We start from the raw sequence: 244,603 nt of genomic DNA on the forward strand, positions 1-244,603 counted from the left end.
AATAGCTCTGTATAATTCATACATATCAATTAGCTGAAAATTATAGTAAATACACAACAACAATATGAATAAAAGCAGAAAATATTAGAAACATACCCAGCAGCACCACACTCTATTTTGCATAACACAGCCCACGATCGGTTATTGGGAACTAGAATGATGTAACGTATTCCTACACAGGTCCCACATATCTCTTTAAATTGGACAAAGGATAGCCAAGCAGGAGCATATCTGTTGCCCCGGGATCTGCGATGGTTGGGGAAATTTGAAATTAAACCAAAACAAACCATTACAATTTGCTTAAGATGAAAATTCGGGATTTGCAACCAGCAGAACCTGCGGGAAGTAAAAAAAAACATCTCTCCAAATAGCTCACATTCGATATAAATCTGGAAAAGTGTCTTAAAGTCTTAAGTAATTTAACATCACACATGTCATTGCTAATTTTAAACAATCTTGATCAAATTTTAATATGAAATTAAATGGCACCCAAACGGGATCTTTCTGGAGCTAAAAAAAAAAAAAACGAAAAGAAGAGCCGAGAAAGAAAGGCAAGCTCAAAGTAAAGATGTGTTCTGCTATGCATAATAAATTATTTAGTTGTATATTACAAGACATTGCAATACTTACAAAGTTTTTGGTTTAAATCTGAGTAAATATCTTTACATATGTGTTACAGTTAATAAAATGTATAGCTTACACTTTTACAGTATTAAAATGTTGTTGTTTTTTTAATCTTACCCAGGGCACCTCAACCCTACAAACCGGCACTGCTGGAAACTAAGGCAAACACTGGAGGAACTAAACTGGACAATAGAAAATTGGAAAAGGTTACTTGGTCTAATAAGTTTTGATTTCAGCTGAAACATTTGGATATGGGTTGGAAGTTGGTACACTGTTTCAGTGTACAGTTTGCCAGTAACTTGGATGTGTTTGGACAGGTGATTTGTGCCACAAAGGAGGAAAGTTTACAACAATGCTAGAACCATTAAATCAGTTCTGAAGGTAAAAGGGGTTCAACCTTGTACTTTAAAGGTGCACCTAAAATACAGTAGCCAGTGGAGGTTTAATAGAGTAAACGTTAACATTAAACATGTTTTATTTAACCAGAGGGTGGGTCTTGTTCATAAAGTTGCTCCTTGTTGTGAAATGACGTGTGTGTGTCACCTGGTCGTTTAGTTTTCACTTTTTTTCTAGGTTGCTAAACAACACTGCCACATTTAATCTTGTGACTAATAGATCTGGCTATTAGATTTGGCACAATAAAAGCAATGGCAAGATCGGCACTTAAATTACAAAAACAACCTCAAAACAGATATAATTAAAAGCCATTTACAGCCTGTTTTGCAGGAAGTGAAAGAGATACAACCTATTAATTTACAGTAATCAGTCACTTAATAAAGGTGGGGTGTCACTTAAACAAAAGCTTTCTTCACCACATCCCAGATTACTCCAAATACACCTGTGAGAGTTCCACACCCTTATGTCCTCTGAAACATACAAACTCTGCCTCAATACTATGACATAAGTCTTTGTCTATGCATGTTAACACACCTCTAATGCGTTAGTTAGGGATGCCTAGGAGATTTTTTTTGTCTCCCCTGTTCTAGTCATTTTATTTAGTCAGTAACTAAGTCTACGTAATTCCAGCATACACTTTGTATAAATCATGATTTTGCATCAACAGATGATGTGATACTGGACTAACTAGTGATCTAATCTCATTTAATGTTCCGACCATCTCAATAATGTTTCAGCAATTCTGCAAAAGCAAAAATCCATCTTCAAAATAATTTTGTATAATCGCATCCCAGAACTGCTAAACACAATCATTTTCAAAAACATCTGCCTCCAAATGCCAAATACTGTACAGTGCTCTTCAGCATATATAAGTACACCCCCCACAAATCTCTCATTTAAATTAATTATTTCTATATAGATGCTTTACAATATTATTTGTGTGCATATACCTTAGATTAGTCAGTACTGAAGCCATATCTGGAGCTAATCCAATGAGCTAATTTAACAAAATTACTTACAATAATGGTTCAAAATTAGTAGCCTAAATTTATATGTAAGGAAAAAATATTAAATAACATTTTCAAAAATACATAAGTATATACAATTTTGTTGAAATGTTGTAGGTTAGGTTGTATTTCTTATTTCTTACAATATTTTTTTCGATTTCTTATTTTTTTTTTACTCTATTGATTTGCAGGTCAATATTTCCTATATTTTTAAGTTTTTAAAATAATTTATTTTGTGCATAAACTAAGCACTTGTTTCTATAAAAAATTGAGGTTTAAACCCGCGAGTCACATGGATTAGTTTAATGGTGTCTTTTGCATCCAATTCTGGAGCTTGAATGTGTAATCTGCTTCGCTGGAGGGAGAGAAAGCGTGCATATTTCATAAAAAAATTCAAATCTTAATTTGTGCTCTGAGATGAACAAAGATCTTACCCTCAAACCATATGTTTTAGTTTATGCAAAAAATGTGATTATTTCTATGGGATGCAAATATAAAATATTACTGAACTTCGTAAGAAATGTCAAAAAAATGTTGGTGCTTAAAAATAAACACAGATTATTACTCCAGATAAATTAAGTAGATACACAATCCCAAATTAAATGACTAATACAATCATTCACACCTTTAACTGCCAACAAATTAATGCAACTTTACATAATTTGCCAGAAATTATTTTAAAAGTCCTTTATATGCAGAATTTAAATCTACACATTATTGTTACATCTCCAACAGTTGAATGATATTTTGAATGTTCTAGTATACATATTAAACATGGATTATTTTCACACCCTCATTTTTTCTTCACTTTTTGTGTTTCATTTAATAGTTTTAAACTGGATGTAAAACAAATGATTTCCAATATTAAACCTTGCATGATACTGTATACTGTATATATATATATATATATATATATATATATATATATATATATATATATATATATATATATATATATATATATATATATATATATATATATATATATATATATATATATATATAAACACTTTCTTATAAAGTTAAATTGTTTGTTTCAATAAATCCAAAACGCTTATAGGATAAACATTTGGAAGAAATTCCCAACTGTCAAATAACTTGATAAATACAGCTTATTTGTCAAAGTAATCTTTGCAAACAACACAATTTCATTTCATTCAGCCTCTTTGTAACATACTGACAAGAATGAGTCACAGTCCATTTAACTGTTAACACAACACAGGGGAAAACAAATTGATCCAAAATTCATCCATCTTCTCACACCAGTTGCCCAACTGGTTTTTAACGGCAGTGGAGGCGTATAAAAGTGCTCTTTTGATTGTCTGGACCAGTGAGGACGTTTTCTGTGCTTGTGCAGGACTGAAACTGCTCAAGATGCTGCTGTCGCTGTTGCTGCTACTGCAATGGTCCTTAACAAGTGGAGCCACCGATCCGTAAGATTCTTTAAGATTATTATCTTCACAAATAACAGATAACAGACCGTTGAGTAATGAGGAAATATGCAGGTCGAGGACTAGACGAGTGTGTACTGTTGACACTGAGGAAAGGTTTCAGACAAGTGTACACTACTTTTTTCCACTCAAACGTTATACACTTAATACATTGAATATATATATATATATATATATATATATATATATATATATATATATATATATATTGGCGCAAGAATTACAGGGAATAATAATTTTACATCTTAAATAGTTTATTTGTTAACTATTTCACTTTTCAGCTATTACATCTAAGCCAATACGCATAAAATAGTACCCGTAATGAAAATGCTAACTAAAATAAAACAAGAAATTACAGCAATACGAATGTTTGTCAAAGTTCGGACAATGCATAACAATAACTATGCTACTTGTCAAACATTTGTAATAATTAAGATTATACAATGTTTATGATTCCTTTAGAAATCATTCTTATAGTCCTAAGGCTGATTATGCTGATAGATATGCTAATATGCTGATGCTGAAGAAATATAAATAACATATTTAAACTTTTTGCTGCAAAAGACAAAGGTTTCTATTTGAAATAATGCTGTCTTTTTCAACTAATTCAATTGTATTTTTCACTATAATGCAGTATAAACCATAGTTAAAATTTATCACATCTACAACATACTCATATTTATGTTGGAATAAACAAGAGACATTCATTCTTTAATTTTCTTTTTAGCTTAGTCCCTTTATTGATCAGGGGTCGCCACAGCGGAATAAACCACCAACTTATCCAGCATATGTTTTACGCAGCGGATGCCCTTACAGCCGCAACCCAGCACTGGGAAAACCTTATACACTCTTGCATTCACACACATACACTACAGCCAATTTAATTATTTGATTCACCTATAGTGCATCTCTTTAGACCATGGGGGAAACTGGAGCACCTGGAGGAAACCCACGTGTACACAGAGAGAACATGCAAACTCCACACAGAAACCACAACTTACATAGCTGAGGCTCGAACCAGCAAACTTCTTGCTGCGAGTAAACAGTGCTTACCACTGAGCCATCATGTCGCCAGTATATAACCTTAATATACGAAATAAAAACATCATTTTAAATGTAAATAATAATAGATAGTAAAATTTTTGGTTAAATCTAATAAAGGTCACTTACATTTACACAGTTTTGTACACTATTTTAAACACACTTTTTGTTGTTGTTTTACTGTCAGCGCAGTGGTCTCTGAAGACGCCATGTAAGCATTCCAGGCACAATTAAAATAAAAGTCACTTCCTCGACTGTGAATTCATTCAAAACATCCCGAGGCTCGTGCAACTCTAAAGTTATGCTAAAAAAGCATTTTTTTCTGTGATTTATGCAATATACCTGCGAGTCTATATTTCTCTCTGTTATGTCTTCTTTCAGTATATATCTGGTGGCAGTCACTTCCCAGGCCGTGTCTGGCAGCACGGAGACATTGTGTGCACAGATCCATGAGCCCACTGAACCAGTTTCTCTAGTGGTGACTTTGAGGTCTGATGTTCAGAACATGACCATTCTCCAACAACGCTCCATAACCAGGGATTTCTACACATGTGTCACTTTTAAGGTCAGTATACTTAGTATAGCTTGACACAGAGAAAAAAAAGGCTGTTACAGATATCACTGCTCTTTATTGACATTAACTTTAAAGAGCCTATTCATTTTGATATAAAATATGGTGCATTGCAGGCAAAAAGATAAATAGGTTAAACAGCTAAATGTTTTCAGCATTTATTATACCTTCAGTGGTCTTTGCAGTCTTGATCTTTTACTAAATGTGGGGTTACCTGTATAGGAAACACTCTTTCCTCTCACCAGACTATTTCTTATAAACTTAATGTTGGACACAACAAGGTAACACAAATGTTTGCTAGTCATATTGTACCTCAAGTCATATTGCATTACCTTAATACATATGACCTTTTTGAAATAGCACAAAATAACGTTTAACTGTAGATCAGGGGTCACCAAACTTGTTCCTGAAGAGCCTGTGTCCAGAGAGATTTTAGCTCCAACCCTAATCAAACACACCTGAACAAGCTAATCAAAGTCTTACTAGGTATACTTGAAACACCCAGGCAGGTGTGTTGAGGCAAGTTGGAGCTAAACCCTGCAGGGACACTGGCCCTCCAGGACCAAGACTGGTGATCCCTGCTGTAGATTAACCATGTATATAATGTAATGATATCTGTACTGTCCACCCTACTGATATTTAAACTTTTTCTGATTTTGGAAGAATACGAATGAACTTGATTTAAATTGAATTGAAGTGACACGGTAGCTCAGTGGTTAGCACTGTGGCCTAACAGCAAGAAAGTCAATTGTTCAAGACCCGGCTGGGCCAGGAAGCATTTCTGTGTGGAGTCTGCATGTTCTCCCGGTGTTCGTGTGGGTTTCCTCTGGGTGCTCGATTTCCCCCACAGTATGAAGGCATGCACTATAGGTGAACTAAATGAACTAAGTGGCAAAAGTGTGTGTAAATGCGAGTGTGTGGGTGTTTCCCAGTAATTGGTTGTGACTGGAAGGTCATCCGCTGCATAAAACATATGCCAGAATAATTGGTGGTTCATTCTGCTGTGGCAACCCCTGATTGATAAGGGACTAAGTTGAAGGAAAATGAATGAATGAATGCATGGGTGTTTCCCAATAATGGGTTGCAGCTGGAAGGGCATGCGCTGCATAAAACATATGCAGAATAGTTGGCGGTTCATTCCTCTGTGGTGACCCCTGTTAAGTAAGAGAGTAAGCTGAAGAAAATGAATAAATCAATAAATTGAATGTATAGGTGTTTTCTAGTAATGGATTGTGAGTGGAAGGGCATCCGCTGCATAAAACATAAGCTGGATAAGTTGGCGGTTCATTCCGCTGTGGTGACCCCTGATTAATAAAGGGACTAAGCTAAAAAGGAAATGAATGAATAAATGAATGAATTAGCGGATCATTCCGCTGTGGCAACCCTTAATAAATAAGGAAAAAAGCTGAAGGAAAATTAATAAATGAATAACTTTAATGTATGGGTGTTTCCTAGTAATGGGTTGTGGCTGGAAGGACATCCACTGCCTAAAATTTATGCGGAATAGTTGGCAGTTTATTCCACTGTGGTGACCCCTGATAAATAAGGGACTAAGCTAAAGGAAAATGAATGAATGAATGAATGAATGAATGAATGAATGAATGAATGAATGAATGAATGAATGAATGAATGAATGAATGAATGAATGAATGAAAGAATGAGTTTCATTTTCATGGTGTTTTTTTGCCTGTTTTGTTTAATAATTTCCAGGTCCCACTAGTCACTGTGGAGTCTGTGGCATCCATCAATGTTACAATCCGAGGACAGTCAACATTCATGAATAAAACCACTCAGATCCTCATTAGTCCACCCCAAAAACTTCTTTTTATTCAGTCTGACAGACCTATCTACAAGCCCGGACAAACAGGTTTTTACTTTTTCTTTTCAAATGATAAGTTTTAACTGGAATGTACTATTATATATTCACTAATTCTGAGCTTGTGAATGTTTCTGGATTTCTGACATGTTAATCTTCTGTCCCACATTTTCTCTTCTCCAGTTAAATTTCGTATTGTGTCTCTGGATACCAAGTTCTTGCCTTACAATCAAGTGGTTAGTTAAATTTAATTTACTTTATCTTAAAATATATTTAAATGCTGGAACAATATTTTAGTGTTGTTTTTAAGTCTAATTGAAATCATTTTCTTGCTTTTCTCTTGCAGTTTAAAACTGTGGAACTTCAGGTATAAAATCTTTCAAGTCACCATATTTTTTCATTGCTTTACTCACTTAAATCGAATACCCTGCTTTTGATCACCCTTAAACCATTCTCTATGTATATGACTCTCTTCCTTCAGACAAACAAAGCTGGTGCAGTTTTAAATTTTATCTTGGCTCTTCCGTGCTGTATAATAGATAGTTTCCCTTTTTAAGCTCCAAAAAGTGCATAAATCCATCATACGACTAACCCATATGCTGCCAGAGCATTACATATGTCTTTGGACATGGACTGATGTGTTTTTGTTACAGAAATATTTCTATATATTAATTATATTTTATAATAATTAAAAAATAAACTCAAATCGCTGACTGACATGACACAAGACAATTGCAGCGGACGCTTCATCAGCAGAAACAAACGCTGATAACTAAACAGAAGTGAATGACTGCAAGTGAAAAATGAAAAGTAAAATGTAATAGGATTCCACTGTAAGAGAAGAAGAGCTTGCATTTTTGCCCAGTTGTATTTGTTTGAACTAGACTACATCACCACAGTGCTTCCCACAGGTTTGAAATATACTTGTGGTGGTATACGGATTGAAACACACCTTTTACCCACAGCACATAAATAGATAACTATATGCGACAAACTAAACATAATTTGATTTTTAACACTATTTTTTTATTATCATCTGTTTTAAACTTCTTTTTTAAAATAGTTTAGGGGTTAGGGTTAAAAAAATAAATACATAAAAAACTCACTATTTTTCTTTTATGCTATTCAGAAGCCATGTGCACCTACTGACAGTTAAAATCTCTCATTTAAGTTCAGGTTGGTTTATTGACATGCCATTCTGTACAGTATTGCCAAAGCATGTATAAAATATGTAATATATTGACATCATCAAATTAATAAAATATGTGACAGAAAAAAAAAATGACAGAAAAAAGCAATTAAGACAGACAATATCTCTAAAAGTTACAAGAATAAAACGTGTAGATTATTTAAATAAGACAAATGAGTTGATTTCTTATGGTGTACAAATATTCTGCAGCCAATTCAGATGTACAGTAGTTACGTCCTATTCGAGTATTAATCAAAGGTTTTCTGAGTCGTTTAGATTAAAGAGTTAATTTTTTAATGTCCCTCTCGCTCTTAACGACAGCTTAGAAAACAAAAGCAAAACCAAATCCTGGACATTTGAGTAGATTTAGAAACCCCGGCCAGACGCAAAAAGGTGTGGGTCTCTGCAGAGCGCATGAGATTACCTGTGGAAGTGTTGACAGTTCTCACTCACACAGAACGAGCAGTATGAAACAGGAGAGAAGATTTTCCACTACTTAATCACTCTGTCGCGGATGTTTGTCTATATTGGCCAGATACAAAAAAAAAGGATGATTATAATGGTAAAAAAAAAAATGTGTCACTAAATATACTAGGGCAGCCGTTACCTGGGCAGCCCGCCTAAATAAAGTCTATTTTTTATAGCATTGCCTTCACAAAACCCGTCCAGTCAGTTGCAATGCTCATTTTGATTTGCTTTTTAGTCAACTTTTACTTTGTGGCCCTGATTTGACAAGTGGGCAGAGTCAAGGAAACTTGGGCATTTACAGCAGGCCCAGACCTGCCTCTATTTAAGCAACGTCATCACCTGGAGACACAGTATCACCGAGGTGGTCTTACAGGCCTGGGCCTGCCGTAAATGGCCAAGTTCCCTTGTAACGTTTGGATTTGTGAAGGCAATGCTATAAAAAAAATGTTTTGCAAATATATATATATATATATATATATATATATATATATATATATATATATATATATATATATATATATATATATATATATATATATATATATTGTAGTTTTATTTCTTTAGTTGCAGATATTTTAGTTTTTTTTTTTTTTTGCACTGCTTGATTTTTATTTGCGTTTTTTTTTTTGTTTTTGCACATTTTATTTTTATTTCTCAAATATAAATTTTTGCTTTATAATTTTTGGAAATTAGCTTTTATTTATTTATTTATTTTTGTTTAATACTTTTTTGTTTGCAAAACTTTCTTTTATTTTGCAAGTATATATGGCCCTAGAATGACTCAGTAAAGTTATATACACTAAGGACAGCTTGAAATGATTATGCCTGTAAGTACAGTTAGGTGCAGTTGTCACTGTAGGTTTTCTTATTATGTGTTTAGGATCCATCCTCAAATCGCATTGGTCAATGGTTAAATCAGTCTACAAGGAGTGGCATTTTGGATTTGTTCCACTCCATCTCTCCAGAAGCCACTCAGGGTTACTATATGGTCACTGCCTGGGATGAGAAGAACCAACAAATATCACACCAATTTGAAATTAAAGAATATGGTCAGTTCCAGCTTTTATTTTTAAGTAATATTGATCAGCTTATACAGTAAAGGTGTTGATACTTGTTTTGGTTTTTCAGTTCTGCCAAAATATGAGGTAAACATTGATTTTCCATCTGTTATAACTGCTCAGGACAACAATGCCCCTCTTAAAGTTTGTGCAAAGTAAGAGTTCTTTTAAATATCTTTGCTAATAAATGAAGTACACATGTGTTTTTCAGTGATTTGTAAAAACTGATTTATTTTTTAATAGATACACCTATGGGAAAGCCTTGCTGGGAACTGTGAATGTTGAAGTGTGTGGGCAAAGCTGGTATTACTTTTATGAACGCAGATTCCCTGAAAATGCTGGAGTATGCAATACATATTCAAAGATGGTACGTTTGAATTAACCTTCATCCTTGGAAATATATCTACTCTATTTATCATATGGTCCCAAATAATGATAAGGCTGATATTTATATACAATTGGTTTGTATGTATATACAATTTCCCAGTCAACAGCATTTGTAACATAACTTTCTGACAAAATCTACCTTTTTGCTTCATAAGCAATACCTTTGAAAAAAGAAGTGCTTGTAATCGTATTGAACATGCACTTGTTGTGTACTTAAAAAGTATGTTTACTTAAAATAAACCTGCACTTGGAAATATCATAAAACAATATAACAGATACATTTTTTAAACTCATTTTGTAATTTAGGATCAAACAAAATGTTTACATTTAAAGTACTTAAAAAAATGTTTACGACTCTTTAATGTTTTGGCATATTAAAGCACATATAAAGAATTGTATTACATTTAATCTTAATGTTAATGTTGCTAGATCAGTTCAGTAATTATGAAATTCTGAAAAACACAAGTACTTGGGTGTGTAAAAAACATTGATTATAAGTTTATTGTCTGAAAACATGACGTTCTGTTTATAATTAAAGGTTAGTTCACTCAAAAATTTAATTCTGTCTTTCACTTGTTCATAATCTATCTGAGGTTTTTCTTCTGCTGAAAGCATATGAAGATGCTGGTTACTGGGGCCCATTTGTCCCTTTCACACATACAGACCTTTCCGGGATTTTACAGAAAGTGAACAGGCCCTTTTTGAAAATTAGTTCTGGCAATTTTCTGTAAGGATAAGTTGCAACATTACCTGTATATTCCCAGAATGCTGCTCTGTGTGAACCTAGAAGGAAAATTGCCAGAAAGTTTAGAACACGATGACGTGAGACGTTTACTTGCTTATGATAAACCGCTGATAGTTTACCTTCAAGCTCTGCTTCAGCTGTGTGACGCTTGTGCACGTAAAGGAGTGCTCCGGTAAGCGCTAGCAAACACACATACAGTAATGCACATCTCAACATGTGACAGTGTTCCTGCATATGTTTTTATCGAAGTTGTTCACAACACTTATCAATCCACAGAATTTGTAACATAGTCAAATGTGTAAACATTTAGCTGCAGTTCACGCTTCTGTTATCGGATGTCTCTGGGACAGAAGCTGCTTCATGATGCTAAAGCTTTATATAAAAGTGAAACCATCAACAAAAGCCTGACCCTATGTTTACAAATACAAGCACAGCTATATAGAGGTCGTTTCTGGTTAATGATGTCTGAATTCATTGGTGTTTTGGAATGAATGTGTGAATCAGTCTTTTTTGAAATTACCAGTAAAGTAGTTCTGGAAATTTTCCAGACATTTATCCGGTATCACTGTGTAAAAGGGGCTATTGACTCCTATACTATTTCTTTTTTTCTCTACTATTGAAATCAATGGGTGCCAGCAACAAGCATTCTTCAAAATATCTTCCTTTGTATTTCATCAGAATAAAGAAACTCATAAAAGCTTAAAACCACAATTTCGGGTGAATTATATCCCAAATATAAATATAAGTTAACTGTTTCAATGTTATTTTTTACTATTGTGTTTCATGTTTTAAAAATCTAATTCATGATTTCATTTCTATTTATTTAGACTGACAGGACTGGTTGTGCATCTTGGATGATAAATGCCACAGACTTTGGCTTAATCAATGGAGGAAATATCAATGTGCAAAGTAACGTAGAAGAGTCTGGAACAGGTAAGAATCTGGAACAAACTCTCGTTGTCCAATTTTATAGTCTATATAGAGTAATGATGCATGGCTTTTTGTTCCTATAGGAGTAACTATATCAGGTACCACCACAGCTATGTTTACCAGGGAATATATCAATGTCTACTTTGAAGACACACCAGATACATACAAGCCTGGTATGGTCTTTAAGGGAAAGGTAACATGAGCTAGATCATTAGCTTTGCATCTTATTATTAATCAATCCCCTGTAATGTAAATGTTTTACTTCATGATTGCATTAGAGCTGTTTTATTTTTTGGATTTCTGTAAATGTTTCTTCATAACAGTGAGGCTTTAGTAGTTAACAAAGCTATACTGGTTACTAGGAAATATGGGTAATAAGGATATTGTCTTCCAGCATCTGAATTTGTCTGCTGTTTCTTTTTTCTTCTTTTTTCCTAACAGGTTGTGGTCACTAATCCACAATCCCAACCAATGAAAAATAAGCCAGTGGTTCTGTCTGCGTATTATGGAAATCAAAATATCAGCCTGACTTTGATTACAGATGTAAATGGCACTGTCCAGTTTTCCTTTAACACTTCAGACTGGTCAGAATCGTCAGTGTCTTTACAAGTTAGTGGTGTTTTTGGTGTCTATCGATTCCTAACAATTCACATGTGCAGTACAGTGATTTGCAATCTCTTTTTTTATTAGGCTCTTTTTAGGGGGGTTGACCCAACTGATTATATGGCTTTAGGATATTATCCATCAAGCTATCTTTACCTAAGACCCTTTCACTCCAAAAGCAAGAGTTTCCTGACGTTGATGAATCCTCCAAAGAAGCTCAGCTGTAACCGTGATGCAACAGTGGTGGCCAGTTACATCATTCAGGGCAGCACATTGAAAACAGGCCAGAAAACCTTGGATTTCTTCTACATTGTATGTTTAATTTTGACAATGTTTTTATTCTGTCCATCAATTGCTTGCTAGTTCAACAAGCTATTTGACCTTGTTTTGAGAAAGCATAATATATCAATAGCAATTTGGTTATAAGCCAGGTTTATGATAAATGAGCTTATAATAGGAGCGTTATATTGTTCAGGGTGGATGTTAAGTTACTAAGCAATATTTAATGGCAACTTGTAGTATCACTACAGTCACGATGAAAATAGTGTTTAAAAAGATGTGGAGAAGTTATTATTTCCCAAATTTATAGTACATGCATTGGCCACGATGCTATATATGTATTTTTAATCTTGAAATTGGTCCTGATATTGGTAAAAAAAAAAAAAAAAACACTCAAAAATTATTTTTGCTTCTCATTCAAACTACTTATTTAAAACAACACAATCACAAGTCAACTTAAAATTTAAAGAAAATAATTAGGTCAACTTAAAGGGCCATGACACCCCCCACTTCCGGTTAAAGTCTACTTCAGAATTTTTTCAAAAGATGCATGATTAATGGGCGTGGAGCTCCGCGAGCATAGGGCAGGAGTGGGCGTGGCCAGCAGGGGAGAAGGGGAGCGAACAACTGTTGTTGTCAGTCAGTCAAAATGAGACACAAACCGTGATTAGACGCATGAGTTTATAGTTCACAAAGTTAAACTGCAAAGAAATAAACATTAATGCCCTGCTGCATTTGTTATTCGTAATTTCATATACACATAACCATAATTTATATCATTATAAATATAAGTGTGTTCATGTAAACACTATAAATGAGGATTCTCCCTAGATCCCCGGGTCTTAATTATAGATCTGAATGCAGACTCAGTGCAGCAGGTCTCCTGACCTGTCTATTTTAACCATTAGCCCTGCTGGTAACATAGAGGATTTAGGCAAACACAGCAGCACGGCGATGTTGGGAACGAACTCCTGATAAAAGTCAATGTCCGCCATTCTTCAATTCTCGTACTGCACTCCCGACAAAAATGCTTGCAGCACACACACAGCTTTGCTGTAAGATCGGCCCTGACAAGATCGCGGGGAAAAAACATGCAACAAACCCCGTGGATCATGGAAACAAACACATACGAGCCTTCATGAACGGCTACTGCGTGCCGTGGGTCAGTGTCTCACAGCTTGCTTGAAACTGGCAGGTCTGCCTTGCCTTCGGAAAGCACGTGCTCGAATAACGAATAATTAAGCAGCCGGCTCTTCTCATAGGATAAGAAAACTCCGCTATGAAAAAAATCATTTTAAACCCGGAAGCTGAAATTAGCTGACAAAAGCTCAAAATTATCCAGTTTTCCCCACAATTAAAGCTGACAGGTGCTAACATTGGCTTAACTGATGCTCAACACACACACATCTGTTAATATATAAAAAAAAGTTCTCCAGAGTGTCCTGAACCTTTAATCTCTATTTTCTTTAATCTTCTATTTTATTTAGGCAAATTCATTTAGACCAGGGGTGCCCAAACTTTATCTTTTGAAAGGCCAAAAACCAAACTTGATTTAGGTTAGTGGCCATAGATAAATATACCAAACTATATTACAGTATGCTAAAGTTGCCATGGTAAATACCTAATTTATTATTATTTTTTTTAAAAAATATATATTCATCTTAATATATTTATATATATAAATATATATATTTTTCTACATTTTTCAATGAACTTCTTACAATAAAAACATAATGATCTGACCTTTTCAAATTCATACAAATTAGCCAATAAAATGACATAATGTAAAATAGATGCGTTTTCTCATGAGATCAGGCTGGCCATAATATACAGTTGAAGTCAGATTTATTAGGCCTCCTGAATTGTTAGCCTCGCTGTTCATCCCCCCCGTTTCCATTTCACAGTAAGATTTTTTCAACACCTTTTAAAAATAATAGTTTTAATAACTTATTTCTAATAACAGATTTTATTTTTTATTTTATTTTTTTCCATGATGACGGAAACTAGTATTTTACTTTTTTTCAAGACACTTCTAAACTGCTTAAAGTGTAATTTAAAGTCTTAACTAGGTTAATTAGGTTATCTAGGCAGGGTAATTAGGCAAGTTATTGTATAACGATGGTTTGTTCTGTAGACTATCAAAAACTATAGCTTAAATGGGCTAATAATTTTGACCTTAAAATGTTTTTAAAAAAATTAAAAACTGCTTTTATTCTAGCCGAAATAAAACAAATAAGACTTTTTCCAGAAGATAAAATATCATCAGACATACTGTGAAAATTTCCTTGCTCTGTTAAACATTATTTGGGAAATATATAAAAAGGAAAAAATCAAAGAGTGGCTAATAATTCTGATTTCAACTGTATATGTAATCATTATTATTGGCAACAAGTATTACATTTCCTTTAATGATTAATATTGACACTTTTATGTGTCTGTTTTAAATGCTTGGTTATTTGTCTTATTGCTTATTTTGGATTTTACCATTTCTTTAAGGAAAGCATGACCCTAACTATACAATGGCCATGTATTGGTTATTATCCAATATTAGTAATCCATATGTTTTTATTGGAACAGCATATTCTATCTGAATGTTGAATCGAATAATTTAATAGTTAATTATTGTTTTTCCAATCGCTACATTTAGATTAATGTTCATATTACTGCATAATGTAATCAAATCACAAAATCAATATTTTTATTTTTTAAACATATTTTTAAACATTGTTTTTAATGATGTGATACCTTAATTCACTTGATTTAGCACATATTACAATTTTTAAATATAAATTTTTGTACTGTACTTTTTGTATTGTACTGTACTGTAATTTTTACTACTGTAATTTTTCATGTCTTTATACACTGTACTTTTATATAGACAAACTAGTTCAGACTTATAATATTGGCCATTTCCTGCTGCTATATGAAAGTAATTGCCAGAATTGTAATACCTGTAAAACTTTTTTAAACTTTTTGTTTGAGAAAAGATGATGAAAAAAATAGCAATATCAGTGCAGCTGTAGAGCTGTGTAGCATTACATGAATTGTCATGCAGTAATTTTCTACCTGCACTCCAGGTCTTGTCCAAAGGCAGCGTGGCGCAAACTGGTCGTTTGTCTGTGAATGTGAATAGTAAAAAAGGTACACTTTTAAATTACCAAATCACTCCTATTATTTTCTGCTCTTTGTTCTACATGCCTTGGCATGTGTTTTTTTTTTTTTTTTTTTTTAATAAATGCTCTCTTTCTTCCATAATAGAAAACAGGGGAGAAGTGACCTTCTCACTGAGGACGGCAGCTCTGGCTCCATACGCTCAGGTGGTGGTTTACACAATTCTTCCCAGTGGAGAAGCAGTAGCAGACAGTGTGAACTTCCCCATTGAAGAATGTTTGCCAAACAAGGTCAGAAAATCCCTCTTGGAATCCTGTTTCAGAGCTTAATGTGCTTTTATGTTTTTTTTTTTTTTTTTGTCATTAATGTGTGATGAGAGTGTCTGTGCTTGTACAGGTGTCCTTAAAGTTCTCATCTCCCACCGCACTGCCTGGAGAGAGGGCATCTTTTAACCTGAAAGCCAGTCCTGGCTCCTTGTGCTCAGTGAGGGCCATAGATCAGAGTGTGCTGCTGCTGAGACCAGAGGCTGAGTTGAACGCAGACTCTGTATGTTTCACTAAGCAAACTATTCCATAATGTTTTGGGGTTGTTGTTAGGAAATTACAGAGTCAATGCTAGATTAATATCTGTCCTTATCCTACAGGTGTTTGGAATGTTACCAGTCCAATTTTTGTCAGGTTACCCTTATAACGTTGAGGAGTTTGAGCTTTACAACTGCCCACCTTCCTGGGGAGGCGTAAGGGGCAAGCGCTCACGCTTCTATTACCCTTACTACGGCAACCGAAATGATGTCTATGAGATCTTTAGAGTGAGATGCACAGCCTTTCTTATTCCTGTGTCATGTAAGCCTCACTGTGTACTGTCCATAATTTACATCATTTCCATAACACTTGCTTTCTTTTAGGCAATTGGAATCAAAATCGCTACTAACTCTGATGTGAAAGCACCAGTTGATTGCAGTTATGGGATACCATTTGGTAAGTACCATAATTATTTTAAGATTTGGAATTTCTTTAATATTTGGTTGTATTTATAAGTTATCAATTCAGTTGCAGCAAAGGAGAATGAAGTAAATGATGTGGCCATGCCAGGGGCGGCTTTTCGTCCAGGTGTAATGAATCCAAATGAAAGGGTCCGCAAATTCTTTCCAGAAACATGGATTTGGGATCTAATCCCTGTGGGGTATGTATCTTGAACCATTATATTTCTTTGTATGAACAGAAAGTTAGCCCCGGCTGGGTCAGTTGGGATTTGGCATGAATGAAACAGAAAGTTTCCCAGTACTGGGTTGCAGGTGGAAGGGCATCCGCTGTGTAAAACATATGCTGAATAAGGTGGCAGTTTATTCTGCTGTGGCCACCCCTGATAAATAAAGTGACTAAGCCGAAGGAAAATGAATGAATAAACAGAAAGATCAATTTTAAATATGCAGAAGCACTATATATATATATATATATATATATATTTGTTTTTCATTCATCAGAAATTCCGGCTCCGTGGATGTTGCAAAGACCGTCCCAGACACCATCACTACATGGGCAGCAGGGGCTTTCTGCACATCGCCTGTCGGATTCGGGCTGGCCCCCAGCACCAATCTCACTGCTTTTAAGCCGTTCTTTGTGAGCCTCACCCTCCCTTATTCTGTTATCCGTGAAGAAACGTTCACGCTCAAAGCCTCTGTGTTCAACTACCTCTCCAAATGCATCATGGTAAGCTTCCTTAATATGTTTACTCGCTTGTCCTAGAGAGATTTTGCAAGCGTTTGTAGTTAAATATATCTTTATGTAGTCTGCCATGGTACAAAATCTCTGTATCTTTGAATAAAGGTGAAGGTCACGCTGGCAGATTCGACTCAGTTCACAGCTCAGCCGTGTAAGGGTTGCACATACACTCAGTGTGTTTGTGCTGAAGAGAGCAAAACCTTCCAGTGGACTATTACACCTTCTGTTGTGGGTAAGCCAGATACTTTGACTTGTGTGAGCTGTATATTTTTCATTCATTCATTCATTCATTCATTCATTCATTCATTCATTCATTCATTCATTCATTTTCTTTTCAACTTAGTCACTTTATTAATCTGAAATGAACCGCCAACTTATCCAGCATTTATTTTACGCTGTGGATGCCCTTCCAGCTGCAACCTATCTCTGGGAAACATCCTTACTCACTCATTCACACTCATACACTATGAACAATTTAGTCCACCCAATTTACCTGTACCACATGTCTTTGGACTGTGGGGGAAACCGGACCACCCGAAGAAAACCTACGCGAACACGGGGGAATATGCAAACTCCACAATTTTTTGTAGTGCACAATAGATCCAAATGTAATTTGAAATTGCAATGATTGATTTAGCAACAGCTGCGATTGTCATGCACATCTTGTCAGGAAAGCCCAGTTCTGTAATCTGCAGTTAATTTCCTCAGGCCAGAGGGTGCTCTCATATGAAAACTGCAAATACACCTCAAAGAAGAGACTCAGGGAATCAAACAATGGATTTGAATACTTTTGTTGATTCAACATAACTAATAATCACATGACTTCAGAATCATCTCACAGAATCATTCATTTCAGATACTCGGCTGAAGTTATGACGTGAGTTTGGAGTAAACTCATGTTGTTAAAGGTACATGCTTATTTTCATGTACTTGATGCAGCAGCAACACAGAGCCTTAGATTTCTTAGGAGCAGTGCAAACAGCAGTCAAAACAAAGAAGGAGTTCTTCAATTTCAGAAGCACACTGTCTTAATCATCTGACATTTTTGCAAAGCTTGTCAGTGAACTCTGGCTCTGTGTAGCAAATGCTTACAACTTTAAAGCTAATTTACAGCTCATTACTGATAAAATGTCCAATATTACCTTCCATTAATTGTGTAGCCCTAGTATATGAACAAAAAACAAACACATATATACATCTAAACAACACACTCAAGAGTCGTTTGAGGGTTTTCATCTGTTTGCTCATAATTAAAGAACGAAAAAAGCTCACTTTGAGTATATACTGGCATTTTAATCACACATTGGTTCATATGTGTGCTTGAGTGTGAGCATAAGCAATACTGCAAGTTGCTGGTTGCAGTTCACTTAATGGCCACTAGTGCTATTAACATATCAAAGCACTTATAGGCAATTGAGTTTCTCATATGTGAATTTTATTTTTGCAAGCATAGTTTCTCAGGGGTGTCCTCATTGTTTATTGATCTGTGTGATTTACAGGAAAGGTGAACTTTACAGTGCGTGCCGAGGCAGTGAAGACCCGAGAACTGTGTGGCAATGAAGTGGTGACTTTGCCAAACAAAGGCAAAGTTGATACTGTGATGCAGAGCGTTCTGGTGGAGGTATGTGCATTTACTGTATTGCATGCATTTACTGTATTTAAGCAGAAAACAGGGAAAAAATAAACTTCTTTTTAATAAATAATTTTGACTTCAACTGTATATTCATTATATTTCATTTGATTCCGATTCAGTTCATTACAAATCAATGTCAATATTGAAGAATCCTGTTGACACTGTTATCCATTTATCTCAGGTGGAGGGAACTAAACAGTCAGTCACTCAGAATGAGCTCATCTGCTTAACTGGTAAGTGCCATCACAGCACAAATAGTCTATTTTAATCAATGAAAGAATATGAATTAGACCTACTTTAATAAAAGGTGAACTCTGTAATATGCCGTCAGTTGCCACAGTTAATCATTTTGACCTTCCTTTGGAAAACATAAGCTCAAGTTTAGTTACTGTATGTTAGTTTACTCCAAAATAAAAATGTATTTATTCAGCTTCATGTAAAACTAAACCAATAAGATTTCTTTTTTGCTTTGGAACACCAATGAAATCTCTGTCCCTCTGCCCAAAGTTAATTCAGCCACAACTTCTAAAAGATATTAAAAGGATTGTAAAATATATTCCTATGGATCTAGTGGTTTAATCCAAGTTTACTGAAGTGACAAAAATGCTTTATTAGATAAAAATTTTGTTTGCTTTCCACATATATTTTTTTCCTTCATGTAGATTTATATAAATCGATTATTTATATTTATAAATTTTTACATTTAATTTGACTGAATCAACTTTCACTAGAGGGACAAACATCTTCCAGTTTTAAATAAATATTTCACTGTTTATGTTTTGAAGCTAAAAAAGTTGACATAAGAGTGAAAAAATAACTGAGATTTCAAATGCTTTTTTATAATGAAAAAGATAAAATAATTACAAATGACAGTATTGTATGACTGTTTTGAACTTTATGCTTTATCTCTGTTTCATTAGACCGTCCATACAACACATCCATCACCCTTGCTCTTCCTAAAGTTTTTGTGAAGGATTCTGCCAAATGCTTCATCACTGTTCTGGGTGAGCCTAAAGAATGCTATCAAATGTACAGTTTGTTATGTCCACTTTCACTGCTGTGTTATATACTGTAAATGTATATATAGGACCTGTTTAGGCTACAATAATACTGTATTAAGTTAAAGTTATAATTCTAAGCAGGGTTTACTAGATAATATAAGTTAATACACTTTGCTTTAGAACATATTTTCCTCTTGAATTATGCTTAACTACTGCTCTTTCACACATGTAAATATTGAAAATCACGGAGTTGTTCTCAATGTGTGATCTTCACTATATACTATACAGTTGAAAGCAAAATTATGAACCCACCGGGTGTGAAATCAAATATTTTCAAATATTTCCCGAGTGCTTTTTAATGGAGAAAAGATTTTTTTCAACACATTTTTAAAAGAATAGTTTTTATATTTAATTTCTAATAACTAATTTCTTTGTCTTCGCCATGATGACAGTACATAATATTTTACAAGTTATTTTGCATAAAATTAGTCTTCAGCTTGAAGTGCAATTTAAAGGCCTAACCAAGTTCATTAGTTTAACTAGGCAAGTTAGATTAATTAGGCAATCGACAACAATTGTTCTAAAGCCAAACGAAAATAAATATGTACAATTTGTTAAATGGGCTAATAGTTTTTACATTTAAAACTTAACAGTTTTTACATTTGTTTAAATATGTATTTTTATTCCAGCCAAACTGAAAGAAATATATATTTCTCCAACTGACAAATAAGATAGGTAATACTAAAAATGGGTGAAATTTCGTTGCTCTGAAATGGACATCACTTGAATTTTTCACAGAAAGGCTAATAATTTTGTCTTCAGATATGTTTTTATACTTATATGCTTCGGGTTCTGTGTTCTGCAGGAGATCTGATGGGTCGTGCTTTGAGAAACATTGGTGATCTTCTGGCTATGCCATACGGCTGTGGAGAGCAGAACATGCTGCAGTTTGCCCCAAATATTTACATCCTTCAATACCTGGAGAGCAGCGGACAGCTCACTCCTGAGATCAGAGCCCGAGCCGTAACCTTCCTACAGAGCGGTGAGGAAAAATATGATTAAACAGAACATCATTCAAGCATTTCATAATATGGTACAGTGAATATTATGTATAAGTACATATATGTTTTGATTCTAAAAAAATGCTACAAATAGGTATAAATACTACAAAATAAATATTAGAGATACATTCACATTTACAACAATAAAGTACTTCAATATACAGAAAAATAGTAGTTTAATAATAATGAGTTATTATATAAAATAATTAGCTACTTTCTCTCTCATCGCATCTTTTGTTAGCTAGATTTGAAGAATGAAGTACTTTTTGAGAGACTATTGAACTCCAGAAATTAAAATTCAATCATTTTTTTTTTTCGGCTTAGTCCCTTTATCAATTTGGGGTCACCACAGCGGAATGAACCACTAACTTATCCAGCATATGTTTTACACAACGGATGCCCTTCCAGCTGCAATCCATCACTGGGAAACATCCATACACACTTATTCACACTCATACACTACGAACAATTTAGCCTACCCAATTCACCTATAGCACGTCTTTGACCTGTGGGGGAGCACCTGGAGTAAATCCACACGAACACAGGGAGAACATGCAAACTCCACACAGAAATGCCAACTGACCCAGCCAAGGCTCGAACCAGTGATTGTGCTACCTACTGCGCCACCGTGTTGCCCTGAAATTAACATCTTGATTTCGAAAAACAAAAAATCAAGGGCTTATTTCGAGCTTTTTTCTGCAAATAAACCAGAATATCAGACTTTTGATGTTGTTGTTGTGTTGCAGGCTATCAGAGAGAGCTGACATATAAGCATGGTGATGGATCTTACAGTGCTTTTGGCTCAAACGATCCTTCTGGTAACACATGGTGAGTCTGATTCAGAGATGGTGAAAACATTCAGCTGCTTTCTGAACCTTTCTGGCTTCCCATGAATGATATAAATTCCTCTTCTATTAGGTTGAGAAAACCAATATTTTTCATCAACATATACTGTATTTAAAACAATAGCATCATATTGAATTATGTGTATTTTACAGAAATTTCTACTGTTTTCTCAGGCTAACTGCATTTGTGATGAAGTCTTTTGGTGGGGCAAAGAGGTATATATTTATAGATCAGACCAGCATTGATGAGGCAAAGAATTGGCTGAGTCAGCAGCAGAAGACAAATGGCTGCTTCACCTCTGTGGGGCAACTGATCCACATTGAAATGATGGTAAGAAAAGAAGAGTTTTGCTCACATCCTCTATGATTGTTATGCTCCTTAATCATTCTTTACATCTTTTATGATCATTCATGCTGCTGACAAAACTGCGTAAACTAGCCTATACAGGCCTACTCAGGTCTACACTACAGATCCAAATGATAAATTAATAGTAGTTAAGAAGTATCTTATGTTTGTCAAGGCAATTTATTTGATTGATCTGTTATTTTAATTACTGTAATATCATTATTTCATTATTGTTACTGTTTATTTTCAAAAGCATAAGATACAGTACTTTTTTATTTCAATTATTTTTTTGAGCTCGCTAGCAATGCTAGCTAAAATAAACACAATCGAGGTTTTATTTGATAGGTGAACACTGAACACTGACTTCTTTTGTGATGTTTTGTGCAACAAAGATTGGAAGCAGATTTTTCTTAAGTTTTGAGGACTGCCGTGAGCTCATGCTTCAATGGGTTTTCATGTTTGCAAAAAATTGTTGAGAATAAGGATTCATTAGGTAATTTTAATGTATTTACTTACATGAACTAATAATGAACTACTATAGTTAAACTATGAATTACTTGCACATCATTCATTGTTTAACATTTATTAATGTATTATTAAAATTCAGATTAGTTTATGTTAACATTAGTTGCACCGTGAGTTAACATGGACAACTTTATTTCCACAATAAAGAAAATTATGCTTTGAACCAACTTAAAAATGACAGTAATTTGTTTTGTTACTAAGATTAAATAATTTAACTTTGGTTCAAAATTTAAAATAAAATGTAATCTAAATCAATATGTTTTGTGGTTAGGAAAAATAAACACAGTAACACAAAGAAATATAAAAAATATTGTTTACTAAAGAGACAGTAATTATTATTATTTTTTTTTTACTTTTGTACAAACGTGGAAAAACGTTCGAGGTTACAGAAGTAACCCTTCGTTCCCCGAGGAGGGGAACGGAAGTGCCATAGAGTGGATTGATTGAAATCCACGAAATGGGAGGATTCGGTTCAGAAGCCGCTTGTCTGAAAGAGTATTGAACGGGCCAATGAATGCCATGAATTGGCAGCGTAAGCTTGCACAGGTGTACTTCATTGCCAATTATCCCAGCATATAAGCACACCTGGAGCGAGCAGACGCCATCCTTTTAAGCTGAAGAGACTTTCAAACAGCTAAGGGACAGTCATTATGGCGACGGAGTATGGCACTTCCGTTCCCCTCCTCGGGGAACGAAGGGTTACTTCTGTAACCTCGAACGTTCCCCTTCAATTGGTGAACTTCAGTGCCATAGAGTGGATTGATTGAAATCCACGAAATGGGAGAAGTATGGAAAGCGCCATAATGACTGCACCTTACCAACGCCCCCGATGAGGGGATTGTCAAGCAAGCGTGACGCACCCACATCATGGGAGGCTCGGTCCTCCAACGTGTCCCTGGCCCTAATTTATCCTACTTCAACAGAAGTTTTACGGATTTAGATATATTTTTGGGAAGTCGTGAGCATCTAGATAATTCTAGGAAAATACGACAGTACGTTGGGAAGCGTGCAGTCCCGATAGGGAGGACGCTGCGGAGGCCATCCGTTACCCAAGGGGGGATAGATGGCAGAATTTACATATGGACTAGCCCTAAAAGGGGGAGTACGCATAGCAAAAGAGTGGTTAGCGGGGAGGGAAGACACGGGTCCGCCCAGGGGGGGGGGACTTAACCGTGGCGGAATAAGCATATGTGATCGCCTAGTGGGGATCACGCATAGCAGGCACCTTTACCCAAAACGCGGGCTGACCAGCGGGCAGACCTACAACGTAGTGGGCCAGCAAGTGACTCCTCCGCTGAGTCAGTGCTGGGGGCCACGGAGGAATCTGCAGGGCTCACCTGACGGGGAACTTTACTGACAGATAAAAAAGGCGCACGTACCTCCGTGCTAGGGAGAATGGCGCAGCAAGCGTGTTTCAACACCCTACCGAGTTGTCTCCTCAATTACCAAAGGGTTACCTAATACCCTTGAGGAAACCGGCTCCACTCGCAGATTGTAAAACCTTGCAAATGTGTTAAGTGTTGCCCAGCCCGCAGCTCTACAGATGTCTGTTAGAGAGGCGCCGCGTGCACGCGCCCAAGAGGATGCAACGCTCCGAGTGGAGTGTGCACGTACTCCCGGGGGACACGGCTGACCTCGACTCGAAAAAGCGAGTGAAAAGGCATCCACAATCCAGTGGGATAATCTTTGTTTCGATACGGCACTTCCCTGCTGCCGACCGCCATAACAGACAAAGAGCTGCTCAGATGATCTAAAATTCTGAGTACGGTCCACATAATGCGCAGAGCGCGAACTGGACAAAGTAAAGAAAGGGCTGGGTCTGCCTCCTCCGGGGGCAGCGCTTGCAGGTTCACTACCTGATCTCTAAAGGGGGTGGTAGGAACCTTGGGCACATAACCGGGGTGGGGTCTCAGGATGACGTGAGAGTAATCCGGCCCGAATTCCAGGCACAAGTCACTGACCGAAAATGCCTCCAGGTCCCCGACCCTCTTGATGGAGGCCAACGCAACCAGCAGAGCTGTCTTCAAGGACAGAAATCTTAGAGATACTGATTCGAGTGGCTCAAGGGGATCGGATCGCAACTCGTGAGAACGAGGGCGAGATCCCAAGAGGGCATGAGAGGGGGGCGAGATGGATTAATTCGCCTAGCACCCCTAAGGAACCGGATGATGAGGTTATGCTTTCCCACGGTGCCGCCAGCTACCGCGCTATGATAAGCGGAGATGGCGGCCACGTAACCTTGAGAGTGGAGGGCGACAGCCTGCTGTCCAACTTCTCTTGAAGGAAAGAGAGCACAACACTAATCTGGCAGTTTCGGGGGTCTTCTCTGCGAGAGACACACCATTCAGTGAATAGACTCCACTTCAGGGCGTAGGCGCGCCTCGTGGAGGGGGCTCTAGCCTGAGTGATGGTATTAACCACCGCAGTCGGTAGGTTACCTAAGTCTTCCTCGCGTCTAAGGACCACACGTGGAGGTTCCAAAGATCGGGGCGAGGGTGCCAGATGGTGCCCTGTCCCTGAGAGAGTAGGTCCTCTCTCAAAGGGATCCGCCAGGGGAGGGCCGTCGCGAGGAGTGAGAGCTCTGATATCCAGGTCCGGTTGGGCCAAGGGGCGCAACTAGCAGAACCTGTTCCTCGTCCTCCCTGACCTTGCACAGTAACTGCGCAAGCAGGCTCACTGGGGAAAACGCATACTTGCGCATGCCCCGAGGCCAGCTGTGGGCCAGTGCATCCGAGCCGAGAGAGCCCTCGGTCAGGGAAAAAACAACTGGCAATGAGCGTTCTCGGGGAAAGTAACAGATTGATCTGGGCTTCCCCGAATCGCGCCCATATCAGCTGAACAGACTCGGGGTGGAGTCTCCATTCTCCAGGACGTAAGGCTGCCGTGAGAGCGCATCGGCTGCACGATTGAGCTTGCCCGAATATGAATGGCATGCAGCGATTTCAGCTGCGGATGACTCCAGAGGAGCAGACGGCGGGCGAGCTGAGACATGCGGCGAGAGCGCATACCCCCCATACGGCTGATATACGCCACCGCCGCCGTACTGTCCGTCCTGACCAGCACGAGTTGCCGCTCCAGCACTGGAAAAAAACGGTGGAGAGCGAGGAACACTGCCAACAGCTCCAGGCGATATGCCAATGCAACTGGGTACCTTTCCACAGGCTCGCAGCCGCATGCCCGCAACACACAGCCCCCCAGCCCGTGTTGGAAGCGTCTGCTGAAACGACAACCAGACTGGACGCCTGTTCTAGAGACACCCAGGCCTGTAGAAACGAGGGGTCACTCCCGGGGCTGAGGGCGCGGCGACACAGCGCAGTAACAGACTCGGTGTGCGCGCGCGTGCCATGCGCGTCTGGGGACTCGATCGTGAAGCCAGTGCTGAAGTGGTCTCATATAGAGTAATCCGAGCGGCATGAAGCGGCTGCGGATGCCATATGCCCCAGGAGCCTCTGAAATAATTTCAGTGGGACCACTATTTTACTGTCGAGCTCTCTCAGACAGTACAGCATCAGCTGAGCGCGCTCTCCGGAGAGGAGCGCTGCCATGGTGACCGAGTCCAGCTCCAGCCCGAGAGAAGAGATCCTCTGCACGGGGGCGAGTTTGCTCTTTTCTCGGTTGACCTGAAACCCCAACAGGTGGAAGTGCCAGAACACTTTGTCTCTGTGCATAATCAATTGCTCCGAGAGAGGGCAAAAATCAGCCAGTTGTCAAGAAACTGAGTATGCAGATGCCCGCGAGCCGAAGGGGCGTTAAGGCACCCTCCGCGGGCTTGGTGAGGACCCGCGGAAACAGAGAGAGCCCGAAGGGGAGGGCTTTGTATTGCCAAGCTCGACCTTCAACGCAAACCGCAGAACTGACGGTGGCGAGGAAGAGTGGAGACATGAAAATACGCGTCCATCAGGTCTAATGCTGCAGACCAACCCAGAGGACGAACGCACCGGAGGATGCGCTTCTGCGTGAGCATTCTGAACGGCAGCTTGTGCAGACAGCGGTTCAAAACGCGCAGATCTAGGATTGGCCGTGACCCACCACTCTTCTTGGGCACGATGAAGTGTGGGCTGTAAAACCCGCACTCCATCTCGGCTGGAGGGAGCGGCTCGATTGCATCCTTCGCCAGGAGGACAGCAATCTCTCGCAAGACAGGGGCGGACAGGGGGCTGACCCTGGTGAATACACACCCGAGACTTGGGGGGCCGTTTCACGAACTGAATCGCATAGCCGAGTCTGATTGTGCGTATGAGCCACCGCGAAGAGCTGGCCCACGCTAACCAGGCAGGCAGAGCTCTCGCTAATGGACTCATCGCTACAATCGCTGACGTACCAGCAGTGGGGCAGCGCGGAGTGGGTGTGCTGATCCGGGAAGCGCGCGGGTCCCACGGAAAAGCTGGAGGTGAGATATTTGCTCTCACTCTGTACCCGAGCTCCGGAGGGGAGGCTCGAGGGGTGGGAGAAAGGAGACCGTCCTCCCAGCGCTCGTGAGCCACTGGCGAAACGCACCGAATCTGCAAGCTAGAAAGCATAGCGTCCCAGACTGGCAGATTTCGGGCTGTCACATCCGGGGAAGTGGAAAAGTGCTCTCTCATGATATTTTCATGGCAGTAAAAAGTGCCGTTGGAAATGGGGCCCCGCCCTCCAGCGGGGAAAGAGCAAGTTCCCTCTTCTCCAGATGGCCTGTCCCAGGGGCGCTTCGCGGTCCGTTGCCGGACTTAGCGGCGTTCTGGGCAGGGGGGCTGCCTGCTTCCGAGGTGCCCGACGCGCTCGCTTCGCCGGAGGCGTGTGCGGGGGCGGAGCAGCTCTCGTAGGCGGGCGCCTTCGGCGAGGAGCAGGTATGAATGGCACGGCGGGCGGAGTGGGCTACGGACCGCCGATAAGACATCACCCACCAACTGCTCTCTCACCGCTTTGAATTCCTGGGTGAATTCACAGACAGTGTCGCCGAACCTGGCTGGGGATATGGGGAAGTCAAGAAAGCGGACTTTGTCGACTTTGCGCATATCAGCCAGGGGTGGCGCTCCTGGACCACTAATGTGGACATCGTCCTCCCCAACGCACACGCAGCGGACTCAGTAGTCCGAAGAGCTAAGTCGGCGGCGGTGCGAAGCTCGTAAGCCTGGGTTGGACCCACCCTCGTGCAGCTCGGCCAGCGCCTGCGCTTGGTAGCGCTGGTAGGTGGCTATCGCATGCAAGGCGGAAGCAGCCTGGCCCGCAGCTATGTAAGCTCTAGCTCCGAGGGAGGTAGATAACTTACAGGCTTTGGATGGGAGACGAGGCGGATCCCGCCAAGAAGAGGCGCCGCGCGGATTTACCGCCATCGCGCACTCAACCTGAGGAATCGCCACATAGCCCCTGGCTGTTCCACCGTCAAGAGTGGTTAGGGTGGAGGGACACGCAGCACGAGCAGAAAAAAGTGCTTTACAAGACCGCGTGAGCCTACTGTGCACCTCCGGGAAGAAGGGAACGCCCCTCTAGTCGGTCCGGCCGCGGAGCTGGGGGATAAACCATCTCCAACCCACGGCCGAAGCAGCCCGGGAAAGCACGGCTAACATGTCCGTTTCAGGATCCGTAGTGACAGCGCTCACCAGCCCGAAGGGGGCGAGCAGGTCTGGATCATCATCGGACAATGAAAGCCCACCCTCCGATGCCGCGGTGGACGTCTGGTCTCCGGTGTCATCGGGCGTAAGGGCTACCATCTGTTAGACGGATTGCTTCCCCCGCCCGAAGCTTGGATGGAGCGCTTAGAGGAGCGGGAGGTCCGCGGGCCCGTGGGCGACGGATTATCTCTCGCTGAAACCCTCTGATCTGCCCGAGTGCCCGCTGCAGAGCAGGGGACAACTGGGGTAGTTCGCCCTTTTGCAAAGGCTAGCCGCGATCTTTACTGCGCAACAGTCATGGCATCGCAATGACGGCATGAACTGCCCGCGAGCAGCGCATTAACATGCTGGACCCCCCAGACATGCTACGCAGTGCTCGTGCCCATCATCCGAGGACAGGAAACCACCGCATCCAGAAACGCACAGTCGGAGCGCCGTCCTGAAAAGGACGTGCTGCACGACTGTGTTGCTCTTTCTGTGAAGTTTGCAACATTATACGCACCGCTCTGGAGGACCGGACCCAAAGAACGCCAGGCAAGGGAGAAACCCAGCTCGACCGTCTGCCGCTGCGTGTACACACTCTGGACCGGGAGAATGCTCTCGTTCGCTCAGAATCGCTGGTCACAGCAGGAGGAACCCTCATCGACTCGATCAGAAAGTCTCTGAAGCGAAAAGGATGGCGTCTGCTCGCTCCAGGTGTGCTTATATGCTGGGATAATTGGCAATGAAGTACACCTGTGCAAGCTTACGCTGCCAATTCATGGCATTCATTGGCCCGTTCAATACTCTTTCAGACAAGCGGCTTCTGAACTGAATCCTCCCATTTCGTGGATTTCAATCAATCCACTCTATGGCACTGAAGTTCCCCAACCAAAGGGGAACATTTTTTACCCTTTGACCAAAGTATAATCTTGTTTTGGACCAACTTAAAACAATTACTGTAATTTATTACAGCTCAATTGATAATTTTTTTTGACTGAAAACTGAAACTGAAAAACACAATTTAATATTCATCAAAATATTTATTCTGCGCAAGGAAAAAAAATGTGCAAAAACAAAATATTGATTTTATACCATGAATTAATTGAATTGCTTTGGTTTGGTCAATTTAAAATCAAAAGGAAAGTATAAGTGTATTTAAACTAAGCTACAATAAATACATATAATGTTAGGCTATGCTATTGCTAGTTGTTTTTTAAACTATCTACTGTATATATGTGTATATATATATATATATATATATATATATATATATATATATATATATATATATATATATATATATATATATATATATATATATATATATATATATATATATATATATATAATTCCTTTTTTCTTTTCCTAATCCAATATAAAAATGTATGAATGAAAGACACAGTAGTTTCTCTTTTTCAGTGAATTAAATAGCATTAAAAAGCATGAATAAATTCTGTAATGTATTAACTAACATTAACTATTAAAATGTTGCCGTGATAATTAATTCAATAATTCATAATTTATGCTTTGTGTCCCTCTTTTGATTAGTGATTTATTGAATCATTTATTCAAATGAAATTAGACAGCTGATTCATTAGGTCAGTCTCTTTATGAATGGGTTATCGAATCATTAACTTACTGAATTCATTTAAAAAAAGCAGAATCATTCAGGACTGAAACACAGCAGTGGTGCTCTGAGACGCACAGATATTCTGCTCCAGCTGTCACAGGGTTAGGTGGGATTGATGGTCATATATGGGGAGGAAAGGGGCTCATTAATCTGCTGCTTCTGGATTTTACACTTTGGAAATGCTTGTTAGTCTGCAGTAAATTGAGAAGATTGAAGTGCTGCGGGTGCGAAGGATCTTTAATGCGTTTGCTCTCACAGGGTGGTGTCAATGATGAAGTCACTCTCTCTGCTTACATCACCGCAGCGCTGCTGGAGTTAGGCGTGCAGATTTCTGTGAGTAAAACTCTCTTCATGGCCTACTACTATTCCCTTTTAATAGACATGTTATAGAACTAAATAACTCAATACAGATAATGGGACCAATGTGACTGACTTGTTTTGTGCGCTTTGTAAGGATCCCATGGTGGCTAGAAGCCTTGTATGTCTGAAGGAAGCTTCACGTAACATTACCAACACCTATGTGAATGCCTTGTTGTCCTATACATTCACACTTGCTGGAGATGGAGAAATGAGACTGAACCTCCTGTCCAAGCTGGACAATCAGGCCAGGAGAGAAGGTACCTTTAAAAAATATATTAAATTCAACTGGTACTAAATTATGGAAGCAAAACATACTCAAAACGAACATAATAGAACTAATACTGTAGTATCTCACAAATATGTGCAAAATGTCTATTTTGTAAAATAGATTTTTTAAAATATACTAATATTAGGTTAAATTATTCACATCTATTTGTTTTACCTAATTCTTACCCTTTCATTAATCATGAAACAATGCTGCCCTGTCAAGGACGAGTTTTTCCATGTTTTAAGTGTATTAGAGTAAGGAAAGCCATTGTACATGTCCTGAATGAGTTGTTGGACATACAGTATAGTCACATGGGAGCTGATCAGAGGAAGTATAGATCAGATCACATGTATATAAAAAAAAGCTAAATTAAATTTTAGTCAAGTAATTCAAATAATATTTAAAAAGGGAAGCTCGAAATTTGATTACATTTATTCATTCATTCATTTTCTTTTCGTCTTAGTCCCTTTATTTATATGTGCCACAGCGGAATGAACCGCCAACTTATCCGGCAGTTTTTTTATGCAGCGGATGCCCTTCCAGCCCCAACCCATCACTGGGAAACATCCACACACACGCATTCACAAACATACAGTACACTACGAAAAATTTAGCCTACCCAATTCACCTATACCACACATGTCTTTGGACTGTTGGGGAAACCGGAGCACTTGGAGGAAACCCACACAAACACGGAAAAGAACATGTAAACTCCACACGGAAATGCCAACTGACCCAGCTGAGACTCAAACCAGCAACCTTGTTGCTGTGAGGCAAACGTGCTACCCACTACGCCACCGCATCGCCCCAATTTGGTTACATCTCAATTTAAAAATGTATATATACTACAGAGCCATGCATATGACTGGCTGAACAAATCAGACTATATAACATAAAGAAATCAATGAATTAAAGTATTCTCACTTCTTAGTTTATGGTCAATTTTATTACTCCAAAAATGTACAAACCACCATGCCCACTAATGTACATGAGCAAAATAAATTGATTTAGCCTTTGTGAAACACTTTTTCTTTTCGAAAATTCTCATTCAATGTGATTAAGTGTCAATGGCATGGATTTTGAAAGGACAATTACCTTCCACTGCCTACAGAAGTGGAATCTGACTGTGAGGCAGGAGTTAACTCTAAAGGGGGAACTGATTCCTAATTTGTGGCCACAGTATTCTACTTTTATCCCCTACATGACATGCATGTTACTCGGTCGGTAGTATATCACACAGGTGTCCAAGCTTGGTCCACTGGAGGACCACTCTCCTGAAGAGTTAAGCTCCAACCAACTCCAATAAAACACAGTTGAGCCAACTAATTATTTTTACTTTATTATTACTATTGACAGTTATCATGTAACAAAATAAAAAACACAAATAAATATAAGAAATATTCAATACAGGCTTAATGGTAATATGTGTCCAGGGCTACATATTGGAGAATCTGGAAATATGTATCCTGGGCTATGTATGCCAGTATTTTGTGAGTAAAACAAACAGTACATGGCATTATGCAACATAGGCTTATTCTGAAAACGTAACACTATTTACGTTTCTAGAGACCTTAAATGATGTAGCCAGAGGTACGTATGGGGTGGTATAATGGGGGTGTATGGGTTGTGGGGATGGGAGGTTGGATGATACGTCCCCCTCACCTTAAGAGACAGACCATTTAGAAACAGGTGATTAAAAATGTAAATTTTTGGATTTCATAAAGCTGTCCCTTGCACTTTTAAAATGTCCACTACGCCCCTAGGTCGGCGGGTCAGTTGATAGCAAGATAACAAGCCTACTGTGATCCCCCAATGACAGTTGGGTTTAGGGGTTGGGTTAGGTGACACTCCTCTTTTTTAAAATCATACATTTTCATACAACTCAACTGAATATTATTTTTAAATTAACAATTGATTTGTATACAAACAGTTTTGAGCATGTTTATAATAAGTTTTTTTTTTTTTTTACGTCACATGTTTATACTCCAATTCAAAAAATAAACATTTAAATCTGGCTGTCGTAAGACTTATTCACATCACTTTGAGAGATGAAGACAGCTACAGACACTTTGGTGGATCAGTTGGTAGCAAGATAACACGCCTACTGACTTTTCTATCGCAGACACATGCAAGAAGTATATTGAGATTGGCAGAAATAGACATGGTGGCCTCTAGTGGATTTGTGAAAGCAAAAACTGCAAGAATACGTAGCCATGGGGCACATATTTCCTGGTTTTCAAATATGTAGCCATGAGAATGTATCTCAAATGAGCCTGGGTTGGAAATATTTAAATAGACACCAAAATCAAACTAGGCAAACACTCTGGACCCTAGTTTGAAACCTCTGATGTTGATTTTTGTGCTGAAGCCTCTATTTTCCAGTCATCTTCGTTTTTGTTGATTTAATTATAGGTGCTGGACGATACTGGTCTCTGGTCAACAATGCTCAACAAACAAGCTCTGTGGAGGTTGAAATGACTGCCTACGTTTTGCTGGCTCTTCTCTCGGGACCCTCACTGCCTAGATTTGGTCTCAACTATTCAGCTGGAATAGTGCAGTGGCTGGGCAGACAGCAGAACGCCTTCGGGGGCTTCTCCTCCACACAGGTAATGCTGGTTATCTTATCCAGCTTTCCTTTCAGCCTTTATAACGCGTTTGATCTTCCCTGACTGTGTGCTGTCGCTGTGAACAGGATACTGTAGTAGCGCTCCAGGCCCTGGCTAAGTACAGCGCTGCCGTCTTCAATCCAGAAGGATCCATCGCCGTGACCGTGACCTCCCCATCAGGACAGAGAAACCAGTTCACTGTGAACCGCAATAACCGGCTGCTTTACCAGGAGAAACAGCTGACGGAAACTACTGGAACATACAAGCTCAGGGCAGAAGGCAAAGGATGTGTGTTTGTGCAGGTGTGTGCTCATGTGCAATGGACAGCTCACACACAAATCAAAGTTCATCTTTTACTCCCCCTCATGTTGCTTTAAACCTGTGTGACCTACGACTTTTTTACATTTGCTGTAAAAGTGTTTGGATGGATGAGGATTAGGATTTGCGGAGTGAATTTAGATTTTTGAAATAGATAAAGTGATGGAAATCAGCTAATATTTGATTTTATTCTGTTTGGTTTCTCAGTTTGCCTTGAACTACAACATCCCCCCTCCTCCTGATGCGTTGGCCTTCAACATTAAAACAAATACAGGAGTCTGCAGCAAAAACCAAGCTTTTACATTAAACGTCACTGTCCGGTGAGCCACATTCTGTTAAAAACTACCATTTTCATTAATGGAAACAACCCTCATGTGCATAGCAACGTTAACATTGCCATATCATTCATTAAACCATTATTTGTCCATATAATTGAATTACTTTCCATACTATGCTATACCACCCAAGCTCATTCTGGAAATGTATCGCTATATACATTTCTGTAGAGCGCCAAATACTTCTCAGGAGATACATTTTTTTTGCAGTTTTTGTTTTCATGAATCCACCAGAGGCCGCTCTGTATACTTGTTCTTGCCTAAATCCACCAGAAATTGCTGTCAATTGACTAACTGACTGACTGACCCCCCCTCCTCCGTCCCCAAACCCAACCAGTATTGTTTTCAAAATGAATGGATCGGTGACAGGGGTTTCACATTGCATGACTTTAAAATAGGAAGAATCTGCCACAACTTTGTCCAAACTACATCTCACAAACCATACACACGCGAGAAGTGACATAGAAAAAATGCGAGGGCACGCAGTTTAACTTTTGTTATTAACTACATAAGGAGAAAAAAGCCTTTAGTGGGGTAGAAAATGTACTTATTTTAGACACCTGGTTTTGATGGGAATTAGCTATTTCTCAGCTTTTTTTTTTTCTTTTTTGAGCCAGTTGTGATATTGCTCAGATGAAATGTCAAACAGACACAGTGCTCCTGCCAAATTTACACTAGTTTTTCCTCCATTTGGGTCCAAATAAACTGAAAATGAACACTTTTAACCTTTTTTAATCTCCTGCTGGCCACACTAATGAATGCTGCTCTCTCATTGGCTGTTGTTGATCGCCAGTGTTATGTTCAATCAGCACAGATTTCACACGACATGATTTTGATCATGAATCATGACATGATTTTTAGCAACAGGTCCAGATATTTAGCATGCCAAATTTCTCACGGATGTCAGTGACTCATCTGTGATTCTCTCAGATCGCATCTATGATAGTTCAACTGCGTGATTTCTCAAAACCCATTGGTGAGTCAAAATTGGGGCTAAAATCATGCAGTATCAACTCGGCATTACCCGCTTTTTGGAACCAGACCTGAACACTGTCGTTATGGTCAACTCCTCTGTGCATCTCAAGTCAGCCGACATACATGGCAAACTAACTGGACGAACTGGTGACAGCAGGAAAGCCGTCCATATGAAGATTAGCGGTCAGCTGTTAGTGCGAAAAGGAATGTCATCATACCGCCGTGTAGCATTTGATTTAAAAACTAAATGCAGCCCTACAGTACGTACTTCTGGATACATAATTTTGGATCTCCAGAAATGTGTATGGGGCTACGTTTTCAGAATGAGCCTATGTTGATGCTATACTATACTTACAATAAACTAAACTAAACTATAATATGATACTATACTATACTATACACTACTATACTACACTGTAATATAGTACACTACACTACACTATACTATACTATACTATACTACACTACTATACTATACTATAATATAATATACTATACTTTATTATACATACTATTAAGTGAGAGTTCACCAACATTTATTTGCCATCTTGTCAATAAAGAAGATATTTTGTCTTTTTATGACATACAAAATAATGATAAATTGTGATCATGCACAGGCTACGTACAGTAAAAACATTTAAGATAAAAAAATAGTAAAAATGTGTAAAACTAATGTGTTTTAATTGTGATTTTGTCATGTTTTTATGCTGAGGAAAAATCTGACTATCATACTTTTTTGCTAAGGTTTACATAAGTGAGCTAAATCTAAAGAAAGAGAGAGAGCAAGCAAAAAAAAAAAAAAACTGCTGAATGTGCAGCGTAAGGAATTTGACTTTGAATGAATGAATACTGAACCTACTTTGTGACCTAATAGACTCTTTGCTGTCTGTCAGTCTACATACAGGACATTGTGTGCTTGTAAAGCCAGTTTGTGATTGTTGGAGCGTTTGTGTGACAGGTATGATGGCAAACGAGAGGAGACCAACATGGTGATCATTAACGTCAGGCTGCTGTCTGGGTTTAAGCTGGATGAGGCGTCTCTGCAGGCCGTGAGTGACACTTGAAGGGCTCTGCTCCTCTTTTATCTCAGGTTGTGCAGCCAGTGTTTGATTCCCTCATTCGTCCTCTTCTTCACAGCTGAAGGAAGACCCCACCGTCAAACGTGTGGATCTGGATGAGGATCGTGTCATTGTCTATTTGGAGAGTGTAAGTGTTTCCTTCACATACATTGAGGGGATTTTAAATCTTAAGGGTTAGCGTTGATTGCTGATATTTTGATATATTTTAGTTCAAGGTATAAAATGAGGAGGAAATCAAAATGAACGCTTTTTATGTAACACATTTGTACTAGCAGTGAGAATTGACACAAAATTCATTTTGATTGACAAGCTGATTTACACAAGCTGAAGTAAATTCTTATCTTGATTTAGCAATATTTGGTATTGATTGATTTTTTTAATGCGTCACTAAACAGAACATACATTTTTCTCAAGAAAATAGTTTTTTGTTTCTAGCTTACTAAAGCTGTATGCTATGATCACAACGCTATCTCACGGCAATTCAAAACGTTTTGATTTAGTGGCTAATTCATATGAATTCATAGGATCTCATTCATATAATTTAGTATGATTTGCTCCTCTCCAGTGATTGTTGGCTTTAAGGGTGGGGTTTGTTGCCACGCCTCCTTTTTAAAATCGTACATTTTCATCCGACTGAAGTCAAATAAATCAGTACGAATTAGCCACTAAACTGACAAAACGTAAAATAGTTACGTTTTCTCGTGAGATCTGGCTGTATAATCCTGTCAGCTGATTTTTATTTTTAAATTAACGGTTAATTTGTATGCAAACAGTTTTGGACACGTTTATGATGTTTTTTATGTCATATGTTTACACTCTAATTTTTTGTTGAAATATAAACATTAAAATCTGTCTGTCATAAGACTAAAGCCTGGTTTATACTTCTGCGTTGAGTGATCAGCATGACCCACAGCACCTGCATTGCATGTTGCTTTGTATTTATACTTCTGCATGCCTTTAGCTGGCAGTGAGGTTCTAATGTTTCTCTGTGTCGAGTTTCTTCGCTGGTGCTTTGTTTTTTTCTGAACGCTACCTTAATGTACAAGTAGCTCAAACTTGCTTATTCCGAGGTGGAAACTGTCGGACTTGCAATATTTTTAAGGTAAACACAAAACAGTTTCCATCTGGAGCTCCTTCACAGGACTTGACACTAGTAAACACTCGCTCCAATAGGTAAGCGCGGTGCTCACCCCCACCCACATTCATCACGATACCAGGCGGACCAATAACAGAGCTTGCGCTGTGCGTCGTTGAGACGGCAAGGGGGCGAGGGCTATGCAATGCGTGCGCTTGACACAGAAGTATAAATCAGCCTAATTCACACCACATTGAGAGATGAAGACAGCAACCGACACTTTGAATCACCTTTACCTCCACTGCCAGTGTGCGTTAGCATCTGTCAAAGACATTGCAGCCTGCCATTATCAATATGAAATGTAGTCAAACATACGTATATGGAGAACGTGACTACAATGGTCCCTCGCTCTAACCCGGTTCACTTTTCGCTGCATTGCAGTTTCATCGATTTTTTCCGTGCAATTTGACATGCTTTTTTTCTACAGCACATTGTGTTCTGTGTCCTGACTGGCTTTAGACCATTATTAATCAATATTTTCCGTGGTGTTTCTCCTGTACAGTAGGCTACAGAATGCGTTCAGCTTGCCACATTTACATAAATCTTTGATCTGATTTGCTGTACTGTATATTGCGAGTTTTCTCCCCACAATGTCGACAAAATATTCTGCACCGTCAAAGGCACCTGCGGTAGCACCCAAAAGGCAGAGGAAGATGCTAACCATCGCTCAAAAACTTATTAACATGCTAAAGGAAGGTAGAAGTCACGCGAATGTAGGGCGCCATAATGGAATAAATAAACGAAGATCAAATGGTTTTGATCTTTAGTTTCATTTTATAACACTGGACTTATTTTTCTATAAAGGTTTGAACTTTGAGAGTGTTTAAACAAGAAATAAAAGTGTGAGCATGTTAATGAAAAGTGTATAAAGTGTGTAGTGAGGGGTTTTACAGTCTGAAAACATCTATAATAATTGTAAAAAATAAAGCTGACTACTTCATGGATTTTGCCTATCACAGGCTATTTTTAGAATGTAACTCCCATGACAAATGAGAGACCACTGCAATATTTTCATATCTTTAAATGTACAGACAATACATATTACATTTAAAAGATAAACAAGATGTCAGCCCTAGTTCTTATTAATCTTTCTACCACAGAAAAGAAATCTCAGTATAGTCTTGCACCAAAGTGTAATAATGTTCTCTTCTCATCCAGCTGAAAAAGAAGCAGGTGAAGTCCATCAATCTGAGGCTTCAGCAGGACGTCCTGGTGCAGAAGCTTAAACCAGCTGTGGTGGAGGTCTATGACTACTACAAGACCAGTATGTGTCCATTTATCTCTCTGAATCTGCTCAAAGGATAATGGTTTTTATTATAAACCCTGTAAAATAATAATAATAATAATAATAATAATAATAATAATAATATATTAATAATTATAAAAATTAAATGCTATTACCATTGAAATGTTACAATTTTATATAGAAACCTTAGTGACACAAGTGTAGCATAATTGTGTTTGTAAGCCTGTGTTTAATATATGACATTTTCACTTTATTGAGACAAGCGAAAATTTTGTTTATCTTCCTTTAGGTGAAATGTCTGTGACTGACTACACTTCATCTTGTAAATCAATTGCTCAGTAAGTGAAAACTCTAAGTACTTTCTAAGAACACAAATACTGTAATGTAAATAAATAATGTTACGAAAATGTTTGTACCTTTAATTTTTTTTTTTTAACTTTCTGTTTAATAAATAATGTATGTTTCCAGAAACATACTAAGCAGCTGTCCAATTGTATTGCTAAAAATAAGAAATTGCTCTTGTACACCAAATCAGCATTTTTGCTTTTAAAAAATGTATCTATTGTTTTTCAGGTGATGATCTGAAGGGACGATGAACCAGAATATATAGAGAATTAATTCTGATACAATAACTGTTCTTCTATTACATTCTTGTAAAATCTTACCAAAGTTGGCTTACTGCATTGCTTGTGCACTTTAGTTATTAATCAAATTGTATATTAAAATTTTAGCTAATTACATCATGAAATAATTTTGCATTTAAAAAATTAAACAACTCGTTCTTTTCTGCATATAAAAAGTGTGTCCTGTGTCTCTCTTGGTCCTTTTATGATCTCTCTCTATCTACACTACCTGACAAAAGTCTTGTCGCCTATCCAAGTTTTGGGAACAACAAATAATAACTCGACTTCAAGTTCATTTGGTATCAGAAGTGGCGTATATGAAAGGCAAAGGCCTCTAGATTACTCTTATTTTACCAAACAAAAAAAATTATAATGTCCTGATGTTTAATTATTTAATTAGTACAGTATAGTCTGACTTTGCTTAGACAAAGGTCTTGTCACTGGCATAAATAATGTACAGTATAGAATATAAAGTCATGGTGCATCTGAGATCGACGACAAGACTTTTGTCAGGCATGTATGCATATAGTCTCTAATGTAAACGAACGTTCATTTTCTCATTCAAAATTTTCTCTAAAAAACTATGCATTATTTAAATAAGCATCTGCCAGTTGCAGACTTTTACAATAAATGCTTATTGTACTGTCTGAAATCCAAATGATCAAGCGTCAAAGCATTTAAAAGGTTGGTAAAGGTTAGAGTGGCTTGATTAAGCTCTTTTAATAGTTTAGTTACTGAATGTTTTATCAACATGTTAAAGCTGCTCTTACACTTTTTTGTTTGCTGTGTAACACTCAATACGATCTGTGTTTTGTTTTCCTCTGGAGTCTTTAAAAGTAACACAGTCAAAAACAGTTTTCAAGCTGCTCAGATGTTTTAATAGTCTCTTCTTAGCTAAAGGAGCTCATCCTTTAAAATGCCTCTTTACTTCCGTAATATTATGTTAGAAAGCTAATTGAGAAAATTCTCCTACTGCTGCCCACTACAGCGGTGTCAGTTTCACTGCGTCCCAGGAATTACCAAATAATTTCAGTAAATGATCCCAACAAATTGCATCAGCAAACAACTCACTTCAGAGAGAGTGAAGTGTACAGTAATACCCCAAACAGTTCAGTATGTATCGCCTACTTATTGCTCAAAGTCTGATATCATACAAAGTTTTTACTTCTCAAAGTTGGAATAATGAAGACATTGAAATAGCAGAAAATGCCTCCATATAGTGGTTTGAAAAGCAGGCTTTGCATATCTAGTATTAAAATGATGTCTATAAATCTACAAAACGCTTTAACCATAGCTTATACTGTATATAAGCCATTAAGCTTTGAAAGACACTACATTAACTTCAGTATTGCTGTTCACTTCTGTATCAAGTGTATAAACAAGCAAAATTTACACTGCCAGAAGCATATTGCAAATTTAAAATATGCCGTTTTATTTCACGGCCGCTTTTCAGAAACTGCTTATGCAGGGTTTTGTCCAAGCAAATTCAACTTATAGCCAGCAAACTTTCTTTGGGTGTAAGTCATCGCATTGTATTTTAGCAGTAGCATTTTTGTATGCTGCTCTCTTGTCTGGTGTCATGAAAACAGCACAACAGCGATGATGCAAGACTTGTGCTTGCCTTGCAGCGTTAATTACAGCATTGAGGGTTACTTGCCCTTTTACATCTGAAGTCCGAGTTTAGTTGTGACCTCTAGGCTGCATCTAAATGTATTAGCTCATAATTAGACCTATAAGGAAGCTAGTGACATTTCATCCACTATTTGTGCTAAAGTCTCAGTTTCATGACCGGCAGTGGTAAATATTTTCTCCAAAGTAGAACCGCCAAAACATTGAGCATGACCTGAGGGAGTAGAATAACTGCAAAAAAAGGGATAAGTGTATAAGTTGGGGCACTTCTGTGCCAGAGAGCCCTTTTTCTTTGAGAAAAATATTTTGCAGTGAGAGTAGAATGTCTGAATGTGAAGAGGTTTGCCTTTCTCGAGACACTCTAGATTATTTGAACCATCAGATCAAGGTTCAGAAGGCTAGGAAAAAAATAAAATTTCCAGGCTGTTGATATTCCAGCAACCCTCCAGATTTGACTAGGTGCCACATGTCGTCATGCCCCAGAGCACCCGAACTGGAGCTGAAGGCATCCATTATGGCATTTATTATGACCAGTCTCAATTTCACCCCTTTCGCTTCCAACACCTTAAACAGAACAGGGCCACAGTTGGACTTTCAATGCGTCCCAAATGGCACACCATTCACTATGCACTTAAGCACTTACACACTCAACAGCATGATATATGAATTTAGCATCGTCCCAATTGTAACAAATTCAAACTGTTTCCCCAGCCGATTCGCATGTTATCACTCCATTGAATGAGTGTTATCAGTGGTTATCAGCTGATAGATATAGGCCAGTAGGGGCCTTCTGCACCTACTGATAGGCTCAGAAGGTTGTTATCATCGATTCACATGGTTAATCAGCTATAAATCACATAGATCACATAAGTAGAAGTTAACAAGAATTATATATGATTTTTTAAAATTTCCCACTAATTGTATTTTATTAATGTCCAACCCTACCAAAACCCTAAACCCAACCGTCACAGTTATGTAAAAACAGATCTAGATCTGGAGCTTCTCTATTAGTATTAGCTTATTACCCATGTCTATAACATTTGAAGCGAGTGGTTTTTCAGATGATGTTTGGAGTTTGCCAAAGTAGTGATTTAATTGACCAATTTACAGAATAATACCTGCCACAAGTATAAACGCATTCACCATCAGGAGGCGGCATGATCACTTGTGTAGGAGAATATTGCTTTCCCAATCCAAAATAAATAATGTAATCCAATGTCAGTGTGGACACTTAGAGTATTCCACATCTTCCATGATTTGAGCAAAGCTGCGTGCCTGAAGCATCCAACATTTGACTTATTTCTAACGGTTGAATAAGTACATTATCTGTGTATTTACAGTGGACTTACTTTTTTAGAAGAAAAATAATATTTCAGTGTGAAAACACACTATTTATACTACAAAATGGCATAGAATAGTGCATTTGTTTGTGATTTGCACCTTTTCTCTTCACTCCTGATGCATCAGAGCTGCTGTAGACTTCCAGGATCCAGTCATACATTAGGGTGGGAATCCTGGTGATTGGGAAAAAAACTGTGTGCCAAGTTGTTGCTGTTGGAGGTTCTGGTTTGGGAGTGAGACTAAGGAGATAAGATGTAGTTTTGGGAGTCCGCTGATCTGATGGAGCATTCTGAGAGCTGAGGTGGAGCATTTTTGGCAGGTAGTGGTGTATGGCTTGTAATGTCTTGGAGAAGTGTTGAGGTTAAGCGTTCAGCAAAATCATCCACCTCTGATCCAAACAGGTGGAGGAGGAGGGGAGAGTCAAGGCCCCGATGCGATTCAAAGGTGAATAAGCAGATTATCTCATTAGCAGACATCTGGAGAACTCCATAAGATAGACTCAGGTTTTAGATAGGGGCTCTTTTAATATGTGCAAATACTATGGCAAGCCAGCAGCACATCTTCTCAGAATCATGGTTTCGTTGACAGAAGCATTGGATTCAGATGGCGGTAGGACCAAGTCCAACATAGGCTCATTCTGAAAATGTAGCCCTATATACATTTCTGTAGATCTTGAATTATGTAGCCAGAAGTATGTATGGCTGCATTTTGTCTTTAAAACAAATTCTACGAGGCGATATGACGCCGTTCCTTTTCGCGCTTACCAGTTGACCACTTCCATATGAACTGCATTCTGCTGTTCTCAGTGTACCCAGTAGCTCACCATGTATGTTGGTGGACTTGAGACACAGAGAGTTGACCACAAAAACAGGGATCAAGTCCAGTGTAGAACAGTTCCAGAAAGCGGGCAAGATAAAAGCAGAACTCGCAATAAAATAAACGAGTAAATAACAGGGCTAGAGTGTGGTCAAATCTAAAAATGTGGTAAATATCAGGCGAGGGCTTAGCTTTTTCAGGTTTGCTTTTAAAAACTGTTGGTTGGGTTTAGGAAAGTGGGTGGGTGGGTCAACTGGTGCTTTTAAAAACACTGTGGGTTGGGATTAAGGAAGGAGGAGAGTGGGTCAGTCGATCAGTCAGTCAGTCAGTCAACAGCAGCTTCTAGTAGATTTACACATGAGGAGCAGGTGCGAGGTGCAGTTGCGAATCGCGAGAGAAATTTGAGATCTAGAAAAACATAAACAACAGCCTCTGGTGAATTTGCAAAATCAGAAACTGCAAAAAAAAAAAATGTAGCTCCTATAGGACGTATTTTACTCTCTCCAGAAATGTATATAGAGGTACATAATCAGAATGAGCATCCACAAGGCAAGGTATAAAAAAGAAGCCCTCATTTTAAAAGCAGAAGAATGGGAAATCTGGATGGACCTAAAAAAGGAAGTGCTTTTTTTTTCTTCAAGAGAGATAGCAACAACTTATATGAGTAAAACAGCAGTTGTCCTCTATGTGCATTCAAATGCAATGACAGTAAATGCTCAAAAGGAAACCATAGTTTAACCATAGTATTTGGAGTAAATCTGTGCTTATACAAAGGGGAAAATTGACTGTAATATAAATATAATTAATCACATTTTACTTTGGATAAAAAAATGACTTTCCTTTCCAAATTTAAGTTAACTCACAGTGACACATTTATACTTCAACCACAACAAACACATACACACACAGAAGTGAGAGAGAGAGAGAGAGAGAGAGAGAGAGAGAGAGAGAGAGAGAGAGAGAGAGAGAGAGAGAAATGTGTGGGCATAAGAATTACTGGTATTGGAATTATATATTTATATCTGTCAACTTTGAAAATAAACCAAATACACACAAGGCTGGCATGGTCTTCAAAGAAAGGTATCATAAGCCTGTTTGTGAGCTCATTATTTTGTCATTCTCTACATGTTTTTAAAGGGTTGTATTCCCTGTATTTGATTTTGATATCTTACTACATACAACACTACTTTACAGCAACATTAATAAACAACCTGTTTTACAGTGAGCATACCCATATTGTGTTTATTTTATTTTATTTATTTTTTTATTTGAGAGCTAAACATGAGTCCTTTTGTTGTTGTGGTGGCTAATTTAGTCCAGAGGTGTGTTTTCCAAATCCATCGTTGGCCAACTAAAGTCGCAAGTTCATCATTACAAACATAGTTGATTGATTAGCCGTTTCCCAACTCCATCACTCCAACGAACATTCGCAAACTGCGTCGCAAACTTGAGCACTTGAAATTACACCTATGCCCTATTCATTTAGAACATTCTAACATTCAAAGTTGTAATTGTTAAAAATAAAATAGCATTAAAGTCATCTCTTTTAGGTGTAATTTGCTTTCAAACAGTTTTTACAGTTCAGTTTTAGCGATCTTCATGTTTATTGTGCTCCCTTCCAGTGCACTTTAAAAACATTGATATCATTTTGAACACAGCCTCATGGTGAAAGCTATATAGGTGAAGTATTATTCAAAAGCGGAATTCATGTTATGTCTCCAAAGCTTGTGAAAAAAAAAAAAACAGCATACGTTAATTCTTTTAATTTGGGTATTTATTAATAGGCTGTACATGACACAGGCCTGTTGGTTAGAACATTCTGCTGTGGTTTGCATGTGTCAAATTGAAAAAGTAGACATTTAAAAAAAACAATATCCTACTTAATAATAATAATAATATTAATATAATTAATAATAATAATAATAATAATAATTAATATGATTTAATTATTACAATAGGATTTTCTTTATTTCCTAATAAATAATTAATATTAAATTTAATTTCTTAAAAAATAGCCTCATTATTTATTTATTAATATGATCTATATATGATATTGTTGGAATATCAAGCCAATTCCATGCGTGTTCAAGAAAAAAAGGTCAGGAGAGGTTTTTCTTTAATGTCAAAAATCGTAACAATTTATTGGATACAAATGAATAATTCGATGACAGAGCTCTGGGTTACATTACCCCAATGCAATACAAGAATTACATTCAAGAGGTTCGCAACTAACATACATTTCCTAACTTCAGCATATATACACCACCGATCTTAACAGGTGGAGTTTTGGTGTAACGTCACTTGTCAGTCATTGTTCAGTCCTCCATTGGCCACACCTCTATGAATTCTCTGCCCAACAACAAAGTATACATCTTTCTGTGTTCTGTGTTCAGTTTTAACACCTCTCTTCAGACAGGAAGTTTCTGCAGAGCTGAATTTAATTTTGGACCCGCATCTATCTACTTCTGCAAAAATACTAATTAGTATGCACAGCACTCACCCACAACATTAAAAGTTCAGTTAATATATGACCCTTACATGACCAATACAAATAATTGATTGATTAAAAGAAAAGAGACAAAAAATAATAATAAATGGTTCCTATTATTCAATAATATTAGAATAGTGTGAGCCTTTGTAAGTGGTTTTATGTTTTAGAATAGAATATGGAATGTTCAACTTCTCAATAAAATTTGTAAAGAAAACATAGACCCTATATGTGCCATTTACATATATTTCAATTAATATAGAAAATGGGTGCATGTTTTTACCAAAACTAATATTGGATTTTATTTTAAATGCGTGTGCATGTAAAACAATATAATTTGCACAAAGAAATGCTGGTGTTCTTCTCTAAAGAAGTTGCACCCCGTTTAGAGCATCGTTATGGGCGTTTTACATTATAACTAATGTGGTTCATTATAACTAATGTGGTTCGATGTGAAACATTCATCACTACATAGTTCTTTTCTCAAACGATGCATCGTACTATGATAGTTCAGCCGTGAGTTACATTGTTGTTTGGGAAACGCACCCCAGTCCGATGAAAATTTTACCAAAAAGTGCACAAAATGATAATTTAAATGTCATTGTATAATATCATTATACTTTCGGATTGGCCAGAATCACCAGTCTTTATAAGTTAGTGGTGTTTTTGTTTCATAACCTATTGATTTTTACATACAACATTTTACATCTGCCATTGAATAATTTGCAATTATCTTTCTATCAGGCTGCTTATAAGACAGATAAACCATAGCTGTCTCTACACATGAACGTTTCACTCTAAAAGCAAGAGTTTCCTGACGTTGATGAATCCTCCAGAGAAGCTCAGCTGTAACCGTGATGAAACAGTGGTGGCCAGTTACATCATTCAGAGCAGCGCACTGAAAACAGGCCAGAAAACCTTGGATTTCTTCTACATTGTGTGTTTAATATTGACACACTTTTTATCTGTCCATCAATGGAGCATTTTATTACTCAACAAGCTCCTTGATCATTTGATTAATATTCTCCTTGATCCTTTTAAAGCATAATCAGTATTAGTCAATATTATCTTTTACTTGATCCATATAGGTTTCTGTTGGAAATCTTATTTATAACCTTCATATTACATAATATAATTATTTATGCTCTTTTACTCAAGTTCTTACTGTACAATTATTAAAAAAAAAATCTAATCTCAAAATAAATATCCATTTTATATACTGTTTATTATTACACAAAATCCCCAAACTGAAAAATACAAAGAGACAAATCCGTGCAGACATTTAAATTTTGCCTATTTATTAACCATATAAAGTAAATTGGTAGAAGTGTGTGTGCATACATGTGTTTGTGTGTGTGTGAATGGGAGAGTGTGTGGGTGTTTTGGGTTGCACAAATTAGTACACTCTCAGGGCTGGGTTGCAGCAGGAAGAGCATCTGCCGGTGTGCCAGATTAATTGGCAGTTCATTCTGCTGTGGAGAACCCTGATAAAGAAGGGAGCAACCAGAAGGAGACACAAAATGTAATACTACACATATTACTATATTACTAGCCATATAGTGCTAAAATTTTAATTCATCTTCATATTTCTGAATCACAGCTTACAAATATCAGCATAAGTAAGCTGTATGGTGAGCTGAATCTCTTTTACATTAACATATATTGACTTTTATTCTTCCAAAAGCAGCAGCAAAGCCGTTTGAAATCGCAGGTGTGCTTCACTTGTTTCTAAATCTAAATAGTTTCATGTGAATGAGTAGACAATCCATATATATCCATATTTTTCTGAAACAAAACATAGCACAGTTTGTGGTAAATGCAGTGTCAACAGACTTTAGCCATTAATAATCATTAATAAGCCCTCATGTTTAGAAACTGAAAAAATAAAACATTTCAGGAGATAAACATATACATAAATATAAATGTGGTATAGAATAATTTGTATAATATATATTGTAATCATTTGTAATATTTGTAAAATATAATAAATTGTATAATATATTGTATGGAATATACACATGGATGTTGTGTTGTTGTGTGTAAAATTATAACATTTTTGTTTTTATTTTACATTTACTAAGACAAAGTAGTTCATATCTTTAATATTGACAATTCATTTCTGTCATGATATGAAAATAATTCTTATCAGTGTTTTTTTTTTACTGTGTTGTTTACGTGAAGTTTATTTCTAAACAAATTTCGAGAGAATCACATGCTCATGATTGACCACAGCTGGTCCTGGATTAGCTAATGCATAATTCACCAATCAGATGATTCCTAACTCACTATAAATAGGCAGAGTTTCTTATCTCAATATCTTTGTCTTGAAGAATCCCCCCTTCCATTCCTACTCACCTCCCTTTTCCTTGATAGGGCGGCACGGCGGCCCAGTGATTAGCACTGTTGCCTCACAGCAAGAATGTCACTGGCTGAAATCCTTTCCAGGCCAGTTGACATTTCTGTGTCGAGTTTACAAGTTCTCCCCATGCTCACATGGGTTTCCTGCGGGTCCCCCAGGTTTCCTCCCACCATCCAAAAACATGCGACTTAAGTTAATTGACTAATCCAAATTGGCACCACAGACATGCTTCTAGTCAACAGTTATCTCTTAATAGCAATTCCTATTTAGTCATCAGTTATAAACCGTAGGGGGTTCTCGAGACCTACAGTACCTACAGTACAAGGCTCTCTCCTGGGACAGCATGCCAAACACTTTTTATAATCAATCATCAGCTAAGTGTGAACACTTGAATATAGATTTTTTAAGTGTCTACCATTTGTTTTGTCATTTGTTTTTATTGTTCAACAAGCTTTTACATTGTTTATTTTGTATATTTATTTAATTATTAAAGTAGAAGCTTGATATTTAGGCACCATATTTGCCAATATTATAAATATCCAAAAGTTTATGAGTAGGAATCGACCCTTTTCACAAGAAAAAAAAAAGCGTTTCAATTGTCATAAGCATCTAACAATCGCTAAAGTGTTTTAAAAAAATTATGTAGGCAGAGTTACATATGGCTGAATTTAATTTTTAAATCAAACACTTTGCGGCGGTATGATGTTCCTTTTCTTACCAACTGACCGCTTACCTCCATATGGATGGCTTTTTCACTGATACCAGTTTGTCCAGTTAGGTCGTCATGTACGTTGGCGGACTTGAGACACAAAGAGGAGTTGACCATGACGATGGGGTTCGAGCTGGGCAATGAACGGATCCAGAAAGCAGGTAAAGTCTGGTTTATACTTCTGTGTTGAGTGATCGCTGTGACCCACAATGCCTACCTTGCGTGTAGTCATGCATTTATGCTTCTGCACGCTGTTTGTGTTGCTCTGCAATAAACTTCCAAAACGCTAGCTGGCAATAGGTTATGTTCCTCTGTGTCGAGTTTCTTCACGAGTGTTTTATTTTTTTTAACCCTACTTTAATGTACAAGTAGCTAAACCTCGCTCGATCAGAGGTGGGAACCGGCTGACGTGCAACAACTTTAATCATAAGGTAAACACAAAACAAAACAAAAAAAAATGGCACAAAGTTGAAAAGTTGAGATCTGAATATCCTGGAACGTATTTGTTGCTCTCCAGATTTGTATATAGCGGTACGTTTTCAGAATGAGCCTGGGTTGTTAGTAATACACCATATTTGCTTCAAATCCCCCCCCCCCCCCACCCAAAAAAAAAACAAAAAACAAAACTTTCAAGTCATTATAACACTTTTATAGAGTAAATTGGAAAGCAAAAAAAAAAATTATATACATCTGTACATGACATACAGTATAGTAGACTACTCTCTCCTTCACTGCTCTTTACATTAAGTTTAGCCATCTTTAATGGCTTCTGCTGCTGAGAAACACGGACATATAAAAAGGGTCTTTTCTGAATCCTTTTTTAATATATAAAACCTTCATTTTACATAATTTGATTTTCATGCTCATTTCCCCAATTGTCACATTTAGATTAATGCTGCACTTACATTTCATTTTAAAAACTTAAATTTAATTTAAGCAATTTAAAAACACAGTTAAATGTCATTTTGATCACATCTCAAGATTAATATCCATTTTCAGATTATGCTGTATATTACAGTGAAACCTAAATTCACTTAATTTTGTTTTTTATTTGACATTTATTTAGACAAATAGCCCAGACCTTTAAAACTCTCCATTTATTGCTGTCATAAACAATCTAATCGGCCAGAATTTAATATCCGTGGTCTCCTACCTTTTTAATAGAAAAAAAATCTTTTTTTCTTAAAGTTTCCCTAAATCCTTTAGTTATCAACACAAAGATGATGAAAAAAATAGCAATATCAGTGAAGCCGTAGAGCTGTGTAGCATTACATCAATTGTCACGCAGTAATTTTCTACCTGCACTCCAGGTCTTGTCCAAAGGCAGCGTGGCGCAAAATGGTCGTTTGTCTGTGAATGTGAATAGTAAAAAAATCTCTTTTCAATCCCCAATCACATCAGTATTATTTTTTGGTCTATGAACATTGTGTCTCAATATGTGTCTTTTTCTTTTAATAAATGCTCTTTCTCTTCCATAATAGAAAACATCGGAGAAGTGACCTCTCTGAAGACGGCAGCCCTGGCTCCATACGCTCAGGTGGTGGTTTACACAATTCTTCCCAGTGCAGAAGCAGCAGCAGACAGCGTGAGCTTCCCTATTGAAGAATGTTTGCCAGACAAGATCAGAAAATCCCACTTGCAATCCATTGTATTCTTCATCCTTTTATATAATTTTAATCATTAATGTGTGATCAGAGCTTGAACCTCTTGCCTGAGCTTGTATGGGTGTCCTTAAAGTCGTACCTGAAGTACCTGGAGAGAGGGCATCTTTTGACATGCAAGCCAGTCCTGGCTTCTTGTGCTTTGTGTGGGCCATTGATCAGAGTGTGCTGCTGCTTAGACTGAGACCAAGCCCAACACGGCTGACGTATGCTACAACATAGCTTGCAACACATCTATAACTTATTAATAAACTCTTAAGAAGGGTCACAGATACACTGACGACCCATGACACTACGACTTCCCCTGACTCCAGCAGTAAGCACACCTGACAGTCAAACAATGCCCCAGGTTCAGTTCACAGAGCATGATCATGTACAACTTCAGGACTAGCTTTCAGTTAGTACAGTATTTGAAGTCAAGATTGGAAAAACCAACTGATTTATTAGAATTTTAACATGACTACTGATAAATTTAATCTTAGAAACAGCATGCTTGGGTGTTAATTCTGTTATAATGAATAATATAATTAAGTGTTGCTTGGAAGTCTAAATGTCTTACCATAATCCAAGTGGGAGTAGAGACTACATAGTTAACTTCTGGGTCACAGTGTGACATATCACAAGCAGATACAACAGTGATGACCAGGGCAATGTGTCACAGCACTCAGCTCACCACAGACTTCTGTATCAAAGTCTGTGCAGCTAATGGCCTACTTGGGTCCACACACTAACTCTGCACCTTTGCCTTACATGATCAATTGGGTTTAAACTGTGAATGATTAGAAGAAAGTGACTCGGTCTCACGAATCAAGATTCTAGGTATACAGCACATCAACTAACAGGTTAGAATAGTTGGGAACTTAAAAACTAATGGGTGAAAACATGCCAATTTTGGTTTTTGGCTGTCTGGAGTGTCATGCATGAAGTTCCCTCTGGGTTTCATACAGACCATATTTCCTGTAGGATTCCAAGAGGAGTCTTGCATTTTCTGTCTAGGATTTCTTGTAAGATTCTCAAACGAGTTTCCTCTAGTAGTCCTGTAGTAGTCGTGCATGTTCCCTGTGCAGTTTCTGCAAGTTTCTTGTAATTTTCTCATAGGACACCTCAAAAAATGACTGCGCAAATTACACTTAAAGACAGTTGTCATAAGCATCCATAAAATCTCAATCATACTTATGACATGTCATGATTAAAAAGGCTTCATGACAGTCTAATGAAGACTTTTTTAAGTACAGTAGTTTTGCAGACACCTGCAAACAAAATCGTTTGCTGAATGTGCAGCTTTCACTGACTTTGAATGAATGAATACTGAACCTACTTTGTGGCCTAATAGACTCTTTGCTGTCTGTCAGTCTACATACAGGACATTGTGTGCTTGTGAGGCCAGTTTGTGATTGTTGGAGCGTTTGTGTGACAGGTATGATGGCAAACGAGAGGAGACCAACATGGTGATCATTAACGTCAGGCTGCTGTCTGGGTTTAAGCTGGATGAGGCGTCTCTGCAGGCCGTGAGTGACACTTGAAGGGCTCTGCTCCTCTTTTATCTCAGGTTGTGCAGCCAGTGTTTGATTCCCTCATTCGTCCTCTTCTCCACAGCTGAAGGAAGACCCCACCGTCAAACGTGTGGATCTGGATGAGGATCGTGTCATTGTCTATTTGGAGAGTGTAAGTGTTTCCTTCACATACCTTGAGGGGTTTAAGACCTTTTATATCTATCTATCTATCTATCTATCTATCTATCTATCTATCTATCTATCTATCTATCTATCTATCTATCTATCTATCTATCTATCTATCTATCTATCTATCTATCTATCTATCTATCTATCTATCTATCTATCTATCTATCTATCTATCTATCTATCTATCTATCTATCTATCTATCTATCTATCTATCTATCTATCTATCTATTTATCTATCTATCTATCTATCTATCTATTCTGTCTGTCTGTCTGTCTGTCTGTCTGTCTGTGCCTATCATCCTCGATATATGATCAATTTCAAAATTTTATCACCCCCCCCCCCCTTCAAACTGCAGATGTTTACAATGGTTTCATCATTTTACTGTCTCCATCCCAAAGTATCACAATCCAACATGCTCCATGTTTAGTAAGAGTTTATTTGGGTCATTTAAGCTCTTTTACTGGTTTAGAAACTGAATGTTTTATTATCAATAAATAAAAGCTGCTCTCAAACTTTTTTCTTTTCTGTTTTTTACACTCAGTATGAGTGTTTTGTTTTCCTCTGGAGTCTTTAAAAGTAACACAGTCAAAAACAGTTTTCAAGCTGCTCAGATGTTTTAATAGTCTCTTCTTAGCTAAAGGAGCTCATCCTTTAAAATGCCTCTTTACTTCCGTAATATTATGTTAGAAAGCTAATTGAGAAAATTCTCCTACTGCTGCCCACTACAGCGGTGTCAGTTTCACTGCGTTCCAGGAATTACCAAATAATTTCAGTAAATGATCCCAACAAATTGCATCAGCAAACAACTCACTTCAGAGAGAGTGAAGTGTACAGTAATACCCCAAACAGTTCAGTATGTATCGCCTACTTATTGCTCAAAGTCTGATATCATACACAGATTTTACTTCTCAAAGATTTGAGGGCTGATGTGTAGAAAATTGTCTTCAGTAGTTAAAACCATCAATTAGTGGTAGCTTTTGTATAAAGTAGTCAATATTTAAAGTAGATCGAAAAAGATTATGAAAATTGTATAAAACTATTGAACAACAGTCATTCTTTTAGGATCATTTTGACACCTTTTTAACCACTCCATGTCCATATTGACTACTATATTACATATTCAAATCTCATACATATATGATTTGAATTAGCTTTGAAAGAATTTTGAAAGTTTTTGTACACATGTAAATTATATCAAAAGAGCAATGCACAATCCAATATTGTTGTTCACTTCCTTAACATGATGAAATACTGTTAGTATGAAGTAACATATATCCTCTGCAATACTGCTATGGAGTCAGATGAGTCTCAAAAATATTACATTTAATGAATACATAATTCATACACTCACCACAAAAGTCACATTTAGAAAATCTAATTCACCAATTCAAAACATGATTCAAAAATACACAAAACTATTTAGTAAATGTACAACATGATTCATTATTATGCAGATCTAATTCATAAATTCAAAACATGATTTATAAATACACAAATCCAATTTATAAATTCAAAATGGGATTCGTAAATACACAAATCCAATTCGTCAATTCAAAACGCGATTCATAAGTACACAAACCAATTTGTCTGTTCAAAATGTGACTTATAGATATGGAAATCTAATTCATAAATTCAAAACGCAATTCATGAATATGCAAATTCAATTAAAAATTCAAAACACAATTCATTATGCAAATGAAATTCATAAAGTTAAAACGCAATTCATGAATACACAAATCCAATTCGTCAATTAAAAACGTGATTCATAAATAAACACAAATCCAATTAGTAAATTCAAAACGTGATTTGTAAATATGCAAATCCAGTTCATAAATTTAAAACGCTATTCATAAATACACAAATCAAATTCGTAAATTCAAAGCGCAATTCATAAATATGCAAATCCAATTCATAAATTCAAAAGTGATTAATAATATGCAAATCCAATTAATTTGGTGAAAATACTCATACTTTTTGCTTGTGAATTCACAAATCGTGTGTTGAATTTATGAATTGGGTTTTGAATTTACAAATTGGATTTTGTAATGGATCATATAAATTATGCTGTGCATGTATGAATTTTATTTTGTAAATGTAATATTTTTGAGACTAATCTGGCTCCATATATTGCACATCTGAAATATAGCATTAGGGCTGCCCGCATCTGAAAGCACATACTACTCTATAGTACGTGAAAAGCAATATGTGAAGTAAGTCGTATGTCCGAATTCAAAGTGTTGAAAAACAGTAGGTGAGAAGTACCTGGATGACTTATTTCTGGCGAGATTCTGTAGTGTGCATCAAATGGACACTGCTTTTCCATAATGCCACACAAGAGAATTTCTGAATAGGAGTAGGTAGGTCATGTGATGTAGTACATCCGAAATAAATTCATACTACTCAAATACTGAATAGAACACACTTTAACTGTCATGTAGCAAATTCAAATATAGTGACTACTCGAATGTGGATGCCATGATTATTAAAATATTGTGGCTGAAGCTGACAAACTTAAGTCAACAGATAATAATATATATAATGATAATTAATAATAATATAGATAATGCTGCTTCCAACCTTTTTTGTAAAGAATATCTACTGCTTATAATTTAGAGTGTGTAGCAGAACAGTGTGCAAGTGTTAGAACAGACGTTATGTTGCTTAGTTACGTGCCCTGTCCATCATCTCGACACATTATCCACATTTCTTTCATATTTGATTTCCTACCATATTGAAGATGCAGCAGCAAATTAATCTGCCATTCACATGCCTTTCATGCAGAGGAATTGCCTCAGGAGATTGTATAAATTCTGCATTCATTAGTCGACAAGCAAACACCTCTTCGCATTGTTGTTGAAGGTGAAATATAATGCGGAAAACATGATTTAAATATTTTCCAGTAGGTCAGATATTAATTAATATTCCTTCAAACATCTGTACTGAATCCTCTCCACTTTACGGTCTCACATGTCTGCCATATTTGTAGTTTGTTAACACTTTTTACCAGCCTGATCTCACGAGAAAATGAAAGAATATTACGTTTTGTCAGTGGGTAATTTGTAAGAAAATGTATGTATGTAGGAGGCGTGGCACCCAACCACGCTCCAAAACCCAACCGCCACTGGGGGATGAGCAAATCATACTAAATTGTGCGGATTAGATTGTACAAATTTATACAAATTAGCCACTAAATTAAAAAGTTATAAATGTTGCGTTACCATTTGTAGTTCTAAAATAATTCATGCCCAACACAGAGAACTGCACTTTGAATTTTCTATCGCAAATAGCAGACCATCCAGGTAACTTCGGAATCCTTTGGAATACTTACTTATTTGAACATACTACGTTTTTGGAAACAATTCTATATTCAATTACTCGGACGAATACTTGTATACGAATTGGGACACAGCAATGATTTTAATTGAAGACTACCGAAATAATGTGTTGAAACGTTGAAAATTCTGATCTTACATTGATTTTAAAGCATTGTTTGTCCAACCACATCCTAGCCAACAAACTTTGGTTGGGTGTAGCTCATCATATCGTATTTAATTTTGGATGCTGCTCTCTTGTCTGGTGTCATGAAAACAGCACAACAGCAATGATGCAAGACTTGTGCTTGCCTTGCAGTGTTAATTACAGCATTGAGGGTTACTTGCCCTTTTACATCTCAAGTCAGAGTTCAGCTGTGCCTACTGAGCTCTTTCTTTTCTTTTTTTTTTGTAATGGTGTAGCTCATAATTAGCCAAACAACCACAAACTGTATGTCAGCATAAATATCTGAAATTATGAAAATGGAATGTTAGCATAACTTAGATTGTCAACACAAAAAGCACCCCAGATAAGCAACACTGTTATTTGTTTTGTGTGTTAGCATTAATTATGTGTATTATAATTCAACTTGTAATAATTCAATTCACCTTTATTTCTATAGCGCTTTTACATTGTATATTGTGTCAAAGCAGCTTCACATAGAAGTTCTAGTAAGTTGAAACTGTGTCAGTCCAGTTTTCAGAGTTGAAGTTCAGTTCAGTGGTTTATTTTCACTGCTGAAAGTCCAAACATTGAAGAGCAAATCCATTGATGAGCAGGTCCACAAGTCTCCAAACCAAGCAAGCCAGTGTGACAGTGGAAAGGAACAAACTTCACCAATTGACAAAAGTGAAGGGGAAAAAAAAAAAAAAATAGAGAGAAATTAGGCTCAGTTGGGCACGACCATTTTCCCTCTGGCCAAACTTCTTGTGCAGAGCTGCAGTGTAGGCACTGGAGAAAACTAGACGTCCATTGTGGAGAACTGCAGGTGTAAGTTGGTCACCGGCGGGTGTTCAGGCTGGCCCACGGGATTAATGTGAAGATTCGTCTGTAACTGTGGTCTTTCAGGTATCTATGCTCTCATGCTCTCCGCTCCTCCATGACCGCCAGAGCATCAGCCCAGGATATGGCATGGTCCAGGATTATGGATACCTTGGCTAGGGGATTTGTGATTTACCCAGGTGATTTGGGGGCCCTAAGCAATTCCAGGCATTGAAACTTAAAACATTCTTTTTCTCTAAAGATTTTTTGTGGGTGGTAATTATGAAATTTTTTTCTGCAAATATACAGCATGTTAAAGTATATTTAAAGTGGATATTTTAGTTTTTTAATGTAAAATAGAAAAAACTTTGGGGAGTTTAGTTTTTTACCATTCTCTTTTTCTCTTTTATTCAGCTTCGCTGGGGTAGCTGGGTTTCCTGGATTTTTCTTTTTTCCCCCAAATTGTCACTCTTGCCCACTCTACCTACCTCTATATCAGAGATGCCTAAAGTAGGGCCCGTGGGCCAAAGTTGGCCCATTGTAACCTTTGATTTGGCCCACCATCCCGTCTGGGAATGATAGAAAGGGTTGGGGTCTTTAACAGAGATCATCATTTCGAGTTTGACATAACCTTTCTTTGTTTGTTTGTTTTATTGCTGAGCAAGTTGATTGAACTATTTCAATTAAATGTAAATGAATCTGAGTTTTTAAAAAACAAATACTGTCACTCGACAAATAGAAGACTATGCAGAAGACATCAGCGAGCAAATCAAGGTAAAACTAGTATAACGCCATTCTGTTATAAATGAGATTTTTTGTTTTAATTTTATTGTAATAAGTTCATTCTAAAATGTTACAAATATCTATTGTATTAGTTAAAGCTTTTTTTTTTTGTTGTTGTTGTTGTTATTTTTAAATATTATTATTAAATTAAGAAATTACTCCTTGCAACTATATTTACATTCGGCCCACCTTAATAAATTTTGGTTTTTGGCTCTTCATAAAAGTTTGGGCATCCCTGCTCTATAATCTACTCGGATCGCTGGCAGACTGGCAGCCTCTTTGAACTGCCCACACCTTGCGCATGTGCAGACTGGTACATTCCAATATTCAAGGAGGTCCTCGGTTTTGAAAAGACAAGAGGCAATGACGTTAAAATCTTAAAAGTTATAGATAAATTTTACAACACATGATAGAAAACTTATAAAAGAGATATATGATTAACATAAGCTATTATAGGCTATGGTCGGGCCCCCTAAACCCCTGGGACCCTAAGTGGCTGCTTACCTTGCTTATTGGTTAAGTCCACCCTGCATATAGCTGTTTTGTATTAGCATAGCCCATAATTACTCATAAAAAGTGTATCTGTAAGAAGGCATTCATTTAAAGTAAATAATAAGAAAAGATACGTTCATTCTACTTTTAAAGCATTTTTCTGAAAGCCACATTAGATGTGTCTCAGAAATGTAAGTCTCTAAATGATAATTTGATATACTTGACTTGTAGTTACTTTTGCTATTTTAATTGAGTGGTCTATTAAATATATCTTTTTACACACAATATTAAACATAAATACTCACCTGGTTTTTAGAGACAAGGCTTAAGGTCCTAGACCAAGTTTCAGTAACATCTAAAAACAAGTAAATTACCTTGTTTTGTTTCAATATGCACACGAGTAATGTTTTTCTCCAACTTTATTAAAAGCTGCTCAAATACCCTATTTTAATAAGGCCTACCACCTTGAAAAAAGAGCTAAGCACAATATTCGCAACCTGACAAAAGTCTTGTCGTCAATCCCAGTTGTAAGAGCAACAAATAATAACGATTTCTAGTTGATCATTTGGAAAACTGGCAGTAAGTAGATTTTTCTGATGAATAATCTGTTGAACTGCATCCCAATCATCACAAATACTGCAGAAGACCTATTGGAACCCACATGGACCCAATATTTTCACAGAAATCAGTCAAGTTTGGTGAAGGAAAAATAATGGTTTGGGGTTACATTTAGTATTGGGGTGTGCAAGAGATCTGCAGAGTGAATGGCAACATCAACAGCCTGAGGTATTAAGACATTTGTGCTGCCCATTACATTACAAACCACAGAAGAGGACAAATTCTTCAGTAGGATGGTACTCCTTCTCATACTTCAGCCTCCACATTAAAGTTCCTGAAAGCAAAGAAGGTCAAGGTGCTCCAGGATTGGCCAGCCCAATCACCAGATATGAACATTATTGACCATGATCTGGGGTATAATGGAGGAGGAGGCATTGAAGATGAATCCAAAGAATCTTGATGAACTCTGGGAGTCCTGCAAGAACACTTTCTTTGCCATTCCAGATGACTTTATTATTAAGTTATTTGAGCCATTACAGAGATGTATGGATGCAGTCCTCCAAGCTATTCCATACTGTACATTATTTATGTTAAGTGACAAGATGTTTGTCTAAGCAAAGTCAGACCTTACTGTCCTAATTAAATCATAAAAAATCAAGGCATGATCATATTTCATTCAGGTAAAATAAGTGTAATCTACAGGCCTTTGCCTTTCATATTAGCCACTTCTGATACCAAACCATTAACTCGAAGTTATTATTTGTTGTTCCTAAAACTTGAATAGGCGACAAGGGTTTTGTCAGGTAGTGCACTTGCAGACAGATTAAATGTCAGTATATACTTCAAATGTGTTAAAATTATTTTTATTTTTATTTTATTATTTTTGGTACAACACATTTTGTACTAAATGTATTTTCATGGTAATTAAATTACAGTTGTGTTTAGTGTACATGTATGTGCTAAATTGGAACAACTGAGTGTAATTTGAATATGGGACACCACACTAGTCCACAGCTTTCCTTCCCACATAAATGTACTGTTTTCTGCACATATTAAAAAAGGTAGTATACTCATATGTTCACTTGCAGTACAAATATAAAAACTTTGAATTTGACAAATTGTGGATGACTCTTCCACTAACAGTACACCTAAAACGTTTTCTTTTTATGTAGACCTACTAAAAGATGAAACCAAATGGTACTACAATTACAAGTATACTACTAGTACAAAGATGTTTGGAAGTATACTTAAAAAAATACTTTAAAAATGACTTAAAATACTTGATAAAATGAACAAAGTATACCTTGTATACTTAGTAGTATTATATACTAAGTATATTTTTTTTCATAAGGGAATACTTAAAAACAACAACAACAAAGTATGCTTTGTGCATTAGCACAGCTCATAAATAGACAAATAAACACAAACCAAGTGGGATTTTGGAAAACTGAGTGTATTCATGTTCAACATTTTACAACACTGTTTCCACCTAGTTGTGTGATATAGTACTCAGACATCTTAACACGCAAAATGAAGACTATAATTATTCATCTTGATTTAAACTCTCTGTAGACTTTCCTTTGAACATACCGTTTGGTTTGAGGAGAAAGCAGAACATGTTGGTCTTTTTGACAGTGTTGTAGCTGCTCTGTAACATCGCGAACCATAAATAAACATTTATTTCCCCCAAACTGACACAAGGTCGGGCAGACTAGTTAATGGGCTGCCTGTAAAACATTAATAATACTTGTAGAGCTACTAATCTCTTTGTACAGCTCCTTATATTGTATTAAAGCAGTATCAGACTGATTTAAATAGGTCACCTTTTTCTTTAAATTACAGTACGTGTCTGTTCACAATCTCTTAAAACAGTAAAACCCACCATGCATCACATGGAACAGAGGTGCAGTCTCATTTAACAATGAATTTTCGAAAGGAGAAATCCAGTCATTATAATAGGAATCCACACACTGCATGCATGTGAAAGACTTCCTCACACATACTGCAATTCATACAGCAGAAATGGATTGATCTAAAATCTCTGTGAAATCATATCTTCTCAAAACGTTTGTTAAATAACTCATATTTTGCAGTGATTTCAACAGGAATATGTCGATAGGGTGTGAAAGATTCCACCAGTGAAAATTTCTAAATAGAAAACTATGTCCTGTATGTGAGCTGTGTTTTAAGGGTCACTACGTTATTGTTGAGACAAATTACTGTAATGTTCCGTTTTTCACAAAATAGTTCACACATTTAGCGAATTTGTCTGTAGTTTTACCACTGCTGAATGTGTTTCTAAAGCCAAAAGTAAAGCCATTTGGGTAAGACTTTATTTTAATGGTCAATATTGCACATTTTGTTGACTAAAAGTGGCATTACAACATGCCGAGTACTTCTCATTTGAGTATTAGTAGACTGCCTGCTTAATATCTGCTAATACTGATCTTTGATTAGACATTTGACTGACTATAAGAAACTTGTCAACTTACACTAACCCTAAAGCCGCCTTTCCACTGCACACAACAAGCGACAGACCGGAAGTCGTTCATTCCCAATGGAGAGTAGTCCGAGAGCTGCGATTCCGATCATCTCCATATGCGACAAATTCTGATCTGATTTGAGCTGCAGATACGCTGAAATATTTAAACTCCTGCTACTAGACCGCATGCAACCGGCTGACGGGATGTGATGTATTCTAGTGTTGTCCAAGCAGGTCCATGCGACCGAGATGAGAAATAGTATTTCGTTATTTTTAAATCAGAAAAAAGACTTTATTAAAAAACATTTCCATTTATAAATGAGTAATAAAAAATATGATTATTTTTAATGTTGTCTCCACATTCCCTCCAAAAATTTCTAGTATTTATGCATTCATTCCACCATGGAGAACGCACTGAGAATAAAGGCACTCCTTTATTTCAGACACAGAGAGAATCAGCTTCTCTCCCATGGTGCACGACAAAACTGAAAACTCTACGCGACAGCCACAAGAGGGCGTATTCCGACAGCCATGTACGAATGTCGTGTGCAGTGGAAAGGTGGCTTGATCCGAACCCTAACCCCAGTAGATGCATTGTAACTTCAATTCAACAAAATGTAATAAAGTGAGCATCAAAATAAAGTGATACCGCCATTTCGATTGGAATCCATGCAATTGGCAACTTAGCATAAATTTAGCGTTTAGCATCTTTCTCGGAATTTGCTAAATTTCATAAAAATCTTGATGAAATAAGACTAATATATTAATTAGTGAAGTCTTTTCAGATAAAATTCAAGCTATGTTAAGGGAGTGTGAAAGATTTCCATGAAAAATGGGGAATATGTTGATGTGAATTTGATGAGAATTTGACCCTTTTCTGTGAATGAAATCCTGCAGTTTCCCCATGCAAATGTGAATTAGCGTGTGCAGATTCAATCTGACTGAGCAAAATCCCAACAAGTGACCCAGTTTTAATTTGGTCAAGGCTGAAAAATGTTAATTGCCTGTAGATTGACACAAACAGAAACTTGACAGGTCTCCAATGCTTATAACATGACTGCAAACTATCAATGCGCACACTCAGATCCGCTCATCTAATGAATGAACAGTGAATTAATGTTGATGAAAACGATGAGACTGAAATGTAGTCAAAAAGATCAAAACAAACGCTGCTGCATTCTGCAATCTGAGCAGATCTACATGTTAAGCCCTGCTCACACTGTGAGATTTCAGCCACCATTTTGTCATCTGTGACAAATTTGGGAAATCCTGAAAGATTCTTAAAATCCTCGGCTAAAATCTGTGATCTTTAATTGCTGGTTTGACATGTTCACAGAGAGCTGCTTAGTGCCCGTTGCGATCAGATTTTCTCTCCGATGAAGCTCTGGCAGTGTCGAAAGATTTCAGGCCGTTTCCAAGAACAATCCAAGCAACAATAGGAGTTCAGAATCTAATGACGCAATCTATGGAACAATTCAAATGGCTCGTACACACCGGGACACTTTTCATTTGTGTTTATTGTCAGCGTTTTTAGAGATTTTTTTCTGGATTTAAACCCCAGCAATTTTACTTTTGTCGAGTGAAAAAGTATGCAAAATCACTCCTTGACATTAGATGGCGCTACACAACTTTAAGCTTTTGACACCTATATGTAACACAGAAGAAGAAGAAGAGAGAATGTTGACACGCTTGTTATTAAAGTTACTGGCGATTCGAACAAGCATGGATGGTTTAAGCAGCAGCTCTAGCTCTAGCGATGAAGAAATGATTATTGTTCTTAGAGCAATGAGCATCTCCAGGTTCATATCACCTCTGGGCATCGTCTTTAATGTGCACTCGCATTGACAGTTTTGCGCTTGAGCGCCTCTAAGTGTTGTATACTTTAACTTCAGCAGCTCCGTGCATGTGAACAAAAGTGCCAATCTGGGGTGCATTTCCCAAAACCATCTTTAGCTAACTAAGGTCGCAAGTTCCGTGGTTACAAACATAGTTTGTTGATTTGCGGTTTCCCAAATCCATCGCTTCAACAAACATTCGCAAAGTGCGTCGCAAACTTGAGCACTCACAACTACACCTCTGGAGCTGTAGTTAGAAACATAGTTCCTGGCCGTGTTCTAGTCCCATTTATCCCCCCTTTGTCCTATTCATTTCGAACATTCTAACATTCAAAGTTGGAATGATTAAAAATAAATAAAGCATTAAGGTCTTCTCTTTTAGGTGTAATTTGCTTTCAAACTGTTTTTACAGTTCAGTTCTAGCAATCTTCACGTTTTCAACCGTGCTCCTCTTACAGTGCACTTTGAAAACATTGATGTCATTTTGAACACAGCCTCATGGCGGAAGCTATAGGTGACCTATTATGTAAAAGCAGAATTTATGTTATGTCTCCAAAGCTTGTGAAAACAAAAAACATACCTTTATTCTTTTTATTTATAGTGGGTTATTTATTAAGTATCTGTACTGTATATGACATGGACCAGATGGTTAAAACTTTCTGCTGTGGTTTACAAGCAAAAGTAAACAAAAATAAAAATAATAATAAATAAAAATAATAAAATAAACAATACCCTACTTAATAATAATAATAATAATAATAATAATCATCATCATTAATATTATTAATATTATTAATAAAGTATTATCTTTTCATTTCTAATAAATAACAAATATAAAATAAAATTTTATAATGAATAGACTCATAATCTTTTCATTTATATGATTTATATATGATATTAGAATAGTGTGAGCTTTTGTAAGTGATTTTCTGTTTTAGAATAGAATATGTAATGTTCAACTTCTCAATAATATTAGTAAAGCAAACACAGACCCTATATGTGCCGTTTACATATATTTTAGTTAATATGGAAAGTGAGAGCATGTTTTTACCAAATCTAATATTGGATTATTTTTTTTTTAAATGCATGTGCGTGTAAAACAATATCATTTGCACAGAGACATTATGGGGTTCTTCTCTAAAGAAGTTACTTCACCCCATTTAGAGCATCATTATAGGTGTTTCACGTTATACCTAACATGGTTCAAGCGATGGATCTGCAACAGAGAAACTATCAATTTCGGGAAACACTCATCACTGCATCATTCTTTTCCAAAACGATGCATCGTACTATGATAGTTCAGCCACAAGTTACGTTGTTTTTGGGAAACGCACCCCTGATTGGTGGAGAAGGTTTTGACGCGGCGTGTCAAAACAGAAAAACCAGCATGAGGCGTTTCTTTAAAAATGACACTTTTACTTCTGTTGTTTTGCGCGTTGGTGTGCACGATCACATTGGTGCCCTTTATTTAGTCACAAGGAGTTAAATGTCGACGGAAAACACGAACAAAAAGCATCCCAGTGTGCACGGGCCTTGAAAGTGTGACATGGGAGCCATGTTCGAGCAGTCTGACATGCTACAATCGATTATAGAAAATCACACAGTGTGAGCCGACTTAATAGTGCACATTCAGTCATGTTAATGGCGCAGCATCTTTGTCAAGTTTCTGTTTGTGCCAAGCCATTTTCATTGACAAAATCAGCAGAAAACTTGTTTTGAGCATGACTTGAGCTTCATACAGTGCTGCACTATTGACGATATACACTTGTGAAAATTCCCTAATGTGACTGCACCTGAACACTGTGATTCCTGCAACATTTATTCACTAGTGTAACAGTTCAAATACTACGAGTGAGAAATATGGGTCAGTCTCAAGGCACTGCATGACTTGCATGATTCCGATGTTGTTTGTTTGTTTTGTCCTCTTGTTTGTGGCAAATCTTCCAAACTCTGGTAGGCTGGCAGTGATAGGAGATGGCCTCAAAACGCAAGATCAAGTTGTCAGGACTTGGCAAATAGACTCTACTGTTAAATGTGTGTGTGCATGCGAATTGAAAACAAAGCTGGGAATACAGAGACACAGTGGGAAACGGTGGGCCAGGAGTGGCTGATGCCCCTCCACAATAAATACACACTCCTGAGCTGGTAGGTGAGCTTTGGTGAAAAGTATTCGTGATTCCAGATCTTTAAATGTGCATGTAATACTCTTTTAAATTCCACTTAAAAACATCTCTCGAGTGTCAATTTTCAGCATTTCATCAGAGTCAATCCCAGCGAATTGTTGTCGCAGAAGCTTTTCCAGAATGGTTTGATGTCATTTGGCATTTTTCTCCCCATTGGAAACATATCATGGAACAAATGGTAGAAATGAAAGTAGATTTCTGCACATCCAGGCTGCAACTGAACAATATCTCCAACGGCAATAAAAGGCATTTTGGATGGCGAGTGAGTCTCCCTTTTTTTTTTTTTTGGATCCAGGAAAGCCTCTGGTGAATACCTGTCTGTGCAGCTGAGCCAGTTTACAACATCTCCAGGAAACAGGGAAGTTAGACAATCAAGTTTTTTCCTCTCGCTGGGAATAAGAGGTGCGGGTCTCCCTGCTGAATGCTTTTGTGGTTTGTTTCAGTTCATGAACTGTGTGTAGCCCTCGGCTCCTGTCACAATCACATCCATCCATATCCTCATGGCCTCTGCGGACGGAGCCACCATGTAATACAGTCTGTCGTGTGTTTTAACACAGAAGGTCAGCGTCGGGGTCGGGCTCTGAGACCAAAAACACACAGATTAGTCACTGCTACTCTGCTAATTAGTTATTGACTTACATGAATTATTTGCTGGGTATGCTTTAAGTGATATACGGTATATTTTTCAGAAATGTACACTAGCGGTCAAAAGTTTAGGGTCAGTTTCAAAAATTAGTTTTTTTTTTTTAAAGAAAATTATTCTGTTCATTAAGGCAGCATTTATTTTTAAAAATTGGTTAAATATTTATTCAAATTCAAATTACTGACTTCTTATTGTATGTAGTTTTAGATGAAATCATTACTCCAGTCTTTATTATTATATTTATTATTACTTTATTTATTATTATTATTACTTTATTTATATTCTAATTATTATTATTATTACTTTATTTATATTATTATTACTTTATTTATTATTAGAATCTAATCTAATCTAATAAAAAAATTACCATTAATAGTATTATTATTATTATTATTATTATTATTATTATTATTAATAATAATGATAATAATAATAATAATACCAATAATATTTTACATTGGAGTGATTTTAGAAGAATTATGTGACTGAAGAATGGAGAAATGAAGCTGAAAATTCATTAAAATCACTGGAATAAATAATTAAATTAGATTATAAACTACTTTGAACAGTTATTTGATAGTGCAATAACATTTCACAGTTTTACAGTTTGTTTTGTATTTCTGATGAGAAAATGTAGCCTTGGTGAACAGCACTGTAAAAAGTGATTGGTTATTTAAAAGTAAACCGATGCCTTCAAAGACAACAAGTAGACTTTACTTAAAAATAATGTAAGTAAACTCATTGTAACTTGTTAAGTTGACTCAACTTAAATTTTTGCAATTATGCGATTTTACTGAATTTTTTAATACAGTTAACTAATTGCTTTTTAGGCTTATTTAAAACATTTAAAAATCGTACTGACTCCAAACTTTTGTGTATTGTGTAACACTTTTAAGTGTTTAAAAATGTATGTAATTTTGTATATAGAGTTTCAGATAAATTCCACATTTAAAGTAAAAGTTTATTATATGTCTTTTTTTTTTTTGCATGAGATAACAAAATGCCAAGTTTTTGGAAATGTTCACAAACTCAAAAAACGTTTTCGCTGCTTTTTAAAATTACTTAATTATAATAAGCTGAATCAACACAATTATTGAGAATTTTTTTTGGAGTAGCTTAATTGTTTTATGTTCAATCAACTTACATTTTTAAAAACAATTACGTTAATCGATTTGTGCTGAACCCAACAACCCAAAAGGAATTGTGTGTAACCCAACATTTTTTACAGAGTACACTCAAAAAATGTGTGACTATACTTTATGTGACTATTTTCAATTTCATAAGGTTCCTTTTACAGCATCGATGTTGTAATGTAATTCAAATATAATCAGTTAAATAGACTTAAGCATTAATTTGGTTGTTAAAGCGTAAAAAGAGATGAATGATTGAAAATGCAGGGGTAAAATTAATTTCCATATTTTAAAGAGATGATGCAGAAAAATATAATTTAATGGAGTGCTTCATGTTTGTTCTGATACCCACTTTATATCGTATCTCAGCCAGGCAGTAAAGATCGCAGTTTTATTAAAAGAAATTAGATCTTATGCGCGGAGATTTCGAATGGAATGACAATTAACTGGAAGCCCTGGGGCTGGCTGACTGAAATTAAAAGTCTGTGTGCATAGTTGTTTCAGCTCATTTTAAATGAGTAGATTGAACAAACACAAAAATGTCATTTAATTGGGTGGAACCGAGCATTTTTTAAATGACGTTTTTGTGTTTGTTCAATCTACTCATTTAAAATGAGCTGAAACAACTTCATTCTTGAGATTTGGGGGACTTAATTGTTTTATATTCAACATACTCAAAATAAAAAAAAAAAACAAATGTATATAATTTCTTCATGTTGTCACAACACAAATTGATTGTGTGGAACCCAGTTTTTTTACAGCATATTATTTTTAGTAAAATACACAATATTAATGTTTTAGCTTCAAACAAGTTAAGAAATCTAAATTTGGTGGACTAACCTTGATATTCAATCAACAAATGAAAACATTTGATATTCTGACGTATAGTCCTTTATTGACTTTTACTTTTTTTTCCATTTAATTATATTCTAAAACAAATTCTACAGTAAGTAAATCTTAATTAATAATACTTAATAATCAATCATAATAAAAGTATATTTATTTATTTATACTAATGAATAATTCATTTATAATTATTTCATACAATTACAGAATTTCCTTAATAGTTACCAAATGATTTGATTATGTAGATATATTTTAGACTTATTAATATGTTGTCTATGTAGATTATATAAAACGTAAGACTTTACATTTAGACTTATCTATTTTTAAAAATTTCATATTATAATAGATCTGCTTTTAATATAACCAAAAACAACAAACAAATGTTATTTTCCCCCTAGATTCTAGATATTTCTAAATCTTTTTCAATTCAGTGGCATCGTGCTCTCAATATTTAATAATTCACCTCACAAACACATTGTGCTCAGCATGTTTATCTTCACCAGACCTCAACCTGAATTTAATCTGTTCTTTTACCCTGTTTTAATTTTGCTCACGTTTTTGTAGGAGGAAGTTGCATTCATGTTGCATAAAGAAATTGTTTTTCCAGGTTCCTTTAATTTAAGAAAAACTTGCACCAAAACGCAGACTTAGATTTCTTTTTTACAAACTTAAAATAACCTGAATGATTTCTAAGCAGTGTTCATTTCATTGACAAAAGCATTTCGTCATAATTTTCATGATGAACAAGATTTTACAGCCAAAAACTAGAAAAACTAAATAAAAATAAAGTGATAATGACATTTACCTATTACTTATGATATAAATAAACAATGCATATTTAATTTTTAGTCTTTAACGGAAAAGCTATATTTCATATTTTAATGAGACAATATATTACACTTTATTTAATTTTAAGTTAAAATATTTTGTATAAATAAATGTATACAATATTAATTAATTTAAATTTAAATAAACCCATAATATTTTAGTCAACTAAATCTAGAGTAGATTTAGTTGGAAATTCAGTTAACTTAAACTAGACAAAACCTAAAATGATCTAGAAGACTAAAATATGACTAAAACTGAATTTTAGTCAAAAGACTAAGACTAAATAAAAAATGCATTGTCAAAATAAACACTGTAACTGACCATTATTGAGCTAAAATAACTAACCAAACACAATACTCAAACCTCCAAAGATCTGCATAAAAGAAGAGGTGCTTCTAAATGTACAATAGTTTTCTTCTTCAAGACGATCATTAAAGGGCATTTTAAACACTTTAACAACATGCAATACAAACAAATGGGATTCTGAGACATTCAGGGATTGACTTGTGTAAAGGCAAGACTCTGCAGGTGAATGAGGTAAAATGTTTGTACACGTTTTGTGAAATGCTATGCTTACATATGCAAACTAGGTACTTAAATGGCTGTTAATCAATCATGCACTCATTTAAAAAATCCTTACAAAATCCTTAATTACTCTTATCAAAACAATAAATTAGACAAGATTTTTTAACCTTCAAAGTTCATTTTCTGGCACAAGAAATTTCATATGTTTTTGTGTTAGAAATGTACTAGTACAACAAATCTGAACATTGGATGAAGTCAGGTTCAGAATTCTTGTCTAATTTATTGTTTTGACATATATAAGAGTATCTTCCTTTGGCTTAATCCCTACCGTTTTACATCTGTTTTAGATCTTGTTTTGACAAAAAACCAAAATAAAGAAGCTTTTTTTTAATGATTTATTTCATTGTGTTAGACAATGATTGCACATCTAACTAGTTCTTAACATTTTTATCTAGTAGGTTACCAAATATGGTAATTAAGATTTTTAATATTAATTTGTGTATGCGTATATATATATATATATATATATATATATATATATATATATATATATATATATATATATATATAATAWATATATATATATATATATATATATATATATATATATATATATATATATATATATATATATATATATAAAGTTGGAGTCCTACATTTTTGTTTAACGGAGAGCAGATTTCTTTAACACATTTCTAAACATAATAGCTTAAATTACTCATTTCTAATAACTGATTTATTTTATTTTTGCTATGATGACAGTAAATAATATTTTACTAGATATTTTTTTCAAGACACTTCTTTACAGCTTAAAGTGACATTCAAAGGCTTAACTAGGTTAATTAGGTTAAGTAGGCAGGTTAGGGTAATTAGGCAAGTTATTGAATAATGATGGTTTGTTCTGTAGACAGTCAAAAAAATATAAATCTTAAAGGGGCTAATAATTTTGTCCTTAAAATGGTTCATAAAAAAATAAACTACTGCTTTTCTTCTAGCTGAAATAAAACAAATAAAGAAGAAAAGATATTATCAAAAATACTCTGAAAATTTTCTTGCTCTGTTAAACATCATTTGGGAAATATTTAAAAAAGAAAATAATTAATAATAATTCTATACATATATTATTTTTATCCAAAATTGTCCGCACATTTCTGGGAATTACCACCACAAAATAATTTTTATGAAAAAAAAACCCCTACAAAAAATTGTGAAAAATTAGGCAAATTTTGATTTATATAAAAGGCAATTTATGTATGAACATATGTCTATGGGGAACAAACAAACAAATATACTTTAATTAACATCTACAAAAAACAAACAAACAAAAAAAAGTGCAACCAAAGTAAAACAAAGTCTGTGTGAACCAGAAGTTGCTGAGACAGTGGGCCCTCTTGTTTTTAAAACTGAAATGGAATATTTGAAAGGGGTTGGGGGTTTGATTATGTATGGAGCCAGATCAGTCTCAAAAATGTTACATTTACAAAATAAAATTCACACATGCACAGCACAATTCCCATAATTCATTACAAAATGGACCATGCTTTAATTCAAAACACAATCTGTAAATTGTGTATATAAATATTTAAATATTTTTGCCAAATTAATTAGATTTGTGTTTACGAATCACATTTAGAATTTACTAAATGGATTTGTCTATTTATGAATCGTGTTTTGAATTTACGGATTGGATTTGTGTATTTATGAATCATGTTTTGAATTTATGAACTGGATTTTGTAAATGTGACTTGTGTTATGGAAGTATGAATTATATTTTGTAAATGTATTATTTTTGAGACTGATCTGGCTCCATATTTTTGCATGTCCTTGTAGCAAACAAGAGGGCCGTGATTAAGAATATTGTGGCTCAAGCATCCAAACACAGAAGCGAATCATCAGATTTTTTCTAATGGATTAACTTTCACAGAATAATTCTTCACCTAAAGAATAACAATGTGCGCAACCAAAATATAATGGTACATTTTGATTTCATACAGACTTTAAACATGTATTTTAGATGTTTTCTTTACATTAAACATTAAGAAAATCATGGTGTGAGAAAAACAGCGTTTTTTCCTGCAGTGTCTGGCCTTAATGCGGCCTAAATGTACCACTTATCCAATCACATCACACAAAATGCAGCGTATAATACACCACACATCTGCTTCTGTGGGATTATTATGTTATATACACACACTTATCATCTCATCAGAGGTGGGAGTAGTAAAAAAATCACTAAAGGGAAATATACACAGACATCATAAATGCATTAGACTCTCACACTAACTATTCCAAAACATTCATTTGCGCTTAGCGAAAGTGCAAATTGCCCTTTATTTCGAAACAATAAAACACAAGGTATGTTAATTAGTCAGAAGGGATTGAGTATTAGACCAGACATGCAGAATTGAAGCTAGCGGTGGAGAACCCATACGTACGTTTGTCAGATTCAGATTGAAAAATCCTTTCTGTGAAAACAGTCGGCAAAGCAAAAGAATAATGAAAAAAAAAAGAAGAAGGGTGGGGAACATTGACAGCAGAGTTACAGCATGAGAGACAAAAAAGAGAAGAAAGAAGCGAACAGAAGAAGATCAAAGCAAATGGTGCAAGAGGAGCAGAGCAGAAGAACAGCGGGAGGTGAAGGAGAGAAAGAGTTGCGCTTAAACAAGGCTTTCTCCCTTTCTGATGGGACTGGTACCTTTGTGGCGCTGCGCAGGTGATCGTAGTAAACCTCCTCGATGGCCTGGAAGTAAATCACACCCTTCAGCTTGCTCTCGTGTTTGTCTGACAACCGGAAGAGAGAACATTTCATTATTCCAGCACATCAGAAAGTATTCAAGTCTGGAAGAGATACTAAAATAAAATCTAAAAAATGCTGTTTTATTTCTGCAGAGAATTAACAGTATTGATATAAATGGAATTAAATAGGAATTATTTGAATGTATTATTATTTATTAATTAGAAACTAATGTTAATATTTCTGTATTTCTGTATAATTTATGTAATTCATTAAAAAAACATATATTTTTTTTATTTTGAATGTATTGAAATGCATTAACCCTAAACCTTTATAACTGAAAAAAATGTTAAAAAAATTTTAAACTTTCACTTTCATCTAAAAATACTTTTCATTTTTTTATTTTGGCAGTATCTTATATAGTGTAACTTAAAACAAGTTTTGAGTTTTGTTCCTTTGCTAAAAAACATAGGTATGCATATATATCTGTACTTTGTGTATGTTTTTAAAATTTCTCAAATTTGTAATTATTAAAAAAATGGAAAAATCTTTAATAATATGAAAAAAAAACACCTAAATAAACACTTAAAGTTATAAGAATGTAAGTAAACTCGCATGTACTGATATTTAAAGTATCTGTGTTTTTATCCTAATACATTTATTTGAAATACATGTATGCTTAGTATGAATACAATTGGTGTTATTTTATATAATATAAAGAGTTCAGACGCAAAAACCTCTAAATGCCATCTGACATAATCTCCTAAAATCTTCTATGTTTATGTTTAGTAAAGTCTTCTATGTTTATGTTTAGTTATTTTACTTGAAAGGTAATGAAAAGAACTTATTTGTCACTACAACAGAAAAATTACTGAGCCTACACACAGGAGTTGGAGAAAAATGCTAATTTTAGAAGAATTTAGAGGTTTTTGCATCTAAACTCTTCATATAGTTCCATCAATTTCTTGATATTGACAATGATGCGTAAGAGCATGCAGGAAGATTCATTTTAGACACCAGTTTTATTTACAGGATAATTAAAACACATTATTATATTATATTACTACAAATATTAAAAATATGCAGATGCAATTTTATTATATGGCTCATGTAATATTTCAGACAATACACAGTTGGTCAGAATTATTGGCCCACTTTGAATTTTTTTATCCTTTTTAAAAATCTTCCAAATGATGTTTAACAGAGCAAAAAAATAAAAATAGTTCACAGTATGTCTGATAGTATTTTTTCTTCTGGAGAAAGTCTTGTTTTATTTCAGCTAGAAATAAGCAGTTTTTAAAAACATTTTAAGGTCAAAATCATTAGCCCCTTTAAGCAAATTCTTTATTTGATAGTCTACAGAACAAATCATTATTATACAATAAATTACCCTAACCTGCCTAGTTAACCTTAATAACCTAGTTAAGCCTTTATAATGTCACTTTAAGCTGTATAGAAGGGTCTTGAAAAATATTATTTACTGTCATCATGGCAAAGATAAAATAAATCAGTTATTAGAAATGAGTTATTAAAACCCTTATGCTTAGAAATGTGCTGAAAAAATCTTCTCTCTGTTAAAAAGAAGTTGGGGAAAAAATAAACAGAGGGGCTAATAACTCAGGTGGGCTAATAGTTATGACTTTGTGTATTGACAATCTTTTAAATGTTTTTGATTTTTAAAAATCATTTGTGTTTAATGGCTTAATTATAGGAATTGAAAGTAAGTTTTTTATTAAATAAAAATGTGTTAAATGCAGTAAAAACATTCAGATTTTTCCTCACATTCATCATTTAACAAGAAGCTGCTGAAAAACACATTAAATTGCAAACGTTTTTCTAAGCGAGCGATTCTTCTGCTTCTGCTACAAGTTCTAATCGCAGATTACGAGACTGAAAAACATCAAAACAAGGCAAATTAACTTGAGTAGCAAAAAGCAAACAACACACATTCTCCGAAAACAACCTTTTCCAAGTTTTTTTTTGGAGGGGGGAGAAAAACAAGACAAAACCACTGATTAACACAATGTTTTTGCACGCAATGGTTTGAAAAACAAATAAGCCCCTAGTCCCCGGGAGAATAATGATCTGCTAAGCACCGATGTGACCTTGTTACTGCGCTGCAAAACCCCTTCATTTTTTTTCACCCCGTGCTGAAATAAGCAGCGAGGCTCACGCTTTGCCGAGCGCCACGGCTGGATGATGAGCACGATTTCCTCAGCATTGCGGCAGATTTCATCAGCATCAGATAGCATGCGGACGGGCTTCTGGTTATTTGTATGCCCCTGGCTAACCCGAGGCTATCGGAAATCATGGCAGCCACTGTGAGCTTAAGAATTACTAATTATCCGTATCCCCCCACCGCTGGATTCACCCACAATCCACTCTTTGTTCTGCCCTCGTTTCTTTTTTTTCCCGACCTCGAGGGGGGACGAAAGCGTAGCGTCGCGTTGGCATTAGCATAGTGCGCAGTAAGGAAGACGACGTACCGGCGTAGTAAGAGAACGTCCTTTTGAGGCGATCAAAGACGAACCAGCGCTTCTTCCAGGATTTGATCTTGCCTCCCATCTTGACCAGAAAGCCCTTGCACATCTTCTCGGTGAGGATGACGTGGTAGCAGGTGTCTACGCTGTGGCCTGAAGACTCGATGTGCGAACGCAGGTCAAACTCCTCTTTGCGGATGGGCAGGTAGCGGGTCATCGGACGGGCCTGCAAAAGCATTGAGATACAATGATGAATCTAAAATGAAGTGCTTGTAAACACTGATTCATTCATTCATTCATTTTCTTTTTGGCTTAGTCCCTTTATTAATCGGGGGTCGCCACAGCGGAATGAACCACCAACTTATCCAGCATATGTTTTTACGCAGCGGATGCCCTTCCAGCTGCAACTCATCACTGGGATGATTTATTCATTGTTTCATTATTAACTGATTTATTAGTTCTTTAAAGTTTCTTAATCAAGAAAAAAGTTGACGTATTGCGTGACTGCTTAATATCTAAAAAATACATTTGTTTTGTGAAATCAAGCGGTTTCCACTGTGGAATTATGAAAAAGGGTGCAATTGCAACTTTGAATCTAACAAGTCTGACAGAATTGCAACATACAGTATTAACTCAAATCCGACAAAAAAAGATTGAAACTATCTATTGCAGTAAAGTTCAATTATTGGCCCCCCTCTGAATTTTGTTTTTCTTTTATTAAATATTTCCCCAAATGATGTTTAACAGAGCAAAGAAATTTTTCACAGTATGTCTGATAATATTTTTTCTTCATTTGTTTTATATCGGCTAGAATAAAAGCAGTTTTAGATAAAAAATAATAATAATTTTAAGGTCAAAATTATTAGCCCCTTTAGGCTATTTTTATCAATTATCTACAGAACAAACCATCGTTATACAATAACTTGCCTAATTACTCTAACCTACCTAGTTAACCTAATTAACATAGTTAAGCCTTTAAATGTCACTTTAAGCTGTATAGAAGTGTCTTGAAAAATATCTAGTCAAATATTATTTACTGTCATCATGGCAAAGATAAAATAAATCAGTTATTAGAAATGAGTTAATAAAACTATTATGTTTAGAAATGTGCTGAAAAAATCTTCTCTCCGTTAAACAGAAATTTGGGGAAAAAATGTATAATCAACATGCAGAAATAAAAAAAAAGGTAAAAAATGTTCACTTGTAAATTTTTTTAATTTATTTATGTGTTTAATTTAGCTTTTAATATTCAATCTATGCAATGTCAGTAATAGCTTATGTTACAACAAACTAAATAAAACAAATGTATATTTAGGATTCCTTTTACATTGTTTTAGAAAACATGTAAACTTATAACTTTAACTTTATATTATTTGCTGCATTTTTATTTGCATTTTAAATATTACTTTACTAATAAAGATACACTACAAATTTCATTTAATTATATTACAAATTGAATTAATTAATGTTACTTCTCTGTATGAATGACATTTTTGGAATTTTTTTTTATTTAAATTAATAATTTCCAATGAATATATAAACATGTTTTTAAAAACAAAGTAAAAAGAATGAGAAAAAAAACTCTTTTCTGTATGATCCCTTTATAGTTTTAGAAAACATATTAAAAATTTTGATTGTAACTTTATAATTAAAAATATAAATGTAAAAAATTTACAAATGTCATATAATTGAATTACTAATGGAATTAAGAAACGTTATTTCGCTTTATTGAGTAATTATTTTAAATCAAAAAGTCTTTAAAATTAATTATTTCTTTTATATATATATATATATATATATATATATATATATATATATATATATTAGATATATATCAGAATCAAGTGCAAAAATCTAATCAAATCAAAATTTAATTTAAAAAGTAAAACCAAATAAAACAAAAACTAAACAAAATTAAATTAATATAAAACTAAATAAAATAATAAAACTAAATAAAATAAAAAATACAAATAAAATAAAATAAAATAAAATTTGATTAAATTAAATACACTTAACAGCATAAAACAGCAGTCCATATTAAATCAGTCGGACGTCCGGCCCGTCGCTGATCTTTGACTGCTCACCTGAGAGAAGTTTCTGGCCCTCATCTTGACCTCCTTCTCGATGAGCTGCTGTCTGTGCAGCGTCTCCTCCTGCAGCCTCTTCTCGGCCTCCTCTCTCCTCCTCCGCTCCTCCTCCAGCATCAGTTTACGGCTCTGAGTCTCTCGCTCCTGCCGCCCAGAACACACTCATTAAACATGCACCCAGATGGATATTGTTACCATATCGACTTCATATCGACAACTGCAACTCACTCTAGACTCTATGAGCCGAGCTTTTTCCAGCTGCGCCTCCTTCAACATCTTCTCCATCTCTTCAATCTTCAACGCATCCATACCGCTGGCACTGCCAACACAAAAAAAAAAACAAAACAAAAACAAAAAATAAGTCAGTCTCCATTAACTACTGTTTACTGAGAGGGAGAATCGACTACGTTTGAAGCAACATTTAAGTTGCGCAAGCGTTGGGCGATAGTGCCCGTCGGTCATCAGTGATGGAATTGAGAGCAGCAGAAGTGAGATTACGAAACGTTTCGTCATATATGAAAATACAGCCGGATTGCACATACAGTACAAGCATGAAAATCTGCCGTGAAACATGAAATGAAGCACACACAGACTATAAACACGGAACGAGAAAAATGTGTAGTGGATTTTTTTTCTCTGGAGAAGACGCGCGGAGTAGCTTGAAGCTTTATGAAGACAAGAGTAAACAAACTGCTTGAGAACATTTCAAGTAAACAAAGTGTCTCGTGAGAGAGAAACAGCTGAAGGCCGTGTGTTTACAAAGCGCTGTGTCCCGCTCGGTCCTGCTCCTCCGTACTTCACTGCCTTTTGTTTACAGCATCTTCACGCGTTTCCCCATGACGAAGCTTGTAACTGGAGACTTCATGTCAAGGGCTGAACTGGGTTGCAGGCTATTCTGTAGCCAAATGAGAACGCCTTTGAAATTGAGTTGTCGAATTCGGTTCATTCCTGAAATTGTTCTGAATATTTGGATCTAAATTCAAATAGAACGGCATTCTGAGAGATTTTTTTTTTTATACCAGTGGGTACCTTGATGTAAAAATGACAAAAAAACTTGACAAAATGCAAATCAATTTGATGTCAAAATCTTGGCGTCTACTTAACATCCACACATTGATGGCCTTTTGACCAACAAAATAATGACATAAAAGTATTATGACATGAGAGAGTTGTTTATTCTTTATCTGAAAGCTTGAAGCCCAAGTTCTAAAATTACACTGCATTTTGTATCTCTACAATTTATGTAACTTTTATGTCAAAAATGATATCAAATTAACATCTTACATTACGGTCAAAAAGATTTTGGACACCAGAGTTGTATGTCAATTTGATATAAAGGTAGTTAATTGTCATCAAATTGATTAGCATTTTAAACGCTTTCATTCTGATGTTTTTGTTTACATCAAGGTGTCCACTGGGATGGCTGGAAGTGTACTTAAATAATACATTTGTATGATTAACGAGTGTACTTTTAATAATGCAGTAATACTGTTCAAAGGTTTAAGAATCAGAAAGAGATATATTTTATTTAACTTTATTAAAAAATGTTTTATTCTGCAAAATTAAATGTAGATTTTAATAATACACTGACATTTTTACACTAAATAGTTTCAAATTAAGATTTAAATTATTTTTATTGTTTTATTTTTTAAAGAATTTATTCATTTATTCAGTAAAATAAAATAAAAAATAGGCACAGGACGCTAACCGTTGTCAAGGTACTGTATACCTCGGTTTTAAAACCGCCAACATTTTCTGTTATATTATTCCTCTGATATACATAAAAAACTTTATTTATTTATTTATTTATTTTTTGTTTTGTTTTATAGGACTAAAGTATTTCCAGCAGAAAAGATATCCTAAGATGCTGTTTAAAATGATAAAGAAATCAGTGTTTTTGAAACTAATGATGACAGCAGAAGTCAATGATTGCTTTGAATTATTTAGCCTGACATGTTTACTGTACCAAAATATTTTAAATGTTTCTTAAAATAAAATATATTGCGTTCAAGAGAAAAAAAAAGTATTTTTTTACCCAGACATTTAAAAGAATATATTTTAGAGCAGTAATAAAAATACCATGAAACTGTGATATTTTTATTCAAGGTTATCATACCGTCAGAATCATAGGTCAATGCCTAATATTTTATAAACAAACATAGGTCCTAATAACAAACTATCATTGCAAAGTGTTTCTCTTAATTTTTTTCATTTTTTTTCTCCAGGAAATGTACACTCATTTGCATTAAATAATCTTGAAAAAAAAATCTATCAGTTTTTAAACAAATGTTCACAGCATGGTCATTTGACTAATATTTCTTCTTTTTGAAATTAATTTGGAAAAATACAGATAAAAATATTTTTAAATAAGCAAACACTTTAGTTTATGTCACAATTCACACTACTAACAAGCCATTAACTAACACTATTAGATTAATAAAATACTAATTGGCTGTTTATTAATAGTTAGTAAAGTAGAAGTTGGGTTAAGGTTTTGGGTAAGATTAAGGATCAAAGTGTTAATGAACAGTTAATATCTTCATAATAGGCAAGTAATAAGCCAGTAGTTAACAGCATATATTGTGACCTAAACTAAAGTGTTACCAAAGACTTATTTGAAATTGTAATAATATTTTAGAGTAACTTTATTTTTAATTGTATAAATGCAGATTTATTGTGCGTGTAAGTGACTTCTTTCAAAAACATTAAAAGTATCGGAAACACTTTAGTTTAGGTCACAATTCACGCTATTAACAAACCCTTAAATAACACTATAAGCTTAATGAACTACTAATTAGCTGTATATTAATAGTTTTTAAAGTAAAAGTTGGGTTTAGGTTTCAGGTAAGATTAAGGATCAAAGTGTTAATGAACAGTTAATATCTTCATAATAGGCAATTAATAAGCCAGTAGTTAACAGCATGAATTGGGACAAACTAAAGTGTTAACAAAAACTTATTTGAAAATGTATTTATATATTTTATACTGTTATTTTTTATTTTTTATTGGATAAACAAAACTTTGGTGTTCATATAAGTGACATTATTCAGGAACAATAAAAATATCTTTTGAACTCAAAATTTACAATACATTTTTTGTATTGTTTTTTTTTGCTTTCAGGCCATTCATGTTATTAAACACCAGAACATTTAGTACTAGGGATGCTCCGATCAGGATTTTTGCAGCTGATACCAAGTACCAATTCTTTGCCATGGTGATTGGCCGATACCAATTATAGATTCTGATCCTTTAAGCTTTGTAAATGCATAAAGCACATTTTCCCTGTGAATGTATGATACTTAAATGATACTTAGGAGAAGATCTCGCCTTACCTAAGAGAATATATTAAAGATGTTGCACATAATTCCTTAAACATGTCTCTTTTAACCATTATGTGTAACATGTAATGGTCAGAAGCAGCTTTACAGACAATAATAAAGATAACACAGATAATCCCAAACAAAGCAATTTGCAAATGACGGAAGAATTCAACATGTGTTGAAGTTTGGAGCGCATATTTGATGCATAAGAAGTTAAAATGCAGACCTATAAATCCATTACTTTACTAAAAGGAAATAGGTTCATGAACTACTGTTTATTGCAATGAGTAAATTATGATAAGTTATATTATTAAATATTCAAGTTAAAAATGTATATATATTTCCCTAATATTTCCAGCCAGGTTTTAATGAACTTGCAACATTGCTGAAAACACAGAGTTTTCAGTTCTGATATGTAAAAACATTTCAGTTCTTGTATGTCCTGTGCTTGTGAACTTGTAAACAAGCAATTGTAATCGGTTCATGAGATCGGCCAGATTAGCGAGTACTGATCAAGTCCTGAAATGTGATTATCAGCCGATACTGATCTGTGGCCGATCGATCGGAGCAACCCTTCTTAGTGCTTTTTACTTTAATTTACTTCAATATTTACTTATTTTACACATCAGTATATTATTTTTTAAATGTTAAATACGTTTTCAAAATATCCATAAACAATACACCATATTCAAACAAATGTTCGTTTTGTTAACTCTAATTCACTTCATCCTTTCCATTTCATGTTATTCGTAATGCTATTCATTATTCATCATTCATAATGCTCTAATCTAACCCAAAGCCCTCAAAATGGAGACAAACAACAAAAAAAGCAGGCATGCCTTATTAATTATGCATTTCCTGTATGCATGTGCTGAAAGAAATCTGTTATGTGCCTGCACCGCATTTCTTTGAATAATAATTAAGCGCAATCCTCCTCCTGTCATTCCAAATCAAACCGCGCTCAAACATTCTCAGCGGCGTGACCGATTCAATTCAATACACACTCCTGAACTGAATTCTCAATTTCACTCCATGACTCACATTTACCTTCTCATCTAGCTAATCTCTTATTTATTAAAGTCAGATTCAGATATGAGTGTAGTCGGACACAAGTACAATATATTTCTGCAATATGAAGAGCAAAAAAAGTTAGTTTTGGACAGGAAGGGTGGATAAGCAAACAGTTAAACCTCAGGCGTGTGTTTATGGAAGAAGTCTTTTCACTTTTGTTGACATTTTTTGCAAGTCCAATTAGTCGTCTGTGCGCGCTGAGTGTCCCTGTTAACTGAAAGCTGACGTTTAACCCAGCAACAACCTACCAGCTTATAGACGTGTCTCTTCACGCACGCCGTTTAAGCCAGAAACAGTCTAATCTGTAGCCTCCAGCATCAAAGACGCTCATTTGTTCTTTCCTTTTGAGGCGGATGAAGAACGAGAGCTGCATTCTGATGCACAGAGTTTCTACACACAGCCAAAACACACTGCATTACACACCGTTTCATGTGGATGGGGCGTTATATGATTTTATTCATCGTACAGATGTTAAATCAGTTTGTTTTAGTTTATATGCTGTATATAATATTTACTGTTGAGGATATTTTATACTGTTTAAAGTTTAGGAAGTGTTACTTTTATTCACAAGGAAATTTTCAATTGGTTAAAAAAATGTGAAATTGAGACACGACAAAGCAGAAGATCACATTTTAATCTTCAAGCCAAATTCAACTTTATTATTATTTCTTTTTTGTATTATTTTAGAACATTACAAAAACTTTTCACTGTAAAAACTCGTTATAAAACCTCAAACAATTTCCAGACAAAAAATATTAAAAATATTGATTATTTGTTTTATGTAAATAAAATTAAAATATACACTCTTGCTCAGAGGTTTGGAGTAAGTTAGATGTTTTTCTTTTCTTGAACGATGTGTTATACAGTATATGCTCACAGAGACTGCATTTAATAAAAAAAAATACAGAGAATTCTGTAATAATACAACATATTATTTTCTTTAAAAATAACTAGTTTCATTTTGAATACATTTTTAAATATAATTAATTCCAGCAAAAATTTAATTTTTTAAAGTTTTAATTATTCAAAGCTAAAACTTTAGGACTTCAAATAAAAACCTTAATGTAAATATTGAGTGTCATACAGTATTTGCATATAAGAAGTAATATTTACATTTAACTAAATACTTATATCTAAATAAATATAGAACTGTATTAGAGATTTAAAATAAATTCAAATTATTAATCTAACTATATATATATATATATATATATATATATATATATATATATATATATATATATATATATATATATATCTAGTTGAAGTCAGAATTATCCACCCCCCAGTTAACTGTTTTTAACACTTTTTATTTAACGGAGAGATTTTTTCAACACATTTCTATATATAATACTTTTAATAACTCATTTCTAATAACTAATTTGCCATGATGATAGTCAATGATATTTTATTAGATATTTTTCAAGACACTTAAAGTGACATTTAAAGAATTAACTAGGATAATTAGGTTAACTAGGCAGGTTAGGGTAATTGGGCAAGTTATTGTATAATGATGGTTTGTTCTGTAAACTATCGAAAAAAATATATAGCTTAAAGGGGCTAATTATATTGTCCTTAAAATGATAAAAAATAAAAAATAAATAAATAAAAGCTGCTTTTATTCTAGCTGAAATAAAACAAATAAGAATTTCTCCAGAAGAAAAAAATATTATCAGACATACTGTGAAAAGTTCCTTGCTCTGCTAATCATCATTTGGGAAATATTTAAAAAAGAAAAAGAAAATCAAAGGGGGGCTTATAATTCTGAATCAACTATATATATATATAAATTAACATGGATGTGTGTAGGAAACCTGTAGGAATAAAATGCAAGTAAAAATACAAATTAATTAATAACAAAAACAAAATCAAGCATTATTTTAGTTAAATAAAAAAATAATAATTAAATAGATTAATTTACACTCCCTATGAATTGGGAGTCAAAATCATTTGAATTGGCTCGTACTAAGTAATAGTCATTAAACAGATGGTTGATCATTTATCTCAGTTCAAGCATGTAGCGAGAAGCTGTGGAAGCGCCAGTGATTTCTGTCACAGAGCCATTGGCTAAGCATTCAGAGAGAGCGACAGACCTGGACATGTTGTCCGGCGAGCAGGCCGAGTTGTTTCCAGTAGAGATGCTGGTATCCATGCTGTCCGAGCTCTCCAGGCTTAGCGTGTCGTACGGCTGCTCTCCGCAAGGGGGCGCTGTGTGGTGCAGGATGGAGTGGTGAAGCGCCGGTGCTGGGCTTGATGAGAAGGGCTGGTGGAGCTGCGTTTGAGAGCCGTGCAGCGCCTCCCACTGGCACTGAGCCTCCACTGCAGCTTTCTGCTTCAGCTCCGCCAGACGCCTGCGCTGTTCCTCGATAACCTGCTGACCTGAGGACACACAACACATATACATGATGTTCAGAGACACAGCTCAAAAAAGAAGCCAGCACGGATAGGGAATTAATATAGTAACGGCAAAAAAGCTGATAAATATCAAATAGAGCTGCACAATATATAGTTTAACCTTAATGTGAAAGTTTCCTTTGCATGTTTTAAAGTCAGTGTAGGCATTTTAAACGATTTTAAGCCATTTGGGCTTAATGAATGATGCATCTTAAAGAGCTTAGAATGAGGCTATTAACACAATGAAGAACCATGCAGTGTAGTTTTACATTTGATTGTTACATTTCTGTCTGAATACTGTTAGATTTCCCAGACAACGATAAAACACTGCATATTTCACATTTATCCTCGCTTTATTTCATTTATCTATGCTTGTGATTTGTTTAGTATATTTTATGCAGATCCACTTCCCTTCCTACAGAATATTCTGATCAATGTAAATGTATGAATTCTTTAAAAATAGAGCTATTCAAGTCATCCGGTGAAATTATATTCATATAATAATGTATATCACAGAAAAAAGCAAATTCATATTGAAATGCCATGTTTTTTTTGTTTTTTTTTTTATATTGTGCAGCCCTAACATTAAGATAAAATAAAATAATGTAACATAGAAAACGGTAAACCAGATAAGCATTTGAAAGCTGCCAAATTCTGTTAGACTGCATGGTGCTTTGAAACCCAAGTGACAGCACATCCATTAAGGATGGCTCAGATTTCCCACGATTCACTCCATCATGCCTCACACATACACATATAAAAATATGTAGCATAATGTATGTGTGCTGGGTAAACAGCCCAAGTATGTTTCAATACTTATATTCACAACCAGTAAAAATGTTCGAATGTGTCTATTTTTTATTACATTAATGAATGATACTGTCATCAAAAGCAGGAAAAAACTTTACAATGATTTTGTTAAATAATGAAAAATAAAGAATCTACAGTTGCGATTTTTTTATTGAACAAGTATATATTCTTAAAAAAAATGAAATTATAAAAAAGAACGAAAAATCTTACAAACATTAAACTTTCGAATTATCAAAATCTACACTGAATTTGTTGTCAACTAAATAAAGATGTTATTTTTTAATAAAGTTAGATAAAATATATTTTCAAACCTTTCAAACAACATTAGTGCATTATTAAAAAAATACACTTCCATCCATAATACAAAATACTAACTAAATTGATCTTATACCTTAGCTTAAATTAAATAAAATTAAATACAACAACAACAACAACAACAACAACAACAACAACAACAACAACAACAATAATAATAATAATAATAATAATAATAATAATAATAATAAATTATTATTATTATTATTATTATTGTTATTATTATTAAAAACCTAACTGGCCTGAGCTTTAAAATAGATTGAAATTAAATAAAATAAAGATTTGTTATCTTTTTAAATGATGCAAAAACTAAAAATTGTGCAAAAAAAAATAAAGGTTACATAGCTCATCTGCTAATTTAACTGCTGTTATATTTGAATATCAAGCGCTTAAAAATAAAAGATCACCACTTATTCTCCATGCACAACTGGGGAAAAAAAAGAACATTTGGTCAGGTCTGTGGACTGTCAGGTCGATTTAACTGGGTGAAGAAATGCACAAAATGTTGAGCTAGAATAGAAAGAAATGAGGAGAATGATGATGAAGAGAGGTGCGATTCTGCTTAGAGCTGGCTCTACCTGCGGGACGGTCCGTACTGAAGGATGAGGAGGAGGGCAAGATTTCTGTTCGAGGGTAAGCCACAACAACAGATCAAACACAACAAAAGAAAATAACCGAAGAAATCTGGCATCCCTTAATCAACAAATATAGAAGAAATAAATCTATGTGGAAATAAAAAAGATCATGTGGTTCTGGAACGACACGAGGACAGAGTAAATGATGATTTTTATAGTAGATCTCCCTTTGAGCTAAGTATGAGGCTCATTGCCAGTCACTGATGTAACCATTTACGTTGACTACATCATCTGAGAAAGTCTGTGTTTTTGTTACAGCTAAAATGTGAATATTATTTATAATTAAAACATCAGTTTTTTCAGCAAGTTTATTCCTAAGGATACAAACAGGGTTTGAGATTAACTTTTGTGATCACTAGCCACTGTGGCTAATACTTTCCCAACAGTACTGTACTAGTCACTCGCCATTTTCACTAGCCACAATTTTGTGGTTGGGAAAATATCGTTTACATGCATAAATTTGACTTTGGCAGGCTAAATTTACTTGATTATTTTTTTTTTTTTATGTCCACAAGCCTCCTTATTCATTTGACTTTTTTCTGTGTATGACCTTGCTCAATGAGCATGAGCAAATGAGCTGTGGTTTCATAGTGTCGCATTGCAATTAACTTTATTTCACATGACTTTTCTGGGCTCAAAAGTTTTTTTTAAACATCTGATATTTAAAAAAAAAAAAAGTTCTCATGAATCAAAAACTATGCATAGTGGTCTGTGGTCCCAGCTGGCTAAAGATTCCAGATCAACAGTATACTGTACATAAATTCAGAGGTAATCTCCTATTAAAGCAATGTTGTAGTAAAGTGTGATAATTAAACCACTTACAAAAATAACTATAAGCAAAAGAAAGCAGGTGAAAGTACAATAGTAAAGGATGATCGTGCGCACACGGGCCCATTAATAACATGTCTATAGAACCGAAAGTGACAACTGCTTCAGTGACAAAGAATCTCAAGCTCTCGAAAGTAGCCTGACTTGGATGCACGAGCATTACATTTTTCCAGTCTATTTCAAAAACAACAAATCGTAACAGTTGCATTTCCAGTCATGCCTGCTTCGTACAAACAAAACGAGAGTGCACAAGCTTTAAAACACTTGTGCATCACAGCTGACGTGATGCATGTGACACTAAAGCCTTTATTAGTGGGTGAGGTGGATCCCCTGTGTCGCACTGTGCGCATGATCATCCTCTCAATCGTTATTCACCTGTTTTTTTGCTTGCGCGAACAGTTATTTTTGTTAGTCTTGCTGCTTCTTGATTCTACGATCACATTTGCACGCATATTGACAAACAGTCATAAACTAACATTCTAATCTTTAATGACGAGCCAGCAATAGCAATTTAAAATAATTTTCAAATAGCCCAAATGGCTAGTAGGAGCAGCTATCTAACCTGCCACAGCTGAAATCTGACCACATTTGGCGGGTGTTAATGTCAAGCCCTGAACACAAATATTAAATGAGCTCATTTGAATCCTTTCCTAACTTCATAATGATACTGTCATCATTTAGAAAGAAACTAACTAAATAAATAAACCTTTATTTCTTACACTTCATTCATGAATTCAAATGTCTATTCTGATCCGTGTCTCTTGTTACCTTTCTGCTGAAGAGCCAGCTGTCTCTTGGTCTCGATGTCCTGCAGGGTGGCTGCCAGGTTGCGTGGGAGACTTCCGGTGCTGTTGGCCACCATCAGAGGACTCTGAGTAAACAAAACAAACAATTATTTACACCAGCATATTCAACAATAATTAAATCTCAGTATTAAATAATGCCGAAGAGTCTGGCTGCATGTGTTTACCCTGCAAGTGAATGAAAATTCTGTCATCATTCTGTACTTTCCCTTTACTTGTTCAAAGACTACCTGAGTTTCTTTCTTCTGTTAAACACAAAATAAGATGCTTTGAAGAATGCTGGTTTCTGGCAGTCATTTACTTCCATAGTATTTTTTATGGAAGTTGATAGGTACTAGCAACCAGATTTCTTTAAAATATCTGCTTTTGTGTTCAGCAGAAAAAAAAAACTCCCACATGTGGGAGAATAAATAATAAGGTGATTAAATGATTTCAATTTTTGGGTCAATTTTTATTTTTGTTCTGACTGTTAACAATCATTTTAAACAAGGCTGGAATCTGATATCTGTGTTTATATCTCCACCTATCATTATTTTTGTTGGTGAATACTTTACTAGTATCCATATGGTTCACTATTGGGTTTTTAATAATTGTGTTACTAAAATTATTTAGCCTAATGCGAATCTACTAATATATTTTATTTTTAAATTAACTGGTTATGGATATTTGCAGTGCGAAATTTGATTGAAGGGATATACACTGGGATATAAAATGCATTTTATATAAACTGTTTAAATAGATCTACTTGAATTCATTCTAATAAATCAACATGAGAGGAAGAGACGGAGAGTATGTTTATGAATCTGCATTGGTACATGATTTTTATGTATTGATGCTGTTAGTTTCATTACAAAAATAGAAACAGTTATTGCTCTCAAGCAGTGCTAAATTTTTACAAACATAGGCTAAAACATTTCCATCATAAATTTGCATTTCGTGCACATCTGCTTTAGAAAAAAAAAAGAAACAGCTATTCATATGTTTACATTAAAGAGAAAGTCAAAATAGAAACTTTGCATTTCTTTCTCTAGTTGAACAAAAAAAAAATATTCTGAAGAATGTTGGAAAAAAGCAGCCATTGATATCCACAGTATGGAAATCAATTGCTGTTTTTTCCCCCAACATTCTTTAAAATATCTTCTTTTGTGTTCCAATCTGGTTCCGAAAATACAAGTGGATATAGAAATGTGAACTATTATATTAATCCACATCCTAAAATCATTCAGTTGATCTGTTCTCAGGCCAAATGTGAAATAAAACAGATCTGAGATATTAATGTTTAGACATATCCAACAAATTCTGATCCTTTAGACAAAAAAAAATCTGATGTTTTTGTTTTGAGACAGTTTACCTCTTATAACTGGGGAGTAAATGCAGTATATTTACTCTGGAATGGGTGTAAAGGATTGCGTTTACACTGGCATGAGGCTAAAGGACAGTCAAAGTATTTACCCTGGAAGGAGTGTTGCGTCCCAGCGTGGCCGTCGTGTATGTAGGAGATAAACCGGCGCTGACTTTCGGTCTCAGTAAGGATTGGCTGCAATCACTGTCCAGTCGAGATCTGTACACCTGCAGGATACAAACATCTGAGCTGAAGTGCTGCCTTTTCAGTTTACTAATGCGAAACTCATTTCTTTAGTTCACACGTTAATATATGAAGAGTTTCCGTAAAGCCTAAATATACTTCAGATTCTAGGCTTTTATCACTATGGCGGTACAGGCACTCAGAAAAAAGTGTCCATATTTACCCATACTGTATATATAGTAATCATAATATCCTAATTGTTTAACAGGTTTCATTGCTTTATATTGAACAATTAAGATGTGATAACTGCTGCTGAGCTTTGTACTCATTCATTCATTCTCTTTTGGCTTACTACATTTATTCATCAGGGGTCGCCACAGCGAAATGAACTTATCCAGCATGTCTTTTACACAGCGAATGTCCTTCTACCTGCAACCCAGTACTGGGATACATCCATACACACTCATTCACTCACATACACTACGGCCAAATTAGTTTATTCAATTCACCTTTAGTGCATGTATTTGGACTGTGAGGGAAACCAGAGCACCCGGAGGAAACTCATGCGAACAAGGGAGAACAAGCAAACTCCACACAGAAATGTTAACTGACCCAGCCAGGTCTCAAAGCGACCTTCTTGCTGTCAGCCGACAGAGCTAACCACTGAGCCACCGTGTCGCTGGAGCTTTGAACTGTGATAATTAATTAATTTATCCTTGACTCATAAGCAGGTTTATAAGGACATTTTTGCTGACATTTTCTTTTAAAAGTTTAGAGTTATGAGGATTTTTTTATTAATTATGTTTGATAATTTTTGTTGTTGTTAAATAACTCACAGGTTAGACATTTGTAATATTTCTATTGTAAAAAAGCAGCAAAAGCTATTAAAATAAATAAGAAAATAAAAGGAATCTTACCAACCATAAATGCTTAAACAGTAATCTACATATTTGAACACACAACACTGCACAGTGCATCAACAAACATGCATAACCAGTCAAAAGCTGCTGTACTTAAAGGGATAGTTTACCCAAAAATGTAAATGCTGAAATAATTTATTAACTATTTTATCATAAGATATTTAGCAGAATGTCAAAGCTGCTCTTTTCTATACAACAAAATTGACATCTATCAAGCAAAATCCTTAGAGCCTAATAACAAAAACAAATTAATTCTGTTCCCCTAGGGCTGGACGACATGGCAAAAAATTATATCACAATATATTTCTTAATTTCAGTCGATACGATACAGTTCCGATATCAATATGGACAATATTAAAAACACAAGAAAAAATGGCAAGAACGCACACAATAGATGTATGTACCTACAAATGTCTGCAAACTGAATTTGCAAAGTCTGTAATACCTCCAGGCTCTTATAACTTTTTTTATTTATAAAAGTACACATTTTTTGTTCTGTAAACTATCGAAAAAAATATAGCTTAAAGAGCTTAATAATTTTGTCCTTAAAATGATGTTTAAAAATTAAAAACTTATTTTATTCTAGCCTAAATAAAACAAATAAGACTTTCTGCAGAGGAAAAATATTATCAGTGTACTGTAAAAATTTCCTTGCTCTGTTAAACATCATTTGGGAAAACCAGTATTTAAATATTTAAATAAAAAAAGAATAAAAATTCAATGGGGGCTAATGATTCTGACTTCAACGGTATATATAAATAATTTCCTCAACCTTGCTTAAGATTTTCTCTGCTGCTGAACACAAAAGAAAACATTTTGAAGAATGTTGGAAACTGATTTTCAAAATTCCTCATTTGTGTTCAACAGCACGAAGAAACTCATAAAGATCTTGAACAACTGATGGGTGAATAAATTGGAATTTGGAAAAAAGAGCAGCTTGAACATTGTTCTCATCTTTTTTTGTGTCTCAATGAAGAATCAAATTAATTTAGGTTCAGAACAACAACAGTAAAAGCGTTAACTAAAGACAGAATTTTAATTTCAGGGTGAACTAATCCCTTTAATAAAAACCTACAATTCTCCACACAATACTGAAGTAGAAGAACAGAAAAAAATCAACGAGCAGCCACAACAGACCAAAATGAATAAACAACTCAAACCAGAACGCATGCACAAAAACACTCTTCTTCAAATAAATCATTATAAAAAAGGCCCGTGAAGATGAAATATGAACACGTGGAGAGGCAGAAGAGTGTGAAACACAGCTGAGCTTGTGACTGTTACCTGCACAGGCCTGCGTGGTGATGATGATGATGATGAGAAAGCTTTAGCCGGCAATGGAGGAGGGCAAAGCTGGTTTACATCTCCAGCTGCCATTACCTCCTGGTACCAGTGCTCTAAATCTAGCACGGGCATCTGAGGCCTGCCCCAGTCTGACTGACGCTTAACACATCCACAAGCACATAGAGCACAAGCCAGATAAAGAACAGAGAAATGACAGAGAGAGAGAGAGAAAGAGTGTTAATGAGCTGAATGAACGAGCTGACCGATGACAGGATGAGCAGACGAGAGACACACCTCGAAGGAGAGAGAGAGGGAGGAGCCATGAGGGGAAGGGAGGCGGGGGAAGTCTGCGAGAGAGGGCTGCACTGATTGGACGGGTGAGGTAGGGGAAGACTCCACCTTTGGCATCCCGTACATCTGGTTTAATTGGCCGACCGTCACATACTCCTGACATCCAGGAGTGACACAAGGACACAGGTAGCAGGAGAGAACAGAAAAGAAGGAGCAAAGCAGGAAAGAGAAGATAAGGTGTTATGGAGAGCTTAGCAACTGTTAAGAAAGGTATTGCAAGTACATGGTTTTAAAGGACCTCTATTATAAGCTAGCAAACGTGAACATGAGAAGCAATAAATTAGGTATCAAGTAGAAATGAGTATCAGTGTTGTCAGTATTACTGTTTCAATTTAAAAGTGTTGTTATAAATGATTTGTGTTGAAATCAGACAAATTTCAAATGTATTTTAGAGTGGTACAATGACACGTACAGGTCGGTACGTGTCACTTTTATCAGGCTTGCATTTCCACTGCTAAAAGGGTACCAATGGTACCGTTTTGGTGGGCACGGTATACCACAGAAAGTTTCAGTTGACATTATTCTCGCTCAAGAAAATGACAAAGTAAATTGTCAAAGTTCATATATCATATGAGAAGCACTGCGATTACATAAAATAAATAAATAAATCCAGCATATATGAACACATACAAACTCTTACAGTCTCCAATATGTTGTCAATTACAGAAAAACTGCACACACCATACATTAAGTCTTTATTTGGGTTTAAAACCAACACGCAACGTTTAGCCTACAGTCAGTGCAAACCTCTCATCTGTGTCTTAAATCCTGACCAGCACATATAACCTCTGGTTGAAAGTAATTATTACAAAGGGTACCCAAAAAGTGGTATTGTGTGGTTTGCTTTTAAGTACCTTTTGACAGTGGAAACGGCCATAAAAGCTTACTGTACCGAACCGTACCGTACACTAAGTGGAAATGGGCCATTTGTGTTGATATATTGAAATTTGTAACTCTGGACAAAACAAGCAAGTCTTTTGTTGCATGGGTATATTTGTGGGAACAATCAAAAATACAAAGTAATGGATCAAATTAATAGTTATTTCTTTTATGCCAAAATGATCAGAATATTAAGTAAATATCATGTTCCATGCATATATTTTGTACATTTCTTACTGAAAATATATTTAATCTCAATTGGTAATGTACATTGCACTGCATTTTTAATTCTGATATTTTCGGTATACAGATTGCAAATTTTCAAATATTTGTATCTCAGCTAAATTTCGTCCTATCTTCCATTTGTATGTGTTGTTTTTGTGATTTGTATACATCTCAATTTCTGATTTTAAGGTCCAGGGGCACATTTGTTACAAGCCCGTGTAGAAAGTAAGACTGGAATTACCGATGCCTTGTTTCAGGTAGTTTAGAATCAATTCTCTCTTTTGGAAGATCATTTAAGATACGTGATAAGTGTCAAACTCAGTTCCTGGAGAGCCACAGCTCTGCACAGTTTAGTTCAACTCTATTTAAACACATCCAATCCAGCTAATGAAGTCCTTTAGGCTTGTTTGAAACCTACAAGTAAGTGTGTTGAAGCAGGTTTGGAATTTAGGACATACTTTTACAAGAGCAATATTATAATTCATGAAAGGTTATATATATATATATATATATATATATATATATATATATATATATATATATATATATATATATATATATATATATATATTTATATATAAGGAAACATTAAAGTTTTAATTATTAACTAGAGTACATTATTAATGCAACAAAACTATTCAGTTTCTAATTTCTTTAAAGATTAGCCTTTATGATGTGTCCTCACTGGACGCAATGTGTCAGATTTCCAGTGTCAGGTTGTATAACAAACACAGTCGATCAGAGAACATGTGATGTTTAATGGACAGCTATGTGGAATGAGATTTTATTTGAATGTGATTTCACCTATTTGCAGTGTAAAAGAAAACAAATTGAATGACAGAATGCAGCTGGTTAGGACAAAAAGTCATTTGAATTTGTTGCAGGATTGTCAATTACTGGGTCATTCTATAAAACGGGTGCTGTTTGTATTTTTTTGATTTGTTCCAACACGTTTTCCTTCTGTGTTAGAAACTATTTAATATAAACCCGTTATAAAAATATATAAACAAACTAGCATGGTACTTACATTATTACAAATCTGAATTAGTTAAATTTTCTTATTAAATTATTTTCTTTAAATAAGTAATACACTTATTTGCCCAAACAATATTTGAAATTTGCATTTTGTTTGATTACACTTTACAATAATGCTGCATTAGTAATTGTTAGATAAAGTATGTCAACAATATGAACTAAGAACGAAAAATACTTGTATAGCAATAATCATAGTTCATCATTTCCTAATGCATTATTAAAATATAAAGAAGTGCTTGTTAACATCAGTTATTTTCATTAACAAAGGTACATACTTTAATAAATGTATAGTTTATTGTTTGTTCGTGTTAGTAAGTAACAATAATTAAAGGAACCACATTGTATAGTGTTTCCCCTTGTTTTTAAATGTATTTTATTGTAATAAATTGTTAATAGCTTTATTTTAGTTAACAATAATAACCTTGATTTAAACTTAACAAATATAAAATTAAAATACAGTATATTCACTTGATTTTCCCTTGATTTACTTCCCAGTGTATAGTGCAACTTATTAAAACTGAAACACATTAATATGATTATAATAAATGTCCTTATCAAACAAGAAAAAGCACCCATTTTGTAGCATAACCATAACTATTACAATGTATATGACAGCGGGGATATCTAATGGCCATGTACTGTTCCACTGAAGGTAAGAAAGAAGGAAAATGGCTAAGAACAGAGAAGCAGAAAGTGGAGGGCAGCTCTGATACCTCACGCGGGGCAGTTTCAGCTGGGTCAAGGGCAAGCGAGAGGCCGTGTGAGGAAGCGCTGGCGAGCTGGATGTCATGGCATTCACTCCCATACATCTTATACACATCCGACAGCTTCAAGTACTCCTGAGACACATTAGCCAACCCATTCACGCGGGACACAAGTTCAGCTGTCAGTTTACTCACATCCAAACCACACGAGAGCAGATCTGTCACTTAGTCATACACCTACAGTGAAAACTCCTACAACAGCGACATTCCTTCATCTAACTTTTCATAAGTAAATATCAAAAGCAAAATTACAGGTTACTCAGAATTTACTCAAATTATTTACTTGAAATAACTGTCAGACTGCAGGGTGAAATCATACCCGAAAATCTAGCTTTTATGCTCTCTTTCAAAGATTCAATCAAAGCTTTTTCACACAAAAAATGCAGTAAAATGCAATGTTATTTTTATTGTGACAATATTTCACAATATTACTGAAATGTTTGTTAATATTAGTTAAATGTAGCCACATTAGCATGATAGAATTAACGTTTCTTCATTCTCATGTCCTTGCAATCTCCTGAAACCTTCTTACATCCTCAGAGCACAAATTAAGATATTTTTGATCAAAACCTGTAAAAGCAACTCAGATTTTGTGAGCTGGACTGTTCTTGGAGCTTTATATGATGACAGTTGACCCACTGAAGTAACACTTTGAACATCTCATGAGCATTGCTGTCAATGGAGGATGAGTGAGCTCTTAGATTTCATCTAAAATATCTTCATTTGTGTTTTGAAGATGAACGAAGGTCTTAGATTGAACGACATGAGAATGAGTAATTAATAACAGATTTTTTTATTTTGGTGAAATAACCCTTTAACATATCTTATATTGTCACAAATTTTGTACATCAGTTGTTGAGTTGGTTCATTTATATTAACTTTCCAAGAAAACTAATTCATTCAAATGAGTAAATCTGCATGTAGTTTTTTTCTTGCCTGCCAAAAAAAAAAAAAAAACTATTTCTCTGAAGATTGTGTGTATAATGCCTTATAAGGATTTTTTCAATGCGCCTTGTTAAAACCTTGCTTATTTTTCCCCTAATTTCTGTTTAAAGAAGAGAAGATTTTTTAAACACATTCCTAAACATAATAGTTTTAATAACTTATTTCTAATAACTGATTTATTTTATTTTGCCATGATGACAGCAAATGATATTTGACTGGATATTTTCAAGACACTTCTATACAGCTTAAAGTGACATTTAAAAGCTTAACTAGGTTAATTAGGTTAACTAGGCAGGGTAAGTAGTTTGTTCTGTAGACTATCAAAAAAAATATATGTATAGATTATAGGGGCTAATAATATTGACCTTAAAATGTTTTTTAAAAAAATTAAAAACTGCTTTTATTCTAGTAAAAAAAAACAATGGACTTCACCCATATTTCTATTTGTGTTGTGTATTTAACTGCAAGAGATTAGGACAACAAATGAAACTTTAGGAAACCAGACAATATTAGACTAAAAATATTAAACGGAAATACTGTATAATCCAGAACTTAATTGGATAAAATTGTATAATTAGTATTATTATGTTAATTACTATTATTACTGTTGCTAAAAGTAATGATGAAATGTTCCAACACACTCTAACATTCTTTAGAAGCCATTATGCATGCATTATACAGTTGAAGTCAAAATTTATAGCCCTCTTATGAAATTTTAATTATGTTTCAAACATTTCCCACAAAATCAGGAAAATATTTAAGTATTTACTATTATATTTTTTCTTCTGGAGAAAGTTTTCCCAGCAGGCACAGGGCATCAACATGTTATCAGATTGATGTTGTACCCCAACGTCGTGAGCCGTTGAATTTTGTTTGGAAATGAAAATCAGGTTGACGTCAAAACTCAATGTCAGGCCGACGTCAATGTCCAACGGCGTATTGTGGTTACTCTCCAAAGCAGACTAAATATCAACGTCTAATGAAGTTACAGCATGACGTTATGTGGACGTTACCAATATGATGTCTACCAGACGTTAGATTTTGGTTTTCATACCTGATGAATAAATGTCAGTATCTGACATCAATATTATGCTGGTTTAAGATGTTCATTTGACATTGGATTTTGGTCACTTTCCGACACAACCAAATATCAAAGTCATTTCATGTTGTTATTGGACGTCAAAATAACGTTGTACTTAGGTCCTAGTAACCTTAGTCCTTAGTTTTTTTTTCTCAATCGGCTACAAAGCAAACCATTTTTGCTTAATGACTTGCCGAATTATCGTAACTTGCCTAGTTAACCTAATGAACTTAAGCTAAATACTCCTGTCTTGCAAAACAACAATTAAAATAATGATATACTGTCATCTTTGCAACAACAAAATAATTAGTTATTAAAACTGTTGTTTAAAAATGTGTAGCAAAAATATTATATCTGTTAAAGAGCATTTTTATAATAATTTTGCTTTCAACTGTATATTTACAACACCCTCATAATCTGTATAGCCTTCACAGAAATAGTTACTAAAAACTAATGTTGAAGTTATTTGCAAAACCAACAAACCCCTTCCAAATTTTTCCAAGGAAGTGCTGTTTTTCTTTTGGAAGTGCCAAAACATAAATCCCAGACAAGCCAAGTGCTCTCAATAATGCAACACAAATTGAGATATCTTGCATTGGCATGTTCCCTGAGCACGTTTCAGTCAGTATTGGCAGTTTTTGCTGCTCCAGGCTGCATGCATCGACAGTTAGTTAAGTTACCTCCTGAGGCACCATGGGATATGAGTGGAATGAGGAAGCATGAAAAGAGGAGAAGGAGGAGTAGGGGAGTTCATCGTCTAACAGGTCAGCCTCGCTGATGTGAAGCACATCCTGGGCGGAGGTTTACAAATCAAACAATATCCGGAGTCTAACAGATTTTATTTCCTGTTTCGCTAACCTAATTATAACAGGATGGCACGTGCAGGGATGCATTGACTACATCTGGCTAAAAGAGCTAAACCTCGTGGCTTTCCTAACTCAAGAAAACTGGACTGGAAAATCAACATATTATAGGCCACATCAGCCAAAGATTTTAAAGATATGTTAACCCACAAATTAATTCCCATTTCAAGCCGAGAAGCAGATATTTAGCACTTTAAATTATCACTGTAAATCCTGCTTACCTCCTTTATAGTATTGGAGCTTTTGGGGAACGTCTTTCCACCAGTTAAACTCTGGTATCTTCTCTCCAGACTGGCCAGCCTTTCCTTTTCCTGAAAGAAAGATTTCAAGTCAGTTCCTTAATATTACATCTGTGAAAAAGCATTTTTATATATCAAGAATCAACATAAACACGAGGGCCTCTATTTTGACAATCCAGACATTGGCCGAATCCACTTTTGCTATTTTAAGGACGGAAAAATCCACTTTGAGCCGTGGCTCATGGTCTAACAGGGTTGAGCTTACTCTCTTAATGAGTTATGGGTGTGTTTTGAGAATAAAGCAATCAGAGTTTTATCTCCCATTCCCTTTAAGAGTCAGTTGCGTCGCGCCATGGTGCATTTGCTATTTACATGACGAACTTTGTAAGTGGAAAACCTGAGCACGTCACTAGAGAGAAAACAGTTAAACACAGCATCTACAGCACAAGAATGAGAGATGAGCCTCCTCATTGTTTACTTTCCTTTCCACTCTCGTGAATATACATAATTAATTTTGTTTATTAAGCGCAAAGATTTGTTATGAAACTTTTTCTAAATTCAGTTCTAATTTCCAGCAAACAAATAAATGAACAATAATAACGAAGTGTGGTCAAAAACTGATTTTTTATCCAAATACACATGCTGTCCCCCATATGGTCCAAAACCTGACAGGTGGGCAAATCTAAGCTTGTTTTTAATAAAACAAATATAAATATGCGTATAATAAACAATACTACTAATAATAACATTATACAAAAGCAAATTGTCATGAATAAACTAAAAAAGCTCCCCGAGATGAAGAAGACATGTAGGCGGTGGTTTTATATTTATGTTGGCTAGAAAATAATAATATTTGTAAAATTTTAATCCTTTAATTATTTTTCATTAGTAAAGATATTTGCGTATTGCTCTACATACTGTGTGTATTAAGCAATGTTTAAGCAAGGCGCACAACTGATATGCTCTGCGCTGTACTTTGGACCTGCTTTAATCTGGTCTATTGTGCGGTCTATTATAGTTCCTCAAAATAGCACCGCGCCAGCAATGCGCCTTAACATGCCTCCTTTTTTAGAACAGAACTCTTAGGGCGCACATATGAGCGCAAATGGTTTGCTATTTAAACAGCGTGGTGCAAAGCGTTAAAACGACTCTTGCGTTGAGCTGAAACTAGCAAACAACAATTGCGCCGCGTCTTGCGCCGCATTGTGCCAGGTGTATGATAGGGCTCTAGGTCTCTGTGTCCTCCTATGCTTAACAAGCATTTTCTAAAAACAAGTTTTGTTGAAGCTCATGCCCAATGTTTTGTCACACACTACATCATCATTTTTGTGGGTCCATTAAAGTCGTTTTTCCACTATGCGGTGTGGTACGGTTCAGTTCAGTTTTCCTCAGCTCGTTTTGCATGTCAACTGCATTTTAATTAATATTTAATTAATCTTTATTTCTATAGCACTTTTGTTATCTAAATTGTGTCAAAACAGCTTTACACAGAAGTTCTAGCAAATTGAAATTCTAATAAATTGAATCCGTCAATCCAGTTTTCAAAGTTGAAGTTCAGTTTTGTTTAGTTAACAACAAATCCATCGATGCGCAGCTCCACAAGTCCCAAAACAAGCAAGTCAGTGGCGAGGAACAAACTTTACCAATTGACGAACGTTAAGGAAAAAAAGCCTTGAAAGAAACCAGGCTCAGTTAGACATGACCATTTCCCCTCTGGTAAAACTTCTTGTATTTTAGTATTGGTTAAAGTGGGTGGAACTATCACTGTTGTCATGCTGCTGCCATGGCATTAGGTTATACACAACATAAATAAGTGATAAATAAGTGGCCGGTTTAGTTATGTGAACCAATAGGACTCATGTTGTAAATGCAACAATGCTGAAAGTGGTAATTCTCTCTGACCAAGCTGTGATATGCAGTTTGTATACAGTACATAACATTTAGTAATGGTACAGCTCACTTGGAACCTCATCCAAGGTGGTAATACAAAAGTAGCAGGTGCTACAGTAGGTTTGGAATGCATAGAAAAAGCTCCCAAAAGTAAATGTATCAAACAGACCATACCAAGCAGTGGAAAATCACCTTAAGTTATCTTGCACATGTTTAATAAAACTTAATACTATAATGACTGCATGTTCAGTCAGTAGACATAGATTTGGTGGTCTCTTGTGAGTGTTCATTCAACCACATGAGCATATACACTATGGGATTGTTTATAATATTTTTTAAACCCACGCTCATTCTGAAAACGTACCAATATGGACATTTCTAGAGAGCTTTAAATATGTCCCAGGAGCTTTTTTTTTTTTTTTTTTTTGCAGCTTTTGTTTTTGCAACAGAGGCTGCTGTGTACGCTTTTCAAGATCTCAAAGTCTCTCGCAATGTGCTATTCACGCCTGTTCTTCTCGCCCAAATACACCAGATGGGCAGCTGTCGACTGACTGACTGACTGACCGATCAACTGACCCGCCCTCCTCCTTCCCTAAACCCAATTAATAGTGTTTTCAAAAGCACAGATTGAGCCGCCCAACCACTTCCCTAAACCTAACCGACAGTTTTCAAAAGCAATCCAGAAAAAGACAAGCCCTCGCCTGATTTTTACCATTTTTTCAGATTTTACCACATTCTTACACTGCTATGTTCATTCATTCATTAATTTTCTTTTCGGATTAGTCCCTTTATTAATCTGGGGTCGCCACAGCGGAATGAACTGCCAACTTATCCAGTATATGTTTTACGCAGCAGACGCTCTTACAGCTGCAACCCATCACTGGGAAACACCCATACATTCTCATACACACACACACACACACACACTACATACAATTTTAACTTAGCTAATTTACCTATACCGCATGTCTTTGGACTTGTGGGGAAAACCCAGAGCACCCAGAGGAAACTCATGTGATTGCGGGGAGAACATGCAAACTCCACACAGAAATGCCAACTGACCCAGCTGAGGCTCCAACCATTGACCTTCTTGCTGTGAGGCACTACCTACAGTACTGTGCCACCACGTTACCCCACTGCTATGTACTTGCTTCAGATTTTGTCTAATCTGCTTTCTGGAACAGTTTTTGCCAGACTCGAACCCTGTCATTGTGGTCAACTCCTCTCTGCTTCTCAAGTCTGCCGATGTACATGGCAAGCTACTAGACAAACTGGTAACAGCGGGAAAGCCGTCCATACCGAGGTAAGCGGTCAGCTTACCAACCTGGTGTCATGCCAGGCTGTAGTGTTCGCTGAAATGCATGCCATACGTACTTCTGGCTACATAATTCACGACCTTCAGAAATTTACATAGGGCTACATTTTCAGAATGAGCCTATGTTGATGTTTCCAAAAACAGGGAACTTGGTACGCATTTTGCCGGTTCATTTACATGTCAACTGCAATTTTTTTCAGTTTGAAACAGCTCACCAAAACAAAAATTCTAGGGTAGTTTGATAGGGCTCGGAAACAGCTACCATTGGTCAGTGACGATTACGAAATCAGTAGGAGTGTTCAATAACTCCGCTTTCTTTGACATGCTTTATCTGTCATATCCAAAAGGGGTCAAACAGGGGAACAACACCCAATACAACAACAGGATTGCACTGGAGAGTTGAGTGGAAGAACTGGTACACCGCACCTGTACGATCACTCGCTGAGAGATTTTTAAGACTGTCCACTTCAAGTTAAATAACAAACTAAGTAAAGATATTGTATGCCGCAGTAGACTCTGATTTCTACTCTTATTTGTGTAAGACTGTTTGCCAGAGATGTTTATGAAACTTCTCTCACAGCTGCTATTGTTGTGTTTAGGGGTTCACTCCACACGAGCAGCATGCCACATTTACAACCATGCCTACGGCAGCGTGGGGGTGTCGAAAGGTTTGAATTTAGTCACTCAAGCTTTCATAACTTCTTTTTGCTCTTAAACAAAGAATGAAAAGCATACCAGGGCCTTAAGTGTTCTTAAAGATGAACATAGGAAGTAATTTTCATTTCCAGTACCTTGTGTAGCATCTGCAAGGTGATGGTTCTGTCCTTGGCCAGTCTCTCACACTCCTGAGCGGCCTGTATTCCCAGCTGGCTCGCCTGGCTCTCCAATGCCACCACCTTTTCCTGGAAATAACATTTTTGACATGGGCTTTAGCAGCTCTTGTCTATTGCATATGCTTTGTCGTGACTGTGTGTGAGCTCATGTACCTTTCTCTTGGCGACACTGCTGTGGTATTGAGCTCTGTCCTGCATGAGCTGCTGGCTGATGGTCTCGCGCTCCTCCTCCAGACTGCTCTCCCTCTCCAACTGCTGAAACTCCAGGTCTTCAAACTGCTTTGTCGCTGCTTCAAGAGTCTCAGCTTCCTAAAACACACACATCTAAGTGAGGCTCAGTGAGCAGTCAGGGGATCCCATAGAAGACAGCACTGAGCATGCAGTCACAGGGACGATGAATGTTATGGCACACTAGAGGCTGTCAAGCGTATTTGACCAAATAAATTATTATTATAAATAATAAACTAATTATTAAAATTAAAACTAATACTTTAAGGCATAGTTTAACAAACTGCCTTAGTTAAATACGGATATTTAAGACACATTTATAAAAATGGCCTTAGAAAAATATTACTGGTGTGCACCTGGGAACAAAAAAAATTACACTGACATATTTTAAGACATCTTACTGCAAGTTATTTTGAGTTGAGACAGATCAAACATGAAATTTAATCCTGACTAGCCTTAAATCTTGTTTGTGAAACTGGAGGTAAATGTGTGTATTTTTATCTACGACATACAGTATTAAGTAAAACTACTTAAATAAATGAAAAAACATTTTCTTTCCATAGCTTTTGTTTCTATATACCTGATACAAAATGTAAATGGGGAACATTTCTTTATTTCATATTTTAAAATGATCTGCAATGCGATTCATAATTAATATTTTTAATTCTTTAAACAGCGAATATTTACTTTTAACTTAATAGGAACACCATAACCATTATAAAATAGTAAAGAAAGACCACTTTTATACTGAATAAACCTGAAAAGTAAAAATGAACAGAAAAGACATTTATTCATTCATTTATTCATTTTCTTTTTGGCTCATTCCCTTTATTAATCTGGGGTCGCCACAGCGGAATGAACCGCCAACTTATCCAGCATATGTTTTACGCAGTGGATGCCCATCCAGCTGCAACCCATCACTGGGAAACATCCATACACAGTCATTCACACAAATACACTACGGACAATTTAGCATACCCAGTTCATCTATAGCGCATGTCTTTCGACTTGTGGGGGAAACCCGAACACCCGGAGGAAACCCACACAAACACAGTGAGAACATGCAAACTCCACACAGAAATGCCAATTGACTCAGCCAAGGCTCGAACCAGTGACTTTCTTGCTGTGAGGCGATAATGCTACTCATTGCGCCACCGTGACACCCAGAGAAGAAATTAAAATAGCTACCAAATGAATCATATTTTAAAAAATTATACATATATGTACATATGTATACTTCATAATTTATTTTATGGAAACTGCACATATTTATTTGTGAATCCCTGATTCATCTGTGAAAAATAAATAAGTAAATAAATAAATAAATACATTTACAGGGTATATGCAGGAATCCTAAGGGAAAAAAACCTTTTTAAGACTTTTTAAAGACCTTCTCAGAATATTTTAAGACCTCATCGCTTCTATAAGTTATAATCAGTATTAAACCTTTAACTTGATAAACAGTTGTAGTTAAATAAATCAATGCAGCACAACCATACAACAGAACTCAGATAAACTTAGAAGTAATAAAGCTTGAAAGAATAAATTATGTGGTTGTTTTCAGCAACAGGCTACAGCCACTGTTTAAACTCGTCTTTCTCCAACCAGAAGTAGACAAACTTACACTTTCCCATTCTGTTTCGCTCTATGGTTTTGCTACATATGGAGAGCGTCACATCGCCTTCCTGCATTTGTCTCAAATTATGTGACATCACCCAGACGCAGGAGCTTGGTTGGACACGGCTCGAACTAATCACATGAATCGAGCAGGGCGTTGTAAATATTAGGAAGAAAATAAATATATTTATGCTTTTTTGGAGTAAAACACTTTTAACAATGCTTGAACAAAATTGAAGACCTCGTAAAAATGCACTTAAGACTTGTTAACCTTTTAAGGGCTTTAATTTTCTTATAATTGATTTATGAACTTTTAATACTTTTTAAGATCCCGTGGACACCCTGATTTATAAGTATACATGAAATGTTACTACAAATATCTAAATAAATAAAAAATAAAATGAAAATAAAATAAAATAAAATAAAACAAAATAAAATAAGATTAAATAAAATAAAATAACCCTGTAGTAACCTCAGGGATCTCTGTAGATAAAAATAGAACTTTGTGGAAAAATAGCCTTAGAATCCTTCCAAGATCTATTACTAAATCGTACAAGTACATGAAATAAAATAATTTAAAAGGATAAAAAAATGTAATGAAAAAATAAAGAAAAATGACTTTATAAATCTATTTATAAAGCAAGTATGTCTCGCCATTTCTATACGCACTTCAATGACTGGTGAACTCAACTTATTAAAGTGTGACATTTGAAGCCTCTGTGCACACATGACATCACTTCCCTCTCATGCAGCCTATTGAGTATTTATATCTGCAAAAAAGAGCTATTCATCAAAAACACTAACACAGCACAGTCTGAAAAGATTGCTTTAAATGCTAAAATCAACATAAATATATATGGTATTTCCTCAAAGAGATTTCAAGGTATGTTTTGTATTGTACCATCTTTTTTTTTACACACAAATCAAATAACCTGTGTGGAATGAAGAGAAAGAAGTACATGATATTTCAGCAGATTAAACAAAAACACAAAACTATAGCGCTGTGTTAGTTTCTGCATTAATAGATTAGTAAAGTTATTCAATGTTATTCATATTTTGGCGACTTGACAGTAGTAAAACCTCAATATTACACCCCAAAAAACTGTCAAAAGCATGCTCAACATTCCACCTCTGAACACCACTATATGACCCTTTCAGTGCACTAAACTAATGCATACTCAAATAAAAACATGATGTTCCCAGCAGAAATCCTTGCCTGGACTGTAGACAGTCACTTAGAATAAATGTTTCTACTTAGGATCATCATGTTGGATTTGGTGGATATACAACCCAGAGGAGCTTAGTTGGGGATGTGTATCAGCTTTATAAATGCTGATGGTCCTGATGGTCACTGACCCTCTTGAGCTGTTCCTGTAACTGTTCCCTCAGAGACTCAGGGCAGTTATGTAGCTGGCTCGTCAACTCATTGTACCCATCCTGAAGCCTCTCCAGGGCTTCCCGCTCCGCGTCAACATTAGCCCTCTCCTAGAAAGAAAACACACCATCCAGGAAGGGGAGAGAAAGAGAACACACAGCTCAAATCCACGCCATGCAGAAGCATCCGAGGTTAGACGTCACAACAAAGTCGGTGGAGCCACAAATGATGAACCCCACGGTTCATTGCAAACTGAATGTGAAATTTTCACACGTTAAAAAATAAATTTGACCTCAAGCTGGGTCAATTGCATTGAACTGAAACTTTAATCTGTCGTTATAAAAAAACATTGAGTTTTTTTTAATTTTTCATATCTGTAAAAAAGCATTTTAAGAGTTGTTTTGACAATTCAGAGCCACCATACAAGCAAAAGACAAAATCCAAAATGCAGAACTTGCAGAACAGAGGACTTCATGACAAACAAAGTGTGTAATATATAGACACAATGTGGCGGATGGTTGAAATACACAACTGTAAACTCCTCTATGCTGGTTTCAATGATATGCAGCTTTCCAATGTTACTGTTTGGCTAGTGTGTGTGTTTGTGTCCACCTTTGATGTACTGCCAGACTCTGTTCTGTGTAAATGCCACTGATTTCCTGAAATAAACTTTGAGTTTTGGGATAATCCTACACAGTTCTTTGATACGGAGGTGATTCTCTCCTATGAAAATTTCAGACTTCAGTGTGCTAAAACCCTAAGTCTTTGCAAACAATAGGACTGTAGGCCTGGACTGTAGGCCATCAACAGGGCCAAACAGTCTTCTGTTCTCAGGCATTTCTTGGTCAAAGCCCTCAGATATCTGCTGGTGTGCGTTCTTGTAGATTAGATTATGCCATTTCATTTATTTGGCATTTGAAGCTGGGCTTTTTTCCTTCTTTTATCGAAAAAAGAAAGATAAAGTTATAGCTACATGCTGAGAAGCTCTACACCGCAGTCATGCTTTGTGTTCTCTCATAGACCAATATGAAAACATTCACGGCACGTCAAGCAATCAATACATCAAAGCACAGACAGAACTAGATTCTGTTTAAAGAGCTCTCAAAGCCATTCCCAAGGTTTATAGGGGAATTTCCCATGTTTGCACAAACACTGCGCAAAAGTTTTTGTGGTCAAGATCAATCTAGTACAAATTACAGCCGGTCAGTGGAAACATGAGCATGGTGGCGGCTCTTCCCCTGGGTGGGAACTGGTTCAAAACAAACAAACTAATCAATAAAGGCCTGAAAGTGCATAACACAGTCTTTTAACCCAAAGTATCTTCATATACAGTTAAAGTCAGAACTATTAGCTCTTCTGTTTATTTTTTTCCCCAATTTCTGTTTAACAGAGAAAAGATTTTTTCAGCACATTTCTAAACAGAATAGTTTTAATAACTCATTTCTAATAACTGATTTATTTTATCTTAGCCATGATGACAGTTGATAATATTTTACTAGATATTATTTCGAGACACTTCTATACAGCTTAAACTGACATTTAAAGGCTTAACTAGGTTAATTAGGCAGGTTAGGGTAATTAAGCAAGTTATTGTATAGCAATGGTTTGTTCTGTAGACTATTGAAAAAAATATATAGCTTAAATGTGCTAATAATTTTGACCTTAAAATGTTTTTTTTATTAAAAACTGCTTATATTCTAGCCAAAATAAAACAAACAAGACTTTCTCCAAAAGATAAAATATCATAAAAAATACTGTGAAAATTTCCTTGCTCTGTTAAACATCATTTGGGAAATATAAAAAAAAGAAAGAAAAGGGGCTAATAATTCTGACTTCAACTGTATATTTTTCTATTACACATAATTTGAGAAATAGCTCATTAAATAATATAAATATTGTACACTTCTTTGTGTTAATTAAAGTTCATTTGAGTTTAGAAGAATTGTTTTTTTTTCAATATGAATTGTTATTCAATGTTAATTATTGTTTTTTTAATATATTGAATAAAATCTTTTAGGCTTAAAAAGTGCTTAAAAGTACCTTGAAATATTATAAATCCTAAATGAAACCATACAATAGTTGTTTCACTGAAAATGAAGGCTATAAACACTAAAAACATCATTGGATTTACCCAAAACTGAAAATTCTGTTTCCATTTACTCATCCCTTACTTATTTCAAACCTGTTTAAGTTTCTTTCTTCTGTTGAACACAAAATGAGATTCTTTTTGTAAAATGCCAAAAACTGATAACCATCGAGTTCCATGGTATTTGTTTTTACTGCTATGGAAGTCAATGATTACCAGTATCTAGTATTCTTCAAAAAATCTTGTTTAGTGTTCAACAGAAAAAGAAAACTCATAAATGTTTGGAACCACTTGAGGGTGAGTAAATATTAAGTAAATATTCATTGTTGTGTGATCTATGCTTTGAGTTTAGGCTCTGTTTACACTAATACATTTTAGTTTTAAAATGCATAAGTTTTGCTAAGGTAAGGCCTTCTGTCCACTCTTAACCGAAGTTTTCGGACGCCGAAAACTGAGCATTTTGCAAACAGAGAGGAGAGATGGAGAGGTCTTTTTAGTTTTAAAATGCTGCTGCTGCGTGTTGGTGCTGGTGTGGTTGGGGGAAAACGGAGACATCTGAAAACAGAGGTGGGGCTGCAGACATTCGCCTATCTGATTGAGGCTTTTTCCTCAATATTAAGTAGCCTACACACAGTTCAGCCTTGCATCCTTTCCTTGTCAGTTCAGACTTCACAAGTTTGATATGGAAAACAAACTCCCGAGGACATGTCGGGTAAATCTTCAAAGGGAACAGTGTATTTTATAACATCATTCACATCACCCTGGCTACGTTGTTTCACTTTCTTAACAATAAAATAGAAACATGATTTGAGAAACTGTTTATTTTCATTGTGATATTAGCCTCTTAACAGACAGCAGAAATGTTGAGGCATCGAGTAGCTGCATATTTATATGACCGCCACCTTCACTGTATGCATATTTATAACAAAACAAAGCCTATAACAGAAATGTCTCCTTTTATTTTGATTGAAAGATACAAAACATTCCTTTTCTTTTGCTGAATATCAGTTTTTATAATCAATAATGGCCATTATATAAGTATAACTTACAATAAGTTTATACAATATAGCAAATAAAGGCAAGTAATTTCAGTCAAATGTGCAGAATCAGTGTCCGCTGTAACATTAATTGATGTATTTACCTAAATTATCTTTGTGCTCAGCCAAAACACGTTACCTAAGGCTGAGAACAAGTAATAGATTCAAAAAACCAAAGTATGGGAATGTGTCATTAAATATAGATAAGATGAATTAAATATTACTTTTACTAAATATAGTGAGATTAGATCCAGCGGTAGATTCTTGATGAACAGTCCGACGTGCACACCTCTCATCTGGGTAGATATGCTGCAGTGCAAGCCAGTGTGTGTGTGTGTGTGTGTGTGTGTGGTCATGTGATTTCAGCATTTTCAGCGGTTTAGTGTAGATGGAGAGTTGTTCAGAAATGCTAGGTGAAACGCCTGTTTGGATGCGGATCGTTTTCATTCTAAAATGCCGTTTTAGAACTAAAACGTATTAGTGTAAACAGAGCCTAGAGAAACAAGAGATGGCTTTACAAAAAAGTATGATGTAATGGTTATATTCTTAAAATCCTCAAAGGCCTTAAAGTCTCAAATATAAGATCTCGATTATAAGACCTAGACTATTACAAAGTTTACATTTTACAATGATACAAGCAACTGAAATATGCGTTTGATTGATTTGGTTCAAAACACTGTAAATCAGGGAGCCTCAAATCTGGCCCAAGAGATCGTCTTTCTTGCTCACCCCTGAGCATGCTAATTGATATCTTCAGGATCATTGCAAAATCACAGGTATGTGAGTTTGATCAGAAAAATTCAAACTAACTCTGCAGCCCATTGGCCCTTCAGGGCAAAATTTGAGGAAAATAATGAATCATTACGTGTTCAAATGATATTATGTAATTATACCTAAAAGCTTTCTTAGACATTTCTATTAAATGTAATTATGCCTTATATATGCAGCAGGATAATTCATTGAAAAAAACTGAATATTTTATTGTTTTTTATATATACACTAAATGATACACACTATTAAATATAATAAAAAACAATATAAATAAGATTTGAACAAACTTCTTATAGCCAGAACAATTATGTAATGAGATCTGATATTGTCACAGCCCTATTCCTAATAAAATCAGGGATAAATCACCCAAAAATGAAAATTCAGTCATTATATGTCAGGGTTCTGCCACTTTGGTCTTGTAAATTCTTGTTTTGGTGGCAGAGCTCTGACACTACTCCACGTCTGGTCCTGTTTCTGTCTCTGTGTGCGCGCGCGCGCGCCGTCGTGGGTGTACGCAGAGTGTGCGCGCTGCCACTTGATGTGGCCGCGCACGCTCTGCGTCCCTCAGACGCGCGCGCTCTTGTACTAGTGTTTGTGTTTGTTCTGTCAGCAGCGCGCTGCTTTAGTCTCGGCGCCTCCGTCTAGTTGGTTTCAGTTTTGGTTGGCGCTGAGATGAAGCATGCGCGTTGCTTATGTGTGAGCGCACGGTAAGGTATTTATCTATCGTGTGCTCGTGTCTTGCGTCTCTTGTCAAAGCACGTGGCTTGGTGTTTACATTGTGGTCACGTGCTTTTGTCGTGTGCTTCAGTGTTGCGTTATGTGAGCGCATGGCTTGTATTGTCTCTCTGTGTCATGCGCTCTCCCGTCTATTGTCTAGTCCCACCCTCCTTGTTTACTCATTATTAGTTTGTCATGTTCACCTGTGTGTCAATTTACTTTTTGCTTTATAATCCCCCTCATGTTTTCAGTCATTTGCCTGTTCGTCGTCTTATTTCCATGTCGTGTGCTATCCAGTCCTGTTTGTCCTGCCAGCCCATCCAAGTTTGTTTGAGTGTTTGTTTTATAGTTATGTTTTTCCCCCTCGGGGTGGTTTTTGTTCTAATTTTGTTTTATTTTTATTATCAATAAATCAGCCTGTTTGCACTTGAGTCCTCGCTCCCTCATCCTTCCTGAACCCTGACAATTATATACTCACCCCCACTTGATGGAGAGTAAATAGTGAGTAAATCTAAATTTTTGGGTGAACTATCCATTTAAGCAATTTTTGAGTGAACTTTCCCTTTAAGAACCTCTCCAAAACCCCGAAACTTGGCAGAATTGACAAAGCAGACACCAAAACACCAAGAGAAACCCTGAACTTGACAGATAAGAAATAAAGGCTGGAATTCTAAAACAGCATGCAGGAAAAGGCTTTCTAACAGCCACCCACTGTAAGTCACGCACTACTAGAGCCATTGTACCTCAAAGCCAGAGCTCTAATCCCTAAACCTGAGTTAGCTATGCTAAGCTAAAGAGTTTTGAACCCGAGGGGCCGAGCAGAAAAAAACACACAGCGACTGTCAGTGTGGAGAAAAGCAGTGAGGAGATTAGAGGTTAATGAAGGCTTGTTAGTGTTGCCAAGCTTTGTAGAGGACCTGATGAGAACCACCATAGAAGAAGAGGAAAAAGACAACACATCTTGGTGAATATATGCTTGATTACCGGACAGAAGCTTGGCGTTCTGCCCAAACTACAAAAGTGAAGTGCATTTAAATGAGACTATCATCTTCAGATCCTCTATTGTAGGATGTAAGAGTGATCGGATGTAATGGAAAGCGCTTTGGCTAGTTTGGATGAGCACTGTCGCTCTTTTGTGGTCATTTGTTTTACCTGAGGATGGCAATCGAGACCTGAATGGGCCTTGAGTGGCCATCTGGAAGAATGGCATGCCTTTAAGGAATGTCAGAGAACAGAAAAGGCTGTTCAGTCCAGAGAGGCTCAACAGTAGGAGACACAATACAGTCCACATAGGGATTCAAAACTCAGCACTTAACATATAAAGCGCATCTACGTAAGTGAAATTTTGTTGACAAGAAGTTATTTTGTCTGTGGACAATAGTGTGTACACTAACAGTCAATAGTTTGGAGAATTATTTGTTTGTAAGTAAAAGAATGAGATCACCTAAGGTTGTATTTGCTGGAGGAGTATACAGTAATATTGTAAAGCTGAAGTTTCAGTATTATTTTAGAAATCAATATAATATGCTGATTATTATTATTATTATTATTATTATTATAAATGCTGACAATTGTTTTGCTCTTTTACAATTGTGATTTGCTATCATTTAAATTAATACTTTAATTCTGCAAAGTTCCATTAAACTGATTGAAGTGGCAAGGAAGACTAGGGATGCACTGATATATTGGCCACTGAATGTTATCATCTGATTTTGGATTATATTAAAGCTATCTGCATACACTGTTGTCAACTACATACACTTGTCAATTTGTATGTTTTCATTCTCTACTTACTTAAATTTTTTTAAATATATTTATTATCTGTTTTTGTCCTGTCTCTGTAATTCTGTTGCACAGTAGAAGCGAAAACAAATTCCTCGTATGTGTGAACATACCTGACAAGAGTCAAATTTTCAGAGGAAGTTGCTGAAGGTGGAAAAATCTGACGCTAAAAGTTGCTAAATGATAGAGCTGGGCGATTAATCAAAATGTGATCAAAATTGACATTCAGAACCTATAATCAATCTATTTTTTCCAGGATGATATTTTTAATTACTTTCCCTACATGTCACGTGACCCCACTTTGTTTAAGGTTGTGGCTGATTTATACTTCTTTACAGCCACATCTGATCTCTGGTCAAGTAGGACAACGGACTCATTCTTGAGCCTTACTTTGCACTACATTGACGATGACTTGAAGCTGCGCCAGAGATGCCTTTAGACGGCATATAAAACATGTCAGTGAACTATGAGGGCAAAAAAAAATTAATAAACAAAGTAAATAGCCGTTCATTAATTGTTAAATGTTAAAATGTTCAATTAATTAAGATTTTGATTTTAGGCTAAACTGCCCAGCCTTACTAAATGATGTAGCTTGCTTTGTAAGTTAATTTGATTGACTATTTGAAAATAAGTGGATATTATTAATGTACTTATTGGGAAATTGCTACTTTTAACTGTCATCCAATGTGTTTCTACACATTCTCAACGCATTGTCACTTTAATTACAGCGTAAGCAGCACTGAAAAAAATAGGCCTAACGCTGAAATGATTGCTTATTCTGCACGTGGTATTAATGCTCTAATGTTTTAACATGGGCGTCGAAAAAAAAAAAAAACAACCTCTGTTTTTGCTCTGCTAGCATGTGCAGTGTGAAAGAGGCATTACGCCTGCAGTCATCACTGTTCTTTTTTCACTTTTTAAAAGTTGCTAAAAGTAGCCAAATGAATGTCAAAAATTGCTACGTTTGTTGCTCTTTGCTTTTTGATAAAAACATTGATAGAATAGTTCGAAAGGTTGCTCAATCTTGCAACAAATTGCTAAGTTGGCAATTTTGTCTGCATATTTACTTAGATAAAAAATCTTTAAATATTTAATAAAAAATGCATTGCATTAAATGACAATATTATCTATAACGCTGGCACAAAACTATTGGTACGTATGTGCTAAAACTTCTTGAACGATAAAAGAAACAACAATAATAACTAGGGATGTAACGGTATTGTAAATACCGTCATACCGCAATATTAATTTTTTTCAATATTACCGTAGTCGCATGACTCTGTAAAACTATAGATCTTCTGAGAAAATTTGCTCAGGCGAATGAAGCGAACGGGAGGTAGCGAAAACTACAATTCCCATCAGCCCAGGCTTGGCCATAATTCCTTGCGGTCTGTTGTCGCTACAGATCCAGTAATGCGGAAATGGAGTGTGCTGGTAGAAGCAGGGATGAAAAAGAGCTGGAAAACCCTAAAGCGGGTGTTGTCGCCGCGCGCGTACTGAATAGCGGTGTTGTCGCGCGAGTTCTTATCAGCTGTGTTGTCGCGCGAGTTCTGATCAGCTGTGTTGTCGCGCGAGTTCTGATCAGCTGTGTTGTCGCGCGAGTTCTGATCAGCTGTGTTGTCGCGCGAGTTCTGATCAGCTGTGTTGTCGCGCGCGTTCTGATCAGCTGTGTGGTCACGCGAGTTCTTATCAGCTGTGTTGTCGCGCGCGTTCTGATCAGCTGTGTTGTCTCGCGCGTACTGTAAAGCGGGACGGAGGGTATGTCGCGTCGCGGGGGCACTTTTGATCATTTTGGAAGGGAACTTTCTATCCAAGACTAAAAAGGGCATGTGCACTGCATAGGTTGAGCCTTGTGTGTGCACGTGCCTGCAAGTTGGGGAATACGACTAATAATCAGTCATGGGGACTGCAGAAACACAGCACACTGTTCAGATTGATGCAGACATGAGACCTCTATCTTACGCATGGTTTGTCCTCTCAAGTGGGGGAAAGACAATGCACAACACTACCCACTGCTGTCAACCTGGGCCAAGTCATATCTCTCTTGTCCCAGAAACCTCAGTCCCAAATGAGAGGGTTTTTTTCTGTTGCAGGGGACATTGTAAATACCCAGAGATACCAGCTTTTACCAGATTATATTTATATGATAATTTTCCTTTAAACCCATCTCTATCTAAGTGCGTGAGTGATTAAATGTTGAATGAGTTTTCAACAATACTAAATTGAAACTTTATTTTTTTACATGGTTTAATAATTTTTTGTTATTAAAATTGAAGTTCCTGTTTCAAAGCTTACAGATAGATGGCTAATTTGTATGTCATTGACACTTTTGGCACTTTTTTGGAGTATTTTTATAAGTTTAGTTTTTTCCTGTAAATGATTCAATAAATACCGTACCGTGACATTCATACCGAGGTATTACCGTACTGTGAAATTCTGATACCGTTACATCCCTAATAATAACATATAGGACAATAATTACATACAGCAATAGCACTGGCTCTAAATATGCTTATTTTGTTTATTAAATAAATATGTTCTATTTAATGTCAAATAAAAATTACTGTTGTTAAAAAATATATTTTAAATACCAAAAAATCACTATTAAAGATTGTCAATATTGCTATTTTTAAAATGTTGGACAATTGAATGTTTAATGGATCCAAATCCAACTAATTTAATGGAGAAAAATGTGCAAGTATTGGATTGTACTATGTGCTAATGACCAACATTGGTATCTGAATCAACTGAAAGTTTTATTTTTGTAAAAATTGTATCATTATCAGCAATAAATAAATAAACAATCATATCAGTGCATTCCTAGTTACAAGGTCACAAAATATATCTCAATTTCAAATAAATGTTGATATTTTGACTTCTCAAAAAAAAAAAGACTAAAACCTTAAATATATGTAGGAAGTACAGCTAATAAAGTACTGTACTGACACCAGAAATCAAAATGATTTCTCTTGATCACCTCAGCAAATACATTTTTGAAAAATATGTAAGCAAAACAGAAAAAAAAAAAATCTATAGGCATCCAATTGTCTACATTTTACAAATAAACATGCATTTTATCATATGTCTCTGAATGTGGGTGGTTTACATTCAGTGAGCCTGCGTGTGGTGATCGTGTCCATACCTTGTCCTTCTCTCTCTGGATGCTGCTCTCCAGTTCAGTGAGTTTGCGCTGCAGCTGGTTGATAATCTCGGTCTCAGTCTCGATTTGCTCCATCTCAGCCTGTCTTTCTCCCTGCAGCAGAGCTCTCTCCATCTCCGCCTGTCCAGATCAACACATCAGATAGAGTCGTTCTCACACAGGACACATAAACACACCCGAGAGCCCCATATGACATTCTCTCTTCCAGGACGCATCACTTCCCTCTGCTCTGACTCTTATCCACTATAATTAGGAGGAAAGCACTTCCTGTGTATCCTTTAGTGTGTTTAGGGAGCTGTGCAAGAATTGTTTTGTGTGAACTGCTTGCCTCTTGTTTAGACTCCTGAAGTTGCTGCTCCAGTTCTGTGATTCGAGCTTTGAGCTCATCTACCTTTGCCAGCACTCGAACCCGCTCCTCCTCCAGGTAGCCCAGCTCCAGACGGCCAATGCTGCCCGAACCCAGAGACTCCTCAGCCTGAAAAATTGTTATCGATATAAGAATCAATTTGAATCAATATAACAATTCCTTTGTGGGTTTGTTTAACAAGAGCGAGGCTCGAAATTATTCATACCCCTGGGAAATTCTGACTTAAAGTGACTTTTAGTCAACCAGCAAGTAGTTTTTTGGAGCAGAAATGACACGGGCTTCTCCTAAAAGATAATAAGACAATGTACAAGAGGCATCACTGTGGACAGTTCTGTCAGTTTTTATTTACATTTGAACAAAAACTTTAAGTCTGAATTTGTCAGGGGAATGAATAATTTTGGACTTAAATATTTTGTAACTTATTTTTGTACCGAGACCCAGAAGGCACATGATGGTGGGGAAAAAATAGATGGTAGAAAAAAAACTGAGTGATAGGAAAACATATTTTTAAGTTTTTGTGTTCTCTCACAAAGATGTTTCGGGTTCCCTCGCAAAACGGTTTTCTACAAACACTTCCTGTTCACTTGATACATGTCAACCCTCCCTTTTTTGCCAGGATTCTCCCGTATTTTAGCATTCTATCCCATTATCATCCTATCATTAAGTATTTTCTCATATTTTTCATATTCAGATTTTTATTTTTGAAAGCACGCTGAAATTAATATGAAAATGTCGGCTGTCACTTTCTTTCCATTAAAGCTGTGCGTCGATTATTGCCCTTCATATGCAACCTCTGAATCAGCGAATGCATGAATTAGCGCTGACTGACAGTGATCAGCTTCTGTACACTCCATTAATATTACCCCCAATTATTTCCGAAAAAGAAAAGCTTCTTAAACTCATATATACAACATGTAAATGCACATTAATATTGTTATTAAACTGGAAGTTCCAACACTGTTATTGGTAAAACCCTGTGTTACAAAACAGGAAGTGTTCTAACACTGTAAAGAAGGTAGGGTTCCACACAATTCACTCCTGTTGTCGCAACACAAATCGATTAAGTTAACTTAACAAGTGGATTGAGCATAAAAAAATTCAGTTGTCCCCCCAAAATCTTTAGAATTGAGTTGTTTCAGCTCAAAAGAAGTTTTGAACTAGCAGCTATTTTTTGTATGTAAAAGAAAAACAGTCTAACCTGTCCATTCTGTCCATTTAGCAGAGCAGGTGTCCGTCCGTCCAGCTGCGCACTCTCAGTGCTACTGCTATCCTCCTTCAGGTTGTCCTCTTGGCTTTCCCGCTGTCTTTGAGTCGCTCTTAGTGAAGCGCTGTTCACGCTGTCCATTGAAGGACGCCTGACGTTAAGCCCGTCCCTCGAGCCAAGCCCAGAGACGCCCATCCTGCCCAAATCACCCGGCGGCCCGTCGCCCTTGTTATACTCAGCGCAGAGGTTCAAGATTGTCTCCAGCCGCTGCCGTTCCTAAAACACAACAGAGATGAACCATTAGATGAGTCAGGGGTGCCAAAAATGACCCTCCTGTTATCTAATTTCCTCTGCGCCAGCCTCTGGCACTCAACAGCCAACTGATGCCAATCTGAAGAGAGAGCAGAGGAAATAAACAGAAGCGCCACTGTCTGGAGGGACTCTTATCACGAGCCTGTTCTCCAGCGATGGGATGCGGCCCTGCTTTCAACACACACAAACACACACACTCTGCGCTTGTCAGAACAGGCCCTCGCTTACAGCAGACACAAAAACCTCTCCGCCGATACGCACAAGCCGTGCTCCGTCAGCCTGTGGGGTCTGAATGTGGTAACAGCTGCCCTCTTTAGCCCACCTCAAACACACATTCTCACTCTGACCTTTGACTGTTACATGCCATTTGTGCTAGTCTGAGGCAGCGACTCCGCTTAGTAACAGTAGTCTGCATGCTATGGGAACGGAAATCATTTGCTTTTCATGTTTCTTTATAAGACGGCATGGTGGCACAGTGGGTAGCGATATCGCTTCACCACAAGAAGGTTGCTGGTTCAAGTCTTAGCTGGGTCAGCTGGCATTTTTGTGTGGAGTTTACATGTTCTCCCTGTGTTTGCGTAGGTTTCCTTCGGGTGCTCCGGTTTTCCCCACAAGTCCAAGGACATGCGCTTTAGATGAACTGAATAAACTAAATTGTCTGTAGTGTATGAGTGTGTGTGAATGTATGGATGTTTCATAGTGCTAGGTTGTCGCTGGAAGGGCATCCGCTGCGCAAAATACACTGCAAAAAATGCTTTTCTTGCTTAGATTTTTTGTCTTGTTTCTAGTCTAAATATCTAAAATTTCTTATATCAAGAAGCATTTTCTAGATAAGCAAAACATATTGTCTTGTTTTGAGAAATCATATGCCAATATTAAGTGAGTTTTTCCTTAAAACAATCAAAATAATCTGCCAATGGGGTAAGCAAAATAATCTTGTTTTTTCTTTTGATGTAAGATCATTTTGCTTACACCATTGGCAGATTATTTTGCTTATTTTAAGAAAAAAACTCACTTAATATTGGCATATTATTTCTCAAAACGAGACAATGTGTTTTGCTTGTCTCGAAAATTCTTCTTGATTTAGGAATTTTTAGATATTTAGACTAGAAACAAGACAAAAAATCTAAGCAAGAAAAGCATTTTTTGCAGTGTATATGCTGGATAATTTGGCAATTCCTTTCACTGTGGCAAACCCTGATTAATAAAGGGACTAAGCGCAAAAGAAAATGAATGAGTGTTTCTTTACTATGCCGATACATTAAAAAACGTTTGTCACATTGTGCAAAATGTATTTAAATAAATGTCACTACAGATTTTTGTTGAATTGTGCAGACACACGTATACCATGATAAAATACTAAACAGGAACCAACGAGCACTCGAGGATATAAATATATTTTGAATACATTCCTCTGTGTTGGCGTGGGTTTCCTCCGGGTGCTCTCACACAAGAAGGTCGCTGGTTCGAGTCCTAGCTGGGTCAGTTGGCATGTCTGTGTGAAGTTTGAATGTTTTCCTCATGTTGGTGTGGGTTAATTGTCCGTAGTGTGTGTGTGTGTATGTTAGAGTCATACCTATCAACCCTTCCGTCTTTTCCAGGATTGTCCCGTATTTTACAGTTCTATCCTGCCATCATCCTGTAAAGGTATTTTCCTGTATTTCTCCTGTTTTTTAGTCTTTCTATGAAGGTTGGCAATAAACATTAAAGAACTGATCCCCCCTTATGCAACCGACACCGCCGAACCACCAGGGGACGCCCCTTGCTCCTAAATGTCTGTTCTGTGCTTTTGTTTTTTTTAGGCATGAAAAAACTTTGAAATAAATATGAAAACAGCAGGATTCCCTTTCCTCTTCATTACAGGGGTCGTCGCCCCTCCTATGCAATCCCCAAAACAGTCGGTAAATATTTATAGTACATATAGCGGTGCGTGACTGTCAGCTGACGCGCTTCATAGTGATAAATAGATGCTGTTTCCCAAATGGATTCTGTACACGCAATTTGAAACGGAGCGAAAGTCTGGGTTTTGGGTGCATGCTTTAAAAGACATATACACACAATTAATAATAATAACATATAAAACATGTCAATCTTGGAAGGTTTTTCATTATAACGTTAGATGTGTGCATTTTTTTTGTGACACCTCTGTTATTTAATGTTATCAAACGAAAAATTCAAATAAATGAGATATTCATTTGTTTCTCTTTAATGAGAATGTGTAAATTATACAGTGAAGAAAAGGTTAATGAAATTTAATAACTTGATTCTATTTCTTTATAATAGCTATTAATTTTAATAAGCTGAATTGTTTGCTAATTTATTTGCTGCTAATGTTTAGCATTTATTTTTTCTTTTGTAAATAATAATAACAAAACATATTACATATAACATATCCTTTATTATGGTAGGCATATCCCTTATTTTCACATCCCAATGATGACAGGTATGGTATGGGTGTTTCCCAATACTGGGCTGCGGCTGAAAGGGCATCAGCTGCGTAAAACATTTGCTGGAATATAATCTGTGGCGGTTCATTCCACTGTGGATATAGCTGAAGGAAAATGAATGAATGAATGTTTTAAAGAGGGATATTAATATGAAGCATCAAATCAGCATATTAGAATAATTTCTAAAGGGTCATGTAACATTGAAGACTGGAATAGAAGTAATAATGCTGAAAAGTCAGCTTTGACATAACAGAAAATAAAATGACATTTTAAAACAATCTTAATCACAGTTATCTTAAATCTTAAAATAGTTGTCAGTTTTTAATGAAATGCATGCAGCCTCAGGATGCAGAAGGGACTTCCTTAAAAAAACAATCTCCCTGACTTCAAAACTCTGAATGGTAGAGCACATAAAATTGATATACATATATGCATATTTAATTTTCATAAAATCTCAATCACTAACAGTCTCTTCATTACAACCCCCCCAGTTGGGAAACCCTGCTTCAGGATGTAAAATAATTGCACATGATTAAATCCACAGCAGAGAAAGAGGCTAAACAGAGACTCCGGCAGGTTGCGTGTGCTGTCTTTGAAGTGCTCTAGAGACTAGATGAGCTCAGTGTGATTTTGTGGAGTAAACGCAAAACCCTTAATTAGCACAACCTGTAATCATCAGCCTCCCCGATCTCCAGGATCACACTGAAATCAGGAACACGGCTGAGCAGAATCACTTCAGACTGTTCCCATGGCCCTTTCCCATTGCACACGCCACACTGGCTTAACAATACTTTTGTACAAAAACTTTGGTATGCTGTAAGTTGAGAAAAGTAATAATAAAGTAATAATAAAACCTTTAATTCACCTAAAAAATAAAATTCTGTCATCGTTTACTTTACCTTTACTTGTTCCAAACCTGTTTGACTTTCTTTCTTCTGGTGAACACAAAAGAAGATATTTTGAAGAATGTTGGAAACCTGCTGTTGACTTTTAAAGTTTTTTTTTTTTTTTAACTCAGGCTGATTATGTACCCCTATATACATTTCTGGAGAGCACCAACTACGTCCCAGGAGCTATGTTTTTTTTTTGCAGTTTTTGCTGCTGTGTATGTAAGCTTTTTAAGATCTCAAATTTTTCTCACAAGTGCCATTTGCTCCTGCTGTTTTCATGTAAATCCACCAGAGGCTGCTGTCGACTGACTGTTTGACTGACTGACTAATCAACTGACCCACCCTCCTCCTTCCCTAAACCCAACCAGTAGTGTTTTCAAAAACACCAATTGACCCGCCCACCCCTTTTCTAAACCCAACCAACAGTTTTCAAAAGCAATCCAGATCAAAAAAGCCTTCACCTGATTTTTACCACATTCTCACCCTGTTATTTACTTGTTTATTTTATTTTTTGTTTCTGCTTTTGTCTTACCTGCTTTCTGGAACCATTTTTCGCTGGACTCAAACCCCATCATCGTGGTCAACTGCTCTCTGCATCTCAAGTCGGACATATACATGGCGAGCTAACTGGATAAACTTGTAACAGTGGGAAAGCCGTCCATACAGAGGTAAGCGGTCAGCTGGTAAGCGAGAAAAGGAATGGAGTCATACCGCCCCAAAGCATTAATTTTAAAGACAAAAATGCAGTCATACGTACTTCTGGCTACATGATTTAAAATCTCCAGAAATGTATATAGGGCTATGTTTTTTAGAATGAGCCTATGTTTTTGTTTTTCCTAATATGGATGTCAATGGTTACCAGTTTTCAACATTCTTCAAAAGAAAAAAGAAACTCACAGAGCTTGATGGTGAGTAAATGTGAGTATCTTTTAATTTTCTTAAATAATGTATGGAAAGTAGAGATGTCTAGATCCCATCATGTGATCAGAAATCGGGCCCGAATGTGCAGCTTCAGATTTGATCAGAACAGCAACACGTGCAGCATGACATCACATTGTTGCAGAGACGCTATTGGTTAAATTCCAGCAAAGTAGAACATGGATGTAGCTTGAAGCGGTAATTGGGAATATGTCTGCGGTCTGGAGGTATTATAAGCTTGATGAAGACAACATTGCCTAGCAAACTGTGAGAGATGTAAACTTGGGATTGCAAGAGGTGGAAATGAAAACACAACAAACAAACAGAGTTGTTGAATGTTAAAATAAGGTGAATTAAATGAAAAATAAGGAGCATCCTGTATCTGGTTCTTCGCTCTCTTTTATTCGTTTTTATGTATTATAGAAGTATCAGATCGGGTTTCAGTTTCGGTAGATACTCTAAATCAAATGACTCAGACTCGAGGGCAAAAAAACCCTGATCGGTACATCCCTAACGGAAAGTGTTAGCTAAAGGTAATCACATTTCCTTCATTCATTCAATTCGTTTTCCTTTGACTTAGTCCCTAATTTATTAGGGATCACCACAGTGGAATGAACCACTAACTATAGCAGAATTTTTTTACGCAGCGGATGCCCTTCCAGCTGCAACCCAGCACTCGGAAAGGTAAGCGGCTTTTAATTTTGAATTTAGTTTTGATTTATTTTCTATGTACAATGGATAATTTCCATTTCTTTGCCTGAAAATGTCTTTTTTTGTTCCATCCCTAATTAAATAAACTAATTTCATATAAAAAAAAATAATAAAATGCACATGGTATCATGGTAACACCACATTTATGTTTATTATATATATTTTTTTCCCTGTTATCAAGTGAAAGGTACCAAGTGTAAAAGATTTCTGTTAACTAAAAATAATAATAGTTTCTCATAACAAATAGTAGCTTTGCTCTCTTGGTTGGTCTGTTCAGAGACTTAAAAAAGACAAAAAATATACATTTGGAACTGGTTTGCAAATGAAATGCTATGATACTTTAGCATGCACTTTGCATTCTGTTCTGTTTATGTTGACATCATGTGGTGTCATTGGTACATACAGTAGTGTGTTCCTCTCACAGGAGAATTTTAAATAACTTATTAAAAGTGCATCAACGTGTCCTCACCTGGCTGAGAAAATGACACGTCTGAATTAAAAAATAGTGCTTTCATTTCTCAAGCTCTGTCAAAACCCAGAGACCTTTTAATACTGACAGGCTGATATCACAGAAAGTTTCTCCACAACTACAATTTGCACCAGTAATTGCTGTATACCGTAACTGCTAATTATCAACACTTGAGAGCCAAGACCAACTGATTTTTTGTGCAGTCAAAACTGTTAAAAGCTCCAACACAGATGTTCCCACTGCCAAAAGAGACGTTTAGTCCAAGTTTAGAACAGGACTACTATATAGCAGACCCCAATGTGTTTCATTTACAAGTTTAAAGGGTCCTCTGTAGTTGTCATTAGCAGGGTCGCCTGGGGGAAGGAAATAGTTTAAGATCACGCTGAACACACCCTGAGTCTTAAAAGTCCTCTGAAACACACAGAGGCTGATGAGCCGCAGGAGGGATTCAATCATTTGATCTGCTTCCATCAGCCCTTTGAGCTTCTGATCCTGGAGTTTACGGGCAAGCTTGATGAGTGTTTCCAATTAAAACTGAGACTACCTGAACACTTCTAAAGAAGCACACGCTGTTTCATTGTGCCGTGAAGGAGCTCCTTTTTAACAAATAGACGCATGCTCTAGTCGTGAAACAACAAATTTCACTTAATAATAACTAACTTATGATGACACAGAGGCTGAATATCAGTCTAACATATTTACATATGAACTATTAGCAGCTCTGCATGAAGATTCAGACGAAAATATGCTTTTCTAAACACAATAAGAGCATTGGAATGAGAAAGCACTCACTCACCCTCATTGTGACGTGCTAAAAGTCGCAAGCTAGTTGGAGTCCTGTGGTTCTCTCAGATGTTTCCTCATTGAGTCACTCTCCAGAACTCACACACACACTGAGACAGATGAACAAATAAAGCCCCTAGTCCCTCCGCCTCCAACACACACACACACACACACACACACACACACACACACACACACACACACACACACACACACACACACACACACACACACACACACACACACACACACACACACACACACACACACACACACGCTCAGGTCTCTTAAAAGTGTGCTGGTAGATATTGTGCATAAATGCAGTGATATATTTACAAGACTGTTCACATGGATGTCTTATTATGTGTAACAACTTTTTATCTCATCAGTTACCTAAACATACACAAATGCATACAAAAAACATCATCTCTTGCTTATTTAGCACTAGACATGGGATGATAAATGTCAAGGTTTTTAAAACTATAATACTAATACTGTTCCTATGGTTTAGTTTAGTTTAGTTTAGTTTAGTTTAGTTTAGTTTAGTTTAGTTTAGTTTAGTTTAGTTTAGTTTAGTTTAGGGCAACAGTACAAGGAACCTCCACATCAAAAGCTGTTACAAAACAATTTAAATGTTCTGTACGGCTGCAGGCGCCACCACTAATACATAACCCTGAAATAAAGGAAAAACACCGCAATGCATACATTTTTATAAAGTGTTTAATTGTTTTATTACTAAATGGACAAATCTTTACAAAAAAAGCCCGTGCAAAAATGATTGGAAGTAGACAAAAGGCTTAAGCGTTTAAACTGCATGTTTTTGAACTGGAATGTGTCTTTCTTGTTTACCTGTGATCCGATCGAACAAATGATGTCTTACTTTGTAAACAGGGCAGCATCACACATGTTAAATTCTCTCTCTCTCACATCTGCAGAGTGATCCTAGCCTTTCTCATAGTAATCTTCCTAAACTAGCCCACGGACGGTGTGCGATAGCTGCGCACTGTAGCATGCAGGCGCGCAATGAGGAATAATTGACTGCTTGCATCAAAAGGGCACTCATGTTATTGCGCAATGATAATAAATAATATAGATCGCTTCACCAAACACATGAAAACGAAAGTAGCGACCGTGGTTTTAAAAATGTAAGAAGTAGAAAGTACAGATATTTGTGTAAAAATGTAAGAAGTAAAAGTTAAAAGTTGTCAAAAAAATAAATAGTTGAGTAAAGTACTGATTCCAGAAAAATCTATTTAAGTACAGTAATGAAGTATTTGTACTCCGTTACTTCCCATCTCTGCTAAAAGTAAAGTTAACCAAAAAAAAAAAAAAAAATTACCTTATCATTTATATACTTATGAATTTCTTTCTTCTGATGGACTCAAAACAAGACATCCTGAAAAATGTTAGAAATGAGCAAAAACCAGTATATTGTAAAACACAAAAGGTTAAGGTCTCTCAAATCATTTGAGGAAACTTATTGCAAAAAACATTTAAGTTCAACTAATCCTAATGAGTACTGTGAACTTAATCCATTTGAGTTTTACTCAAGCAATTGATCATAGTAAAACGTGATAAATGAAGAGAACTCAAATCAACGGAGTACTGTAAAACACAGTAAGTCAAGTCAACTTAAACCGTTTGAGGAAAAAGATTGCTTACTTTTTGAGGAAACTTACTCCATTTAAGTTGAAGTAACAAGGTATTTATTTAACTCATTACCTTCAACACTGAGTTCACAACTCTTTTTAAATGAGTAGAATTAACTTTCAGTTAATTTTGAGCTCACTACACTTATTTCATTTGATAAAGTTGACTGTTGGATTTTCAGTGTAGAAACAAAAATAAATAAATAAATACTATGGAAATGAATGGCTGTTGCTTTACAGCATTCTTCAGTTTATCTACTTTGTTGCTCAACAGAACAAAGAAACTCAAACAGACTTGGAACAAGTGAATTTACATTTTCTTGGTGAACTATCCCTTTTTGTTTTTCTTAAAATACTTCAGACTCTTTAACATTCCCTATTAGTTTCAATGATCCGCAAGAAGAACTTTTAATACTGCACAACCATCACACTTCTGTGTCACTTTTCCTTTCTCTGCTCAAGAAGATATGATTCAGTAGTTTGAAGTAAATGGCTTGTTTGGCCTTGACAAATGCGGGAGGCCTATAATCACACATTTACACATCATTCGTTGTCTGTGCTAACTAAATATCTGTGCTCATGTACTGTAGATGCTGGTCATAAAAAAATACTGTTAATGAGAAAATTACACTTTAGTCAAATTCTACAAGCTGAAACCCAAACTGGAAAAATAAAGACGGTTTCCAGTAAAAGGTATGTAAGATAACCATGAAGCGCTTCATACTTTCCAGATGACAGCAGTGAACAGACGCAACTCTGTTTGTTTTTGGCAAGTATGTGTCTTGAAGCCAAAGTTCTCACATTCACACAAGGTCCAAAAGGTTTATTTTGGCAATGCCATAGAAGAAACTTTTGGTCGCCTAAAAAGTTGTTCTTTTTCATGTAAAAAGAGCCTTTTTGTGAATAAAAAGGTTCTAGGAATATTGAATGTTTTTATGAAAATATTGATGCTAATAAAAAAAAAGTCAATTGGAGATTCTAGTCAAATACAGTAAAATAAGTTTATGTAATAAAAATGTTTTCAAATGACTATCCTATGTTTGCATGACATAGACATTAACATGGTAATAAAGTAATATAGCATAATATTTCCATGTCCAACTCTAAAAACGTCATCATTCCAATGCAATATCACAGTTTATTAATTTTATCTATCTTATAACCATACAATAAACATTTAAGAAATAATCGCGGGGTTTAATCGAATCAAATCACGATAAAAAATAAACAACTAAATAATGACTGAGAGACAGAGAATGATGCACAAATAGTGTTCATTTAGTTGGATTGAGAACAAAAAATGAGAACAATGAGAATTACTTATCTGATTAGAAATAAAGACAACAAGATGAACAGAAAAAAAAAAGGTTTTATTCAACTGTGGTGTACTTATCCAAATGAAAAACATCTCAGGTATTAAAGGTTATTAGCAGCACTTAAACCCCAGACAAAAAAAATAAATAAATAAAATACGAAAGACGGCATTTGGAAAAACATTCCAGTTCTCTTATTTCCGCTCGCTTCATTTTTATGCATTCCAACCACACATCCACCAATCAGAGTTCAGGAGACACAGACTTTGCCTTCTGATCCCAGTCTTACATTCCACCGTCTTCCCTCTGTCTGGAGTGACACGCACAAACACACAGCTCCTCTAATGCTTTTTTCAGAGACGCTCAAACCCCCTGCCATGTCGGAGGCTCACTCCTGCTCTTCCTGACCTTTTCCTGTCTTTAAATGTGTGCCGGGGTCACGGTGCCACTCTTACTGTGATGTGCCTGGATGATTTGAATACCTTAAAGCAAAAAGACTTCAATAGCTTCCGTTCTGGCTCTCTAAAACAAACAATGAGAGATTTTACATGATTGACGTAATACTAACAGGAGCAAAAGAGCTGTTTTCAAGCATATTTTAATATTCTTAAGCAAATCCTTCTCAAACAAATCAAAATTAGAGAGCATTTTCAGATTTTTTTTCACATTGTGGTAAATTCCTTAATTTTCTGACAAATTCTATTCAATTGGCAGCCATGTTTTTTAGGTATCACTGACTTTGCAAAATTTTAGTAACTATATACACTTTACAAAAAAAAGTGTTTTTTGGTAAAAGGCACACTTTACACAGGAATAGACTCATTTTAAATAGTTGAATTTTGCCATTTTTTAATCCATTTAATCAATCACTGCATCTGGTTGGAGAACTTTTTCAGCTTAGCATTGCATAAATCATTGAATCGAATTAGACCATTAGCATCTCAATTGAAAATGTATCTACTATTGATCTAAAAAGAAAAAAAAATCTGCCGAATGAATAAAAAAAAAATGATAAAAGTAAAATGTTTAACACTCGGAGACTTGTCAAATCAGCCTATCCCCCCGGCCCCCAAATCTAATGTTAACTAGCACAACTTTGTATTTTAGCAATACATTAGTAAATGTTTAACATCGCTAAATAAGTGCTGTTCAAGTATACTTTCATTTTTAGTTCAGGTAAGGAAACATGTTGATGAATGTTAACTAATGGGACCTTTTTTTTTGACAGAAAACTGTAAATATAGTTAAATAAATGCATTTTGATTCCTAAATGTGTGACATATCTACCTGAATCCAAAGTGACTTACACTCAAAACATAATGCTTCTCATACATCTTTAAAAAAAAACGTAACTGTATATACATCCTGTGAATTATTAAAATTATTCAAATATTTTCACAGTATTATATATATTTTTTATTTTCTTTTATATTATGTTTTTTAGTTTGGCTGGAATAAAAAAAAAGTTTTATTGTTTTTAAAACAATTTTAAGAACAATATCATTAGCCCCTTTAAGAAAAAAAAAATTCAGCCCCTTTTTACATAACAAACCACTGTTGTCCAATAATATTATGTACTGTCACTATGTCTAAGACAAAATAAATTAGTTGAACTATTTTTAAAAACTATTATGTTTAAAAATGTATTAAAAATTGTTTGGTAACACTTCCTTTTGATGTTCCCTATTGCACATTTTGTTGACTAAAAGTGTTATTGCACGATTTCCTCTAGGATTTTTTCCAGCTGTGGTGGCAGGCCTTTTTTACACAGATCTATAGCAACTACCTGTGGCGTTATTTCAATGACAAATGTCGTGAGTGCAGTATTAAGTCGAGATCGCATTCATGTAATAGCCTACGAGCATGCGAATCTCTTTGCTTGTACGCCGATTTCCTCTGTTCGTGCACAAAACTTCTTGTATGCCCCATTACACTGCTCAATCACAGATCTTCTTGTGCGCTCTTAAATAAACACTGCTGAAGTGCGATTTAGAGTGTTTACATAACAAGTATGTCTCCAACATTTATCAGATTTGCTAGGAATATTTATGAATGTCTCCAATAGACCTACAGAGCGGCATTAATGTGTCCTGAAGTAAAATGAAATGGCTATATATCGTGTTTGCTAGCCTCACGCATCACGCACTTGTCAGTCAGCCAGTCAGTCAGCAAGTAACCTTCAAGGGTTAAACAAATGACGCACTGCACTACTACAGTTAGGGAAATGTTTGCGCTGTTATAATTCACTTATGTTTTAATACGTTTTGGTGCAGTTATCACCTGTTATTAAAAAACACGACTGAATGTTTTAAATGAAAAACTGTAATATAGCCGTGGCGGGATTAATTTTGGTGTGGCACCCCACCATGGAAGAATGATAGTAGTGGCAACTATATGCCAATTACTTCTCATTTCAGTATTAGTAGACTGTAGAGCTGCGTGATTTTTCAGATTTTTTAGATTAATTCGAATTTACGTTTTAAGACGGTTTAATTTTGAATCAAATTGAGAAATCGCGATTTTTAAAAAATATATATATGTAATACATTATAATGGCACCAATGCTTTTGTTTACTCTCTGAATGAAGCAGGAAGCACACCAGAAGCGCCTCTTGGCGACGCGCCGCACAGCACCATGGATTTTAGAATTCTAAACAGGTTTCTATACACACACCGGCGCCGCCCAGCCTCGATTCACGAAGCAGTTGTCATTTCAGCCGGCCCACAGAGCGCCATCTGATTATTTTTATGTTAAATATCATGCCAATGTGTGCATTTGGTGTGTGATAGTTTAAACTGTCATGTCCGCACCGTGTCGCGGCGCTTCTGGTGTGCGACCTGCTTGACTGCCTGTTAAAGCGTGAAGTCATGTAGGGTTTTACTTGTTGCACGTCTGTGTGGATTGTCAAGACATTCCCTCATCAAGTCAATAAACTCTATCTCAACATGTATGAAGGACGTAAAAGCCTGCCATGTGAAATACCGTGCTGATCTTTTGGTTTTAACACGAGTAGAAGTGAGGGACTGTAGCAGTGAAAATGAAAGTACCCGCCCCCATGACGTCATTTAGCAGACCTAGTTGAAAACCAGACAGATCAGGCACCATAATACAGAGAGAGGAGCAAAGCGCATCAAATGATCGTTATTTAAAAGGGGGAAAAAGAAAAATAGATTAAATATATTATTTTATATTAGACACGCATCTGGTACTTGTATTTGCTCCTGCTATACGTCCACAACATCACACATTGGGTTAAATTAGGCTTTACAGTTTCCATGTTCAGTCCTTTTCTTCCACTGTATCTTTTTAAGAAAAAGGCAGCAGCATTACAACCTGTCATTCAATCAGAAGACAAAGTCAAAGCCGAGCTGACAGACAATCTTTCTTAGGCTCAGCAAAACTTGCAAAAATACCTCTGTATTCCTGCAACTGCAATATTTACATAAATATTTCTTATTCAAATCTTCAACAACGCTATTTAACTCGTGAATTTGTTTTACATTTATTTACACCTTGACCGATTTTTGTATGACATGGCCATTAAAAATACAATGTTCCTTAACCAGATGGTTTTTCAAGTTACTTTTAAAGAGAATGCTACTTCAGTCATGTTGTTGTAATGTTTTGAGAAGACTAGTAACACAATAAAAAAAAAAATCAAAATCGTGAGTCGGTCAAACTTTATAAAAAACCTAGATTTTTTTTTTTGCTAAATCGCCCAGCCCTAGTAGACTGTCTCCCTAATATCTGTTAATACTGCTCCTTTAACATTTAACTGACTATAAGAAAGTTTGCAAGTACATGTCAACTTACACTAACCCTAACTTCAACCCTAACCCCAACCAAACAGTCTACTTATAATCTAATGAGAATTAGTTGGCATGTAGATGCAATGTAACTTAAATTCAACAAAATGCGTTAAAGGGACCATGAAAATAAAGTGATACCAAAATCTCTCCATTAAACTGCACTCAGGAAAATTAAGAAAATAACAATTTCACAGGAGGGCTAATAATTTAACTTTAACTTTATATAAATTTGTTGGTAAAAAATAAATGATTTTTGACAGTCCTTAAGAATTTGCAAAGTTGTGGTTTTTTTATTTATTAAATCAATGAAATATAAATTAATTAGACATAAAAGAATGTCAAAAGTATTTTACATAACTTAGAATGTGCTTTGCTAAAATATTAAATTAGGGTGCAGCTTGACCTGCAGTTACTATTCTGCCATTGTGTTTTCTTCTCAAGTGTCTATAAGATCCATTTGTGACGTAATAAAGCGGAAAGTTGAAAATTTTGCACAAATCACCGACATTTAGTAATTAAAAAGCAGTGCATTATCCTCTGCAAACAAAGACGGAAAACAGACTATCCAGATACTTGGCAAAAGAACAAGACATAAATTGTAGACGATATTAGTCCTGGCTTGTTGTTGTGTACACATCCAGTGAAGAGGTGAGGATATAGAGTGACTTTTACCCAGTGACCTAATCAGGTTCATCAGTTTGCCTGCCTGTGTCGTTTTTTTGGCCAAGTTTATATCATGGAGCTTCAGCAAAGGACAGAACTGACTGCCACTCGTGTGAATTCGCCTGGCACACATTCGAACAGTTTCACTGCCAACTCTTCTCAAAAAAAAAAAAAAAAAAAAAAAAAAAACCAATGCCCCCGCTCAAGGATAGAACTTTTTGTTTTGTTTTTTTTAAACAATTGTTATAGCTATGATGTTTAACAAAATTTAAAAGTGTCCCATTTATAAAACATGGCCAGAGGACAGTGAGTCACACACACAAGGACACATTGTCATCTAAACAGCATACATGACACTAAATAATGCAGTATTATTTAAACAAGGTGCATTCCTAATCACAAACATGAGCTGTAAATAAATTACTATATGAAGTATTTGTAAAGTATTATATGGTATTTAATTGTATATTTCCGAAAACAAATTTGACATTTTACAGCAGGGGTCACCAATCCTGGTCCTGGAGGGCCTGTGACCCTGCAGTGTTTAGCTCCAACTCTCCTCAACACACCTGCCTGGGTGTTTCAAGTATACCTAAGACCTTGATTAGCTTGTTCAGGTGTGTTTGATTAGGGTTGGAGCTGAAATCTGCAGGACACTGGCCCTCCAGGAACAAGTTTGATGACCCCTGTTTTACAGTAACACTACAAATAATGTTGGTTTAACCTGCAGCTTTTATACGGTAAGGAAACGTTTTTACTGTGACATTTTTGCAATATATATCTGTATTGGTGGCACGGTGGCTCAGTGGTTAGCACTGTCACCTCAAGCAAAAAGGTCACTGCTTCGAGTCCCAGCTGGGTTTCCCTGTGTTTGAGTGGGTTTCCTTCAGGTACCCCGGTTTCCTCCGCGATTTAAAGAAATGCCCTATACAGTAGGTGAATTAGATAAACTAAATTGGCAGTAGTGTATAAGTGTGTGTGAATGGGAGAGTGTATGGGTGTTTCCCAGTGCTGGGTTGCAGCTGGAAGGACATACAGCGTGTAAAACATATGCCGGAATAGTTGGCGGTTCATTCCACTGTGGCGACCCCTGATAAATAAGGGACTAAAGCGAAGGAAAGTGAAAAAATGAATGAAGAGTACTATATTATAGTAATAAATAAATCATACAATAAAATACAATATTCTCATTAATTACTACGATGATCATCATGATAATGGTAATTATTATGATGATAATTTCTTACCTGGAACAATAATAAAATTTCTTACTTCTAACTAAATGTATTAATTTAAACAATATTGATGATTGATTGATTGATTGATCAATTACACTAATAAATAAATTAATAAAGAACGAACGAATGAATGAATGAATGAATGAATGAATGAATGAATGAATGAATGAATGATCAATTAAACCTATGAATGATTGGTTGATTGAATGATTGATGTCTTACCATTTTCTGGGAGGTTGCTACGGTTTTGGTAAATGATTGCTAGGTTGTTTGATATATACTACGGTCATTCCACAAAGTGTCAAATGTGTTCTTCGTTATTTATGGACTTGCTAAGGTGTTCTGTTTATTTAGTTCTATTATGAATAGTCCCAGTCTATCCTAGTTGGTTTCGAGGTGTCGCCAAGCAGGCAACAAGGTTGCCTGTGTTGTTTCTAAGGCGTTGCTACTGTGTTTTAAGTAGTTTTGGGATACAATGTTCAATAATGATGCTGTTGAACATTCTGGTGATAACTGGAGTGTTCTAGAAGGCTTCTTGTCGGCTTTGAGATGTCTATGATTTTCTAGATATACTCGATATAAAGGCTTAAGGATTTCCTGTGTGTTGATAGCAAAAATGTGAGACAATTTATGAAGTTTTACACTTTTGTGGTTTGTTTAGGTTAGTGTTTTGTGGAAGATTCATGCAAAATAAAATGACCTCATAATTTACTGTCCCTCATGTGGCTTTAAACCTTTATGAGCTTCATTCTTCTGTTGAACACAAAAGAGGATATTTCGAAGAACTTCAAAAGTAGAAAAAACAAACAAACAAAAAAAAAAATGATTAAACGATGATACCTTGGATTTACTATTTTCGTTATTACAATATTCTGGGGGATTTAGATTTAGGTCATGACGTTAGGGGACCAAAATTCAATGTCTAGCTAGCGTCTAAGGAGAACGTTATTTTGACATCCAATAACAATGTCAAATTACGTTGATATTTGGTTGATTTTAAGTTGTGTTGGAAAGTGACCAAAATCCAATGTCTGATAGATGTCATAGTGGTAGACGTTGATATTTTGTTGTTTTTAGGTTGATTTAAGGTTGGACGTTGGACATTGACGTTGGGTTCTGACGTCAAATCGATTTTCATTTCCAAACAAAATCTAACATCCCCATGACGTTGGGGTACAACATCATGCTGACATCCTGTGTTTTCAGGGTAATGACTTTTCATCATTTGGTGAACTTTCCATTTAACACTAGATAAGAGTAAAACTTACACATCTAATAAAATCTTTATCAGTCTGAAACAGTGAATGAAGTCTTGATGAAGTCTTGAATCAAGCAGAACAACTGATAGACAGCAATGAAGAATCTCTTATATCAAACAAAATCTGTTCAAATATAACTAGGAATATCCTAAATATATTCGTTCAGCTGTCAAACACATCTTTCTGAGAATTCTTGAATATTTATACAACACAGTGTGTTGTTGCTATGCGCACTCAGTGTTGTACTTCGCAGTCTTGATTACAAGAGACGGGTCAGAAAGTGTAAAGTCTGCACTGACCCAGATAATCAGCGCCACAGAAAGTCAGTTAACTGTCTCTTTTACCCAAATACTCTCTCTCTCTCTCCCACTCGCTCTGTCGCTCTCTTGTTGTGAGGAGAATAGAGCATTAATCCGTCCCAGAGCAGATAACTCACTTTACACCCAACTGCAAGAACACAGGAAGTAAATATATTAAACCATCAACAACATGCTCCAGAGGGGGCTCATGTGCATCTTGCTGTGTCAGAGGATATTGCTTTTATCTTCATTATTAAATATTCTAATTGCACTTTACTGGGTCAAAACGCAGTTGCATGCCAAGTAAGCACATTACAATAAATACCCCTTGTTTCCTCTTCTGTCTTCATGTGCTCCAAACAAACTCTCAGTTAGCTTTTTTGCATAATATGTCCAGTGAAAGTTGATATATTTAGTGTGTTAATCCATGTGAGCAGCGGGACAGATGCTTGTCATGCAGACCTCATGTCCCCTGCGCAGTTGACCCGTGTCTGCCCTCATAATGACATGGAGGTGGTTATGTCTTCACAGCAGAACAGCTTAAAATAATACAATTATGATCCTTAATGCTTAAAAAGAACTATTTAAAGGGATAGTTCACTCAAATATTTATATTCTGCCAACATTTACTCAAAACCTTTATTTGTTCGATGGCAATTTGAGAAAATGGCTTTTGAAGAATGCTGATGGCAGGATCCAGCATTCTTCAAAATCGGGATGCATCGATGCCATTTTTTTGGAACCGATCTGATCCCAATACCAAAATTCTGAGTATCGACCGATACAGACCCTGTGCTGTTTTTTTGTTTGTTTTTTAAAGCATAATACAGTTTCTATAGTTCTATAGTTCAAATAATATATCTTCTTTAGTTAAAGTAACAGAACGATAGGCCTACTGTATATGATAGTCGACACCATTTAACTAAAAACATGATGTTGGCTGTAAACTAGGCTATATTATTTGAGCATTCATCATGACATTGATCTGTTGTGGTCCAGCTTATGTTTCCTTTTTTAATATTAAGATTTTTTTTCGAAATCTGTAATAGGCCACCACTATTGACTCTAATGGTTGGTAAAATAACCAGCCTATGAGCAAAGCCTGTTGTACTAAATAAACATTCCCTTTTCTATTAATGACAATCCATGTTGCGCTTGTTAGTTTCACTATTATTAATTCAATCAACTACTTTGACCACAATGAGGCAGGTTTTACAAACTGTGAAACTGAAAGCACTGAAAAGTATTCCTCTCGTAAGAATAAACTTAGTCGGAAGGATGAGAGAACAGAAACTCATTGTTAGAATAATTTTAAGGATCGGCACACATTGTGTCTATGCAGCCGGTGTGTGAATTAACACAACGCACACAATGAGCTGACCGGACAAACTGACTGCAGCGGGAAAGCCCTCCACACGGAGGTAAGCGGTCAGCTGGCAAGCGCGAAAGGGAACAGTATCACACCGCCCCGTAGCGTTTGCTTAAAAAAATGAAATGCAGCCATACGTACCTCCCGGGACGTATTTCGTGGTCTCCAGAAACGTCCACGGGACTACGATTTTTAGAATGAGCTTGGGTTGCTTTTAAAACTTAGCAGCACAAAGTTTCTAATTTAAAACTTCAGGTAGGACTAATTTTTGTGTGAAGAGCAGGTAACAATAACACTCTCTACTCCAGGGTTGCAAATGCGATATGCTCTAACAGACACAGTGCAACATGATTTAGGAACAGCAATGATCTCCTTGCTGCAGGTCAAAATGAATCCATTTAATGCAAAACTCAATGCATTTCTCCACTGATTATTTAAACTAACAGGAACAAATAGTCTTGGAGAAAGTTTTTCATGTTGTTATGAACGCGACACAGTTCGAATTGGAGAATGATTGACAGGCGCGGCGGGAATCGCTGAGCTCAACATGAATTTAAGCTCTTGAATATTCATCTGTGCTTCACATTAAACTATTGAATGGCTTCAGAATATTTGGGATATAGTAGACCTACATGACATCTTTCTATTGCCTTACAATAGGCTACCTTCATGAACACGTGCAAGATCGGATTTGGATTGGTACCAGCTGGCCGATACCCGATTCAGCAAAAATATGCAATATCGAATATGTTCAACAGAATAAAGAAACTCATATGTGTTAAAAACCACACAGAAGGAGAATAAATGATGAGGTAATTTTCATTTTATCCCTTTAAAAAGCAAAGCAAAAAAAAAAAAACTACTTCCATGACATTTCCCTCCATAAAAAAACTATACTGTGTCTCAGTAAATAGACTTCTCACATAACAGTGAACATCCTCACTGACACGTCTGCTTTTACTGTGCAGCAAATGTCAGTTTTATAGAGTAATGGAAATGTGATGTCATTGTGGGAGCTCTCAGTCAAAAAAAAAGGAGGTCATCTTTAGCAGGGCTGGCATCAGTATGGCACTCAAGCTGACTGACAGAACAGTTTTCTAGTGACTGACGCCATATGCCAAGTGTGTGTGTGCCAAGGCTGTATCTAAGGTAACCATGTGTGCCTCTGGAGCCTTGTGGCAGTTTAGGGATGATAAATTATGCACTGCAGACCAGACTGACTTGAACCCACTCAGCTGTACAGTATGCAAATAAACAAACTTATAACTAATAATGAGGCAGAATATGTGGATATTTGTAACAGAACTGATTATCTGAGTGTAAGACGAGTTTTTATCAAATGTAACAAAATATAGTGACTAGGGCATGATGTTATGCAAATTCTTTATGCCAATGTCCATTCCCCATTTTTGTACACATTTCATTCATTCATTTTCCTTAGGCTTAGTCTCTTTATTCATCAGAAGTTGCCACAGTGGAATTTCACACAGCGGAAACATCCAGCTTCCAGCTGCAACCCAGTACTGGGAAACATCCATACACACTCATTCACACACATACACTAAGATCAATTTAGCTTATTCAATTACCTACTGTATACCACATGTCTTTAGACCGTGGGGGAAACTGGAGCACCCAGAGAAACCCATGCGCACACGGCGAGAACATGCAAACTCCACACAGAAATGCCAACTAATTCAGCCAGGACTTGAATCATAGCAACTGTGTCACCCTTTTGTAAACATTGACAGAAATAATAAAAGTACAAGACGTATTAATTTTTTAAAATTAAAATATCTTCTGACTTTTGTACTTACATTATCCCAAATCCAAAGAAATAAGCTATTTTAAAAAGTGACACGGATTGTGTCCTGTGCCGACATGCTAATGACATCAAACCCCCGATTTTTGGTTTGGTTTTACTGACTTTGCTCTTCAATGCGGAAGTGCGCTCGAAGAATAAGGTCAATAGAGTACAGTAAAACACCCTAGACACTTTATTGCATTGTGTTTTATTTATTTAGAGCAGCAATATAACAGAACCTTAAAATGTATTTGTTATTACAACTGCACTGTGAACTGTGGTATAATAAAAGCTCTCATGCCGCATCATGCTTGTCTCTTATAAGCAAATGTTGAAGCACTATCATTTTGGCCTGGTTTATACTTGCGCGTTGTTGTGCATTTATACTTCTGTATGCGGTTTGTGTTGCTCTGCAGTAACACTTCCGAAACGCTAGCTGGCAGTAGATTTAAATGTTGCTCTTTGTAGTGTTTCTTCATGAGTGTTTATTTTTTCTGAATGCTAAAAGTAGCTAAAACTCACTTCTTGAGAGGCATGAACCAGTGGACGTGCAACAACTTTAATTATAAGGTAAACACAAAACAAAAGTTTCCATCTGGAGCACCTTTACAGGACTTGACACTTGTAAACACTCACTCCCTCGGGCTCACAGTTCTCAACACTGCCCACACTTGCCACAGCTATCCAAGCCGACCAATCACAGAGCTTGTGTTACACATTGTTGCAACGTGTAGTTAAATTTTTTGAGAGGTGCACGTCAGCTACGGCAAGGGCTATGCGACAGCGTGCATACTGTGCAGAAGTATTAATCAGCCTTTACTCTGCTTCATACAACCATAATATGAATATAATTAGGATTCTGAATATGTTAGGTTAACAATTCCCATGATTCCACATTCATCACAATACACCTTTGGCTGTTGTGAATATGTACCCCCTAGTTGTAAAAAATACACACTGTGACTTTAGGAGGTGGCTTGTTAACCCTAAATAACTTTATGGAAACTGAGAACATAACACCCTGAACAATCCAAGCACTAAGTACTAATTATCTTAACACCCAAAATAAACTTCTTGTCGGGTCATGGATTTTGGCTAAACATCACTAAACTGAAATTGTGGTTCTTTCATTTTGATGCATTACTCACATTTTGAAATATTTGCTAATCAAAAGCCTTTAGGCTAATTCACATCACACCAACAGACAGCAACACACACTTTCACCCCGTTTACACTAATGCGTTTTAGTTTGAAAACGCATAAGTTTTGCTACGGTTACGCCATCCGTCCACACTACACCGGAGTTCTCGAGCGCCGAAAACGGAGCGTTTCGAAAACGCTGGAGAGGCCGTTTTCATTCTGAAACGCTGCTGCTCCGTCTCAGTGTGGATGGGAAAAGACGGAGACATCTGAAAACGGAGGCGGGGCTGCAAACATTCGCCTCTCTGATTGGGGCTTTTCCTCAATATTAAGTAGCCTACACACACAGTTCAGTCCTGCATTCTCTCCGTGTAAGTTCAGACTTCACAAGTTTGATCAAGGCTGCATCTCTTCTTCTCAGTTTGATATGGAAAACATACAGAGGACACGCATCAATCTTCAAAGGGAACAGTGTACTTTATAACTTCATTCACATCACCCTGGCTACGTTGTTTCACTTTCTCAACAATAAAATGTAAACTTGATATAAGGAACTGCCTATTTTTATTTTAATATTAACAACTAAACAGACAGCAGAAATGTTGAGGCGTCGTGCTGCCTGAGCGTCATCTTCACTGTGTGGATATTTATAACAAAACGGAGCCGATAACAACACTGCCTCCTTTCAATTTCAGTGAAAATACGAAACATACCCTCTCTTTTGCTGAATATCAGTTTTAATAATCGATAATGGCCATTATAAAAGTATAACATACAATAAGTTTATACATTAGAGGAAATAAAGGCAAGCGATCAGTCAATATACAGAATAGGCTACGTGCTTACATTAATCATTAACTTATCTTTGCGCTCAGCCAAAACACGTTACCTGAGAACAAGTAATAGATTCCAATGACCAAAGTCAGGGAATATGTCGTTAGATAAAGACAACAAGATGAATGAAATATCCCGTTTAATAAATATAGTGAGATTAGATCCAGCGGGAGATGCTTGATGAGGAGTCCGAGTAGCATAGCTCTCATCTGGGTAGATGGGCTCCAGCGATTGCCAAAGTGTGTGTGTGTGTGGTCACGTGATGTGCGTTTTCAGCGTTTTGGTGTGGACGGAGAGCTGTTCAGAAACGCTGGGTAAAACGCGAGTGTGGACGCGGATCGTTTTCATTCTAAAACGCCGTTTTAAAACTAAAACGCACTAGTGTAAACGGGGCCTTTGTTGAGTTTTGTGGGATCAATGTGTTAGCCCTATCAGTGGCTGTTGTTGAAATGTCACTCGTCAGTCATGGAATGTCTGGTAAAGTGCTGTAATCAGGTGATTGTCTGCATCTGTCAGTGCTGTGTGAATTGGCCTTTAAGTACTAATAAACTCCTGTACACCCCCACTTCAGAAAAACAATCCATTTGAATTCAAATACATTGCTTGGCTAGTGAATACCCCAGGAAGCATTCTATTTTTGTCACCTTTGTCACCAGACTGTCAATACCTTCTATCTTAATGCTTCAACGAACATGCGTTCTGTGCCATGGCATGTTACATGATGTTTTGACCTCTCCTTTGTATGATAGTCAGCTGCCAAATAAAACCCTGCTGTAACACTCCCTGGAGCTCATTTTTGCTTGTCATGCAAGACAGTCTCCTGCTCCTTCTCAAAAGGAGCCAAGAGGCAGTCAAATGAGCTCAGTGTTGCTGATCTGCATGTCAGATGCATCAGGGTCTGAAGTTTATATTGAAATGCAGACTTGCTTGACGGATGATGTATAGATATATAGATAGTGCGAATATGCCTGAACAGATGAGGGCTGTTTGTTAATGAACCACAGAAGCCAGCAGACCATGAAAAAATACCTTCATGAGCCAATTCACAAGACCGACAGTTTGGATAATGAGTGATGTAATGGCTGACCGTTATACAGTTACTAAACAAAATTCAAGAGAAGATCTGATCGTTCTCCACCATGCAAACATTCTGTACTATTTGCACTCCACATTTTGCAAATATTTCAGAACAAAGTCTAAATCAAAGGTCATTTCTTGTTTGCTTTATTTCATACTAAACCTTTCTGCAGAAAGCACATTTGCAGTTATGAGGTCATTGGCATGTTGAGCTCATTCACTGAAGCTCATTCTTTGGGCATTTATTCCAGCACATTTCATAAGAACAAAGACAAAAAGGTGCACACTAGAACTGCACAAGCTTAGCAATTACCACAATGAAGATCGCTTCTGTTGGAAGTATTGATGCATGATTCTTTACGCAGGTAGATCACCTCTTTTTCTAAAAGCAATAAACAGCCGCAATTGGTAATTACAAGGGAAGCAGACAAGAGCTGTTTCAGACACAAACACATATAAAACTTCACAAGGGCCTTTGTCTCAGTGGCTTCATTCTGGGCTGCAACCGGACCAAGATGTCTACTGTTCCCTCCCAGCCCTCAGTAAAAGAGACAACAAACAATGGGGTTGCCATGGTAAAATCAGAGCCCTCTGCCTCAGCACGACAGCGGATTATTCAGTGTGTCAGTTTTGCCTAAGATGTGTAGTAGCATTTGCTCACAATGTCCAGTATTCTCACCAAAAACACAATCGCTAATGTTTGCTAAGTGTGTTAAGATTACAGTACATTCAGAGATCAGAGTGCACAGAGGATCCCACCTGGAAAATACGCAGAAACTTGCTATTTACATATAGAAAGGCATGTAGAGGCAGCAACCTACATGACATGTACTAACAGATATGGGTATTCTGTTCCTAGAGTGGTTCTTTATTCAATTTCAAGTAGGCATCTGCTAACAAATCATTTGTCCATTAACAATATTAATTAGAACTCAAGCTACTTCTTAGTTGATATATGAAGTATTTTTCCTCTCATAAACCAACTTATTTAAAAACTGTGTAATATAAATGCGTGCATTTGTAAGTGTGTCACTGCATCTCACTTACCAGTCTCTCCATTTCCTGCTCTCTGAGTCGCTCTTCTCTTTGGCGTCGATGGTACTCCAGAAGGTCATCCTCGTTGTCGCTGATCTCTGTGATGCTGTTTTTGCGCTCCCTCATGCCTGGGTGAGGCATCCGGAGGTCTCTGTGGCCTGCTGACATCTTTCGGTGGCTCCTGGGACTAGATCGTGGGGAAGACCCAGGCAGAGAACTTAGGCTGAAGGCAGAAGAGAGTGAGTTCCCAAAACTTCCCTTCCGTCCACTGCTTTCGCCAGTCAGTCCAGAGGTGGGCGAAGGACTACGAGTGCGCATCGCACGAGGACTGAATGGCTCCTCTGTAGGTGACCCTGTTTTCCTCCTGAGTCTGGGACTCTCTGGCACCATTCTTGGGGATGGGCTCTCTGGAGTTCGCAGGGTTCCTGGTAGAGCACCTGGGAGCACAGGAACCCCCCTGCGAGCTATGGAGGGACTGAGAGGGGGGAGTTCCCTCATGCTGCTCCCTTCAAGATTTCTGCGGGCCAGCCGCGGACTTTCTGGAGGCTGCAGTGTTCGAGGATGTGGGTGTGAAGGTCCACCTTGAATGATGTGAACAATGGGGTCCAATGGGGGCTGGAAAGATCTTGATGGTGGGGAGAGTTGGTGAGAGGGGCTGGACGTCAAAGAACGATCTGGCTGAGGTTGCTCCCGGAAAGGACTTGAGGGTCGATCTTGGAGGACAATGGTAGTTTTGGTTCTGGGACTAGAGGGTGAGGCAGGTGAGGACGCAGTGGAGAATTTGGTGGCTAATCTAGGACTACCTGGAACTGGTACCCGACTAACAGATGGGACATCAGTCGGAGCTGTAGAGATGGAGACTGAGGGCAGAATGTGAGTCTGTATGGGGCTGTCTGGGGTTTTAGCCACCGAGCTGTCTTGGTTCAACCCCCTACGGCTTGGCTTTGGGCTTGGCGGTGCTTCTAAAAGCGCCTTTCGCTGGAGTCTGGGACTCTCAGGCACCTTTGGCCCACTGCTGCCACTGGAATAGCTGGGCAGTATGGTCCGTGGCTGAGGTATGGGTGGCTGGCTGGTATAATTGTAACTAGAAGACCTCACTGGCACAGGAGGAAGCATGTGAGGCTGGTCCTGACAACCAATTGGTGAGAGAGTGGTGTAGCTGCCACTGCTGGCAGCCGAGGGAGATGACAGAGGAGAGAAAGGAGGGGAGTTATTCTCATAACTGGAGCCCACAGACATAGCACCAGGGCTCGTTGGGGGAGAGAGAAGGAAGCGCCCCCCTCCATTTAACATCGGAGAAAGGGGAGACTGTGAGATGGACTGACTAGAGGGCTTCTTTGACTCGGAGGATGAGGGCTGAGGGTCATCCATGACTAATGAGTCCATAATGTCCTGAAGGTCCTTCTCAATGGAACTGACGATGGCACTGTGCTCAGGGCGCACTCTCTCGTTGGAAACCAAGTGGGATTTTGCCTCTCCTGAAGAGTGGTTCCCATTGACCAGGTTCTCTGAATCTGAGAGAAAAGAAAATAATTATAACACTCAGCCATAAACAAACATAAAAATACACACATTTCAGAATGCCTCAGGTATGACAAAAATTTACTCATTATTGAATCCCTTTTGAATTTGAGATGATTTGAACTGTCTATGCAAATGGTTCAGTTATCAAGTCTGAATGATGCGATCACTCATTAAAACAAATGTTTTTGGAATTGCTAATTAATAAACAAAAATTTACAGAAGAACTGTCTGATCAATGTAATTGAGTTTTAGTACAGCATTCTTTAATTTCACACAGAGTAACATTATGGTTTAAAATTCCTGAAAGACTGATTTAAAAAATACAAACAGTTCAAATGAATAAATTCACAATAATAATTTCCATCACTAGATGAACCATCAGAGTACAGAAAACAAGAAGAGCACTTATGAGTAAGTGGATGCATTTGGCTTTGTCACCCCACCTAACCCCCATTATTATTCTCAGTACTACACCTGAGCTTTTAATGCAAGTACCTGCAGCTCTTTTGGCACTGCAAAGATGCATTTAATCCATTAGCCCCATTCAACAGCCTCCAAGTTTAACACTGCTGCCAAACCCACGGAAGACGAATGCCCAAGTAGAAATAGTGGTTACCAAATGGAAACTCAGAGACAAAGTCTGCCAGGCTCCAGGCTGAGAGGATAGACGTCAAATGAATATGTGCTCATATGGCCAAATCACTGAGAACCCTGCTGGTAATTCAATCTATCTCTCAGGCAACTGACTATCTCCAATGCAAATGGTTCTTCTGCTCAAAGTTACACAGGCCTATAAAGTAAAAATGGTCATTATCTAAACCAGGTTTTCAAACTGGGGTTCAGGAAACCCCACGATGGCTTCAAGTGGAGTTAGAGGTATGTGAGGTAACATTATAACAGCATTTTATCAGTATATCTGCTTTGAAACAATCTTTACAGTAAAATTCAATTCAAATAAACCTGACTTCTGAAAGTACTAAAGTTATATTTTAACAATTAATATAAATCACAATACAAAAGTGAGTTACTTAATTTTTGACAATATGTTTTGTAATTTCATGATAATGCTGTTTCTTATGAGCCTGTATGTGAAATGCATGTGTTTACATTTTAGAAATGGGCCTCTAGCAAAGCATTTATCATACTTTGGTATCATTAAAGGTCCTTGGCAACACAAAAATGTACAAAAATAAATAAATAAAAAGAAATAGTCGAATGCACAATATTTTAAATAAAGCCAAATATTTGGAAGATATTTCATTTAACATTTTAACAGCTGTAGACTTGGATAGGACAGCTTAGCATATTAATACTGTACAAAACCTATTGGATAGAAACTTTACATATTGTATATGAGACTGATCTTGAGTCAGTGACAGAACTGATTTCACAACATCCAAAACTTGATCAATCTTGCACTTGCAAGTGTTTGCATTTCTATCCCACAAATATTTCTGTCCTGATTGCAAAACTCTCCCTGTTCAAAACTCCTCACAAATAATACATAAAGCACATTCTTATTCCAAGTGTTGTTATTAATTATTTTTATAGTCATCGAGGTTTAGAAATAAGTCAAAGCAGCTGACGATGCCTCTGGCTCAATTTTCCATTTAAATCCCATTGAACGAGAATCGGCTTCAAGCGAGCACAGATACACAGAGATACACTTAAGACAAACACACTTAAATATTCCAAATGACAACATAATACATGTCAATCTGACAACTCGCGACTGTAAAAGGACACATATGCTACATACAGTTGATGTGTATGTCGATCTGACACATTAACCGCCTCTGTAATGATCACTACTTACAGATGAGAACACGCCTGAGGGAACGCTAAACCGCTGCGTTTGGTTATTAAGCCATAGCCGAGCTCAAATACAAAAGTACGGCTCCCGCATTCCGGTTCTTCGTCTAGGCCAGCTGTACCGGCCACAGGGGTGCCCAGGCTGTAGTATAAAGCGCCGCAGATGAGATATTCCAGCCGGGCTTTGGAGAGCCTGGCGCCGCTACACCATCGCTGAGCCCCCGCCCTCCCCTGTCCACGGTGCTGATGTGACTGACTGCTGGCTGCGCGAGGCGGGGCTACGCTCTTAAAGAGACAGTGCACTTTTCCATAATGTGTTAAAGTGGAAACTGATCTGTCATTTATTTTCATGCAAAAAAGGTTATATAACAGGCTTTCCCCCCCCAATATTTTTATTGCATTTATTCCAGATATTATACAAACTTACAAATGTATATGAAAAATAGAAGTCATATGAGCAAAGAGATGACATGAAATACATAGCAATAAAAACAAGAAAACTGTAGAACTCTTAAATCAAACTTACACTTTTCTACCCCCTTCTATCCACCATCCCTCCCATCTCCCACCTCTCCCTATTTTCTGAGTTCTTCAATAAGTATGTAACGGTGAATCAAGACACTGATAAATAAATAATAAGCCATTTGAAAAAAATATATAAATAAAATACATAAAAATAAATAAATAAATGGGTAAATACAGAGGATGAAAATGTAAAATAAAAACTAGAAGTCTCTCTTTCTCCCTTTCGAAATTCTAGTGAGCAGTTCCTGAAATGTTAAGGTTCTCAATGACTGACAGTATGGGACTCCATGTTTTGTTAAAGGAGTTCAGTGATCCTTTAAAACAATGTCTCAGTTTCTCAAGATAGATGCAATTAAGAACCTCTTTAATCCAGTGTTCTGATGTTGGAGGGGACACATGTTTCCATTTGAGGAGAATTGCGCGCCTGGCGAGCAAGATGGTAAAGGCAATGACGTGGCGTGATGTTTGTATATAACAGGCTTTTGATCAGCAGTATATAATATAATATAATATAATATAATATAATATAATATAATATAATATAATATAATATAATATAATATAATATAATATAATATAATATAATATAATATAAATCGCTATTATTTTGTATCATTACTGTTTTACTTTTGTTCTTCCACAGAAAATAACAACAACATAAACAAAACAAAAGAATGCACCAACAACATAAAATAAATGTTTTATTTTATAAGAGTTAACAAATCAATATTTAGCAGAATAAACCAGATTTTTGGGTCACAACAAATGAAAATGTTTAATATTCTTACCAGCTGTCAGTGTTTGCAATTATGAAGAAATGTCATTCTTTATCAAATAAAAATATTAAATTTTACCATACCTAATAAGTCTAGTAAAACTAGTGAAACTGAGAATGTTTTAGAAAGTCTCTTTTTTGTATATTTATTGATATAAATCCCTAATAAATTAATATAAATACTGACCGTGAAAAATTCTCCCAAATACACTGTTTATCGTCACATAAAACAAATGATGTCATCTAAACTCACAAACGGCATTAAATATAAAAAATAAAAATCAAAAATTTGTTTGTTACATGGGCAAAAAATAAATGGGTTTTAATCTGTTAATACATCACACATTTTTCTGTGCAATACTGAAATACTATCAAGCACATGCAGTAAATGGGCTGTGTGGGTACGGAGCAGCCGGATATTGGGAGAATATGAAGGGAATAGTGAGGAGGGGACAGCGGTGCAGGGTGGGTGGCGAGATAAATATAGATGTTGTAAAAGATACCTCAACTTTAAATAAGCTGAGCATGGCCAACAAAGCTGTCTGGTATGGAAAAGAGACGGATGAGGAAATAGCTCTGGCACAGAGAAAGTGTGAAGGGGTCTTTTTTCCCCTCTATAAATCAGTCCATAAACAAATATCAGATGCCTAAAGCACATGGACAACTTTACATACTGTATATATATTAAAGGGATAGTCCACTGAAAAATTTAAATACATGTTTTTACTCACCCTCTGGCACACAAGCAAAACATTAAAGATTTGTAGTCAATGACTACTTGAGAGTTAAAAAAACATATATAGAAAAAACAAAATTAATACTTGATGATACACTGAGGTTTTATGAAGAACAACATCTTTCAGATGGGACGGTAAACCGAGGTCCTGACTCTCTGTGGTCATTAAAAATCCCATGGCACTACTTGTAAAAGTAGGAGTGTAACCCCAGTATTCTCGCCAAAGCCTCTCAATCATCCCCATCCATTGAATTGGCTCTATCACTGTTTCTCAATTCCACCTATAGCTGGTTTGTGGTGAGAGCACTGGCGTTGTTGTCCTGTGGCTGCCGTCTCATCATCCAAGTGTATGCTGCACACTGATGGTGGTGTGAAGACACCCCCCTCATGATTGTGAAGCGCTTTGGGTGTATGGCCATACACAATAAATGCGCTATATAAATACACATTACATTACATTATATTACAACAATCAGGGTATTCACTGAACATTAATTACAACATTATTACCTTTCATTCACAGCCTCAGCAAATGAGCCATGATTACTCATTTATTTTTAGCTGTATATTATATTTAATTTTTATTGTTTTGCATTTAATAAAATGCCAAGCTCCTCAGCTTAAGCTAAAATTCTTTCAAAAATACATATTTACAGGTAGGGTGCGAATGAAAAGGGGGTTTGGGGGGGGGATTGACCCCCCTAATTAAGGCTTAATCCCCCCTAAAGGACGTCCAAACAAGGTGTATGGGGATTCCCTTTGAATCTGAGAAATGTTCACTCTGATTTGTATTTTAAACAATAATAATGCTAATAATTAAAATAATAGATAACCATTTGACCACTCCTATAACAGTTCAGACCATTGTAAATGCATAATTGAGACAATCAGTCTATTCGAGAAAAAAAGTAATTCAACAACTGCAATGCAACTGGCAGATTCAGACCACCGATAGACATTGTAAGAGTTCACAAGGCAGTTTTCTCATTAAATAGGTGTTTGTTTCTACATATAGCCTAAAAGTAAAGTCAAATTAGATGCATAGTTTGCATAGTTTGAACTAAAGTAAGCTGAAACAGCTAATCAGGTCATAGTATACACTAAATCAGGGGTCACCAACCTTTTGGAAACTGAGAGCTACTTCTTGGGTACCGATTAGTGTAAAGGGCTACTAGTTATTAAATAACACATTTTTCTTAATTTACTTTTAATTATATGATATTATTAATAATTAATAATATTCATCTATGTGAAGACATTGATCATGGTAATTATTTCTCACAGTAGTTGTCAACAATGATTTAACAAGTTAGATAAATATCCATATGCAACACTTCATTTGTCTGAAATTGTTTTTAAAGTTTTTTTTTATTATATAACTTAAAGTAATTTTCAAATTTACACCATGTTGGTGACCCCTGCACTAAATAGTCTATCCAACAAAACACTGAAAACCTAAATACATTTATTTATTTATAATCCTTTGTAATACATTCATTCATTATTAAATTATGTGTAATTTTAAATAAATACATAAATTTGGTTTACTGAAGCATGTTGTTACACTGAGAAAACCCGAATGCTCCACCATTGGGATACAGTAAATCTAATAATTTACTTCTGTGGAAAACTGAAGAATACTGGTGATCAATTGGCTTCTGCTGGCTTCTATATGGACAAAAACTATAGTCAATGGGGAAAAAACTGTCTGCGTACACTTTTTAAAAGTTTGTATTTTCTGTTCCTCAGAAGAAAGAAAGTCAGGCATATTGTGTGACAGAATTATACAGTGAGTAAATTATGAAAAAAAGTTTTTTGTTTAAATTAATCTTTTAAGCCTGAACAATCCTAATTAGTTGAGTTAATTTGAACTGTAATTAAACCCCAGGCAAAACAAGAGAAATAAGTGGTGAAAAGGAATGCAGCGGCTACATTGTCTGCAAAAGAATGTCTTTCATGGTGACAAAAATGTATTACCAGCCCAGGAAATGCCCTTCACCAGTTGTGTTTAAATGCTATACTTGTCCTTTTTTCCCGCCACACAACAGGAAAAGTCAAGCAAACAACTTTATACATATTGTAAATGTTGTGTTTAAACATTGGATGCTGTGTAGCACTGTAAGTGGGAGTGGAAGAGGCAGAGCTCTGTCAGACCCACAGGAATGAGCTCCTCATAAAAGTTGCATGGTGCAACTCAGGATCCAGGCAGGCTTTCAATGCTGACAGAAAAAAACGGAAATGCTGTAAGGCCCGGCTGAAAGACGCTACCTGTGCTACTGGAACAAACCCTGCCATTCAGCCACATTCAAGCAACACCCTATGAGGACAAATTCAGCATAAATGGACCATTTGTAAAACACCATCTATTTTGTGTAGTCGCACAAACAATTGCTGGTATTTAAACATCATATGTAAATAAAACACCTTTATGTGCAATATTATTTTTATGGCACTACTATGTTTAAAATATGTTGGGGAAACAAATTCTTTCCATTGAACAGCGCTCATGAAAAATAAAATTTAATTTAATTAAATAAAATTAAATATAAAAAAATAAACAAAAACAATAAATTAAATTTAATTAAATTAAAACATAAATAAAATAAAAAATTATTTAATAAAATAAAATAAAATAAAATAAAATAAAATAAAATAAAATAAAATAAAATAAAATAAAATTATTCATTCATTTTCTTGTCGGCTTAGTCCCTTTATTAATCGGGGTCGCCACAGTGGAATAAACTGCCAACTTATCCAGCAAATTTTTTACGCAGCGGATGCCCTTCCAGCCGCAACCCATCTCTGGGAAACATCCACACACACACATTCACACACATACTCATACACTATGGACAATTTAGCCTACCCAATTCACCTGTACCGCATGTCTTTGGACTGTGGGGGAAACCAGAGCACCCGGAGGAAACCCACGCGAAGGCAGGGAGAACATGCAAACTCCACAAAGAAACGCCAACTGAGCCGAGGTACATAAAATAAAATAAAATAAAATTAAATAAAATTAAATAAAATAAAATAAAATAAAATAAAATAAAATAAAATAAAATAAAATTAAATTAAATTAAATTAAATTAAATTAAATTAAATTAAATTAAATTAAATTAAATTAAATTAAATTCACAGGAGGGCTAGTAAATTTAGAAGATACTTTTCCCATGATCTCAGACAGCACACAAATGAGGTTCTGTGGCTCTGCAGGAATGTTTTTCCACACAAATGACGTTCTAAACAACACTGCCTAAGAGGTAGGCGTTAGATAATTCATGCCACAGTCGGGGTGTGTTCTCGTGTGGGATATTGCGTTACCTTTGTGGGTCCAGTTTTTCACACTGGCTGTCTGTCCTCCCTCGGGCATCATGCTTTTCATTCGGAAAGCCTCCTCGGGGTGGTTGAAGCGGAAGAAGGCGGATTGGCCGAAACACAGCATGCAGCCTGCACACAAACCAAAACAACTATTAATAAAGCTTAGAGTGAAAATACATGATGTTTTATATCAAACATATGCCTGAAGAGAACATTTCAAATGATCTTGGCAGTTTTAGAGTGGTTTTGTATACAGTGGCGGGGTACGGAGGGGGAGGAAAGGGATGTTTGCCCCTGTTTTACATGAACAAGCAGGAACATCTCACACTGTGGTGTCGAATCAGACTCTTGGCTTGCTGAGTGAAGGGAAAAAATAGACAAGCCAATGCTGGTAGAGCTGCCAGTTAACGTCAATATGAGATACAAATTAATTCTGTTTATTTATGATGAATGATTTCAGCATGTCACCAAGTGTGCTTATTTTAAAGCCAATTTCTTTGTCAGAAAAGTTCATTTAATAACAAATTCTAATGTAAAACATTTAAAAATAATATATCAGTGACATATTGACAAATATAAGTGATTCAATACCTTAGGATAAAATAAGATAGTGCCTATTTTACATATTTATAGTTTTGAAAATACAGCGCATCAGCATCCAACAGTAACAGAGACCACATAATTATTCCTTAGAGAACAAAACCTCAGCATAATTTCAAACTACAGCTGATCAAATCATTATAAAACAGTTAAGTTAGATTCTAAGTCGATCTTACTTTTTATATGTTATAGTGCTGTAGTTATATTGTAGTAATCTGGTAGAGTTTTGTGCTTTGGCTTTTTTGGGGTTAGTTATTATAATATCCCGATTGCACCAAGAAATACTGAGAACTGTCTCCATACTGATGGCATTTCATGCAGTTCAGCCTTGTAATCTTAAAATGTAAGCAAAATCACCTGTTTTGTCATCCCTTTAAACATTACGCTGGAGAATTTTTTAAATACTAGTTCTAAAACGAAGTTTGTGAAGAAGCAACGGTTACTGCTGTTCTGACATCAGCTGCAGATGTGAATAAATGATGTATGAAGTAGTTCCTCGAACAAAAGGGCCTTTAGACTCTCCGTGTCTGATCTTCTCTTTATCTAAGTGATTACGATGTCAAACTGTTGTAAAAACGCAATATCACACTCATAGCAGTACAATATGGTTGTATATTGTCACTGGTGGGACACAACACAAGTTTCCCACCAGTGCTGATATACAACCATATCGCACTGCTACCCGTGTAGTATTGCTCATACATATGTATTTACACTGTAATGAATCTAACTTACAAATTGTTAACTCAGTATAAATTGTAAGTTAGGTGGACACATTTTTGAGCTCAGAGTTGAATTTACTCGTAAAAATGATTTAACTGCATGTTTGGAACTGTTTGTTCATTGAAAGTGAAAAAAAAAATCAGTTGAGGAGACTTTGAATTTTGATTTCCTCATTTGATCATGAACCACTATAAAAAAAATAAAATGTTGAGTTAACTTGCAACCGGCAGCAAAGAAATTTGAGTTTATTAAGCTTAAGTGGTTTAAGTTGTGCCAAATTATTCCATAATGCATATTTGATTTAAAACAGCCTTTTCAGTCAACTTAAAAATATTATTTGGCACAACTTCAACCACTGAAGCTTAATAAACTTAAATTTCTTTGCAGCCGGTTGCTTTAAAATGTATTTTTTATAGTGGTAAATGCTCAGATGAGGATATATATATATATATATATATATATATATATATATATATATATATATATATATATATATATATATATATATATATATATATATATATATTTCCTCATCTGAGCATTTATATGCGATATGGCTGTATATCAGCACTGGTGGGAGGCTTAGTGCCACCACCAGTGCCGATATACAGCCATATCGCACTGCTACGAGTGTGATATTGTGTTTATACAACAGTTTGACGGCATAATTGTGTATATAAAAACAAAATCAAACACGGAGAGTTTCAAAAAACCTTTTGTATGAGGAACTACTTTCTTCCACATTGGATTCAAATCATAAGCTGACAGTTAAACAGTTGAGCAAGCATCTTTTAAACTTTAGATCTGTAGTGTCTGCTTTTTGCTGGCTTTTTGTGGGCGGAGTAATACACAAAGGGTAAAGAGGCTGTAGGAGATCTGATATTGCAGAATATCGCACGGCTATCAGCCAATCAGATTTGAGAACCAGACAGAACTGTTGTATAAATATATATAATTACCTCACTACTAACAGTAAACCAATTTATTGGTTTGTTATTTAGCTGAAATCAAACATATAATTGCATCTTTGCTGCATAAATCTACATTAAAACAAACATGTAAACAAAAAAAGTATTGCAATATGATCCTACTATAAAAAAAAATAAACAAATCAATAAACAAAAGAGCAGTCCTGCTATATAAACCTGTCTCAAAACAAACATATAATAGCAGTCATGCTGAATAAAATAAACAAGTAGATGAAACAAAACAGAAAACAACAACTCTTATAGCTATAAAGCTTATAGCTATATAAAGCTTTTATTAAAACATTTAATAAAAGTCTTGCTATATAAACAGTGCCCTAAAAGCAAACATGTAAACACCTTCAGCCTAAACAAGATAAAAACAAAAAACAAAACACGAACCTGCTTGAGCCAAACTGTCCAATCACAGTGTTTATACAAAGCAGGTAAAGGTCTCATGGAAACCTTTCCAGCCGGAGCAGATGTGTGATGAATGCGGACTGCCAGATGCCCTTTTGTTCCAGGCAGAACATTTGATTACCCCTCAGGTTCTGACAGGACAAGGTACGATTAAAGCACACAATGAAAACTAAGCGTCGCTGAAGTAAACTAAGTCATATGCTTAAGTGGCATTCTCACATCTACGTGTTTTCTTTCATGTTGTTACTGAATAGAAGAATGAGGTTTGGTAACTGATAGTGCTTGTTGACATAAAAAGAGTGTTGTAGATGAATGATCGAGTCTCGACGTGCTCGACTAGGTGAAAAGAATTAAGAAAATTAAAACAACATGAAGCCTACAGTATGTCGAACAGAAAGTTATAGCTGTGTTTAAATGAACATACTTGTTTACCAGCTGTTTTTGTTGAACAGTATTGAGGTTTGTGGTGTAAACCACATCAGCAAACTGTTGTTTCCTACATGTCCTATTTTGTGCCTTATTGAAATCATATTTAGGTGTTTTTTACAGACAATAACTGTGGTATCTGCTGCATCAGCACGAACCGCTGACCAGCTCAATCATTACCGACAAGCAGCACCAACAAATAGCAAACCCACATGCGGCAACAGCTCCACTGCTTTCTTATTTTGCACCGCAAGCAATGTGCTCATATTTGTCATCGCACAAATGTGCCATTAAAAATGATGCACAGCATCTAATTCAGTAATGGGACAAATACGTGCTTGTGATGGCAAGCAGGCTTGTGCAATCCATCCACAATTCTGTATGAGAACTGTTTGCTAACGTCTTAAATTACCCATGAGCAAGTTATCCCCAAAACACATCATGTAATCCATTATACCACAACCTCGGTTACATTATTATGTTGGTTTAACAATGGGAAAGAACTGTCATTACACACTCAGTTACAGTTTTCATTTTAAATTAAACTAATTTTAATCCCCAAAACAGCTTTTAAACAACATCCATCCATTTGTGTTTGTCTGTATATCTGACCATCCATCCATCCATCCATCTACCCATGAAAGTCAATGCACTACATTCATCCATTTGTGTTTATCTATCCGTCCATCAATCGGTCCATCCATCGGTCCATCCATTGGTTCATCCATCGGTCCATCCATTAGTCCATCCATCAGTCCACCCATCCATCCATTCATACATACATACATACATCCACCCATCCATCCATCCATCCATCCATCCATCCATCCATCCATGTATCCATTTATCTATCTATCCATCCATGTATCCATAAAAGTCATTGGACCACATTCATCCATTTGTGTTTATCTATCTGACCATCCATCAGTCCAGCAATCGGTCCATCCATCCATCCATCCATCCATCCATCCATCCATCCATCCATCCATCCATCCATCCATCCATCCATCTATCCATCCATCCATCCATGCATCCGTCCATTAATCGGTCCATCCATCGGTCCATCCATCAGTCCATCCATCAGTCCATCCATCCATACATACATACATACATCCACCCATCCATCCATCCATCCATCCATCCATCCATCCATCCATCCATCCATCCATCTATCCATGTATCATCTATCTATCTATCCATCCATCCATCTATCCATCTATCTATCCATCCATCCATCCATGTATCCATAAAAGTCATTGGACCACATTCATCCATTTGTGTTTATCTATCTGACCATCCATCAGTCCAGCAATCGGTCCATCCATCCATCCATCCATCCATGCATCCGTCCATTAATCGGTCCATCCATCAGTCCATCCATCCATACATACATACATACATCCACCCATCCATCCATCCATCCATCCATCCATCCATCCATCCATCAGTCCATCCATCCATCCATGTATCCATCTATCTATCTATCTATCTATCTATCCATCTATCTATCCATCCATCCATCCATCCATCCATCCATGTATCCATAAAAGTCATTGGACCACATTCATCCATTTGTGCTTGTCTATATGTCTGACCAGCCATCAGTCCATCCGTCCTCCATTCGTCCTTCATCCATCCATCCATCCATCCATCCATCCATCCATCCATCCATGACAGTCACACAACAGAACTGAATGCCACTGAATTCACTGTGTATATATAAAAAATGAAAAGTGAAACAGGCTTAAACAAACATTTCCTATAGAACAGAGCAAAAGAGCATTGCATTGCTACCGCTGAGCTTCACTTATCCTTTATGAGGAAAACCAACCAAGTAAGCAGAGCGTGCTAAGCCAAAATGAGCTCCTGACCACAGATCAGACTGCAACTCGATCAATACACAGCAGAAATAAAATCCTTTCTTCAACCGCCCTTACTGTAACATCTAACAGGAAACGATCTAAACTACTAGCACCATTCAGGCCCATTTTAGATCTATATATTCCACCAGGAAGAGTTGCTTTCTTTTATAACATCATTCACAGAAACACAATTCCAGCAGAGAACAACAGGATGTCAAATGCAATGCCTTTGTTTAAGTGAGGCATAAAATGAAGATGTCTGTGTCTAATAGTCATGGCATGCAGGAACATGACTGATAGACTAATAAAGACAAACAGGAGGAAAGAAATTCGCATTGTGTCAAACCGAGAACTGTACAGTAAGTAATAGCACAGAAGTTAATATGATACATACAGTGAATGATTCAAAAGTTGATATGATACACAAACTAAATGAAACAGAAATAGGGTACACACACTGAATGTCTCACGAAGCAGAAATACAGCAGACCACCAACTTGCATTTTTAGCACTTTAGGTGTCAGAAAATAGTCACTGAAAACCCATTTGACTTCCTCAGATTGGCCACTTCACAGCCACAAAGGTTGATGGATTTTCCCACAATGTGAAGTGAAGAGTCTGCTAGCAGATTTATGAAGTGCAGTGATGGAGGGCAATCTAGCAAACACTACACTACAGCCTGCCAGAAAACACACAGAACACACCTATCTCAGCTCCTGTCTCCATTCATTTCAGATCTGCTACCAGTGTCTATTAAAGGTCAGTTGCTATTTAAAACATTCAGATACACCTTTATTTTACAGAACTTTGGAATTAATTGTTATTAATTGTTGACCCTAATTTAATTCAAATCCATTCATTCATCTTCAGAACACAAATTAGAATATTTTAGATGTAATCAGAGAGCTCTTTCATCCTCCACAGCAACGGTCCTGACATCTTTTAAAGTCCGGAAAAGAAAACCACAAACATTTTAAAGCATTCCGTGTGACTTCTGTGGTTCATCTGTAATCATACACCTTTGCACACCAAAAATACTGTAAACATGACTATATTCACATTTCCATCATTTACTACAACCAGTAAAACATATTGCCATTAGAGTCAGCAGTGTAAAATGCATTCATCCTATTGCCTGCAGTGTAAGCCCACCCTAACTTCATGTGAAAAAACAAAAAGGTAAACAAGGTCCTTTTTAGAGTTTATTGTCATCCAAAATGAAGTTCATGGATCTTTATATGATTATAGGTGAACTAATGAAGTCACATGGAATGTTTTGTTCTTGTATTTTTGTGTTCTGCACTGTAAAAAATTTAATGACAAAAAGTTTTTTTTGATTAACTTATATTTAAATAAGTTAATCAGTTTTCAACTAAAGTTACAAATACAAACTTTAACTTATTGTAGTCAGTTTGATTGATGTAAGTTGAAATGAAAGTTAATGTGATTCAACCTAAAAATGTGAGGGCAGCAACAATTTTCTTTACAGTGAGGAGATTAATGAAGGTCACAGGGGATTGGAATGACATGAGCGTGAGTAATTACCACCAGAATTGCATTTTTGGTAGAACTAACCCTTTAAAAGGGATGTTGTTGGAGATCAAGTGCACAAACTGTCCACAGTCACTGATGGTCCTGAGTGAGAAAACTAAATGAGGTAAAATCTAGAGTTAAATATGGACTGTGTTTCCCCTGATGTCTGTTTATAGATGCCTCTCTGTGCCAGTCATTATGGATACTTTTAACACAGATATTTTTGGTGGAGGTCAGAGAGTCGATCCTATATATGATTTCAGCCCTGAGCTGCACTGCCCCTTAGCTCGCTTTCAACGAGGTCCTTTAACCACATTTATTTGATTATTTTGAAAGATAATTTCTGTGAATGTGCAACATTTCTGGTTCATTGAGCAACATGCTGTGGGTAACTAATGCAATCTCACAGCAATTTATAACTTTTTATTTTATGGACAATTGAAGAGTTCAGATGAAAAACCCAGACCTCTTTCCTTGTAAATGAGTATTTTCTATCAGGTTCCTATAATTAGGTGTAGAAGTTTCATTTTATATGTAATAAAAAGGTTATTAGCTAGTAAATAAAATACCTTTTTTCAAAAATGACAATTCTTTGGTTTTTAACAAGGTCAATTTTCTTTTGCATCATAATCAGCAAAATCCAGCAAAAATTTTTTTTTTACAAAACCCTCTAAATCCACCTATTTGGACAAGACAGTGTAATTAGTTGAAAACCACTAAAGATGCAATTTGAAATTACTTTACCAAACGGTAATCACATTACACAAACCACCCAAAATTAAAAATAGATAAATATGTCAAGTAATTGACGGTTCATTTTGCTGTAATAAGCGAGGGGAAAAAGCAAAAGGAAAATGAATGAGTGAAATCTGTCCAGTAAGTGCATTAATCAATAACATTAAAACTGACATTGATTAAATCTTAACAATCTGTTGTCATTTCTGATATTTGGGATTTAGATTTAATGTAAGGAGAGCAATGTAAACATTGCAAACATTGTAAGCTAAGCTTAGTAAATTCAAATAATGTAGTGTAAAAACATTGTGAAACATTAATATCTGTGCATTGTCCATTAATATAAAAGGCTTATGTATTTGTAATATCAAGTAATACAAATAATGTATAGTTTTATACATTATATTTATCCTTAAAAAATATAGCTTACATTAGTAAGTAAAACACAAGGTAGGCCTACTAGGCAAAAAAGGGATGCCTCTCAGACAATTTTAAAAGCTGTCATTCATTCATTCTTCATACATCATACTTCATCATACTTAAGGTCTTGGTCTCTTGTTTATCCTCATAGCATCTACGTAAGATAAAAGAACGGCATCTTAACTTCGTCTTTTGAGAAACGCAGTTGCCGTTTAGTTTCCCAGAGATGGGTTGCAGCTGGAAGGGCATCCGCTGCATAAAAACATATGCTGGGTAAGTTGGCGGTTCATTCCGCTGTGGCGACCCCGGAATAATAAAGGGACAAAGCCGAAAAGGAAATAAATGAATGAATGAATGAATGAATGAATGAATGAGTTGCCGTTTAATGTATAGTAAATCGGACTCATTTGAAGTAGTGTCGCTGTGGAAAAAAACATTATGAATGCATGGTACACTTCCGACTGTACATTGTGTTTTCTTTTTCTTATAATGCACAGGTAGGGGACGTTTTCATTTGCCTTTCTCTGACAGTTGGACAGCCTCATCCAGTTCATCAAACTTCATCTTTTAAAACTGAAATCGAAAGCGGAATAAAAAAACTCTCCTCATGAAAGCCGGAATATCAGCGCGCTGCTACTTTGAAAACATATGATTCGATTCACGCCTTCTGATTGGTTCTCGGGATATAGGGGCTGTTGCTGTCAAAGGCAAGTGGCGTTTAGAGGCTTTTGCCTATAAACAGTAATTTCTGAATGCGCTGACGCTGTGATTTGGATGATTAGAAGCAAATCTATTTGTTGATGATGTACTACGTGCCTAAAGCTTTCACTCAATGTCATTAGCTCATTTTTTGTCGAAAGCTTAGCGTTTAGCAGCTTGTGCATCTGAACTCTTTAATTCTTTTGAATTTGTAAGATCTTATTTGTACAGTTTACTATATTTTAAAGAATGTTGGAAACCGCTAGCCACTGACATCCATAGTAGGAAACACACATACTATAGAAGTCAACTGTTACTGTTTTTCAGTGTTTTGCCAAGTCTGCCAAGGTTATTAAATGATGACTGAATTTTTAATTTTGGGTAAACTATCCCTTTAATAAATTTATATGCTTTGACTCCAATACATTCACTTGCCACTTACATTTATGACTGCAAAAGTGCCAAAAATAACAGTAAGAATAGCTTTGTGAATCAGTTCTGTTGCAATCATCAGCAATCTATCCTGGCAGATAGCTAAAGGACTACAAAGCGACTGGTATATGGACTACAAGTTCCAGTCATGCACCAGCAAACACACACCTGTCCCAGATCACGATTGATTACACTCACACAGCTGGGAGCTGCTCAAAGACTGATTGACTTAGATGGACTTTAAATACAGCACACACACACACACACATACACACACACACACACACACACACATCTCTTGGCTGAGTCTTGTGATCAGTATTGTGAACATTATGACACATTTTTTGGCTTGTTTTGCCGTGTTAGACCCTTGCCTTGTTATATTGTTTACACCTGTCTGCCTTCTGACCACTCACCTAATATTTGACTATGACTCTGGATTTCCTGTGTACATTTGCTTGCCCCTGTTTTGATCGTTGCTTGCTTAACCATTCTTGTTAATAAACCTGCATTTGGATCTGCACTCCCTTGTAAGCATCCCTTAAGATTACATTAGCAATATCCGCTTCACCAATTAATCTTTCGAACAATTTAGCACTTTTTTGTGAAAGGTATCAAAATGGTGGTTTATTATAGTTGTCTACAGTATATGCTCAAATTATATTGTGGCTTGTTCAAACTACTTACTTAAATGAGCTGAAACATCACAATTCTAGAGATTTTATTAGGACAACTTAATTGTTTTATGTTCAGTCCACTCAAATGTGTGTTGGGACAACATGAATGAATTGTGTGGAACCCTTCATTTTTATAGTGTATATTTTAGCTGCTACTGTAAATATATCTATGCTTTTTTTTGCTGTCTGACGCCACATTTTTTGATCAATTTTATTTTTTAAATGACTGAAATCCCTATGCAAAGATGTCTGAATAAGATAAATTATGCTGATAATAATAATAATAAAATTTATCATCATAATTATTATCATCATCATCATGATTTATACTTTAGTATATTTCATTCATTTTATACAAAGACAAACTAATTGTTCAATAACTGTATTTTTGCTATACATATCTTTCATAGAAGTACAACCCAAAGAAAGTGAACATCAACTAGAGAATTTAAGGAATCATAGACTAGATTTTAATTTATATATATATATATATATATATATATATATATATATATATATATATATATATATATATATATATATATATATATATATATATATATATTTGCTTAATGTTCGTTTATCATAGTAAATATCCTAAATTCTTGATTACTGCTGCACATCTGGAGCCACTCTGGAGAACCACAAAAATATTGCACAAAAAGCATGAAGGATGCTAATGACTCATTTTTATAATTATAATAAGACACATTTTCTAGAACAGCGTGGTCTTCTCTGAAGAGGAAAACTGTTAAATAACCTTTCCTTGTCATAAATGTACATCTCAGCACAGCATGACTAAGAGCTGTTTTGTAATCATATTCATGAGGCCATTTGCAAAAAGACAGGCCTTGCTGATTAATGGCAAAGAGTGAATGTGGAAAGCACAGTGGGAGAGTGTCTGTTGGCCACGCAGAGCCCGTCTCCTACACATTCATCACACAGATTGATTCTTACAGCAGCCACAACTCTACTCATTCAAGAAAGTACACGTGCATCCAGGCCACAACACATGACAGGTCAGAAAATAAATGACGTGGCAGTGTTTTTATTTATTTACTTTTAATAATATCCATTATTATTTGTTTACATCTTATATGTTTATAAAGAGAATATGATACTCTAGAAAATGTTAGAATTAGTTCTCCAGATTTGTACGTTAGGGAAAAATATTAAACAAAAATGTAAAAAAGAGAAAAAAATCAAGAGAAACAAAATATATATCGAAAATTTTGTAGTTTGTCAATTTTCTTTGCAACATTTCTCAAGAATACATTCATTCATTTTATTTTACGCTTAGTCCCTTTATTAATCAGGAGTTGCCACAGCGTAATGAACGGCCAACTTATCCAGCATATGTTTTACGCAGCGAATGCCCTTCCAGATGTACACACACGCACACACACACACTCACACACACAATTTAGCTTACCTAATTCACCTATACCACATGTCATTTGGCTGTGGGGGAAATCGAAGCACCCATAGGAAACCCACATGAAACTCCACACAAAAACGTCAACTGACCTAGCCGGGGCTCAAACCAGTGACCCTCTTGCTTTGAGGCGATTGTGCTACCCACTGCGTCATGCCCTTCTCATGAATTTAAATGTATTATTATGACTAATAATATTAAATATATGAGCAATATCACACTCGTAGCAGTGCAATATGGCTGTATATCGGCACTGGTGGGAGTCGAGGCTGCAGGCCGAGTGCCTTAGTGCCCCCAACAGTGCCGATATACAGCCATATCGCACTGCTACGAGTGTGATATTGTGTTTATACAACAGTTTGACGGCATAATTGTGTATATATAAACAAAATCAAACATGGAGAGTCTCAAAAACCCTTTTGTATGAGGAACTACTTTCTTCCGGATTCAAATCATAAGCTGACAGTTAAACAGTTGAGCAAGCACCTTTTAAACTTTAGATCTGTAGTGTCTGCTTTTTGCTGGCTGTATGTGGGCGGAGTAATACACAAAGGGTAAAGAGGCTGTAGGAGTTCTGATATTGCAGAATATCGCACGGCTATCAGCCAATCAGATCTGAGAACCTGACAGAACTGTTGTATAAATCTGTTTAATTGTTTAAATCTTACAAAATATATTACATATTCACTGTGAAATAGATATGCTGAAGTCAGAATTATTCGCCCCCCTTTAAAATCTTTTTCATTTTTCAAATATTTCCCAAATGATGTCTAACAAAGCAAGGAAATTTTCACAGTATGTCTGATAATATTTTTTCTTCTAGAAAAAGTCTTATTTGTTTTATTTCAGCTAAAATAAAAGCAGTTTTTGATAAAAAAAAAAACATTTTGAAATTATTAGCCCCTTTAAGCTATATTTGTTTTTGATAGTCAACAGAACAAACCAAAGTTATACAATAACTTGCCTAATTACCCTAACCTGCCTAGTTAACCTAATTAACCTAGTTAAGCCTTTAAATGTCACTTTAAGCTGTATAATAGTGTCTTGAAAAATTTCTAGTTTAATATTATTTACTGTCATCATGGCAAAGATAAAATAAATCAGTTATTAGAAATTAGTTATTAAAACTATTATGTTTAGAAATGTGTGTAAAAAATCTTCTCTGTTAAACAGAAAAAAAAAAATCAAGGGGCCCCCCAAAATTATCGTTATTACTATTATGACAATTATTAATATTATTATAATTAATAGTAGTAATAAAAAAATGCCTTTAGTAATAATTGTATTTGAAACTACATACAATAAGTCTTAAATAAATAAATGCTGCCTTGCCTTGATGAACAGAATAATTTTATTTAAATTATTAAATAAAAATAATTATTAAAATTAGAACATTTCAAACAGCCATAAATTAAGCATAAGTTTACAGCTTTTGTTTAATGAGTTTTATGCTTATGTTTTGACTTACAGTTAGGGTTATGTGCTTCTATATCATGGTTATCCAACTGTCCCCTATGATTAAGGCATAATTTTCAGTTTTAGGTATAGAGGTAGTGATTAGGTATGGATTACATTTTTCAAACAGCAATGATTTTCCAGAATCAACATAGATGTTAGTCCAGGATCGTATCCTGCTTGGTAAAATCACACCAACCCTATAGGTTAGGGCCTCTGAGACTTTATTTATATGTAATGCAACCTGTTGGACAGTTGAAGGACCATATACACTTTATAAAGATTTCTAAAACATCAGTCATTTACCTTTAGGGTGTTTACAAGAAAAGTACCAGCTTTCAAAAATAAGTTGATCTGATCTCTTCATTTAACAAATGAAACCAACACAAAACAGCTGACCTTCTCTACAGTAAAACCCAGTGCTTCATTTCTGAGAGTGGAAAGGGTTCAGATCTCTTCTAAAAGAAACAGCAGTGACTCAGAGATACAGCAAAATATCTCAGCCAGTTCTGGATTGGACTGCACATAAAGTTTGCTTGTTTTTGACAGAATTATTTACTCCAGTTGTCATATCGTACAGATCTGCCTCCTGCACACTCAGAGAGAATAAGAGTACTGGATCTGCATCAAACCCATTGCATAAATCATGGAATTATTGTTTAGATCTCAATAAAGCTGGCAGGACATGCAATACCATGAGTCACGGGTCCCAAAACCATTCCAGCTGAGAACACAGGAGACACAAGACGTCAAGACGCAGATGCCAAAAAGAAAGCAGAACGGTAGCCATGGTTTTAGGTTTTATTGCGCCTGGAAAGGTCAAAAACTAAAGCAAACTTCTCTTTCATTCTAACCTTTACCCAATTCCACACATACCAGAAACCATGTGACCCAAAGCCATAAATCTTGCAGCTTATGTGCAGCAAAAATTGAGCATTTATATGATTTATCTCATTGTTCACATGACCAAAGTGTTTAATCTCACGTGAAGGCTGTGAAAATGCAACTTATGTCTTTCAAAACATGCGAGAACTAGATGGTACCGCAGCAGATGGTTTTACATTTTAGCTTAGATGTGACACTAAAGTGTTGGGCCGTTACTATTACTAATTACTCATGCTGCTTTCAAAAGTAATATCATTTATTTATTTATTACTTAAAGTGAACAGTATACAGTTTATTATATTTACTATTAACTCACACCCCCGAATATTAGTCATTGAATTCTTTCTACTCCACAATATTTGGGTGTGTTTACAGTTTAACTTCACGTTTTCCACTAAATTATGAGATGTGCGAAGGAAGTTTCTAGCATTGACATGCATTTAAATCACTGGAATGTTGGAGATTCATCACTCCTGTTACGTGTTCGTAACCCTTTATACAAATGAGAAAGAACCAAATCTCCTACCACAGCTATGCTGATGACACTCTACTTAGCCTTAAGCTGGATTTATACTTTTGCCTGGCGGCGCATCGCACACCTCCGCTGACTGCGCGCGCACCTCGCCAAATATACAAGGCTTTTATACTCGCCGCGTTCGCTGTTGTGATATTCTTTAAAACAACAGGGGACAGTCAAAATAAACTGATCGTAAAGACAGATGGATAAACAGAGAAATAGGTTTCCGGAACTACGTTATATCATTAATATCATTAAACAAATTATTTTGATTGTTTTTATAAATTATTTTAATGATTATAAAGATTTTTATAACCATTCAAGATTTTTTGTAATCAAACTTTAATGCATCACTTGCTTTTGTTTATATCTTTACCTATTAAAGTTTATTAAAATATTAATAAAAAGGGAAACATGAGTTGCTCTACAAATATATTTTATTATGGCATGAATAAAAGCAAAAAAAAAAAAGTAGACTTACTAAATAAAGTACAGAGGTTTTTTTAGATTTAGCCCGCTCCGCAATTCACACAGTACTGTCTGACTAGTTTCTGTCCTATACTTATGCTAAAAAGTTAATAATGCTCCAAAATTCCTGTCCATTATCACCAGTTAAGCCTATAAAAACAGGCCATCGGTAAATTGTAAACCGAATCAAATATTCCTTTTCCAGTTATCAAACAAATAATCTGTTCCTTAATTATATTTTTGTAACTATTAAATTATTTTAAATTAAAAATTGTTTACATCAGTGTAAAACCCTTGACTGGTGGAAAAACCTATTTCTGTAATTGTGTACCTGGGTCTCCACTTTTGCCATGACCTCTTTTGGTTTTAACAAACTTATCTTTCAGGTTTTTCCAAACCTTTTAACAAAAATGTTCTTTCCCACGGCTGTTGCAATTTCTAGCCAAGAATTATTGACCATCTGGTTATCTCTATGATCACAGATCATAAAGATGTCTGTACAGTCTTACTGTTTCAGACTAAATCTCTTCAGAGTGTTTCATAATTAACTCAAATCAAATGCGGCGCCGTGCGCACTTTGCTCGATTCTCAAAAAATGCCGTATGCACCACCAGTCGAAATCATGTCGCGCGCACAAAATAGAACATCCGCAAACTCCGCAATGACGCCAGCGAACAAGCAGACGCGCCAATAACTGTATTATATCCACCTCATATATGGCCAAAATTCGAACAGACAAATTGTTTGGTTTTATAAACATTAGATGATGGTTTAAGTTGAGTTTGCAGCTTTTTAGATTATCTCCATGCAAATAACTATATATTATGTTTATATGTTTATTATCTGTTTTATTAACTATTTATTATATTTACACACATACACTATGGTAAATTTTAGCATAGGAAACCGGAGCACCTGGAGGAAACCAATGCGAACGTGGGGAGAACATGCAAACTCCACACAGAAATGCCAACTGACCCAGGCAAACCAGCAACCTTCTTCCTGTGAGGCAAACGTGCTACCCACTGAGCCACCGTGTCACCCCCAATAAAAATATACTTTCAACAATTTGTTGGTAATTTTCATGTGATTTAGCTTATTATCAAAAAAATAATCAATGTTTACATGGGAAATCCTAAGTAGGTGTCGAGGTTAGCTTATTAGCGTATTGTAAAACTACTTTATAATAACTGCCTTATTGCTTGATTAAAAATTTACATTGTGTTACAAATAGTTTTTAAAAACCCTTGATGCTAATTCAATTCAATGTATGTTTTCGGTAGAATCAAATAGATGTTTTGTCATTTTCTAAATAGTCTTGGTAATAAGTAATGATGATTAGCTCCATTATAAAAAGTAACTATTCTAGTACTTATTACACTACAAAACAAACTGTAATACGTACAGTGTGAGAAAAGTAATATTCTCACTATTATGTGCTATAAGTAATGCGCTACACGAACTGTGAGGTATGAATATCGTGACGACATGGTACTTAAGGAGAATAAAGAGGAGAAATCCCCTTATCTTTCCGCCAGCTATTCCAGAGGGGTTGCCAGTATACATTGAGGACAAATAAAAGCTTGTGTGGATAGTCAGACTGAGCAAACTGTGTGTGGAGAATGAGGAAGGGCTGCATAGAAACAGGATTAGCAGCACTCTTGGGTCACATTGACCAGGAATAGAAGTGTAACACTATACACACACTCATACCACTGCCAACATGCAAGAGAAGACCTATCTGCAAGGTTTGAACCTGTTTATTGTGGGCAACACATATGTGCATACACAAACTTTAATATTAATATATGTTTGTCTCTTTATACTTCGCTATATTTTGATCACTGATGCTAACTGCAGTGTTTATTTAATAAAAATGAATACACAGTAATTTTGTAAATTGTTATATATGTGTGTGTGGTGACACTTTAGTTTAGGGAGCAAGTCCAACTATTAACTTGTGATTTATAACTTGCCTAATATTACGATTTTTTCTGTTTATTAGTACTTATTTTACATGATCCTATTCTACATCTTTAATCTTCCCTAATACCTAAAGCCAACTACAACTTTAATAACTGATAATAAGCTCCAAGTTAGTAGTTTAGTGCCCTTAAAGTCTAATGGTTTGTTAATAGTGTGGGTTGTACCTTAAAACAAAGTGTGAAACACTATTTCACACAATTTTGCATATTAAAAATTATTGTTCAGCTTAGCATGCTCGTTGAAAATATGTTGGGTTGTTTCAACCCAAATTTGGGTCAAATATGGACAAACCCATTCATTGTTGTTAGAGATTTCCTTTAAAATTAGTAAACAATTAAACAGTTGACCCAAATTTGATCTGATACATGGTTTTTATTATATTATTTCTATGTATACTACACATTTTTGTTAGAAAAAAACTAAATTATTATTGTCTTTTTGTCACTTTTAATAAATATAACAAGGCCTTTATGAAAGAAAGTATAAATATCATTCAAATGCATGTTAATACAGCAACAAATACAACATTGCAAATGCAACTTCTCTAATAACATATATAGCAATTCACTATTTAATAAATAATTGCAGCAGTGTTTGCTTTTTGGAATATGATGGTCGCCATTCGCTTACTTTTAAATCCAAATGGTCATCTTCCCAACCCATCTGCAGGTAAACTTCCTATCTGTCTCTTTAAATAGGAAAGCACATGGCTCTATATCCCAGCTGCAGCGTGCAGAGACTCACTGTCTTGCTTTGTCGTGGTAAATCCTTTGTTCACAGGGTCTCCGTTAATTATTCCCCATGCAGATTTGAACAGATTTCTTTATCGCTAACTTAGAGATGTCTACTCTCCGCAGTCATAGCTTCCTCTGTGATCCATAAATATCTCCGGTGATAGAAATACAATCCTGTCCACCGAACGGCAGCCCAGAGGTGCAGTCAGAATTGTATGTGAGCTCCAATGAAGTCATTGAACCCTGGTGATGGGTGGTAAAGTTGAACAGCTGTCTCCGTCACTGCTGCATCTAATTTCCCTCTCAGATAAGAGATGTGGAGAAGGAGGAGGTGTAATTGCTCACCCCTGAGTCACGGCTACCAATCTCTGCATGTCAAGGGGGGTTAAGAGGGGGGTTTCTCTTTCAGTTGCTGCGTTTAACATTCCTTCCACAGGTCCCCTGCTCTTTTATGAGGCTTCCCGCAGAAGATAAAGTGTGTGTTTTATTCTGATGGTTGGATTGAATATTTCAGAGCGAATGTGTTGGACAAAAGTGAAACACTAGAAGCTCAAACAATGAAGATTAGCCCAAACACACCCCTCCCCCACACCTGTTTGGTCTAATTGTTCCCTCAGACAAAAGACACAGAGGAGGAGCATACTTTCTTTGGCTTTGGCTGCATTGATTCCCTTTCATTCAAATAGCAAAGAAATTTTACACTTCATGTAAGACACTACACGCGGTTTTTATCCCATGCGATGGCAAATTTGAAACTTGGGGCTATTTTGATGCTAAGTGATGATTGGTGGAAAGAACACATCTAAAACACACATTTGCAGTATGATTTTAAAAAATGACCCAAAAACAAATTCAGTAGCCAGACTAAGACGGATATATTTTATTATTTCTTTGTCTTAGAATAAAAATCGGAAAATGAGTTGTATACAAACTTAAATTGTGATATTAATATAAACGTAGAGTTTTTCTGAAAAAGAAAATGTAAGAACGGAAAGGAAAAATTCAGATTTGCGAGATATAAACTCAGAATTCTGAGTGAGGATAAGCCAGAACGGCGAGATATAAACTTAAATGTGCATATGTCTATGCTTTCTCCCAATTCTGACTTTCCTCTGGAAATGTATTTAATTAGATAATGCCTCTTTTGTGCATAACAATTGAGAAAATATAATACAAAGTATTTTTTATGGACAGAATTTCAAAGCGCAGCCTTGGGCTGGAGAGGGTCCGGTTCAAGGACAACAAGATCTCATCTCTTTTATTCTCAGACGATGTTGTTCTGTTGGCTTCATCGAACATGAACCTTCAGCATGCTCTGGGGCAGTTTGCTGCAGAGTTTGACACAGCTGGGATGAGAACCAGCACCTCCAAGTCTCCAAGTCTATGGTGGTCCACCGGAAAAAGGCCATCTCCAGGTTGGAGGAAAGTCCTTACCCCAGGTTTAAGAATCTTGGGGTTTTGTTCATGAGTGAGGTAAGGATGCAAAGTGAGATTGACAGGCAGATTGGTGCAGCGGCAGCAATAATGCGGTCAATGTACCTATCCGTTGTGGTAAAGAAGGAGCTGAGCCGAAAAGCAAAGCTTTCGATTTACCAGAAAAAAATGATCATGAGCTTTGGGTCATGACTGAAAGGACAAAATCTCAGATACAAGCGGTCGAAATGAGTTTCCTTTGCCGGGTGGCAGGACGTGCCCTTATAGATAGGGTGAGGAGCTCTGTCATCTGAGAAGAGCTCAAAGTGGAGCCGCTACTCTTACACATCAAGAGAAATCAGATAAGGTGGGTTAAGCATCTAATGCTTCCTGGATGCCTACCTAGGGAGGTGTTCCAGGCATGTCCCACTGGGAGGAGGCCTCTGGGAAGACCCAGGACACGCTGGAGGGACTATGTCTCTCGGCTGGCCTGGGAATGCCACGGGATTCCCCCGGAGGAGCTGGAGAAAGTGTCTGGGGAGAGAGAAGACTGGGGTTCTCTCCTAAGACTGCTGCCCCCATGACCCGGCCCAGGAAAAGTGTTGAAAATTAATGAATTATTAATAATTCAAAGTATGTCTGGAAGGGGTGACGTGGTGACGCAGTGGGTAGTGTTGTCGCCTCACAGCAAGTAGGTCACTGGTTCGAGCCTCGGCTTGGTCAGTAGGCGTTTCTGTGTGGAGTTTGCATGTTCTCCCCACGTTCGCATGGGTTTCCTTCGGGTGCTCCGGTTTCCCCCACAGTCCAAAGACAAGACATGAGGTATAGGTAAATTAGGTAGGCTACATTGTCTGTAGTGTATGAGTGTGAACGAGTGTGTATGGATGTTTTCCAGAGATGGGTTGCAGCTGGAAGGGCATTCACTGCTCAGTCAAATGTTTTATAAGTGAAAATGTAAGTTTCTGGTAGAACGTCCCATACACAATTTATTCATGCATGTAATGTTTTAGTTTCATTTCATTACAAACTTTCTAACAACCCACTCAATTCTGAATGGACAAAATCAAATCCCAACCTTCTGTACATTTATTTTTGTATGACAAGCTGTTTTACTCTGATATACGCCACAATAGAGAAGAAAAGACCATTGCAATTTCATTTCCCTTGATTTTTGACCGGTGCTGATCATAAAGTAATGACAAAGAAATAAGACTGGAAGTGTACCTTGAGAGAGTCGCACAGGTTTGTTGACCGGCAGTCCGTCCATGCTGCACTGGTTTCCACAGGGGTGAAGTGTGATGATTCCAGCCCTGTTCTCAATAAAGCAGTGCTGAGCTGCGACCCCGGGGCCCTGTATGCTGATGTCCATGGCTCCATGACCCACAGTCGTCTTCCCTACAACAAACAAACACCACAGGATGTTGATTTCAAAGACTGTTTACTCTCAGACAGCATGCAATAGCTGAACTTTCTGGGTGAAAATCACTCAGGTGAAGAGTGGAAAAGAACTGCTCATCAAGCTGAAAACAGCTGTTGTAGAAACCAACATGCAGTTTTTTTCAGGATTCTTTGATTAATACATGTAATAAAAAAAAGCTTTAATTGTAATTGCAATTATTTAACATGATCATTTACAGAATTTATGGGCAACTTCCATTCATTTAAAGCTTCCTTGATGAGTAAAACATTTACTTCCTTTAAAAATGTTACTGATCCTAAAGCTTTGGAAATAAACATAAACCACTCCAATGTAAATGATGTGAATATTTATCTATATTTATATCTAAAGTTTTTATCTATACATTTTTATATAAATTACTAACTTGGCATAATGTCCACATCAACCAGTTTTACCATTTTAATTAAGTGCAAGTTATTAAAGAGATAAAACCACCAGAAAGAGCTTAATATCAATATAATAGGGCTGCACAATATTGAAAAAAGCTACATTTTTTTATGATGTATATTGTGATATTGAATATTTCATTTCACTTGATAAAATGAATATGTCTATTTAGAAAGAACTCATAATTTTTCGATAAATTGGAATGATTTTGTACAGGAGTGCATCTACAGGTGAAGTCAGAATTATTTGCCCCCCTTTGAATTATTATTATTATTTTTAATATTTCCCAAATGATGTTTAACAAAGCAAGGACATTTTCATAGTATGTCTGATATTTTTACTTCCGGAGAAAGTCTTATTTGTTTTATTTCGACTGGAATAAAAGCAAACGTTTTTATTTTTTTTAAATCCATTTTAAGGACAAAATTATTAGCCCCATTTAAGCTATTTTTTTTCCGATAGTCTACAGAACAAACCATTGTTATACAATAGCCTAATTACCCTAACCTGCCTACTTGTTAATCTAATTGACCTAGTTAAGCCTTTAAATGTCAATAAGCTGTATAGAAGTGTCTTAAAAAATATCTAGTAAAATATTACTTACTGTCATCATGGCAAAGATAAAATAAATCAGTTATAAGAAATGATTATTAAAATTATTGGTTATTATTGGTTATTAAAACTATTATGTTTAGAAATATATTGAAAACATTTTCTCTCCCTTAAACAGAAAATAGGGAAAAAATAAACAGGGAGGCTAATAATTCTAACTTCAGCTGTACATAAAATATAATATAATATAAACCAACCACAAACATTAAGAGATATAGTAGAGCAACAATACTGAACAAATAGAACATACAGTGCTATAAGATTTTCTGGAAGTCTAGCAATATTTAGTCTCACAAATTTAAAAATCAAATGTAAAATAACACCCATATGCTTATATATCTTATATATAGACATAAATGTAATTAATTTTCCTTAGACAATGAATTAAACATGTAATTCATTATGCCTGAATATTTTTAAAGTATAGTAAAAAATGTTAAAAACACACACAAATAATAAATGTTTTGGTAACTTTACGGTTAAACGTAGCAAAAACTTGCTTTTCAAATTCTATTGAATAATAATAGATTCAACATTGCACTTCCTGCGATGTGACTATTGTGGACGCCCAAATTGCAATATCGATAATGAAACAATATATTGTGCAGCCCTAAAAAATAAGATGCGTAATATGATTAAAAGTAAATATTATTTGTAAACAGAAAACTAATCCTGTGAATCAGGTTCAGTCAAGTTTAATCCAGCTAAAAATGGTAAATTAAGAAATATATAAATATACTGTATATAAAGATCTAATGACGACTTGCAAGATCTAAAAATGTGTACATTTTTAACAAAACACAATGCATAATCTAAAATGTATTTGAAATTTCACTATGGTGGACAAGGTCACAGACATAATTACAAACGTATAATAAGATCGCATAATTATAACAATATTTTTATCATACACTGTAAAAATGTTCCACATAATCGATTTTGTGTTGGGACAACATGAAGGAATTGTGAACTGAACAGCAAACAATTAAGTTGTCACAAAAAACAAACTCAACTATTGTGTTGTAAGTAGTTTCAACAAATAGCAAACGTCATTTTTTGTGTGTAATAATGTTGGATATAATAAACAGGCATTCAAAACAAAAATAAAAAGACTAGTAAGAGCGTATAATGATGTTTTAAGAGAAGGATGTGCCAAAATTGTGACTTTAAAACATCATCAGCATGTATCATTTACCATCTTCCAGAGCTTTGCCTATAATGTTAAACAAAACTGAACCTAAATGGCTGATGCGGCCCTGCTTTTCGTCACTGAAAAGAAACACATTCCTCCAGCCGCTTCACCCTCGTCTGTTATCAGGCATGCGATAACGGCCTGTGACCTGACAGGACCCCCAAAAGTAATAAGAATACAGACACCAATATAAATTAAATAAACTCTTCTCCCTTGCCCCTTTCATAAGGTAAATTCTCAAAGGTCATTCTTCATGGTAATTGCCAGTGTCTCTGAGAACTTCAAGCAGATGAAAAGTGATAAAGAAGACAGTGCTGCGAAAGGCTGGTCAGTATCAGAGAAAGTTAGTGGTGGGGGGTTTGTGAAAAGGGGCTTTCTCTAATGAAGACATGCTTTTAAAGGCCCCACACTGCTAAGGCTCAGGATCAGGTTATTGGCTTTTCAATCAGGTGGGAGAGCAGATCTGACCATCTGTGTACATTGGTATTATTTAAGGGTTTTTGTGTCACACACAATACCACTACTAGATTCTATTTTAAGATACTTTCTGCTGTTTGTAAAGATAAAGATGTGTTTGAGACAGCTCATGTACACTTAGGCCGTACTCACACTAGGTACAGTTGCCTCGAACCGGGCCAAAGCCTGCTTGTCCTCCCTCCCGTCTCCCCTGACGGCCCGCACTTACACCATATCGGGCCTCGGCACGCTTACGTCATCGCTGCTGTGCCGTTCAGTGAGAAGCGCTCTCTCACTCAGCAGCACAGTGGAGATTTCTCTAGTTATATCGTTTCAGTCGTTTGTTATGCAGTGACATGCAGTCAAATATTTCGCCAAACAGTCCTTAGGGATGCGGTGACACGCAGTCAGATATTTCGCTGAACAGATCCGCCACTTTTGCCGCTCATAAACAATCATAAAGCTCTCGTGCTGCAGGATTGAGGAGGTCTGCTGAAGCCGCGCAGCTGTCGTGCTGTGAGGAGTTCTCGTCTTTAATAAACTACGGCAGTTTGCGTTCACTGAACAGTTATAAGAATGATTAATAAATCCATATGAAACAGCCCCTTAAAAGTCACGTCTCGCTTTCAGTTTCGGGCTTTGGTGCGTTTTGCACTCACACACAAGCGTACCGTGCCGAAGCCCAAGTGAAACGCGCTCAGGCACACCTCTTCCAACCGGGGCCAGGGCCGGCCAAGTGAACCGTGCTTGAGCCCGATTCAGCACACTCACACTTCTCAAACGATCCGGGAAACGGGCCTGGGCACGGTACGGATGGCATAGTGTGAGTAGGCCCTTAATTGTCCTGTTTACATCTGGTATAAAGATGTGGGTTCTCCTTTAGACCTGTTTTTTGCAGGGGAGTTGAAGGTCTATGAGCTTCTTTTGATAGTAATATTGCAAATTAATATGCACAATTTTCATATGAATCTTGAAGAAAATAGTGTAAAAACAATACTGAAAGCAGCAGCTTTTGTGTTTGCCTTGCTAGTTACAGAACTAGAGTGAATGCTGTGAGATTGGACAATCAGGACTTAAGAACAATGTGCTTTTTATTTTTTTGCTTCAAACCAAATTTACAATTTTAGATGGCAAAGTGTAAATGCCATCTGTTTGGTCCACTTCAACAAACTACAAAATACCCAAGACATGTCACTAGTATAGCTTTGAATTGGGAAAATTGTAACCATCAATATGGCAAATGAAGTCATGCCTTCTAGTACAGTAGCCAATCATCGCTTGATATAGACTGGCATTTCTCTGGGAGAGGGGGTCGGACCAGACATGTGTTCTTTATGACAGTTTCTGCAATGGTTATTAATCCTCTGGGGGTTAACAAACCACTGGAACCTCAGAGAATACTTGAGAAATGAGAACTATTTTTACACAAAGCTTGAAATCTCGACTTTAAAACAAACCAAATTCACTTGAAAACAAATGTTTTTGGGTTTGTAATCTATATGAAACATACGAACATCACATGACAGTGACTACAACAAGTAAACAAAGAGGCCACTGTCATTTCGGGAGGAGATCAACCACGTTATTATTTACTTCAGAAGACCATCATGATCAGACGAGGCATTAATTAAAGGATTTTCCAGGTGGTCAGAAATGTGGCTAGTTTTTAAGAGTTCGTACAATTTCAGTGACATGAAAACGTATGATTTTAAAAGGGTGTAGCCCCAATTCCCACCCCTAAACCTAACCATTGATTGGGATTAGTAAATCATTTTAAAATATACAGATGAGATTGTATAAATGAATTCAAATTAGCCCTTGCTATTAGCATTGTTCATTCAACATTCATTTGTGATTTGTGCAGTTGAACTTATTGCATATGCATCTGTAGGAGTCTGCCTTTCAGAATGAAATATTATAGGAGGAGAGTACACTAAGAAATAAATTGGTAATTTGTAACCTCATTTAATTATAACACACATTACCACTTATTTTAGGCAAAAGTAACCCAAGAGCGGAGATGACCTTGTGAATCAAACTAGTCCGTAACACAATTAATTGGTGCAGATTAAACCAATTAATCTCAATCACTTCATTTGGAAAATCACAATTTTCTTTTAGCTACTGCAGTTCAAACTTTAGAACAACATTAATGTTTTTTTGTTATTATTTAACATATGGAATGGGTACGTACAAAGAGCTAGCATTATCACAGAGTTACGGTTCATTGTGTAAAATAAGTAAGTAAAGCTGCTAACACCCAAAGCATGAGGCTTACATTGTTCAAGAATTGTGTTGTTTCAGCTTATTTTAAACAAGTAGTTTGATCAAGCAACAAACGTTTATGCATAGTGGAAATGAGCTGCTTTGCCTATGTTCTCCATGGTGTTGTCAGTAGATCCCTTGCAAACTCTCAGAATGGTCCTATATGGAATTGCGCTCTCAAGCTAATTTGCCCTTTTTAGTAAATCAGACCCTGATCATCTTACCTTCAGGCAGGGGTAAGAGGGTGATGGCTGTACTGAGACGCCCACTTCCCAGACTGACTAAATGGGGGCGCTCTGCTTGAACCTTCAGTGCCTTCCCAGTCTCAATAAGATCCAGTGGAGTACTCTAAAAAAAAGCAAAGAATTACATAAAAATGGTTTCATTATAGTCTCATCTCATCACCATAGAAACATTTCCATTACACACACACCTCAAAATCTCAGCAAATGTAGTGGGTCATTGAAAAACATTATTTTGAATACAGTGTGTCATTTGGAACTCTTCCGATTTCTGATGACTGATTTTCACATAGAAAATGTGGCTTAAGTATTTAGATGCAGCATTTTTTAATGGGAAGCACAAAATGAGTTATTTAGCAAAATACCCCAGCTGCTCCTTTTTAATACAAATACAAGAAAATCTGAAGCATTGATGGCTGACCAGTTTGACTAATTACAGATACTCACATACAAGGAATTGTACTTTGTGCTTTTGCTTTTACTTGAGTATATTTTTAGTGCTGTTTTGATGTGCAGCACTATCTTCCTTCAAATTGCAGTCATTAATTTAAATGTTTGTTTTTCTTGTCTACTGTGTAAGGCCCCGTTTTCACGAATAAGTTTTAAAATGCTCAAGTTTTGCTACGGTAACGCCATCCATCCACACTACGCTGGGGTTTTCGAATCGTCGAAAACAGAGCATTTTGAAAACGCTGAATAGGTGGTTTTCATTCTAAAACGCTGCTGTTCCGTCTTAGTAAAGATGGGGGAAAATGGAGACATCTGAAAACGGAGGCGGCGCTGCAGACATTTACCTCTCTGATTGGGGCTTTTTCCTCAATATTAAGTAGCCTACACGAAGTTCAGTCCTGCATCCTCTCCTTGTAAGTTCAGACTTCGCAAGTTTGATATGGAAAACAAACTCCCGAGGACAAGTTGGGTACATTTTCAAAGGGAACAGTGTACTTTATAACATCATTCACATCACCCTGGCTTTGTTGTTTCACTTTCTTAACAATAAAATGAAAACATGATATGAGGAACTGCTATTTTCATTTTGATATTAGCAACTTAACAGAAAGCAGAAATGTTAAGGCATCATGTAGCTACATATTTATATGAGTGTCATCTTCCCTATACATATTTATTATAACAAAACAGAGCCATAACATCACTGCCTCCTTTCATTTTCACTGAAAATATGAAACATACCCTCTCTTTTGCTGAATATCAGTTTTTATAATCAATAATGGCCATTATATAAGTATAACGTACAATACATTTATATAATTTAGGAAATGAAGGCAAACAATCAGTCAATATACAGTATGTATGTGGTTACATTAATTATTAACTTATCTTTGTGCTCAGCCAAAACATGTTACCTGAGAACAAGTAATAGATTCATTAAAAGACCAAAGTCGGGGAATATGTCGTTAAATATAGACAACAAGATGAATTCAATATCACGTTTACTAAATATACTGAGATTAGCACCAACGGTAGATCCTTGATGAGCAGTCTGACATGCACACCTCTCATGTGGGTAGATATGCTGCAGCGCATGCCAGAGTGTGTGTGTGTGTGTGTGTGTGTGTGTGTGTGTGTGTGTGTGTGTGTGTGTGTGTGTGTGTGTGTGTGTGTGTGTGTGTGTGTGGTCACGTGATGTGCATTTTCAGCGGTTTAATGTAGACGCAGAGTTGTTCAATCCAAATCGTGCACAGAAAAATTGCTTTATGGAGTAGGAAAGCCTTCAAAATGTTCAAGAAAACACACAATTATTAAAAGCAATGACTAAGACTGTTTAGACTGTACATCACTGATGAGAAGATGAAGAATGCTGACTGTATGATGACTGAAATTCTCAAATGGCTGTAACAATAACTAGATGCACGTTTTTAAATAAATACACAACTAGCATGTGTTTTATTAGTTCTGCATGAACTTGGTTTGTGGCACCAACTGCTGGACACTTGTAGCTTGTTAGTCAGGGTTCAAAGTCATGACCTAAGCATTAACATATCGTCACAGCTAGATTTTTGCCCCTTGGGGTTACACAAATTTCCCTCCGCATGTAAAAACATTAACCTGCTTCCTGTTTGCTTATTATAGGTGTAAAGTATATGCTAATCTAATGTGTTCTCACATTAAATGAATCTTATTTTAAATTTTATTATCTCACAAGTTTATTGTCCATGAATGGCAAACAATTGAAACTAAAAAAAAATGTCACTGATGTACCGTAAGCTTTAGTTTTAATTCAGGGTATGAGGTGGAAGAATTTTCACAGCATAATATTCACTACACGCTACTCTTGAGTACTTTTTAAAGGGCTACATTTTACTCACACTTTGAGTAGGATTTAAAACATGTACTTTGACTCGACTCAAACGTAGGGGCAAGTAATAGTATTTTATACTTAAAGGTCCCATGAAGTGCTTTACAATGTTCATTTTTATTCGATGTTTGACATAATCTCAACCGAAATGCGAAAAGATTGTGGAACATAGTTTAGTTTTTTCCCCTTTTTTAAAAACAGCCAATAGTGTTTTGCTTTATCACCACTCTGTTAGTGAGAGTGGTTGAGATTAAGTGCATCAAATGAAAAGCAAATGAGAAGTGTATTGAAGGGGGCGGGGCATGTCAGATACTAGAGAGCATTTGATTGGTTATAATTAGATGAGAAGCTGAAGTATGAGTACACATTAATTAAACCGTTGATATTTTGGTTTGACCTGTATCATTATTTAAACATTCCCCCTACCTTTGCACATTCTTTTAGTTTAAAAGAAATTATTTGTTATTACTCAGAATCAAATAAATCCAAAGAATTCATCTTTAACTTTATCTTGGTTGGAAACATTTTTAAACATAAACAAAAATGCAAGTCTTTAATCTCTACTTTTTGACATTTTCTGAATGAAGTTGACTCACTGCTCAAATCTTTCCGTATGTGTAAAAACAAAAAATGTGCCAGATTCTTGGTATCAAATGAAGAACTGTTTTCTATTGACTCTGATTTCAGTTAGATAGCTTTTCTTTAATGTTCTTAATTTTATTTGTTTTCATACACCTTTATACAATTGCAATTTACTCACCCCTTTCTTTTGTTTTGTTAGTCTTTTTTCTGTCTGCAACTAATATAGCTTGTATTTTCTTTCTTTTGTATCTCTCTTGTATTGATCTCTTGATTATGGCTTTCATAAATTTTCATTCTTGAATAAAAAAAATAATAAAATAAATAAAAATACTAGTAATAATAATAAAATAATACTAATATAATAATAATAAGAAGAAGAAGAAGAAGAAGAAGAAATTAATAATAATAATGTAATAAAAATAATAATAATAATAATAAGAAGAAGAAGAAGAAGAAGAAGAAGAAGAAGAAGAAGAAGAACAACAACAACAACAACAACAATAATAATAATAAAGTAATAATAATAATAAATTAATAATAATGTAATAATAATATCATCATCAACAACAACAACAACAACAACAACAACAACAATAATAATAATATAAAATAATAATAATAACAAATAATAATATAATAATAATAATAATGATAATAATAATAATAATAACAACAACAATAATAACAATAATAATAAAGTAATAATAATATAATAATAACAACAACAACAACAATAATAATAATAACAATAACAATGTAATAATAATAATAATTTAATAATAATAATGTAATAATAATATTGTAATAATAATAATGATGATTATAAGAAGAAAAAGAACAACAACAATAATAATAATAATAATAATAATAATAATAATAATAATAATAATGTAATAATAATATAATTAAAATAATAACAATGATAATAATAATGTTATAATAATGATAATAATGTAATAATAACAACAACAACAACAACAATAATAATGTAATGAAAATAATAACAGTGATAATAATAATAATAATAATAATAATAATAATAATAATAATAATAATAATAATAATAATAATAATAATAATAATAACAATAATAATAATAATAATAATAATAATGTAATAAAAAAATAATGTAATATTAATGTGAGGAGAGCAGCATTCTCCAGTAAATATATAATGAATACTTTCCAAAAAGAAGGGCCCATAAAGCCTTTAAATGAGTAAAATGTCTGACCTAAGAGGACAATGCCATTGTTTCACAATGCTGCTGCCAAACATTACAAATGCAATGAGTCAGCACATACATCAGCTAAAACTTTGCACAATGACTTATATCATTGTGCAAATATAATATTTCATAACAATAGGAAGTTGCTCAGTAGTGACTCAAGTGGAGCTCTAGGCAGGCAGTTGAGTTCATCTTACTACGCTCTTCAACCCTAGAGAGAGAAAAGCCTTCAGTCAGACCTCAGAAAAAAACTTAAAGGCTCAGCAAGGGGGAGGTCGTCATGGCAACAGTGAGAACTAGTAATGACTGTACCCTGTAATTCTGTGCGATGACATCATTCTTCTACAAGAAACGAGCTGAATCTATCAATGCACTCTGCAATTCCGAATCACAATGATTTGTATGCAAATGTGCTTCATTCTGCACAGGCTTATGCAATTTATGCACATTATTTATTTTTTTCATCTGTACAGATAATTGCAGTGCCCACCTTCCCCAAACATCCACTAAAGACATATTATCACCTCAGGGCTGCGGTGTACGCTTGAGTTTAGCATAAACCCGACTGCTTAAACAAGATTAGCAGAAGGTAATTAGTGTAATCGGTTAAAGCAGAGCTTGCAGGCTGTGAGTGAGTGATGATCATTGTGTTTTATAAGGAGGACCATCAACACATCTGCCGTAGATTATCTGGTGTGTTACTGCAGGGAGAATTCCGTGTAGATGCTGAAACAGAAGGTGATGATGGTGATGATGGCCCAGGGGGTCTTTTCACACATCATCCGATTCACGAACCCTCAATTCTCACTGCCAGACAAAAGCTCCCTCACTGAAAGGTGTCGCTATTAAGGCAGCTTTTACCTTTTTACTGTCGTACAAGCTGTTAAAAACATTTATTATGTAAAAGAGAGAGTATTTTCTTCCACTTTGAGCTAAAGTTCGAGTCAGAAAAAAGGTACAAAGCTGTGACTGGTGTGGTTTTATATACAGTTGAAGTCAGAATATTAGCCCTCCTGAATTATTACCCCCTGTTTATTTTTCTTCCGATTTCAGTTTAACAGAAAGAAGCTTTTTTCAGCACATTTCTAAACATAATAGTTTCAATAACTCATTTCTAATAACTGATTTATTTTATCTTTGTCATGATGACAGTAAATAACATTTGACTAGATATTTTTAAGACACTTCTATACAGCTTAAAGTGACATTTAAAGGCTAATTAGGTTAGGCAGGTTAGGGTAATTAGGCAAGTTATTGTATAATGATGTTTTGTTCTGTAGACTATCGGAAGAGGCTAATAATTTTGACCTTAAAATGGTTCATAAAAAATTATAAACTGCTTTTATTCTAGCCAAAATAAAACAAACAATAAAAAATATTATCAGACATACTGTGAAAATTTCCTTGCTCTGGTAAACATAATTTGGGAAACATTTTAAAAAGAAAAGAGGGGCTAATAATTATTACTTCAACTATAATTGATTTATATCATACATGATAAGAAAATTTCATAACTCACCTGGAGCACCTGATGAGACTGATGCCCATGGCTAAGATTTTGGTTCAAAGTATCCATGGCCAGTGTACTGTCACTTACTTGCTCGGGGACATGAGAATCCTGCCAGAGACAAAAACATTAACACTGTATAAAATGCGGGGTTCCACACAATTCCTTTATGCTCTCCTAACACAATTTGATTAAGTTAACTCAATTGTTTTTTTGCAAATTAAAGTAGATTGAATATAAAACAAAAGAGATGTGCCCAAAAACCCTCAAGAAGTGTGTTGATTCAGCTCATTTTAAGCAAGTAGTTTGAACAAGCAGCAAAATATTTTTGCAGAAAACATAAAACACATATACCTTAAAGGCAATATAGCTATCTTGGTTTTAGATTCTTATTATTACAATACGTTGATGCTTGTTTTACAAAAAAAGATCAAACAGGTTTGTGTTTTAGTAAAAACAAAGGTTTCAAATAGGTGTTTTCACAACAATGCCATGTTGAGCAATCACACGTTGGCTTCCCATTGAATCATTTAAATGAAAAACTCTTAATGCTCTTAATGTGATGAACAATTTAATAATCCAAGGATCTTTTTTTCTGTTATGAAAGAACCTTTTGTGCCAAAGAAACTTTCCATGGATGTGAAAGTGTCTTCTTGGAAACATTCATACCAGTAAAGAGCCTTTCACATGAGTGTACATATTGTTTTTAACCGGTGTCTTGTACTGTAGATAACAGCTGAGCCCCAGTCGAGTATCCAAAGTGCACACAATAGTGTGAGTGGGAGAAACGCAGCCTCCGGCATTCTCCGTCTGCATCCTCAGCTGACTCACTGCCTGATGAATACAGTCTGCACTCACACCAATGCCATTTGCAAACAGATAACGCTGATTTACCCCGTCAGCCAGACTCACACTGACTCTCACCGGTCAAAAGCTGCCTTTACTTCTGAGACCTGACACACACACACACAAACCTTCTGCCCTGACATTCCTCTGCTCTTACTCACATTCTTACAAAGTCTTTGACTTTAGCCTCAACAAAACACATCTGAGAACACAGAATCTCCCCAGTGGTTGCATTTGTACATTTAACTCTTGGCTTGTAGAACTGTGTACTTCTAAAAAGAAAGGTTTCTGTTGAGATTTATACAATGAGGCTTTCGAATGCTTCATTCTAATAGGTACAGAAAAACAGAGGTTTTAATAGGCCTTTTTCCACACCAATGCTATTTTTTTGGTTCTTCAAATACCTGTTTAGCGGTAAGTTCTTTAAAGACGACTTTTTATGATGTTAAAATCACCCTCACACACTTTCTAATAGTGGAATGTTAAAAGTTCTTCAAGTAATGATCAATGATAATTGATCAAAAGAGTTATTTTTGCAGTGATTTTCATAGAATACTCTTTGAATGCTTACAACTCACAAGAATCAAAATACACACACAAAACAAGACCAAATAAATAAAAATGTGAACCTGGTCCACAAAGCCTTGTCTTATGTAGCACGGGTATGTTTGGCAATACCAAAAAGGTATTTAATAAGTCAAAAATATATATTTTTCTCTTATGACAAATAAAGTTGGAAAATTAAGTAAAGATTTCTTAAAATTTCAGAACAAAATGTCTATTGTAAATATATCAAAACTCAATTCTTGACTAACAATATGCATGGCCAATCACTTTATTTAGACAACTTTTACAGTGATTTCTCTATATTTGTTTTTATTATATTCTTAAACCCTCAGACTTCAGATTTCAATAGTTGTATCTCAGCCAAATCTTGTGCTACCCTAACAAACATCAATACGAAGCTTATTTATCCAGCTTTCAGGGTGTGTATAAATCTATAAATTCACAACTGTATAAATAAACATTTATGATTAGTTTTGTGGTCTTGGGTCAAATATAAGTCAGTACTGAAGCCAAATCTGGAGCATATCTAACACAATAACTCACGATAACAGTCCAAATATTAGTACACCCAAATTTAAATGTTATAGGAAAATATTAAATACAAACTTAAAGTCAAAAGAAGCAAAAAAAAAAAAAAAAAAAAAAAAAGGAAACTTTAGCTGAAATTTTGTAGGTTGTAATTGTTTTTGCAATATTTTGCTTGAGTTTAAGTGTATTATGTTACAATTTCTAAATATTATTTTAATTAATATATCTGTTAAATAAATATGTTTTGTTTAAATACACCAAAATACATTAAATATATTCACTGAGAAATGGATAAAAATATTCAATTTTAAAATGGGGTGTACTCAATTATGCTGCAGCACTGTTTATCTTATTTATCTAACATCTACATTCTAATAAACATTTCTTAGTTTAAAGGTTATTTTGGAGCCCAAAATATTTCTTCTATAGCGATGTTACAAAAATGTTTTGTGTAATGAACCTTTTGCAGCTCCAAACCAAACAAGCTTTTGTTGAAATGAATTCAATGAAACCCAAAACCATAACTGCATAATTAAAAGTAATCACTGTAATCACGCTGTGCTTTGATGATAGCACCTTTGTAACAAAAAACTTTTTTTTAGACTGAAGAATTTGAATAGTTTGCCAGTGAATCAGATGTTAACCTTAAACCACACTGTGTACAAAAGAGACTGTGTAAAAAGACAATTATCCAAAAAAAAAAAATTTAATTTGAGATTCTCAGAAGTTTTAAATGTTTTAACAACCAGTAAATAGCAAGTATCCATTCAAAAACTAGTAATGAAATAACTGACATACAAAGAAAGTATTTATTTTTACCTTTTTCCAGTTGTCGAATAAGTACAACGCCTCCATTTCAAAGCATTGAATCAAACATTTACTGCACCAGAGACTCAAGAAACACTATTTTTTGTCTCTCCAGTGCCTCTACATCTTCATTCAGAGGATACCTGCTCCTATTCAAACTATCACAGACGTGTTTTTACATGCTGCTTTGAACTAAATCCCACATTCCTGCCTGTCGGCTACAACCCTGGTAACAGATGTTACTGCGCTGGTCAATAAACGGATGGAGCTCCATAAAAGACAGTAGAAAGACGGCGGATTACAGTCAAAGAGGAACAAGAGAGGAAGTTGAACAAGTCGAAGCAAACACAAGCGTGTAATAATGGAAGTATATATAGGTCATCTGCGAAATGTACAAAGACTGACTGAGAGACAGAAGATCTGACAGATTGAGGATGAGTTTGATCACACTCCAAAACTCCGTTATTGCCACATGCCTTTTCTGCTCATCAAAGCCGATTTGCACGATTTCAGAGGCAGTGAGTCACATACTAGCGTCTTTATATGGAGTCTGATTCTCTTCCAGATTGCACATGCTCACATTTTTATCAGAGCCAACAATGCGGAGAGCGGCACATTCTCTCCAGTGGAAGAATATAAAGGCTGGTATTGTGTGTCAGATGATAGAGACGCTCACGGTGGAGGATGATAATGATAATGATGAGCTCTGGATGGGAAAAAATATGAAGAAATGCGGTCGACTGAAGGCATGAAGGTCTGAATAGTTGCTCACTCGATAGACTCCTTAATTAAGCTCAGGAGAAACTAACTTATTTGGCATTTTTAAACTTACTTTGAGATACACACTTTAAAATATATACAGTATATATAATAAAATCTCAAGTTACAATAAAACTACAGGCGAAGGCAAAATTGTTAGACATCCTGCAAGATGTTGTTTCTTATTCCACATTTTCCCAAGTGCTATTTAACATAAGTTATATTAACTAATTTCTAATAACTCTCGCATGGTCTAACAATTTTGAGCTTATTCTCTTTATGAGTTATTGGTGTGTTTTGAGAATGAACCAATCAGAGTCTCATTCCCATTCCCTTTAAGAGTCAGTTGCGTCATGCCATGGTGCATTTGCTATTAACATAGAGAACTTTGTAAGTGGAAAAACTAAACGCTTCGCTAGTGAGAAAACAGTTAAACAGAGAATCTGCAGCGCAAGAATGAGAAAATGATCCTCCTCCAATCGGTCTTTACTTTCACTTTCACTTTCTCTCTTTCGTGGATAAGGAAACGTATTGTACGCACAGATATCCATTAGCCTACATGATGAATTTCATTTGTTACACGCAAAGATTTGCTTAAAAACTATTTCTAAATTCAGTTTTAATTTACAGCAAACGAATAAATAACCAATGATAACAAAGTGTGTTAAAAAAACTGAGTTATATCCAAATACAAGTGCTTTGTCCCACATACTCCAAAACCTGACAGGTGGACAAATCTAAGATGGTTTTATTAAAAAAATATAAATATGCATATAATAAATACTACTAATAATAATAATAACATTATACAAGTGTGCAATATTTGACATTTTGCAAGTTTTCGTGAACAAACTGAAAAAGTCTCTGAGGCGAAGAAGGCATGAAGGGGGTGGTTTTTATATATAAATGTAGAAAACAATAAATTTTTTAGTATTTTACTCCTTTAATTATTTTTCAATAGTAAAGATTTTTGCGTATTGCTGTACATCCTGAGTGTTTTAAGCAATTTTTAAGCGCTCCACACTCTGCTCTGGACTTTAGATTTGCTTTCAGCTGGTCTATTGCAAAATCTATTTTACATCCTCAAAATAGCAACGCGCAACAATGCGCCTTAAAGCTGGATTTATACTTTCGCCTGGCGCTGCATCGCGCATCTCCGCTGACTGCATGTGCACCTCGCGAAATGTACGAGGCTTTTGCTGCGTTTGCCATTGTAATATTCTTTAAAACAACAGGGGACAGTCAAAAGAAAATCACCGTAAAGTAAGATGTATAAACAGAGAAGTAGAAAGTTTACGACCTACGTCATATCATTAATATCATTCAATACTTTTAAACTAATTATTTTAATTGTTTTTTATAAATTATTTTAATGATTTTAAAGATTATTATAACCATTCAAGATTTTTTTAATCAAACTTTGATGCATCACTTGCTTTTGTTCATATCTTGGACAGTTCTACATATTTTAATTTGATAAAATATTGATGACAACAGAACGTGGGTTGCTCTACAAATAAATTTTATTATCGCAAAAATAAAAGCAAAAAAAAGTACACTTACTAAAGAATACAGAATTCTCCACAATTCACAAATTACTGTCTGATCCAATACTATACAATATACTGATGCCTAGAAAAACCATCAGTATATTGTAAACCGATAGGCTCAAAAATTCCTTTCCAGTTATCAAAGCAATAGTTTGTTCCTTAATTATAGTTTTGTAAATATTAAATTATGTTTAATTCAAAATTTAACAAAATACATCAGTGTAAAACCTTTAAATGGTGGAAAAACATATTCTGTATTTGTGTACCTGGGTCTTCACTTTTGTCATGGACTCTTTTGGTTTTAACAAAATTATCCATCAGGTTTTTCCAAACCTTTTAACAAAAACTCTTTCCTTTCCCATGGCTGTTGCTATTTCTAGTCAAGAATAATTGACCGTCAGGTTATCCCAATGATCACAAATCATAAAGATGTCTGTACTGTAATGTTTCAGACAAAATCTCTTCAAAGTGATTCATATTTTAACTCAAATAAAACGCGGCACCGCGCACACTGTTCGCTCGAGTCTCAAAAAAAAAAAAAAGCACTCCGCCGGCCAGAATCATGTCGCGTGTACCCAAAGCCAACCTCCGCGATGACGTCACATTCACCACGTGCACTCAATCGAACAAGCGGACGCGTCGAGTTTAAACAAGGCTTAACACACCTCTTTTCTAGACTGAAACACCCATGAGTCCACAAAGTGGCGCAAATGGATTTGCTATTTAAACAACATGGCGGAAAATGGGAAAATGAAGGTTGCATTGATCACCAAAATAAAAAAAAACCTTAATGCACCGGGTGTGAGATAGGGCCCCTAATGTTTTACTAGTTATTTTTTATGATACTAAACTCCCAGAAATAAAGGTACAAAATAGGTCACAAAATGTACATTTTTGTTCCTAACAGGTCCCTAAAGGTAAATAATAATACCTAAAAAGTATAAATGTGTACCTCAAAGCAAGGGCTTAGAACTGGCATGTATGGAAGGAACGTGTCAATACCTAAAATGAAATATTCCTCCATCAACCCTTAGTAACTGTCTTGTGCACAAAGGGTTAAAGTCAAGTTTGCTATGAGTTCACTATAATACTATTAACCGAGGCTGTGCAGTTAATCAACTTAAGTTTCGGGATAAAACAGTTAAATTGCGTCACATACCTCTCTAACTTTCTCTCCAATTACACCTTCTTAAAGCCAGATTGCAGTAAAATCATGTAAATTGAATTTTGCAGCATGGAATGTGATTCATTAATTGTTATTTGTATTATTAAGTTTTTATTTTATATTATTAAGTACTTTATTCATTTTTTTAAAAGCGTAAAAACAATTTGCATAATTTTCATGCTTAGGTTAACAAGACAAGTCACTGGACAACAGTAGTTTAGCCAAGCAAAGCAATTATTTCCAAAGGAGGCTAAAAATATTGATCTTAAATAAAATAATAATAATAATAATTAATTAAAACTGCTTTTATTCCAGTAAAACTAAATAAATAAGAGTTTCTCCAAAAGAGAAAATGTTATAAGAAATACTGTAAAAATATTCTTGCTCTGTTAAACAGAACATACACTTGGGAAATATTTGAAAAATGAATACAATTTTCACAGGAGAGCTAATAATTTCAACTTTAACTCTACATTTTCAAAAAGAATATACATAAATGAAAAGATAAGAATAAGAACATATATTGCTCTTTTGTTAATCTGACCAGTAATTTTTAGATTTATTCATTTTATTCAACTGTTTGTGTAAATGTCTTTTTAACTGACTTTTTAATCAAAAAGTGTGGAGAAGAGATGCTGAATGGTTTTGAATGGTGGCGGACACAGCATTCAGCTCTTCAGATTGACTTGATTCACTGTAAACACATCTCAAACACCCAAAAGACCAAATGACTGAGCTTTCTGCAGTAGAGATGTTTCACCACATGTGATCCGTTCTCTCATGCACACCTCTGAGGCTCATTTATAGGATTTCCCTTACAGACAATATTCTGTATGCTTAGGAAATGCTGAAGGAGAGGAAACTTGTAACTGGATTACAAGACGTGAGGAAATATGGCCCTGTCTTTGTAGACTTAAACCAGCTTTCTATAGTTTCTGCCTGAAGGCACATTGGATTATTCATCCATGAATTTCAGATGAGTTTAATAGTACAGAGAGAGTGGGAGAGAGAGAGAGAGAGAGAGAGAGGGTATAATTTGGGAGATGGTGAGGTTTTTCATTGCTACCAGCAAGTAGGTTTTAAACTGCCTGTTTAGAGACCTCCACCTGCTGGTAAACATTGAGCTCTCATACGCGCTTCTTAATTTAGGCCAGGGGTGGTGGAAAAACAATGCTGCAATATTATATATAATAGGAATATAAATAGATTTGTATTTAATGTAATAAATAAATTAATGTTTTAATTGTTAAAATGCTTTATATAAAATATAAGGTGCCACTCTACAATAAGGTTGTATTGGTTAATGTTAGTTAATGCATTTACTAACATGAGCAAACAATACAATAACAACAGAATTTGATAATGTTAGTTACGGTAGTTAATGGAAATACATTTGATCAATGTTAGTTCATGGTAACTCATGGTTCATAAACTAATGTTAACTAACATGATTTGGATGTTAATAATGCATTAGTAAATGTTGGACTACGATTAATAAATGCTGTACAAGCACGGATCATACGTAGATCATTTTATTAAATACATCAACTAATAATGAACCTTATTGCAAAGTGTGACCAAAAATACAAATTATGAACTAAGAATATTTGTGTTCAATATACAGCATGGAGTATCACATTATATTGCTTGTTTGTAAAATTTGACTCAATTTGTTTTTTTTTGTTTTTTTTGTTTCATCAAATATCATCATATCACATACATATTATTTGATATTTAATGTTACAAAAAAAAATAAATAAATAAACAAATAAATAAATGAATAAACTGAATTAAATATATATGAATATATAAGAACACAATCCAAAAAATTAGTACCCCCAAATTATTATATTGGAGAAAAATATTAAATAAATAAATAAATAAATAAATAAATAAATAAATAAATAAATAAATAAATAAATAAATAAATAAATACAAAATATTTATTATGCCCTTCCATCTGCAACCCATCACTGGGAAACATGGGAAACAGAGAGGACATGCAAACTTCACACAACAATGCCAACTGACCCCGTAGGGCACAGGTGTCAATTCCAGTTCCTAGAGGGCCGAGGCTCTGCACAGTATAATTGCAACCCTAATTAAACTCACCTGATCAAACTAATGGAGTCTTTCAGGCTTGTTTGAAACCTAGAGGTAAGTGTGTTGAATCAGGGTTGGAACTAAACTGTGCAGAGCTGCGGGCCTCCAGGAACTGGAATTGACACCTGTGCCGTAGGGGCTTGAACCAGCGGCTTCTTCCTGTGAGGTGACTCTTATACCCACTTTGCCACCGTGACATGCAAATAAATAAATAAATAAATGAATAAAATTAATAAACAGAAAAATCAAGGCATAAAAATTTAAACTTCAGTTAAAATTTTGTAGTTTGTTCCTTTTATTTTGCAATTACTTGTTTGAAATTAAATGGATTATCTTGTATAGAGTTGCGTATAGTGTTATCTTGCACTTCTGGCTTTTATTTTTATTAATAATTCATTAATAAAAGATTATTAGATTTATTATTGTTATTAGATTTATTATTGAGGATTCTTATTAATTTTTATTTTTTTCTTATCATTTGCATTTGTTTCTTGTAAATAAAGTTGAATAATAGTTTACTTAGTACTTACTTAATAGTTTAATAGTTTGTTTTTTATTTGTTATTTATTTATTGAAGAACAATTTTTCTTAAAAAATATAGCTGAAACAAAACTTATTTTATTTAATATTTTTAAAATAATTTTTATTTAAATAATTTTTTAAACAAATTATTACTATTAATTTGTTAATTACCTGTATAAACCTGTTTATAAAGCATCACAAAGACTGAATGGAAAGAAGCCACATGTTTCCACTTTCACATATCATAATGCAGAACAATAAACAAATGCCTTTATATCAGCTGCTTGTCATCACTAAACAGTCTGCACGACATCCCTGATCGCAATGCCTAAGGCCTCTGTTTCATATCCAGACATGCCAAAATTCAGAGCCATATTGAAGAAAACAGCACACATGTTGAAGATGGGGGACTTCAGCAGCGAGTCGCAGCACACAGAGACATACGCATATCTAGACAGGAAATTGAAGGGCAGATGAGAAATCCTGCCATTTCTGTGAGTGTATGATTATGGCTGTGGACAAACACACTGATGGATGTGGCCGACTAAACAGCTTTTTCCATTTTTAGACCTTGCCACAAAAATGTTGCGAAGTAGGAATGTGAAAATGAGCCATGCTCCAGAACGTGCCTTAAAATAGCAGGGAGTGGGCAGAAATTCTCCCACCCAGTATAATTAAGACTCAGCAATTATGTAACATTGATCTTCTACAGATCTAAACATGCTAACTGAATCAAAAAGCAAATCTGATGAACATTTAAGCTAATTATAGATCGTATCTCCTCTCAGATCAGAAGTTTGTTTGTAGCATCAAAGCTAATTTTGCTAATGCACTTATTTTACCATTGTGGGGGGCTTCAAAGTGCTGCGTGAAATGTCTGGTATGTTGGTTTCTCCATCACTCATTGTGTTGAGACAAGCTAATAACCACACGACCACCTGCACACAGTGAAGACCCATGAGCAAAGGTCATGAAACACCATCAAAGACTTCTGTGTGCGCGTTCACATCAACGTCAGAAAATATATATAACACTGAGATAAGAATCCAAAAGCAAAAAAGAGCAGTATTGTTGACATCAGCCCTCAATACAGCCTGGAGAAACATATAGAGTTTAAAGAGTTTACTTCTATTTTGGAACATGCCCACAGGAGAAAATACTATAGTAATTTACTGTAAATACTAGTGTTTTTGATTTCTTTTTTAGTAAAGTACTTGAATTAATATGTTGCTTGGATTCTATAGTTGCTATTGTAACACAAAAACCAATAAATACAAATGACTCAATACTGTAGCTTTCTACTCTATAAGGTATATTATATCACAATTTACCATAATTCACCATAGTTTACTGTACTACAGTGTACTATAGTTCATTAAAAAAAATGTATGCATACTAAATTAAACGCTTTATTAAATATATTGCTCTTTGTTAATGAACCATAGTGTTAATGAACTTTGTTAATGAACAATTAACAATATTATGGATCAAAAACACTATAGTATTTACTATAATCTACTGAAGTATTTTTATCATAAAAATCCAAAATTAACCAAAAAGTGCTTCAGGAGTGATTAATGTGTCGGTGCTCTTTGGGTAAGGGATACATATGGATAAACAGCAACATTATAAGACCAAGGCACTCAAAAGAAAAGTTAAAATGATGTAAAAAAAAAAAAAATGCAAACTGCTGCAGTTTTGATGTTAATAATGAAATGAAATATTTTTTTTTCACTTTTTTCGAATGCCTTGGACTTATTTACTAATTATTTACCTATTTAGTAATATACTAACTAATTTTGCTGTTTATTTTTATTTATAGTTTATTTTAAATGCCCTTCACAAATATTGACTGCTTTAGTAAAGGTGAAAAAATTACTTTTGCTCAGGTTGGTTTATAAAATAATAATAATAATAATAATAATAATAATAATAATAATAATACATTTGTGCCAACATTATTGATACCTGAATTTATATGAGCAGAATATTTTCCCAATATACTCACAATGATGATCAAAAAGCAACAAACAAACAAAAAATGAAAACAGCAATTTTTCCCCTTAAGGCAATAATTAAGACATTCCAGTTAACTAAAAGCTTCATGAATCAGCCTGAAAGAGGATGCATGTCTGCCTTGTCTCAATGCACTGTCAGGAGGATGGTTTGACCGGTCAAACTTTTTCAAAGATCGCAGAAAATGTCAGCTAAATCACCACAGATTGCCATCAGGCACTTCAATGTCAAAATGGCATCAAAAACTAGTAAAGAAAAACAAACAAACCAATGAACTGCCTTGATGTCAAAACAACATCAAATGGACATCTGATTTATCTGTTTCAAACTTTAATATGAAGTCATTTGGTGGCAGGGCTTTTAGTTGTACAGCACAAGTCATGGAACTCCCTACCTTTGCCCTTTCAGCAGGTGGACACTATTTCCAATTTTAAATCTCAGATAGGTTTTAATGACTTGCTAGTTTAATATCATGTCTATTGCTTTTTACTGCTTGTTTTTTTTTAAGATCCGCTTGCCATATTCTGTAAAGTGTCCCTGAGTGATTTGAAAGGTGCCTATAAATAAAATGTATTATTATTATTATTATTATTATTATTATTACTATCTAAAATTGGCAATTGAAAAGGTTTCTGTTAAGTTTTGACATATATATTTAATACCAATGTTAGATGTCAATTTGATGTTGTTTAGACATTAAGATAGATACAAAGTTCTATTGTACATTTGTAATTTGTAATTGTAGCTTTCAGATAAATAAAACATTTTGTTTATTATAATGCTTTTTGTGTTCTTATTTTGGTGGTCAAAAGGGCATTCATGTGTAGATGTTAAGGTTTTGACATTAAATTTGCATTTTTAACATGTTTTTAAAAATATTTTCTGATGTCTTTTCATTATCAAGGTCATTGTCAAGACCACAGGGTTGTTTGGAAGGGTTTTGAAAGAAAAAATCTTCTACCTTCATCCAAAAACTCAAGCTAACTTCTTATTATTTTGAACAAAAACCAACAATAAAGACATTTTGATGGCCTTTTTTGCTTATATTCACTGTATAGAAGGCTAAGGTGGTCATTTACTAGTTGTAAACAGGTTGACTATGTTTTCTGCTGAACACAAATGAAAATATTTTAAAGACAGCTAAAAACCTGTAACCATTAACTTCCATAGTATTTTTCTATGCAACTCAAAAGTTATAAAAATATATTCTTTAAAGTTCAACAGACAAGAGAAACTAAATAGTGAGGACATGTTCATGTTTGGGTGGACTATCCTCTTAAGCACCTTATATAGGTATAAGAAACAATTAATTTTCAAAACATTGGATGCCCAGTAGGCTAAACACAAGACACAATACAAGACACTTGTCATGTAAACACATAGTAGCATTTCTAATCATATCAACATCAGTGACAATAGAGACATGAGTGGGCACTAGGGAGATTACACTGTCTCCAAACATTAGAGAGGAAACACGACAAACAAACAGGATGGCAGGAGAGGAGGATCACTGCTATATGTAGACTTCCTATCGGACAGAGAGTTTCCTGTGGGATGAGGCTGTCACTCTAATTTTGCTCAAGAATTCAAATGAAACTAATAAATTATCTTTTTTTGAAGTTGTGAGTTTATAATCGAGTGTAATTGAAAAAAGGAGGATAAGCTTTCCATTCTACTTTGTTAGGACAGGACAATATTTACAATATTTATATTATACATCACATGTCAAGATCATACCTGTCAACCCTTTCGTTTATCCAGAGATTCCCTCGTATTTTACAATTGTATCCCACTATCATCCCGTAAAGGTATTTTCCTGTATTTCTCCCATATTTTCAATCTTTCTATGAAGGGTGGCCATAAACATTAAAGGAACGATCCTCTCTATACGTAAACCATACCGCCGAACCACAATGGGATGTCCCTTGCGCTTAAATGTGAGTCTGTTCTGTGCTTTCATTTTATTTATAGGCATGAAAACACTTTGATATAAAAAGAAAAAAATGGCAGGAGTCAATTCTTTTCCATTACAGGCACCATTGCTCCTCCTATGCAATTCTCAAAACAGTCATTTCATGTAGTGGTGCGTGACTGTCAGACGTGCTCCAGAGTGATAAACAGATGCTGATTCTGCACACGCGATTTAAATTGAAGCGAAAGTGGACACTCAGGGTTTTGGGTGCGTGTTTGAACAGACATAATAATAATAATAATAATAACAACAACATCTAATGTGGATTTTAGTGGGTTTTAAACACAAAAAACTTTTGTCTTAAATTAGCACAAACTGTAAAAAAGCAATCTAATGCTTTTATTATAGATGTGTGCATTTTTAAAGTGACACCTCTGTTATTTAATGTGATCAAACGAAAAATCTAAATGAGAGCTTCATTCGCTGTTCTTTAATCAGAAGGTTTAAATGTTAACACTTTACAATAACAGTACATACATAATGATGTGCTAAACATTTCTTTATTATGATTTAATGATCAGTTAATGCATGTGCTAATCATGAATTAACTTTAACTACAACATGATTCACAAGAATTCATGAGTAAATAACGGCCACCTTAATTACTTGTAAGTACATGTTGTTAATTAAAGTATTTAATAACATTTAAGTTTAAGCTAAATGTAACCAACATGAACTCATGAGCTGTTATGTATAATTATGTCATGACTTTACTTGGAGGGGCACATCATCATTAACTCATCCTCATGAACTCCTGTGTTCAAACTGTTGATGTTGATGAAACACTTTTCTATTGTTATTCTGTGTAAACGCACTAGACTGACATGCATTAGGAGTTCATGAGTAGTTAAGAATGGGTAATAAATGATGTGCCCCTCCAAGTAAAGTCATAATATAATTAAACATTAACATGTCTTGTGTTCATGACATCATAATGTAACTCATCATTAGTCCCTAATAAAGTAGTTTAGTTTAGATATTAATCCATCACTATTTATGGACTGCTATTGTAACGTGTTATCGTTTAATTATACAGTGAAGAAAAGGTTAATAAGATTTGATAACTTGATTCAATTCCTTTATAATAGCTATTAATATGAATAGGCTAAACTGTTTGCAAATTTTTTGCAGCTTTTTCAAATGAATACTATTTATTATATCCTTTGTAAATATTAATAAAATGTATTAATGACCATTTCAAATGTTTATTTATGCCATTAAACTGTTGAACCAGCTCCTGAGGAACATATTTGATCATTTCAGTGTCTCTTATTTTCACATGCCAACGTTGACAGGTATGGCAGAGATACAACTATCTGGAATCTAGTTGTTCCAAAAACAAACAAAAAAAACACCTTTAAAGTTTTCTAAATAAAGTGCTATAAAAAATTAGGTTTTGATATATTTACAGTAAGAAATTTATGAAATAACTTCATGGAACTTATTATATTATATTATAGTGTAATGATTTTGTTATGATTTTTTACATCAATAATTCTTATCCAGACAGTGCTTTTGTGGCTATTGACAAAATGATATTCCTGCAACACAAGATTTTGTGGTTCAGGGTCACAAATAATATAACCAATTTTACATTTACAATTATTCAAAATTATTCATCCCCCCATCCCAAATCCAGAGATATAAATTATTATTATGAGATATACAGTGGTTACAACTGCAGAATTAAGTCCAGAATTAAATCAGAATTGCAAGGCATCACCACAGATGAAGTCACAATTGGATGTAGTAAATCTAATTATTATTATTATTATTATTATTTATTACTGATTGGTTTATTCTCTTATTAACTTTTATTTAGTGCAAAAAAATCCAATCTTTTCAAATCTTTTTATCTTCATTTTTAACACAAAATAAGATAAAAAAAATAAAACAAAACTATTCATAATTAATAATATAATAAATTTCCTTTGGAAAACCTGATGCGGCCCAGCCTCACCCAGACTCTGCCTCCAGCGACTACGATGTAAATTAAGTTTGAGACCCCTGGTTTAAGGTAATAAAGTCACAATTATGAGATCAAAAGCCACCTTACCACGTATACCACGTTACATATATATCACGTCAGTCCCATGAGAAAATACAAAGCATTTTCTGTGAGCATGCTTTCTCTCAGGTGCTAATAACACATCATCAGACTAATAATTTCCTGGCTCCAAGGCTACTATTGAGCATGAGTCACTCTTTCTCTCCATGTTGAGGGGGCTGCACAGGGCAGGGGCTCAAGTGAACACAATATTCCAACAGGCACTTGCTCAAACGTTCCGTTGACTTTGGCTGTTTGTTTCCTAAAGACACTGGGCTCGACAAGGCATTCCAGCCCAGCCAGCACAAAGAGCTCTTTTCAACACATTTAATCCCCGCAGAGGAGTGGCAAAGGGGGCCTGGCTCTCCTTCACTGAGGACCACTGGACCCAGACTCCAAATTCATAGACACGCAAAACACAAAGCATGCAGAAAAAGCAAAAGAGTAGGGATTCAAGACATTTGCTTTACCTTCGCAGAGAGGTTATTCTTGAGCACCTGTTCACATCCTCTGGACAGAAGCTCCAAAGCCATGGGCTGCTTTTCAGAAATCTCAAATTTCTTATCCAATGTCTTAAAAATCAATCCAAAAGCTTTGTTTTGTGCTTCTATCTTGAAATTCTTGACAACAAGAACATGATGTCAGACTTTCCAGATGTGTGTCAGGCATTGCCAGTGCCCTTCAGTGCCAGTGTGCAACCCTTCAAGACCTTGGCGAAAGTTCTAATTTCTTTAATCTTCTTCCAAAAATGTGCAATGCTCAAAGCCAAGAATTTTACCTCAGCTAGAAAGTGGCTCACACGCAGGGCCTCGAGGCACATGAGGAACAACGTCAACACCTCCTTCGGCTGTGCTATTAAAAGCTGACACAATGGGTTGCTGCCAAAACAAGCGTCCCAGAATCACCCCTCTGGTTCTTGACTCGCCACACTCCTCCAGACATCAGATGAACTGTGCAGAGAAACGCTGAGTTTTACCAAAAGCTGGTTTGTATTCGGTGAGATCGTCTCAGAGAGTAATCGAAGGAGGGGTGGTGTGTTAGTAAATGGGAGGAGGTGGACATGGAGCAAAGGAAGCAGCTTTGGAAATCTCTTGGTCTAATGGAAACATTGTCAACAACATCCTTCCTCCAGCTCTTCTTTGTTTAAGACTCTTATTAAGTATCAATACTTATACTAAGGAAAAGGCTGCAATACATTTTTCCCTTTTACTTTTTTTAGACACTTTTTTGCTGATATTTGTGAGATTTTGATTTTAAAATGCATTGGGAGAATATTCCAAAGTAGGTGAAAAAAACTACATCCAAATTCACAGAACACATAAAATAGTTTGCGAAAATTACCCAAATGACTTTGTAAGTGCACATGTGATTAATGCTTTACTATCAGGCTATGGAAAAGTAGCTGTGAATGGCAGGAGATATTGACATTGCCATACTGTGGTCACATTTACAAGGTTTTCATGGATTGCAAACCCATTTGTGTCATAGATTGCTAATCTATATGAGGGAATCTCATCCTTGTACAAAATTGCCAGATTTGAATCAATTCATATTTAACTGATTGACTGGATTTCATGCACACACACACACACACACACACACACACACACACACACACACACACACACACACACACACACAAACATGTTAAGACAAATTGGCTTTCGATACTACACGCATTCTAAGCATGGTGAATGCAGAAGTGTTGTTTATGTTTGCCATGTCTCTTTTCTAGGAACAAGGCAGAATTTTTTTTTTTTTATTCATTCATTCATTTTCTTTATGGATTAGACCCTTTATTAATCTAGGGTTGCCACAGCGGAATGAACCGCCAAATTATTCAGCATATTTTTTACGCAGCGGATGCCCTTTCAGCTGCAACCCATTACTGGGAAACATCCGTACACACTCAATCACACACTATGGACAATCTGCTTTCCCAATTCACCTATACCACATGTTTTTGGACTTGTGGGGAAATATTATATATATATATATATATATATATATATATATATATATATATATATATATATATATATATATATATATATATATATATATATATATATATATATATATTATGGGTAAAATCAGCTGCATGGGTAAGCTAAGCTTAATAAATAAATAACTTTTTTTAGACACTTTTTTGCTGATATTTGTGAGATTTTGATTTTAAAATGCATTGGGAGAATATTCCAAAGTAGGTGAAAAAAACTACATCCAAATTCACAGAACACATAAAATAGTTTGCGAAAATTACCCAAATGACTTTGTAAGTGCACATGTGATTAATGCTTTACTATCAGGCTATGGAAAAGTAGCTGTGAATGGCAGGAGATATTGACATTGCCATACTGTGGTCACATTTACAAGGTTTTCATGGATTGCAAACCCATTTGTGTCATAGATTGCTAATCTATATGAGGGAATCTCATCCTTGTACAAAATTGCCAGATTTGAATCAATTCATATTTAACTGATTGACTGGATTTCATGCACACACACACACACACACACACACACACACACACACACACACACACACACACACACACACACACAAACATGTTAAGACAAATTGGCTTTCGATACTACACGCATTCTAAGCATGGTGAATGCAGAAGTGTTGTTTATGTTTGCCATGTCTCTTTTCTAGGAACAAGGCAGAATTTTTTTTTTTTATTCATTCATTCATTTTCTTTATGGATTAGACCCTTTATTAATCTAGGGTTGCCACAGCGGAATGAACCGCCAAATTATTCAGCATATTTTTTACGCAGCGGATGCCCTTTCAGCTGCAACCCATTACTGGGAAACATCCGTACACACTCAATCACACACTATGGACAATCTGCTTTCCCAATTCACCTATACCACATGTTTTTGGACTTGTGGGGAAATATTATTTATATATATATATATATATATATATATATATATATATATATATATATATATATATATATATATATATATATATATATATATATATATATTATGGGTAAAATCAGCTGCATGGGTAAGCTAAGCTTAATAAATAAATAACAAATAAAAAAATAAAATAAAATAAAACTGCTAACACATGGTTTAGGACAGCCAGTTTTTCTTTTAAAACCATTTACAAATTCAGTATGTGTACAATACGAGTGTTTTAAAGCTTGTCTAGTCATCTTTTGGTGTAAAAAAAATGTTTCAGACAGTGTGAAATAAAAAGGAGTGCGTCATTAATTATCAAGATGACCACAGTTTTTCTAGCCAGCACTTTTGAGCACAGCTGGAGCCGGTCTTACGGTGACTCTGACCTGACATTATGCAAGTCTGATAACAAACATGTTTGATAGAATGACCCCGGCTCCATTTCTATGGGAGACCTTTCAAATCCCAAATGAAATTTCACACAGGACGCTGGAGTGTTAGCAGTGAATAATGATGCTCAGGAAAATGTTTTTAAGTGTGCAGAGGATATCAGACAGTGGGAGGAAGAGCAAAAGCAGGACATTGGAAAGATTGCAGATGTTGCATTACAGCCACTCACACACAACCTTCCAAGTCTTTGCTACATGTATCAAAAAACTAATAAATAAATAAATAAAAATGTGAAGTCACAGCCATGACAATAATACACTTTTGCTATAGTTTTTAGGAGGTTCACATTTGTGATTATTGTGCTGCTAAAGTAGATATTGCTACAGTATGTTGTTACTGAGTTTTTATTATATGGCATGAGATGCAGATGTGAATGATACACAATCATCTTTGATGGTCATTTATAGCACAAGCAAACAAACAAACCAGGAGCCAAAAAACAAAGCACACATTTCTGCATTCCACTGCACTGGAATGCTTTTCCATTGTTGTTCTATAAACAAGAGCTAGATAAATGGGTCTGTTCACTGTGTATGCATGTCTTGTAGCTTGACACAGCTTTCTAAAACCTTTTTTTAAAGGTTTTTTTTTAACGATTCAAAACTGAATAAATTATCTAATAACCATGGTTTGTTCTGTAACCAATCAGAAAAAAAAAATTTGAGGGGGCTAATATTGACCTTTAAAATCTTTTAACTTTTATTGCAGTCAAACAAAAAAGAATATGATGTCCAGAAGAAGAAAAAATATTAAAGGAAGTACTGAAAAATGTCCTTGCTGTTAAACAGTGGGGAAATATTTGAAAAAAAAAAATCTAATGTCTTGTTTATTTCACGAGTAAATTTTTCTGCTTAAACAGTTTCAAAAGACAAACTGTTGTGACTACATTTACATTTTTTACATTTACATTTAGTCATTTAGCAGATGCTTTTATCCAAAGCGACTTACAAATGAGGACAAGGAAGCAATTTACTCAACTATAGAAGCAACAATGAATAAGTGCTACAAGCAAGTTTCAGGTCTGTAAAGTCTAAGAAGGAAAGTATTAGTAATTTTTTTTTTTTAGTACAGTCAGTGGTTTATCCAGAGAGGCAATTGCAGATTAGGGAGTGAAGTGGAGACTAAATAGTTGAGTTTTTAGTCGTTTCTTGAAAACAGCGAGTGACTCTGCCGTTTTGATGCAGTTAGGGAGTTCATTCCACCAACTGGGCAGATTGAGCATGAGCGTTCAGGAAAGTGATTTTTTCCCTCTTTGGGATGGAACCACGAGGCGACGTTCATTCACAGAACACAAGTTTCTGGAGGGCACATAAATCTGCAGAAGTGAGAGCAGATAAGACGGAGCAAAGCCAGAGGTCGCTTTGTAAGCAAACATCAGAGCTTTGAATTTGATGCGAGCAGCAACTGGCAGCCAGTGCAAACGGATGAGCAGCGGAGTGACATGTGCTCTTTTAGGTTCATTAAAGACCACTCGTGCTGCTGCATTCTGGAGCAGCTGATGAGGCTTGACAGAGTTAGCTGGAAGCCCCGCTAGTAGAGAGTTGCAGTAATTCAGTTTGGAGAGAACAAGAGCTTGAACAAGGAGTTGAGCTGCATGCTCAGATAAGAAGGATCAGATCTTTCTTACGTTATAGAGTGCGAATCTGCACGATCGAGCAGTTCTAGAAATGTGATCAGAGAAGTTTGGTTGGTCATCAGTCGTTACTCCAAGGCTTTTCACCATTTTGGATGCAGTAATGGTTGCCCAATGGTTTCTTAAAGCCGGATTGCTTGTTGTCCATGAGATTGTTTTGAGTAAGAAAGTCCAGGACTTGATTGAACACTACTTTCTCCAGAATCTTGGCCATGAATGGAAGCAGGGATACCGGTCTGTATTTTTCAAGTAGTGTATGGTCCAGGTTGGGTTTCTTTAGCAGTGGGGTTACCCTAGCCTGCTTAAATGTAGTGGGGAATAAACCAGAGTCAAGAGATGTGTTAATTATGTGAGTCAGTGTTGGTATGACTGCAGGAGAGATGGCTTGCAAGAGATGAGAGGGAATGGGATCAAGTGGACAGGTGGTTGCATGGCTAGATAGCACGAGTTTGGACACCTCAGACTCAGAAAGCTGAGAAAAAGAGGTGAGTGTGTGTGGTTTTGGTGGTGTATCTTGCGTGTTTGTTGTAGGTGCAGCAAATTGAGCACTGATTTTTGCAGTTTTGGTGCAAAAAAATGTAGCAAAGTCATCAGTAGTAAGTGTGGAGGATGCGGGTGGAGGAGGAGGATAGAGGAGGGAGGAAAATGTTTTAAAAAGTAGGCAAGGATTAGTGGCATTGTTGATTTTCTGACGGAAATATGTCTGCTTTGCAGAAGTAACCTTAGCTGAGAAAGAGGACAGAAGAGTTTGGTATGTTAAGAGCTGTGCAGGATTTTTAGTTTTCCGCCAAATTCTCTCTTCAGCCCGAAGTTTTGAGCAATGCTCACAGAGAGCATCCGAGAGCCAGGGTGCAGGAGGACTGGCACGGGCTGGCCTGGATGTAAGAGGACATAATTTGTCTAGACATGATGCTAGTGTGGAGCAGAGTGTATCAGTGGCACTGTTCGTATCAAGTGCAGAGAGTTTGCAAGATGGAGGAAGAGAGTCTGAAACAATGATAGATAATCTATTGGGTGAGAGAGAGCATAGTTTTCTGCGAAAGGCAACCAGTGTTGGAGTGTGTGGCGGCTCAGGAGTAATGTAGATGTTGAGGAACAGAAGGAAATGATCCGATATTTGTAGTGGAGTTACTAGTGTTTGATCAGTGAAGCAATGTCATGTGTAAATAAGGTCTAGCTGATTACCTGATTTGTGGGTAGCAGAAGTTATACACTGTTAATACACTGTTATAATACACTACACTGTTAATACACACACACACACACACACACACACACACACACACACACACACACACACATATATATATATATATATATATATATATATATATATATATATATATATATATATTTATATATATATATATATATATATATATATATATATATATATGTGTATATATACTGTACAACTTTAGTTGTTACTTTAGTCAACTGTATCAAATGAAATGAGTGTAGTTAACTCAAAATTTACTGAAAGTTAATTTTACTAATTTAAAGACTTTTGATCTCAGTGTTGAAGGTAATATGTTACCTCATACCTCATTACTTCAACTTAAATGGAGTGAGTTCCCAGTACTCATATAGATTCATTTTTTAACTCAAATGGTTAGTAGCAATCGGTTTTCTCAAACGGTTTGAGTTGCCTTTATTGGTTTTACACTTCTAAGTTGGTTTGAGTTCTCCATTTATTGGGTTTTATAGTGCTCAAATTGCTTCTTACTCAAATGGATTAAGTTTACGGTACTTAAGTAATTAGGATTAGTTTTTGAACTTAAATGGTTTGTTGCAATCAGTTCCCTTAAACGGTTTGAGTTACCTTAACTTTTTGGGTTTTACAGTATATATATATATATATATATATTTATATATATATATATATATATATATATATATATATATATATATATATATATATATATATATATATATATATATATATATATATATATATATATATATACTGTAAAACCCAAAAAGTTAAGGTAACTCAAACAGTTTAAGGGAACTGATATATATATATATATATATATATATATATATATATATATATATATATATATATATATATATATATATATATATATGTAGCAACCATAATTATTTATGATTAGTATACAATAAAAAATTGCCCTCCACGAGGAAATGCATCATACATTTCATCACTGAGCAGTACTGGATCAAATGTGCAGTTGTGTCATTTACAGAAATGGCACCAAAGCTTATGAGTATGATGTCATTTCAGCCAAAACAGGAATCAGCTTGTCAACTTCCCAGAAAAGTTACTTCAGCTCATAAACACTTCCAAACTACTATTGGCTCACCATGGTGATGATGCAATAGGTTCATTTAACCTTTTAAATGTCTTCTGTTAAGTCTGTCAAATGTCCATGAGTATATAAAAACAATGCTTTAGTAGAAAATACAATTCCAAGTGAAAGCATTAAAAATGTCTTGCTTTAAAGCAGAGATGCCCAAACTGGCCTGCGGGCCAAAGTTGGCCCTTTGTATCCTTTGATTTGGCTCGCCAGATGGAAAATGAATAGGATGGGTTGGGGAATGCCTTCTAACATGTCTTAACAGAGTTTGTCATTTCTATTTTAATGAACCTTTTGTTTGTTTATTTGTTCTATTGTTGAGCTACAAAAAAGCAAACTAAAATTAAATGTTTCCATTAAATGTTTTTTTAAATGTACATACTGTCACTTAACGAATAGGGGACAAAGCAGAAGACAACAGTGTGCAAATCAAGATAAAGGCAGGTTCAGCATGACTACTATATTTTGGCATTGAACTCCATTGTTTGGAGTGGTAAATTTTTTTTTTTTAAGTTTTATTGTGATTAGTTAACAAAATTGTGATTAGTTAACAATATACACATTTAAAAAATTTATTAAATAAGGGGGCGACAAGGTGGTTCAGTGGTTAGCACTGTCGCATCACAGCAGGAAAGTCGCTGGTTCAAGTCCTAGCTGGGCTAGTTGACATTTCAGTGTGGAGTTTGCATGTTCTCCCTGTGTTCGTGTGGGTTTCCTCCAGGTGCTCCGGTTTCCCCCACAGTCCAATCTAGACATGGGATAATAACCGTTTTCAAGGTATACCGCTGTTTGGAAAAGTCAAGGTTTTAAAACCGCCAAAATTTTCTGTGATACAGTTCCAAAGGCATATGTATGATTTTTTATTTACATTTTTTGTTTGTTTTTTAGGACAACAGAATCTACAGCAGAAAAAAATATCCAAATACGCCATTTATATAGTAATGAAATCTGTGTTTTTGAAGACAGCAGAAGTCAATGATTGATTTGAGTTATTTAGATTTACATGTTCACTGTTCCAAAATATCATAAATCTTTCAAAATACAAAATATATTGTTTTCAAAGGGGATTTTTTTTTTACCCAGTCATTTAAAAATAATAATAATATTTTAGAGCAGTAATCACAATACGGTTATACCGTGAAACCATGATAATTATATCTAAGGTTATCATACTATCAGAATCTTATACCAGCCCATGCCTAGTCCAAACACATGCTGTAAATTGAATAAACTAAATTGGCAGTAGTGTATGAGTGTAAATGTGTGTATGGTGTTTCCCAATACTGAGTTGCGACTGCAAGGGCATCCGCTGTGTAAAACATATGCTCGAAAAGTTGATAGCTTATTCTGTTGTGCCAACCTCTGAATAAAGGTACTAAGCTGAAGAAAAATGAATGAATGAATGAATAAATGAATAGAAAATACATTTGAAGTATTTCATTTCTATTTATCTATAGATTTTATGAAATAAATTAGGAAATTACCTATTTACTTTTGGCCCACAGCTCTCAATCAAGCTTGGATTTTGGCCCTTCATAAGAAAAAGTTTGGGCACCCCTGCTTTAATGCAGCCTGCTATAAAAGAATTGTTAGCTGCCGGCAGCTATAGCTCTCTGCAACTCTCACATGGTTGCTCACTGAAGCAAAGCAGGGCTGCGCCTGTTCAGTACCTGGATGGGAGACCACATGGGAAAGCTAGGTTGCTCCTGAAAGTGGTATTAGTGAGGCAAGCAGTCTCTCGGATGAGATATTCAACCAAGGTCCTGACTTTCTGTGGTTGTTAAAAATCCCAGGATGTTATTCAATAAAAGAGTGGCATCCTGGCCAAATTTGCCTACTTGCCTCTGTCCATCCCCATATCACAACTGGCTTCAACACTCAGTCACATCAATCAGCTGGTGTGTGGTCTGGCACAATATGGCTGCTGTTTTGTCATCCAGGTGGATGCAGCACACTGGTGGTGCATGAGGAGATTTTCCCCAATGTGTAATGTGCTTTGAGTGTCCAGAAAAGTGCTATATAAAATTAAGAAATTATTATTATTATTATTATAAATAAATAAATGTTACATGACCGAAGTGTTAAACTGTAGAGCTTGTGAAAACGTAACATTTTCATTAGATGCTTTTAATTACCATTGTAATATTACAGTAGCTTCATGGATATTTTGTCATTGAGAGGAAAGTGCACTGTAAAACAATGCTGGGTTTCACACAATCAATTTGTGTTGGCACAACATGGAGGAATTACGTTGACTTGTTAATTTTTACAAACTTAAGTGGATTGAACACAAAACAATTAAGTTGTCCGAAAAAAAAAACTAAGAATTGTGTTGTTTTAGCTCATTTCTAATTAAGTACTTCGAACTAATCAACAAGCACAAATGTACCCACTGATAAGAGTTCACTAACAGTAAATAGCAGCTCAGGTACTGCATTTAACCTTCTTTTCACCCCTATATCCTCAACAAACATATAAGAATTTGCTGTATATTGGCCACTTTGAATCATAAGCTGATAGCAATCTCCTAACTGTAATAATGTGCAATAGGCGTCATTATGCGAGCCTAAGCAAACACCACTAATGAATGTGTCTGTATTCGTCTTCCAAGCAAATCAATTCCAGCAATGGCAGAGTTCTGAAAGATTCCATTGGCAGGGCCTGTGTGATTTCAGCTTATTCTCAGTGCTCTGGAAACACAGATGACCTGGACAACAGGGGCTTGATTATCAAAACCAAAACCAGCAGAGCATTTTTCACTCACCACTGACCTTCCAAAGTTCTGGAGAGTGATCATGGAAAGACCCCGCGCTCTCCCCTCCGCCTGTTGCTCTGTACTCGCTCAATGGGCTGCTCTGTTTTGGGTGGGAGATCAGGAGGAGAGAGAGCTACAAACGTGGCACTTACAGTGTGGTGATTCTGCTCTCTTTCTGTCTCAGTAAACTAAAGGTGAGGCATAGACCTTGTTTTCTCTGTGTTTCTGTCGTTTCCCTGAGGCCAAAACATGTAAAGTTGAGATTCACACAAGGTTGGTTTATGTTGTGTCTTCGGCTCTAATAAAAACAAGGTCAGAGCTCATTCCTGTCACCCTGCATCTGGCAGTAGAAATTATTAAGACCTCACGCCATATCTGCCATGCTAAATATTGTTCCAGAGAGACTGATAATATTGGGGCTGTAATGTGTTTTTTTTTAAGCAATGATTTCTAAAAATAACAGTCTGTGTTTGCATCAGCTGATTTGAGTGGACCAGATTTTTGGATCAGAGATCCACAAGTTGTGCCAAGAACATTTCCAGGTCATTACATTTCATAGTTAAGTCAGACAATGAGCAATTAAGTATAAAATGAAGCATATTTTGTTTGCATTCACTCTTATAAATAAAAGTTACATGAAGTATATTTAACATACAGTTGAAGTCATAATTATTGGCCCCCCTATTTGTTTTTTCCCTAATTTCAGTTTGAGAGAATATTTTTTTCAACACATTTCTTAGCATAATAGTTTTAATAACTCATTTCTATAATATTTTGCTAGATATTTTTCAAGACACTTCTATATAGCATAAAGTGACAATTAAAGGCTTAGGTTAATTAGGTTAACTAGGTAAGTTAGGATAATTAGGGAAGTTATTTTATAACAATGGTTTGTTCTGTAGACTATGAAAAAATATAGCTTAAAGGGGCTAATTTTGTCCCTGAAATGTTTTTTTTTATTATTATTATTATTATTTATTTTTTTATTGAAAGCTGCTTTTATTCTAGCCGAAATAAAACAAATAAGACTTTCTCCGGAAGAAAAAATATTATCAGACATACTGTGAAAATATCCTTGCTCTGTTAAACATCATTTAGCAAATATTTAAAAAAGAAAATTCAAAAGAAGGAGTTAATAATTCTGACTTCAACTGTATATGGAAAACTTCCATTCCACAAAAGTCTGTTTATTGTGTAAAACAGTCATTTAGATTCTATAATATGTTCTTTACAATAGGAAAAATGGCTGGGTTAAGATCTGTTCACTGAAAGGTTCTTCCCAATCAGCACCTAGATGTCAAATCAACATCAAAAAGGAATGTCAACTGAATAAACTGACTTCATAATGATCTGATACCTCACACTGTCATCCAAACATGTGTCAAAAATGTATTCCTGTCCTGTAATCAATGTTTAATGTGTTTATAATGTTTTTTTCATAATTGTTAAGACTTTACTTGAAGGGGTGTACAAAAGACTGTCACTAAACCTCTATAATCATGACATGACACGTCATGAATGTGAAGTTTTTATGCATACGTATGACAACTGTTATTAAGTGTCATTTGCTCACGTCATTTTAAATGCAAATATGACACTGTTTGCTTTAACAACTTGACATGAATAAATACATCACATCCAATCCTTATCTTTGTCATGAACACTTGGCATTACCAAGACATTCATTCATTTTCTTTTCGGTTTAGTCCCTTTATTCACCAGGGCTCACCACAGCAGAATGAACCGCCAACTCATCCAGCACATGTTTTATGCAGCGGATGCCCTTCCAGCCACAAAAAAAACCCCATACACTCTTGCATTCACACTCATACACTACAGACAATTTAGCTCATTCAATTTACCTGTTTCACATGTCTTTGGACTTTGGGGGAAACCGGAGCAAAAAAAACAACCCACGCCAACACGGGGAGAATGTGCAAACTCCACACAGAATTGCCAACTGACCCATCCTGGGCATGAACCAGCGACCTACTTGCTGTGAGGCAAACATGCTACATACTGCTCCACTTGAAGCTCATTACCAAGACAACACAACTTACTAAATATGTCATAAACATGATTGTCAAAACTCCATTATATTTTTTTTCGACAGCGAACAAATTGTATCTGTTGTTAAAAATGTGTCATTAAAAAGTGTCATCGCTCAATATATTGAGTCATATCTAAAATATTTTTAAGAGCTTCATTAATATTTATTGACATTTTAATAGTAAATTAGCAAATTTGCAAATTTGCCTAGGTGTATATATATATATATATATATATATATATATATATATATATATATATATATATATATATATATATATATATATATATATATATATATACATATATATACATATATATATACATATATTATTGATGCTGTTATAAAATTAGTTAGACATTTTAATGACTTCATGACAATCATGTTTATGACAGATTTATGACAAGTTTTGATCAATTAAACAATTGTAATAAGCATGCATAACATTTTATTTAAAGGTTTATAAAGGTTTTACAACAGTCTTATAAACTTCCACTTCAAGTAAAGTGTTACCAAATAGGCTACAATATAGATGAGTTAATGATTGTACAAAAATTCTTTGTACAGTCTAATTACAATATTGAAGCTAACCAACCAACAAACCAACCAACTAACAAACACACAAAACCATGCCTATATCCAATAATAAATATGGAAATATTAAAAACCTCAAAGTGAAAACATCACGACTCACAGTTTAATACAAATTTGGTGACAACATGTTATAAAAATAAATATAAAATAATAATAATAAATATTTTTAAAATCTATTCTAAAAGTTGTTTTAAAAATATATATTTTATTATATTAAAATAATTTATTTTTAAATATTTAATTATAGAAGTTATTTAAGTCTTTATTTTTATAGATTATCTTTTAAACTCTGGTCAAAGTCATTGGACTCTTATGTTATGTTAGGTTTTATGAAATTAAATAATTGTCAAATAAAAAAAAAAGCAGAAAGAGTGACACAGACACACATTCTCAATATCCATTAACAACAGTCAAGTTTTAACCTTCCAAAAGCCTTAAAACAATCAAAATATTTCTCTCTTGGGAGGTTATTATAAAGCTATCATCCACCAAGCAAAATATTTTTCAACGAGAACTTTCTTACAAGCCATACTGAAGTCCTTACCTGCAATAACTTTCTGGCAGCCAATGAAACAAGACCCTCAACATGGCTCCTCATGGACAAGACATTATGAAGCTGGACAGAGCTTTGAGAATGGAATAGAGATGCTGTGTGTGATCGCTCAGACACAAAGCAGATTCTCCTGGTCAGCACTGGACAAAAGTCATCTCCTGTGTGTGCCCGTTTCTCTCTCCCTCACACTTGTTCTGTCAACCACTCCTCATCTGACACAAGGCACTCATTCTTTCAGTCAAAGAAGTCCTCACTTGTTCACTAACCTCACAGAGACCCCTACTGCAGGAATAAGTCCACTTCAGGAAATGCTGAATCTCACATTTCTGCAGAGGGTGCACAAAAACACACTGGAGTTTATAATGCAGTTCCTCTTTCTGATGTCAGGCTTGGGTTTTGTCACTGTTGGTATAGTCCTTTGTCAGTCCTGACTATACACCAAAGAAAAGCCGCTCTGATCAGGTGTTTTTCCTCCAGTACACACTATATAGTCATCTTTCAGCTGATATTTGGGACTGAGCTTGACTCTTTTTCTCTCCTCTGTTTTGATTGCTAGCAATAATTCATCCCTTCTCCAACAGGAGGGGCATGTCGAGTGTTTTGGAGTAGTCTGCTGGCTTAGTGCCAGAAATAAAAAGTGGAGCTTGATGATTCGGGGTTATGAAGAGTACTTTAGATAAGGGTTGTTATTCGTCTTGCTTGTTTATGTGCCACTTTGGTCAAATTTAGTGCTTCAATGCTGATTTTAATTTCTGCCTTTTTTCTGCAAAATAATCTAAGTTTTGATATGTAATTCAAAACATATTTTTGAAGTGGTGTTTTTGAACATTCAAAATGATGAGACAAAGCTGAACGTTATGAGACACTAAGCCATAATGATTATTAAGTAAAATAATTAGAAAAAAGTATGGGGTATGCTATGAGATGCTTAGTGAAAGTTTGTCGATGAATGCTATGAAATGATGACCTAAAACTGATAATTATGTGTAAAAAATAAATAAATATTATAACAACTTATTGATAAAACATATATTACTTAAACTGAGAATATGTATACATCATGCATTTTTATACTGTTTTTTTTATTTTTATAAAAAAAAAAATATATATATATATATAAAGAGAGAGAGAGAGAGAGAGAGAGAGAGAGAGAGAGAGAGAGAGAGAGAGAGAGAGAGAGAGAGAGAGAGAGTTAAATGTTAATTGTTTTCAAATTACGAGAAGGGTCAAATTATGTCAGAAAAAAATAAATAAATCATACCCACATAGAAAAATATCTCAGCTTTGGATAATGATTTTGTCCCTAAAATGATGTTTAAAAAATTAAATACTGCTTTTATTCTAGCTGAAATAAAACAAATAAGACTTTCTCCAGAAGATAAAATATTATCAGACATACTGTAAAAAAAATCCTTGCTCTGTTAAACATCATTTGGAAAATATTTTAACAATCGGAAACATTTTTTGAAGAGGGCTAATAATTCTGACTTCAACTGTATGTTGCTGTGTCACAGTTGCAATTAAATTGATAAATCCATGAATCATTGCGCTTTAGGCGTGCTATTAGTGTGCTTTTTCTTGAAGTGACCTGATTGGTAAAACATTTTTTCTTTATCTGAAAATAATAAAAATGTATTTTAAATGACGGTCAAGATTGGCCAAAATTACATAGCCCACGTATCATTTATTAACATCTAGGCAAAATACTACAATTTACATCTGACCCAAGTATTGTGTGCTGCCATGTTTGGCCCACATGCTGTTTGCCAGTGCCAGATGAATGCCTGCTGTGCCAGATTTATGCCAAAGATTTATGTTATACTAAACAGTAATACACAAAATAATTATACTGTATATGATAAAACTAGCAATTATATGATAAAACATTTAATTCTATAACTTTTATGATATCTTATACTTTTGATTTTATAAAAAACTTTAGCATATATATTCATTTATTTTATTTGTTTGTTTATTTGACGCATGAGTATTCATACAAATAGGCTAGGCTAACGTACAGTTAAAGCGAACCAGAGGAGGAAACAGGCAGGCTAACAATGGTAAGTAGGCCTATCGCATGGCACTCCTTGAGGGGAAAACTAGTTTTCATGATCATTGGTAGATTTTTTTAGTTATTCTACAACACAAAACCACATCTTTTAAAAAAAATGTTTTTACCTGTCGATTAGTAAACTGCTTAGCTTTACCGTCACGACTCAGACAGACAAAATAGGCCCCCTAGACACGAGGAAAAGCACGTAAAATACGGAAAAGGTACCTTTTAACATGCGACACTTGAGATTTTCTTCTTCAATAAACGTATTTTGTTCATAAAAATAAGTCAAAACTCCGTTAAACAACATGATAAACCGTGTCTTCACCGATTAAAATAATTAAAATACATTTTTTTCACAAATACATACTGTTGAATGATGTGACAACAGCGCCATCTAGTGACCGATGATCACTATACAACAACACAGGATGGACCTGGTTAGCACCATGTGTCTCATAACACACACATAGCAATCTTAATGCTCTTAACTGCCCAAAAATTCAACATAATTATACTAAACTTTAAAATAAAGCTGAGACCGGGTCATTTATTTGCTATTCTCTTTGTCTAATTAATATAACATATATGTGTCAACTGAGCATACAGTATAGCACAAGCACTTTAGTCTTAAGCTTCTGTTTGTTATTTGCTCTTTAGGACATTCCTCATGCTCAGTCAGAATGCGTCTCATTTCCTGCTCCCTGTGTGTGTGTGTGTGTGTGTGTGTGTGTGTTTGTGTGCTAAAGGTGCAACTCAAAGGAGAAAGCAGGGCAGCTGGAGGGTCAGTAACAGGTGTGGAGGAATTTTAACTCTCGCTCACACTTTTACTGCGGGAAAGTGTTCCTCGGATGGCCTCTGTCAGAGTCAGCACCTTCAGGCTTTAAAACCTGCTTCTGACTTTTATGGTATGTTGAGCACACTACAAAAACACACACTGACTTCACTACTGGGAATGACGATGAATTATGGTGTTAACTTGACAGGAGGGTTACTATGGTTTAGGGTTGCACGGTTTACCGATACTATGGTAGTATCCTGATACTATGGCTCCAAAATACTGGCGGTGCCACTGTAGTTTGTAAACAGTAGTATCGTCATTAATGGCTTATCTACAACAGATAATGTTGCACGTGGACAAGTTACTAAAATGCTCACACGTTTGCAACAAAAAAACATTTCATTTTAATAACACACATCTCTAATGGAGCCCTTTAAGATTGCAAATCTGTGTAGAACTCGCACATTTTATTGTAGCCTATTTCACGTTTTCTGATGCTTCGGTTCAAGCGCACGTCTGAACTGGTTCATTTCAGGTCCTGTCAATTTGATTTAGTAGCTACAACAACCGTGACAATCTCTTAAATAGAACGACTCACAAAGTGAAATTTTGAATGACTTTGTATTGTTACCTGATAAAACTGAAAAGAAAATGGATGAAAAATCCAAACTAGCAACAGGAAAAATTTAAACAATTTTAACCACTTCATAAAGCCTAATTTTGATGGACAAATGCTCTTTTTGTAACAAATTTAATTTGGTATAATTTCTATCTTTATTTTAATGTATTTTTGTTGGTCAGTTATCTACAAAATAAACAAAAAGAATGATTCAATTTTCTGTGAAGTGACGTGCAAATAATACTTCAATAATAAGGGAATTATGAATTCAATTCAGGTAGACCTATTATAACAAAAGTATAGTTTTTTTGACAATTTTCTTCATAATTTGAGTTAGGAATTATAGTATCAAATTACTACTTGGTATTATGATAATTCAGCTGGTACAGTATCATAAGGTGAATTAATGGTATCGCAACATACCTACTATGGTTTACTAAACCTGAAGCAATAACTAGATTATTTTAGATCTATTGGAATAATTAACCAAAACTAAAATAGAAAAAAAAATACATGTAGATAATTAAGAACTAATAAAATGGAAATAAATGAACTATGAATACAAAATATAAACTTCACAAAAATGACACTATATGGTTCTGAATATGTTCAAATTAAATTAATGTTAAAAGTTTGTTTAAATTTGATTCATAAAAATAAAACTACATAAACATTTACAAATATATAACATAAACAAGTGTATTTCTGAAAATGAGACAAAATCTAATAATATTTTATTATACTAAAACACTGCTTGACAGTTCTGAATAATAATTATAACAATAACATGTTTATTTTTACATAAATTAAAAAAAAACAAAAGATAAAAATAAAATCTTCAAAACATAATATAAAGATTGTACCACTAAAACTATAACCTAAAAAACACTCTCACACTCACACTAAATACTACAAAGTATTTTTGTTGCATAAAACAACAAAAAGGTGCCATGTTTTGTTTTTTCCAGAAATGTTCATTTAAATCGTTATACACAACAAAATACCAATGATTTAACTTCAGAAATCAATATTTGGTGGAATAACTTTTCAATCACAACGTTATTTTTGACATTATGTTTTATATATATATATATATATATATATATATATATATATATATATATATATATATATATATATATATATATATATATATATATGTATATATATATATATAGTCTATATCAGTGTTTCCCAACTCTGTTCCTTAAGGCACACCAGCATTACCCATTTTCAACCTCTTCCTAGTCAAACATACCTGAATCAACTCATCAGAACATAAGAAGAGACTCCAAAACCTGAAGTTAACGAGTCTGATAATGGAGACAAAATATGAACTGTTGGTGTGCCTCCAGGAACAAGGTTGGGAAACAATGCTCTATATTACATACATACATTCCATTTTTACATCTGCCTAAAATAACAAACATATTTATAAGATAACATTTGCATAATGCATAAACCCAAAAGCAGACGTGTGCAGTTTTTGACATCCCTGTAAGTGTTTGAGTCTATACGTTTTAGAAATTGAGCAGAACTAACCTGAAATCTGACCTTCTTGAGCATCATATTATAATCCGGTTCGCTGAAGGCTGTAGTGTTGTCTGTTGAGTGTTCAGCACATGTCGCGTATTCCTCATCAGCCAACCTGGCCTACTTCCCAATCACTGACCTCCAGCAAACTCTCAAATCATTAACTTAATCTTCGGTCAATAATTACAACAATGTTTTGAATGAATCTCAGACTGATACCGGAATCCCATGTGAGCATGTAAGTTGTTAGCCCATGCTAGTGCCTCTCACTCTTTCATGTGACCCTTTTAACAAAGCCTGGCTCAGTGCTTATCTGTGTGTTCATTCATCCGAGAGAAAGAGCCGCCCTCTTTTATGAGCGGGCGAGTGGTCATTAACAGCCCTCCTCTTTTTTTCCCCTCAACACCCCCTGGTTCAACAGCACCTATATGGTCCCTGACTGACCTGACTGTGACATAGGGACAACTGAAGTCTGTTGAAGTCTAGAGATACACTAGGTAAGGGGGTGTGCACCAGCCCTTGCATTTTTGGTTAAGTTGTTAGTGTAGATTAGTTAGCACATCATTAACGTTGAAGATTGACGATTTATTTTTCATATCTTTTGTTTGCTAGATTAGATTAGAGGGGGTTATTATTGAATATTAGTAAGACTGTTTTGGTTGGTTCTTTTCTTTAGCGCCACCTATAGTCCATTTTCTAAAATTGCAAATATTGTAAATAAGTCACCTACTGTTTCACCATCACCACTTGTAAATGAATCACTATTATTTGTACACAAGTTATTGTTGTCTGTCCTTACTTTGGAGCACACTTTTTTTTTGGAGTTTCTGTTTTAACCAAATCTTTAGTCCCAGTGTGCAACCCGCTCCCCCCTAGACTACCCAGGGGTTGTTACAGTGATGCACACATCTTGACTTTTCATGACTAATTCTGTTTGCTCATTATTTGCAAGAAAAGTATCAGATTCCAAAACTGATATAATACAAAAATATTTAAGTATTAAAATAACTGAAAATTTGTATATTAATATAATAACAATAATAATAATAATAATATAATAATAATAATATAACAACAATAACATATTAGTATTAATAAAATAAAATAATTGAATATAAAATTTTATAAATGCCATTTAATAAAAAAAAATCTAAATAACAAACATGTCTAACATTAATATATATTTATTATCAAATCAATATCACTTATTAAATAGTCAATGAGAGTGGTGTAACGGATCATAAATCTCACGGTTTTTATCACACTGGGGTTTTTTAGTCACAGCTCGGACCATTTTTCGAATCAACTAAAAAGAAGAAGAGACAAATGTAATTTGCTTTCCATTTATTACAAAAACAGTACTGCAAGAAACGTTTGCTTTTAACAAACAAAACTGAGAACCTGTAATTTTATTAAAATAAAATTAAGAAATATTCAGCTGAATAATTATTATGTTTTTTATATTTTGTGAAAAACTCACTGTCAATACTCCTGTTGCTGATAACGCTAAATGTATATCTAACATTATAATTTGAACAACACATATTTTATTTTTATTTATTTTTTCAATAAATGATTCAGTTTTTCACTCATAAACCTAAAAAATACTTCATTGCTGAATGTATTATTTTTTAAAAACTATTCAGTGGCATAATTTTGATGGCCACCTATTGGTTAAATAGTGTAATTGGTGCCTACAACTTTCATTTTATAGCATTAAGTTAAATGCATATGATAGTGATTTTAATCTTTACCATAAACATCAGTGGCTTTATCTAAACTATAAACTATTATCCAAGTACTTTTGTGTCAATTGACTTTGTGTAACTTCATAACTAACTTAAAAGACTAAAGACTCAATCTCTTTTTCAGATCATGTTTTCAGATTTGAATGCAGTGATGTTAATAAACATGTGCAAATCACCATCATTTATAATTTGTTAAGTGGGCATTGTGATCTTGACATCCCTCAACCGTGATCCGTTACACCCCTAATCAATGTTATTATATGTATATATATATATATATATATATATATATATATATATATATATATATATATATATATATATATATATATATATATTCTAGAAAATGAAGAATTCTTTGATATTTGGACCAGAAACAGGACAAAAACCCTAAGAAAAAGCATTTTTTTTTTTGCAGTGTATTCATACAATATTTTTGTTTAATACATCAATTCATGTATTTATTTCATTAATTGCAAAGTATGAAATGAATGAAAGTCTTTGCACAAGATTTGCAGAATTTCTTCTATTTTTACTCTGCTGTTCTCAAAAAATCAACTGCAGTACATTTTGTTTGCAAGTCTGGAAGAAGATATTGGCTGAATTAAAACTAACAAACCAAAAAAACACATATGGTAAATGTTTGGAGCAAAAAGTTGCCAGAATTCTGATTTCTTTCCCATGGATCAGTGCATCTCTGGGCTGTTTATATCAGACACATGCTCCAGCATGGTCAAACTTCACCTTATTATTCAAGAGATCAGATAGGAAATTAGGTCAGCACAGATACAGTCCCTATTGGAGCGGCTACACCCTTCAGTCCCTTCATCAAGCCCACAAATCAGTGTCTCAATCTGCTTTCTCAGCCCTGCCCTAAAACTTTCCTCCTGGATTAGAGGCAACATCAAACACACAGGCAGATTCTAGCAGATAGCCAGTGTTTCACATACAGATCATCATCTCTGTAGATGTGGGTCACAGAATTCAGCTGTGAGATTTACAATATAAAGGAGCACACATTTATGACAAATCGAGGAAAGGTCAACAGTTCAGCTGTCATTGCTACTAGGGATAGAAAAACAATGCTTTTGGTGGGTGGGGGGTTATTTAGACAAATAACTTTTGATATTTAGACTTAAACTTAAAGAAAAAATTTATGTAAAAATGCTACAAGTGCAACGAGTAAATTAGAATTTGATTAGATTATATTCAACTTTATTGTCATTACACATGTACAAAGCAACAAAATGTAGTTTAGATATAACCAGGAATGCAATAGCAGCAAGCGCAGGATAGATGTATATAAGTTATAACGTGCAGTAATTGAAAAACTATGGTGATATTTACAGATGGGTGTACTAAGATCATTATATACAGGTTGTATTAACTATGAAGAGATTTACACTAGATGAATATACAGTTGAAGTCAGAATTATTAGCCCTCCCTTTGATTTTTTTTCTTTTTTAAATATTTCCCATTATTCCCATATTTATTTCTTTTTTTTTTTTGTAAAACTACAACAAAGAGCTCTCTCTGTCTGTCTGTCCTTTTACTTAAACATGTCAGCCAGCAGTCAATTGTTACTAATGCACAATTTTTATACAAATCCTAATATGTAAATGAGAAAAATCTATTAAATGAGAACATTTAAATAGAATATTAGCAAAATTATCATATTTACAGCACCATCATAACGTATAAGCCATGGAGATGTGTTTGTACAACATAATACACAATACATTATAATCAAATGACCCATGAATATTTTCTAAAATAGAGCACTTATAGACATACATACTCATATGCCTCGCGGGCTGGCAGTTTGAGACCCCTGCTGTATATTGTTAAATTGAAACTTCAACTCAAACCAAGACTATAAAAGCAGACGGGAATATGTACCATCATTTAAAAGGGCACATTTTATTTTTTAAACATCATAATCTCTCCTAACACATAATTACTTACCTGAAGAATAACTAAATGGATATTTGATCCCACATACTGTTTTGTGTGACATACAAATACCACAGAAGGCCACTGTAAAAAATGCTGGGTTTCACATAATTGTGTTGGGACAACATAAAGGAATTAATTTAACTTGTTAGTATACACAAATTTAGGTGGATTGAATATAAAAAAATTAATTGTCCCCAAAAAAACTTTAGAATTGCGTTGTTTTAGCTCAATTTAAACAAGTAGTTTGAACAAATTGCAAATCTAGTTTTTTTTTTTTTTTTTTAAGTGTAAAACACATGAGTTTAGCATCCTTACGCAACATCATCTGCCAGAAGAAAACCATAATCAGACAGAACTGAATAGTCAAGGGCCAGTCATAGCAAATGTGAATAATATGACTCTTCATAACTCTGTGAGACAAGCTGCCCATCACCACTGCCTGGGGAAGTGAATAATTGGCAGGGATCTTGTCTGCTCAACCAAATAATGCATTATCAACTCTAAATGCCATTGCCATGTCTCTGGGATTCCTCACATTCCTGTACGAATCCTGAACAAGCTCCCAGTCCATTAACTCATGACTAAATCAGGGCTGACCATTCAATTCCCTTATGACAGTTAATACTCACCAGACGTACAGTAAAACAATGACAGCAATCGACCGTGTCTGAGGATTTTAGCCGATTGCTGTACAGTTGTTGGACAGTTAAACGCAAGCCACATGATTTAAAGATGTGGGATGATTTTAATACGTAGGGTTGGGGATTTAAAACAAACTTGACCTAACAAGCGCAACTAATACATGTGGGTCAAAGTGTGACGACATATTTTGGTGTTGACTTCAGTGATTTTATATGTAAAATCCCCCCCCCCACACACACACAAATTGAAAAGAAAAAAAGGTCAGTGATGTCAGTGAGTGTAACTTAAGTTAAAAATTGATTCTGAGCTGATTGTATAAAACAAATACATTCACTGGCCACTACATTAGGTACACCTCGCTAGTTCTGGGTTGGAACCCCTTTTGCCTTCAGAACTGCCTTAATCCTTCGTGGCTGAGATTCAACAAGGTACTGGAAATATTACTCAGAGATTTTGGTTCATATCGACATGATAGCATCATGCAGTTGCTGCAAATTTTTCGGCTGCACATCCACGATGCGAATCTCCTTGCAAACTGATGCGAACATCCCAAATGTGCTCTATTGGATTGAAATCTGGTGACTGTGGAAGCCATTTGAGTACAGTGAACATTGTCATGATCAAGAAACCAGTCTGAGATGATTCACGCGTTATGACATGGTGAGTTATCCTGCTGGAAGTAGCCATCAGAAGATGGGTACATTGTTGTCATAAAGGGATAAACATGGTCAGCAACAATACTCAGGTAGGTTGTGGCATTGCCACAATGCTCTATTGGTATTAATGGGCCCAAAGTGTGCAAAGAAAATATCCCCCACACCATTACACCACCAGCCTAAACCGTTGATACGAGGCAGAATGAATCCATGCTTTTATGTTGTCAATGCCAAATTCTGACCCTACCATCTGGATGTCGCAACAAAAATCGAGATTCATCAGACCAGGCAACGTTTTTCCAATCTTCTGTCGTCCAATTTAGGTGAGCCTGTACAAATTGTAGCGTCAGCTTCCTGTTCTTAGCTGAAAGGAGTGGCACCTGATGTGATTTTGTTGCTGTAGCCCATCTGCCTCAACGTTGGACGTGTTGTGCGTTCAGAGATGCTCTTCTGCATACCTCGGTCGTAATGAGTGGTTATTTGAGTCACAGTTGCCTTTCTATAAACTCAAACCAGTCTTGCCTTTCTCCTCTGACATCAAGGCATTTATGCCCACAGAACTGCCGCTCACTGGATATTTTCTCTTTTTCTGACCACTTTCTGTAAACCCTAGAGATGGTTGTGCATGAAAATGCCAATAGATCAGCAGTTTCTAAAATACTCAGACCAGCCCGTCTGGCACCAACAACCATGCCACGTTCAAAGTCACTTAAATCACCTTTCTTCCCCATTTTGATGCTTAGTTTAAACTGCAGCAGATCGGCTTGACCATGTCTACATGCCTAAATGCATTGATGTGATGCCATGTCAGTGTTTCATCTAGGATTTTTTCCAGCTGTGGTGGCAGGCCTTTTTTTACACAGATCTACCAATGAATCAATGACAAATTTCATAAGTGCAGTATTTTAGAATGTGATTTTTTTATTTTAGAAATCACATTTATGTATTAACCTACGAGCATGCGAAACTCTATGCTTGCGCACCGATTTCCTCTGCTCGTGCACAAAACTTCTTGCACGCCCCATCAAACATACGCTGCTCAAGTGCAGATTTTCTTGTAAGCTCTCAATTAAACGCTGCTGAAGTGTGATTTAGAGGGTTTGTGTAACAAGTACGTCTCCAACATTTAGTAGATTTGCAAGGAATATTTATGAATATTCCCAATAGACCTACAGAGCGAGATTAATGCATCCTGAAGTGTAACAGCTATACGTCGTGTTTGCTGGCCTCTCGCACCTGTCAGTTAGTCAGCAAATAACCTTAAAAGGTTAAACAAATAACGCACGCAGTACTACAGTTACAGAAAAGTTTTCGCTGTTATAATTCACTTACCTTTTAATAATTTTTGGTGCGAATATCACCCGCTATAAAAAAAACAAAACAAAATAAAACAACATTTTGAATGAAAAGCTGTAATGTAGCCGTGGTGGGATCAATTTTAGCGTGGTGCCCCGCCATGGAAGAATGAATGTAGCAGAAACCATGCAAGTGATTGGCTGATTAGAATTTTGTGCTAACAAGCAGTATCTAATGAAGTCGCCGGTGAGTGTAATTTAAACTGTTATTACATGTTAAATGAAGTATAAACATGAAAATAAGTAATTTGAGGCTGTACTGTGGCATTTAAATAGCCTTTTAAAAAATTGATGTTTTAAAAAGCTAAGCCACAATAAATGACAGGTTAATTAACATCTATAAAACAGTAAACATGTATGACAGTCATTATTATTTGGTAAAAAATAAAAAACACTGGGCGCATTCTGAAGTATTGAATCGGTTACATTTTAGTCTTTTGATGTTGAGGATTCCTTTTATCTGTGACCCACATACAGTACAATACAACTACTGTATTCCAAAAAATGTAATATAAAAGCAAGAAGGGCTCAGGAAGTAAATCTGAATTTAAATGTGATTTTATTATTGATTAAAGGTATTCATAAGTATCTTACAGCAGAATGGAATGTCGTAAGCCTCCCCTTGGCATTTCGCAATCATCTTTGAGTGTGCGCTGATAAACATATTTTATGTTATGGAAATACAAAAAAAAATAATAATAAATCCATTCTTAATAACATCTGGGAAGCCGGAGATAATATATTTTCCTGTTTAGCCAAATAAATGCTGCAATGAATAAAAAGCAGGAAACATTTAAAGAGATTACGTGTAACATTACTTACAAAACAACAGAATGAAAAATCATCCCGTTTAGATTCTGTTAATCTAAACAAATGATTACATAAATATAACTGAATACAAACAAAATGGGGGGAAGATGCTAAAAGGCAAATAGCGTTTGTGCTTTTTGTTGATGTAGACAATTATGCTCATATTCACCAACAGCAGATGAGGGATGAATTTGGACTGCATATTTAATGCAGCGTCAGTTCTTATTGCAGAAGCACAGCTGATTTAACCACCCACACATTCATTTGGTACTACAATATTAGGTCTGCTTCCATATTACACAACACCACCATTTATTCTTTTAACTCATTATTAGAAATAAAACCAAACTGCCAAGATAAATGCAGATCATGTAGTATAGGAACCAAAAAAAAGCCAATAAGGTTGCGATTCTATACAAAACCCATGCAACACGTGTGTACATGTCCCAATTTATTCTACTCAGGGTCAGGAAGGTTGTTATGGGCTTATAATACATCTGCTGTAGGATGACACTGAGTTTCCCATGATATCTTCGGGTGCAGTGCTGTATTTGACTTTCCTGTCAGGTGTAGCTGACTGTACTGTAGTACTGTGCAGCTAAAAGGTCCAGTTTATATAAAGGTAGATTATTTTTTCCTTCAAGACAAACAGAAACACAGAAGAACTGCAGCCCATGTCAGAGAGTGTTCCCGTTAACATACAGCTCGCTCTCTGATCCACTGCGCTGGTTAAAAGGATCTTCCACCAAGAAACAGTTACAGGATCTCATACTTATCCACAACAAATGACGTCTCTGAGGAGAATTTGACTGGGCTACCTCCTTCTACATATGTTACCTTTGCAACCTGTGGACAAAAGATAGATGTGAAGTCATATTTTTTTTTCTGGGATTCATTTTTGTTGTCGTGTTTGATGCTCAACTTGCCTGAATGTCACAAAAGTTGCGTTTGGAGACAAAAGAGACGTTGATTGGGAAGAAGTCATTGGGTTTGCCATCTATGCTGAACTCCAGGCTGCCACTCTTGTTCTTCTCGTCGATTACAGGAAGTGACCATTCCAGGATGTTTTTCCTGCTGTCATGGTTATACTGTCCATCCAGATCACCAACCACTGGAGCTCCTACACCTGACCTGTGTAATCAATGCAGCCAGAGTTTGTTGAACACTCATTTTTACGGAAATAGACTGAAGATTTTACAACTTTAAACAAGCCTTTTTTACAAGCCTAGAGTTGTAACAGTTGACTTTTACCTTTTTTGAATCCGTTTAGCTGATCTCTAGGTCTGTCGACCGCACTTTTTGCTTTGCATAGCAAAAATCATTGAATCTGAGCAGACCATTAGTATCTCACTCAAACAATTTCAATAAAGTTTAGATAATTTTCCTATTTAAAGCTTGACTCTACTATTAATTACGTCATTTACTCAGACCGATGTAAAATTAGCGATGGAAAATTAGCTATGTTACAGCCGCAAGTGTTTTGTGCACCGCTTATGCGCGCCTCGCGTTTCAACCGCCTGCTGCGCCTTGCGTTTTTGCCCTTGTGTGCTGTGTGCTCGCAGTTCAACTCTGAGCGGAAAAGGAGCATTACGTCAGTCACGTCTATTTCATTCTCCAATCAGAGGAAAGCAGAGGCGGGGTTTCTGTTGAGGTGACAGCAGTGTTTGTGTTGTCACAACAACAATAGAGACTTTTGAAGATGACGGAGAGACTTGTGGTTGCTGTTTTGGGTTATTCAGAGCTGTATTACTTTACAAATCTTGAATATCACAATATTTATAATTATTAAAATTATATTAATATCCACAGCAACACTCTCGACCAATACCCAGCTAATCCAATCATTGCCTAGTGGCATAATAAAAAGCAAACCGTGCTTCTTTTTTCTCTTGTCAACAAGTCAAGTGAAAGTAAGCAAGTGGTGCAGTCAACCGAAAACAATTGGATATGCTTGTAGAGAAGGTTTTTGTACAATGCACTGACATCGCTGATAGGGATGCAGTGATTAGCTGATTTCACTATTAACCATGCCTAAATTCATTATGGTTAATTAATCATACATGCTTCTCAATGCTGCATTTTTGTTGCACAGAACAAAACTGCTGCAACTAAACAAACTTATGCCAACTGTGTGCTAGTTTAAAATTCTGAGCTTATACCGAAGCTAATACGTACGCACAATGGATTAACTATAGCAGCAGGCCATTCACATATTGCGTCTTTTCTGCATGCAAGTTTATTTTTCCAATAGAGATGTGCGGGGACCTCCAGGTGCACAGAGTAAAAATGATCTCACGCTGTAGAGTGGTGCGTGGCTGTCAGTGGAATGTTAACAAAAGATACATCAGACAATTTATTAAATTATTAAAATGACTATGTATGCATGAACGCAGATAGTAACAACAGTTCATTTAAATTCTTAAATAGACAAATACTTTATTTATTCAAATTTTTTATTTATTTATTCATTGTTTTGTCATTTATTTTCATTGTAAAATTATCACTCATGTTTAGGTCTAAAACTTTATTTATTTTTAAGTCCAAAGAGAGAAATGGACTATTGTTTGTTTTTTATTAATATTATGGGCTGTATTTGGTTACTGAGCAGCAATAAACAACACTTTAAAATATAAGCAGTTTTCTTGTGACCTTCTTAACTAGTAGTGTTTTGAATTTAATAAATGCATAATAATCAAGATGACCGTGAAACCATGATTATTCTGCAGACTATATAATTGTACAACCAAAATATATAAGTGTTGTATCTTTATTTGTTAAGCAGTTTAAAACATAACATATAAGTGTTTGAATGTACAAGAAGCCTTCTTGAGCAATACACTGATTTTGCTGTGCTTCAAAATACAACATTTTTAACGTTTTAATGTAGAAATTGCCAACATGGGTGTCTTAAGGAGCAAAAATAAAGCATATGGGCACTTATATTGCTGTTGTGTCATCACTTCTCTCCGCCCCCTTAATTGGGATGCTTTTTATGAACTGGCCCCCATGACAATTAAATAGCAACTAATTAAATAGCCCTGTTCTAGGCTGGTATGGCTAAGAACTACACTCTCATTCTGGTGTAATAATCAAGGAATTTTGCTGCTGCACCAGTTTCCTTGTTGAAGCTTTAAATAGAAAAAAATATAAATTTATCAAATATCAGAAACTAATGGTTTAATTCTGGTATGTTAAATAAGAGTAGGGCTGCAACTACGACTATTTTGATAATGGATCGCAGGAATGATTACTTTTTTAAATTAATGAGATTAAAAAAAAAAAGAAATAAAAACTTTAATTTGATGTTTTGCTTATAACATTTTAAAACTGCAAATTCGGGAATTATTCATGTATAAATCTGTACTTTAAATATACAAAAAGACATACATCAAGTTTAATAATCTTTAATTTTGACATTTTAAACTAATATTTAAAATGTCTATATATAATATATTCTAATATTTAATACTTCTCTAAATAACCAAAATATAAATAAACAATAAGCAAAGCAAATGTTGTACTCCTATGATATTCACATTAAATCATTAAATAAACATTAAATAAATTAGTATAAAAACATGACAATTAGATTAAGCAGCAGAATTTGTTGAAATATCAAAAATATAAATAATAAATAAACAACAAATATTTATTTTTGAAACGGATGTAGAAGGACAGGTAACGTTCACTGCTTAGTCAGTGCACAAATGTAAAGTTTTTAGCATCCACTGAAAAAAAAAAAAAACTGCTGCTGTCTGCTGATTTTGTCTCACTCTATTTGCACAGTTTAATTTAAGATAATCTCAGGTAGCAATATTTAAATAATCATCACTTTGCATCATGAGGTGACTGCGCCATGTGATGCTCACAAGTTGCAACTATACTGATCTAGTTGCAAATGTCCCAAAGTTAGCAAACAGTTTAAACAAATGCACTTTACTTTTTTGAAACGATGAAGATGACTGGTAGGCTACTTCCATGCCACGAAAACTCAGTTTTACATAGCTGATAGTCTTGCAAAGGCTGTAGTCTACTTAAAGGTATTTAATGTAAAATTCTCTTGTGCCTTGGAGGACTAGGATGCATGATTTTTGGACAAAACTGAAGAACACTGGCCAAAAGTGAAGGGAAAGCAGAGAGAATGCAACAGACGCACGAGAGAACAAACGTGCACAAGAGAGGACCATGACTGAGAAACGAGCAATGCTGGTCTATTTCCGATTCAATTATTTATGCTAAGTTAAAACACAATATAAATGCTCCGCCAGACCAGGAGATTGGCTGAATAAAATGTTAAAAAATAGCTAAAGTCAACTCTTAAACTTTGTAAAACAAGCCCATTTCCAAAAACGTGAAGGGTTACTTTAAATCAATGTTTTAAAGATAAACTATGAGCTAACACCTAAACATTTTCCTTTGCCTTTTTGAAAAATTTTGCACACAGACCACAACACTGCCAAAATGTTTAAAGAAATACATAAATATAAAATAAAGCATTCATTGGAAACGGAAAAGGCACTTACGGCACAGGAATAGTGATGACAACATCATTAAGTTCAAGCCCTTCGTCCTGAAGCTCATACTCAATGTTGACATCACAGCCGCTTCCACTTCCACTCTCTGATGGCCAACAGTTGACTGAGAGAACAACATTGAATCAATGTATGATTAATATTTCTAAAAGTGCTTTTTTACAAATTCCTAAACATCAATAACTTTAATCAATCAACAATTTTTGCAGAAAAAAACAATGACTCACTGGTTAAAGGAATGAGAGATTCATCTGTGCTCTGTAATCTCCATTTTAGGACCCCCAAATCACTGTTGAGAGGGAAGGATTTCTCTTGGTTCTTCAGACCAATCAAAGATTCGTTGGTGAAAAGCTTTTTATCAACATGAGGGTGAGTCTGAAGAATAAATGAGGAAAAAAAAAACATTTTTAAACATCCAAACTAATAGACTGCCTTTTAATAGCTGATTGTAAACAGCTTGCCCTTGAAATTAAATCTCAAAATTATAACATTTAGGCCCAATTCCAATTCCACCCGTTAGGCCTTCCCCTTACCCCTTCACATGAACATGCAAAATGAGGGGTACAGGTGTCTCAATTCTCTTTAGTTTAAAGTCGAAGGGCTAAGGGGAAGGGGTAGATGCCCCTTTAAACGGAGATTTAATTAGGACCACACTCAAAACCAAAGGGTAAGTAAAAATTTCCCAGAATACACCAGCCACACCAGCAGGATAGCTGCACCCAAAAGTAAGGAGATCAACAAACTCGTATTTTAGTCAACTTCATGAATTTTTACTACAAACAAGCACATGTTTTGATACATTCATAACCGCATTCGTGTTTTACCATCATGCTTTAAAAGAAAGCGCTAAAACAAAAAACGATAAATTTCGCTATCTAGAATCGCTAATAATGACTCCTGTAGAACAGTCCCACAACATTCTGTCACTCGATGACACTCGAATACTCTGTCAGAAAAGTCTTGTGGCTGAGAATGACCTTTTTAAAGGGTCTGCTATAATGTAAATGTTGTTATTTGTGTTTACATTGATGAATATGGCCACTGTGTAAATGTACAGTATAGTTATGATCTTATTGCCACATTTAGGGCTTGGCGATATGGCAAAAAAAAAAAAAAAAAAAAAAAAATCAAGATTTTTTTTTTTTTAAAGTTTGACCGATTCACGATTTTGATTTTTCTTTTTTTTATTGTGTAACTAGTCAACTTAAAACATTACAATAACATGACTGAAGTAACATTCTCTTTATGAGAAACTAGAAAAACCATCTGGTTAAGGAACACTGTATTTTTAATGGCCATGCCATACATAAATTGTTTCAATGAAGTTTATTTGTTGATTTTTTTGTTTTTTTTGCTTGTAGCAAGGATGAACACAAAAATCTTTTACCAGAAGGCTGTTCCAAGCCTAAAACATTACACACATTGGTGATTACCCTGTGAATCCAGACCTTATCTATTAAAGATTAAGCATGGACATTTAAAGTACTAGATATCCTTGCGCTTATGCGTCCACAACTTCACACATTATACAAAGTGTGTGCAGTGTACGTTACCTTATGGAATCATTCTCTTGCCATTGCATCTTGGGGACGCATAAAACCCTGTTATGTGCGATTCTTTCATATTCATGAGTCCTGTCCTTAATCCGCTGGTTAGGTAATCAATATGTCGGCTACTTGATGTTTAACTATAGGTGGTAGGGCTGCTCGATTATGGGAAAAATCATAATCACTATTATTTTGGTCATAATTGTAATCACGATTATTCAAACCGATTATCAGTTGAAGTCAAAATTATTCGCCCTTCTGTGAATTTATTTTTATTTATAAATATTTCCCAAATGATGTTTTTTTTACAGTATTTCCTATAATACTTTTTTCTTCTGGAGAAAGGCTTATTTGTTTCATTTTAGCTAGAATAAAAGCAGGTTTGAATATTTTGAAACCTATTTTAATAGCTCGATATTATTAGCCCCTTTAAGCAATATTTATGTTTGATTTTCTGCAGAAGAAACTACTGTTATACAATGACTTGCTTATTTACCCTACTTAAGCCTTGGAATGTCACTTTAAGATGAGTATCTTGAAAAACATCTAGTAAAATATAATGTACTGTCATCATAGAAAAGATAAAAGAAATCCGTTATTAGAAATGAGTTATTCAATCTGTTATGTTTAAACTGTGCCTAAAGCATCTTCACTGTATTTTTGATTTTATTATTGATTAATGATCAATAGCCATATAGCCATAATTATGCAATAGCCATAATTATGCATCGCATACTCTCATAAGAAAAATCACGCGACAATCATCTCAACGTTTTTTAACAAATAATCTTATTTTTTATTAAAACAAAAGTGGTTTAGCAATGCCCCACCATTGACAAGCCAACTGCAGAGAAACAAGCATCCATCGCGGCAACCGCAGCAAGCACTTTTTCCAAAGTGCATCTCTTCTATTTTGCACTTGATTATTATGCGGTTAATGTTAAAAAAAATAAAATCAATAATAAATCAGCCTACAAGAGTGTTTGTTTATTTGTAGGATATCTGTAAATGCAATCAGAGCCAATGTTCATATCGTTATTAATATTCCATTAACAATATATATCGAAATATTTATACATTTACATGGTGTTTATTGAGATTGTGTGAACTGTATAGGCTGTCTGATCTTTACAGAAGCCAGCCTGATTAAAGCCGATAAGCGCGGTTCAAACTAAGATACGCGATTTTTCACATGGCAGGTTTTTACGTCCTTTGTACATGTTGAGAGATCGAGTTTATCGACTTGATAAGGGAATATTTCTTATAAAATCCACAAAGACATGACTTAGTAAAGCGTGAAGTTATGTAGGATTTTACTAGTTGCATTAGTCTGAATGTAAATACCCTCGTCAGACAGTGGTGGAGTAGCGTTGTTGTATTTGCAGCAGCTCTGCGATGCATGCCCACAATTTCATGCATTGGGTTAAATTAGGCTGTCCAGTCTCTGTGTTCAGTCTGTCACTACCATGGTTGAAACCCAGACAGGCAGTAAGGTAATACAGAGAGTGAACTAAAGCGCATTGGTGCAATTATAATGTATCTAATGTTTTTTTTATAAAAATAAATAAATAAAAAAATTTGTGATTTCTCGATTTAATTCAAAATTAAATTGTCTTAAAACACAAATTCGAATTAATGGAAAAAAATAAAAATTCGCCCAGCCCTAGCCACATTATATCATCATTATAACTTAATATATGCCTATATAAAGCAATTGGAATAACTACAGCAGTTACCATCGTCTGATCTCATATCAAAAGATGGCGATGACATATGATTATGTGTGCAGGTGCGGTCCCAATTCTTTGGGGTAAATTTTGAAGCCCTTCTCCTTCACACTCTGTTTCAAGGGCCAAGGGGAAGGGGTACAAAAATAGAATTGAGCCTTAATGTTGTGCCTCACGCACCTGTAATTGGGCTCCTTTTTTGTCATTGTTGTTGACGACTATGATGATGCGGCCATTTTTTTCATCTGCCACTTTCAGAGTTATCATGCCCAGAACCTCCATGTTTTGTAGTCCACCATCACGACCACAGGTTAGAGAGATCTTCTCCTCCACCCTCAGATGTACACTTTGAAACAGAGTTTATAAACTACCATAAGCCTAAAATATTGCCATTATGGTATAAAAATACAATCTAAAAATAAGTGTTAATTTTTTTCCAAGAAAATTTAATAAACGAAGTTGAAAAGAACAGCACTGATTTAAAAAATACATAAAAAAGAAAATAAACAATTATTTTATTATTATTTTACATTATATTATGTATTATTATTTTACATTATAGATGGATTTACAGTAAAAGCTGATTGACTGAATGTGGAAAACAAATAACATATTATGAGGAGTATAATGTGACTGTGGAAATCAGTAAGCAATACCTTTCCATATTCACTGGAGGCTGAAGAACTTTAGATGCCTCTGACGCTTTTCTTCCTGCACTGGTCGTGACAATATTTTCTCCTTCTGACTTCAGCTTGTCCACAAAGAAATCCACCTCTTTCCCTTTGGCACCCAGCTTCAGTGCTTTACTGGATCCACTTGGCCTACAGGAATTCAGTGAGGGATGAATTACCTTTTGCACGATTATGTATTTAGATGTGATCAAGTTCAAACGCTCATACCTGACTGAAGCAGGAGCCACTTTGGGTTTCTCCGGTTCTATTGTATCTGTGATGATGGTGGCTGACGTGATGCTGCTCATTCCAGAACTTCCAAAACCTCCAAATCCTGGTGATTTCTTTCCAGCACGTTCAGCGTCTTGTCTTGCTCGCTGCAGCTCTTTGGCTTTGCGCTTCATTTCAGCCTTTGCCTCTCTTTCTTGGGTCTGTTAATGGAACATTGATAGAAAAACAAGAAAATTACAGTCGGCTCTATTGATTTTGAAAGAAGAGCATAATTTTGCTTTGAAGTTTCATAAAATTTCAGATAATGTCGGACCTCTCTGACAGCTCTGAAGACTTTTTCTTCATGCGAGTCCATTTCGGTAAAAGTGCGAATCTGGGCTAGATTGACGTTTTCCCGGTAGCCGAGAGCTACAATCTCATCAAATGCAAATATGAGATCAAAACAGTGCTCCGAGATCTCACTTTCCTCCAACACTCTGCAATATTCAGGGATCTGAGAAAAAATATATACAATCACTTATTCAATATACATCAAAATCTTAACCCAAACACTTATTTAAGAAACATCCAAAAAGTTTAAAAATAGAAGGAATGAAAAAGAAAGCTTTACCACTCTGGAGAAAAGTCTTAGCGTCTCCAAATCCTCCAAAATGTTGCTGTTTTTTGTAGTGATCAGAACCATATAGAGTTTCTCCAGAGGCTGGTAGACGTAGCGCACACTGTCTGTTTCCACAAAAGTGTGCTGCTTGCCTGTGTTCATCAGTTTGGGAAAGGCAGCTAGCAGGCCTTCGACACGGGTTCGCGTCATCTCTACAAACTGGCGTGACACTATGGCTTTCCCCGCCTTAGTACACACCGCTGCTGCCAAGAGCACCTGCAAACATTTGACTGATATTAAAAATCCAACAGGGCTGAATAGGAAATACAGCTGTCAGACAGTGCATTTAATATATGACTATTAAGTTTTCTTTTGTGTCTTATTGAGCATAGGGCTGGGCAATAAAATCGGTATTGATATTTTTTGACCAAACACCATTGTCAATAGATTAAAAAAAAATTGGGTATGAAGGCTATAGTTTTGTTAAAAAGTGGCAGCTGAGCACCCAACTTGGAAGCAATGCCAATAAGCTTAGGGTGTAAATTTGTCATTTCCAATGGAGGTGGGTGACTTGCATAATGTGTGTATGGGAGCGACATGTTGTGCAAGCAGCACACAAGTGATGCACGCATTTCCCAGGCGCCCATAGTTAAAAATATCAGAACTTTTCCAAATGTCACCAGCGCACCGCAATTCATGGAAGTAGAACTGACCAATCTGCTTCACACTTTGTACGGCATATACACATTTATAATAACAGCAGACTAATTAGCTCAGACAAACACAGTGCACCCAAACACTCCAGTGCTTTTTACTTTTCTCCATAAACTTGCATCGGAGCTGAAGCAATGGTTTGTCCGTTTGTCATCCTCTGAGAAAACGGTTGATGGTCTCCTAAGTGTGAGAGACGCCAGGGGAGAGTAAGCGCAAAGCTCATTGTAAACAGTGAAGGATATCATCACACTTCCAAGTCAGAATATCGAAAGTGAGGAGATCGTAAAAACATAAAAAATAATAAAAGGATGCAAGGATGTCGCCAGAGTGGCTTTTTGGTTTCTTTTCTTGTGCATCCCAGCCCCTAGCTCCCCATCTGCATTTTTTTATTAATTGCCATTCATCTTCAAAATTTGTAATGTTGTATTATGTATTAGTATAGTAACGGTTAGTTCTTTTACTCAAAAGCGCAAATTTTCTTAACATAATTTGTTTGTTTACAGAGTTTGAGGTTTACTGTATCAATATTATTCACACCTTACAGATGTTGATGTATCTTTAGCATTGCACACACTTAATAACATTTTATTCATCAAGTTTAATATTCTCTTTAAGACTTATTTTGTTGTTATTTTTTATTGTTTTAATATTATTTTAATATAAAAAGATCTGATATTTTAAATATTTTTGTTTTTGACTATTAAAAGTATTTGCCCTAGCATTGTTGGTAAATTAAAATAAGATGATTAAATAAAAAAAAATCCTAATATTCCTAAATGTATTGCTAAAAAAAATTCAATAATTATCGATATAGAATGATTTGAAACATGATATTATGTTATCACAAAAATATAGCCAAGCCCTTATTAAGCTTAGACAAGATTGTCACAAACAAAAAATTCAGATAAACAGTCACGCGAGCATAAACAGCTAAGAAATCACATTTATATTATATATTGAATCTGGACTAAAATGAAAGCAAACAGAAAAAAATATATCAGCATGTTTTGAAGCACTGTGCTGTTGTGACATATTTATGTTCAAACTCCATGCAAAACAAAATTACATAACAGGTCCAATGTATAGCAAAACATAAGCAAATCAGAGACATAATATAAAATTATGTTTAAGTAATCACTAACAGAAATACTTCCAAAAATAAGCTTAATAAAATTACTAAAACTGAAATTCAATGTATATAATGATATTTTACTGTAACAGCATATAAAAAATAAAGATTTAAGAGAGAAAAATGCAAAAATGTATGTTTTACTGTAAGATGTGTCAAATACAAAAACACATTTGTACCGTAGAATTGCATAAATCATTGTAAATATGGGTTCTAACGTCAACTTGATTTTCGTTTCTAAACAAAACACAACATTCCCACAACATTGGGGTACAACATCAATCTGACATGTTGACGTCCTGTGCCTGCTGGGGCAATTAATAAAATTTTTTAAATTGTTAACAAACATCAATAAAAATTATTCATAAATTGTTACACTGTAAAATATATATATATATATATATATATATATATATATATATATATATATATATATATATATATATATATATATTTTTTTTTTTTTTTAAATATAGCTACCAAATTCACGTAGACTAAACAAATTCAAATAAACTATAAAACTATCTGAGTGGTGTAGAAAATGAATGGAAATCATTATTACATTAATATTTACATTTTTAATATTGCATTCTATTATAATATTACAGTATTATATAACTTAACGTTACCTTATTAAAATTATTAAGTAAATAATGAAAAAGAGTTAATTTTGTAAGAGCCACAGGTCAGCAATTGAATTGTCAAAGTCAGCTAGCTACAACATGTAATCTGCAAAAACTTGCAATATGGAAATAATTAAATAACATTGTAAAAAATAAAAGCAGTTTATTATATCAATATTTAGTCATATCAAAACCGATTTACTTTCATTATTTAATTTATAATTAATCCTGATGCCAATCTAATTAGCTGGCTAACCTTTAGCTGGCTAGCAGTATCAGATATCAAAATCTAGCCATTAACAAATTTCCCTATTTCTGTGATATTTTTTAAAACGCAAACAGATGAACTAGACACTCTTTAGTAAGTGACACGGACAAGAAGACAGTTTTGGACTGTATGAGTGATTAGCTAAAACGCTAGCTGTTAGCTTCATTCTGCTAAACACACAAAACAAACACTCTTACCATTTCTGTTCCCTTTTACCGAGGACCCGTCAGTGGACACGGACACTGTCCAGTTGGTTCAAAAACCGAAAGTGTCAGAATGGTGACTTCCGCTCTGGTTTAACAGTAGCATATAGCTCCACTCGTAATATTGAAGAAACAGAGCCACGTCTCCAGAGTCCAACCGGAAAAAGTTGCTCCGTGTCAGAAGCCGATGAGCTGAAGCAGGATAGACGGCGACATCTAACGGTGGAGAAAACACACTGCGCATACGGACAGTATTACTTGATATACGTAAAAGGCCATGGTATGATAGTAAGGAAATAGAAGGGTCAGTCAGTCTGATACCTAGATGTTCTCCAGACAAGTGTAAACTTAAAAAAATTAAGAATGACATTAACACCGACTGTTCTTTATGCTAGTGAATCCTGAAACTTCTGTTCATTTATTTAGGAATTGCCCTCATTCAATGATAGTTTGATGTGATCTTCTTGATTTTATACAATATTATGTTCAATTCAATTCAATTCAGCTTCATTTGTATAGCGCTTTTACAATGTAGATTGTGTCAAAGCAGCTTCACATAAATGGTCATAGTAACTGGAACAGTGTAGTTCAGTTTTTAGTGTTTAAGTTCAGTTCAGTTCAGTTTAGCTCAGTTCAGTGTGATTTAAAATCATTACTGAGAGTTCAAACACTGAAGAGCAAATTCATCAATGCGTAGCTCTACCAATCCTGAACCATGCGAGCCAGTGGCGACAGCGGAGAGAGAAAAAAAAAACTTCGCCTGATGAGAGTGAAGAAAAAAAAACCTTGAGAGAACCAGACTCAGTTGGGCATGACCATTTTAATTTCTCCGCTGGCCAAAAGTCTTGTGCAGAGCTTCAGTCACCGCGGTGAAAGAATGTGAAGGCAGATTTTTAATTTAGTTTACATATAGGAATATTATCTTTGGTTTCCATGAATGTGATAAAGGAAAGTAATACTTATTTCACAAACCTTATTGTTTTGTAGGCCAAATTTCATATTCACAGTTTCATTCATTCATTCATTCATTCATTCATTCATTCATTCATTCATTCATTCATTCATTCATTCATTCATTCATTCATTCATTCATTCATTCATTCATTCATCTTTGGCTAAGTCCCTTTATTAGTCTGGGGTCCCCATAGCGAAATGAAACTCCCAACTTATCCAGCATTTGTTTTACACAGCGGATGGCCTTCCAGCTGCAACCCATCACTGGCAAACATCCATACACACTCATTCACATACATACACTACGGACAATTTTACCCAATTCACCATGTCTTTGGACTTGTGGGGGAAACCGGAGAACCTGGAAGAAACCAAAAAGAAATGTCAACTGACCCAGCCGAGGCTCAAACCAGCGAGTTTTGTAAGTGTTTTTTTCCCCCTAAATTTAAATGAAAATGTATTTTGAGTCTGTTGAGGGATCAACAAACTTAAAAGCAATACGAACAAGGACTTTGATGAAGGACTTGTCACTTGACTTGGTCTAAATCACTGAAAATGCCTGGATTGATGACAATTGTTGTTAATGTTTTTCAAGCTTTTAATAAAAAATAAATAAATAAAAAAGTAGAAGGGTCAGTCACATTTACTATTATAAGTAAATAAATTATTTATTCGTACACATACATGCATTTTTTTGCAAATATATTTAAAAAATCTATTTAAAACTAAATTCAAAACGCTTTTTAAGTGTGTCAATTTTGCATAGTTTTAGATTTTACAATAAAGTACAAACGTAACTTTAAGGCTTTGTCATTAATGATTTTAAATGTTGTGTTTAATTACAGGCTGTTCACATACTGGCATTAAATTAGTTCATGAAAATTCCTACATAAAGCTCCTTACACATTGTTTTTATCCCTATACAAAAATAAAGCTTATTGCTCATTACAAAATAACTTTATCTCCTCTGAATATAATTTGTTCCCAAAGACAACTGAACATTGGGGGAAAAGTAGAAAAAAAGTATTGCATACAGTTTATTGTGGTTTATATTGCAACTGCTCATGAATATTAATATCGTAATCTGAATATTTTGTCATTCACAAGAGGGTAACAAAGAAAAAGAAACAATCATATATTTTTAGATTGTTTTCAGTTTTGAAGTAGCAACTATTTACTTGTTGTAACACATATGTAAGATAAATATAATGAACAAATGACTGATTAAACTATGTCAATAACAGCACATCTGCCGTAAATGGTTCAAATTCATGTGTTGTTGTTTTTAATTAACCCCTTTTGACAATTTTTTTGACAATTTAGCACATATTTTTAGTCTTAGTGACTTGCAAATCATCGCTCATTTTTAAAAGGCTCTTAAATTACTGTAAATTAAACGCAACAACTTTAATTGAAAACTATATTAGCATCCACTTTAATGTGTAATCTGCATCACGCTTTGCATGCATCGTTTCAGATATCTGTAATTTAAAATGCTTAAGATTTTAAAAAGCAACATGGATTGTGATTAGTTTTCAATATTATAACTATTCGTCAGCTGTAAAAAAAAAAAAAAGCTCTGAACAGATACTATCGATATTGTTCTGCTCTGTCATAATCTTTATGATTGTGTGGACTACTCTATATACAGTGCTCAGCATAAAGGACTACACTCCCACCTTTGAAAATGAAAATTTGTATCCACACTGTTAAAAAAAACAACGTAATTTTATGGTTTATTTCCGGCAGCTGGGGTGCCGTAAAAAACCCAGTAAAATAACATCCGTTAAATTACAGAAATTTAATGTAAAATAACACACATTTTATTACAGAAATTTCCTTAAATTTAAATTTTTGGTAAATTTTAACCTCTGTTATTTTACAGTAAATTTCCAAAATTTAACAGCCGTTATTTTACTTCTTTTTTTTCGGCACCTGCAGCTGCTGGAAATAAACAGTAAAATTACGGATTTTTTTACAGTGCATGTCTCAGTGAATATAGCCATTTTTGGGGGGATTTAAACGAAACAGTTTAATAAACAGTAATATAAATAAAGGTTTGGTCACTGAACGTCTTTAGGATTAGAAAGATAATGCATTAATCAAGATACTTAAAAAAAAGACAAACTATGAAATTTCAACTGAATGTGATATGTTTTATGTTTCTCCTGATGTTTCATATTTATAACAATTTTATTTAATATTTTTAACCAACATATTGATTTGGGTGTACTAACAAGAGATCAGTGAGAGGTGTACTTATTTATATATAATAGTCATAGCAACGTCCATGGTGTAAATGTGTCTTTATTCTATTGATTTAGACTCAAACATTAAATTGAGAAATGATTCTGATTTTTATTCAGATCCAAATTAAAAAACACTGATAAGACCATATATTTATCTTAAAGCAGCGGATATGTTTGTGCATGCTATGATATTATCACATACAGTTGAAGTCAGAATTATTAGCCCCCTTTGATTTTTTTTTTCTTTTTTACATATTTCCAAATAATGTTTAACAGAGCAAGGAAATTTTCACAGTATGTCTGATAATATTTTTTTTCTTCTAGAGAAAGTCTTATTTGTTTTATTTCGGCTAAAAGAAAAGCAGCTTTTAATATTTTATGAACCATTTTAAGGTCAAAATTATTAGCCCCTTTAAGCTAAATTTTATTCAGACCACTGTTAAAAAATAACTTGCCCAATTACCCTAACCTGCCTATAACCTAATTAACCTAGTTAAGCCTTTAAATGTCACTTTAAGCTGTATAGAATTGTCTTGAAAAATATCTAGAAAAATATCATTAACTATCATCATGGCAAAAATAAAATAAATCAGTGATTAGAAATGAGTTATTAAAACTGTTTAGAAATGTGTTGAAAAAATCTTCTCGTCGTTAAACAAAAATTGAGGAAAAATAAACAGGGGGGCTAATAATTCTGACTTCATTGTGCAATAATCTGGGGTCAAGCTACTCAGTCAGTTGTTAAGCCTCTAATGTCACTTTACAAACAAACTTTAAAAAGCATTGGATAAGAAACCAATAAAATGGCACCATTGTCAAATTCTTAAAAAATATAACTTAAGTTTTAATGTTTTTTTAAAGTTCTCATTTAAAAAAAAATGTTACATGGTCTTGCACCTAAAGTAGTCTGTGAATTGATACATAAATTCAGCAGTGATGGAGCAAAGACAAGAGGGGCAGTAAAGGGGAATTGCAGAATCCACAGATGCTGTACCGCTGTGGGTCAGTCATCTTTTTCAGTAAAAGGTTCACATATGGAATGCCATGCCTGTTTATTTAAAGTTACAGTACAATCAGAACTCACAGTTTTTTTCTGTAAAGCTGAAAGAATGGTTGAAATCTTTACAGCAATGTGAGCATAAAGTATTATTCTTCCAGGTGGGTCAGGTTTTCATTTCTCTTTATGTAGATTGACTTACATTATGTTTGTGGCTCTGTAAATATTGTATATGTTTGCCGTATTGTGTTTTTTTTCTATTGTTTGTTTATTTTTAAATTTGTTTAATGTAAAGCCTAACCAGGGACGAGGGCTGCAAATTAGCTTTATGAACGCAACATCGGTTATCTTTGTATAACAATGTCAAGTGTATTATCCCTGTTAAATAAACAAGCAAAAAAAAAATATTTATTATTATTTTGATATGGGGATTTATTCAATTTAGATACAAATGCACAACATCTTATTCCAGTACAGCTTCCTCTCAAAGCCCAAGTTAAAATCATCATCCAAGTCAACCACATAATTACATACAACGTCCAACTGTAGGCCATAAATATAACAAACCAAACCCAACTTTCATAATAACCTGCATTTACTGACCTAAAGCACCAACCAACTGTCTGATGGTGTGTTGTTCACTTATGGACAGGTATATCTCTAATATGTTTGGTTCTGCTGCACTGCATTAAAGCTTGTGATATTGTGTTGTAATAGAGAAGTGTGGGGTTTGTTTGGAAATGAGAGGTGCAGCTCTGGACAGGTTCATTTCTGTGCTGGTGGTTTCTCTCCACAGATGATAGGGATGCTGCGTTCAAGGATGTCCAGCTGATGGCGAAGTGTGTTGATGGTCAACACGCCGTCAGAGGACAGAGAAGAGGTGATGGCCCCTGGATCTACACCAGCAGGGATCTTGTACTTCCTGAAAAACTCCCTCGCCACTATGCCGTGATCATCCTGAAACAGAGACAGATGCAGATTCTTCAGGCTGAGGTATAAGTCAATCATTAATTATTTAAAATTAACTCATTTTTATTTCTTAAAGAGGAACTGTTATGCACAAATAACTTTCATAGAGGGTTTAAATGTAGTTGTGCAGCAGCAATGTGTAAATTTAGCCAGCCTCTATTGGTAAGAAATAATTAATTCAAATTTTTTATAATCACAATAGATAAAAGCAGTGTGCAGAAATGCTTCGATTGACATTCTCTCTTTGTACATGTCATCAGAGTGGGAAAGCTCCATCTATTAGTGATAATCTCTCTCTCATTAGCATAAACAGCCCTGAGTGAGAAGCAGTCGTCCACCATTAGAGTTTTTATTTATTTATTTATTTATTAATTAATTAATTTATTTATTTGTATTTAACATTATCAATTTACAAACTCAAACAGGAAACAAATACAGCATATAACAATATATACACACTTCCAAATTATATTTACATTATACATTGAATACACACAATTAAATGCTTAACATTAAAAAGAAAGAAAAAAACTTTTAGGGGGGTAAAACAAAACAAAGCAATAAATAAATAAATAAATAAAATTCTATTATAGAATTTTATCACCGTACCTGCTAAAGATAAGTTCAGCAACTAAGAGGATTATAATTGCGGAGTTTTAGGATACACAAATGAACACTGTAGTCTCCATTGACTGCCTTCTTCTGAGCCACTTCTTTTCACATTTTCAGTTTTTCACAGAGATAACGTTAGTTCTGTTTTAAATCTGTCACTATGCTCACTCACAGGTAGAGCTGTGCGGATTGGGGGAAATATCTAATTGCGATTTTTTTGAAAGATATTACGATTTCCATTTGAATTACGATTTAATTTGTAGTCAAGCTTCAGCTCAAAAGTCTGTATATATCGTAGCTTCTTACTGCAGTGAGTGAAAAAAAATTAACTGAAAAGGAAATAACTTACTGTTTAGAAATAGTATTTTTAAATATTCAAAAATGAAATACTCATTTTTAATTAGAGCAAACAGTAAACACAAATAAAATGACCTTACCTTTCTGTAAACAAGTTGAACGCAAATTAGGGAGATAGTTTTACTCATTACACCAGGGGTCACCAAACTTGTTCCTGCAGGGCCGGTGTTCTGCAGATTTTTGCTCCAACCCTAATCAAACACACCTGAACAAGCTAATCAAGGTCTTACTAGGTATACTTGAAACATCCAGGCAGGTGTGTTGAGGCAAGTTGGAGCTAAACCCTGCAGGGACACCGGCCCTCCAGGACCGAGATTGGTGACCCCTGCATTACACGAAAAAAATATATATAATTAAAAAAATACAGAACACTCAGTACAATAACATGGCTGAAACAACTCTGAAACTGTACTTTGCTGTTGCTTGCTACTAGATTGAGTGTCACTGGGAATACTGTCACTTGACTTTTTAGCAAGACACTCTTCATATAGCTGCCTGTGGTGCTTTTTTAGGTGCTGGTTGTTTTATTTCATCGTGCTGTGGCAACAATTCTTACAAATGACCTGTTTTTGTTCGGTGAATGACTTTGAAACCAAAATATTGCCATATTACCAATGTCCTGTATTTTTTTTTATTAATTCATATATTAATGCTTCTGAAGTGGCAGACGCCGTCATCCCACTTGTCAGCACTTTCCTTCTTTTGTTTTTTATTGTGGGCTTTCCGCATAGATCGGTTGCATAATTCTGATTGGGCAGAACGAAAGTGTGCTCACCCAATTGGCTAGTAAGTTTATCACACACAGACAGCAGTCACACATTGGCTCTGGGCAAGGGATTTAAATAACACATATATATTTCATATCACAGCCTCTTGCGATTAGCTAATCGCAACATTTCAAAACGCAATTGCAATTCGATTGGGGCTCACAGGCGTTTGTAGCCCCAACCTTTTTCAAAAGGCGTATTCTCTAATTTTTAATTTAAAGCAGCCTTCACCAAAACTGCACAATTTGGATCAAGGCCTACACTGTAAAAAAATATATGATCAATTAGTCATGACAACATATGTTTTTAGGTCATTGTAACTTATTAAACTAAGTTAATCATGTTCTAACATACTTTTATAAGCTACACAAGCTGTTTCGGGTAAGTTTAAAATAATATAAGTCCAATAGACTCATAAGTTTAATTTGATTTAGCTTAAAAATTTAGGGCAACCAGGATTTTTTACTGTGTAAAAGGGGCAGTTTCAGAGAGAGTTATAAAACATTATTTGTGAGGTATTTTATGTTGAAACTTCACATACACACTGTAGTGACATCAGAGACTTATTTTTTATTTGTGAAAAAAGGCAGAATAAGTCCCCTTTAAAGAAAAAAAAATGTTGTGTGGTGCATGATTTTGCCCATTGAATTGACTGGATTATTGAGTTGTGCTATTGGTTTGTTGGTTTGCTATTGGTGGATCTCATGTGATTGACAGGTTATGCCAGTAAACTCCTCATAAGATACGACCCATAATTGAATATATGGTTTAAACCTTGCTTCTTACGACATTGTTCCAATATAACGTTATTCATGAATGCAAAATAAAGGTGTTTTTAAAAGTTTGCCGTTACCTGCCGTTCATCATGTTTTCCATGAATCTCAATAAAATCCTCATTGACCTTGACAGTCAGTTCATCTGGAGAGAAGTGCTTCACATCCAGGTTGATTACAAAGCGATCTCTATCCTGTCTCATCTGTGTGTGAGAAGTTATGTCAAACTGAATGGTGAAAGAAGTCACAGAAACACAGTTTCTAATACTAATTATGATGAATGAACTCAATTTATTAGCAATAATGAACGCACACAAATTAATAATGAGTTACAGCATTCATAAAAACTGTTTAAAAGTAAGGAGTCAGAATTTTTTTTCTTTTATTTGGAAGAAATAATTGAACTGATCAAATAGTATATTATAATAAATGTTCACTAAGCACAAAATCATTATATTAGAATGATTTCTGAAAGATTATGTGACTGACAAACCAAGTAATAATGCTGAAAAATAGCTTTAAAACCATGAGAATGTATTACATTTTTAAATATTCAGATAACATAAAATACTTAATATTCATATTTATAATTAATCTATAACAAAATTACTTTTTTATTTGACAAATGACTCCCAACGTGTGAATTCCAGCGTAGGTTTACGAGTAAATGCATAAAAATATTTAATTAAATATATCAACTGTATTATTAAGCACCATGAATTAACAGTGATATTTTTAAAATAATCTACAGTTGTAGTCAGAATTATTAGCCCCACTGAATTATTAACCCCCCTGTTTATTTTTTTCTCAATTTCTGTTTAACAGAGAAAAGTTTTTTTTTTAACACATTTCTAAACATAACATTTCTAATAACTGATTTATTTTATCTTTGCCATGATGAAAGTAAATAATATTTGATTAGATATTTTCAAGACACTTCTATACAGTTTGAAGTGTCATTTAAAGGCTTAACTAGGTTAATTAGGTTAACTAGGCAGGTTAGGGTAATTATGCAAGTTTTTTTATGATGATGGTTTGTTCTCTAGACTATTGAAAAATTATAGCTTAAAGGGGCTAATAATTTTGACCTTAAAATGTTTTAAAATTAAAATTAAAATATGATTTTCTTCTAGCCAAAATAAAACAAATAAGTTTTTCTCCAGAAGAAAAAAATATTATCAGACATACTGTGAAAATGTCCTTGCATCATTTGATAAATATTTAAAAAAGAAAAAAAAATAATATAATTCAATAATTCTGACTTTCTAACTGATTTTTTTTACATAAATAATAATAATAATAGTGATAATAATGATAATAATAATAATGAATTTGAAAGTGTTTACCTCCGACATGCCACTGTCCCACCAGCTTGGAAAGCGCCACAAATAAGGACGATAGTAAAACATGGTGTAGAAAGGTGAAAAAGGGTCACTGTCAGATAGATGCTCTCCAAAATACTGATCAAAAATTCGATAAGGGAAGAAGCCTGGGAACAAGGGTCGGCGATACCAGGGATGCTGGATAGAAATTTCCATTGTACCTTAGTTTGGAGCTGACAGCGGATCTGCTGCAGGTTCTGCAGGGGCCCTGTATTTATGCCCCATCCCAAAAACCTCGTGTCAGCCGCTGATCTATCTCCAGTTATGAGGTAAAGTGTTTTTTGCTGCCCTCTTCCCCTCTGGCTCATTCAAACAAAAACCTATTGAATCACCCTTCACTCTCTTTTAGATCATAGAGTCTCAAATGCTGGGCTCTGAATAGTTTTAATGCCCCTCTGCTCACAAGCCTGGAAAAATATTTGCCTGGCTAAGTTAGAATGGTTCTGAGTGAAGCCGCCATGTAAACTGGACTCATCCCAGCAAACTCTTGTGCCAGGAGGGATTCTGCACCCCATGCCCTGGGCGGGATGCGGACAGATATTATCTGCCCCATCCTGACTGCTATCACAGAAGAACTCAGGCAGAAAGATAATATTATGCCCTAAAATGGCCGGGACTGCAGGAATCAGCAAGACTGATGATCTGCTGTAAATCTGACATGATTAATGAGCCCAAGAGGACTCCTGCTGTCCCGTCTTAGGAAGATAGGCAGATGGGTCCCACTTTATATTAGGTGGCCTTTACGTACGCTGAACTTAAACATTTGTTACATTGTAATTATTGAGTAAACACATGTACTTATGATTGATTAAATACATTCATGCAACTACCTCTGTAATTCATTGATGTAACTACATGGTTGACCATCCCTTACACCTTTACCCACCCTTAAACTTACTCAAACCACCAAACCTGTCCCTAACCGTACCCGTATCCCACCTCAAGAGCATCAGAAGTGTTCGGCAATACATTATGAACACAGTAAGTACATTAAATTTATTTTTTTGATGCAAGTACATACTAGTTCAGGCCACCTAATGTAAAGTGTTGAAATGGGGATGGAAACACAATTTCAGGTGTTTGGTCTGTCTTGTCCATCCATCAATCCAGTAGCCATCTTTTTTTTATTAAAGTCATCATTTACTAACCAATCACTTGTTCAAAACCTAAGCACAAAAAAAAATATTTAGAAAAAATGTTATCACATCCATTGCTTTATGAAAAAAGGTCCACACTATTGAGTGTGTAACAAGAATATGCACGTTCTGTGACAAACCATTGTGCTGCTTAGTTACATGCACTGTCAATAATCTCCACACATCAACCACATTTCTTTCATATTTAATCTCCTACCGAACTGAAGAAGGATCAGCAGGTTGATCTGCCATTTATGTGTGTTTCATGCAGAGAAATCTCTTCAGATGCTTTTCGGAATTACACATTCAGAAGTTAACGGCCAAACACACTTTTATAAAAGTTCACGTTGTTGCTGCACATTAACCTCACAAACTCTTTTTTTTATTGTGTTTTAACAATACAAACATATTAATCATAACAATGAATGACATCAAGTACAATAATAAACAAGTAAAATTAATAATAATAAAAAAATAATAAAATAAGATAATAAAAAACAGAGTACAGAGGCAAATTATCAAATTAAATAATATTTACAAAGTCCTTTTAAAATTTCACAATTTTAACACTTTTTCCCAGAGATGGATTGCGGCTGGAAGGGCATCCGCTGCGTAAAAATGAGCTGGATAAGTTGGCAGTTCATTCCACTGTGGCGACCCCAGATTAATAAAGGGACTAAGCCGACAAGAAAATGAATGAATGAATGAATGAAATTTAACACTTTTTTTTTGCTGTAAACATTTTGTGAAGTAGCAATTAAACAATTTAAAGCAAAGTCACAAAACAATTCTGCAACCTAGGTAATGATGAAGAAAATTTACATTTGTGAATATAATATTTATTCAATAAAATACATAAATTGCCTATAAATTATATGTTATGTTTGTCATGGGAAAAGTAACAAATTATATCACACATGGAAAAAGATAATGTTAAACTTAGATTTAGATAAAAAATAGACGGATAAATCAGACCACAACACATTAACATGTGGGCATTTGACAAAATGATGATCAATCGATTCGATGCTTGAGTTACAGAAGACACAATTTGAGATAACCGAATTTAGATGCAATCTCATTTGTGGAGTAGATATTGTGTAACATTTTCAAATGTAATTCTTTAAGTTTGTTGGGAACACAAAATTTGTAAGGGAAGAGCCAAGTTTTTTGTTAATAAATATATATATTTAAATATTTTCCAGTAGGTTAGATAAGAAATATTTTCCAGTATGTTAGATATAAATTATTGGTCATTCAAACAATTCATTTCCAAAGGATTTATGGTAGGTCTTGCGTGTCTGACATGTTTGTAGTTTTTTAACTCTTTTTACTATTACTATTTACTATTTACTTTACTACTTTACTGTTTTTACTACTACTACTAGGACAGTAGTAAAATTTGGATGCAGCAGTTGAATTTCATAGTCTTTTTGGAAGTCGATGGGTCGAGCCAGCATTTTCCAAAATACCTCCTTTTGTGTTCAACAGAAGAAAGAAACTCATAAAGGCTTAAAATCACATGAGGGGAAAAAAATTATGAGGTAATTTTCATTTTTGGTTGAAATACCCCTTTATGTAAACAATGCTACAACAGGTTTGACCCTCTTTTGCCTTAAATAGTTTTAATTATTTGCGCAGCATATTCAACAAGTTGCTATAAACATCCCACAGGGTTGTTAGTCCATATCAGCTTGATGTCACTTGGTTGCTGCAGATTTGTTAGCTGTAAATATGTCTGAACTGTAGCCTCAGTTTGTTGTTGTTTTCAGACAGGAGTGTCATTAGTGTGCTCTTCTTCCTATTATTATTGCTTTAGCTCAGTTTTAATGTGTTGTGTGATCATAGATGCTTCAGACCTCTATATAAGTTATTTTGTTTTTTGAGTTACTATTGCCTTTGTATCAGTTTGAACCAGACATCCCAAGCCAGAATACTGGCATCAACAAGGCATTTTCTTCAACATAAAAGCCACTCACTAGATATTTTCTTTTCTTTCTTTTCTTTCTTTCTTTTTTTTCTCTGTAAATCCTAAAGCTGAAAAGCTGAGTTTCTGAAATGGCAAGCCCAAAAATGAGTTCCAAACTACCCAAATTCTGCTGGTACTTTTGAAACACAACTGTGGCTTAACTTATTTGAATAATAAGTATCTTGTAGTTTTCCCGAGCTACATTTTCATGCATAGTAGCTTTCCAAACGCTGCCTTGAGTCTCTGAGTAATCTCTTCCAGCAAATAGGGATTTTTAATTCCACTCCAAATCCACTGCCAATATGATCACCCTGCTTTACAGGAATTGGGAATGCAGCCATTCAGGGATAAATGGGTTGTTCATGCATAACATGTCCATGGATTTTTGAAATGGACAGCATTATTTTAAGTTGAAATGTACATGTACATTACATTTAATAATTAAGCAGACACTTTTATGCAAATCAACTTTGATTATTATATCAGCTATAATGTGTAATGTAAAATGTATAACTGCATTATTTCATGAGAACCATTTTTTTGCCTTCACTACTTTACCTTCAGGTTTTGTGTGGCAAGTTCATTTGTAATTTTAAAAGTACAAATGTCATCCCCACATTAATATTAGCATAAAAGAATGTACAAAATGCAAATAAATTTGAGTACATCTATGTATCACTTGGCCATGCAAATTTGTCAAACGCTTTCAGAAATATAAATTCAGAATTGTAAGGTTAAAAGTTAAGATTAAGAGATGAAAGTGCATTTTATCCTTTTTATTTTTATTTTGCTTACAGGACAGCCACTGCACTGCACCCTCCTACCTATACCCGTCCCTAAAGGTCTACAGTCACTCCAGAAGCTTTTGGTCTGGGAGTGAGCATTGCCTTGTGGTACTATTGCAGAGAGGCTTTAAGTCATTTTTCAAAACCTTTTCATTTAATGTTCCATGCTGATGGAATGATCTTTTCGGACTGCAGATTCTGTGGTATCCTTCAAATGACAACCAAAAACCCATTTCTAGTTGAGAGCACCTTAAACCCCGTGAATAAGCGTTTGCTAAAAGACTAAATTTAAAAGTAAATATATAATTTCACTGATCAATTAGGGGAAAAGGTATCAAAGGCACTAAGAAAGAAAGAAAGAAAGAAAGAAAGAAAGAAAGAAAGAAAGAAAGAAAGAAAGAAAGAAAGAAAGAAAGAAAGAAAGAAAGAAAGAAAGAAAGAAAGAAAGAATCACAAAAGAAAAAAACAATCTAGAAAGAAAAAAATCAAGAAAGAAAGAAGAAAGAAAGAATCAAAAAAGAAAAAGAAAGAAAGAAACAATCTAGAAAAAAAACAAGAAAGAGTTAAAGAAGAAAGAAAGAAAGAAAGAAAGAAAGAAAGAAAGAAAGAAAGAAAGAAAGAAAGAAAAAGAAAGAAAAGAAAAAATTAAGAAAGAATAAAAGAAAGAATCAAGGAAGAAAGAAAAAAATCGAGAAAGAAAGAAGGAAAGAATAAAGAAAGAAAGAATCAAAAAAGAAAAAGAAAGAAAGAAACAATCTAAAAAAAAAACAAAGAAAGAGTTAAAGAAGAAAGAAAAAAGGAAAGAAAGAAAAAAAGAATCAAAAAGAAAAAGAAAAAAAAGAAAAAATCAAGAAAGAAAAACAAAAGAAAGAATGAAAGAAAGAATCAAGGAAGAAAGAAAAAATCGAGAAAGAAGGAAAGAATAAAGAAAGAAAGAAGGAAAGAAAGAAAGAAAGACAGAAAGAAAGAAAGAAAGAAAGAAAGAAAGAATCAAAAAAGAAAAAGAAAGAAAGAAACAATCTAGAAAGAAAAAATCAAGAAAGAAAGAAAGAATGAAAGAAAGAAAGAAAGAAAGAATCAAAAAGAAAAAGAAAGAAAAAGAAAGAAAATAATAAATCAAGAAAGAAAAAGAAAGAAAGAATGAAAGAAAGAATCAAGGAAGAAAGAAAAAAGTCGAGAAAGGAAGAAGGAAAGAAAGAAAGAAAGAAAGAAAGAAAGAAAGAAAGAAGGCATTGCAAATTGATGGCCATCAAAGTAATTTCCTTTTCAGAATGTCACATAAACAAAATAAGTTCATCCTCATCACAGTGTTTTGAAACAGTATGTCTTGTTCACAGCTGACGTGGTCATTTTCAGCATCTTCTTTCTTTTTCTCTTTCGCATGCACACATAGTCCACTCCCTCATTTTGATATGATACAACTGTATAAATTATAATTCACACTGTCAAGTACTGATCATAACCTACATGTTTTTGGTTTTAAATTGCCGGTTATTTAAAGTGTGTCACCCTTACACACACATACACACACACACACACACACACA

The 244,603-nt window shown here is 35.4% G+C and overlaps 4 protein-coding genes and 1 long non-coding RNA gene across 63 annotated transcripts in view; 1 reads left to right on the forward strand and 4 right to left on the reverse strand.

Annotated features, from left to right (window-relative positions):
• Nucleotides 1-39,132, forward strand: part of LOC407643 (alpha-2-macroglobulin-like protein 1) — a 62,895-nt gene extending 23,763 nt beyond the window's left edge. For 6 of the 10 annotated variants that reach the window (XM_073923514.1, XM_073923513.1, XM_073923512.1 and 3 more), the window contains 37 exons: nt 746-830; nt 3,385-3,460; nt 4,901-5,084; nt 6,801-6,957; nt 7,090-7,142; nt 7,253-7,273; nt 9,444-9,612; nt 9,692-9,776; nt 9,865-9,988; nt 11,581-11,686; nt 11,767-11,876; nt 12,125-12,292; nt 12,374-12,598; nt 15,643-15,706; nt 15,824-15,966; nt 16,073-16,222; nt 16,320-16,484; nt 16,581-16,653; nt 16,726-16,858; nt 17,160-17,385; nt 17,503-17,629; nt 18,897-19,018; nt 19,212-19,263; nt 19,951-20,034; nt 20,897-21,073; nt 21,839-21,920; nt 22,112-22,268; nt 30,270-30,344; nt 30,466-30,628; nt 33,052-33,245; nt 33,332-33,547; nt 33,771-33,883; nt 35,832-35,922; nt 36,011-36,079; nt 38,246-38,351; nt 38,623-38,671; nt 38,907-39,132. In XM_073923514.1, the coding sequence (XP_073779615.1) occupies nt 3,402-3,460; nt 4,901-5,084; nt 6,801-6,957; nt 7,090-7,142; nt 7,253-7,273; nt 9,444-9,612; nt 9,692-9,776; nt 9,865-9,988; nt 11,581-11,686; nt 11,767-11,876; nt 12,125-12,292; nt 12,374-12,598; nt 15,643-15,706; nt 15,824-15,966; nt 16,073-16,222; nt 16,320-16,484; nt 16,581-16,653; nt 16,726-16,858; nt 17,160-17,385; nt 17,503-17,629; nt 18,897-19,018; nt 19,212-19,263; nt 19,951-20,034; nt 20,897-21,073; nt 21,839-21,920; nt 22,112-22,268; nt 30,270-30,344; nt 30,466-30,628; nt 33,052-33,245; nt 33,332-33,547; nt 33,771-33,883; nt 35,832-35,922; nt 36,011-36,079; nt 38,246-38,351; nt 38,623-38,671; nt 38,907-38,910 (4,296 nt within the window). In that variant the 5' untranslated portion in view covers nt 746-830; nt 3,385-3,401 and the 3' untranslated portion in view covers nt 38,911-39,132. Of the gene's footprint in view, nt 1-745; nt 831-941; nt 1,006-3,384; nt 3,461-4,900; nt 5,085-6,800; nt 6,958-7,089; nt 7,143-7,252; nt 7,274-9,443; nt 9,613-9,691; nt 9,777-9,864; nt 9,989-11,580; nt 11,687-11,766; nt 11,877-12,124; nt 12,293-12,373; nt 12,599-15,642; nt 15,707-15,823; nt 15,967-16,072; nt 16,223-16,319; nt 16,485-16,580; nt 16,654-16,725; nt 16,859-17,159; nt 17,386-17,502; nt 17,630-18,896; nt 19,019-19,211; nt 19,264-19,950; nt 20,035-20,896; nt 21,074-21,838; nt 21,921-22,111; nt 22,269-30,269; nt 30,345-30,465; nt 30,629-33,051; nt 33,246-33,331; nt 33,548-33,770; nt 33,884-35,831; nt 35,923-36,010; nt 36,080-38,245; nt 38,352-38,622; nt 38,672-38,906 lie in introns of all 10 variants that reach the window. The other 4 variants (XM_073923517.1, XM_073923515.1, XM_021466355.3 and 1 more) reach the window with 3 other exon arrangements.
• A 20,069-nt stretch (nt 39,133-59,201) lies between these two features.
• On the reverse strand, nt 59,202-63,242 carry LOC141377815 (uncharacterized). The gene is made up of 2 exons (XR_012390764.1): nt 62,559-63,242; nt 59,202-62,505 (listed from the first exon to the last, which is right to left on the reverse strand). It is a non-coding gene; the product is annotated as an uncharacterized lncRNA (long non-coding RNA).
• Nucleotides 63,243-63,508: 266 nt separating this feature from the next.
• Nucleotides 63,509-210,988, reverse strand: phldb1b (pleckstrin homology-like domain, family B, member 1b). 50 transcript variants are annotated; one of them, XM_073923525.1, is made up of 25 exons: nt 205,702-205,874; nt 177,566-177,664; nt 171,905-172,028; nt 166,534-166,704; nt 146,928-147,053; nt 138,244-139,745; nt 114,206-114,487; nt 112,969-113,115; nt 112,623-112,760; nt 103,069-103,197; nt 100,021-100,176; nt 99,826-99,936; nt 95,812-95,901; nt 92,651-92,776; nt 89,742-89,894; nt 89,448-89,606; nt 87,171-87,287; nt 85,684-85,786; nt 82,027-82,312; nt 75,771-75,861; nt 75,540-75,686; nt 73,462-73,681; nt 70,937-71,022; nt 70,677-70,706; nt 63,509-64,849 (listed from the first exon to the last, which is right to left on the reverse strand). In XM_073923525.1, the coding sequence occupies exons 1-25, from the start codon at nt 205,753-205,755 to the stop codon at nt 64,709-64,711; spliced, it is 4,788 nt and encodes a 1,595-aa protein (XP_073779626.1). In that variant the 5' UTR covers nt 205,756-205,874; the 3' UTR covers nt 63,509-64,708. The 50 variants fall into 50 exon arrangements, with proteins under 50 accessions (XP_073779626.1, XP_073779627.1, XP_073779630.1 ...); XM_073923526.1 differs by lacking the exons at nt 70,677-70,706; nt 89,448-89,606; nt 205,702-205,874 and adding an exon at nt 210,706-210,988; XM_073923529.1 differs by lacking the exons at nt 89,448-89,606; nt 89,742-89,894; nt 92,651-92,776 and adding an exon at nt 108,851-108,910.
• A 6,608-nt stretch (nt 210,989-217,596) lies between these two features.
• arcn1b (archain 1b) lies at nt 217,597-230,205 on the reverse strand. Its single transcript, NM_201993.1, is given in 10 exon segments — nt 217,597-218,710; nt 218,791-218,995; nt 222,388-222,502; nt 222,624-222,771; nt 225,851-226,016; nt 226,327-226,491; nt 226,570-226,772; nt 226,886-227,065; nt 227,183-227,446; nt 230,102-230,205. Coding segments are annotated over 10 exon segments (1,539 nt in total). The 5' UTR covers nt 230,105-230,205; the 3' UTR covers nt 217,597-218,620.
• Nucleotides 230,206-234,718: 4,513 nt separating this feature from the next.
• cryaba (crystallin, alpha B, a) lies at nt 234,719-239,354 on the reverse strand. Its single transcript, NM_131157.1, is given in 3 exon segments — nt 234,719-235,264; nt 237,866-237,988; nt 239,132-239,354. Coding segments are annotated over 3 exon segments (507 nt in total). The 5' UTR covers nt 239,324-239,354; the 3' UTR covers nt 234,719-235,072.
• Between the last annotated feature and the right edge of the window lie 5,249 nt (nt 239,355-244,603).

Source organism: Danio rerio, chromosome 15, assembly GCF_049306965.1.
Source record: "Danio rerio strain Tuebingen ecotype United States chromosome 15, GRCz12tu, whole genome shotgun sequence".
Classification (NCBI taxonomy): domain Eukaryota; kingdom Metazoa; phylum Chordata; class Actinopteri; order Cypriniformes; family Danionidae; genus Danio; species Danio rerio.

Excerpts from the sequence above, each read along its gene's own strand:
- phldb1b (XM_073923525.1), bottom strand. The coding sequence starts at position 205,755 with ATGAGGAGCCATGTTGAGGGTCTTGTTTCATTGGCTGCCAGAAAGTTA. Across the intron at positions 139,746-146,927 it reads GAAAAACTGGACCCACAAAG|ATTCAGAGAACCTGGTCAAT; the intron begins GTAACGCAATAT and ends CTTTTCTCTCAG. Across the intron at positions 95,902-99,825 it reads CCTTGCAGATGCTACACAAG|GAAAAGGAAAGGCTGGCCAG; the intron begins GTACTGGAAATG and ends TCTTTCTTTCAG.